The sequence below is a fragment of the Ranitomeya imitator genome, chromosome 5, assembly GCF_032444005.1.
Source record: "Ranitomeya imitator isolate aRanImi1 chromosome 5, aRanImi1.pri, whole genome shotgun sequence".
In the NCBI taxonomy this organism is placed as follows: domain Eukaryota; kingdom Metazoa; phylum Chordata; class Amphibia; order Anura; family Dendrobatidae; genus Ranitomeya; species Ranitomeya imitator.
This window is the reverse complement of record NC_091286.1, coordinates 10,936,087-11,224,444: the sequence shown is the minus strand read 5'-3', so window position 1 is coordinate 11,224,444 and position 288,358 is coordinate 10,936,087. Positions and strand designations below refer to the sequence as shown.

Here is a 288,358-nt window from a genome sequence, read left to right as displayed (position 1 = left end):
GGGGTACTGTGATTCAGTAGTTCAGCACTGATTCTGGGTACTGTGATTCAGTAGTTCAGCACTGATTCTGGGGTATTGTGATTCAGTAGTTCAGCACTGATTCTGGGTACTGTGATTCAGTAGTTCAGCACTGATTCTGGGTACTGTGATTCAGTAGTTCAGCACTGATTCTGGGGTACTGTGATTCAGTAGTTCAGCACTGATTCTGGGTACTGTGATTCAGTAGCTCAGCACTGATTCTGGGGTACTGTGATTCAGTAGTTCAGCACTGATTCTGGGTACTGTGATTCAGTAGTTCAGCACTGATTCTGGGGTATTGTGATTCAGTAGTTCAGCACTGATTCTGGGTACTGTGATTCAGTAGTTCAGCACTGATTCTGGGGTACTGTGATTCAGTAGTTCAGCACTGATTCTCGGGTACTGTGATTCAGTAGCTCAGCACTGATTCTGGGGTACTGTGATTCAGTAGCTCAGCTATGATTCTGGGGTACTGTGATTCAGTAGTTCAGCACTGATTCTGGGGTACTGTAATTCAGTAGCTCAGCACTGGTTCTGGGGTACTGTGATTCAGTAGCTCAGCACTGATTCTGGGGTACTGTGATTCAGTAGCTCAGCACTGATTCTGGGGTACTGTGATTCAGTAGTTCAGCACTGATTCTGTGGTACTGTAATTCAGTAGCTCAGCACTGATTCTGGGGTACTGTGATTCAGTAGCTCAGCACTGATTCTGGGGTACTGTGATTCAGTAGCTTAGCACTGATTCTGGGGTACTGTGATTCAGTAGTTCAGCACTGATTCTGGGTACTGTGATTCAGTAGTTCAGCACTGATTCTGGGTACTGTGATTCAGTAGTTCAGCACTGATTCTGGGGTACTGTGATTCAGTAGTTCAGCACTGATTCTCGGGTACTGTGATTCAGTAGTTCAGCACTGATTCTGGGGTATTGTGATTCAGTAGTTCAGCACTGATTCTGGGTACTGTGATTCAGTAGTTCAGCACTGATTCTGGGGTACTGTGATTCAGTAGTTCAGCACTGATTCTCGGGTACTGTGATTCAGTAGTTCAGCACTGATTCTGGGGTACTGTGATTCAGTAGTTCAGCACTGATTCTGGGGTACTGTGATTCAGTAGCTCAGCACTGATTCTGGGGTACTGTGATTCAGTAGCTCAGCTATGATTCTGGGGTACTGTGATTCAGTAGTTCAGCACTGATTCTGGGGTACTGTGATTCAGTAGTTCAGCACTGATTCTGGGTACTGTGATTCAGTAGCTTAGCACTGATTCTGGGGTATTGTGATTCAGTAGTTCAGCACTGATTCTGGGTACTGTGATTCAGTAGTTCAGCACTGATTCTGGGGTACTGTGATTCAGTAGTTCAGCACTGATTCTCGGGTACTGTGATTCAGTAGTTCAGCACTTATTCTGGGGTACTGTGATTCAGTAGTTCAGCACTGATTCTGGGGTACTGTGATTCAGTAGCTCAGCACTGATTCTGGGCTACTGTGATTCAGTAGCTCAGCACTGATTCTGGGGTACTGTGATTCAGTAGTTCAGCACTGATTCTGGGGTACTGTGATTCAGTAGTTCAGCACTGATTCTGGGGTACTGTGATTCAGTAGTTCAGCACTGATTCTGGGGTACTGTAATTCAGTAGCTCAGCACTGTTACTCTTCAGTGACACTCTTCTTTAGAGCACCTCTGAGATTTTACAGCTCAGTTATACAAATCTGGACCTTATCTTCATGGTTCTGGACCCCATTACAGTGTGATTATGGCACCTAGCACCATGAAACTGAGGTTCATGATTTTTTGTACAGGACTATAATACTTTTATTTTGGAGTCAGTAGTAATCACTGCCACGATTCATGAGCGGAGTTCTGTGTTGCATCACGTGGAACAAATCTATGTCGTGCAGCAGGTCAGCATCCTGATTCGCGTATTCAGCAGTATAGTTCTAGGGCTCGTCAGCAGGGTTCTGGGGCTCGGTAATATGGTTCTGGGAGGGGCAGCATGGTTCTGGAGCTGGGCAGCATGGTTCTGAGGCTGGGCAGCATGGTTCTGGGGCTGGGCAGCATGGTTCTGGGTCTCGGCAGTATGGTTCTGGGGCTGGGCAACATGGTTCTGGGGCTCGGCAGTATGGTTCTGGGGCTGGGCAGCATGGTTCTGGGGCTGGACAGTATAGTTCTGGTACTGGGCAGCATGGCTCTGGGGCTCGGTAGTATGGTTCTGGGGCTCGGTAGTATGGTTGTGGGGCTAGGCAGTATGGTTCTGGGACTGGGTAGTATGGTTCTGGGGCTCAGTAGTATGGTTCTGGGGCTCGGCAGCATGGTTCTGGGGCTGGGCAACATGATTCTGGGGCTGGACAGCATGGCTCTGGGACTGGGCAGCATGGCTCTGGGGCTCGGTAGTATGTTTCTGGTCCTGAGCAGCATGGTTCTGGGGCCGGGCAGCATGGTTCTGGGGCTCAGCAGCATGATTCTGGGGCTGGACAGCATGGCTCTTGGACTGGGCAGCATGGCTCTGTAGTATGGTTCTGGGGCTGGGCAGCATGGCTCTGGGGCTTGTAGTGTGGTTCTGGGGATGAGCAGCATGGCTGTGGGGCTCGGTAGTATGGCTCTGGGGCTTGGTAGTATGGTTCTGGGGCTGGGCAGTATGGTTCTGGGGCTCGGTAGTATGGTTCTGGGGCTGGGCAGCATGGTTCTGGGGCTCGGTAGTATGGTTCTGGGGATCGGCAGCATGGTTCTGGGGCTGGGCAGCATAGCTCTGGGGCTTGTAGTGTGGTTCTGGGGATGGGCAGCATGGCTGTGGGGCTCGGTAGTATGGTTCTGGTGCTCAGTAGTATGGTTCTGGGGCTCGGTAGTATGGTCCTGGGGCTGGGCAGCATGGTTCTGGGACTCGGTAGTATGGCTCTGGGGCTGGGCAGCATGGTTCTGGGGCTCGGTAGTATGGTTCTGGGGCTGGGCAGTATGGCTGTGGGGCAGCATGGCTCTGGGGCTTGTTGTGTGGTTCTGGGGCTGGGCAGCATGGCTCTGGGGCTTGTTGTGTGGTTCTGGGGATGGGCAGCATGGCTGTGGGGCTCGGTAGTATGGTTCTGGCGCTCAGTAGTATGGTTCTGGGGCTCGGCAGCATGGTTCTGGGGCTGGGTAGCATGGTTCTAGGGCTGGGCAGCATGGCTCTGGGGCTCGGTAGTATGGTTCTGGGGCTGGGCAGCATGGTTCTGGGACTCGGTAGTATGGCTCTGGGGCTGGGCAGCATGGCTCTAGGGCTCGGTAGTATGGTTCTGGGGCTGGGCAGCATGGCTTTGGGGCTCGGTAGTATGGCTCTGAGGCTTGGTAGTATGGCTCTGGGGCTCAGCAGCATGGCTCTGGGGCTGGGCAGCATGGCTCTGGGGCTGGGCAGCATGGTTCTGGGGCTCGGCAGCATGGTTTTGGGGCTCGGTAGTATGGCTCTGGGGCTGGGCAGCATGGCTCTGGGGCTCGGTAGTATGGTTCTGGGGCTGAGCAGCATGGTTCTGGGGCTCGGTACATTGGCTCTGGGGCTGGGCAGCATGGTTCTGGGGCTGGGCAGCATGGTTCTGGGACTCGGTAGTATGGCTCTAGGGCTGGGCAGCATGGCTCTGGGGCTCGGTAGTATGGTTCTGGGGCTGAGCAGCATGGTTCTGGGGCTCGGTACATTGGCTCTGGGGCTGGGCAGCATGGTTCTGGGGCTGGGCATCATGGTTCTGGGTCTGGGCAGCATGGTTTTGGGGCTGGGCAGCATGGTTCTGGGGCTCGGTAGTATGGTTCTGGGGCTGGGCAGCATGGTTCTGGGACTCGGTAGTATGGCTCTGGGGCTGGGCAGCGTGGTTCTGGGGCTGGGCAGCATGGTTCTGGGGCTCGGCAGCATGGTTCTGGGGCTGGGCAGCATGACTCTGGGGTTGAGCAGCATGGTTCTGGGGCTGGGCAGCATGACTCTGGGGTTGAGCAGCATGGTTCTGGGGCTGGGCAGCATGGTTCTGGGGCTGGGCAGCATGGTTCTGGGGCTGGGCAGCATGGCTCTGGGGCTCGGTAGTATGGTTCTGGGGCTGGGCAGCATGGCTCTGGGGCTCAGTAGTATGGGGCTGGGGCTGGGCAGCATGGCTCTGGGGCTCAGTAGTATGGGGCTGGGGCTGGGCAGCATGGTTCTGGGGCTGGGCAGCATGGTTCTGGGGCTGGGCAGCATGGTTCTGGGGCTCGGCAGCATGGTTCTGGGGCTGGGCAGCATGGCTCTGGGGCTGGGCAGCATGGTTCTGGGGCTGGGTAGCAGGCCCGGATTTAGGGGAGGCCCAAGGGGCCCGGGCCCTGGGCCACCCAACAAGAAGGGGTCTCCCACCAACATAGGGATAAATATCTCAAAACATGTAAAATACTCGTCTCTTTGCTGTGAACCGTTTCTAATGATAAGGAACATTTCACAAAAGAGAAATTGAAAGTGTAAGGACCTGGCTACGGTCCTACATCTCAGTGGCTGGCGCAGAGCGGCAGTGATGGCACCTGACCTGCGTCTGCATCCACTGACCTGGCTAGCCTAGCCTTAGTACCCTCCCTGCACCTATTGCTTAGCTTATGGCATGCGGCAGCCTTCTCCGATCCCAACAGAAGCTTCTAGGCGCTCCCTATTCAGCTATATGATCGCTCCCTCGGATTAGATCAGATGAGAGTTTGTTCAGCGACCTACGAGGAAGGAGATGGAGCCACGATGTCGGCGCGAGAAGAGGATTCTCCACCGCGGAGCGCAGCAGTCACTGCAGATCCAGAAGTGAAGTTGTTCAGCCTTCACAGTGTCGCGGTGGGTGAGTATAATCTCTGTCTATCTGTGTGTGTCTGTCTGTGTATCTTTCTTGCAGCTCCTGTCCTACACTGTACCATACTGTATATACAGGTCCACACTATAGCCTGCATTACAGTGTGTCTGTGTATACTGTATGTATATAGTGTGGACCTGTTTACAGTATAGTGCTGTGTATACACTTTATACAGCCCCTCAGCCTCTATTCTATATACAGCCAGCACAGCAACAGCCTCTGATATATACAGCCCGGCAGCAGCCCCTCATATATATATATACAGTCCAGCAGAAGCCTCTCATGCATATACAGCCCAGCAGCAGCCCCTCATATATATACAGCCCAGCAGCAGCCCCTCATATACATACAGCCCAGCAGCAGCTTCTAATATACACAGCTCAGCAGCAGCCCCTCATATACATACAGCCCAGCAGCAGCTCCTCATATACATACAGCCCAGCAGCAGCCCCTCATATACATACAGCCCAGCAGCAGCCTCTCATACATATACAGCCCAGCAGAAGCCTCTCATACATATACAGCCCAGCAGAAGCCTCTCATACATATACAGCCCAGCAGAAGCCTCTCATACATATACAGCCCAGCAGAAGCCTCTCATACATATACAGCCCAGCAGAAGCCTCTCATACATATACAGCCCAGCAGAAGCCTCTCATACATATACAGTCCAGTAGAAGCCTCTCATACATATACAGTCCAGCAGCAGCCCCTCATATACATACAGCCCAGCAGCAGCCTCTCATATATATACAGCCCAGCAGAAGCCTCTCATACATATACAGTCCAGCAGAAGCCTCTCATACATATACAGTCCAGCAGCAGCCCCTCATATACATACAGCCCAGCAGCAGCCTCTCATACATATACAGCCCTGCAGAAGCCTCTCATACATATACAGCCCAGCAGAAGCCTCTCATAGATATACAGCCCAGCAGCAACCTCTGACATATAGAGCCCAGCAGCAGTTTTTGATATACACAGCCCAAATTTCTACAATATATACACACATACATATGTACATATTTTAATCTTTAATTCACTTTCAGGACTTCAAGGGTTGACAAGGTCATTTTGTTACTTTTAGATTACCATCATGGACAATCAGTGAAGGAGATAGGCACAGACATCAGACAAGAATTTGGGAGTCTGGGGCTTCTAAAAGATGTAAGGCAAAAGAAGCAACAATGAAATCAACAGAAGAGATAGTGAAGACAAGAAAATTGGACGAGTTCTTCACTGTTTATTCAAGGCAAGTGTTGGAAAGGAGTAATGACCTTGTAGAATCTGATCAACCTGACAATGCTTCAGTGGAAATGGTTCTTGATCCTGGCAAAGAAAAGGCTGAAGTAGTAAAGTGTACAACTGAAGAACACAAAGAAAAGGAGACTGATAGTGGCACATCTCATGAAGAAGGTGAAGTTGAGGGCCCACCAGGGGGCGATGACATTTGACTTTGGCCATCCATTATTTCGGAACAGATGCGAGCACTGTGATGAAAGTTTGCTCATTGCACACTTGGTTCAGCAATCTAGAAAGGACTGCGATATTCCAAAAATGTGCACACTTGGGCTTTACTGTCGTCAAAATCATAATGGAGAAGTCATAACGAGGAATTGGTTATCCTTCTCTCCCTCCAAAGGACGCGTTTACTGCTCCACGTACAGATTGATGTGTTTATTACAGCATCTGAGTCTTCTCAGCTTTCGTCTAATGGATTCTATGATTGGAAACATTCACAAGAACGTATAAAAAGTCATGAGCAGTCTGCCGAACATCTGAACTCTACAATTGCCTTCAATATGAGGTTAAAAGCGGTTGGGCGAATTGATACGGAGCTAACACAACCGGTCGAGGCTCAGGAGCATTATTGGAGGTCAGTATTGAAACGAGTTGTAAATGTTATTCAGTTTCTTGCCGAGCGTGGCTTAGCATTTAGAGGAGATAACGAATTGGTTGGATCACCTAGAAATGGAAACTTTCCGGGCATTCTTGAACTCATCCCCCAGTACGACGACTTTCTTGCACAGCATTTCAAAACTCAAGCCAATCGCGGCAAGGATTGTACAAACTACATGTCATCTACAATTATGGAAGAAATTATCAATGTAATGGGTGAACAAGTCCTCAGAGAAATTATTTCTTGAGTTAACAAATCAAAATACTACTCCATCTCTTTGGACTCCACACCCGATGCAGCTCATGTTGACCAACTAACCCTTGTATTGATGTATATGGAGAAAGGTGGCCCTGTGGAACGCTTTGTAACATTCATGGCAAATAAAGGCCATGGCGCTCAGGAAATGTTCAATGCCTTGTTGGAAATTTTTGAAGAGACAAGACCTAGACCTGGGAAATTGCCGCGGTCAAAGTTATGAAAATGCATCTGCAATGAGTGGCAAATACAACGGCCTGCAAGCCAAAGTGAGAGAGAAGAACAATCCTGTATCCTGGATTCCTTGTATGGCACACTCTTTAAATCTGGTTGCTAAAAATGCTGTAGGAAGCTGCTCGAGTGCTGTACATTTTTTTGACTTCCTTGAAAAGCTGTTCCTCCTCTTCACAGCTTCAACGCATCGGCATCAGCTCCTGAGTGAGGTTTTGAAAAATATTGACTCAGCGACAGCATTGACTCTCAAACGTGTCCCAACAACATGTTGGTCCTGCAGAGCTGACGCTACTAAGGCCCTTAAGCGTGACTATCAGCAGGTTAAAGAAGTACTTAAACAGATTGCTGATGACTTTGAAGAAAGCATCAAAGCGTGACGCCTTCAAAATGTATGAGAACAAGGCGAATAGCTGTCTGGTTCCTCTGAGGATGTTCAGACGATAACTCCACACAGATGCCGAAACGTGTCTCAATCCATTGGATTATGGCCATACGGAAGACGTACAACTCAGCCCTTCTGAAAAAATACAGAACAGAAACTTTCTTGCCGATCATTGATCAGTTTATCGCTTCTCTTGACCAACGTCTTCAAGCATATAAAGATATATCAAGCAACTTTAGCTTTTTTAGCCATTGACAGAACTGTCTTCAGACTTAAGGCCACAGCAGAGCAATTCGTCAGGTCGTATTCAGATGACTCGGACATTACATTTATCGATGAACTGTGTCAGTTTGTAACATTTGCCAATTTATTCACAGACAAGGAGCCAAAAGATATCAGCGCTGAACTTTTCATGTACAAGCTGATCATGGAGAGGGGTGTGCAGGACACTTTCCCAAATATTGAGCTAGCTCTAAGGATATATCTGATTGTGATGGTAACAAGCTGCAGTGGTGAGCATTCCTTCCCAAAACTCAAATTAGTTGAAAACCGATTAAGGACGTCCATAAAGCAGGAACCGACTTGTAAATTTGGCGATCACGAGCATCGAGTCAGATCTACTGCGTGAATTGGACTTTACTGACATCATTAGTGAATTTGCAGCACGAAAATCAAGGAAAGTGCCCGGATTGTGAAAAATGAATGATTTTACCTGAATTACTCTGCATAAATGATTTCTGTAAATAAACTTGCGTTCGTTTCATTTTGTGTTTTTGCATTACATATTGAAACACCTTGAAAAATGGTCCTCCCTCCAAAATGGGGCCCGGGCCACCCACTGTTATGAAAGGTAATTCAGTACCACAATGGACATAGAGGTCAGCGCACATACAGTGACCTGGCAATAACCCAAAAAACAAGAACAAGCTCTGAGACGTGGGAACTCTGTTGACCGCAATCCCTAATCCTCTCAAACCACACTAAAGGCAGCCGTGGATTGCGCCTAACGCTCCCTATGCAACTCGGCATGGCCTGAGAAACTAGCTAGCCTGAAGATAGAAAATAAGCCTACCTTGCCTCAGAGAAATATCCCCAAAGGAAAAGGCAGCCCCCACATATAATGACTGTGAGTTAAGATGAAAAGACAAACGTAGAGATGAAATAGATTTAGCAAAGCGAGGCCCAACTTTCTGAACAGAGCGAGGATAGGAAAGGTAACTTTGCGGTCAACACAAAACCCTACAAAAACCACGCAAAGGGGGCAAAAAGACCCTCCGTACCGAACTAACGGCACGGAGGTACACCCTCTGCGTCCCAGAGCTTCCAGCAAGCAGGAAAAAACAAATAGACAAGCTGGACAGAAAAAAACAGCAAACAAATAGCAAAGAATAACTTAGCTATGCAGAGCAGCAGGCCACAGGAACGATCCAGGAGGAGACAGGTCCAATACTAGAACATTGACTGGAGGCCAGGATCAAAGCACTAGGTGGAGTTAAATAGAGCAGCACCTAACGACTTCACCATATCACCTGAGGAAGGAAACTCAGAAGCCGCAGTACCACTTTCCTCCACCAACGGAAGCTCACAGAGAGAATCAGCCGAAGTACCACTTGTGACCACAAGAGGGAGCTCTGCCACAGAATGCACAACAACCCACCTCTTAAATCCGGCCCTGGGCTGGGCAGCATGGTTCTGGGGCTGGGCAGCATGGTTCTGGGGCTGGGCAGCATGGTTCTGGGGCTGGGCAGCATGGCTCTGGGGCTGGGCAGCATGGTTCTGAGGCTCGGTAGTATGGTTCTGGGCAGCATGGTTCTGGGGCTCAGCAGCATGGCTCTGGGGCTCGGCAGCATGGCTCTGGGGCTCAGTAGTATGGTTCTGGGGCTGGGCAGCATGGCTCTGGGGCTGGGCAGCATGGTTCTGGGGCTGGGCAGCATGGTTCTGGGGCTGGGGCTGGGCAGCATGGTTCTGGGGCTGGGCAGCATGGTTCTGGGGCTGGGCAGCATGCTAGGTATTGCTGGGTATTGGAGAAGGATCCGCAAAGATTTCCCAGCACCTACAAGGATTTCACAAGTGTCAAAGAAACAAATGTATTAAAAATAACGCGTTTCGGAGTCATCATCTCCTTCTTCAGGAACCTGTGATATCAGCGCCCGGACATCTCCGATCCTCCTCCAGTGTTTCCTTCTAAACCTACATCGTAGTTGTCCCCCAGGTGAGAGGTTCACATCCGATCACTTCCCCAATTATCCTATGATTTTATCCATTTTCCTTTTTTTTATTTTGGAATTTGGGGCTATGATTCTGGAGTTTACAGCTTTTTTCTGCAGTTCATCTGCAGAATTCTGGAGTTAACCTTTTGTTTCTGGAGTTTATTTGTGCAATTGTGTTGTTTATAGCTGTGATGCTGGAGGTTATTCGCATGTTCTGGAGTTCAGCACCATGGACAGGGACTGCACTGTATTCTTGGACTGCACTGTATACTGGGACTGCACTGTATTCTTGGACTGCACTGTACACTGGGACTGCACTGTATTCTGGGACTGCACTGTACGCTGGGACTGCACTGTACGCTGGGACTGCACTCTGTGCTGGGACTGCACTGTGTGCTGGGACTGCACTGTATACTGGGACTGCACTGTACGATGGGACTGCACTGTATGCTGGGATTGCGCTCGGTGCTGGGACTGCACTGTGTGCTGGGACTGCACTGTGCACTGGGACTGCACTGTGCACTGGGATTGCACTTTGTGCTGGGACTGCACTGTACACTGGGACTGCACTGTGCACTGGGATTGCACTTTGTGCTGGGACTGCACTGTACGCTGGGACTGCACTGTGCACTGGGATTGCACTTTGTGCTGGGACTGCACTGTGCGCTGGGATTGTACTGTGTGGTGGGACTGCACTGTGCGCTGGGGTTGTACTGTGTGGTGGGACTGCACTGTATGCTGGGACTGCACTGTATACTGGGACTGCACTTTGTGCTGGGACTGCAGTGTGCGCTGGGACTGCACTGTATGCTGGGACTGCACTACGCGCTGGGATTGCACTCTGTGCTGGGACTGCACTGTGCGCTGGGATTGCACTGTGTGGTGGGACTGCACTGTGCGCTGGGCTGCACTGTGCGCTGGGACTGCACTGTGCGCTGGGCTGCACTGTGCGCTGGGATTGCACTGTGCGCTGGGATTGCACTGTGCGGTGGGACTGCACTGTGCACTGGGCTGCACTGTGCGCTGGGATTGCACTGTGTGGTGGGACTGCACTGTACGCTGGGACTGCACTGTGCACTGGGATTGCACTTTGTGCTGGACTGCACTTTGTGCTGGGACTGCACTGTGCGCTGGGCTGCACTGTGCGCTGGGATTGCACTGTGTGGTGGGACTGCACTGTGCGCTGGGACTGCACTGTGCGCTGGGCTGCACTGTGCGCTGGGATTGCACTGTGTGGTGGGACTGCACTGTACACTGGGACTGCAGCGTGCGCTGGGATTGCATGGAGAGGCCTCCTCTGACGCCGGTTCCTCCTTTCTAATTGGTCTCATTGATCGCCTATGATCCCGTCCGCACCGCGGCCTCCGCTCTATTAATACCGATCCTCAGCGGTTTATAGAGAGAACCTGGAAGTCGCTGCATCCGCAAAATGCTTTATTTTTGATCAATAGAAGATAGTAAATCATTTCGGACGTCTCGGCCGCTTCTTCATTTACCTAGAAAGTCAATGTCACTGTTTAATTGGGCCTCTTCCCTCTTCAGGCAGATAATCTGCCAAGTGGTGCAGAGGCTGCGGCTTCATCCATCTTCATTAGAGGCTGCTCGCTGCCATATTGGTGCCAAGCAGAGTTACTTACATGATCGCTTGCGATACTTTTTATGATCCATCTTATCAGACTTTGTTTTGCATACGCTTCTGTGATCGGTGAGGTCTCTTCATCATGAAAATAGCTGAGGGGGGATGAATGCAACATACAAATCTTCCACGTGACGCGCGTAATGCCGCCATATCACCGGCCAGAGAGCCTGATAAATCACACGCCAATGTAGCAAGAGCTGCGCTTTCATGGGCTCTTATGATCTTGGCGGCAGGAAAATGCCGGGAGACGGAGATTAGTGTCGGGTTTTGTCACAAAGCGTAAAATTTAAGGATAATTTTTATGCAAGTAGAAAGATTCATATCCACATTACTGGGGGACAGTCCTACAGAGCGGCGGCACATGGGAGAAGCCCACCCCCAGAGTTTGGGAAAGAGAAATCTCGCACCCTCCAAACCACTCATGACATCACACCCACTGATCTACAGGTGCGTCTGCAAGAACCATGATGTCATCATACAAGCGCTCTCACTATATTAGAATATCATCAAAAAGTGAATTTATTTCAGTTCAATAGAAAAGTGAATCTCCTATATTCTATAGAGTCATTACACAGAGTGATCTATTTAACGTGTTTATTTCTGTTAATGTTGATGATTATGGCTTACAACCAATGAAAACCCAAAAGTCATTATCTCAGTAAATTAGAATAATTAACAATAAACACCTGTAAAGGCTCCTAAGTGTTTATAAAGGTCCTTAGTCTGTTTCAGTAGCTCCACAATCATGGGGAAGACTGCTGACCTGACAGATGTCCAGAAGGCGTCACTGATACACTCCACAAGGAGGGGAAGCCACAAAAGGTCATTGGTAAAGAAGCCGGCTGTTCACACAGTGCTGTATCCAAGCATATTAATGGGAAGTGGAGTGGAAGGAAAACGTGTGGAAGAAAAAGGAGGAACCCGGATAATCGCAGCCTGAAAATGATTGTTAAGAAAAGGCCGTTCAATAATGTGGAGAAGATTCACGAGGAGTGGACTGCTGCTGGGGTCATTGCTTCACCACACACAGACGTGTCCAGGACATGGGCTACAAGTGTCACATTCCTTGTGTCCGGCCGCTCATGACCAATAGGCAACACCAGACCAGAAGCGTCTTACCTGGGCCAAGGAGGAAAAGACCCGGACTGTTGTCAGTGGTCCAAGGTGTTGTGTTCAGATGAAAGTAAATTTTGCAGAAGCAGTGAGGGCACTATAACTACTCCCACTCAGGCGGGAACAATAATTATCAATGCCGTCGGTCGCTACAAAGCCTCCCAAATGCACAGGACAAATTCTGCTGCCACCAGCTCCGATTTCTTAATTATTGACGGGTCCGAAGCCAACCCAGATTAGTAGCGTAATTCATTTCAGAGGATGTGACAGTTCGTTATAGAGCAAGGAGAGACAAAGCTAGTAATTTTATATTTTACTCCAACAAAGGTAGGCAGTGTTTACAGAGGTGTAAAAAGATATTATAAAGAAGACAAGTATCGTATGTACAGTACAATAACAAATAAAATGGGATTAAAGTTGAAAAGAAAACTTACATTTTGTTATGTCATATCATCTCATGGCTGAACGTGTGCTGTGGGGGAAGGGCAAGCATATATCCAGATGCATCACCCCTGTATAGCAGCTAGACCCCAGACAAAAGTCACATCAAGACTGCTGCTTCACTCACTTATTTCCTAACCTAAAACCAAGGAACTCCCCCTGTGGTGACCTCACTTAGAGGCGGAAACCTCCCTTTTTCTTAGAGTTATGGCAACTATTTTTATACATATTTCGCTGTATGAACCTCGAATACGAAAGACACAATGATCAGGAGGTGCACCACGTCGGGGGGATTCTTTTAAGTGTAAACACAGCATAGTTACATGACCTGCTTGTGGAGAAACCCGGTCCTTGCACTCATTGGGTTTAGCTCCTAGCGATTTAAGGGGGTTATAGATCTCTCGATGGACATCCATAATATATAATCCTTATATCTCTAGCCGTGATTGATGCCAATATATCCAAAGACATACTGATAGGGAATTTAGATTGTGAGCCCCATCGGGGACAGTGATGATAATTTGTGCAAAATGTAAAGCGCTGCGGAATATGTTAGCGCTATATAAAAATAAAGATTATTATTATTATATATAATTTTCAAAGCACAATAGAATCCCATGCTTCTGTACCAGTTTTAGCCAGTATCAGGTGGGAGGGGGGAATGAGGAGTGTAGGGAGACCTGCTTTCCCAGCTCAAAGCCATAAAAATTCTTGAGGGAGGGGGAAAAGAGGGGTTTAGGATTCCAGCCTTGTGTTGGCAGGCAGAGGAAATTGCAGCTGAGAGTCCTGTATGCGTAATTGCAGTAATCAGAACTTTGCCAATTCCTGACATTGACTTTTGGGTTTTCATTTGCTGTAAGCCAAAATCATCAACATGAACAGAAATAAACACGTGAAATAGATCACTCTGTCTGTAATGACTCTATATAATATATGAGTTTCACTTTTTGTATTGAAGAAGTGAAATAAATAAATTTTTTTGATCATATACTAATTTTGTGAGAAGCTCTTGTATGATGATATCATGGTTCATGCACACCCGCACATCCTCAAGAGGGTGGTAGAAGTGAGCACTATGTGAGCCCTGTATGTTTGGTGGTTTTGCCGGGCACAGGAATGACACTTTTATGTGGATATGTATGGTACTATTATTCAATCTAATCTGGGTACTGTTTAGCACTATTATGTGGGCACTGTGAGACACTATTAGAACTAAACTGTGGACACTGTATGACACTATTGTGTGTATTGTGTGTGTATTCTATAGTACTATTCAGAGACTGTGTGGCGATATAATCTGCACACTGTATAGCACTATTATGTGGGCACTGTGAGGGCTATTAGTACACTGTATGGTGCTATATTGTGGGCACTGCATGACACAATTATGTGGGTATTCTATAGTGCTATTACTCAGATACGGTATGGTGGTAGCATATGGGCACCGTACAGCAATATTAAGTGGGTAATATGAAGCGCTATTAGTAGCACACTGTATTGTGTTATAATGTGCACCATGTGACTATTATATGTGCGCATTATACAGACACTGGTAGTTGTATTATTAAGACATTATATGGTGGTAATATCTGGGCAATGAATGGTACTATTATGCAAATCCTTCATGAGCAATGTATGGCACAATGATGGGGGCACTGTATGGCACAATGATGGAGGCACTGTATGGCACAATGATGGAGGCACTGTATGGCACAATGATGGAGGCACTGTATGGCACAATGATGGAGGCACTGTATGGTAAAATAATGAAGGCACTGTGTGGCACAATGATGGAGGCACTGTATTGCACAATAATGGAGGCACTGTATGGCACAATGATGGAGGCACTGTATGGCACAATGATGGAGGCACTGTATAGCACAATGATGGAGGCACTGTATGGTAAAATAATGAAGGCACTGTGTGGCACAATGATGGAGGCACTGTATTACACAATAATGGAGGCACTGTATGGTACAATAATGGAGGCACTGTATGGCACAATGATGGAGGCACTGTATGGCACAATGATGGAGGCACTGTATGGCACAATGATGGAGGCACTGTATAGCACAATGATGGAGGCACTGTATGGCACAATGATGGAGGCACTGTCTGGCACAATGGTGAACTTTCCTCTCACTTTGCATCTATCTCACTCTTCGACAACCTACAATCTGGCTTCCGTCCTCACCATTCCACTGAGACTGCCCTGACCAAAATTACTAACAACTTACTTACAGCTAAAGCTAACAGACAATTCTCTGTACTCCTCCTTCTAGACCTGTCCTCTGCCTTCGGCACAGTTGACCACTGCCTCCTACTACAGATCCTCTCCTCCTTTGGGGTCAAAGACCTCGCCCTATCCTGGATCTCCTCATACCTTACCAACCGCACATTTAGCGTCTCCCACTCCCATACTACCTCTTCATCTCGCCCCCTCTCTGTTGTTGTCCCTCAAAGCTCTGTCCTAGGGCCCTTACTCTTCTCAATCTATACACTCGGCCTGGGACAACTCATAAGGTCCTATGGCTTCCAGTACCACCTCTATGCCGATGACACTCAGATCTACCTCTCTGGCCCAGACGTCACCGCTCTGCTCTCCAGAATCCCAGAGTGCCTATCAGCCATAGCCTCCTTCTCCTCTCGCTTCCTCAAGCTCAATGTGGACAAATCTGAACTAATTATCTTTCTTCCATCTCGCATATCTTCCCTACCTGATCTATCTATCAAAATAAATGAAATCACACTTTCCCCTGTCCCCAAAATCCGCTGCCTCGGAGTAACCCTTGACTCTGCCCTGTCCTTCAAACTGCACATCCAAGCTCTCGCCACCTCCTGTCGCCTCCAGCTCAAAAATATTTCCAGAATCCGTCCTTTCCTCAACCCACACTCTACCAAAATGCTTGTGCATGCCCTAATCATCTCCTGCCTGGACTACTGTAACATCCTCCTCTGTGGCCTACCTTCTAACACTCTCGCACCCCTCCAGTCCGTCCTTAACTCTGCTGCCCAACTAATTCATCTTTCTCCTCACTACACATCTGCTTCCCCTCTTTGCAAATCTCTTCACTGGATCCCAATTTCCCAGCGTATCCGGTTTAAACTACTAACACTGACCTGCAAAGCCATCCATAATCTTTCTCCTCCGTATATTTCCAAACTAATCTCTCAATATCTTCCCTCACATAATCTCCGGTCCTCCCAAGACCTCCTTCTCTCCTCCACGCTTATTCGCTCCTCACCCAACCGCCTCCAAGACTTCTCCCGAATATCCCCCATCCTCTGGAATTCTTTGCCCCAACACATCCGACTATCAACCACATTTGGATCCTTCAAAAGAAACCTCAAACCCATCTCTTCAAAGAATCTTACAGCCTGTAAAGACCACACGGCCACCTCACCAACACCGGAGCTACTGCAACCCTCGACCTACTGTCTCCTTCCACATAATCCTGTAGAATGTAAGCCCGCAAGGGCAGGGTCCTCGCCCCTCTGTATCAGTCTGTCATTGTTAGTTTGTTTACTGTAAGTGATATCTGTATGTAACCCCTTCTCATGTACAACACCATGGAATTAATGGTGCTATATAAAATAATAATAATGATGAAGGCACTGTATGGCACCATGATGAAAGCACTGTATGGCACAATGATGGAGGCACTGTATGGCACAATGATGGAGGCACTGTATGGCACAATGATGGAGGCAATGTTTAGCACAATGATGGAGGCACTGTATGGCACAATGATGGAGGCACTGTATAGCACAATGATGGAGGCACTGTATGGCACAATGATGAAAGCACTGTATGGCACAATGATGAAAGCACTGTATGGCACAATGATATAGGCACTGTATAGCACAATGATGGAGGCAATGTTTAGCACAATGATGGAGGCACTGTATGGCACAATGATGGAGGCACTGTATGGTACAATGATGGAGGCACTGTATGGCACAATGATGGAGGCAATGTTTAGCACAATGATGGAGGCACTGTATGGCACAATGATGGAGGCACTGTATGGCACAATGATGGAGGCACTGTATAGCACAATGATGGAGGCACTGTATGGCACAATGATGGAGGCACTGTATAGCACAATGATGGAGGCACTGTATGGCACAATGATGAAAGCACTGTATGGCACAATGATGAAAGCACTGTATGGCACAATGATATAGGCACTGTATAGCACAATGATGGAGGCAATGTTTAGCACAATGATGGAGGCACTGTATGGCACAATGATGGAGGCACTGTAAGGCACAATGATGGAGGCACTGTATGGCACAATGATGAAAGCACTGTATGGCACAATGATGAAAGCACTGTATGGCACAATGATATAGGCACTGTATAGCACAATGATGGAGGCAATGTTTAGCACAATGATGGAGGCACTGTATAGCACAATGATGGAGGCACTGTATAGCACAATGATGGAGGCACTGTATAGCACAATGATGGAGGCATTGTATGGCACAATGATGAATGCACTGTAAGGCACAATGATGAAGGAAGGCACTGTATGGCACAATGATGGAGGCACTGTATGGCACAATGATGGAGGCAATGTTTAGCACAATGATGGAGGCACTGTATGGCACAATGATGGAGGCACTGTATGGCACAATGATGGAGGCACTGTATGGCACAATGATGAAGGAAGGCACTGTATGGCACAATGATGGAGGCACTGTATAGCACAATGATGGAGGCACTGTATTGCACAATGATGGAGGCACTGTATGGCACAATGATGGAGGCACTGTATAGCACAATGATGGAGGCACTGTATTGCACAATGATGGAGGCACTGTATAGCACAATGATGGAGGCACTGTATTGCACAATGATGAAGGAAGGCACTGTATGGCACAATGATGGAGGCACTGTATAGCACAATGATGGAGGCACTGTATTGCACAATGATGGAGGCACTGTATGGCACAATGATGGAGGCACTGTATGGCACAATGATGGAGGCACTGTATAGCACAATGATGGAGGCACTGTATGGCACAATGATGGAGGCACTGTATGGCACAATGATGTAGGCACTGTATGGCACAATGATGGAGGCAATGTTTAGCACAATGATGGAGGCACTGTATGGCACAATGATGGAGGCACTGTATGGCACAATGATGAAAGCACTGTATAGCACAATGATGGAGGCACTGTATGGCACAATGATGAAGGCACTGTATAGCACAATGATGGAGGCACTGTATGGCACAATGATGAATGCACTGTAAGGCACAATGATGGAGGCACTGTATGGCACAATGATGTAGGCACTGTATGGCACAATGATGGAGGCAATGTTTAGCACAATGATGGAGGCACTGTATGGCACAATGATGGAGGCACTGTATGGCACAATGATGGAGGCACTGTATGGCACAATGATGGAGGCACTGTATGGCACAATGATGGAGGCACTGTATAGCACAATGATGGAGGCACTGTATGGCACAATGATGAAGGAAGGCACTGTATGGCACAATGATTGAGGCACTGTATGGCACAATGATGGAGGCACTGTATGGCACAATGATGAAAGCACTGTATAGCACAATGATGGAGGCACTGTATGGCACAATGATGAAGGAAGGCACTGTATGGCACAATGATGGAGGCACTGTATAGCACAATGATGGAGGCACTGTATTGCACAATGATGGAGGCACTGTATGGCACAATGATGGAGGCACTGTATGGCACAATGATGGAGGCACTGTATAGCACAATGATGGAGGCACTGTATGGCACAATGATGAAGGAAGGCACTGTATGGCACAATGATTGAGGCACTGTATGGCACAATGATTGAGGCACTGTATGGCGCAATGATGGAGGCACTGTATGGCACAATGATGGAGGCACTGTATGGCACAATGATGGAGGCACTGTATGGCACAATGATGGAGGCACTGTATAGCACAATGATGAAAACACTGTATGGCACAATGATGAAAGCACTGTATGGCACAATGATGGAGGCACTGTATAGCACAATGATGGAGGCAATGTTTAGCACAATGATGGAGGCACTGTATAGCACAATGATGGAGGCATTGTATGGCACAATGATGAATGCACTGTAAGGCACAATGATGAAGGAAGGCACTGTATGGCACAATGATGGAGGCACTGTATAGCACAATGATGGAGGCACTGTATGGCACAATGATGGAGGCACTGTATGGCACAATGATGAAAGCACTGTATAGCACAATGATGGAGGCACTGTATGGCACAATGATGAAGGAAGGCACTGTATGGCACAATGATGGAGGCACTGTATGGCACAATGATGGAGGCACTGTATGGCACAATGATGAAGGAAGGCACTGTATGGCACAATGATGGAGGCACTGTATGGCACAATGATGGAGGCACTGTATGGCACAATGATGGAGGCACTGCATGGCACAATGATGGAGGCACTGTATGGCACAATGATGGAGGCACTGTATGGCACAATGATGGAGGCACTGCATGGCACAATGATGGAGGCACTGTATGGCACAATGATGAAGGCACTGTATAGCACAATGATGGAGGCACTGTATGGCACAATGATGAAAGCACTGTATGGCACAATGATGGAGGCACTGTATGGCACAATGATGGAGGCACTGCATGGCACAATGATGGAGGCACTGTATGGCACAATGATGAAGGCACTGTATAGCACAATGATGGAGGCACTGTATGGCACAATGATGGAGGCACTGTATGGCACAATGATGAAAGCACTGTATGGCACAATGATGGAGGCACTGTATGGCACAATGATGAAAGCACTGTATAGCACAATGATGGAGGCACTGTATAGCACAATGATGGAGGCACTGTATGGCACAATGATGGAGGCACTGTATGGCACAATGATGGAGGCACTGTATGGCACAATGATGAAAGCACTGTATAGCACAATGATGGAGGCACTGTATGGCACAATGATGGAGGCACTGTATAGCACAATGATGGAGGCACTGTATGGCACAATGATGGAGGCACTGTATGGCACAATGATGAAAGCACTGTATAGCACAATGATGGAGGCACTGTATGGCACAATGATGGAGGCACTGTATGGCACAATGATGAATGCACTGTAAGGCACAATGATGGAGGCACTGTATGGCACAATGATGTAGGCACTGTATGGCACAATGATGGAGGCAATGTTTAGCACAATGATGGAGGCACTGTATGGCACAATGATGGAGGCACTGTATGGCACAATGATGAAAGCACTGTATAGCACAATGATGGAGGCACTGTATGGCACAATGATGGAGGCACTGTATGGCACAATGATGTAGGCACTGTATGGCACAATGATGGAGGCACTGTATGGCACAATGATGAAAGCACTGTATAGCACAATGATGGAGGCACTGTATGGCACAATGATGTAGGCACTGCATGGCACAATGATGGAGGCACTGTATAGCACAATGATGAAAGCACTGTATGGCACAATGATGGAGGCACTGTATGGCACAATGATGAAAGCACTGTATAGCACAATGATGGAGGCACTGTATAGCACAATGATGGAGGCACTGTATGGCACAATGATGGAGGCACTGTATGGCACAATGATGGAGGCACTGTATGGCACAATGATGAAAGCACTGTATAGCACAATGATGGAGGCACTGTATGTCACAATGATGGAGGCACTGTATAGCACAATGCTGGAGGCACTGTATGGCACAATGATGAATGCACTGTAAGGCACAATGATGGAGGCACTGTATGGCACAATGATGTAGGCACTGTATGGCACAATGATGGAGGCAATGTTTAGCACAATGATGGAGGCACTGTATGGCACAATGATGGAGGCACTGTATGGCACAATGATGAAAGCACTGTATGGCACAATGATGAAGGAAGGCACTGTATGGCACAATGATGGAGGCACTGTATAGCACAATGATGGAGGCACTGTATGGCACAATGATGGAGGCACTGTATGGCACAATGATGAAGGCACTGTAAGGCACAATGATGGAGGCACTGTATGGCACAATGATGAAGGCACTGTATGTCACAATGATGGAGGCACTGTATATCACAATGATGGAGGCAATGTTTAGCACAATGATGGAGGCACTGTATAGCACAATGATGGAGGAAGGCACTGTATGGCACAATGATGGAGGCACTGTATAGCACAATGATGGAGGCAATGTTTAGCACAATGATGGAGGCACTGTATTGCACAATGATGGAGGCACTGTATAGCACAATGATGGAGGCAATGTTTAGCACAATGATGGAGGCACTGTATGGCACAATGATGGAGGCACTGTATGGCACAATGATGGAGGCACTGTATGGCACAATGATGAAGGAAGGCACTGTATGGCACAATGATGGAGGCACTGTATGGCACAATGATGGAGGCACTGTATGGCACAATGATGTAGGCACTGTATGGCACAATGATGGAGGCACTGTATGGCACAATGATGTAGACACTGTATGGCACAATGATGGAGGCACTGTATGGCACAATGATGGAGGCACTGTATGGCACAATGATGGAGGCACTGTATGGCACAATGATGGAGGCACTGTATGGCACAATGATGAAGGAAGGCACTGTATGGCACAATGATGGAGGCACTGTATGGCACAATGATGAAGGCACTGTAAGGCACAATGATGGAGGCACTGTATGGCACAATGATGAAGGCACTGTATGGCACAATGATGAAGGCACTGTAAGGCACAATGATGAAGGGAGGCACTGTATGGCACAATGATGGAGGCAGTGTATAGCACAATGATGTAGGCAATGTTTAGCACATTGATGAAGGCACTGAATGGCACAATGATGGAGGCACTATATGGTAGTGTTATGGGGGTACCCAGTTCAGCTATCATGTTGGCACTCTATTGGCCTCCCCAGTGACGGTATTATTTTTCTGGCTGATTGACCTGGGGGCCCCGATTCTAGTTTGGCTGTTGGGCCGCTAAGTTATAGGGTGTGAAGAATATTGAAATATAATTTTATGTCAATCATATGTATCCTATTTGGCATGGGATTTTAAAACTGCCTTCCTTTGTGCAGCTGTAACAGGACACCAAGCTTAGCAGGGGGCCCAGCCTTCTCGACTTCAAAGAAGAAACACACACCCCCATAAGCTTAACTCATATGCAAACCATGCCGTCGAACTGCTTTCTGCAGACAGCTAGGATTTAATAAGGAGAATAAGGATTTGTTGTGTATCTTAGCCATGCACCGGTTGCATTTTCAAGATTTCTGGAATGGGCTGAATGCCTTCCAGGGTCTTGATCCGTTTTAGCATCCCAGAGTGGGGTAATACCTAGAATGGCTAATAGGAGCCAAGTAGCAAAGCTGTGTTTGGTCTCAAAGTGTAGCAGGGACCCGGCTGGTTTCAATGGCGTCAAGACTGCCTCCCTAGGACCGTCCATTAAGGAGTTATATGACCCATCTTAGGCGTTGGAGTTTAAAGCTGCTAGAGGCAAGGGATTTAGGTTCAGACCTGAGGGCAAGAAGAGAATGACCCAAAGGGGATAAAGGCTAGTGTAAGGCAAGGTGGTCGGTATGACTGTTTTGCTTGCTGTTCACTTTGAAAGTGGGGGCCATGTTGAGTAATGTGATGAGAAGGAACTAAGAACCAGCTGGCAGCCCATGCCCTCTGTGGCCCAGCATGCACATGATCGAACATCAAACCATGAATTGACATGAAACATCTACTTATAACTCTTGTCCTACCACTATTGTATTTGCATATCTGGCCATTGTATATGTATAACCATTGTGTATGTAGTGTATTGTCTAGTGTGCCCTTGAGGTGATTAAATGTATAATTTAACCTTGGGCTGCGCTTTTATTTCGATCCATGAATCCACATGTCCACATACTTGGTTTAACTTTCCATGCTACCGGGGCTGATTTCTGGCCTGATATAATCCCATTAACGGACCGGGCTTATATCTAACAAGGAACTGGTGGCAGTCCTACCGGGCTGCAGTGCTCCGTTTCTCTGGTGCTAGTGAAAGGGACCTCACAGCCTGTCAGGGATGTGGGCGAGTGTGGTGGGCAACGCTCTCTCACTTTCTGTGCCTGTGTGGACAGGGGTGTCTGGGTAAAACTGTGCCAGGCTGACCTTACGTGTCTCCAGGGGGTGCAGAACGTCACTTTAGTGACAGTGGGGAGACCTCATTATGTGATCCTTCTGACGTAATAGTGATGACAGGCGCGGTGGCGAGGTGAGGGTTCATCATACGGGGCGTTTATATGAGTTTCAGCACAACTCTTCCAGAAAAGTAGAGAAACTGTCAGTCCTGAGCAGAGCGAGCGCATCCAAACCCTGACCACATAGCTAGCGGTATTATTCATTTAGGTGGAGCTCATCCAGGTCTCGTTAGTTGTTCTTCACTTGTCTCACAAAGAAAATTGTAAAGCAGAACACAAAGCCGCGCATGGGGCCCCAAGACTTTGATTTCATATTAATAAATGGCGCCGATCTCATCAGCTGCACATCATTACTCATCATCCTCACCTCCGGCCCTGGCACCGCGGCGGCATCTGCCAGGAGGATTTCTCTCTCTTGTATCAATATATTATACATGTATACATGGCAGGCAGTGCTGTGTAAAAGTATGGGCCCCCTGTAGCTGTCTATCCAGTGCATACTGGATCCACAGCAGCTGTACTGGGAACTGTGGTGTCCATAGAGGATCCTCGGGGGTTTATTATAGATGTGAGCTGAGCAGTGAGGCTCCTCCTGGGAGTAGTGCTCTCATCCCATCACTCCCATCATTGTGGAGTCCTGAGCACTGAGGCCGGAGAGGATGACCTCTTGCTGTCAGTCACATCCGGGAAGATTCCTTGCTGTCAGTCTAAATTTTTCATGCCAGACAACTGGCATTGATGGCAGAATAAATTCCCTTCATGTTTTTTCCATTTCTCTTCATTTTAAATATCTCTGTTGGCTGTCAGTGAATGGGAACAGACCTGTTTCCATCCATCTGTTAACCTGAAAAGACCTAATACTTCTCACTGGTGTGGATTTGTTACAATGTATCCAGTCCAGAGAATCCTGTGTGAGGTAACAGCCTAGACTCCAGACCGATACATTGTAACAGAAGATGCAGCATTTACCACAGAGGATTCTCTACATTGGACACATTGTAACAAACATTCAGCTGTGAAGAATATTAGGTCACTGACAATAAGCAGAGATCAATAACATTGAAACATTATTAGGAATTGGGATAAAAACTGCTTAGGAAGTTGCAGAAGTTTTATTATACAATGGAAGGCGACATTTCCATGGTGCTATATAATACCCTCTATACGTGGGCGCCGCTCGTCTCCCCTGCCCTAATACCCTCTATACGTGGGCGCCGCTCGTCTCCCCTGCCCTGGTCGTCATGTAGCAGTGAGAACATCTGAATGTATTGATGAAGTGAAAACCGTCTCTGTCCTATTAAATAAGGTCAGATCGAGGGTCTTTATTTCTTCCCCGACACTTGGCGCAGCTGGGGAACGTGACTAATCTCCGACATTGCGGTTTAATTGGTCTCTGTACATATCGGATCCAGGATGGCGCTGGAGCATGTATGTAAGAAGGAGAGAAGCCTCGGGCCACGACGCCATGAATTCACAATGAAGCTCGATGCTTTAGATTGATTAGCCGTCTATCTCCATTACAGCGCGGCGCTGCAGCCTGATATCTGCCTCCCGCACTATATTATCCAAATGGCCTAATTAGGAGGCTGTTCTGCTAATGACTTCATACAAATGAGGCTCCCACTTCTCACAGGTCGCAAAACTTGGAAAGTCGACTTTAGTGATGGCAGAAAACAATTCTTCAAGAACAAACAAGAGCACGACGTGAACTCCATTCTCTGATATCGAGTGATAGGCCGTGGTGCCGGCTAATCCCTTACAAGGGCCGTCTCTACAGGGTTATTCAGTAAACGGCTGGAAGAAAATAAAAGCGCAGTAGGGTCTTATATGGGTACAAGGAGATACATTCTATTCACATTTACTCACCAGATCCAGCCCTTACACAGGCTCATAGAAATGTAAGCTGCTGCAAAACATCCACCGCTCTCTTCGTGACCAACCAAAGTAAAAAAAATGGGATATAAGGGTAGATTCTTCTCTGTGCTGCTTGAAAAATTAGAAGTCCAGATGGGTAATCCAATGAAAAGGTGACTTTATTCAACGCGTTTCGGAGCACCGAGGCTCCTTCATCAGGATGCCACACAGAATGTATCACTGAGTCGCCGTGAGAGTTCACCGGAGTTCATCAGCTGATCAGCTCCGATGCTGTCACTTGTGGCACCGCGGCGTGAGAAAACTCTCACGCAGCGGTCTTGTAAGTGACAGCACCGGATCTAATTGACTCGGGTGAACTCTCAATGATACTCTGCGGGAGCGATCACCTCCTGTCAGTGTATCGCCGGAGGCCGGGTACAGCGGTCACATCTACCGATGTGACTGTTCTACACATGAGATCGCCGTGGGACACTTGGTAATGGACTACGTCAGACAGGATAGTATTATATGTTGGTTTATTATTTTTTGATTGTTTGCAGGAGACGAGAGCGTCGGGTATTAGGTGTTCAGTAAGTATGGTAAATTAAAATGCAATAAGTCGGTGTGATTATTTCAAAAAAAGGACTTTATTCTGGCTGTGTCTTTATCATGTAACTATGTGGTTAGTAAAGGATAGGTGTCTTAAAGACACCTCTCCATTACTAACCTGTGGGATTGATGTCACCTGACAATACAAAGGTGACATCAACCCCACAAATATGAACCCCACTTGCCACAGCTACAGGGCAAATGGGAAGAGCGAGGCTAAGTGCCAGAATTGGCACATCTATAAGATTTCTGGGATGGCTGAGAGCTGAAGTTTTTAGCCTGGGGGGTGCCAACATTCATGGACCCTTCCCAGGCTATTAATATCAGCCCACAGCTGTCTTCCTAGCCTTTGCTGGTTCGATTTTATAGGGGGACCCCATGTCAATTTTTTTCTGGGGTTCCCCTGTAAACTAGCCAGTAAAGGCTAAGCAAACAGCTGTGAGCTGATATTAATAGCCTGGGAACCTTTATGGCTATTGGCTCCTTCCCAGAATATTAACATCTGCCCTCAGCCGTATGTTTTCCCTCTGCTGGTTATTAAAATTATGCGGGAGCCCACTCAATTTTTTTTTTACATTTTTTAAAAATAAACATATTGCATTTCACACAGATTTCTGACAGTTGCTTTTTTGTTACAGCATATGTAGGTTAATTATGTTAATGCTCCTACATAGACTGGTGTGTGTGTCTTTAATATTAATGAGGGTATCTCGCTGAAGAGGTTGGACAAGGAAATGACATCACAATTTTTTTTTTAATAATATATCTTTATTTTGCTCCACGTATTTACAAAAATGCATGAAAATCCGTATCAAATCTGCATAAAAAATGCATCAAATCCGCATAAAAACCGCATGGATTTTCAACTGCGTTTTCTGCCAAGAGAGGCAGAAACTGAGCAGAATTTTACACAAGCAAATCTGCAACGTGCACACACAGCCTTAGGCTATGTGCGCACGTTGGGGATTTGCTGTTGTAAAATTCTGTGCGGCTTCTTCCTCTCTTGGCAGAAAATGCAGTTGAAAATCCACACGGTTTTGATGCAGATTTTCATGCGGTTTTCTCTGCAGATTTGTCTGCGGATTTGCAAGCTATAAAGATATATTATTTAACAAAAAAAACAAACAAATGTAATTTCCTTGTCCAACCTCTTCTTTTTCATTCTCCATTGAAGACCATAATATCATTACATACATGTTCAAATATAATGTTTACACACACAAAACAAATATAAGTACATATATATATATATATATATCTACTATATAATTGTCTAAGGGTCACTTCCGTCTGTCTGTCTGTCTGTCACGGATATTCATTGGTCGCGGCCTCTGTCTGTCATGGAAATCCAAGTCGCTGATTGGTCGTGGCAAAACGCCCACGACCATTGCTACGGCCAATCAGCCACGGGCGCAGTCAGGCGGCAACATGGCCGCTCCTTCCTCCCTGCAGTCAGTGCCCGCTCCGTACTCCCCTCTAGTCAGCCCTCACACAGGGTTAATGCCAGCGTTACTGGAGCGCGGTGTAACGCACTCTAGTTACGCAGCTATTAACCCTGTGTGACCAACTTTTTACTATTGATGATGCGTATGCAGCATCAATATTAAAAAGATCTACTGTTACAAATAATAATAATAATTAAAAAAAACGTTATTCTCACTCTCCGACGTGTTGTCCTGTCCTCGGCAGTGCAAGCGGCAGGTTCCGGTGCTAAGGATGTTATGCGAGAAGGACCTTCCATGACGTCACGGTCATGTGACCGCGATGTCATCACAGGTCCTGCGCTCATACCAACCCTGGGACCGGAAGCTGCAGCGTGCATCGCACACAGGTGCCAGGACTACAAGGGCCCTTCAGAAGGTGAGTATGTTTATTTTTTAACCTGTTACATACATGGCTGGGCAATATACTACGTTTCTGTGCTGTATACTACGTGGCTCTGTGCTGTATACTATGTGGCTGGGCAATATACTACGTGGCTGGGCAATATACTACGTCGCTGGGCAATAAACTACGCGACTGGGCAATATACTACGTGGCTGGGCAATATACTACGTGGCTGGGCAATATACTACGTGGCTCTGTGCTGTATACTACATAGCTGGGCAATATACTACGTGACTGGGCAATATACTACGTGACTGGGCAATATACTACGTGGCTGGGCAATATACTACGTCACTGGGCAATATACTACGTGGCTCTGTGCTGTATACTACATAGCTGGGCAATATACTACGTGACTGGGCAATATACTACGTGGCTCTGTGCTGTATACTACGTGGCTGGGCAATATACTACGTGGCTGGGCAATATACTACGTCGCTGGGCAATATACTACGCGGCTGGGCAATATACTACGTGACTGGGCAACATACTACATGGCTCTGTGCTGTATACTACGTCACTGACCAATATACTACGTAGCTGGGCAATATACTACGTGCCTGGGCAACATACTACATGGCTCTGTGCTGTATACTACGTCACTGGCCAATATGCTACGTGGCTGGGCAATATACTACGTGGCTGGGCAATATACTATGTGGACATGCATATTCTAGAATACCCGATGCGTTAGAATTGGGCCACCATCTAGTGTATATATATCTATATATATAATTGTCTAAGGGTTTTTCCGTCTGTCTGTCTGTCTGTCTGTCCTGGAAATCCCGGCTCTCTGATTGGTCGAGGCCGCCAGGCCTCGACCAATCAGAGACCGGCACAGCATCGACGTAGAAATCCCGCGTCTCTGATTGGTCGAGGCCGCCAGGCCTCGACCAATCAGCAACAGGCACAGCGACGATGATGTCATAAAGGACGTAGACATCTCACGTTTCTGATTCAGCGACGGGCAAAGTATCGACGTAGATGTCATAATGGTTGCCATGGCGACGATGATGTCTTAAAGGTTGCCTCGACCAATCAGCGACGGGCACAGTCTGCCGCGAATTCTGGAATCATCATTGTCCATATACTACGGGGACATGCATATTCTAGAATACCCGATGCATTAGAATCGGGCCACAGTCTAGTCTATATATATAATTGTCTAAGGGTTTTTCCGTCTGTCTGTCTGTCTGTCCTGGAAATACCGCGTCTCTGATTGGTCGAGGCCGCCAGGCACAGCGACGATGATGTCATAAAGGACGTAGAAATCCCACTTTTCTGATTCAGCGACGGGCACAGTATCGACGTAGATGTCATAATGGTTGCCATGGCGATTATGATGTCATAAAGGTTGCCTCGACCAATCAGCGACGGGCACAGTCTGCCACGAATTCTGGAATCATCATTGTCCATATACTACGGGGACATGCATATTTTAGAATACCCGATGCGTTAGAATCGGGCCACAATCTAGTATATATATATATATATATATATATATATATATATATATATATTTCAAAAAAATAAAGGGATATCCTAGATATCACTGAATGAAATATTCCAGTTGTAAATCTTTATTCATTACATAGTGGAATGTGTTGAGAACAATAACACATAAAAATTATCAACATAAATCACAACTAACATCCCGCGAAAGTCTGGAGTTGGAATGATGCTCACAATCAAAGTGGAAAATGAAGTTACAGGATGATCCAACTTCAGTGGAAATGCCTCAAGACAAGGAAATGATGCTCAGTAGTGTGTGTGGCCTCCACGTACCTGTGTGACCTCCCTAAAACGCCTGGACATGATACTGATGAAACGGCGGATGGACTCCTGAGAGATCTCCTCCCAGACCTGAACTAAAGCATCCGCCAACTCCTGGAGTCTGTGGTGCAACGTGACGTTGGTGGATGGTGTGAGACATGATGTCCCAGATGTGTTCAATCGGTTTCAGGTCTGGGCCTTCATCTTGCAGGAACTACTGACACCCTCCAGCCACATGAGGTTCAGCATTCTCCTGCATTAGTAGGAACCCAGGGCCAACCGCACCAGCATATGGTCTCACAAGGGGTCTGTGGATCTCATCTCGTACATAAAGGCAGTCAGGCTACCTCAGGCAAGCACATGGAGGACTGTGCGACCCTCCAAAGAAATGCCATCTCACACTCTTACTGACCCACTGCCAAACCGGTCATGCTGAAAGATGTTGCAGGCAGCAGATCGCTCTCCACGGCATCTCCAGACTCTGTCACGTCTGTCACATGTGTTCAGTGTGAACCTGCTTTCATCTGTGAAGAGCACAGGGCACCAGTGGCTAATTTGACAATCCTGGTGTTCTGTGGCAAATGCCAAACATCCTGTACGGTGTTGGGCTGTGAGCAAACCCCCCCATCTGTGGACGTCGGGCACTCAGACCATCCTCATGAAGTCGGTTTCTAACTGTTTGTGCAGACACATGCACATTTGTGGCCTGCTGGAGGTCATTTTGCAGGACTCTGGCAGTGCTCCTCCTGTTCCTCCTTGCACAAAGGCTGAGGTAGCAGTCCTGCTGCTGGGTTGTTGCCCTCTTACGGCCCCCTCCACGTCTCATGGTGTACTGGCCTGTCTCCTGGTAGTACCTCCAGCCTCTGGACACTACGCTGACAGACACAGCAAACCTTCTTCCCATAGCTCGCATTGATGTGTCATCCTGGATGAGCTGCACTAGTTGAGCCACTTGTGTGGGTTGTAGAGTCCGTCTCATGCTACCACGAGTATGAAAGCACAACCAACATATAAAAATACAAAATTTGCATGAAACGCAATATCTGTTATATATATATATATATTTTTTTTTTTTTAAATTGTATGGGGTCCCATGTAATTTTCATAACCAGCAGAGGTAAAGCTGAAGGCTGATGTTAATATTCTGGGAAGGAGCCAACAGCCATAAAGGTTCCCTGGCTACTAATACCAGCTCTCAGCTGTTTGCTTAGCCTTTACTGGCTAGTTTACAAGGCAACCCCAGAAAAAAAAATTGGCATGGGGTCCCCCCCATAAAATCAAACCAGCAAAGGCTAGGCAGACAGCTGCAGGCTGATATTTATAGTCTGGGAAGGAGCCATGTATATTGGAACCCTCCCAGGCTAAAAACATCAGTTCTCAGCCGCCCCAGAAATTCTGGCACTTAGCCTCGCTCTTCCCACTTGCCCTGTAGCGGTGGCAAGTGGGGTAATATTTGTGGGGATGATGTCACCATTGCATTGTCCGGTGACATCAAGCCCACAGATTAGTAATGGAGGCGCGTCTATAAGACACCTCTCTATTATTAATCCTATAGTTACATGGTAAATAAAGACATGGACAGAATAAAGTTCTTTAATTGAAATAATCACACAGACTCCTTTATTGAATCTTAATTTACCATACTTACTGCATCGCCTAATCTCTGAATCTCTCAATCTCCTGCAACAAAAATAAAATAATAAACCAACATAAATACTCCCTGTCCGATGTAGTCCATTTACCGAGTATCCCACAACGATCTCACGTGTACAACAGTCACATCGGGAGATGTGACCGCTCTATCTGGCGACCGGCAATACACTGACAGGAGATAATCGCTCCAGCATTGTATCACTGAGAGTTCACTGGAGTTCGTACTCTCACTTACAGCACCGCTGCGTGAGAATTTCCTCATTCAGCGGTGCCGCAAGTGACAGCATGAACTCCGGGGAACTCTCACGGTGGCGCAGTTATACACTGGCAGGAGGTGATCCTCCTGCAGTGTATCACCGGAGGCCGGGTAGGGCGGTTACATCTCCCGATGTGACTGTTCTACACGTAAGAACACCGTGGGACACTCGTTAGTAAATGGACTACGGCACACAGGGAGTGTATGGTGGTTTATTTTATTTTTAATGCAGGAGATCGAGGGAGTCGGGGATCAGGTGTTTGGTGAGTATGCATGTTTTTTTTATACAATTGAACACAGTCACCGGATGATGGGACTACTATCCCATCATCGCTCATGCTGCCACTGTTATATGTGACAGTAGACAAACGGATGGGAGTAGTAGATTCCTGGCAGTAGAGGCTGCTCCAGAGTAAAGGAGCTGCTGAAGAGATTGCTGGCAGAAGAGGCTGCTCCAGAGTAAAGGAGCTGCTGAAGAGATTGCGGGCAGTAGAGACTGCTCCAGAGTGAAGGAGCTGCTGAAGAGATTGCTGGCAGAAGAGGCTGCTCCAGAGTGAAGGAGCTGCTGAAGAGATTGCTGGCAGTAGAGGCTGCTACAGAGTAAAGGAGCTGCTGAAGAGATTGCTGGCAGAAGAGGCTGCTCCAGAGTGAAGGAGCTGCTGAAGAGATTGCTGGCAGAAGAGGCTGCTCCAGAGTGAAGGAGCTGCTGAAGAGATTGCTGGCAGTAGAGACTGCTCCAGAGTGAAGGAGCTGCCGAAGAGATTGCTGGCAGAAGAGGCTGCTCCAGAGTGAAGGAGCTGCTGAAGAGATTGCTGGCAGAAGAGGCTGCTCCAGAGTAAAGGAGCTGCTGAAGAGATTGCTGGCAGAAGAGGCTGCTCCAGAGTAAAGGAGCTGCTGAAGAGATTGCGGGCAGTAGAGACTGCTCCAGAGTGAAGGAGCTGCTGAAGAGATTGCTGGCAGTAGAGGCTGCTCCAGAGTAAAGGAGCTGCTGAAGAGATTGCTGGCAGTAGAGGCTGCTCCAGAGTGAAGGAGCTGCTGAAGAGATTGCTGGCAGTAGAGGCTGCTCCAGAGTGAAGGAGCTGCCGAAGAGATTGCTGGCAGTAGAGGCTGCTACAGAGTAAAGGAGCTGCTGAAGAGATTGCTGGCAGTAGAGGCTGCTCCAGAGTAAAGGAGCTGCTGAAGAGATTGCTGGCAGTAGAGGCTGCTACAGAGTAAAGGAGCTGCTGAAGAGATTGCTGGCAGTAGAGGCTGCTCCAGAGTAAAGGAGCTGCTGAAGAGATTGCTGGCAGAAGAGGCTGCTCCAGAGTAAAGGAGCTGCTGAAGAGATTGCTGGCAGTAGAGGCTGCTCCAGAGTAAAGGAGCTGCTGAAGAGATTGCTGGCAGTAGAGGCTGCTCCAGAGTAAAGGAGCTGCTGAAGAGATTGCTGGCAGTAGAGACTGCTCCAGAGTGAAGGAGCTGCTGAAGAGATTGCTGGCAGTAGAGGCTGCTCCAGAGTGAAGGAGCTGCTGAAGAGATTGCGGGCAGTAGAGACTGCTCCAGAGTGAAGGAGCTGCTGAAGAGATTGCTGGCAGTAGAGGCTGCTCCAGAGTGAAGGAGCTGCTGAAGAGATTGCTGGCAGTAGAGGCTGCTCCAGAGTAAAGGAGCTGCTGAAGAGATTGCTGGCAGTAGAGGCTGCTCCAGAGTAAAGGAGCTGCTGAAGAGATTGCTGGCAGTAGAGACTGCTCCAGAGTGAAGGAGCTGCTGAAGAGATTGCTGGCAGTAGAGGCTGCTCCAGAGTAAAGGAGCTGCTGAAGAGATTGCTGGCAGTAGAGGCTGCTCCAGAGTGAAGGAGCTGCTGAAGAGATTGCGGGCAGTAGAGACTGCTCCAGAGTGAAGGAGCTGCTGAAGAGATTGCTGGCAGTAGAGGCTGCTCCAGAGTGAAGGAGCTGCTGAAGAGATTGCTGGCAGTAGAGGCTGCTCCAGAGTAAAGGAGCTGCTGAAGAGATTGCTGGCAGTAGAGACTGCTCCAGAGTGAAGGAGCTGCTGAAGAGATTGCTGGCAGTAGAGGCTGCTCCAGAGTAAAGGAGCTGCTGAAGAGATTGCTGGCAGTAGAGGCTGCTCCAGAGTAAAGGAGCTGCTGAAGAGATTGCGGGCAGTAGAGACTGCTCCAGAGTGAAGGAGCTGCTGAAGAGATTGCTGGCAGTAGAGGCTGCTCCAGAGTGAAGGAGCTGCCGAAGAGATTGCTGGCAGTAGAGGCTGCTCCAGAGTAAAGGAGCTGCTGAAGAGATTGCTGGCAGTAGAGGCTGCTCCAGAGTAAAGGAGCTGCTGAAGAGATTGCGGGCAGTAGAGACTGCTCCAGAGTGAAGGAGCTGCTGAAGAGATTGCTGGCAGTAGAGGCTGCTCCAGAGTAAAGGAGCTGCTGAAGAGATTGCGGCAGTAGAGGCTGCTCCAGAGTAAAGGAGCTGCTGAAGAGATTGCGGGCAGTAGAGACTGCTCCAGAGTGAAGGAGCTGCTGAAGAGATTGCTGGCAGTAGTGACTGCTCCAGAGTGAAGGAGCTGCTGAAGAGATTGCTGGCAGTAGAGGCTGCTCCAGAGTAAAGGAGCTGCTGAAGAGATTGCGGCAGTAGAGGCTGCTCCAGAGTGAAGGAGCTGCTGAAGAGATTGCTGGCAGTAGAGGCTGCTCCAGAGTGAAGGAGCTGCTGAAGAGATTGCTGGCAGTAGAGGCTGCTCCAGAGTGAAGGAGCTGCTGAAGAGATTGCTGGCAGTAGAGGCTGCTCCAGAGTGAAGGAGCTGCTGAAGAGATTGCTGGCAGTAGAAGCTGCTCCAGAGTGAAGGAGCTGCCGAAGAGATTGCTGGCAGTAGAGACTGCTCCAGAGTGAAGGAGCTGCCGAAGAGATTGCTGGCAGTAGAGGCTGCTCCAGAGTAAAGGAGCTGCTGAAGAGATTGCTGGCAGTAGAGGCTGCTCCAGAGTAAAGGAGCTGCTGAAGAGATTGCTGGCAGTAGAGGCTGCTCCAGAGTGAAGGAGCTGCTGAAGAGATTGCTGGCAGTAGAGGCTGCTCCAGAGTAAAGGAGCTGCTGAAGAGATTGCTGGCAGTAGAGGCTGCTCCAGAGTAAAGGAGCTGCTGAAGAGATTGCTGGCAGTAGAGGCTGCTCCAGAGTGAAGGAGCTGCTGAAGAGATTGCTGGCAGAAGAGGCTGCTCCAGAGTAAAGGAGCTGCTGAAGAGATTGCTGGCAGAAGAGGCTGCTCCAGAGTGAAGGAGCTGCTGAAGAGATTGCTGGCAGAAGAGGCTGCTCCAGTGTAAAGAAGCTGCTGAAGAGATTGCTGGCAGTAGTGACTGTACATCAAAAAATGAAACAACATAAAATCAACAAACACCACCACAAAAAATGGCCTTACAACAAATCACAATTCAAATTCCTTAGCAGGATGCAGGCGACTCCTACGGTATGATAAAGGTGGTGAGAGGAAAATACTAATAAAGCAACCCCTCAGGAACCTACCCAAATGGAGGGGTTGGTTGCCTAGTATCATAGATGCGCACAGATAAGGCTTGTATAGGGCATCAGTCACGTAGGTAGCTGTGGTGAACAGTATCTGGCTTAAAGGGTATTAATAATGCTGATAATTTTAGAAAAGGTGGGCTGCCCAGTACTATATGAGTGCACCCCAAAAGGACAGAACTCGACTTACCCAGCCAACATTTATGGGGCCTGGCTGCATCCTGCATAACAATAGATACATCTGCGAAATGATGAAATCAGATTTAATAAATGAGGTATTGGTCCAGAAAGTAAAATCTGCATCTGCTGAGCACTTCTGTGCATCCCATTCATTGGTGTCAATACAAAACTAGACATGTGTAACTCCGCAGTGTGGGAAAGCTGGGTGATAATAACCTGTGGGATCTGTAACAGTGGCAGCTTTTTCACAACCGGATATACCGTATTTAAGACATGCAAGAATTATTTTTGATCCAATTGCTTCAACTGGATTTTTATGGGGAAAGTGTTCTGAGAGGAAAGATCCCCCTGTGGTAAATCTACAGGTCGCCATCCTTATTACAGTCAGTGGGGGAGGGGCGCTCGCTAGGATCTTAATTATATCTATTCATTTGCAATTACAGAATTGTTACGACAGCTGACAACTCATTCCCGGGTAATTCAATTAACGATAGACACAGGATACAGATACTGCAGAGAAGTTTCCTCATGGATTAATTAATTGTTGGTTGCAGCCCAGATATAGACACTTTATGATAATTAACGCATTTACTACAATTAATGATAGTTGTGATAATGCTCGGAGACCTGAAAGTCTCAGTCAGTCGTCCCTCTTTCTGCATCAGTCTCCCCTGGGAAAGTCACTTTAACTACTTGCTTTGATGTCTGCAAGACTTTTACATTAAGAATATGGACTCCTTCTGAAGACACATTTATGTGAATCCATGTACTTTTATAATAGGGTTTCATTATAAATTTTGGATGGCTCTTCTCCATCTTCTATGTATAAGAGTACATAGCGGGCTGCACAATGAGTTACTGGTGATCCACCAGTGGGATTGTTCTCTGGTCTGTAAAGCTCATCTCTCTTCTTCTGGACCAATTTATAACCATTGCTGCTGAACTTTCACGTAGACATAATTCATCTTAGAAGATGGATCAGGAGAAGAGAGATAAGTGTCACAGACCATCTCACTGGTAACTCATTCTGCAGCCTGCTACGTACTGTCATACACAGGGAATGAAGATGACAGCCGTCCTAACATTTTTAATGAAACCTAATACAAAATTGATTTTTTTTGCCAAAAAACATACATTTAATAAAAAAAAAAAATCTTTCTTTGTAGGTGTCTCTGCATTTAAAAGTTTTTTTTTCCGGTCTTGGCCTTTCATGGCTGATACAGGAATACCTGCTTATAGGTGGCGGGCAAAACTTATGAAAACAGCTAAGTGCACTGGGTCAGAAACGAACAGGAACTGCAGGAACAGATAAAGCGACATTGCTGGTGCAAGTCCCGAGCGATGAACATATTGTAGCGCTCGGCTACACTGCTTCCAACGCAACATCTTTAAATTTTGATGGGGGCTATGTAAACAACTTAATGCAGCTGCACTCGACTGTTTTCATAGCGTGTCCTCTGGGGGCCGGGAACTAGAATCGATTATTTCTGTCTCAACCATCAGAGGCTGAGAAGGGAATAACCCTTTACAATAAAAGTCTCCATCATCCTGACAGGTCCATGAGCTTCTTGGGAGCTGAAACTGTTGAAAGCCAAAACTCATTTCACCTTGGCCCTCTCGATGCAGGTACGGAGGGTTATCAGGTACATGCATGTTTTGAATTAAAGAAACCCCCTAAAAACATGATGTATGTACACTATGTGAAAGTATTAACCCGGGTGCAGTGTAATTCAACAAGTGACCTCTTTTTGACCAGCAAATATACAGTTTGTGCTCCACTAGTTTTGGGTCGGATTCTAGGGTCCATCTGCTGCAATGAAGACACATTGGAAGGTTTTCTACCACGAACTACATGTTTCAGGCTCTCCACTGTTCTTAGGTGAAGACTTTGACATTGGAGCAGATGTTTGGGTTCTGGCCTGACCTCGTCAGTATTTTCCCTTCGCATGTTATGCCCAGTGCATCATAGTAACATACATAGTAACATAGTAACATAGTTATAAGGATTGGACAATCCAAACGTGACATCCAACTTCACATCGGTTGAAGCTCCTGGATAAAAACATCTCAAAAATAGGAGGATGGTGGCAACTAATACTGCCCACTAAAGATGGATCTGCCCATAGTCTAAAAACGGTGGAATGTAACCTTTATTGATGTGGCTAGAAAGGCTTCGTTTCCACAGTCAGGATTGACCTCAGGGAGGTGGATGTTCATTTTCTCAAAGGATCCTTGGACCAAGGTGGAGATGTCAACTTTTCTGCCAATTAATTGCATAGAACAGAGGGGGCATCGCTCGCTAACCTACAGATATTCTAGTACTTCTACACTTGGAACTTTCTATGAGATCCTTGGCCATTACCTTCTGTCTGTTAAATCCTATTCCATTCATTCCCAAACTCAGAAGGTACCAGACGTTGTAACTGGTTGTCGGGAACAAGAGTGAAGTCTGAACATCCCAATACTTCTGCTCAGAGGACGTGATCATTAAGTCTTTGGTAATTTTATCCTATAGTTCTTCAATTGTTTTCTCTTCCCCCAAAAAAGATGGAGAAGACGTGGTAACTGATTCTGTCACAAATCCGAATCTATAGTCCTACTGTGGACAGAGTTCTTAATGGGAGACAGGGCCAACATCTTCTACTGATCCAATGGTTCCCTCTTGAAGAAAGAGAAGATGTGGTAATGGCGATAGAGCTCATATCCTTACGTTCCCACCCATTTCTCACCCTAGAATGATGTGGTGGAGGGCGTCCTTGACTCCAAACTGCAATGTAGAGGTTGATATATGTTAGAACGTGGCAATGTGTCACCACACGGTGCAGAGAGTAACATAATTGTCATTTGAGCAGAGACATTGGTGTCTACATAAAAGAGATAGTGCCTTCAGCTCAGGTCCCCGCTTTGATTAAAAATATATTGATTAGTCGAGTTACAATCCGTCCATTTGGGAGAATAGATTGATTTTTAATAACCTGAGGAAGCTCAAAGACAGAGGAGAAGCAGGAATAAATGAGTTTATGGGGGACTAAATGAGCGCTTGGAAGCGCACCTGGGTCCCTATTTGGCTAAACACAGCGCGGGCCGGGACTCGTACGCAGATATTGATATTCTGCACTTTTATGTTTATGACTCACATTGGAAAATAATAAAAACAAGACCCAAGGTGGAAGGGACAGGATCCTGCATCCACAGGAATCTCCCGCGCTGGTTTAATGGGGAAATAAAACAAGAAAATGTCACATTACAAGGAGGAATTTATGTCCCATCGTCTTCAAACAAGAGAAGTGGAGCAACCGAGGAAAGCAGGCAGGCAGAGCCAGCAGAACTCTGCAGAGAAGGTAATGGGGCTGGATGTCAGTGCTCGAAACTAGGTCATAGTCGGTGTTGTTAGTATGGGGGTGGGCTGACAACCTCACACCAGGCAGGGTATACAGGCTGGTTGTCAGCAGTAGTAGATGAGGAGCTGGTGCTGTGGTATAAGGTGTGTGGTCTCATGGCTGATCATTTGTCAATATATCATAGATGCCACCACCAGAGGGCAAGGCTGACAACCTGACACTAAGGTATACAGGCAGGTTGTCAGCAGTAGAATCCTAGAATGTTAGAGATGGAAGGGACCTCCAGGGTCGTCGTGTCCAACCTCCTGCTCAATGCAGGAGTCACTAAACCATCTCAGACAGATGTCTGTCCAGCTGTTGTTTGAAGACTTCCATTGCAGGACCCCTCACCACCTCTCGTGGCCGCCTGTTCCACTCATTGATCACCCTCACTGTCAAAAAGCTTTTTCTAATATCTAATCTGCATCTTCTCCCTTTCAGTTTCCTCCCATTGCTTCTTGTGTTTCCATGTGCAAATGAGAATAAAGATTATCCCTCTACACTGTGACAGCCCCTCAGATATTTGTAGACAGCTATTAAGTCTCCTCTTAGCCTTCTTTTTTGCAAGCTAAACATTCCCAAAATCCTTTAACCGTGCTTCATATGACATACTTTGCAGTTCGCTCATCATCCTGATCGCTCTTCTCTGAACTTGCTCCAGTTTGTTGATTTTTCTTTTTTATAATGTGTTCCCCAGAACTGGACACAGTATTGCAGATGAGGTCTTACCAAGGCGGAGTAAAGGGGAGAATTACTTCACGTGATCTAGACTCTATATTTCTCTTAATACATCCTAGAACTTTGCCTTTTTTTGCTGCATCACACTGTTGACTCATGTGCATTCTGTGATCCATTAGTATACCCAAGTCTTTTTCATATGTGCTGTTGCTTGGTTCTATTCCTCCCATTCTGTAGATGTAATTTTTATTTTTCTTGCCCAGATGTAGTATTCGGAATTTCTTCCTTTTAATTACCATTCTATTAGTCGCTGCCCATTTTTCAAGCTTACCTAGATCCTTCTGATTCCTTTCTCGGTCTTCTCTAGTGTTAGCTATCCCTCCTAGCTTTACATCGTCTGCAAATTTGATCAATTTACCTTCAGTTCCCTTATCTAGATCATTTAAAAAAATGTTGAACAACATTGGGGCCAGAGGCAGAGCCTTGTGGTACCCCACTTGTAACACTGGGGCTAGGACAGATCTTTGCGGTCTTCACTTGTAAAACTAGGGCCAGGACAGAGCCTTGTGGCCCCCACTTGTAACACTGGGGCCAGGACAGAGTCTTGTGGCCCCCACATGTAACACTGGGGCCAGGACAAAGCCTTGTGGTCTCCATTTGTAACGCTGGGGCCAGGACAGAGCCTTGTGGTCCCCACTTGTAACGCAGGGGTCAGGACAGAGCCTTGTGGTCACCACTTGTAGCACTGGGGCTAGGACAGAGCCTTGTGGTCCTCACTTGTAACACTGGGCCCAGGACAGAGCCTTGTGGTCACCACTTGTAACAATGGGGCCAGGACAGAGCCTTGTAGTCACCACTTGTAACACTGGGGCCAGGACAGAGCCTTGTGGTCCCCACTTGTAGCACAGGGGCCAGGACAGAGCCTTGTGTTCCCCACTTGTAAGACTGGGACCAGGACAGAGCCTTGTGGTCCCCACTTGTAACACTGGGTCCAGGACAGAGCCTTGTGGTCTCCACTTGTACCACTGGGGCCAGGACAGAGCCTTGTGGTCCCCACTTGTAGCACTGGGGCCAGGACAGAGCCTTGTGGTCCTCACTTGTAACACTGGGCCCAGGACAGAGCCTTGTGGTCACCACTTGTAACACTGGGTCCAGGACAGAGCCTTGTGGTCACCACTTGTAACAATGGGGCCAGGACAGAGCCTTGTGGTCACCACTTGTACCACTGGGGCCAGGACAGAGCCTTGTGGTCCCCACTTGTAACACTGGGGCCAGGACAGAGCCTTGTGGTCCCCACTTGTAACACTGGGACCAGGACAGAGCCTTGTGGTACCCCACTTGTAACACTGGGGCCAGGGCAGAGCCTTGTGGTCCCCACTTGTAACACTGGGACCAGGACAGAGCCTTGTGGTACCCCACTTGTAACACTGGGGCCAGGACAGAGCCTTGTGGTCCCCACTTGTAACACTGGGGCCAGGACAGAGCCTTGTGGTACCCCACTTGTAACACTGGGGCCAGGACAGAGCCTTGTGGTCCCCACTTGTAACACTGGGGCCAGGACAGAGCCTTGTGGTCCCCACTTGTAACACTGGGGCCAGGACAGAGCCTTGTGGTCCCCACTTGTAACACTGGGGCCAGGACAGAGCCGTGTGGTCCCCACTTGTAACACTGGGGCCAGGACAGAGCCTTGTGGTCCCCACTTGTAACACTGGGGCCAGTGCAGAGCCTTGTGGTCCCCACTTGTAACACTGGGGCCAGGGCAGAGCCTTGTGGTACCCCACTTGTAACACTGGGGCCAGGGCAGAGCCTTGTGGACCCCACTTGTAGCACTGGGGTCAGGACAGAGCCGTGTGGTCCCCACTTGTAACACTGGGGCCAGGGCAGAGCCTTGTGGTCCCCACTTGTAACACTGGGGCCAGTACAGAGCCTTGTGGTCCCCACTTGTAACACTGGGGCCAGGGCAGAGCCTTGTGGTACCCCACTTGTAACACTGGGGCCAGGGCAGAGCCTTGTGGTCACCACTTGTAACAATGGGGCCAGGACAGAGCCTTGTGGTCACCACTTGTACCACTGGGGCCAGGACAGAGCCTTGTAGTCCCCACTTGTAACACTGGGGCCAGGACAGAGCCTTGTGGTCCCCACTTGTAACACTGGGGCCAGGACAGAGCCTTGTGGTCCCCACTTGTAACACTGGGACCAGGACAGAGCCTTGTGGTACCCCACTTGTAACACTGGGGCCAGGACAGAGCCTTGTGGTCCCCACTTGTAACACTGGGACCAGGACAGAGCCTTGTGGTACCCCACTTGTAACACTGGGGCCAGGACAGAGCCTTGTGGTCCCCACTTGTAACACTGGGGCCAGGACAGAGCCTTGTGGTACCCCACTTGTAACACTGGGGCCAGGACAGAGCCTTGTGGTCCCCACTTGTAACACTGGGGCCAGGACAGAGCCTTGTGGTCCCCACTTGTAACACTGGGGCCAGGACAGAGCCTTGTGGTCCCCACTTGTAACACTGGGGCCAGGACAGAGCCGTGTGGTCCCCACTTGTAACACTGGGGCCAGGACAGAGCCTTGTGGTCCCCACTTGTAACACTGGGGCCAGTGCAGAGCCTTGTGGTCCCCACTTGTAACACTGGGGCCAGGGCAGAGCCTTGTGGTACCCCACTTGTAACACTGGGGCCAGGGCAGAGCCTTGTGGACCCCACTTGTAGCACTGGGGTCAGGACAGAGCCGTGTGGTCCCCACTTGTAACACTGGGGCCAGGGCAGAGCCTTGTGGTCCCCACTTGTAACACTGGGGCCAGTGCAGAGCCTTGTGGTCCCCACTTGTAACACTGGGGCCAGGGCAGAGCCTTGTGGTACCCCACTTGTAACACTGGGGCCAGGGCAGAGCCTTGTGGTACCCCACTTGTAACAATGGGGCCAGGACAGAGCCTTGTGGTCACCACTTGTACCACTGGGGCCAGGACAGAGCCTTGTAGTCCCCACTTGTAACACTGGGGCCAGGACAGAGCCTTGTGGTCCCCACTTGTAACACTGGGGCCAGGACAGAGCCTTGTGGTCCCCACTTGTAACACTGGGGCCAGGACAGAGCCTTGTGGTCACCACTTGTAACACTGGGGCCAGGACAGAGCCTTGTGGTCCCCACTTGTAGCACAGGGGCCAGGACAGAGCCTTGTGTTCCCCACTTGTAACACTGGGACCAGGACAGAGCCTTGTGGTCCCCACTTGTAACACTGGGACCAGGACAGAGCCTTGTGGTCCCCACTTGTAACACTGGGTCCAGGACAGAGCCTTGTGGTCTCCACTTGTACCACTGGGGCCAGGACAGAGCCTTGTGGTCCCCACTTGTAGCACTGGGGCCAGGACAGAGCCTTGTGGTCCTCACTTGTACCACTGGGCCCAGGACAGAGCCTTGTGGTCACCACTTGTAACACTGGGTCCAGGACAGAGCCTTGTGGTCACCACTTGTAACAATGGGGCCAGGACAGAGCCTTGTGGTCACCACTTGTACCACTGGGGCCAGGACAGAGCCTTGTAGTCCCCACTTGTAACACTGGGGCCAGGACAGAGCCTTGTGGTCCCCACTTGTAACACTGGGACCAGGACAGAGCCTTGTGGTACCCCACTTGTAACACTGGGGCCAGGACAGAGCCTTGTGGTCCCCACTTGTAACACTGGGACCAGGACAGAGCCTTGTGGTACCCCACTTGTAACACTGGGGCCAGGACAGAGCCTTGTGGTCCCCACTTGTAACACTGGGGCCAGGACAGAGCCTTGTGGTACCCCACTTGTAACACTGGGGCCAGGACAGAGCCTTGTGGTCCCCACTTGTAACACTGGGGCCAGGACAGAGCCTTGTGGTCCCCACTTGTAACACTGGGGCCAGGACAGAGCCTTGTGGTCCCCACTTGTAACACTGGGGCCAGGACAGAGCCTTGTGGTCCCCACTTGTAGCACTGGGGCCAGGACAGAGCCTTGTGGTCCCCACTTGTAACACTGGGGCCAGTACAGAGCCTTGTGGTCCCCACTTGTAACACTGGGGCCAGGGCAGAGCCTTGTGGTACCCCACTTGTAACATTGGGGCCAGGGCAGAGCCTTGTGGTACCCCACTTGTAACACTGGGGCCAGTGCAGAGCCTTGTGGTCCCCACTTGTAACACTGGGGCCAGGGCAGAGCCTTGTGGTACCCCACTTGTAACACTGGGGCCAGGGCAGAGCCTTGTGGTACCCCACTTGTAACACTGAGGCCAGGGCAGAGCCTTGTGGACCCCAGTTGTAACACTGGGGCCAGGACAGAGCCTTGTGGTACCCCACTTGTAACACTGAGGCCAGGGCAGAGCCTTGTGGTCCTCACTTGTAACACTGGGGCCAGGACAGAGCCTTATGGTCCCCACTTGTAACACTGGGGCCAGGACAGAGCCTTGTGGACCCCAGTTGTAACACTGGGGCCAGGACAGAGCCTTGTGGTACCCCACTTGTAACACTGAGGCCAGGGCAGAGCCTTGTGGTCCTCACTTGTAACACTGGGGCCAGGACAGAGCCTTATGGTCCCCACTTGTAACACTGGGGCCAGGACAGAGCCTTGTGGACCCCAGTTGTAACACTGAGGCCAGGACAGAGCCTTGTGGACCCCAGTTGTAACACTGGGGCCAGGACAGAGCCTTGTGGTCCCCACTTGTAACACTGGGGCCAGGGCAGAGCCTTGTGGTCCCCACTTGTAGCACTGGGGCCAGGACAGAGCCTTGTGGTCCCACAGTAGTGGAGGAGAAGCTGATGGTGTAGTATAAGGTGCGTGGTCTCATGTTTCATCACGTGCCATTATATTAGGAATGGCAGCCCACCCGCTAACAGATTGTATCAGGTTTCACAGATCAGCTCCATTGAAGTGAATGAGGATAAGCTGCAGCACCGCACACAACCTGAGACAGAAGAGGCGCTGGTTGTAGAAGAAGCAGCCATGTCAACATTTGACAGACTGGCAGATCATATTCGGCTAGCCTGGTCCCCACCAGTTTGTGAATAAAAGGCTGGTTCTGCCTCCTGACCCCCACATGATTAAATGCACATTGATTGTCTGTAGTTACACTGCATCTCTTTGGGAACTGATGCATTTTTAATAATCTGGCTTAGTTCAAAGTGATCGCTGCCTGGATCGATGAGCCTGCAGCTCTGCAAAGTGAAAACACACATAGATTTGGCTCAATTTAGATAAATCCACGATCAGTCGGGGGAGGGGAGAGGTATAAAATGACAGGTTCAGATAAACATTGATATTCCAGACACTGAGCGCAGATTTCATGTTGCATAAATAAATCCATCAATCAGTTCTCAGTTTTTCCCCTTAAAAACTAATTACAAGAAAATCCCCTAAACCCAATATTTCAGATAATCGGTGACAATGGCTCTGAGTTGATTTGTTTCCTCACTATGAGATGAAATAAGAATGCAGAAAATGAATACAGCAAGTGTTAAATGAGCAGCGCGACAGGAGGAGTAATTACGGGAGAAAGACACATTCATCTGCTATGTCTTCTGCTGGAAATACATTCTACAGATTTAGTGCAGATCCTCTGCTGAAAGAGAGATTTATAATAAGATACCGCTGCCTTATAATAAGATACCGCTGCCTTATCCCTAGACATACCGCACATCAATACAAGCCAGCCACTCCAGGCAGAGACGGAAACAGTCCGTCCTATTCAGATCCATATTATCGGTAATAATCCCCCCTATGTACAAGAACAGAACTACTATAATACTGCCCCATACATACAAGAATAGAACTACTATAATACTGCCCCTATATACAAAAATATAACGACTAGAATACTGCTCCTATATACAAAAATATAACTACTATAATACTGCTCCTATGTACAAGAATATACCTACTATAATACTGCCCCATACATACAAGAATAAAACTACTATAACACTGCCCCATACATACAAGAATAAAACTACTATAATACTGCCCCATACATACAAGAATATAACTACTATAATACTGCCCCTATGTACAAGAATATAACTACTATAATACTGCTCCTATGTACAAGAATATAACTACTATAACACTGCCCCTATGTACAAGAATATAACTACTATAATACTGCCCCTATGTACAAGAATATAACTACTATAATACTGCTCCTATGTACAAGAGTATAACTACTATAATACTGCCCCCTATGTACAAGAATATAACTACTATAATACTGTCCCTATGTACAAGAATATAACTACTATAATACTGCCCCTATGTACAAGAATATAACTACTATAATACTGCCCCTATGTACAAGAATATAACTACTATAATACTGCTCCTATGTACAAGAATATAACTACTATAATACTGCTCCCTATGTACAAGAATATAACTACTATAATACTGCCCCTATGTACAAGAATATAACTACTATAATACTGCCCCCTATGTACAAGAATATAACTACTATAATACTGCTCTTATGTAGAGTTGTGAGAAAATGTATTTGCCTCCTTCCTGATTTCCTAGTCGTTTGCATGTTTATCACACTTTAATATTTACATTTGTTTGGTGATTGGAAACATTTAACAAAAATAGCACGTAATCACAAAATACAGTTTATAAATGAAGGTCTTTATTATTAAGGTCAGACCTTATGTATCAAAATACAGTCTGTTTTTTACGGCCGAGATACGCAGAAAAGTTCCTGAACAGTGATCAGTATTCAATGCGAGGATGCGATTTTTTTTCTCCAAAAATTATCCATGTGTCATAAGTATGGCATCCGCAAGGCGAGAAAATATTCAGAAAAATTCCCATGCTAGAGTTCATATGAGTTTCTGCCACCAGAGGGCGCAGCACCGCAAATCAAGCAAGCTGCATTCCATTCATTCCCCAGTTTTTACAGCCAGGGTCAGCTGCATTAGCAGAGCTCCAGATTGTAAATTTATTTAACCCCTTCAGATGGATTTATATCGTGAGACATGACTGTATGGCGGTCAATTATGGGATACTAGATGGTTGCCCGATTCTAACGCATCGGGTATTCTAGAATATGTATGTCCATGTAGTATATTGTATAACAACAAGGAAACGGAGTAGAAAAATCCCAAACAACATAGTAAGATTCAATAACTTTATTAATACAAACATACAAAAACTATATGACCAAAGAATTAAAAATTACAATTGTGCACCATAACAGGTGGAAAATAAGGAGAGAACTCTAGCTGTACTGGTGTGCATGGGGAGCATAGTATGTATCCGGGGGCAAGAAAAATGCTAGCAGTCAGAAGCCATTCATATTGTCACACTAAATCAGGATTGATTCCTGCATACATCCCCGCTATCCAGGAATAGTGCCTCATGGAATAAATGCTAATGAATCAATCAGTAAGTACTAACCACTGCGTGCTTACCCATATGGTGACCGGACCGCTCACCCACTATGCACCAGGAACCCCTTGACGCACGTTTCGCCGCCAAGCTTCTTCAAAAGCATGTAGTATATTGCCCAGTCACGTAGTATATTGCCCAGAGACGTAGTATACAGCACAGAGCCACATAGTATATTGCCCAGTGACGTAGTATACAGCACAGAGCCACGTAGCATATTGCCCAGCTATGTAGCATATTGCCCAGCTATGTAGTATATTGGCCAGCCACGTATGACACAGGTTAAAAAAATAAACATATACTCACCTTCCGCAGGCGCGTTGTAGCACTGTCGCCTGTGTGGGGTGCAGGCGGCATCTTCCGGTCCCAGGGTGTGCTGACATCGCGGTCACGTGACCGTGTAGCGGTCACATGACCGTGACGTCACGGCAGGTCCTTTCCGCGCAGGCGCACAGGACTTGTTATGACGTCGCGGTCACATGACCGTGACGTCATGGCAGGTCCTTCTGCCAGACCATCCGTGCGACCGGAACGTGCCGGTTGCATCGCGAGGAGCGGGAAAAGCGGCGTAGGCGAGTATATAATCATTTTTTTTTTTTTTTTAATTATTTTTAACATTCTACTCTTGGCGCTGCATAGGCTGCGTCAATAGTAAAAAACTTGGTCACACAGGGTTAATAGCAGCGGTAACGGACTGCATTACACCACGGCATAACGCGGTCCGTTACCGCTGCTATTAACCCTGTGTGAGGGCAGACTGGAGGGGAGTATGCGGGCGCCGGGCAGTGAGTGCGGGGAGGAAGGAGCGGCCATTTTCTTCTGGACTGTGCACGTCACTGATTGGTCGCGGCAGCCATGACAGGCAGCTGCCGAGACCAATCAGCGAACGAATAACCGTTACAGAAGGACAAACAGACAGACGGAAGTGACCCTTAGACAATTATATAGTAGATTGTTGTTTTTTAATTTTCCTTTTTTTTTCCAGAAGAACGAGGGTCGTCCGTTGGATTGAGCGTACAATAAAGATATTTAAACCCCATGTGTTTACTTATTCTATCAAAATACTTCACAATGTGTGTGTGTATTTTTAACCCTTTATTACTATTGGATTAATAATGGATAGGTGTCTTATTGACACCTCTCCATTATTAACCAGGCTTAATGTCAGCTTACAATAGCAAGGTGACATTAACCCTTCATTACCCCATATCCCACCACTACACGGGAACGGGAAGAGAGTGGCCAAGTGCCAGAATAGGCGCATCTTCCAGATGTGCCTTTTCTGGGGTGGCTGGGGGCAGATGTTTTTAGCCAGGGGGGCCAATAACCATGGACCCTCTCCAGGCTATTAATATCTGCCCTCAGTCACTGGCTTTACTACTCTGGCGGAGAAAATTGCGCGGGAGCACATGCCAGTTTTTTCCGTGATTTAACTCTTTATTTTAACACAGCTCCCAAATTTTGCACACAGACACTACTAACATTAGTAGTGTGGAATATGCAAAAAAAAAAAAAAAAGGATATGAGATGGTTTACTGTATGTAAACCATGTCTCATATCATGTCGGGTTTGGGAAGGAGATAGCAAAAGCCGGCAATTGAATTACCGGCTGTTAAGCTATCTAGCTCTGTATTATATATATATATATAGCGCCTATTTACTATATAATTGTCTAAGGGTCATTTCTTTCTGTCTGTCCTTCTGTCTTTTTTTTTGTCACGGATATTCATTGGTCGCGGCCTTTGTCTGTCATAGAATCCAAGTCGCTGATTGGTCGTGGCAAAACGCCCACGACCATTGCCACGACCAATCAGCGACGGGCACAGTCCGGCGGTAACATGGCCGCTCCTTCCTCCCCGCAGTCATTGCCAGCTCCGTACTCCCCTCCTGTCAGCGCTCACACAGGGTTAATGGCATCGCTAATGGCCAGTGGTGTAACGCACTCCATTAACGCTGCTATTAACCCTGTGTGACCAACTTTTTTTTACTATTGATGCTGCCTATGCAGCCTCAATAGTAAAATGATCTAATGTGAAAAATAATAAAAAAATCATCATATACTCACCTTCCGGCACCTTTCCCGCTCCTCACACACTCCGGTGAACGGTCCATGCATTGCGATCTCGCGAGATGACGTGCAGTCTCGTGAGACCGCTATTTCATCATCTCGCAAGACCACAATGCATGGACCGTTCACCGGAGCGCGCGAGGAGCGTCGGTAAACGCTTCCTGGATCCAGTGGCCAACGGAAGGTGAGTATACAACTATTTTTTATTTTAAATTTTTTTTTTTAACAGGGATATGATGCCCACATTGCTATATACTACGTGGGCTGTGCAATATACTACATGGGCTGGGCAATATACTACGTGGCTGGGCAATATACTACGTGACTGGGCAATATACTACGTAGCTGGGCAATATACTACGTGGCTGGGCAATACACTACGTGGCTGGGCAATATACTACGTGGCTGGGCAATATAGTACGTGACTGGGCAATATAGTACGTGGCTGGGCAATATACTACGTGGCTGGGCAATATACTACGTGACTGGGCAATATACTACGTAGCTGGGCAATATACTACGTAGCTGGGCAATATACTACGTAGCTGGGCAGTATACTACGTGGCTGGGCAATATATAGTACGTGGCTGGGCAATATACTACGTGGCTGGGCAATATAGTACGTGACTGGGCAATATAGTACGTGACTGGGCAATATACTACGTGGCTGGGCAATATACTACGTAGCTGGGCAATATACTACGTAGCTGGGCAGTATACTACGTGGCTGGGCAATATACTACGTGGCTGGGCAATATAGTACGTGACTGGGCAATATAGTACGTGACTGGGCAATATACTACGTGGCTGGGCAATATACTACGTGGCTGGGCAATATACTACGTGGCTGGGCAATATACTACGTCGCTGGGCAATATACTACGTGGACATGCATATTCTAGAATACCCGATGCGTTAGAATCGGGCCACCATCTAGTATATATATATATATATATATATATATATATATATATATATACCTCTATACTATGTGTAGACATTTATTCTATCTATTCTAACCTGTCAGTGTGAGTTTACTGTACACCGCGCTGAATTGCCGGCTTTTCTATATTACACCGGTGCGTATTTCTCGCAAGTCACACGCATGGTCCGTGTCGGTAAACGCTTCCTGGATCCAGTGGCCAACGGAAGGTGAGTATACAACTATTTTTTATTTTAAATTTTTTTTTTTAACAGGGATATGATGCCCACATTGCTATATACTACGTGGGCTGTGCAATATACTACATGGGCTGGGCAATATATACTACGTGGCTGGGCAATATACTACGTGGCTGGGCAATATACTACGTGACTGGGCAATATACTACGTGGCTGGGCAATATACTACGTGGCTGGGCAATACACTACGTGGCTGGGCAATATAGTACGTGACTGGGCAATATACTACGTGGCTGGGCAATATACTACGTGACTGGGCAATATACTACATGGCTGGGCAATATACTACGTAGCTGGGCAGTATACTACGTGGCTGGGCAATATATAGTACGTGGCTGGGCAATATACTACGTGGCTGGGCAATATAGTACGTGACTGGGCAATATAGTACGTGACTGGGCAATATAGTACGTGACTGGGCAATATACTACGTGGCTGGGCAATATACTACGTGGCTGGGCAATATACTACGTAGCTGGGCAGTATACTACGTGGCTGGGCAATATACTACGTGGCTGGGCAATATAGTACGTGACTGGGCAATATAGTACGTGACTGGGCAATATACTACGTGGCTGGGCAATATACTACGTCGCTGGGCAATATACTACGTGGACATGCATATTCTAGAATACCCGATGCGTTAGAATCGGGCCACCATCTAGTATATATATATATATATATATATATATATATATATATATATATATATATATATATATATACCTCTATACTATGTGTAGACATTTATTCTATCTATTCTAACCTGTCAGTGTGAGTTTACTGTACACCGCGCTGAATTGCCGGCTTTTCTATATTACACCGGTGCGTATTTCTCGCAAGTCACACGCATGGTCCGTGTGTAATCCGTATTTTTCTTGCCCCCATAGACTTTCATTGGCGGATTTTTGGCGTAATACACTGACAAACGCAGCATGTTGCAATTTTCTCAGCTTGTAAAATATGGTCGAGAAATATACGGCTGATGGAAGCTGCCCCATAGAGAAACATTGGTCCATGTGCAATGCGTAGTTTTTGCACCTCTCTCTCGTTTGTATTCCTCTCTAGTGTGACCCCGGCCTAAGGGGAAAAGAAATCCAAACCCACAGGGCTCTGTGTGAAAAAGTGATTGTCCCCCCCTTTGAAATAAACTAACTGTGATTTATCACATCTATGGGAATCTGATTTCACATTCCTTAGCCACACCCAGGCCTGATTACTGCCACACCTGTTCTTAATCAAGAAATCACTTAAATAGGGCCTGTCAGACAAAAGTGAAGTAGACCAAAAGTTCCTCGAAAGCTAGACCTCATGCCGCGATCCAAAGAAATTGTGAAACAAATTAGAAACAAAGTAATTGAGGTCCATCAGTCTGGAAAAGGTTATAAAGCCATTTCTAAAGCTTTGGGACTCCAGCGAACCAGAGGGAGAGCCATTATACACAAATGGCCAAAATATTGAACAGGCCGACCAAATTTACCCCAAGAGCACAGTGACAACTCATCAAAAAGGTCACAAAAGAGCCCACAACAACATCCAAAGAACTGCAGGCCTCACTTGACTCAGCTAAGGTCAGTATTCATGACTCCACCATCAAAAAGAGACCAGGGAAAAATGGCCTGCGAGGCAGAGATTCAAGACTAAAACCACCGCTGAGCAATAAAAACATAAAGGCTTGTATCAGTTTTGCCAGAAAACTTCTTGATGATTCCAAAAGACTTTTGGGGGAATACTCTGTGGACTGACGAGACAAAAGTTGAAAGTTTTTGGAAGGTGTATGTCTCATTAATATTCGTGTAGAAGAAACACAGCATTTAAAAAAAATGAACATCATACTAACAGTAAAATATGGAGGTAGAAGTGTCATGGTCTGGGACTGTTTCGTTGCTTTAGGACCTGGAAGACTTGCTGTGGTAAATGGAACTGTGAATTCTGCTGTCTGCCAAAAAATTATAAGGGAAAATTATATGGCCATTTGTTCATGACCTCAAGGTGAAGCACACTTGGGTTATGCAGCAGGACAACGATCCAAAACACACCAGCAAGTCCACCTCTGAATGGCTTAAGAAAAACAAAATTAAGACTTTGGAGTGGCCCAGTCAAAGTCCTGACCTTAGTCCGATTTGAGATGCTGTGGCCTTAAAAAGGTGGTTCATGCTCGGAAACCCTCCAATGTAGCCGAATTACAACAATTCTGCAAAGATGAGTGGCCAAAATTCCTCTAGAGCGTTGCCAAAGACTCATTGCCAGTTATCGCAAACACTTGATTGCAGTTCTTGCTGGTAAGGGCGGTCCAACCAGTTATTAGGTTTAGGCGGCAATCACTTTCTCACACAGGACCCTGTAGGTTTGGATTTCTTTTTCCCTTAATAATCAAGACCTACATTTATAAACTGTGTCTTGTATTATCTTTGTATCATACATTCTAAAACATTTTAAGTGTGAAAAACATGTAAAAGAATAGGAAAGCGAGAAGGGGGCAAACACTTTACCACCCGACTAATCACAGTTGTGTGAATCATAGCCCGTACTTTTCCAGTACAGATGCTGGAATAGCTGTATATGGGGTGCGGGCTGGGGTATAACGTTACCTGCGCGGTGTCTGGATATTCTCGCTGTACACAATGTGATCGCTGCAGGTACTTTGGCTGAGGAGATAATTAGTACTGGGGTGATTTCTAGATCAGCATTTTCAGCCTCGGTTGGAGTCTTGCAGTAATAAATTAACATGTTCTGCTTCATTCTTCTTTTGTCCCTTCGGGTCGGTGAACATTGTGTATTATTGAAGGGAAATCCTGAGTGGAAATCAGAGGGTTGCAAATTAGCAGAATGACTTGTGCCCGGCGTATCACAGCAGCGGTTATTTTCTGCCCGCAGCTCATGGCCGCGCGCTCGTATGTGGATCCATTCGGAATGAACGTTACTTTTGTATCTGGGTCTCTTTTTACATCATTTTCCAGATCCTCGGGATGCAGAATGGCGGTTTTCTTTCCAGCTGCCGTGTATGGATCTGAACTATAAATGTATCTATTCTCATGTGAAGTCTATCTGTATATGTAATATAGAGTAACTGGTATAGAGCCACCCCTGGACGAAGCATTTCATTGCGAAACGCGCGTCGGGTGTGGTGGGTCCCCAGGAGCACTCCTTAGGTAATTATTATTTGGTTATTACTTTATACACTTGTATTACTTACCTGTTATCCATTTTTTGCATGTCACTTGGCACAATTATATGCAATGCTTTGGATTATGGAATAATTATTTTTATTACCATATTTGGAGTTGTAGCCTGGGGTAGCCCACCGTTTTACCTGTGCTGTGACTATACCTGTTACTGTTTACTATTTAGATCCATTGTTAATAAAGTATATATGTATTTTAATTGGCCTTGTGTGATGGATGTTTTCTTTGGTGTTTGTAGTTGCTATTCCCTTCATGGTCTGTATGTAGGATACATGTAGGTGTTTTATGTAATATAGACTAGAAACGCTGAAACTCTGCATTTCCCCAACTTCAAGGGTTATTCTCAAAATCACAAGTTACTCCCTCTGCTATGGATAGAGGTTAACTTGCCCACTATTGGGGTCCTGACTGCTGGGACCCCACAAATCCCTTGCACAGAGACCTTCAGCCTAGTCTTGAATGCAGCAGAGTTGTACATGCTCAACTTTCCCCTACTCATAGTCTATGGGAGTAGCAGAGAGCGGATGGCTCTATCCGGCTATTTCCAGCAGCCCCATTACCAAATACGCGGATGTGAAGCCATATATTCGCACCTCAACACGAGGCTGTAGAGCCTCAGGATTGCTTGGGTGGTAGATATTAGCCCCCCAGCAATCAGCAAGTTATTCCTAACACACTATATCCCCTATCCTCCAGGCTTTACACTGTAACACAATAAGAAAAGACAAATCGAGTCAAACTTTTTTTTTTTTTTTTTAAATTGTTTAATTTTTTCTTTCAGCAGGAAGGGAAGAAAAAAAAAAAAGAATAGTTACCAGAATTTTTTTTTTTAATAATTTTTTTCTTTTACAATGTTAAACTAAGACAGTTCTAGGCTACATGTGTTAAGTAAATCTAGAACACAAAAATGGTTAAATAAGATTTTTCTTCTTTTTTTTTTTTTTTTTTTAAAGATACAAGAAATTAAAACTTTTTTGTTACATTTAATAAACTTCACAGAACAGATACTGCAAAGGAATAACCCAGTGAACTACCGCTGCGAGGCAAAGCGTCCCAATGTTCATGGTAGCCTCCGCTCTGGTCACCTTTCAGACTAACCTTGTGCCTGGAGTCATGGGGAAGGTGGAATGACAAAGGACCTTTATCTTCTCGGGGGCTGGTTGGTATTTGAGACGTTCCCTCACCCCCCCCCCCCCCCTTCCCTCCAAAAAATAATTATAAAAAAAAATAAAAATACAAAAATCAAGCAGAAATCCAGACAAACAGTACGGCATAGAGTTGTCTATTGCATAATCGGGTGGCGAGTGTGGTGGGACATAGTGGTCCTTTGCAAGGATTATGCATCAGAGAAGATCCTTGGATCTTGCGTCACTGTTGAGAGAAGTTCGGTTCCTGAAAAAAAGAAGAGGCTAGAAATCTGCGACAACGTAACCGGGGGAAATAAGTGGGCTTCATCTAGGGATTTGCATGAAGGGTCGCAGGAAAGATCTGATCACCTGCAGCCCGCCCTTATCGCGAGAGACTTCCAGCTCCAAATCGTCCTCTCGCATTGTAAGGTCTATAGATCGTTTAACCCCCCCACTCCCTAGACAACTAAGCCTCCTTTAAGTGCATGAGTGCCAAAGGATCTGGTAACTTGGGGCAGACATTGTGGGTGACAGCGCTACCAAACAGTCGTCAGCTATTACTATCAAGGCAATTCGAAAGCAAAGTCGAGATAAAACTCAACTTCTATAGGTTGAAAGTGCTGTTATAGTATGAGGAATTCTGGAAGAAACAGTCGAAGATCTGGAGAAAGTCCGTCTGACGCTATGAAGGACAGAAGCAAGTGTCATCAAGTAGACAAGTGCACATACTACATCATTCTCAAAGGTCTTAGACCTCAACTAAGAAACCCTACTTATACCCAACTGGTAATTCCATCCATTGGGATTCCCAACATTTTTCAATTTGCAATGTTCTCTAAAATCTGCCTTCAAAGATCTGCAGAGGGAAAAGCCCATAAGAGATCTGATAAGTGAAGAAAACATGTGGACACTAGTTTTCGAAGGCCTTAGACCTCAACTAAGGTCAAAAGCAGCCCATTTACATTCTACTTGGTGCTCCTTTCCATTCGATTGCTTGGGTCCCCTTCCAGTCTATCGCATCTTTCTACTCAAGGTTAAATTCTTTTTTAGTATGGAACTGCGCTTGAAACTCTGAGAAGAGTTGGACCTAAAAGGAGTCACGTGAGCTCACATACATAGCTCCTGAAGTGCTTAGACCTCAACTTAGGCCTGAAACACTACATACATATTCCACTTGGTAATCAATCCCTTGACATTTACTTCTAACCTCTCACACTATCCAAAGAGGAAGGCATTCTTCTGCTTGACCTTGAAAACTGGAGTAGTTTTATCCGAATATTTAAGACAGACCTCAAGAGACAGGTGAGCCCGCTAAATAGTCTTTGAAGGACTCTTCTAAGGCCTGAGAAACCCAATGCATATGCAACTTGCCATTCCATGGCTTGGGATTGCTTAGATTAGAGAAATGTATCCTGTTGTACCCAACAGCAAGTTTTTTGTTTTTTTTTAACCAGCCCTTGAAAATTTGAACATTTTTTTGTCTTACTCTTTAAGACAAGAGGGATCTTAGGGAAGCATTCAACCTTAAAGCATCAGAAACCTTATAACGTCCAACTGGCATTTCATCCTCTGGATTTGCTCGAGTTTTTCCCCATTTTGCACGTGTCCTACAGATGTGCAAGGCTTTGTTTTTAAAACTTCCATTGAAGATCTGTACATATCTGAGCATGTGACACTGAAATATAATGTAGTGCTCCAAGGCCTCATCTATGGCCTGAGAACTTGCTATTCCATGCCTTAAAAATCTCTTGGGTTTCCCCACAATCTTTATTTCCTACTTAAGGGCAAGTTTATAATACCTGTTCCCAGTAGACGTGGGGAGTTCGTCTGAGCCTTAAATACACAGGCAATTGACCTCAATGTGTACCTTATGTAGTTTTTGGACCTCAACTAAGGCCGGAAAAACTCAATATATCTACCTCACCTTTTCTCTCCCAACTCTCATTTCCTTCTTTTTTTTTTGTTCTTTTGAGCAAGTGTTTTTTGTCCCTGCCCATGCGGAACTCCCTTCCCTTTGGCTGCATAGAATGGTGGCTACTGAGCCATTTTTATTTACTTTTTTTCTACAAGCTAACACTTTGGAGGCGAGGTGTACAAAAAATCTGGAGTATTTGCGGATGTTCCTCAACACTGTTACTGAGATCTGTTTGCCATGGCTAGTGTGCTGTGAATTAGGCTTATTCGACCACAAGGACCGTCACTTGGCAAATAGCAAACAAAAGCCAATCAGGTAGATCCCAGTCAGTCTGGTAGGGTACAGGGTGGGGCTATTGAGATGATAATGTCTGGCGGTCTGAGGAATATCGGAGTAACTAACCTGCTATTGGTACTAGGAAGGGGAGACCCCCGCCCAGTGAAATCCCTGATGCTGCTAACATAACAATACTCAGACGCAGGACACGAGTGACCACTGGGACCTCCACTAACGATGCCATGTGACATTGGACGATCGGCATGAGCCCAACTTTTATTTATAATTTATGATTTTTAAGGGCCAACATGAAAACAATGGGTGAAGACGATGGGGAGATGGTCCGACCGGAAAAAACGGGATTGGAAAGAGACAAAAACAATTATTATTACTTAAATCAGTGGAATGGGGAGAAAATATATATATATATATATATATATAAATGATCACAATGATAAAGATTAAATAAATTCCTGGAGCTTTCATCATGGACAACAGCCACCGTCCGGCCACTACCATCTTTCCTCTAGATAAAGTACCTGCGGGGTTCTCATAAAACGAAAAAAACAAAACAAAGAAGAAGGAACCTGATTGGCTGTAGTCTGTGACTTGCTCAGTAGTGAGAGCCTGCTTGACATTGTCCTAAATAAGGCTAACATTAGTGAACTAATAGAAACAGCATTTGGTTGTAGGAGGTTGGTGGCACTCAGGAACAGCCCTCGCCGATACGCTGGCAGGACCTGCCCACTTTGCGGTCAAGCTTCACCATCTTCAGAATGGCCTCTTCGCGTCCGCGGCCCATGTGGTCGAACGTGCAATCGTGCTGCTCCGGGAGACGATGTAACATACAGAAAACATAACCTGGGAGAGAAAAAAAAAATAGATTTGTAACCCCCCCCCAGAAAAATAGATTTCAGAAATATGCCCTTTCCTCACAAAACATCACGACCGACACAAAAACACAAGGAAATGGTTAATAAAATCTCATCCGAGGTGAGAAACCGGCATTTACATATTTCATTTTTATGAGGCTCAACTGCCAAGAAAAATTAAAAAATACCCCGTACGGCAGCTGCCAAGTAAACGGGGGAGCGGTGTGCGATCCAAAGCGTGATATATGCGGCTGATCGGGCCGTATAACACACAGGTGGACACTTGTCAACCTCCTCATAATCCTGTAATGTTATATGACAGATTGTTATACACTGATGATCGGAAATGCGCCAGGAAATCCTTCATCGCCTCCTAATGCAGCCACGAACCGCGATATGTAGCCGGTGGTTTGTACGAGTCCAACAGGAGTAAATGTCTGACGCTACGTACGTGAAAGTATGGGGCTCAAAATGTGTGGGCTCTGCTCCACACCCCCTGTGTATTCAGGATCCCCTACCCAGCCTTCCCTTCTATCGGGAGTAACGCAGCTACCACCATGTCATCCTTTCAGGAGCAAAGGAGTTTGGGAAAATGACTTCATTCTGGCGACAAAGTAACCTCCACTTCCCACAACGCTTGATAGAAAATGTATCAGACAGTTACCACTTCCTTCTATCCATCGAGGACAACTGACACTATGTCCTCCATTCAGAAGTAAAGGACCTCCACTTCCCACAACCCTTGGATAGAAAATGTATCAGACAGTTACCACTTCCTTCTATCCATCGAGGACAACTGACACCATGTCCTCCATTCAGAAGTAAAGGACCTCCACTTCCCACAACGCTTGGATAGAAAATGTATCAGACAGTTACCACATCCTTCTATCCATCGAGGACAACTGACACCATGTCCTCCATTCAGAAGTAAAGGACCTCCACTTCCCACAACCCTTGGATAGAAAATGTATCTGACAGTTACGCACATCCTTCTATCCATCGAGGACAACTGACACCATGTCCTCCATTCAGAAGTAAAGGACCTCCACTTCCCACAACCCTTGGATAGAAAATGTATCAGACAGTTACCACTTCATTCTATCCATCGAGGACAACTGACACCATGTCCTCCATTCAGGAGTAAAGGACCTCCACTTCCCACAACCCTTTTATAGAAAACGTATCAGACAGTTACCACATCCTTCTATCCATCGAGGACAACTGACACCATGTCCTCCATTCAGAAGTAAAGGGCCTCCACTTCCCACAACCCTTGGATAGAAAATGTATCTGACAGTTACCACATCCTTCTATTTATCGAGGACAACTGACACCATGTCCTCCATTCAGGAGTAAAGGACCTCCACTTCCCACAACGCTTGGATAGAAAAATGTATCAGACAGTTACGCACATCCTTCTATCCATCGAGGACAACTGACACCATGTCCTCCATTCAGGAGTAAAGGACCTCCACTTCCCACAACGCTTGGATAGAAAACGTATCAGACAGTTACCACTTCCTTCTATCCACCGAGGACAACTGACACCATGTCCTCCGTTCAGGAGTAAAGGACCTCCAATTCCCACAACCCTTGGATAGAAAATGTATCAGACAGTTACCACTTCCTTCCATCCATCGAGGACAACTGACACCATGTCCTCCATTCAGGAGTAAAGGACCTCCACTTCCCAAAATGCTTGGATAGAAAATGTATCAGACAGTTACCACATCCTTCTATTTATCGAGGACAACTGACACCATGTCCTCCATTCAGGAGTAAAGGACCTCCACTTCTCAACGCTTGGATAGAAAATGTATCAGACAGTTACCACATCCTTCTATCCATCAAGGACAACTGACACCATGTCCTCCATTCAGAAGTAAAGGACCTCCACTTCCCACAACCTTTGGATAGAAAATGTTTCAGACAGTTACCACATCCTTCCATCCATCAAGGACAACTGACACCATGTCCTCCATTCAGGGAAACCAGTGACTCGGAATGTGCTCCAGTTCTGAAGTACGACAGATGCCACTGTTCGCTGTTCAGGAAGGTATTTCCCAATTAAAGACTCAAAATGCGTGAATTCTGCATCACGTCTATTAGGCCATGGTGTCTCCCCACTTTTCTACACCCCCACATTGATAATATCAGACAGTTACCATTTCCTTCTGAGGGAGTATGACTCTTAACATTACGTTCTCCATTCAGGTCAATGCTTCACAGCTCAAAACGCGTTAAAGTCCCGCAACCTCCCCTGACTGTATCAGACAGTAACCATTTAGTGCTGTTCGAATATGACACCAGGTAATAAATTCAGAAAAAGTAGTGACTCGAACCACGTAAAGTTGCATCATGCGTGGTGCCATTAGTCCATTCTGTATGTCACAGACAATAGTGACGGATTACAAACTGTCGTTGACAGCCGCGTATGGACACGTGAGACAAAGAAACACAAGGAAAACTAAGGAAAACATGCTTTTGTCTGCAGATTCTTTCCTGCCAAGACATCAGGTTTTACTGCAGAAAAACACGCTGAAAAAACACCCAGTGTGAACTTACCTTAAATGTTCAATAAGAAGTTATTGGATTTAAAAAAAAAAAAACTTGCGTCATGCGGATTAAGCACCGCAACTACCTCCCCCCAATTCCCTCTTAGGAAATGTATCAGTCACCACTCCGCTCTGTTGGATTCAGAATTAAAGACTCTAAAAGCGTGAAAGCTGCATCATGCAGATTAAGAGACACGACTGCCACCCTCCCCCGACACCCATGGAGACGGTGTCAGACAGAGTCATCTGTCACACTCCATCAGACGGATGTGGTAACTCGCCTGATGCAGTTTCCATGGAGTTGGAGGGTGTTGCGTGACATGCAGTGACTTTACAACTTCGAGTCACTAATTCTGAAGACAACATACTTACCATTTTCTCCTCCTGATGGACGATGACAGATGACGCGGTGGTCACGTTTCATCAGTTTCTCGCAGAATTTTGATGTACAAATTGTTTGAAATGTCACAACAGTTTTGAGTGACTGAGTTGTGCAAAAAGTTGCCACCTGTGGCATTTCTATGCCAGTCGTGCACCATTGGGGGAGGAAAGACACGGACGAGCACCACTGGAGGGAGGGGGAGCAATCGAGCACCGTTGGGGTGGGGAGACGCAGACAAGCACCGTTGGGTAGACGCGGACAAGCACCGTTGGGTAGACGCGGACAAGCACCGTTGGGTAGACGCGGACAAGCACCGTTGGGTAGACGCGGACAAGCACCGTTGGGTAGACGCGGACAAGCACCGTTGGGTAGACGCGGACAAGCACCGTTGGGTAGACGCGGACAAGCACCGTTGGGTAGACGCGGACAAGCACCGTTGGGTAGACGCGGACAAGCACCGTTGGGTAGACGCGGACAAGCACCGTTGGGTAGACGCGGACAAGCACCGTTGGGTAGACGCGGACAAGCACCGTTGGGTAGACGCGGACAAGCACCGTTGGGTAGACGCGGACAAGCACCGTTGGGTAGACGCGGACAAGCACCGTTGGGTAGACGCGGACAAGCACCGTTGGGTAGACGCGGACAAGCACCGTTGGGTAGACGCGGACAAGCACCGTTGGGTAGACGCGGACAAGCACCGTTGGGTAGACGCGGACAAGCACCGTTGGGTAGACGCGGACAAGCACCGTTGGGTAGACGCGGACAAGCACCGTTGGGTAGACGCGGACAAGCACCGTTGGGTAGACGCGGACAAGCACCGTTGGGTAGACGCGGACAAGCACCGTTGGGTAGACGCGGACAAGCACCGTTGGGTAGACGCGGACAAGCACCGTTGGGTAGACGCGGACAAGCACCGTTGGGTAGACGCGGACAAGCACCGTTGGGGGGGAGAAGCGGTCGAGCACCATTGGGGGGGGAGAAGCGGTCGAGCACCGTTGGGGGGAGAAGCGGTCGAGCACCGTTGGGGGGGAGACACAGATGAGCACCACTGGGGGGAGATGCGGTCGAGCACCGCTGGGAGGGGGGGACGCAGTCGAGCGCCCCCTCTTACTTTACGCTATGACTGGAGCAACATTTCTTGCAGCACGGCAGCTGAAAGCTGCACCAAATTCACAACGAGACCCACGTCTATAACTTCAGTGCACTGGTCATAAAGGCAGGTCTGCAAAACGCTAGTCATGATCAGTCGGGGCCGTGTCCTCCATTCAGACGGGCACTTCAGAATTAGTGACAACGTGTGTGCACCAAGCACAAGCACTTCAAGCCTCTCAGCCTCAGAAAATGTATCAGACAGTTACCATGTCTATCTACGCGAGTCTGACGAATGACACTTTGATCCATTTAGTTGAACTAGTGGCTTAAAACGTGTGAAAACTGTAAAAGCAATTCAAGCTTTGCATCTTTCCCAGGGAATAAAAGAAGTAGCGGAGGGACTCTGCCGGCTCGCTGCAGCTGCACATATAGGCTGCAATCAATATCTTCCTCAACAGACTTTGGACCATCGCTGGTCATTCGTGGCTGGATTAGGAAAATTGTTGATGCAGAAATGGCTACCAGTGCAGCCCACCCAGGCACCCAGCCCCATCCCCCACACCGCCACATAACTAGGTACGGCAAGGTGACAACACCCGTGTGAGCTAAAGGCCATACTGGTTGTCAGCCAGATTTCCAGGATGAAGGGTTGATCTAACAGAGGTCCCTTTAAGTCCGTCGCCTGCATTTCACGTTATGTGGGTTTCAGTGCTGTGCGAATGCTTTGATCCATGGAGAAGCGTCTGCACAGCAGCGCTCAGTACAGGTTCCGGCCATTGCCCTCCAGATTCGTGGATCACATATCCTGTAATGTGCGCTGTACTCTGTGTGTAACCGACCGTGTTTGGCTCGTCTCGTAGAGCTTCAGCATCCGCTGCCGACAGATATTGCGGCCAGCTGGAGCCCGACCAGGACAATGGCCTTGGGCTTCACTGATTGAATCACACAGAAAACTGGCTGCAAAATCCACTCGACTAGAGAGCAAACACGGCAAAATAACCAAAAGTGAAGAAAAACTATCAAATCAAGAGACCATCACGAAAACAACATTTCTGTTATGTGCCATGTCTGATCTCGAGAGATACAGTTGTGGAATATGGTGTGGCGGTAAATGCATTCACACAACGGGTTGGTTGCTGGCCGGCTGGGTTGCTGGCCGGGCAGGGATGCTGGCCGGGCAGGGTTGCTGGCCGGGCAGGGATGCTGGCCGGGCAGGGTTGCTGGCCGGGCAGGGTTGCTGGCCGGGCAGGGTTGCTGGCCGGGCAGGGTTGCTGGCCGGACAGGGTTGCTGGCCATGGGAATGGCTGGCAGCTGCAGGTGGGAGAGGCAAATGTCAGCACAGGAATAGTCGCACTGGCAGGTCTGCATGTGACGCCGAAGCATGAGCCACTATTCTGCTAAAAGGAGGACATAATAGGAAGAGGTCAGGCACTGACATGGAGGCTGCTGGTGGTCCATGTGTAGAGGCTAGTGGAGGTCTGCTTGGCCTGTGAGGTTGGCATGTCCACCTGGGAGGCCGTGGTCGGGTGGATACAGGGTAGTGCCGGATAGGACATGTAGAGAAGTGGTGAACTGGAGTGTGGGAGTGTCTTCGCTATTGGAAAGGTTGGTCGTGGTTTGGATGCCATGACATGCAATGGCTTTACAAGATGCGGTGGGGCAGCTCAGTCGATAACCTTGGGGAAGGGAATCTGGCTGCAATGATAACAGTCAGGATACAGGAACATAGCTGGAATCATTACCACAAGCTACATGTAAAAGACTGGAGTCAGCAGACGAGAGAAAGCCATACTATGGGTAGCAAGCTAAGAGGGTCTGCACGGAGAAGACCCCACATCACTGTCAGGAATGCACAGGGACACCAGAATGCAATGTATGATGCAATTCTTGATGGGTGAAGACCAAGTGCTAGAAGGCACAAGAGACATCCCACCTGGTGGACACTATCATGGCAGCGGGGACAAACATGGAGGGAACTGGTGCTGGAATCAGGACAACTTTATTGAAGCCTATGAAAAAAATTGCATCGGAATGACAACGTCCAAAAGAAGTTTGCAGATTTTGTGAAACTTAGGAGCTGCTCATTGCAAAACCTGCACTGACCCATGAACACCTCCTGCCTGTTACTAAGGGGTCTGGAGAGATCCCCTCTAAGCACAGATTCTCCTTCTCCTCGTCCACCTATCTGGTGCCAGCCGGCAGTGATTGCAGCTCTGGGTAAAGGCAGAGTCTCCGCTTCTCTGATTTACAAGGTTTTGCCGGTTTCCAATTTCTGATTTGCTTTTCTGCAAGAATCAAAATAAGTTTCCCACACCTGGTAATGAAATTCAGGGACACCCTATAACACTCGCGGAGCTCGTGCACAAAATGTCAGGATGGTAACAGCAGTTGTGGGTTAGTGCGCTGCATACAGAAGGGGCGAGCGAGTAACGGGAGAGGCTCAAACAAGAAACCACTGAATGTGCCGCTCCCTGCCCATGAAAGTGTGCAGAGTCTATATAGAGTGCTGCAGTGTGTGCAGTGTCCAGTGAACATAGTGCGCGCAGTGTACATAGTGTATGGTGTGCGCAGTGTACATAGTGTGTGGTGTGCGCAGTGTAAACGCGCAGTGTAAACGCGCAGTGTATATAGTGCGCGCAGTGTACATAGTGTGTGGTATGCGCAGTGTATAGTGCGCGCAGTGTACATAGTGTGTGGTGTGCGCAGTGTAAACACGCAGTGTATATAGTGTGTGGTGTGCGCAGTGTATATAGTGTGTGGTGTGCGCAGTGTATATAGTGTGTGGTATGCGCAGTGTATAGTGCGCGCAGTGTACATAGTGTGTGGTGTGCGCAGTGTAAACACGCAGTGTATATAGTGTGTGGTGTGCGCAGTGTACATAGTGTGCGCAGTGTATATAGTGTGTGGTGTGCGCAGTGTACATAGTGTGCGCAGTGTACATAGTGTGTGGTATGCGCAGTGTATAGTGTGCACAGTGTACATAGTGTGTGGTGTGCACAGTGTACATAGTGTGCACAGTGTACATAGTGTGTGGTGTGCGCAGTGTACATAGTGTGTGGTGTGCACAGTGTACATAGTGTGTGGTGTGCACAGTGTACATAGTGTGCACAGTGTACATAGTGTGTGGTGTGCGCAGTGTACATAGTGTGTGGTATGCGCAGTGTATAGTGTGCACAGTGTAGATGCACAGTGTACATAGTGTGCGCAGTGTACATAGTGTGTGGTATGCGCAGTGTATAGTGTGCACAGTGTACAAAGTGTGTGGTGTGCGCAGTGTACATAGTGTGCACAGTGTACATAGTGTGTGGTGTACGCAGTGTACATAGTGTGTGGTATGCGCAGTGTATAGTGTGCACAGTGTACATAGTGTGTGGTATGCGCAGTGTATAGTGTGCACAGTGTAGATGCGCAGTGTACATAGTATGTGGTATGCGCAGTGTATAGTGTGCACAGTGTACATAGTGTGTGGTGTGCGCAGTGTACATAGTGTGCACAGTGTACATAGTGTGTGGTGTGCGCAGTGTACATAGTGTGTGGTATGCGCAGTGTATAGTGTGCACAGTGTAGATGCGCAGTGTACATAGTGTGCGCAATGTACATAGTGTGTGGTATGCGCAGTGTATAGTGTGCACAGTGTACATAGTGTGTGGTGTGCGCAGTGTACATAGTGTGTGGTGTGCGCAGTGTACATAGTGTGTGGTATGCGCAGTGTATAGTGTGCACAGTGCAGATGCGCAGTGTACATAGTGTGCGCAGTGTACATAGTGTGTGGTATGCGCAGTGTATAGTGTGCACAGTGTAGATGCGCAGTGTACATAGTGTGCGCAGTGTACATAGTGTGTGGTATGCGCAGTGTATAGTGTGCACAGTGTATATAGTGTGCGCAGTGTACATAGTGTGCGCAGTGTATATAGTGTGTGGTGTGCGCAGTGTACATAGTGTGCGCAGTGTACATAGTGTGCGCAGTGTACATAGTGTGTGGTGTGCGCAGTGTACATAGTGTGCGCAGTGTATATAGTGTGTGGTGTGCGCAGTGTACATAGTGTGCGCAGTGTACATAGTGTGCGCAGTGTACATAGTGTGTGGTGTGCGCAGTGTACATAGTGTGCGCAGTGTACATAGTGTGTGGTGTGCGCAGTGTACATAGTGTGCGCAGTGTACATAGTGTGCGCAGTGTACATAGTGTGTGGTGTGCGCAGTGTAAACGCGCAGTGTATATAGTGTGCGCAGTGTACATAGTGTGCGCAGTGTATATAGTGTGTGGTATGCGCAGTGTATATAGTGTGCGCAGTGTACATAGTGTGTGGTATGCGCAGTGTATAGTGTGCACAGTGTAGATGCGCAGTGTATATAGTGTGTGCATACTATACACTTGGTACAGTGTACACAGTGACATTGTGTTGTACATATTGTGTATAATATGCAGTTTATCTGTGGTGTGCTGCACCGCGCAGGGTTTATAGTGTACTGTGCTTATAGTGTATGTACATTGTGTACAGTGCACACTAGGTACACTGGGTGTATATTCCACTATGTACACTACCAATCAAAAGTTTAGGGTCACTAAGAAATGTCCTTATTTTTGAAAGCAAAGCAGTTTTTTCCAATGTAGCTAACATTAAATGATTCAGAAATACACTCTATACATTGTTAATGTGGTAAATGACTTCTAGCTGCAAACGTCTGGTTTGTAATGCAATATCTTCATAGGTATATAGAGGCCCATTTCCAACAACCATCACTCCAGTGTTCTTATGGTACTTAGTGTTTGCTAAGGCTACGTTCACATTTGCGTCGTGCGATGTTGCGTTGGAGACGCAACGCACAACACAAACAAAAACGCAACAAAACGCACGCTAAAACGCAGCGTTTTGCGACGCATGCGTCCTTTTTTGCCGAATTTTGGACGCAAAAAAAAAGCAACTTGCTGCGTCCTCTGCGCCCTATGCTTGCGGCAAAAAAAATGCATGCGTCGCAAAGCATGTCCATGCGCCCCCCATGTTAAATATAGGGGGGCATGATGCATGCGTCGCCGCGGTTGCGCCCGACGCAACGCAAATGTGAACGTAGCCTAACTGTGTAAGAAGGCTAATGGATGGTTACAATACCCTTGAAAACCCTTGTGCAAGTATGTTAGCACAGCTGAAAACAGTTTGGCTGATTAGAGAACCTATAAACCTGACCTTCCTTTGAGCTAGTTGAGCTTTACATTTGTTGGTTCCATTAAACTCTCAAAATGGCCAGAAAAAAAGAACTTTCATGTGAAACTCGACAGTCTATTCTTGTTCTTAGAAATGAAGGCTATTCCATGCGAGAAATTGCCAAGAAACTGAAGATTTCCTACGACGGTGTGTCCTACTCCCTTCGGAGGAGAATACATTAGTCTGTAGTTTGAGAAATCGACGCCTCACACGTCCTCAACTGGCAGCTTCATTAAATAGTACAAAACGCCAGTGTCAACGTCTACAGTGAAGAGGCGACTCCGGGATGCTGACCTTCAGGCCAGAGTGGCAAAGAAAAAGCCATATCTGAGAGTGGCTAATAAAAGGAGAAGATTAACATGGGCAAAAGAACACAGACATTGGACAGAGGAAGACTGGAAAAAAGTGTTATGGACAGACAAATCCAAAAGTTGAGGTATTTGGATCACACAGAAGAACATTTGTGAGAATCAGAACAACTGAAAAGATGCTGGAAGAATGTGACACCATCTGTCAAGCATGGTGGAGGTAATGTGATGGTCTGGGGCTGCTTTGTGGCTGGTAAAGAGGGAGATTTGTACAAGGTAAAAGGGATTTTGAATAAGGAAGGCTATCACTCCGTTTTGCAACACCACACCATACCCTGTGGACAGCGCGTGAGTGCAGCCAATTTCATCCTACAACAGGACAATGACCCAGAGCACATCTCCAAATTATACAGGAACTATTTAGGGAAGAAGCAGCAGCTGGTATCTATCTGGAATTGAGCGGCCAGCGCAGTCACCAGATCTCAGCCCCATTGAGCTGTTGTGGGAGCAGCTTGACCGTATGGTACCAAAAAGTGGCCATCAAGCCAAACCAACTTGTGGGAGAGTCCTGGAAGCATGGGGGGAAATGTCTCCAGATGACCTCAGCAAATTAACTGCTAGAATGCCAAAGGTCTGCAATGCTGGAATTGCTGCAAAGGAGCATTCTGTGATGAAAGCAAAGTGTGAAGGAGAAAATTATTATTTTAAATAAAAATCTTTTTTTCGAACCTTGTCAATTTCTGGACTAGATTTTTAAATCATTTGATTAATAAAAGTTTTCATGGAAAACACAAAATTGTCTGGGTGACCCCCAAAATTTTGAACGGTAGTATATACACTGTGTATGTTCTGGGCTCAGTGTGTAATGTGCATACTGTGTGCACGGTGTATATTGTGTACATTGTGTATAATGTGTAAAATGTGTAATGTGTAATGTGTATACTGTGTACGCTGTGTATAACGTGTGCATTGTGTATATATTGTATATGTGTATACTGTGTACATTGTGTATAATGTGTACATTGTGCATACTGTGTATAATCTGTATACTGTGTGCATTGTGTATGTGTATATTGTATATAATGTGTATGTGTATATAATGTGTATACTGTGTACAATGTGTGCATTTTGTATGTGTATATTGTATATAATGTGTATACTGTGTACATTGTGCATTGTGTATGTGTATATAATGTGTATACTGTGTAGAATGTGTGCATTATGTATGTGTATATTGTGTATACTGTGTACATTGTGCATACTGTGTATAATCTGTATACTGTGTACAATGTGTATATTGTATATAATGTGTATACTGTGTACAATGTGTAATGTCACCGGCCCAGGCAGACGCAGCAGTTGCAGCGCAGGTGGAGCAGTTCTCAGTTCAGTCACGTCAGTCCTGTGCTTTCCTCCAGGAGCCGGGCAGGCGGCAGCGATATTACCGGACTCACACTGATCTGTTCTGCGCTGATTTTACAAACACACCGCCTTTTAACTCTGCTGGTCTCATTTTCTGTAGCAGTTTCAATTTAAACGATTTCTTAAGTGCACGGCTCGTGGGCAGCTCCTACCATCTAAAGTCACCTTCCAGCTCAGGAATAAGAAAAGTAATATTTTAACAGAGACCTGGAAATCGGGAAAATAAGGACTGAAAGGAGAATGTGCCAAGCGCCATTAGTACACAGCAGGGGGAAATCACAGGTCCGAGCGCCACCAGTATACTACAACACTGCTAGGTGGGATCACAGGTCCGAGCGCACCAATATACTACAACACTGCTAGGTGGGATCACAGGTCCGAGCGCCACCAATATACTACAACACTGCTAGGTGGGATCACAGGTCCGAGCGCCACCAATATACTACAACACTGCAAGGTGGGATCACATGTCCGAGCGCCACCAGAATACTACAACACTGCAAGGTGGGATCACAGGTCCGAGCGCCACCAATATACTACAACACTGCAAGGTGGGATCACAGGTCCGAGCGCCACCAATATACTACAACACTGCTAGGTGGGATCACAGGTCCGAGCGCCACCAATATACTACAACACTGCAAGGTGGGATCACATGTCCGAGCGCCACCAGTATACTACAACACTGCAAGGTGGGATCACAGGTCCGAGCGCCACCAATATACTACAACACTGCAAGCTTCAGGAGGCTAATTTGCATATTCCAGGTGCCTTCTGGGAGAAGCGAAGTCTCCCTAAGCTAGAAGATCGTTGGGTACAGCCGGGACCAGCTGCTTCGAAAGCCTCACCAAACCAGGGATTCAAGCTTCAGGAGGCTAATTTGCATATTCCAGGTGCCTTCTGGGAGAAGCGAAGTCTCCCTAAGCTAGAAGATCGTTGGGTACAGCCGGGACCAGCTGCTTCGAAAGCATCACCAAACCAGGGATTCAAGCTTCAGGAGGCTAATTTGCATATTCCAGGTGCCTTCTGGGAGAAGCGAAGTCTCCCTAAGCTAGAAGATCGTTGGGTACAGCCGGGACCAGCTGCTTCGAAAGCATCACCAAACCAGGGATTCAAGCTTCAGGAGGCTAATTTGCATATTCCAGGTGCCTTCTGGGAGAAGCGAAGTCTCCCTAAGCTAGAAGATCGTTGGGTACAGCCGGGACCAGCTGCTTCGAAAGCCTCACCAAACCAGGGATTCAAGCTTCAGGAGGCTAATTTGCATATTCCAGGTGCCTTCTGGGAGAAGCGAAGTCTCCCTAAGCTAGAAGATCGTTGGGTACAGCCGGGACCAGCTGCTTCGAAAGCATCACCAAACCAGGGATTCAAGCTTCAGGAGGCTAATTTGCATATTCCAGGTGCCTTCTGGGAGAAGCGAAGTCTCCCTAAGCTAGAAGATCGTTGGGTACAGCCGGGACCAGCTGCTTCGAAAGCATCACCAAACCAGGGATTCAAGCTTCAGGAGGCTAATTTGCATATTCCAGGTGCCTTCTGGGAGAAGCGAAGTCTCCCTAAGCTAGAAGATCGTTGGGTACAGCCGGGACCAGCTGCTTCGAAAGCATCACCAAACCAGGGATTCAAGCTTCAGGAGGCTAATTTGCATATTCCAGGTGCCTTCTGGGAGAAGCGAAGTCTCCCTAAGCTAGAAGATCGTTGGGTACAGCCGGGACCAGCTGCTTCGAAAGCATCACCAAACCGCGCGCCGTACGGCGCGCGAATTTTTGCCTGTAGGACATTATTGCAAGAGAGCTTGGCTGAGTAGATTACACAAGAAGGAAAACACACAGCAAGTCAGCAGGATCTAGGAGCAACATGGCAGATGTGACAACCTACATGGTGAGCTGCAGCATGTGCTACATGTTCACAGATCGACCAGAAGAAGAATCCAATTTCACCTGTCAGAAGTGTAGACTAGTGGCCCTTTTAGAAGAAAAGGTGCGGGGTCTGGAAGAAAGAATAGCAACTTTGAAACTCATCAAAGAGAATGAAGACTTTCTAGACAGAACAGAAGCATCTCTACTGGTCACAGAAGGTGCAAAAAGTGTCAGAGAACCTCCAAAAGCAGATGAGTGGAAGCATGTGACCAAAAGAAGCAAGAAGACCATGGAGAAATCACCAACCACACAACTGAAGAACCGATATCAAATCTTTGTAGAGGATGAAGATGGCACACCTAAGAATGAAGCAATACCAGCAAGCAAAAAAGAAAAGGGCACACAGCAACAAGTGACAGCAAAAAGTACAGCCAAGAAGCAACGAAGAGTGGTGGTGGTGGGAGACTCACTACTGAGAGGCACAGAAGCAGCCATCTGCAGACCGGACATAACTGCAAGAGAAGTATGCTGCCTTCCAGGTGTGATGATCAAGGATGTGACCGATAGGATACCAAAGCTCTTCAGCTCCAAGGACGTCCACCCATTTCTTCTGATACATGTTGGCACCAATGACACGGCAAGGAAGGACCTACCGACAATCTGCAAGGACTTTGAAGAGTTGGGGAAGAAAGTAAAGGAACTGGATGCACAGGTAGTTTTTTCTTCTATCCTTCCAGTAGACGGGCATGGCACCAGGAGATGGAACAGGATCCTTGATGCAAACAACTGGCTAAGACAATGGTGCAGACAACAAGGATTTGGATTCCTGGACCACGGTGTGAATTACTTGTACGATGGACTCCTCGCCAGAGACGGACTACACCTCAACAAACCTGGGAAACACACATTCGCCAGAAGACTCGCTACACTCATCAGGAGGGCGTTAAACTAGAAGAAGAGGGGACGGGAAGAAAAACATTAGACTCGAACAAAGACGACCCAGGAAAACATACTCAGAAGGGAGGTAAGAACATTTCTAAAACAATCCACAGTGAGGAGATTGGAACAAAACAACAGTTGCATGCTCGCAAACGCCAGAAGCCTGACAAACAAGATGGAAGAACTAGAAGCAGAAATATCTACAGGTAACTTTGACATAGTGGGAATAACCGAGACATGGTTAGATGAAAGCTATGACTGGGCAGTTAACTTACAGGGTTACAGTCTGTTTAGAAAGGATCGTAAAAATCGGAGAGGAGGAGGGGTTTGTCTCTATGTAAAGTCTTGTCTAAAGTCCACTTTAAGGGAGGATATTAGCGAAGGGAATGAGGATGTCGAGTCCATATGGGTTGAAATTCATGGAGGGAAAAATGGTAACAAAATTCTCATTGGGGTCTGTTACAAACCCCCAAATATAACAGAAAGCATGGAAAGTCTACTTCTAAAGCAGATAGATGAAGCTGCAACCCATAATGAGGTCCTGGTTATGGGGGACTTTAACTACCCGGATATTAACTGGGAAACAGAAACCTGTGAAACCCATAAAGGCAACAGGTTTCTGCTAATAACCAAGAAAAATTATCTTTCACAATTGGTGCAGAATCCAACCAGAGGAGCAGCACTTTTAGACCTAATACTATCTAATAGACCTGACAGAATAACAAATCTGCAGGTGGTTGGGCATTTAGGAAATAGCGACCACAATATTGTACAGTTTCACCTGTCTTTCACTAGGGGGACTTGTCAGGGAGTCACAAAAACATTGAACTTTAGGAAGGCAAAGTTTGAACAGCTTAGAGATGCCCTTAATCTGGTAGACTGGGACAATATCCTCAGAAATGAGAATACAGATAATAAATGGGAAATGTTTAAGAACATCCTAAATAGGCAGTGTAAGCGGTTTATACCTTGTGGGAATAAAAGGACTAGAAATGGGAAAAACCCAATGTGGCTAAACAAAGATGTAAGACAGGCAATTAACAGTAAAAAGAAAGCATTTGCACTACTAAAGCAGGATGGCACCATTGAAGCTCTAAAAAACTATAGGGAGAAAAATACTTTATCTAAAAAACTAATTAAAGCTGCCAAAAAGGAAACAGAGAAGCACATTGCTAAGGAGAGTAAAACTAATCCCAAACTGTTCTTCAACTATATCAATAGTAAAAGAATAAAAACTGAAAATGTAGGCCCCTTAAAAAATAGTGAGGAAAGAATGGTTGTAGATGACGAGGAAAAAGCTAACATATTAAACACCTTCTTCTCCACGGTATTCACAGTGGAAAATGAAATGCTAGGTGAAATCCCAAGAAACAATGAAAACCCTATATTAAGGGTCACCAATCTAACCCAAGAAGAGGTGCGAAACCGGCTAAATAAGATCAAAATAGATAAATCTCCGGGTCCGGATGGCATACACCCACGAGTACTAAGAGAACTAAGTAATGTAATAGATAAACCATTATTTCTTATTTTTAGGGACTCTATAGCGACAGGGTCTGTTCCGCAGGACTGGCGCATAGCAAATGTGGTGCCAATATTCAAAAAGGGCTCTAAAAGTGAACCTGGAAATTATAGGCCAGTAAGTCTAACCTCTATTGTTGGTAAAATATTTGAAGGGTTTCTGAGGGATGTTATTCTGGATTATCTCAATGAGAATAACTGTTTAACTCCATATCAGCATGGGTTTATGAGAAATCGCTCCTGTCAAACCAATCTAATCAGTTTTTATGAAGAGGTAAGCTATAGGCTGGACCACGGTGAGTCATTGGACGTGGTATATCTCGATTTTTCCAAAGCGTTTGATACCGTGCCGCACAAGAGGTTGGTACACAAAATGAGAATGCTTGGTCTGGGGGAAAATGTGTGTAAATGGGTTAGTAACTGGCTTAGTGATAGAAAGCAGAGGGTGGTTATAAATGGTATAGTCTCTAACTGGGTCGCTGTGACCAGTGGGGTACCGCAGGGGTCAGTATTGGGACCTGTTCTCTTCAACATATTCATTAATGATCTGGTAGAAGGTTTACACAGTAAAATATCGATATTTGCAGATGATACAAAACTATGTAAAGCAGTTAATACAAGAGAAGATAGTATTCTGCTACAGATGGATCTGGATAAGTTGGAAACTTGGGCTGAAAGGTGGCAGATGAGGTTTAACAATGATAAATGTAAGGTTATACACATGGGAAGAGGGAATCAATATCACCATTACACACTGAACGGGAAACCACTGGGTAAATCTGACAGGGAGAAGGACTTGGGGATCCTAGTTAATGATAAACTTACCTGGAGCAGCCAGTGCCAGGCAGCAGCTGCCAAGGCAAACAGGATCATGGGGTGCATTAAAAGAGGTCTGGATACACATGATGAGAGCATTATACTGCCTCTGTACAAATCCCTAGTTAGACCGCACATGGAGTACTGTGTCCAGTTTTGGGCACCGGTGCTCAGGAAGGATATAATGGAACTAGAGAGAGTACAAAGGAGGGCAACAAAATTAATAAAGGGGATGGGAGAACTACAATACCCAGATAGATTAGCGAAATTAGGATTATTTAGTCTAGAAAAAAGACGACTGAGGGGCGATCTAATAACCATGTATAAGTATATAAGGGGACAATACAAATATCTCGCTGAGGATCTGTTTATACCAAGGAAGGTGACGGGCACAAGGGGGCATTCTTTGCGTCTGGAGGAGAGAAGGTTTTTCCACCAACATAGAAGAGGATTCTTTACTGTTAGGGCAGTGAGAATCTGGAATTGCTTGCCTGAGGAGGTGGTGATGGCGAACTCAGTCGAGGGGTTCAAGAGAGGCCTGGATGTCTTCCTGGAGCAGAACAATATTGTATCATACAATTATTAGGTTCTGTAGAAGGACGTAGATCTGGGTATTTATTATGATGGAATATAGGCTGAACTGGATGGACAAATGTCTTTTTTCGGCCTTACTAACTATGTTACTATGTTACTATGTTACTATGTCCGAGCGCCACCAATATACTACAACACTACAAGGTGGGATCACAGGTCCGAGCGCCACCAATACACTACAACACTGCAAGGTGGGATCACATGTCCGAGCGCCCCCAGAATACTACAACACTACAAGGTGGGATCACAGGTCCGAGCGCCACCAGTATACTATAACACTGCAAGGTGGGATCACAGGTCCGAGCGCCACCAGAATACTACAACACTGCAAGGTGGGATCACAGGTCCGAGCGCCACCAATATACTACAACACTACAAGGTGAGATCACAGGTCCGAGCGCCACCAATATACTACAACACTGCAAGGTGGGATCACATGTCCGAGCACCCCCAGAATACTACAACACTGCAAGGTGGGATCACAGGTCCGAGCGCCACCAGTATACTATAACACTGCAAGGTGGGATCACAGGTCCGAGCGCCACCAGAATACTACAACACTGCAAGGTGGGATCACAGGTCCGAGCGCCACCACAATACTACAACACTGCAAGGTGGGATCACAGGTCCGAGCGCCACCAGAATACTACAACACTGCAAGGTGGGATCACAGGTCCGAGCGCCACCAGTATACTATAACACTGCAAGGTGGGATCACAGGTCCGAACGCCACCAGAATACTACAACACTGCAAGGTGGGATCACAGGTCCGGGCGCCACCAGTATACTATAAGGTGGGATCACAGGTCCGAGCGCCACCAATACACTACAACACTACAAGGTGAGATCACAGGTCCGAGCGCCACCAATATACTACAACACTACAAGGTGGGATCACAGGTCCGAGCGCCACCAATACACTACAACACTGCAAGGTGGGATCACAGGTCCGGGCACCACCAATATACTACAACACTGCAAGGTGGGATCACAGGTCCGAGCGCCACCAATATACTACAAGGTGGGATCACAGGTCCGAGCGCCACCAATACACTACAACACTACAAGGTGGGATCACAGGTCCGAGCGCCACCAATATACTACAACACTGCAAGGTGGGATCACAGGTCCGAGCGTCACCAATATACTACAACACTACAAGGTGGGATCACAGGTCCGAGCGCCACCAATACACTACAACACTGCAAGGTGGGATCACAGGTCCGAGCGCCACCAATATACTACACTACTGCAAGGTGGGATCGCAGGTCCGAGTGCCACCAATACACTACAACACTGCAAGGTGGGATCACAGGTCTGAGCGCCACCAGTATACTACAACACTGCAAGGTGGGATCACAGGTCCGAGCGCCACCAATACGCTACAACACTGCAAGGTGGGATCACAGGTCCAAGCGCCACCAATATACTACATCACTGCAAGGTGGGATCACAGGTCCGAGCGCCACCAATACACTACTGCAAGGTGGGATCACAGGTCCGAGCGCCACCAATACACTACAACACTGCAAGGTGGGATCACATGTCCGAGCGCCCCCAGAATACTACAACACTACAAGGTGGGATCACAGGTCCGAGCGCCACCAGTATACTATAACACTGCAAGGTGGGATCACAGGTCCGAGCGCCACCAGAATACTACAACACTGCAAGGTGGGATCACAGGTCCGAGCGCCACCAATATACTACAACACTACAAGGTGAGATCACAGGTCCGAGCGCCACCAATATACTACAACACTGCAAGGTGGGATCACATGTCCGAGCACCCCCAGAATACTACAACACTGCAAGGTGGGATCACAGGTCCGAGCGCCACCAGTATACTATAACACTGCAAGGTGGGATCACAGGTCCGAGCGCCACCAGAATACTACAACACTGCAAGGTGGGATCACAGGTCCGAGCGCCACCACAATACTACAACACTGCAAGGTGGGATCACAGGTCCGAGCGCCACCAGAATACTACAACACTGCAAGGTGGGATCACAGGTCCGAGCGCCACCAGTATACTATAACACTGCAAGGTGGGATCACAGGTCCGAACGCCACCAGAATACTACAACACTGCAAGGTGGGATCACAGGTCCGGGCGCCACCAGTATACTATAAGGTGGGATCACAGGTCCGAGCGCCACCAATACACTACAACACTACAAGGTGAGATCACAGGTCCGAGCGCCACCAATATACTACAACACTACAAGGTGGGATCACAGGTCCGAGCGCCACCAATACACTACAACACTGCAAGGTGGGATCACAGGTCCGGGCACCACCAATATACTACAACACTGCAAGGTGGGATCACAGGTCCGAGCGCCACCAATATACTACAAGGTGGGATCACAGGTCCGAGCGCCACCAATACACTACAACACTACAAGGTGGGATCACAGGTCCGAGCGCCACCAATATACTACAACACTGCAAGGTGGGATCACAGGTCCGAGCGTCACCAATATACTACAACACTACAAGGTGGGATCACAGGTCCGAGCGCCACCAATACACTACAACACTGCAAGGTGGGATCACAGGTCCGAGCGCCACCAATATACTACACTACTGCAAGGTGGGATCGCAGGTCCGAGTGCCACCAATACACTACAACACTGCAAGGTGGGATCACAGGTCTGAGCGCCACCAGTATACTACAACACTGCAAGGTGGGATCACAGGTCCGAGCGCCACCAATACGCTACAACACTGCAAGGTGGGATCACAGGTCCAAGCGCCACCAATATACTACATCACTGCAAGGTGGGATCACAGGTCCGAGCGCCACCAATACACTACTGCAAGGTGGGATCACAGGTCCGAGCGCCACCAGTATACTACAACACTGCAAGGTAGGATCACAGGTCCGAGCGCCACCAATACACTACAACACTGCAAGGTGGGATCACAGGTCCGAGCGCCACCAATATACTAAATCACTGCAAGGTGGGATCACAGGTCCGAGCGCCACCAATACACTACTGCAAGGTGGGATCACAGGTCCGAGCGCCACCAATACACTACTGCAAGGTGGGATCACAGGTCCGAGTGCCACCAATACACTACAACACTGCAAGGTGGGATCACAGGTCCGAGCGCCACCAGTATACTACAACACTGCAAGGCGGGATCACAGGTCCGAGCGCCACCAATACACTACAACACTGCAAGGTGGGATCACAGGTCCGAGCGCCACCAATATACTACATCACTGCAAGGTGGGATCACAGGTCCGAGCGCCACCAGTATACTACAACACTGCAAGGCGGGATCACAGGTCCGGGCGCCACCAATACACTACAACACTGCAAGGTGGGATCACAGGTCCGAGCGCCACCAATATACTACATCACTGCAAGGTGGGATCACAGGTCCGAGCGCCACCAATACACTACTGCAAGGTGGGATCACAGGTCCGAGTGCCACCAATACACTACAACACTGCAAGGTGGGATCACAGGTCCGAGCGCCACCAGTATACTACAACACTGCAAGGTGGGATCACAGGTCCGAGCGCCACCAATACACTACAACACTGCAAGGTGGGTTCACAGGTCCGAGCGCCACCAATATACTACATCACTGCAAGGTGGGATCACAGGTCCGAGCGCCACCAATACACTACTGCAAGGTGGGATCACAGGTCCGAGTGCCACCAATACACTACAACACTGCAAGGTGGGATCACAGGTCCGAGCGCCACCAGTATACTACAACACTGCAAGGTGGGATCACAGGTCCGAGCGCCACCAATACACTACAACACTGCAAGGTGGGATCACAGGTCCAAGCGCCACCAATATACTACATCACTGCAAGGTGGGATCACAGGTCCGAGCGCCACCAATACACTACTGCAAGGTGGGATCACAGGTCCGAGCGCCACCAATACACTACAACACTGCAAGGTGGGATCACAGGTCCGAGCATCAACAGAGCATTGCAGAGGGATCACAAGACTAAGCGCTCTCTCAGAGTCATCTGTCACCACCGCCCAGCAGTCAGAAACGGGCTGCTTCTGGAAGATTTCATATTATGTCTGGTTTTGCAGCTCAGCTCTATTGTAATACATGGGGACCGGGACTTGTCTGCCTTCTCCTTTCTTTTGGTTGTGGATGATATTGCAGCTCAATACCATTCATGTGAATGATGCCAAGGTGCAGTACCGCACACAGCCTGTCGACATGGATGGCGCTGTATGTTGAAAACAAAAGTTTCCATATTTTTCTAAACCTGGGCAACCTCCAATACAGCAGTGCACAGACTGCCATAAACCGTGACTATGGTCTGCAGACTCCTTCCCTTTCAGCATCCAGGGGTCTAGCACAGCAACTGGACTTGGCGCAGCGCTAGCGCAGAGCAAGAATCCTAAAAATTAGCTATTCCCCCGGACGCTCCCGCTCGGCTGGGTGAGGGCGCACTACTCATCCTACAAATTGCTCTTTTGAAGATCAAAGCCGAGCGGAATTTGTCTGTATGCGCAGCAGATGAGATTGTAATTTAATGAATTTCTCCCTCCTTCACTTGGCAGCGTTCCCGTAGTGGGCTCCAGGGCCAAGACTCACGGACGACGAAGTACAAAAAAACCCAGGGAGGTGTAAAGACTGGGGGGCGGGGGGCCTGGTGGCTTCGGCTCTCCTGAGCTCCCTCTTTGGCTTTAATTGGCACCTCATTAAAAAGTAATGAAAATGACATCTTCTGTTCTCGCTGCTTCGGGCTCCGAGGGCTACAGAGGGGCCGAGCGCAATTCACAACACGTTCAATTTATAAAGCAAAGCCTCTTAAGCATTATTTATGAGCCGCGATTTCCTGCCAGAGCCTAATAACCTGTAATAGGGGCAAAGCTGCTCCTCCGCCTCTGTGGCCCCGCAGGCCTTATACTGGGCTCACACCCAGGGCCCCAGTGCACGGTCCCCATGACCAGACTATACCTTCACTTGTCCAGTCTCTTATGCTTACAACCCTCCCTGATTGCACAGCTGAGGGTTTGTTACAATGTACCGTCCTACGCTACACACATCTCTCTCCTGTCCTGACGCTTCTCACAATGTATCAGTGCAGGTAAAATGTATCAGTCTGGTTTCCAGAAGTTTAGTTCCCAGGGGATTGTCTAGACTGGATACAATTGTAAGGGTAAGTGCACACGTCAGGATTTCTTGCAGAAATTTTCCTGACAAAAACCGGACATTTCTGCCAGCATGCGTTTTTTTTTGCGTGTTTTGACGCGTTTTTTGTGCGTTTTTTCCCAAATGCTTAGAATTGCGGGAAAAACGCAGAAAATCCGCAAAAATAATGAACATGCTCATTTTTTTTACCGCGATGGGTTTTTTTTGCGGAAAAAAACGCATCCATGTGCACAAAACATGCAGAATGCATTCTAAATGATAGAATGCATAATGTATGCGTTTTTAATGAATTTTTATAGCGTTTTTAGCGCGAAAAAAAAAACGCGAAAAAATTTGAACGTGTGCACATAGTCTAACAATCCTTCAGCTGTGAGTATTAGGTCAAATTGGGTTTCAGTCTTGTTGCATAAGTTTCATTATAAGGTGCTTACATAGGAATGGACAATTTCTTTAAGTGCTGCCCTGCCCCATGTGCATCAGACAAGAGGATACAACCCAGGTAAACAGCACTTTGTGTAAAAAAAAGACCCAGACCCTGGGCTTCTCATGATTACTGTGGGGCTGAAGACAGGACCCTGGGCTTCTCATGATTACTGTGGGGCTGAAGACAGGACCCTGGGCTTCACATGATTACTGGGGGCTGAAGACAGGACCCTGGGCTTCTCATGATTACTGTGGGGCTGAAGACAGGACCCTGGGCTTCACATGATTACTGGGGGCTGAAGACAGGACCCTGGGCTTCTCATGATTACTGTGGGGCTGAAGACAGGACCCTGGGCTTCACATGATTACTGGGGGCTGAAGACAGGACCCTGGGCTTCTCATGATTACTGTGGGGCTGAAGACAGGACCCTGGGCTTCACATGATTACTGGGGGCTGGAGACAGGACCCTGGACTTCTCATGATTACTGTGGGGCTGGAGACAGGACCCTGGGCTTCTCATGATTACTGTGGGGCTGAAGACAGGACCCTGGGCTTCTCATGATTACTGTGGGGCTGAAGACAGGACCCTGGGCTTCACATGATTACTGGGGGCTGGAGACAGGACCCTGGACTTCTCATGATTACTGTGGGGCTGAAGACAGGACCCTGGACTTCACATGATTACTGGGGGCTGGAGACAGGACCCTGGACTTCTCATGATTACTGTGGGGCTGAAGACAGGACCCTGGGCTTCACATGATTACTGGGGGCTGGAGACAGGACCCTGGACTTCACATGATTACTGGGGGCTGGAGACAGAACCCTGGGCTTCACATGATTACTAGGGGCTGGAGACAGAACCCTGGGCTTCACATGATTACTGTTGGCTGGAGACAGGACCCTGGGCTTCACATGATTACTGGGGGCTGGAGACAGAACCCTGGGCTTCACATGATTACTAGGGGCTGGATACAGAACCCTGGGCTTCACATGATTACTGTTGGCTGGAGACAGGACCCTGGGCTTCACATGATTACTGGGGGCTGGAGACAGAACCCTGGGCTTCACATGATTACTAGGGGCTGGAGACAGAACCCTGGGCTTCACATGATTACTGTTGGCTGGAGACAGGACCCTGGGCTTCACATGATTACTGGGGGCTGGAGACAGGACCCTGGACTTCACATGATTACTGGGGGCTGGAGACAGAACCCTGGGCTTCACATGATTACTAGGGGCTGGAGACAGAACCCTGGGCTTCACATGATTACTGTTGGCTGGAGACAGGACCCTGGGCTTCACATGATTACTGGGGGCTCCAGACACGACCCTGGGCTTCTCATGATTACTGTGGGGCTGGAGACAGGACCCTGGGCTTCTCATGATTACTGGGGGGCTGGAGACAGGACCCTGGGTTTCTCATGATTACTGGGGGGCTGGAGACAGGACCCTGGGTTTCTCATGATTACTGTGGGGCTGGAGACAGGACCCTGGGCTTCACATGATTACTGGGGGCTCCAGACACGACGCGGCTTCACATGATTACTGGGGGCTGGAGACAGGACCCTGGGCTTCTCATGATTACTGTGGGGCTGGAGACAGGACCCTGGGCTTCTCATGATTACTGGGGGCTGGAGACAGGACCCTGGGCTTCTAATGATTACTGGGGGGCTGGAGACATGACCCTGGGCTTCTCATGATCACTGGGGGGCTGGAGACAGGACTCTGGGCTTCTCATGATTATTGGGGAGCTGGAGACAGGACCCTTGGCTTCTCATGATTACTGGGGGGCTGGAGACAGGACTCTGGGCTTCTCATGATTACTGGGGGGGGGGGGGGGGGCTGGAGACAGGACGCTGGGCTTCTTATGATTACTGTGGGGATGGAGACCAGATCCTTGTCTTCTCATGAATTACTGGGGGGCTGGAGACAGGACTCTGGGTTTCTTATGATTACTGGGGGGGGGGGCTGGAGACAGGACCCTTGGCTTCTCATGATTACTGGGGGCTGGAGACAGGACCCTGGGCTTCTTATGATTACTGTGGGGCTGGAGACCAGATCCTTGTCTTCTCATGAATTACTGGGGGGCTGGAGACAGGACCCTGGGTTTCTCATGATTACTGGGGGCTGGAGACAGGAGCCTGGGCTTCTCATGATCACTGGGGCTGGGAACAGGACTGGGCTTCTCATGGTTGGTCATAGGACCCTGGGCTTCTCATGATTACTGGGGAGGGGGGAGGGAGACCGGACCCTGGGCTTGCCATGATTACTGGAGACCGGACCCCGAGCTTGTCAGGATTACTGGAGACCGGACCCCGAGCTTGTCAGGATTACTGGAGACCGGACCCCGAGCTTGTCAGGATTACTGGAGACCGGACCCCGAGCTTGTCAGGATTACTGGAGACCGGACCCCGAGCTTGTCAGGATTACTGGAGACCGGACCCCGAGCTTGTCAGGATTACTGGAGACCGGACCCCGAGCTTGTCACGATTACTGGAGACCGGACCCCGAGCTTGTCACGATTACCGGAGACCGGACCCCGAGCTTGTCATGATTACCGGAGACCGGACCCCGAGCTTGTCATGATTACCAGGGAGCAGGAGACCAGACCCTGGGCTTGTCACGATTACTGGAGACCGGACCATGGGCTTGTCAGGATTACTGGAGACCGGACCCTGGGCTTGTCATGATTACTGGAGACCGGACCCTGGGCTTGTCATGATTACTGGAGACCGGACCCTGGGCTTGTCATGATTACTGGAGACCGGACCCTGGGCTTCTCATGATTACTGGAGACCGGACCCTGGGCTTGTCATGATTACTGGAGACCGGACCCTGGGCTTGTCATGATTACCGGAGACCGGACCCTGGGCTTGTCATGATTACCAGGGAGCAGGAGACCAGACCCTGGGCTTGTCACGATTACTGGAGACCGGACCATGGGCTTGTCAGGATTACTGGAGACCGGACCCTGGGCTTGTCATGATTACCAGGGAGCAGGAGACCAGACCCCGAACTTGTCATGATTACTGGGGGGAGGGCGCATGAGATAGGACTTTGGGCTTGCCATGATTTTTCAGGGCTGATGAATACTCCGGTAATGTCGGGGGTTATCTGGAGATCCGCCACCCGGGGATTCCTCTACTCTACAGTGCTGCAGTATATAGCAAATTAATGATACACATTTATCTCATTAAAATAATTTTTGGCTTTGGGGAAAATCATTTTGATGAATGTTTAATGGTAATTTATGAGCTGTAATCAGGAGGGTGATAATAGTGCAGAGCAGTGACCTGAGAAATGAGGCCGAGGGAAAGCGCCCGGTGGGGAGCGGGGAGGTCTGTGCAGAGAGCTACATCATCCGTTATTTCCCATCTTACATTGCAGCCAAATATAAACACTAAATTAGTCATTTTGCACCATTCTGAGTTAATCGCGACATGTACTTTAGTCACTACCAAAGCTGCATTCAAAATATTCTACAATAATCACAATAGAGAACCAGAACCGGAACCAGTTACACTCCAGTCACATCTAGAGCTGTATTTACAACTCTAATCCTCCTGACACATTCAGAGCTGCACTATTAACACTCACAATTCCCATACTCCAGTCACATCTAGAGCTGCATTTACAATTCCCACACTCCAGTCACATTCAGAGCTGCAGTCACAATTCCTACCCTGTGTCCGGCCTATGCTCCACATTTCTCGCAATGCATTGCATCAGCAGGGAGGGATTTGAGAACCTTCAGTCTTAAAGCAGAATACATACAGAATAAATACAGCAGAATTGCTCTGGAGGTGACTGTATGAATATAAGATCTACACGCTCTGACCAATGACATGCCCCGCAGCCCAGAGTATTGGTGGGTGGGGTAGAACATTCGGCATTTGTGATCCACTCACCGCAGCGACAAGACCCCAACTCCTGTTGTACCAACTCCAGTTTTATTTGGCAGCGGAAGCAGCGGCGTCGGCTCTTCTGTTTGGGGCGGTTACGGTCGGGTCCTTCCCCGCTGTCGAGTAGTCGAGGCCGTTTAATGGGGGAAGCTTCATCCTCTGATTGGGAATCTGAAAGAGAAACAATGTATCAGTGAATAATGGGGACAGTTACGCGGATACCTGGTCGCCGAGGAGGATGAGGGAAATTGTACACTCACTCGTATACATGAAGCCTACAGAGAATCATCTGGACACCAGTCCTGTTCACGGGCGACCAAGAACTGACACTTCCAGGGTTTTGGGGATCTCAGATAAACTTTCTGGATAATTGTGATGTATATTATACATTGGAATTGTTATATCAGAGTCATATATTCACCTCTGCAACTTCCAAACCAAGGACAGGGACTGCCCTCAGTCGCTGGTGTTAGGTGATTTAGTGCCCTCAGTCCCTGGGGTTGGGTGGTACAGTGCCCTCAGTCCCTGGGGTTGGGTGGTATAGTGCCCTCAGTCCCTGGGGTTGTGTGGTATAGTGCCCTCAGTCGCTGGTGTTAGGTGATTTAGTGCCCTCAGTCCCTGGGGTTGGGTGGTATAGTGCCCTCAGTCCCTGGGGTTGGGTGGTATAGTGCCCTCATTCCCTGGGGTTGGGTGGTATAGTGCCCTCATTCCCTGGGGTTGGGTGGTATAGTGCCCTCAGTCCCTGGGGTTGGGTGGTATAGTGCCCTCAGTCCCTGGGGTTGTGTGGTATAGTGCCTTCATTTCCTGGGGTTGGGTGGTATAGTGCCCTCATTCCCTGGGGTTGGGTAGTATAGTGCTCTCAGTCCCTGGGGTTGGGTGGTATAGTGCCCTCATTTCCTGGGGTTGGGTGGTATAGTGCTCTCAGTCCCTGGGGTTGGGTGGTATAGTGCCCTCATTTCCTGGGGTTGGGTGGTATAGTGCTCTCAGTCCCTGGGGTTGGGTGGTATAGTGCCCTCAGTCCCTGGGGTTGGGTGGTATAGTGCCCTCATTCCCTGGGGTTGGGTGGTATAGTGACCTCATTCCCTGGGGTTGGGTGGTATAGTGCCCTCAGTCCCTGGGGTTGGGTGGTATAGTGCCTTCATTTCCTGGGGTTGGGTGGTATAGTGCCCTCATTCCCTGGGGTTGGGTGGTATAGTGCTCTCAGTCCCTGGGGTTGGGTGGTATAGTGCCCTCAGTCCCTGGGGTTGGGTGGTATAGTGCCCTCATTCCCTGGGGTTGGGTGGTATAGTGCCCTCATTCCCTGGGGTTGGGTGGTATAGTGTCCTCTGTCCCTGGGGTTGTGTGGTATAGTGCCCTCATTCCCTGGGGTTGGGTGGTATAGTGCCCTCATTTCCTGGGGTTGGGTGGTATAGTGCTCTCAGTCCCTGGGGTTGGGTGGTATAGTGCCCTCAGTCCCTGGGGTTGGGTGGTATAGTGCCCTCAGTCCCTGGGGTTGGGTGGTATAGTGCCCTCATTCCCTGGGGTTGGGTGGTATAGTGCCCTCATTTCCTGGGGTTGGGTGGTATAGTGCCCTCATTCCCTGCGGTTGGGTGGTATAGTGTCCTCAGTCCCTGGGGTTGTGTGGTATAGTGCCCTCATTTCCTGGGGTTGGGTGGTATAGTGCTCTCAGTCCCTGGGGTTGGGTGGTATAGTGCCCTCAGTCCCTGGGGTTGGGTGGTATAGTGTCCTCAGTCCCTGGGGTTGGGTGGTATAGTGCCCTCATTCCCTGGGGTTGGGTGGTATAGTGCCCTCAGTCCCTGGGGTTGTGTGGTATAGTGCCCTCAGTCCCTGGGGTTGGGTGGTATAGTGCCCTCATTCCCTGGGGTTGGGTGGTATAGTGCCCTCATTCCCTGGGGTTGGGTGGTATAGTGTCCTCTGTCCCTGGGGTTGTGTGGTATAGTGCCCTCATTCCCTGGGGTTGGGTGGTATAGTGTCCTCTGTCCCTGGGGTTGTGTGGTATAGTGCCCTCATTTCCTGGGGTTGGGTGGTATAGTGCCCTCATTCCCTGGGGTTGGGTAGTATAGTGCTCTCAGTCCCTGGGGTTGGGTGGTATAGTGCCCTCATTCCCTGGGGTTGGGTGGTATAGTGCCCTCAGTCCCTGGGGTTGTGTGGTATAGTGCCCTCAGTCCCTGGGGTTGGTTGGTATAGTGCCCTCAGTCCCTGGGGTTGGGTGGTATAGTGCCTTCATTGCCTGGGGTTGGGTGGTATAGTGCCCTCAGTCCCTGGGGTTGGTTGGTATAATGTTGGCAGAGCGCAGGCACCGGGCATGTAACAGGAACACAGGGAGCGGAGCACAGACGCAAGAGGGAGATGACTGACTGCCATGACACCGGGGAAGGAGACATACCTCCGGGACACAATAGAGGTATGGGGGGCAATTTATTAAAGTGATTATTTCTGCGTTCCCAGGGAAAGAAACATAAGAGCCACCTTCACAGAGTGCAGCCTTGGTGCTGGTGAAGGTGGCTCTTTTACTTAAAAACGCCCTGGGGGGTGACAGGTTCCCTTTAAATGCTAAAAAATGCTTTAATGTAAGAGAATGTAACCTACAAACTCCAGGAAAAGTACCAGATACAATGTTGCTGATCGGCATCACAGAAGTATCCAGCCAGATCACACATCTGAGCCCGCGCACTGTGCTGTGATGACGGCCGTGTTTACCGATACTCGGCTTTCACAGAATCAGATATTGACAAGATAACATGAGACCTATAGAGAATGACTTCCATACATACGAGGGAGTGGACCGTGCGCACAGCGCAGGATCATTTCCATATTACCGATCTGGTTCTGTGTTATATGAAGTCCCTGCTCAGGACTCCGCTTCTTATTTACCATTTTTCTATTATCCGGCTTAATACACGAGCTTCATGTCAGTAATCAGATGACGCTACATCCGCGCAGGTTCTGCCATCTCCGAGCGTACGCGGAGAATAAAGCACAGCGTGGTGCGCAGTCTGCGGCGAGGATGAAAGTGCTGGGAGATTGTCTGATACGCCGCACACTCCTGTGTGTCTAAGGAACAATATAAATGTAAATACGCGTAGCCCCGAGCCCAGGCGTGCCCCCGTGCCGCTACGCCCACGCCTCCGAGGCTATTCCTCTCACGATCAAGTAGAGCGAGGCGCCGTATGAAGATGTGGACGTCAGAGGTGTTAATACTATTTTTATTTCTGATTTGTAAAACATAACATCATTCTGGCTGCTTTGAAAGACGACGTGAGCCTGTCGGTAGATATCTGCGCCAATGGCGTCTTGTGGGCAGCAGAGAAATTTATTATGCCTATCAGATACACACAGATATTCCAGAAATATGGCAGCAAAGTGTGACCGAATGGCACCACTACTGGAGGGCCCACGGCTTGGCCGTCTCCTCAATGTCTTATAGGCAAGAAGAGCATCGAGGCCCAAAAACGTCGCCTTGCACCTCTGCAACTTTCTGTACACCTCTGCAGGCTTTCTGCAACTCTCTCTATACACCTCACTCCTCTGCAGGCTTTCTACAACTTTCTATACACCTCACACCTCTGCAGGCTTTCTGCAACTTTCTGTACACCTCACTCCTCTGCAGGCTTTCTACAACTTTCTATACACCTCACACCTCTGCAGGCTTTCTGCAACTTTCTGTACACCTCACTCCTCTGCAGGCTTTCTACAACTTTCTATACACCTCACACCTCTGCAGGCTTTCTGCAACTTTCTGTACACCTCACTCCTCTGCAGGCTTTCTACAACTTTCTATACACCTCACTCCTCTGCAGATTTTCTACAACTCTCTATACACCTCACACCTCTGCAGGCTTTCTGCAACTTTCTGTACACCTCTGCAGGCTTTCTGCAACTTTCTATACACCTCACTCCTCTGTAGATTTTCTACAACTCTCTATACACCTCACACCTCTGCAGGCTTTCTGCAACTTTCTATACACCTCACTCCTCTGCAGATTTTCTACAACTTTCTGTACACCTCACTCCTCTGCAGGCTTTCTGCAACTTTCTGTACACCTCTGCAGACTTTCTACAACTCTCTATACACCTCACACCTCTGCAGGCTTTCTGCAACTTTCTGTACACCTCACTCCTCTGCAGGCTTTCTGCAACTTTCTGTACACCTCATTCCTCTGCAGGGTTTTTACAACTTTCTATACACCTGACTCCTCTGCAGGCTTTCTACAACTTTCTGTACACCTCACACCTCTGCAGGCTTTCTGCAACTCTCTATACACCTCACTCCTCTGCAGGCTTTCTGCAACTCTCTATATGCCTCACTCCTCTGCAGACTTTCTGCAACTTTCTGTACACCTCATTCCTCTGCAGGGTTTTTACAACTTTCTATACACCTCACCCCTCTGCAGGCTTTCTACAACTTTCTATACACCTCACACCTCTGCAGACTTTCTACAACTTTCTATACACCTCACACCTCTGCAGGGTTTCTACAACTTTCTTTACACCTCATTCCTCTGCAGGGTTTTTACAACTTTCTTTACACCTCATTCCTCTGCAGGGTTTTTACAACTTTCTATACAACTCTCACCTCTGCAGGGTTTCTACAACTTTCTATACACCTCACTCATCTGCAGGCTTTCTACAACTTTCTATACACCTCTGCAGGGTTTCTACAACTTTCTATACATCTCACACCACTGCAGGATTTCTGCAACTTTCTGTACACCTCACATGTCTGCAGGCTTTCTGCAACTCTGAAAACTTTGTTTCGCCTCTTCACCATATTGATGAACCCTGCTTACTGTAAGTGCAAATATTTTCCCTTTCTATTCATTCTGAAACAAGTCCTGATCATATCCAGCTCGCACAGGTGCAGGGTTCGCTCCTGTGTATCAGAGCTGTAATTTCAGCCCCTGGATGAGTTGTCTGCGTCCTTGAGGTTTTCTTGGCAGTCGGCCACTCCAGGGAAGATTCACTGCCGCTTCCAGCCTTCTATGTTGGAAGATAATGGCCCTCTGTTTTTTCATAAAGCCCTTGAGCTTCAGAAATGGAGCCCTTGAGCTTCAGAAATGGAGACTATTTGAGTGATCCTTTAAAAAAAAAAAAACATTCATCTCTTCAGGAATTTCCTTGCATGGTGGCAGAGTCATTTTGTAAAATGGTCATGATTGGATATATAAGCTGAATGCAAATGGCGGAGCCTCCATGCGCTGCTCTACAGGCTGCTCCGATAGCAATGCTTCCTACGGCGTTGAATGGATTCAAGAGTCTGTGACTGCGCCACACAAGAGGCAAAGCATCTGTGCACATGAAGCCCTACGATCAGCAGGGCTGGTGCCTGCAACCAACAAAGGGGCAGTAACTTCAGCACAGCGAAGTCTGGGAAATATTACTCAGTAAAGTACGCAGCAGCGATTGGCGCCTCGGGGAATTGAGGGATTCCACAAGCCACAAGTTCAGAATAGACTTCTGGCAGAAAGTCGAGTCTTTTACGGGAGCGTTGCGGCTACTTTTGGCCAAATTTCATTAATAGGTTTTAATGCAAAAACATGGTGTCATTATAAATTTTGTATCGCTTGTCTGCTACGTCCTCTATGTATCATTGCCCATAGAAGATGCAGAATGAGTGACCAGTGAGTAGCGCACCTTCTCATTTATCATCAGAAGAGGACTGAACTTTTATACATTATTATGTGGGGTTAAAAAAAAAGTATCTGCTACATCAGGCTGAGACTTTCACTAAAGGCTAAATTGTTTATCACCCACTACGCCACGGCAATTAGAAAAACATCCGGCCGCTTTATAAATGATTACATAGTGTCTGCCTCTTGTGGTCGGCACTCCACACGGACTGCTCTAACTGCAAAGACTCCTTTCCTAATTAGAAGCAGGAAATTGCCTTCCCTCCACAGGCAGTGAATGGCCTCTGGTCCTCGGAAGGAGGAAATCATGTTCCGGTCCTTTGTATTGATCACCCATATACTGATACGAATGCACAAAGACGTCTCAGAGGTGGTGATCTCATTTACAGGCTAAACATGGCCCACTTTTCTAGCCTCTCATTATAAGACAGGCCTCCGTCCGGCGTAACGTAGGGGAGGCCTCCGTCCGGCGTAACGTAGGGGAGGCCTCCGTCCGGCGTAACGTAGGGGAGGCCTCCGTCCGGCGTAACGTAGGGGAGGCCTCCGTCCGGCGTAACGTAGGGGAGGCCTCCGTCCGGCGTAACGTAGGGGAGGCCTCCGTCCGGCGTAACGTAGGGGAGGCCTCCGTCCGGCGTAACGTAGGGGAGGCCTCCGTCCGGCGTAACGTAGGGGAGGCCTCCGTCCGGCGTAACGTAGGGGAGGCCTCCGTCCGGCGTAACGTAGGGGAGGCCTCCGTCCGGCGTAACGTAGGGGAGGCCTCCGTCCGGCGTAACGTAGGGGAGGCCTCCGTCCGGCGTAACGTAGGGGAGGCCTCCGTCCGGCGTAACGTAGGGGAGGCCTCCGTCCGGCGTAACGTAGGGGAGGCCTCCGTCCGGCGTAATATAGCAGAGGCCTCCATCCCGTGTAATATAGGAGAGGCCTCCATTCTGTTTAATATAGGAGAGGCCTCCATTCTGTGTAATATAGGAGAGGCTTCCATCCCGTGTAATATAGGAAATGCCTCCATCCCGTGTAATATAGGAGAGGCCTCCATCCTGTGTAATATGGGAGAGGCCTCCATCCTGTGTAATATAGGAGAGGCCTCCATCCCGTGTAATATAGGAGATGCCTCCATCCTGTGTAATATAGGAAATGCCTCCATCCCGTGTAATATAGGAGAGGCCTCCATCCTGTGTAATATAGGAGAGGCCTCCATCCCGTGTAATATAGGAGATGCCTCCATCCTGTGTAATATAGGAAATGCCTCCATCCCGTGTAATATAGGAGAGGCCTCCATCCTGTGTAATATAGGAGAGGCCTCCATCCTGTGTAATATAGGAGAGGCCTCCATCCTGTGTAATAGTACATTGATGTGTTTGAATTAACTTGATTTTCTCATTATCCTTCTTAAAATGTGGAGTTGAATCCTGTATAGAAGACGTAGCCTCACAAGTGATTTATAGAGGCGTAATAAGATCTACAGAGGGGTAATATTATAACATTACAACCTGATCTTTTATGTGGTCAGCTGAGAAGATGGCTCAGGAGAAGAGAGACGCTTGTTATGTACTGTGATACAAAAAGGACGTAAAAGACAAATGATCCAAAAAGTATTATAAGGCTATGTTCACACTTTGCGGATTTTGCTGCGGATCCGCAGCGGATTTGACTGCTGCGGATCCGCAGCAGTTTCCCATGAGTTTACAGTACAATGTAAACTTATGGGAAACAAAAAACGCTGTGCACATGCTGCAGAAAAATCCGCGCGGAAACGCTGCGGATTACATTCCGCAGCATGTCACTTCTTTTCTGCGGATTTTCACCTGCTCCAATAGGAAACTGCAGATGAAAATCGGCAGAAGAAACCGCAGTAAAAACCGCGATAAATCCGCAGTAAAAACTGCAACGGGTTTTCACTGCGGATTTTGGAATTCTGCTGCGGAAAAATCCGCAGTGGAATCCGCAAAGTGTGAACATAGCCTTAAAGTCTGATGGGGAGATGAAAAGGCTGATGGGAGGGGACGACGGAGCCCAATGAGGGGAGGAGACGACGGAGCCCAATGAGGGGAGGGGACGACGGAGCCCAATGAGGGGAGGGGACGACGGAGCCCAATGAGGGGAGGGGACGACGGAGCCCAATGAGGGGAGGGGACGACGGAGCCCAATGAGGGGAGGGGACGACGGAGCCCAATGAGGGGAGGGGACGACGGAGCCCAATGAGGGGAGGGGACGACGGAGCCCAATGAGGGGAGGGGACGACGGAGCCCAATGAGGGGAGGGGACGACGGAGCCCAATGAGGGGAGGGGACGACGGAGCCCAATGAGGGGAGGGGACGACGGAGCCCAATGAGGGGAGGGGACGACGGAGCCCAATGAGGGGAGGGGACGACGGAGCCCAATGAGGGGAGGGGACGACGGAGCCCAATGAGGGGAGGGGACGACGGAGCCCAATGAGGGGAGGGGACGACGGAGCCCAATGAGGGGAGGGGACGACGGAGCCCAATGAGGGGAGGGGACGACGGAGCCCAATGAGGGGAGGAGACGACGGAGCCCAATGAGGGGAGGAGACGACGGAGCCCAATGAGGGGAGGGGACGACGGAGCCCTATGAGGGGAGGGGACGACGGAGCCCAATGAGGGGAGGGGACGACGGAGCCCAATGAGGGGAGGGGACGACGGAGCCCAATGAGGGGAGGGGACGACGGAGCCCAATGAGGGGAGGAGCACGATTAAACCCGTTGAGGGGGAACAACTGATGGGGACGGGGGGCAACTGAGCCCAGCTGGAGGGACTGGGGGTGACAATTGAGCCTTAGAGTTCTGCGTCTTCTCCGACCATCATCACACCTATCTGTGATTGTCATAATTGAGTCAAATATAGCAAATTGCCCGTATCCAAGCTACAAGCAGCAATTAATTATCCCAATTAACCCCTGAGGAAAGTTCTCTGCAGTATTCAGAATTTACTGAGTATAAGTTGTCATCAGTCGTAACATTTCTGTAATTGCAAATTAACGGATGGAATTAAGATCTCAGATTTACCAGGAACGGGATCACTCCAGTTAACTTTCTCCATAAACATCCAGTATATACTATACGGAGCCGCCATCACTGCACGTGCACGGAGCAGCCATCACAGCACTGAGCCGCCATCACTATACGGAGCCGCCATCACTATACGGAGCAGCCATCACTATACGGAGTCGCCATCACTATACGGAGCCGCCATCACTGCACGGAGTCGCCATCACTATACGGAGCCGCCATCACTATACGGAGCAGCCATCACTATACGGAGCCGCCATCACAGCACTGAGCCGCCATCACTATACGGAGCCGCCATCACAGCACTGAGCCGCCATCACTATACGGAGCCGCCATCACAGCACTGAGCCGCCATCACTATACGGAGCCGCCATCACAGCACTGAGCCGCCATCACTATACGGAGCCGCCATCACTATACGGAGCCGCCATCACTATACGGAGCCGCCATCACTATACGGAGCCGCCATCACTATACGGAGCCGCCATCACTGCACGGAGCCGCCATCACTATACGGAGCAGCCATCACAGCACTGAGCCGCCATCACTATATGGAGCCGCCATCACTATACGGAGCAGCCATCACTATACGGAGCCGCCATCACAGCACTGAGCCGCCATCACTATACGGAGCCGCCATCACTATACGGAGCCGCCATCACTATACGGAGCCGCCATCACTATACGGAGCAGCCATCACTATACGGAGCCGCCATCACAGCACTGAGCCGCCATCACTATACGGAGCAGCCATCACTATACGGAGCCGCCATCACTGCACGGAGCAGCCATCACTATACGGAGCCGCCATCACTATACGGAGCCGCCGTCACTGCACGGAGCCGCCATCACTATACGGAGCCGCCATCACTATACGGAGCAGCCATCACTATACGGAGCCGCCATCACTATACGGAGCAGCCATCACTATACGGAGCCGTCATCACTATACGGAGCAGCCATCACTATACGGAGCCGCCATCACTATACGGAGCCGCCGTCACTGCACGGAGCAGCCATCACTATACGGAGCCGCCATCACTATACGGAGCAGCCATCACTATACGGAGCCGCCATCACTATACGGAGCAGCCATCACTATACGGAGCAGCCATCACTATACGGAGCCGCCGTCACTGCACGGAGCAGCCGTCACTATACGGAGCCGCCGTCACTATACGGAGCAGCCATCACTATACGGAGCAGCCATCACTATACGGAGCAGCCATCACTATACGGAGCAGCCATCACTATACGGAGCCGCCATCACTATACGGAGCAGCCATCACTATACAGAGCCGCCGTCACTGCACGGAGCAGCCATCACTATACGGAGCCGCCATCACTATACGGAGCCGCCGTCACTGCACGGAGCAGCCATCACTATACGGAGCCGCCATCACTATACGGAGCCGCCATCACTATACGGAGCCGCCATCACTGCACGGAGCCGCCATCACTATACGGAGCCGCCATCACTATACGGAGCCGCCATCACTATACGGAGCAGCCATCACTATACGGAGCAGCCATCACTATACGGAGCCGCCATCACTATACGGAGCAGCCATCACTATACGGAGTCGCCATCACTATACGGAGCCGCCATCACTATACGGAGCCGCCATCACTATACGGAGCCGCCATCACTATACGGAGCAGCCATCACTATACGGAGCCGCCATCACTATACGGAGCCGCCATCACTGCACGGAGCAGCCATCACTATACGGAGCCGCCATCACTGCACGGAGCAGCCATCACTATACGGAGCCGCCATCACTGCACGGAGCAGCCATCACTATACGGAGCCGCCATCACTATACGGAGCAGCCGTCACTATACGGAGCCGCCGTCACTATACGGAGCCGCCATCACTATACGGAGCCGCCGTCACTATACGGAGAGGGCACCCAGAGTGTCTGGTGAGATTGGAGCTAGCGCTGATTGCATCAGTTTAACCTGTCAATGCCAAAGTACTGCAGAGCGCTGTACAGATAATCAGGAGATCACAGGTGGAAGCCCCCCTAATCGAACTATAATCAATGAATATTTAAAAAAACACAAAAGTAGAGGTTTACATTTCCCTCATTTGCCCCAAACAATTAAGTGTAAAAAATGAGCACACGTGGTGTAATAAAATCTAAATATTTACCCCACATGGTGAAAGTTAAAATAAACAAAGGTAACTGTGGATAAAACCGCGCTAACAGTTCAATGGGTGGAAAAAATAAGTATAGATTATGGAAAATGGAGACAAAAAGCAAAGGTCTGAACTTTTTACAACCCCTAAAACCGGGAGAATCCTGCCACCAGGTCGTTTTTAACCACATAGTGAACGCTGTATAAAAGGAGAAACAATGGTGGAATTTTTCCCCATCTTGGAATATTGCTGTGTAGATGGAAGAATAAAAAAAATTTATGGCTTTTAGAAGGAGGAAATAATGAACGCACAGAATTGAAAAATCGCCTGCTCGTTAAGAGCTGAAATATATTTTTGCTATTCCACAAATAAAGAACTTTTGTTGTAACAAATGTTTCTCCCTGCAGCATCCATAAAGGAGACATGTAAGGGGCGAGCATCTGCATGCTGGAGAACATGGCGGACCCTGCAGATGCCTCTGGGGGTCTCCTCGTCCGCGGTGCCGAGGGTGGCGGTTCCTGGGTAACCAGTGCTCGGTGATTAACGTCTCGCCGTCTTGAGCCGCAGCTACCTGGTAAATCACAGCATCTGCATTCAAAGCAGACTCATTAGCGGGATGAGAAGTCTGAAGAGGACGCACTCGAGATGCTGCTATGAGGAGTCAAGCATCCACTGACCTCAGCATCAATCTAATTACGGGTTTTTTTCCCAGAAAGATACAATGCGTCACATGAGAAGAGCCTGTTCTCATGGTGAACATGTGCTCCGGGCTCTAACAAGCTGCTCTGTGACCCGGCAGCCGTCGTCTGAGCAGAACCTCGCATCGTCTGATGAGCAGGACGCGGGTCAGGAACAGGAGTCGGAGAAGGAAACGGGCGAGAGATGGAAATATTCAGCTCCTGCTATGTAAATTACAACATAAAGTCACACAATCCCCATATAACTAGTGTTACTCCCATCATACATGTGGTCATCGGATCAACAAGTCCCTTCTTTTCTCACAAACTAGCGCTCCCGTCATCCCAGTAGTGCACCTCCCCATCTCAAACCTTAGCCGACAATCTAATGTGTCTGGGAAGAGGTTACAGCTCTGCCCACAGCTTCCCGTGCCCATCATGCTGCCTTACCACCATCTGCACCCATCCCCCTTCACCAGCGGACCACCCCCAATGGCTCAGACCGGTACTGCTGCATTTAGGGCAGGGTTATCAATCTTAATTACACAGAAGACCACAATTAAAAACTTGGCCAAAGTTGCGGGCCAACCTGAATACTTGTCTACAGTTGAAGGTTTTTACTTATTAAATATAATGATGAAACTTTTCATTTGGAAATAGACTTAAGGGGCTTGTCTCACGAACAAGGTAAGTTTTAATTAATAGGTAGTAGAATAAAATTAGCACAATCACAAATGGAGCATATTGAAATAATAAAATATTATATAAGAGCAGTAAAAAAAAAAAAAACATACGGCCCAATGGTCTAATTGTTATTACATATTTAAAAGGATAAAAAACACTGAATAAATAATACAGATAAAGTATGATGCCAACAAAAGTGCCCCAAAACACAGAATGATACCCCCCCACATGGTATTCTGACCATACTGCCCCCCCCCCCAGCAATGTATGGTGACACATCACAGTATGATGTCTAAACTGTGATCCCCATACAGCCCTCCACATATAGTATAAGGGCCCCACATAGTCCTCCATACAGAATCATGGGCCCCACGTAGTCCTCCATACAGAATAATTGGCCTCACATAGTCCTCCATACAGAATCATGGGCCCCACGTAGTCCTCCATACAGAATAATGGGCCCCACGTAGTCCTCCATACAGAATCATGGGCCCCACGTAGTCCTCCATACAGAATAATGGGCCCCACGTAGTCCTCCATACAGAATCATGGGCCCCACGTAGTCCTCCATACAGAATACTGGGCCCCACATAGTCCTCCATACAGAATACTGGGCCCCAACATAGTCCTCCATACAGAATCATGGGCCCCACGTAGTCCTCCATACAGAATCATGAGCCCCACGTAGTCCTCCATACAGAATACTGGGCCCCACATAGTCCTCCATACAAAATCATGGGCCCCACGTAGTCCTCCATACAGAATAATTGGCCCCACAGTCCTCCATACAGAATCATGGGCCCCACGTAGTCCTCCATACAGAATACTGGGCCCCACAGTCATCCATACAGAATACTGGGCCCCACGTAGTCCTCCATACAGAATCATGGGCCCCATGTAGTCCTCCATACAGAATCATGGGCCCCACGTAGTCCTCCATACAGAATCATGGGCCCCACGTAGTCCTCCATACAGAATAATTGACCCCATAGTCCTCCATACAGAATACTGGGCCCCACGTAGTCCTCCATACAGAATACTGGGCCCCACATAGTCCTCCATACAGAATCATGGGCCCCACGTAGTCCTCCATACAGAATAATTGGCCCCACATACTCCTCCATACAGAATACTGGGCCCCACATAGTCCTCCATACAGAATCATGGGCCCCACGTAGTCCTCCATACAGAATAATTGGCCCCACATAGTCCTCCATACAGAATACTGGGCCCCACATAGTCCTCCATACAGTAGAATGGGCCCCACATAAATTTATCCCTTGGACCAGAGTAGGATGTGTGCTCTATGGCATGCAAGCTGACTTTCTGTATCTTAGAGGGGACAGCATGCACCTAGTCCATCTACCCCCAACCTATAACCAGGTTACTTAGGATCCTGAAGAGACACCCCATCTCCCAAATTCCCTGGTTCCCATGGTTGCTTTCCAGTTTCCACCCTGATCTACATTTGTTTGCCCCTTCCTGATCTTCTGACAGTCTTCAGTCTACTTTGACCACTAGTTTATCCACCAGATTAATTAAGCTCCACCTGCTGTGACGTCGACCACTATGACTACTCTTCACAGAGCTCACCTTGGACTTCGTCCACAATGGTAACTGAGAATACTTTGAGGTTGTGTCCTGGGAAGCCGAACTGCGAGACCAGGCCCCTGTCCGGGGTATAAAGGGTGAACACCAGGGGCCCCAGAGTCCCCACTCCGCAGATTAGCTCAAACCAGATCCATTCCACTTCTTCCATGTAGACTTTGTGTGGGTCTCTCAGCTTCCAGGACACCTCCAAATGACATTAGAATAAGGAGACCCGGCTTTAATGTTTTTGTTTTTTTTCATTTTTGAGTGGCCTTAGCATTTGCGCCATGTGACCGTACAGACGCCCACGCTGGGTTTCCAGATTATGCGGACACAGACTTGCAGAATACACGCAGCTTAAATCTTGTCAATTAGGAGTGAATTAAACATGAGTTTACTGACAACGTGCAAATGAAATTCAGCTGGCGACAGACTCTCCGTACACTCGGCTATCCTGACAGAAGCTTGCGCTGCCGAGCACCGAGGGCGATGTAGAACGAGAACTCGGAATGAAAACCTGTGAGTGCAAAGACAACGTCGACACTGCCCCCGATCAACAGCAAACATCTCATTACGATTCAGCCACGAAAGAGGAGAAAAATCGAGATAGTCATCTCCTTCACGGATGGGCCGGATGGTGGGATATTTACAGTCCCCTCCTATTGTTCCGTGCCCGGCCGGTGACTTGTCTCATCACTAATTCATGTGTTTCTCTCGCTCTTCTCCAGTTTTCCTGCCGCTGAGTTGGTTTCTCCATCTTTGGACTTGCGTGTTCCTTTCTTCCCGGTGGGATCAGCGGCTCCTACACGTGAAGGTCAAGAGCACGCATGAGAAGATCATGATTCAGGAACTCTTCATCTTTCAATACTTCTCCTCCGACAATCCTCTTCTGACTCTTCGGTTTGAGTTGGAGCCAATCCTCCCCGTCAGTCACCTCTCTGCCCCCAACACCTTGACCAATGTGTTTCCGTTCGCAGTAGACATTTCTCATTAATGTGTTGCAAAAAGGTGAAAATGTAGAGATTTGTTACTAAGCAAAGTCTGATAAAGCCTTAACCCTGCTGTTGTCTTCGGTCTGGGGAGACCGATTTTGAACTTTGGTATTTTTTGGGGTGTTCAAGATGCGGTTCTGAAACTTGTGGTTGATTGACTTAAATGAGGATGGGTCGGTCGGCCACGGGTTTCAGAGCCGCATCTTGAATATTTTAAAGAATATTGAAGTTCAAGGTCGGTCGTTTTTGACCGAAGACAACAGCAGGGTTAAGACGAGCAGAAGAGCGGAGCCATCACTCAACACAGATTCAATGTATTGCACGTTTCCTAGAGCAAGTTCAGGGGCGAAGAAAACAGAATCTAGCAGCTCCGTAGAAGTACAGGTCCTTCTCAAAAAATTAGCATATAGTGTTAAATTTCATTATTTACCATAATGTAATGATTACAATTAAACTTTCATATACTATAGATTCATTATCCACCAACTGAAATTTGTCAGGTCTTTTATTGTTTTAATACTGATGATTTTGGCATACAACTCCTGATAACCCAAAAAACCTGTCTCAATAAATTAGCATATTTCACCCATCCAATCAAATAAAAGTGTTTTTTAATAACAAACAAAAAACCATCAAATAATAATGTTCAGTTATGCACTCAATACTTGGTCGGGAATCCTTTGGCAGAAATGACTGCTTCAATGCGGCGTGGCATGGAGGCAATCAGCCTGTGACACTGCTGAGATGTTATGGAGGCCCAGGATGCTTCAATAGCGGCCTTAAGCTCATCCAGAGTGTTGGGTCTTGCGTCTCTCAACTTTCTCTTCACAATATCCCACAGATTCTCTATGGGGTTCAGGTCAGGAGAGTTGGCAGGCCAATTGAGCACAGTAATACCATGGTCAGTAAACCATTTACCAGTGGTTTTGGCACTGTGAGCAGGTGCCAGGTCGTGCTGAAAAATGAAATCTTCATCTCCATAAAGCATTTCAGCCGATGGAAGCATGAAGTGCTCCAAAATCTCCTGATAGCTAGCTGCATTGACCCTGCCCTTGATGAAACACAGTGGACCAACACCAGCAGCTGACATGGCACCCCACACCATCACTGACTGTGGGTACTTGACACTGGACTTCAGGCATTTTGGCATTTCCTTCTCCCCAGTCTTCCTCCAGACTCTGGCACCTTGATTTCCGAATGACATGCAAAATTTGCTTTCATCAGAAAAAAGTACTTGGGACCACTTAGCAACAGTCCAGTGCTGCTTCTCTGTAGCCCAGGTCAGGCGCCTCTGCCGCTGTTTATGGTTCAAAAGTGGCTTTACCTGGGGAATGCGGCACCTGTAGCCCATTTCCTGCACACGCCTGTGCACGGTGGCTCTGGATGTTTCCACACCAGACTCAGTCCACTGCTTCCTCAGGTTCCCCAAGGTCTGGAATCGGTCCTTCTCCACAATCTTCCTCAGGGTCCGGTCTCCTCTTCTCGTTGTACAGCGTTTTCTGCCACATTGTTTCCTTCCAACAGACTTACCATTGAGGTGCCTTGATACAGCACTCTGGGAACAGCCTATTTGTTGAGAAATTTCTTTCTGGGTCTTACCCTCTTGCTTGAGGGTGTCAATGATGGCCTTCTTGACATCTGTCAGGTCGCTAGTCTTACCCATGATGGGGGTTTTGAGTAATGAACCAGGCAGGGAGTTTATAAAAGCCTCAGGTATCTTTTGCATGTGTTTAGAGTTAATTAGTTGATTCAGAAGATTAGGGTAATAGGTCGTTTAGAGAACCTTTTCTTGATATGCTAATTTATTGAGACAGGTTTTTTGGGTTATCAGGAGTTGTATGCCAAAATCATCAGTATTAAAACAATAAAAGACCTGACAAATTTCAGTTGGTGGATAATGAATCTATAATATATGAAAGTTTAATTGTAATCATTACATTATGGGAAATAATGAAATTTAACACTATATGCTAATTTTTTGAGAAGGACCTGTAGTAACTCTAAAAATCATTATCGACCCTTTAAAAAGGACTTTGCCACGAGTTAGGACAAGAAGCCAAATCAGAAACTCCATTTGTTAGACACGTCTTTCAGGGTGTTTGCCCCTCACTAGTGCAAGTCAGAAGAACTGGTTGCATGGGTGTGCGGCCTTTGAGAAGGTAAAGTTTCATCTTTTGGAGAGCAACAAGTTGGTGTAGAGATTTTCAAGCTATTCAATGTGTCCCTGGCACATTAAATATGTACATAGCCTCTTTATATAGGAAAAGAACGGGGACTCTAGTGCCAGAAGATCTCGTGCATTGCACTGATGAGAGGCACAAACCCTGAAACACGTGTCAATCAAATGGAACTGAGGGTCTTGCTTCTTATCCTTAGCCATAAGACAAGGCCCTTTAAAAAGTCCAAATGGAATTTTAGGATTGTAACTCCTTATAGATGGAGCTAGAATCGCTGTTCTCTTCCCCTGTGAACAGGTTATTGGGAACATCCAATACCTTGACTTTGTATAGTGATGCGACCACGGATGGAATACACAAACTGAATTAAAAATGGTATCACCTATTGTTTAGACGGATATTATTATACATCACCTAAACTGCTCCCATTTGTCCACACTCAGGATATCGACGGTATCGAAGGGTCGGAAAACAGGCGCCATTGCGGAGGTCAGCGACCTTTGGCATAATGAGAAGACGAAGAGATTCACATATGTAATAATAAAGGCCACACAAAGCTACCGGCTGCAGCAATCGATGACACTTCTCCTCCACAATTACGCCTCCGCCCCGGCTCCATTTATTGGAAACTTTAATGCTCACAAGTTTGAGATTCATTAAACACCTCTGACGGGCGATCAATGGCGACTTTTTACATCAGTGCAGCGTTGGAGGGCGGATTATTTATGTGCTAATAACTGGCTCAAGTGATTGAAGTGACAATTAACTGCACTGAGGAAAGTATAACAGGCCGAACAAATGCAAGACGGGTATATGCTATATACTGTGTGCTACGTGAAAATGAGGACTCTGCTCCAAAAAGGGGCAGTGACCAATCCAGAGGCCAAAAAACGACAATTAAAACATTTTGTTTGGTCGCAGTCACTGGCTCAGTTGATTAAACAAAGGTTTAGGGACACAAATAACAAGAGTTCATGGCCCTGATCTCACCTCAAGTAATTTATGTCATGCTGACCTTTTCATCAACAGCCGCATCTAATAAAGGGCAATTGTGCAGCACCAAAGATGAAAGCACAGGCTGCACCGAGAGGCGTCACCGCTGATCTCTGGTGATGGATAGGAGGCATTGTCAGTGATGTCACCGCTGATCTCTGGTGATGGATAGGAGATTCTCAGTGATGTCACCGCTGATCTCTGGTGATGGATAGGAGGCATTGTCAGTGATGTCACCGCTGATCTCTGGTGATGGATAGGAGACATTCTCAGTGATGTCACCGCTGATCTCTGGTGATGGATAGGAGACATTCTCAGTGATGTCACCGCTGATCTCTGGTGATGGATAGGAGGCATTGTCAGTGATGTCACCGCTGATCTCTGGTGATGGATAGGAGACATTCTCAGTGATGTCACCTCTGATCTCTGGTGATGGATAGGAGGCATTCTCAGTGATGTCACCGCTGATCTCTGGTGATGGATAGGAGGCATTCTCAGTGATGTCACCGCTGATCTCTGGTGATGGATAGGAGACATTCTCAGTGATGTCACCGCTGATCTCTGGTGATGGATAGGAGACATTCTCAGTGATGTCACCGCTGATCTCTGGTGATGGATAGGAGGCATTCTCAGTGATGTCACCTCTGATCTCTGGTGATGGATAGGAGACATTCTCAGTGATGTCACCTCTGATCTCTGGTGATGGATAGGAGACATTCTCAGTGATGTCACCGCTGATCTCTAGTGATGGATAGGAGACATTCTCAGTGATGTCACCGCTGATCTCTGGTGATGGATAGGAGACATTCTCAGTGATGTCACCTCTGATCTCTGGTGATGGATAGGAGACATTCTCAGTGAAGTCACCGCTGATCTCTAGTGATGGATAGGAGGCATTCTCAGTGATGTCACCGCTGATCTCTGGTGATGGATAGGAGACATTCTCAGTGATGTCACCTCTGATCTCTGGTGATGGATAGGAGGCATTCTCAGTGATGTCACCTCTGATCTCTGGTGATGGATAGGAGGCATTCTCAGTGATGTCACCGCTGATCTCTGGTGATGGATAGGAGGCATTCTCAGTGATGTCACCTCTGATCTCTGGTGATGGATAGGAGACATTCTCAGTGATGTCACCTCTGATCTCTGGTGATGGATAGGAGACATTCTCAGTGATGTCACCGCTGATCTCTAGTGATGGATAGGAGACATTCTCAGTGATGTCACCGCTGATCTCTGGTGATGGATAGGAGACATTCTCAGTGATGTCACCTCTGATCTCTGGTGATGGATAGGAGACATTCTCAGTGATGTCACCGCTGATCTCTGGTGATGGATAGGAGACATTCTCAGTGATGTCACCGCTGATCTCTGGTGATGGATAGGAGACATTCTCAGTGATGTCACCGCTGATCTCTGGTGATGGATAGGAGGCATTCTCAGTGATGTCACCTCTGATCTCTGGTGATGGATAGGAGACATTCTCAGTGATGTCACCTCTGATCTCTGGTGATGGATAGGAGACATTCTCAGTGATGTCACCGCTGATCTCTAGTGATGGATAGGAGACATTCTCAGTGATGTCACCGCTGATCTCTGGTGATGGATAGGAGACATTCTCAGTGATGTCACCTCTGATCTCTGGTGATGGATAGGAGACATTCTCAGTGAAGTCACCGCTGATCTCTAGTGATGGATAGGAGGCATTCTCAGTGATGTCACCGCTGATCTCTGGTGATGGATAGGAGACATTCTCAGTGATGTCACCTCTGATCTCTGGTGATGGATAGGAGGCATTCTCAGTGATGTCACCTCTGATCTCTGGTGATGGATAGGAGGCATTCTCAGTGATGTCACCGCTGATCTCTGGTGATGGATAGGAGGCATTCTCAGTGATGTCACCTCTGATCTCTGGTGATGGATAGGAGACATTCTCAGTGATGTCACCTCTGATCTCTGGTGATGGATAGTAGACATTCTCAGTGATGTCACCTCTGATCTCTGGTGATGGATAGGAGACATTCTCAGTGAAGTCACCGCTGATCTCTAGTGATGGATAGGAGGCATTCTCAGTGATGTCACCGCTGATCTCTGGTGATGGATAGGAGACATTCTCAGTGATGTCACCTCTGATCTCTGGTGATGGATAGGAGGCATTCTCAGTGATGTCACCTCTGATCTCTGGTGATGGATAGGAGGCATTCTCAGTGATGTCACCTCTGATCTCTGGTGATGGATAGGAGACATTCTCAGTGATGTCACCGCTGATCTCTGGTGATGGACAGGAGACATTCTCAGTGATGTCACCTCTGATCTCTGGTGATGGATAGGAGGCATTCTCAGTGATGTCACCGCTGATCTCTGGTGATGGACAGGAGACATTCTCAGTGATGTCACCGCTGATCTCTGGTGATGGATAGGAGACATTCTCAGTGATGTCACCGCTGATCTCTGGTGATGGATAGGAGACATTCTCAGTGATGTCACCGCTGATCTCTGGTGATGGACAGGAGACATTCTCAGTGATGTCACCGCTGATCTCTGGTGATGGATAGGAGGCATTCTCAGTGATGTCACCGCTGATCTCTGGTGATAGATAGGAGACATTCTCAGTGATGTCACCTCTGATCTCTGGTGATGGATAGGAGGCATTCTCAGTGATGTCACCGCTGATCTCTGGTGATGGACAGGAGACATTCTCAGTGATGTCACCGCTGATCTCTGGTGATGGATAGGAGGCATTCTCAGTGATGTCACCGCTGATCTCTGGTGATAGATAGGAGACATTCTCAGTGATGTCACCTCTGATCTCTGGTGATGGATAGGAGGCATTCTCAGTGATGTCACCGCTGATCTCTGGTGATGGATAGGAGGCATTCTCAGTGATGTCACCGCTGATCTGTACATTAGATACTTTGAATCATCACAGCCGCTTTGATATAGATTCACCCTTTGTCAGGGCCGTATGTAGTTTATATTCAGCGGCAACATGTGCTGTTTTTTTTCCGCCTGTTTGATATTGTGGACGTGAAATGGATTTCGATGGCGTTTTATTTCCTAGACATCATAGGATCAGAATCTGGCATGTTACTGAGATAGAGTATCTTACGGCAGTGTGGTTGGGATTCTGAGCAGGGAATAGAGCCATCCTGCTCCAGCCAATCCTCATGTATTATAGTCCATGGTGGTGGACAACAGCGGATTGTATCACTACGTCATTTCTGTTTCCAGGTCTTCTGTACGGACGGTTTTTCATTTACCATGAGGGTTCTTGCCCTTTAATTCTGCACAGTGTTGTCTGCTGTTCCTCGCTGGTAATCTCCGCTGTGTTACAGGTTAGTAATTACATGGATCCCTGTAATCCGCTGCCCCCTTTGCTGTTCCCTGCAGGGCATTTATCCAGGGTCCCGGCCCCTCTGACATGTTTGCAGAACCCTCCTGTGCTCCAGTGTTCAGACCTCGGATGCCGGAGTCTTGTACGTCCCAGCTGGTTTCAGCACTTGTAGATCTGCGAGACTCACAAGTGGGAAGATGATTTGCAAGTAATTAGTAATTTTCTCCCAGGGGATTAAACGAGCTTCTCGGAGGACAGAAGGATGGGATTCCGGAGCACAAGAGTCCGAGTAACAGCAGTTAATGAGAGTTCAGAGCGTCAGGAACCCTCAGCATCATCCATTTATCAGGTGGGAAAGAGCGACTGCCACATCTGGAGATTACGAGGTTTTTACTCAACTCCTATTGATTTTATCGGGACACGACGTGACATGTTCTGACACGTGGCATCACAGGAACGTTTTCCAGAGCCGCAGACAATGGAATAACGCAAGTACTTTGTATAATAGGCTGCATGGCGGAGACAAAACAAGATAGTGGTCTCCAGTGATAAGTTGGTGGTCTCCAGTGATGAGTTGGTGGTCTCCAGTGATGAGTTAGTGGTCTCCAGTGATGAGTTAGTGGTCTCCAGTGATGAGTTAGTGGTCTCCAGTGATGAGTTAGTGGTCTCCAGTGATAAGAGCCGTGCGAAGATCCATCACTGATTTATTCCATTCGCTCTCATCTCACAAAGAAACCAACCCGGGAAACAACATGTCACTGCTGAGCCCCGAAGCCCCCACCATGATCAGCCTTTGTGACTATACAGGCCAGTCCACATAGATACTAGCACCACGGACGCGGTGTCCTTCTGATGTTATGTGCCATGTGGTCCATAATCCACCACCAATGAGTGAGGTGTCCGGTCTTACAGTCCAAACATCAACACTTCAGTCGGGAATGGAAGGGTCGGCGTTATCAGTCTTTGTGCTCCTCGTTCACTCTTCTACTGTCCTATCCAGCCACGCTGCGAGTGCCACGATCGGTAACCTACTGCCCAGCCCCTGCTCCAAAATCCAGATTCCAGCCCCAAAGGGACGATTCTTAAGAGGTTTCACTGTATAGTGAAGAGTTGTCCTAAGAAGAGTCCTTGCGTTAGAAATCAGGAAAGCTCTAGCAGAATCTGGACATCAGACCTGGCAATCAGAAGGCGAGATCCTCTCCTGACCCAAGTCCACATCCATTCCAGATCTGCCCCACATCTGGGTCCCCCCGCTCCTCATCCATTCCAGATCTGCCCCACATCTGGGTCCCCCCGCTCCTCATCCATTCCAGATCTGCCCCACATCTGGGTCCCCTCCCTGCTCCTCATCCACATCCATTCCAGACCTGCTCCACATCTGGGTCCCCCTCACTGCTCCTCATCCACACCCGCCGACAGGCGAGAAGGGTCCAACCATGAAGAGAGAACCAGGGGAAGGTCCGCGAGACCATCACAGTGCATTACTGGGGGTACAAACGTGTCCTAACCCGTATCTAACCTGATGGAAAGACACAGGGGTTACATAGGACTGCAGGTGACAGTACATTATCTGTACTCAGAGTTATCACTGTGTTATCTGTGGTGTTACATAGGACTGCAGGTGACCTCTACTACATTATCTGTACTCAGAGAATTATCACTGTTATCTGTGGCGTTACATAGGACTGCATGTCACATGTACAGGCTATTATATGCTGTTACATAGGACTGCATGTCACATGTACAGGCTATTGCATGTGGTGTTACATAGGACTGCGGGTCACATGTACAGGCTATTACATGCTGTGTTACAAAGGACTGCAGATCACATGTACAGGCTAGACTGGAGAGACCCGTGTGTCGTAACCAGTGCCTTCCCCTGTCCCACCACTCCATAATAAAAGATACCGACAAGCCTGGATGGGTTGAACAGGTCGGTCACAGTTTATTATTTGCAAAGTAGAGAAGGGCAATTACACATCGCGACGGACTCATTGCTGAAGGCCCCAGCCGACGACCGCTGGGCCAGCAAGCCGATGAGAGGTTACGAACCTTTGCCCCCCTCTACCTACCGCTGTGACGTATATAAAAAAGGTCAATTTTTTATTTTTTTTTATTTTTTAACAATAATAGCACAGCACATTCACCCGTTTATGAGGGAGGGACAACAGCTTCAAAGGGTCAGCCGGGGAGAAAGAGGAAGGCACTGGTACATGTGGTGTTACATAGAACTGTGGGTCACATGTACAGGCTAGTACATGCTGTGTTACATAGGACTGCAGGTCACATGTACAGGCTAGTACATGCTGCGTTACATAGGACTGCGGGTTACATGTACAGGCTAGTACATTCTTTGTTACATAGGACTGCGGGTCACATGTACAGGCTAGTGCATGCCGTGTTACATAGGACTGCAAATGACAGCTCTGCATTTCCTCGGCTTACACACAGTGGGGCTGTGAGACGCGGAGGCTTCTCGGGGATCTGTCACATTTTACGCCGCGTTTCTGTCTGTACTTGTTCCAATTCTCGCTCTGCCTTGGGGACGCAGAATTGACTTTCGGAGGAGCGCGGTGTTTGGGAAGAGGCCGAGGAACGTGACAGCACCAGTTATATTTAATGCAGGGGAAGCGGCGGTGCGCAGGATTCGGTCCCCGATGACAATACTGAAGATTCTTGTAAACACAGCGTTCAATTGAGAGCCAAAGCCGGTGCAGGCTGGAGCCGCATTCACCCCCGGAGCTGCGCTCTTACCTGTGTCACAGGATCTTTTGGTTGGTGTGGTTAGAGAGACGTGAGCTGTATCTGTGCAGGGCCCACCTGGAAAACAGAGAACACGACAATCACAGGAGACCTAGACCTGGGGGCACAGCCGTCCGCTCAGGGGGCTTCATCTCAACTAAACACTGCTGCTGCGATAAGTAACAATCACCGGCTGGTGCCCATAAATATCATCAATGCAGATCAGTGCTCCACCATACTTTACACTGCAGCTCTGATCGTCACTCCAGGCACTTGTGCTATCTGGAGTCTTTGCGCATGAAGTCATTGGTGCTAATATGTCCATCAATAGACTGTCCTCCCTCGTACTTTACACTGCATTACATCCCGCCCCTGTACTTTACACTGCATCACATCCCGCCCCAGTACTTTACACTGCATCGCGGCCCTCCCCCGTACTTTACACTGCATCACATCCCGCCCCAGTACTTTACACGGCATCGCGGTCCTCCCCCGTACTTTACACTACATCACTGTCCTCCCCTGTACCTTACACTGCATCGCGGTCCTCCCCCCGTACTTTACACTGCAGCTCTGATCATCACTCCAGGCACTTGTGCTATCTGGAGTCTTTGCGCATGAAGTCATTGGTGCCAATATGTTCATCAATAGACTGTCCTCCTCCATACTTTACACTGCATCGCGGTCCTCCCCCGTACTTTACACTGCATTACATCCCGCCCCTGTACTTTACACTGCATCGCGGACCTCCCCCGTACTTTACACGGCATTGCGGTCCTCCCCCGTACTTTACACGGCATCGCGGTCCTCCCCGTACTTTACACTGCATCGCGGTCCTCCCTTGTACTTTGCACTGCATCACAGTCCTCCACTGTACTTTACACTGCATCGCGGCCCTCCCCTGTACTTTATACTACATCACAGTCCTCCCCTATACTTTACACTACATCACAGTCCTCCCCTGTACTTTACACTGCATCGCGGTCCTCCCCTGTACTTTACACTGCATCGCGGTCCTCCCCCATACTTTACACTGCATCACATCCCGCCCCAGTACTTTACACTGCATCGCGGACCTCCTCCGTACTTTACACTGCATCGCGGCCCTCCCCCGTACTTTACACTGCATCGCGGTCCTCCCCCATACTTTACACTACATCACAGTCCTCCCCTGTACTTTACACTGTATCGCAGTCCTCCCCTGTACTGTGCACTGCAGCTCTGATCATGTAGCACAGTCTCCGAGAAAAATCATTGCAGGGTTTTATTTTGTGCTCCATCCTGTGCCCATGAGAACAGTAAATCATCCCTCCCACTTGTTTCACTGTCTTGTCAATCCTATTTGTTTCTATTATATTTGTTAACTGATTTGCATTGAATGTTTATATGTATTATATCTTGGTGCGATTCCATTCTGTAAATTTCTATTGAAAAGTCAATAAATACAATCCCTGACAGAAGTTCTGTCGCTTATCCATGTTATGTAAATAAAAGCTTATAACCTGACGTTAAATTCATCCATTGGTTATATAAATTATTCTTTTGAAAGCTGAAACTCTCTGAAATGTGGTTTAGGTTAAGAAAATAAATTGGCATCAATGCAGAAATATTGATCAGCTAATGGACACAGAATGGTCAGATTTTGGCAAGACAAAACTTTTGTCGCCTGGTCATATAATGCACCCAATCCTAGTTTACATCCTCACCTGTGCTCAGTAAATGATCGGTTAATTAGTGTGTGTATAAAAAGAAACCCAGCACCCCAGACCTTCACTTGAACTGCAACTTGAGCTCTGACAACATGCCAAAAATCCACCCTGTGACCAAAGCCTGGATTATCAAGAGGCTGAAGACCAGATCCACTGCAAAGGTGGCTGGCACCTTTAATGTGTCTCAGCGTCAAGTACAAAGAATTGAATAAAAGATTCGAAGAGACTGGAGATGTGTTTGACAAGCCCAGGTCTGGCAAACCCCACAAGACAACTGCTTAGGAGGAACGTTTGTTGGTTAGAAAATCCAAAGCAAGCCCCTCTTCCACTGCAGCAGAGCTCCAACAGGCCTGGTCACCTCAAGTCCCTGTGTCAACTAGAACAGTTTGTAGGATTCTGTCTCGGAATGGCCTCATGGCCGAATCAGTGCCCAGAAGCCAGCACTAAACAAAAGGCAAATAAAAAACCGTGTGGCATTTGCAAAGTCCCACAGCCTGCTAAACAGATGGACACTGGAAAAGTGGCAGAAGGTGGATTTCTCTGATGAATCTTCAGTAGAATTACACCACAGCCGCCGCAAATACTGCAGGAGATTACATGGTGCATTATATGACCAGGCAACAAAACTTTTGTCTTGCCAAAATCTGACCATTCTGTGTCCATTAACTGATCAATATTTATTTTCTAAATGACTTTCTAAATAATTTTCTAAATAATTTTCTAACCTAAATCCCATTTCGGAGGGTTTCAGCTTTCAAAAGAATAATTTATACAACCAATGGATGAATTTAACTTCCGGTTATAAGCTTTTATTTACATAACATGGATAAGCGACAGAACTTCTGTCAGGGAGTGTATTCAGTTATAATAAAAAGAACAGTAAATCAGCTGGTCAATGGACTTTATACTGCAGCTCTGATAACACTAAGATATTAGGGAATTTTTCTAGGAGCCAGTTTTTATGAATTGATTTGCACAGATCTGTAGATCAGTGTGCAATCATCCACCATACTTTACGCTGCAGCTTTGATCATGCCTGCACTTACTTCTGCTAAGATATTAGGAACTTTTGCCATGAGCTACATTTCGGCTACCATAAACTAGGCAATCGTTCACACGGCAATTCCTGAACAGTTCATTAACATAAACTTGAGAAGACGAGGGTGCGAGTCGCTTTACATGTAATAACCTTTCTATAACCAGAGATCTATAAAAAGAAGGGAGAATCATCCGTGAAGTTCAGCGCTTCCCTCATTTCATGCGCAGTAAATGTATCTGAAAGCAGCCGAGAGATAAGTAGAAGAGGAAAGTGAAGCCGGCGCCTGTGCGACTTGTCGGAGCGAAGCCGGCCGTTAAATAATCTAGAGGATTATCAGGTCTCCAATGTTCCTGGAATGAGAGAAATGCCAGATTTGTAATGCAAATTGCCTAATGAAGCAGCGGGAGAGCGCGCGAGCGAGCGGTCTATTTCTGGTGGGAGGATTGACGGTCTTCATCATTAACGCTCACGCTTCCCTCAAGATGAACTTACCTGGATTCCTGCATCACTCCAGTCCGGCCGCTGGGACTCAGGCAATTTCGCTTCTAATTAATGGGGCCGCACTGGGCTTAGGGAGCCCAATTATTGGAGGCTTTTGATGGCCTTGTCTCCAGAGGACATGGATGAGTGCCGCAGCTGAGAGGAGTAGGAGTGCTGGGAATAGCAGAACCGATCTGAAACTCTGCTAAATATTATATATAGCACAAGAAGAAAGTGTCATGGTCCAAACTCTCTTGCGTGGTCCCACCATACAGTCCCTCATCGGTCTGTCCGAATCTAAGGTTTCTGCTCAAACAAATAAGCATGATAGGAGCTGTCGTTTTAAAGCTCCATTAGTAAATCGCTAATATGGTCTCTTTGTTACAAGATAGAACAACTCTGAACAAAGCCTACCGATTCCGGCTCAGGACCATGTTACAGGATCGAGGCACCACCCATGACCATGTCCTACTGCTATCCAAGGAAGGACGTTCAGGGCATGAACATAACAGTATAGCAGAACGTCGAGACAGGCAGCAGCGCTAAGTGGTACCCCTGAACACGACATGTCAGAACCTCAGATGTGCTGAGGTCTTTCCAATAATGTTCTCAGGTCCATCAAGCGATTAGACAGTTCTGTACAGAACAATGGACGGCGCCGCTTGTCCAATTGTACAGAACAATGCATTGCATCAGGAGCATGGTAACTCCACGAGTCCCATCACATACTGTAGAGATCCCCATCGGGAGAGGAATAGGCCCTGGATCTGGTATATGAGCATAGACGGCGCCACCCGACCGGTCAGACACCATATGGCAGCATGAGGCCATGGTCCTGAGGATTGGAGGGTGAAGCTTTAGATGCAGCCAAGAACAAGACACGCACCACTTGTTTAAGAAGTGCTATATTGTGGTCAAAAGTTTGCCGTTTCAGTGTTTTCGCTCTTTTAGTTGGATGTTTCTATGGTTACTGACTGACAGTCAAACATTCCGTACGTTGTTACATTTTATTGACAAATCCATTAAACTTCTGTGACGCCTTAATATTCAATATTCCCAGTGCTGCCCCTTGTCCTCCGCACCACTGCCCCTTGTCCTCCGCACCACTGCCCCTTATATCCTCTGCACCCCTGCCCCTTGTCCTCCGCACCACTGCCCCTTGTCCTCCGCACCCCTGCCCCTTATATCCTCCGCACCCCTGCCCCTTATATCCTCCACACCACTGCCCCTTATGTCCTCCGCACCCCTGCCCCTTGTCCTCCGCACCCCTGCCCCTTATCCTGCACTCTCCTGCCCTCATTCTTCAGACTTCTGCCCTTCCCCCGGCAGCTGGATATTGGCTCCTGGGCAGACCTTGACTTATGGCTGCCCGTTCTCGACTCATCCCAGGTTAGAGTTGTCACAGTTTCAGGGTTTTGCTTGTCACTTTTTGAGGACTGACCACAGGATCTCAATGGGACTGAAGATGACAATGATTTCAGCATGACAGAATGAGATCAGCTGCCTTGTCCCCATTAAAACTTTCTCTTGAGCTAATAAGAAGATCACTGAAATGATGTAAGCAGGTCACTTTGTGGAAGGCTCAATCAGCCAGTATATGGTACAAACCATGTATGAGGACCATGGACAGCTCCACCACCTCAATTACCCAGTGTAGAATACTATACATGTATGAGGACCACGGGTCAGCTCCACATCTCAATTACCCGGTGTAGAATACTATACATGTATGAGGACCACGGGTCAGCTCCACATCTCAATTACCCGGTGTAGAATACTATACATGTATGAGGGCCATGGACAGTTCCACCACCTCAATTACCCGGTGTAGAATACTATACATGTATGAGGACCATGGACAGCTCCACATCTCAATTACCCGGTGTAGAATACTATACATGTATGAGGACCACGGGTCAGCTCCACATCTCAATTACCCGGTGTAGAATACTATACATGTATGAGGGCCATGGACAGTTCCACCACCTCAATTACCCGATGTAGAATACTATACATGTATGAGAACCACGGGTCAGCTCCACATCTCATTTACCTGGTGTAAAATACTATACATGTATGAGGACCATGGACAGCTCCACATCTCAATTACCCAGTGTAGAATACTATACATGTATGAGGACCATGGACAGCTCCACATCTCAATTACCCGCTGTAGAATACTATACATGTATGAGGACCATGGACAGCTCCACATCTCAATTACCCGCTGTAGAATACTATACATGTATGAGGACCATGGACAGCTCCACATCTCAATTACCCGGTGTAGAATACTATACATGTATGAGGACCACGGGTCAGCTCCACATCTCAATTACCTGGTGTAAAATACTATACATGTATGAGGACCATGGACAGCTCCACATCTCAATTACCCGGTGTAGAATACTATACATGTATGAGGACCACGGGTCAGCTCCACATCTCAATTACCCAGTGTAGAATACTATACATGTATGAGGACCATGGACAGCTCCACATCTCAATTACCCGCTGTAGAATACTATACATGTATGAGGACCATGGACAGCTCCACATCTCAATTACCCAGTGTAGAATACTATACATGTATGAGGACCATGGACAGCTCCACATCTCAATTACCCGCTGTAGAATACTATACATGTATGAGGACCATGGACAGCTCCACATCTCAATTACCCAGTGTAGAATACTATACATGTATGAGGACCATGGACAGCTCCACATCTCAATTACCCAGTGTAGAATACTATACATGTATGAGGACCATGGACAGCTCCACATCTCAATTACCCAGTGTAGAATACTATACATGTATGAGGACCATGGACAGCTCCACATCTCAATTACCCAGTGTAGAATACTATACATGTATGAGGACCATGGACAGCTCCACCACCTCAATTACCCAGTGTAGAGTACTATACATGTATGAGGACCATGGACAGCTCCACCACCTCAATTACCCGATGTAGAGTACTATACATGTATGAGGACCATAGACACTCTACACCGGGTAATTGAGGTGGTGGAGCTGTCCATGGTCCTCATACATATATAGTACTCTACACCAGGTAATTGAGATGGTGGAGCGGTCAATGGTCCTCATACATGTATAGTACTCTACACCGGGTAATTGAGGTGGTGGAGCTACTATACATGTATGAGGACCATTGACAGCTCCACCATCTCAGTTACCCGGCGTAAAATATTATACATGTATGAGGACCATGGACAGCTCCACCATCTCAATCAGCCAGTGTAGGGTACTATACAGGTATGGGACCATGGCAGATCCACCACCTCAATTACTTGGTGCAGAGTGCTATACATGTATGAGGACCATGGACAGCTCCACCACAATCAGTCTGCTGTAGTGTACAAGGATGACTACCACGGACAGCGCCAAAACTTCAAAACCAATGTACGAGGACCATGGACAGCTCCACCACCTCAGCCAGCCAGCGTGGGGTGCAATACATGTATGAGGACCATGGACAGCTCCACCACAATCAGTCTGCTGTAGTGTACAAGGATGACGACCCCGGACAGCTCCTCCACTTCAACACCAATGTACGAGGACCATGGACAGCTCCACCACCTAAATCAGCCAGTATAGAATACTATACATGTATGGGGACCATGGACAGCTCCACCACAATCAGTCTGCTGTAGTGTACAAGGATGACGACCACGGACAGCTCCACCACTTCCAACACCAATGTACGAGGACCATGGACAGCTCCACCACCTAAAGCAGCCAGTATAGAATACTATACATGTATGGGGACCATGGACAGCTATTCTGGGTTCAATGGAGACTCATCATTAAATAAGAATTATGGATGCTCCGCCACCTTCATCAACAGAGTGAAATACTATACATAAGAACTATGGACAACTACATAAAACCATGGACAGCACTCATACGCGGAAACTAGATGTCTGAATGAGATCTTACAAGAATACTAGCTGGGGCCACAGAAAACGACACAGGACCACTGATGGCCCTTAATACTCATTTGTGGAGGGCTTCAATTCTAAGATATGATGAGACAACCGCGGCCAAAAAAACAACAAACACACCAGTCATGTGCTGGAATGTCCTACAGACATCGGATCTCCACAGCCAGCACGTCACGGCCTATTTAGTGTGATTTAACACCTGCTTTTCGTCACCAAGATCTCCTTTTATCCCGACACCCGGAGAGTCCATAGATCATTGGAAGATCTCTCCTAAGTAAGAAGCCCATGCCACAAATAACATCCTGTCACTCTTAATGTGCGACGCGCTCCAAATGATACAGTCAGACTAAGTTGTTTATTGCCATCCAATGACGAAGCGATGAAAGGTTAGCCAACTCTTCGAGGACGGAATGCGGTGGGACTGCGAATCTAATAGACTAGTACAGCGCTAAAAGCTTAAGAAAAATAAAACTTTACAACTAAGATCTCCTGGGATTCTTGCAGTTTTTTTTTTTTTTCACCCCTCTTGGTAACAGTATTTTTAAGCTGGTCTGCAAATCAATGCTGGCCTACATCCAGCTCGTCCATCGCTCCCTCGTCACGTAGACGCTCTCAGGAGAGCTTGTTAAGCCAACGGGCCAATTCAATGTATTCACTGCGTAACCGTGAAGCACGGATTGTTTTTTTTTTTTTCTTTACTGCAGATGGGTTAAGATAAATGGATAGCCCTTCTAACTGCTTCTATGTTGCCGCTTTGATAATTGGACGGCGTTTCAAACAGGGAGACAAATTAAAGCTCCTGTTTAACAACGCCGGCACAAGACGGACTCTTTCGTTGCCGAGAAAATAGCGTAAGAGTGATGACCTTCAGCGGGTCTATTTCCTATGAAAAGGAGCGAAGAACAATAAAAACATTTCTACTTCGACCTCTTCAGATAGAAAGCTTGTGGACACAGAGTCTTCATAACCTCTCCTGCCCGTCCTGAGGTTCCCCGGTGGAAGAAAAGCATCGGAAACACTGACAGCAAAGCAGAAAATAGTTAAAAGACTAAAAGGAATAGAAAAAAAAATACTTGTTTGGAAAGAGCAAATGTCCAATGTGGAGGTGAATGTGCTACACCGTACCAGGCCCAGAATACAACCACACTGTCAGCAAGCAAAGTGTTAATAACCGTAACACGCTACTTAAGATCTGCTGCAAACTGCCGAAAGGAAAAAGTGTCCAAAAATAAAAGCAAGACGTACAAATAACTGCACAGAAACCGAGTCCAGAACCAGACACCGGACTATACAAACAACACTTCACAGCGTCATGGTGCTGCATGTAAACGACACGAAGTACAAGAAAACAAAGACAAGTCTCCCGGAACCAAAACACGTCCTTACAACTTCACCGCAGCAATTACACATGGCGGGAAACAGTCTGACATGTTCAGTAATCTCATTATTCACACCCTCGTTACCATCCGCAAAGCAGAACAGAAGCCGCTATATTCTTATACTTAGGGGGCAGTATTATAGTAGTTATATTCTTATACTTAGGGGGCAGTATTATAGTAGTTATATTCTTATACTTAGGGGCAGTATTATAGTAGTTATATTCTTGTACATAGGGGCAGTATTATAGTAGTTATATTCTTGTACATAGGAGCAGTATTATAGTAGTTATATTCTTGTACATAGGGGCAGTATTATAGTAGTTATATTCTTGTACATAGGGGCAGTATTATAGCAGTTATATTCTTGTACATAGGGGGCAGTATTATAGCAGTTATATTCTTGTATATAGGGGCAGTATTATAGTAGTTATATTCTTGTACATAGGGGCAGTATTATAGTAGTTATATTCTTGTACATAGGGGCAGTATTATAGTAGTTATATTCTTGTACATAGGGGCAGTATTATAGTAGTTCTATTCTTGTACATAGGGGCAGTATTATAGTAGTTATATTCTTGTACATGGGAGCAGTATTATAGTAGTTATATTCTTGTACATAGGGGCAGTATTATAGTAGTTATATTCTTGTACATAGGGGCAGTATTATAGTAGTTATATTCTTGTACATAGGGGCAGTATTATAGTAGTTATATTCTTGTACATAGGGGCAGTATTATAGTAGTTCTATTCTTGTACATAGGGGCAGTATTATAGTAGTTATATTCTTGTACATGGGAGCAGTATTATAGTAGTTATATTCTTGTACATAGGGGCAGTATTATAGTAGTTATATTCTTGTACAGAGGGGCAGTATTATAGTAGTTATATTCTTGTACAGAGGGGCAGTATTATAGTAGTTATATTCCTGTACATAGGGGCAGTATTATAGTAGTTATATTCTTGTATATAGGAGCAGTATTATAGTAGATATATTATTGTACAGAGGGGCAGTATTATAGTAGTTATATTATTGTACAGAGGGGCAGTATTATAGTAGTTATATTCTTGTACAGAGGGGCAGTATTATAGTAGTTATATTCTTGTACAGAGGGGCAGTATTATAGTAGTTATATTCCTGTACATAGGGGCAGTATTATAGTAGTTATATTCTTGTATATAGGAGCAGTATTATAGTAGATATATTACACTGGTCAACAGCATTTTTGGTGCCAAAGATATTTCATCGAATTTAGGGTATTTTTGGGGTGCTGATTCTGAATATGTCATCAGTTTTGCCAGATTGGCTCAAGTTTTTGAGATTTTTGGTATCTTATTTATAGCACTTGTTGGTAAATGCGACGCATCATCTCATTAATTTCTTTGGATTAGTACTTGAACTGAGCAGTTCTCAATATAGTTTTGTGTTAATTAGTGTTCTAAAAGTTTGTTCATAGCTTGATTTTTGCACTAACTTTATGTTGTTGTCTGTTTTCCAGTGAAAAGCATGAACTCATCAAGAAGTTGTCTTAACGATCCAGACTCATTCTGTTACATTTGTGGTGAATACACACTGCCAAAACATAGAAGAAACATAACAGACTTCGTAAAAAAAGTGTATTTTGCCTATTTTGGGGTTATGCTTGGGGACCAAGACAAGTTTTGGGCACCACACATAGTGTGCAAAGCATGTATCGAATTATTACGAAAATGGAGCCTTGCCGTGTGCACAAACAGTGGTTTGTGACCACATATGAGGTATCGTTGTACTCAGGAGAAATTGCCCAACACATTTTAGGATCCATTTTATTCTGTTGCCCATGTGAAAATGAAAAAATTGAGGCTAAAATAAATTTTTTGTGAAAAAAAGTACTTTTTCATTTTTACGGATCAATTTGTGAAGCACCTGGGGGTTCAAAGTGCTCACTATGCATCTAGATAAGCTCCTTGGGGGGTCTAGTTTCCAAAATGGGATCACTTGTGGGAGAGCTTCAAAGTTTGAGCACACAGGGGCTCTCTGGATCGTTAAGACAACTTCTTCTTGATGAGTTCATGCTTTTCACTGGAAAACAGACAACAACATAAAGTTAGTGCAAAAATCAAGCTATGAACAAACTTTTAGAACACTAATTAACACAAAACTATATTGAGAACTGCTCAGTTCAAGTACTAATCCAAAGAAATTAATGAGATGATGCGTCGCATTTACCAACAAGTGCTATAAATAAGATGCCAAAAATCTCAAAAACTTGAGCCAATCTGGCAAAACTGATGACATATTCAGAATCAGCACCCCAAAAATACCCCAAATTCATTAAAATATTTTGGACACCAGAAAAAAATTTTTTTTTTGTTGACCTGTGTTATTGTACAGAGGGGCAGTATTATAGCAGTTATATTCTTGTATATAGGAGCAGTATTATAGTAGTTATATTATTGTACAGAGGGGCAGTATTATAGTAGTTATATTCTTGTATATAGGAGCAGTATTATAGTAGTTATATTCTTGTACAGAGGGGCAGTATTATAGTAGTTATATTCTTGTATATAGGAGCAGTATTATAGTAGTTATATTATTGTACAGAGGGGCAGTATTATAGTAGTTATATTCTTGTATATAGGAGCAGTATTATAGTAGTTATATTCTTGTACATAGGAGCAGTATTATAGTAGTTATATTCTTGTACATAGGGGCAGTATTATAGTAGTTATATTCTTGTACATAGGGGCAGTATTATAGTAGTTATATTCTTGTATATAGGAGCAGTATTATAGTAGTTATATTCTTGTACATAGGGGGCAGTATTATAGTAGTTATATTCTTGTACATAGGGGCAGTATTATAGTAGTTATATTCTTGTATATAGGAGCAGTAGTATAGTAGTTATATTTTCTGCACATTGAGGCAGTATTATAGTTGTTATACAGCTATAGGACAGCACAGTGGCTCAGTGGTTAGCACAGCAGCCTTGCAGCGCTGGAGTCCTGGGTTCAAATTCTACTAAGGGCAACATCTGCAAGGATTTTTTATTTTCTCCCTGTGTTTGCATGGGTTTCAACCGGATTCTCCGGTTTCCTCCCACATTCCAAAGACATACTGATAATTTAGATTGTGAGCCCCATCGGGGACAGCGGTGATAATGTGTGCAAATTGTAAAGCGCTGCGGAATATGTTAGCGCTATAAAAAAATAAAGATTATTTATTATTTACTTATTACAGCTCTGGCAAAAATTAAGAGACCACCACATCAGATCCCTGTCATGGCCGCCTAATCTCCAGACCTGAACCCCAATGAAAACCTCTGGAATGTAATCAGGAGGACGATGGATAGTCACAGGATAGTCACAAGCCATCAAACACAAAAGAACTGCTGACATTTCTGTAACAGGAGCGGCATAAGGTCACCCAGGAGCCGTGTGAGAGACTGGAGGAAAGCTGCCAAGACGCAAGAAAGCTGGGATTAACAATCATGGTTATTCCACAAAATATGGATTTCTAAACTCTTCCTGCGGTAAAACATTAGCATTGTTGTTTCTAAATGATTATGATCTTGTTTTCTTTGCATTATTTGAGGTCTGAAAGCACTGGGGTTTGTTTTTGTTTTCTTTTCATTTTGACCATTTTTCTTTGCCAGAAAAAAATAAAAAGTTTATTGCTTGGAACTTCAGAGACCTGTTGTCAGAAGTTTACAGAATAAAAGAACAATTTACATTTTACTCAAAAACATACCTAGAAAGAGAAGAATCAGAAACTGAACATTCTGCAGCGGTCTCTTAGTTTTTGCCAGAGCTGTATGCTCGTACATAGGGGTCAATGAGTCTGCAGCATCCCAGGCTTTACAAGCGCACAATATTATCATTCAGTAGATCATTTCAGCAGCATGCTGCTGGCCGTCCTACCACAGTTCGTCTTATAACACGGCCTTACTCTTCTCGTGACTTTGTATCAGTGATGGAAGGACTGGTCTCGGCCGCTCGTTGTCCTCGCAGGACCTGTGACTGCAGGCGGCTTATTTCGGGCACTTGTGTTGTGAATTCTGCTTCTGGGTTCCCTCCAGTGGTTGTAGGTGGGAATGCAGTTCTCTCTGAGTCGCAGTCCTGGCCAGGTGTATCTGCTGATTGCAGTTCTGACTGGGATATTTAGATGTGCAGGATTCATTAGTCCTTGCCAGTTGTCAATGTTTCTTGTGAAGTGTTGGATCACTTTCTGGCTTCTCCTGCTCAGCTGCCAATTCAGCAAAGATAAGTGTCTGTTTCTTTTTCTGTGGCACACATGCAGTGTGCTTATATTCTATGCTACTCATTTTTTTTTCTCTTGTCCAGCTTAGACTGTGTCAGTGTTTTCTCGGTCTTGTTGGATTCTCTGGAGATGCAGATATACGCTCCACATCTTTAGTTAGATGGTGGAGTTTTTGTATTTTCTGTTGTGGATATTTTTGGAAGGATTTTTAATACTGACCGCTTAGTATCCTGTCCTATTCTTTCCTATTTAGCTAGTGTGGCCTCATTTGCTAAATCCTCTTTTTTTTCCTCTACTACTCACAGTCAATATTTGTGGGGGGCTGCCTATCCTTTGGGGTTCTGCTTTGAGGCAAGATAGTATTCCTATTTCCATCTATAGGGGTGTTTAGTCCTCCGGCTGTGTCGCGGTGTCTAGGATTTGTTAGGCACACCCCACGGCTACTTCTAGTTGCGGTGATAAGATCAGGGTTTGTGGTCAGTATAGTTACCACCTACTCCAGTGAAAGTTTTCATGCTGCTCCAAGGTCACCTGATCATAACTTGGTGCCTTATTCTTCTCGTGACTTTGTATCAGTGATGGAAGGACTGGTCTCGGCCGCTCGTTGTCCTCGCAGGACCTGTGACTGCAGGTGGCTCATTTCGGGCACTTGGTGCCTTACTCTTCTCGTGACTTTGTATCAGTGATGGAAGGACTGGTCTCGGCCGCTCGTTGTCCTCGCAGGACCTGTGACTGCAGGCGGCTCATTTCGGGCACTTGGTGTCTTCAGTCGCCTGTTTCCTCCACTAATGAGATCACTTAAAAAAAATGGATTTGTCAATCGTGCGTCTGCGGTACGTTCTGTGAGCGGTATTAGGTGCAGGCGCTCATCAGATAGCGGCAGCTTTCCTGCAGATTTATTGGTCTCTCAAACTTCTCCTAATTAACATGACATTTACATAACAGTAGCTCATTAATTTCAAGCTACAGGCACCGGGGGCTAATTAGTGATGCATTACCTCTTCTCAAACAGGTTGTCAATTTTCTGCCATTATCAACATCATCATCATCGCCGGCGTGTTAAGGATTTACCTTTTTCACATTAAATTTGCGTCTCTCACTATAAACCGCAAGAAAAGCGCAGACGCCTCGAGTCTCACGGATCCTTTGTCCTTTCTGCTTCAGGGATTTCTGGTTGTGAATCCTTCCAGGATTTGTGTCTTCCTGAGAAAATCTAGGTCTGTTCCCATCCTCCGGGGAACGCAGATCCCTCTGTGATTCCCTAGATCCCAGCGCTGTGAGGGGCCGCAGATCACTAGTGGGTGGAAACCGGACTATTCTCTAGGAGCTACGCAGCACGGAAGAATAGACCGCAATGGAAACGTATTCACACCCTAAAATTCAGGCTGCCACTTACAGAAGTTCTATTATACGGGGCTGCTCTGTTACGTGGACACATTATACGTGGCTGCTCTGTTACGTGGACACATTATATGTGGCTGCTCTGTTACGTGGACACATTATACGTGGCTGCTCTGTGAGGCTAGGTTCACATTGCGTTAATGGGTTAACGCTAACGGACAGCGTTGCACGGCGAAAATGTCGCAATTAACGCCGTGCAACGGGTCCGTTAGCGCACCCATTGACAGCAATGTTATTTCTGCCTGTAGCGCATCGCTAGCGCGTGCCATTTTCGGCACGCGCTAGGGATGTGCCGTTCTTTTGTGACGGACCTCGGACGCTGCGCTAGTGGGGAAGGCGAACGTGGACCAAAAAGAAACATTGCGTTAGCGCAATCCGCTAGCGCTATGCGCTTAACGGATTGCCTTAACGCAATGTGAACCTAGCCTTACGTGGACACATTATATGTGGCTGCTCTGTTACGTGGACACATACGTGGCTGCTCTGTTACATGGAGACATTATATGTGGCTGCTCTTACGTGGACACATTTTACGTGGCAGCTCTGTTACATGGAGACATTTTACGTGGCAGCTCTGTTACGTGTACACGTTATACGGGGCTGCTGTTATGTGGACACATTTTACGTGGCTGCTCTGTTATGTGGACACATTTTACGTGGCTGCTCTGTTACATCTATGTGTGGCATCACATACACTGGTTGCTTATACTCCAAACACATCCAAAGCTGGACCGAATTGTGCCGCCTTCCCCGGATGCTGGGCTCCCTCCCTCCTGGGGCACCGCAGTGAGGCGTCTGACTGCAGCTCTGGATGTGACTGGAGTACGAGCGCGGATCTGACCCCAGAGCGGCTCCTTACATTCCTCTTCGCTGGGAGAAGCTACATTCAGGTCCGTGGAGCGCGGCGCGCCGGGGCTGCTGCTCTGCGGGGGGAGAGAGGTATTTCCGTTGTCGCTGTTTATCTCGCAGGGGAACAGATCTGATTGGCTGCTGCTTGTGCTGGGGGCGGAGTCCTCGTCTGGCTGCTTCTTCTGGAAATCTACATAAAGAGACAAAAAAAAACAAAACAAGAAATCAGGAAAAGCCACAAAGTGTCCAGTGACAGGTCAGAGGTCACACCGTACGGCATGCACCGGACATCCTCCATCCACCCTCCATATTTCCCTGCTTGCCTACTGTTTTCATCCTGCCTACAGCTTCCATCATCTGGGCCTATCGTCCCCACACACCTGTCTTGCCAACTTGTCTCCATATATCCTACTTGCCTATTGTTTCCTCCAACAGTCTCCACCCTAACATCCTGCTTGCCTACTGTTTCCACCCTGTTTCCTCCTCTGCTCACCCTCCTCCTAGGCGCAGGGAATATCGCGCTACGATAGCAGTATATAAAGCGCAACTTTCTGTGTCTGTCAGCGACTGGCACAACTGATGTCCCTAAACCCTCTCAGTAGCAGGGGGCGCACATATTTTTGCACAGTATTTGATGCATTTACAGTCACTTTCCTTCAGGTGTGACTCTGATCCATGATAAGGAGCAGGGAACTACAAGGCTCATCCTCCCCAGCAGAGCGGCAGTGCTGGGGCTGATTGTCTGCATTCATTATCGCGGCGTCAGCGCGGAGCTGAGAAACGCTGCAGCCACATATGTGCAATTAGCAGCAGAGGTGAGAAGCGACAAGTTAGCACCAAAGAATAATTCCCTGCTTCTAAACGGAGTTCTGGAGATCGGCAGCGAGACTAAAGAACAAGCACCGTGCGACGAGCAGCGGGACCTGCCGGGCACGAGGAGGCAGCAGCGGGACCTGCCGGGCGCGAGGAGGCAGCAGCGGGACCTGCCGGGCGCGAGGAGGCAGCAGCGGGACCTGCCGGGCGCGAGGAGGCAGCAGCGGGACCTGCCGGGCGCGAGGAGGCAGCAGCGGGACCTGCCGGGCGCGAGGAGGCAGCAGCGGGACCTGCCGGGCGCGAGGAGGCAGCAGCGGGACCAGCCATAGGGTCTGCAACCGAGACTGGACGGTAATAATGCAACCAGAGACCAGACTGATGATGAGGAGGAGCAGAGGCGCTGGGTGTGCAATGTAAGCAGAGTTCATGGTCACTGGGGTCTTCCCGCTACTCCATCCCCTGCCCATCAGTATGGCTTACTGATTGTCAGGGGTCTGGTAGCTGGGATCTCTAGTGTTTCCAAGAGCAGAGCCTCGTCTGAATGAAGCGGAGGTGCTCTGCTCCATGTACTGTCTGTGCCAGAGAATTCCAGCATACCCATAGAGAATGAATGGAGTGGAGGAGCTCATGCTCTGCTCTATGCACTGTCTGTGCCTGAGATAGCAGTACCATTTCCAGCACCCCCATAGAGAATGAATGGAGCGGAGGTGCTCATGCTCTGCTCTATGCACTGTCTGTGCCGGATATAGCAGAACAGTTTCCAGCACTCCCATAGAGAATGAATGGAGCGGAGTAGCTCATGCTCTGCTCTATGCACTGTCTGTGCCGGATATAGCAGAACCGTTTCCAGCACCCCCATAGAGAATGAATGGAGCGGAGGAGCTCATGCTCTGCTCTATGCACTGTCTGTGCCGGATATAGCAGAACTGTTTCCAGCACCCCCATAGAGAATGAATGGAGCGGAGTAGCTCATGCTCTGCTCTATGCACTGTCTGTGCCGGATATAGCAGAACCGTTTCCAGCACCTCCAGAGAGAATGAATGGAGTGGAGGAGCTCATGCTCTGCTCTATGCACTGTCTGTGCCGGAGATAGCAGTACCATTTCCAGCACCCCCATAGAGAATGAATGGAGTGGAGGTGCTCATACTCTGCTCTATGCACTGTCTGTGCCAGATCTAACAGAACCGTTTCCAGCACACCCATAGAGAATGAATGGAGAGGAGGAGCTCATGCTCTGCTCTATGCACTGTCTGTACTGGTGATAGTTATTTCCAGCACCCCCATAGAGAATGAATGGAGCGGAGGTGCTCATACTCTGCTCTATGCACTGTCTGTGCCGGATATAACAGAACCGTTTCCAGCACCCCCATAGAGAATGAATGGAGAGGAGGAGCTCATGCTCTGCTCTATGCACTGTCTGTACTGGTGATAGTTATTTCCAGCACCCCCATAGAGAATGAATGGAGCGGAGGTGCTCATACTCTGCTCTATGCACTGTCTGTGCCGGATATAACAGAACCGTTTCCAGCACCCCCATAGAGAATGAATGGAGAGGAAGAGCTCATGCTCTGCTCTATGCACTGTCTGTACTGGTGATAGTTATTTCCAGCACCCCCATAGAGAATGAATGGAGCGGAGGTGCTCATACTCTGCTCTATGCACTGTCTGTGCCAGATCTAGCAGAACCGTTTCCAGCACCCCCATAGAGAATGAATGGAGCGGAGGTGCTCATGCTCTGCTCTATGCACTGTCTGTCCCAGATCTAGCAGAACCGTTTCCAGCACCCCCATAGAGAATGAATGGAGCGGAGGTGCTCATGCTCTGCTCTATGCACTGTCTGTCCCAGATCTAGCAGAACCGTTTCCAGCACCCCCATAGAGAATGAATGGAGCGGAGGTGCTCATGCTCTGCTCTATGCACTGTCTGTGCTGGATATAGCAGAACAGTTTCCAGCACCCCCATAGAGAATGAATGGAGCGGAGGAGCTCAGGCTCTGCTCTATGCACTGTCTGTGCTGGATATAACAGAACTGATTCCAGCACCCCTATAGAGAGTGAATGGAGTGGAGGAGCTCAGGCTCTGCTCTATGCACTGTCTGCGCCGGATATAACAGAACTGATTCCAGCACCCCCATAGAGAATGAATGGAGCGGAGGTGCTCATGCTCTGCTCTATGCACTGTCTGCGCCGGATATAACAGAACCGTTCCCAGCACCCCCATAAAGAATGAATGGAGCGGAGGAGCTCATGCTCTGCTCTATGCACTGTCTGTGCCGGATATAGCAGAACAGTTTCCAGCACCCCTATAGAGAGTGAATAGAGCGGAGGAGCTCATGCTCTGCTCTATGCACTGTCTATGCCGGATATAGCAGAACCATTTCCAGCACCCCCATAGAGAATGAATGGAGTGGAGGAGCTCAGGCTCTGCTCTATGCACTGTCTGCGCCGGATATAACAGAACTGATTCCAGCACCCCCATAAAGAATGAATGGAGCGGAGGAGCTCATGCTCTGCTCTATGCACTGTCTGTGCCGGATATAGCAGAACAGTTTCCAGCACCCCTATAGAGAGTGAATGGAGCGGAGGTGCTCATGCTCTGCTCTATGCACTGTCTGTGCCGGATATAGCAGAACTGATTCCAGCACCCCCATAGAGAATGAATGGAGCGGAGGAGCTCATGCTCTGCTCTATGCACTGTCTGTGCTGGATATAGCAGAACTGTTTCCAGCACCCCCATAAAGAATGAATGGAGCGGAGGAGCTCATGCTCTGCTCTATGCACTGTCTGTGCCGGATATAGCAGAACCATTTCCAGCACCCCCATAGAGAATGAATGGAGTGGAGGAGCTCAGGCTCTGCTCTATGCACTGTCTGTGCCGGATATAGCAGAACCATTTCCAGCACCCCCATAAAGAATGAATGGAGCGGAGGAGCTCATGCTCTGCTCTATGCACTGTCTGCGCCGGATATAACAGAACTGATTCCAGCACCCCCATAGAGAATGAATGGAGCGGAGGAGCTCATGCTCTGCTCTATGCACTGTCTGTGCCGGATATAGCAGAACTGATTCCAGCACCCCTATAGAGAGTGAATGGAGCGGAGGTGCTCATGCTCTGCTCTATGCACTGTCTGCGCCGGATATAACAGAACCGTTCCCAGCACCCCCATAAAGAATGAATGGAGCGGAGGAGCTCATGCTCTGCTCTATGCACTGTCTGTGCCGGATATAGCAGAACAGTTTCCAGCACCCCTATAGAGAGTGAATGGAGCGGAGGAGCTCAGGCTCTGCTCTATGCACTGTCTGTGCCGGATATAGCAGAACCATTTCCAGCACCCCCATAGAGAATGAATGGAGTGGAGGTGCTCATGCTCTGCTCTATGCACTGTCTGTGCTGGATATAACAGAACCGTTCCCAGCACCCCCATAGAGAATGAATGGAGCGGAGGTGCTCATGCTCTGCTCTATGCACTGTCTATGCCGGATATAGCAGAACCATTTCCAGCACCCCCATAGAGAATGAATGGAGTGGAGGAGCTCAGGCTCTGCTCTATGCACTGTCTGTGCCGGATATAGCAGAACCATTTCCAGCACCGGGGAGAAAGCAGACCGTTGTTCTAATCTGGGACGATGCCTATAACACGGGCAGAGGAGAACCAGTATGGACTGAAGGGCGAGAACTGAGAAATGAAGCAGCTTTATCAATGGTTGTGTGTACAGTTCCTGTCTAGAGGCATGCGTCGGCATGGTAACAGACCACAGGCCTTGTGTAGTCGGACCCTCTGCATCAGTGGGTTAGAGGGGCAGACGGATGCCGATACCGCGCAGGGTCATCCTCTCACATAGGAACTTGTGCAGGAACAATAGAAGAAAATGCTTTATTAAGGGAAACTTTTCCTTTAATCCCAGCAGTCCGTCCTCGCCACTTCCCCTTTATTAGGTTGGAATTTCCATTTAATTAATCGGTTTTTAATACAAAAATACCAGAGACTTGGATCTGTAACACATCGGAGTAATGGATGCTCGGCCTCCTGGATCCAGCGCCGTGGTCTGCACCGACCCCCGGAGACGTCACCGCTGCACGAGCTGCAGGCCAGGGCCGGAGATGAGCAGCGCGCCACCAGAAAGGCATCCCATGACCAGCTGCTGCAGTCATCTGACAGCTGCAGCCGATCACAGACTGCAGCGGTACTGCTGCTGGTGCGATGGAGAGGTCTGCGCTACCTCCATCCTCGCTGGACCCAGGTGGGTTCTGATCAACCAGCTTCCAGCTAGTATAGACCCGAGGGCCCTTTAAGAGCAAGGACTAGTGGAAGAGCATAATGTACAGCAGCGCAGGGACCTAAAGTAAGCCAGTGCATCATGGAGGAGCAGTCACCTGTACAGCAGATAGATCTCTCTGTGACCTCCTGCAATCACAGATCTGCTCCATTACTGGATGTCACAGATCGGACAGAGCAGAGGTCGCCTTTACCCAGGGGCCGGTGCCATCTCACAGATCCGCTGGAAGCAGAGGCCCAACTGGCCCCAAACCTTCACGGTACAGAGCGAGGACGAGGAGAACAATTCACAGGAAGAAAAGAAAATTTCCATTTGCTCATGAATCAAAATGTCAGACAAGCGGCAGGGAAAGAGAAACTGACCTATATCTGTGAACCCAAAAGGTCGGAGCTGATAAATTCTCTTTAGGCGGAGTGGCGGGCACAGCAGAGCTGAGCGGGCGCCGGGCACAGCAGAGCTGAGCGGGGTGGGGCAGGGCACAGCAGAGCTGAGGGGGCGCTGGGCACAGCACATCAGAATTGAGAGGGCGTCGGGCACAGCAGAGCTGAGGGGGCGCCGGGCACAGCACATCAGAATTGAGAGGGCGTCGGGCACAGCAGAGCTGAGGGGGCGCCGGGCACAGCACATCAGAATTGAGAGGGCGTCGGGCACAGCAGAGCTGAGGGGGCGCCGGGCACAGCACATCAGAATTGAGAGGGCGTCGCTCACAGCAGAGCAGAGCTGAGCGGGGCGGGGCAGGGCACAGCAGAGCTGAGGGGGCGCCGGGCACAGCACATCAGAATTGAGAGGGCGTCGGGCACAGCAGAGCAGAGCTGAGCGGGGCGGGGCAGGGCACAGCAGAGCTGAGCGGGGCAGGGCACAGCAGAGCTGAGGGGGCGCCGGGCACAGCACATCAGAATTGAGAGGGCGTCGGGCACAGCAGAGCTGAGGGGGCGCCGGGCACAGCAGAGCTGAGGGGGCGCCGGGCACAGCACATCAGAATTGAGAGGGCATCGGGCACAGCAGAGCAGAGCTGAGCGGGGCGGGGCAGGGCACAGCAAAGCTGAGGGGGCGCCGGGCACAGTACATCAGAACTGAGAGGGCGTCGGGCACAGCAGAGCTGAGCGGGGCAGGGCACAGCAGAGCTGAGGGGGCGTCGGGCACAGCAGAGCTGAGGGGGCGCCGGGCACAGCACATCAGAATTGAGAGGGCGTCGGGCAGAGCAGAGCTGAGCGGGGCGGGGCAGGGCACAGCAGAGCTGAGGGGGCGCCGGGCACAGCACATCAGAACTGAGAGGGCGTCGGGCACAGCAGAGCTGAGCGGGGCAGGGCACAGCAGAGCTGAGGGGGCGCCTGGCACAGCAGAGCTGAGGGGGCGCTGGGCACAGCAGAGCTGAGGGGGCGCCGGGCACAGCACATCAGAATTGAGAGGGCGTCGGGCACAGCAGAGCAGAGCTGAGCGGGGCAGGGCACAGCACATCAGAACTGAGAGGGCGTCGGGCACAGCAGAGCTGAGCGGGGCAGGGCACAGCAGAGCTGAGGGGGCGCCGGGCACAGCAGAGCTGAGGGGGGCGGCGGGCACAGCAGAGCAGAGCTGAGGGGGGCGGCGGGCACAGCAGAGCAGAGCTGAGGGGGGCGGCGGGCACAGCAGAGCAGTGCTGAGCGGGCGGCGGGCACAGCAGAGCAGTGCTGAGCGGGCGCAGGGCACAGCAGAGCAGTGCTGAGCGGGCGCAGGGCACAGCAGAGCAGAGCTGAAGGGGCGCCAAGCAGAGCAGAGCTGAAGGGGCGCCAAGCAGAGCAGAGCTGAGGGGGCGCCGGGCACAGCAGAGCTCAGGGGGCGCCGGGCACAGCAGAGCTCAGGGGGCGCCGGGCACAGCAGAGCTCAGGGGGCGCCGGGCACAGCAGAGCTCAGGGGGCGCCGGGCACAGCAGAGCTCAGGGGGCGCCGGGCACAGCAGAGCTCAGGGGGCGCCGGGCACAGCAGAGCTCAGGGGGCGCCGGGCACAGCAGAGCTCAGGGGGCGCCGGGCACAGCAGAGCTCAGGGGGCGCCGGGCACAGCAGAGCTCAGGGGGCGCCGGGCACAGCAGAGCTCAGGGGGCGCCGGGCACAGCAGAGCTCAGGGGGCGCCGGGCACAGCAGAGCTCAGGGGGCGCCGGGCACAGCAGAGCTCAGGGGGCGCCGGGCACAGCAGAGCTCAGGGGGCGCCGGTCACAGCAGAGCTCAGGGGGCGCCGGTCACAGCAGAGCTCAGGGGGCGCCGGGCACAGCAGAGCTGAGGGGGCGCCGGGCACAGCAGAGCTGAGGGGGCGCCGGGCACAGCAGAGCTGAGGGGGCGCCGGGCACAGCAGAGCTGAGAGGGCGCCGGGCACAGCAGAGCTGAGAGGGCGCCGGGCACAGCAGAGCTGAGAGGGCGCCGGGCACAGCAGAGCTATTCTGGTGTAAACTGCGTCGTTCACCGGGGACAAATCACATAATATCGCTCTGCATGAACCTATCACATCCTGCGCTGGAGGAAGCCCCCCGAGATCGGGCTGGTCGGTGTATGCGGGGGATTGCTAAGCCTGACCTAGGTGGAGACCGGTCTGGCCTTACATATGAGGCATTTGATTGGCCAGATGAACGATGGGCCAGGATTGGCCAGGGGCACGCAGACACCGGATCGCTCCGATTTACCTGCAGCAGACCGTCCGATGCATGTGGGCACCGGTCTGCCCCTACATGCAAGGGGTTAATGTAGTGTGACACATGCACATTAGGGTCCTACAAAGGAAACTGTCAGCAATGGTGGTACCTAAGAGAAAAGCATTAAACTTGGGATTTCTCCAGACAGTATGAACCTCTCCTCACCACTGAACAGCCTCACAATATGAGCCACGGCGTCCCCCTACACAGAGCCAGTCACAATGACACCCCCGTGACCGACATCTTCCCTAGCTCGCTGCCAGTCTAACCATCCCCTCTCCACCCAGGGGTGCAGTACATGGCATCGGATGCTGCAGAACTTCTTCAGGAACTTTGCTAATTCTGAAGCTAGAGACACTTGATAGAAGCATTTGTAGGAATCCATCCCAGGAGGGGTTAACAGGGCAGGCTCTCCGCTACTGGAGAGGGATAATCTCAGTCCTGGGGGGCACAGATTATGCCCCCGCCTGGTGCCCACAGAGATGCCAGGGAAGCGTTATAATCTGTTGGGGGCACAATCCCCATTGTTACTATGTAAATCCCGTCTCCTGGGGGCTTCTCCGGAAAGAACAAAACGCCGTCCTTTCATTTACTCCCAAATCCCTTCCTGGGGGATGAGAGCGGCTCTATTACTACAAATCCCTTCAAGAGGAGGAAGGAGCGAGGGAGGGGGTCCGCAGACCCTCATGTGCCACTTATACAGGTGAACCAGCCGGCTGCCCACTGCACAGAGTGCCCCCCCACCGGACCACTTACACCAATGAGCGGCAAACAGAACGGGGGTCCAGCAGGACACCGCTATCTACACGGGGGTCCCAGGGGGAGGGTCAGGCTCTATTACCACAGACCCCACAGCAGTGTGCGGACCCTACAAAGGCAAACAGAACGGGGGTCCAGCAGGACACCGCTATCTACACGGGGGTCCCAGGGGGAAGGTCAGGCTCTATTACCACAGACCCCACAGCAGTGTGCGGACCCTACAAAGGCAAACAGAACGGGGGTCCAGCAGGACACCGCCATCTACACGGGGGTCCCAGGGGGAAGGTCAGGCTCTATTATCACAGACCCCACAGCAGTGTGCGGACCCTACAAAGGCAAACAGAACGGGGGTCCAGCAGGACACCGCTATCTACACGGGGGTCCCAGGGGGAGGGTCAGGCTCTATTACCACAGACCCCACAGCAGTGCACGGACCCTACAAAGGCAAACAGAACGGGGGTCCAGCAGGACACCGCTATCTACACGGGGGTCCCAGGGGGAGGGTCAGGCTCTATTACCACAGACCCCACAGCAGTGTGCGGACCCTACAAAGGCAAACAGAACGGGGGTCCAGCAGGACACCGCCATCTACACGGGGGTCCGAGGGGGAAGGTCAGGCTCTATTATCACAGACCCCACAGCAGTGTGCAGACCCTACAAAGGCAAACAGAACGGGGGTCCAGCAGGACACCGCCATCTACACAGGGGTCCCAGGGGGAAGGTCAGGCTCTATTATCACAGACCCCACAGCAGTGCACGGACCCTACAAAGGCAAACAGAACGGGGGTCCAGCAGGACACCGCCATCTACACGGGGGTCCCAGGGGGAAGGTCAGGCTCTATTATCACAGACCCCACAGCAGTGCACGGACCCTACAAAGGCAAACAGAACGGGGGTCCAGCAGGACACCGCTATCTACACGGGGGTCCCAGGGGGAAGGTCAGGCTCTATTACCACAGACCCCACAGCAGTGTGCGGACCCTACAAAGGCAAACAGAATGGGGGTCCAGCAGGACACCGCTATCTACACGGGGGTCCCAGGGGGAGGGTCAGGCTCTATTACCACAGACCCCACAGCAGTGTGCGGACCCTACAAAGGCAAACAGAACGGGGGTCCAGCAGGACACCGCTATCTACACGGGGGTCCCAGGGGGAGGGTCAGGCTCTATTACCACAGACCCCACAGCAGTGTGCGGACCCTACAAAGGCAAACAGAACGGGGGTCCAGCAGGACACCGCCATCTACACGGGGGTCCCAGGGGGAAGGTCAGGCTCTATTATCACAGACCCCACAGCAGTGTGCGGACCCTACAAAGGCAAACAGAACGGGGGTCCAGCAGGACACCGCCATCTACACGGGGGTCCCAGGGGGAAGGTCAGGCTCTATTATCACAGACCCCACAGCAGTGTGCGGACCCTACAAAGGCAAACAGAACGGGGGTCCAGCAGGACACCGCTATCTACACGGGGACCCAGGGGGAAGGTCAGGCTCTATTACCACAGACCCCACAGCAGTGTGTGGACCCTACAAAAGCCAAACAGAACGGGGCGCCGCCATCCACACGGGGGTCCCAGGGGGAAGGTCAGGCTCTATTACCACAGACCCCACAGCAGTGTGCGAACCCTACAAAGGCAAACAGAACGGGGGTCCAGCAGGACACCGCCATCTATACGGGGGTCCCAGGGGGAAGGTCAGGCAATAACACCATCACCACAGACCCCACAGCAGTGTGTGGACCCTACAAAAGGCAAACAGCAGTCAGGATCATCTGCGCGCGGTCAGTGAATATCCAGGGGATCCAGTCCTCCAACACTGGACGTTTGTTACATTATTCACTGCACAGAAGAAACAATTGTATCAGCACAAGGAAAGTAAGCAGAGGTCTGTGCTGCTGCCCTGCAGGAAGATCTACAGGGGCACAAGGCGAGAAACCCCCCTCCTGTGAAACACACAGTGCTAAATAACATCTTATTGTAGAAACAGACCAGGAAATTCTGAGAAGGGGAATAATTATATATATATATATATATATATATATATATATATAAACCCTGCTGAAACATTGAGGCTATGTGCACACGTCAGGATTTCTTACAGAAATTTTCCTGACAAAAACCGGACATTTCTGCCAGAAATCCGCACGCGGTTTTTTCATGCGTTTTTGATGCGTTTTTACCAAATGCATAGAAATAGAATAGCGGGAAAAACGCAGAAAATCCGCACAATTAATGAACATGCTGCTTTTTTTTTACCGCGATGCGTTTTTTTTTTTTTAACAGAAAAGTCACCATTATCCTTAGTTTGTGTACTATCCGTGGTATTACATAGGCCTGCAGGCGACATCTCCAAAAGCTGTACTCTAACATAGGAAGTGAGCCTGGCTGGGTGTAGGAGGGGAATTATTCAGCAAAGCCTGCGGAGCATAACCTACAAATGCTGCACACTGCATATTGGCCACTAGAGGGAGACAGAGAGCTGGAACACAACTTCATGCTGCAGTTTCGGAGTTTGCTTTACAACCATTTACCGTAATATCAGTAGTGTACTTTATTACCGACAGGACATCAGATGTGAAACAGCCTTTGTTACTTTTGTGCTCCTTTAATTCTAAAAAACTGATCCTAAACAGGTCTTTAAGCAACTACATTATTTTCACCCTGCGCTAAGCGTCTAAAATGTCACGGGGATTTAAGTCACGTTATTTTCATAGTGTTGCCCTGGCTTTCTAAACTTGGGGAAAAGGACAATAAATTACAGAAGGTAAATGCAAAAAATCTAGACAACCCTTTTAAGTATTAAATCTAGATAAATAAAACTACTATAATACTGCCACTATGTACAAGAATATAACTACTATAATACTGCTCCTATGTACAACAATATAACTACTATAATACTGCCACTATGGACAAGAATATAACTACTATAATACTGCTCCTATGTACAAGAATATAACTACTATAATACTGCTCCTATGTACAAGAATATAACTACTATAATACTGCCCCTATGTACAAGAATATAACTACTATAATACTGCTCCTATGTACAAGAATATAACTACTATAATACTGCTCCTATGTACAAGAATATAACTACTATAATACTGCCTCCTATGTACAAGAATATAACTACTATAATACTGCTCCTATGTACAAGAATATAACTACTATAATACTGCTCCTATGTACAAGAATATAACTACTATAATACTGCTCCTATGTACAAGAATATAACTACTATAATACTGCCCCTGTGTACAAGAATATAACTACTATAATACTGCCCCTATGTACAAGAATATAACTACTATAATACTGCTCCTATGTACAAGAATATAACTACTATAATACTGCTCCTATGTACAAGAATATAACTACTATAATACTGCTCCTATGTACAAGAATATAACTACTATAATACTGCTCCTATGTACAAGAATATAACTACTATAATACTGCCCCTATTTACAAGAATATAACTACTATAATACTGCTCCCTATGTACAAGAATATAACTACTATAATACTGCCCCTATGTACAAGAATATAACTACTATAATACTGCTCCTATGTACAAGAATATAACTACTATAATACAGCCTCCTATGTACAAGAATATAACTACTATAATACTGCTCCTATGTACAAGAATATAACTACTATAATACTGCTCCTATGTACAAGAATATAACTACTATAATACTGCCCCTATGTACAAGAATATAACTACTATAATACTGCCTCCTATGTACAAGAATATAACTACTATAATACTGCTCCTATGTACAAGAATATAACTACTATAATACTGCCTCCTATGTACAAGAATATAACTACTATAATACTGCTCCTATGTACAAGAATATAACTACTATAATACTGCTCCTATGTACAAGAATATAACTACTATAATACTGCTCCTATGTACAAGAATATAACTACTATAATACTGCTCCTATGTACAAGAATATAACTACTATAATACTGCTCCTATGTACAAGAATATAACTACTATAATACTGCTCCTATGTACAAGAATATAACTACTATAATACTGCCCCTATTTACAAGAATATAACTACTATAATACTGCTCCCTATGTACAAGAATATAACTACTATAATACTGCCCCTATGTACAAGAATATAACTACTATAATACTGCTCCTATGTACAAGAATATAACTACTATAATACTGCTCCTATGTACAAGAATATAACTACTATAATACTGCTCCTATGTACAAGAATATAACTACTATAATACTGCCCCCATGTACAAGAATATAACTACTATAATACAGCCTCCTATGTACAAGAATATAACTACTATAATACTGCTCCTATGTACAAGAATATAACTACTATAATACTGCCTCTATGTACATGAATATAACTGCTATAATACTGCCCCTATGTACAAGAATATAACTACTATAATACTGCTCCTATGTACAAGAATATAACTACTATAATACTGCCTCTATGTACAAGAATATAACTACTATAATACTGCCCCTATGTACAAGAATATAACTACTATAATACTGCCTATATGTACAAGAATATACCTACTATAATACTGCCCCTATGTACAAGAATATAACTACTATAATACTGCTCCTATGTACAAGAATATAACTACTATAATACTGCCTCTATGTACAAGAATATAACTACTATAATACTGCTCCTATGTACAAGAATATAACTACTATAATACTGCCCCTATGTACAAGAATATAACTACTATAATACTGCCTATATGTACAAGAATATACCTACTATAATACTGCCCCTATGTACAAGAATATAACTACTATAATACTGCTCCTATGTACAAGAATATAACTACTATAATACTGCCCCTATGTACAAGAATATAACTACTATAATACTGCCTCTATGTACAAGAATATAACTACTATAATACTGCCTCTATGTACAAGAATATAACTACTATAATACTGCCCCTATGTACAAGAATATAACTACTATAATACTGCCCCTATGTACAAGAATATAACTACTATAATACTGCTCCTATGTACAAGAATATAACTACTATAATACTGCCCCTATGTACAAGAATATAACTACTATAATACTGCCCCTATGTACAAGAATATAACTACTATAATACTGCTCCTATGTACAAGAATATAACTACTATAATACTGCCCCTATGTACAAGAATATAACTACTATAATACTGCCCCTATGTACAAGAATATAACTACTATAATACTGCCTCTATGTACAAGAATATAACTACTATAATACTGCCCCTATGTACAAGAATATAACTACTATAATACTGCCCCTATGTACAAGAATATAACTACTATAATACTGCCCCTATGTACAAGAATATAACTACTATAATACTGCCTATATGTACAAGAATATACCTACTATAATACTGCCCCTATGTACAAGAATATAACTACTATAATACTGCTCCTATGTACAAGAATATAACTACTATAATACTGCCCCTATGTACAAGAATATAACTACTATAATACTGCCTCTATGTACAAGAATATAACTACTATAATACTGCCTCTATGTACAAGAATATAACTACTATAATACTGCCCCTATGTACAAGAATATAACTACTATAATACTGCCCCTATGTACAAGAATATAACTACTATAATACTGCTCCTATGTACAAGAATATAACTACTATAATACTGCCCCTATATACAAGAATATAACTACTATAATACTGCCTCTATGTACATGAATATAACTGCTATAATACTGCCCCTATGGCCAGGACTGGGCATCTCCTGCTTCCCACGCTGTGTATTCTTCCTCATACATGACACTATGTACCTTTCTATAAATTCTGTGCTGTATGTTGCGACTCTTGAGAATATTCAGCGACTTTTCCATCTCGTACATTCGGTGCTTATTTGTGCAGCTATGGGGTGAGTTGTGTTGCAGCTTTTAGGCTGGAAATATTCAGGAATTGATTTTGTGGCCGTTACAAGGTTACAGCGAGGCTGGGCCGACGGTTTAACTCTGAGTAAATGCTCCGCACTAAGAGAGAACAAATCCAATATCACGGTATAAAAACGCGGCAGCGCTGGAGAGGAGGAGGCCGCACATATGGAAGCGTCTGCTCAGATGGAATTGCACCAGAGCATCGAGCCCACAAGGTGAATGGATGCAGATGCCGAGAGAAGATCTTCCACAAGGACCGAGATGTGTATTATACAAGTGAGGTTCCGCAGCAGCAGTAACATGTATTAAAAAGTTCTACAGCAGTTAAAGCGTGTTATGATGTTCTGCAGCAGCTGAGGTGTGTTATGATGTCCTGGGCGTCGTGTTGAGTGTAGGACACCTCATTCTCTTCCATGAGGCCTCCTTAATTTCTCTCCGTCTTTATCTTGTGACGGATTCTTCATACAGATCCCAATTGCTGGAGTCCATGTTGGATTTTCCTGGAGGGTAACGAGATCACTGCACTGGGGACAGGATGAAAGATGGCGGCCGGTGTCCACTTCTAAGCATCATCTTAAGACTTAGTGGGCCGGACAGATGGGTAAATGTGGCGGAAGCAGTTGGCAGGGCAGGCGGTGTAATTGGCAGAACTAGACCAACTGGACAGATCGATGCGTTGGACGCCGGGTGAAGCTGCTGGAAACAGCCGGGTATACAGCATGTGCTGTCCGCAGATAGTAGGACAGATGAGTAAATGCACTGGATAATACAACCCCTGGCAAAAGTTATGGAGTCGCCGGCCTTGGAGGATGTTCATTCAGTTCATTTTATAGAAAAAAAAGCAGATCACAGACACGGCACAAAACTAAACTAATTTCAAATGGCTTTAAGAAACACTAAAAGAAATCAAGAACAAAAAATTAAACAATGGAATGAACATCCTCCAAGGCCGGTGATTCCGTAATTTTTGCCAGGGGTTGTATAATTAAGTAAATGGGTTTATGCGCGCTACCAAATTTACTGGACAGTGGTTTGTACTCAGTTACATGTGAACACTGGATGGGTAAATGTGCTGGACATGGCTAGTTGGATAGATGGATAATTGCACCGTACATTGCTGGATGGACAGATGGGTAAATGCACTGAACATTGCTGGATGGACAGATGGGTAAATGCACCGTACATTGCTGGATGGATAGATGGGTAAATGCACCGTACATTGCTGGATGGACAGATGGGTAAATGCACCGTACATTGCTGGATGGACAGATGGGTAAATGCACCGTACATTGCTGGATGGACAGATGGGTAAATGCACTGTACATTGCTGGATGGACAGATGGGTAAATGCACTGAACATTGCTGGATGGACAGATGGGTAAATGCACCGTACATTGCTGGATGGACAGATGGGTAAATGCACTGTACATTGCTGGATGGACAGATGGGTAAATGCACCGTACATTGCTGGATGGACAGATGGGTAAATGCACTGAACATTGCTGGATGGATAGATGGGTAAATGCACTGAACATTGCTGGATGGACAGATGGGTAAATGTGCTGGACATGGCTAGTTGGATAGATGGGTAAATGCACCGTACATTGCTGGATGGACAGATGGGTAAACGCACTGAACATTGCTGGATGGACAGATGGGTAAATGCACCGTACATTGCTGGATGGACAGATGGGTAAATGCACTGTACATTGCTGGATGGACAGATGGGTAAATGCACTGAACATTGCTGGATGGACAGATGGGTAAATGCACCGTACATTGCTGGATGGACAGATGGGTAAATGCACTGTACATTGCTGGATGCACAGATGGGTAAATGCACCGTACATTGCTGGATGGACAGATGGGTAAATGCACTGAACATTGCTGGATGGATAGATGGGTAAATGCACTTCACATTGCTGGATGGACAGATGGATAATTGCACCGTACATTGCTGGATGGACAGATGAGTAAATGCACTGAACATTGCTGGATGGACAGATGGATAATTGCACCGTACATTGCTGGATGGACAGATGGTTAAATGCACCGTACATTCCTGGATGGACAGATGGGTAAATGCACCGTACATTGCTGGATGGACAGATGGGTAAATGCACTGTACATTGCTGGATGGACAGATGGGTAAATGCACCGTACATTCCTGGATGGACAGATGGGTAAATGCACCGTACATTGCTGGATGGACAGATGGGTAAATGCACTGTACATTGCTGGATGGACAGATGGGTAAATGCACCGTACATTGCTGGATGGACAGATGGGTAAATGCACCGTACATTCCTGGATGGACAGATGGGTAAATGCACTGTACATTGCTGGATGGACAGATGGGTAAATGCACTGTACATTGCTGGATGGACAGATGGGTAAATGCACCGTACATTCCTGGATGGACAGATGGGTAAATGCACTGTACATTGCTGGATGGACAGATGGGTAAATGCACTGTACATTGCTGGATGGACAGATGGGTAAATGCACTGAACCTGGCATGTTGGATAGATGGTTAAATGCACCGTACATTGCTGGATGGACAGATGGGTAAATGCACTGTACATTGCTGGATGGACAGATGGATAATTGCACCGTACATTGCTGGATGGACAGATGGGTAAATGCACTGAACATTGCTGGATGGACAGATGGATAATTGCACCGTACATTGCTGGATGGACAGATGGATAATTGCACCGTACATTGCTGGATGGACAGATGGGTAAATGCACTGAACCTGGCTTGTTGGATAGATGGGTAAATGCACCGTACATTGCTGGATGGACAGATGGATAAATGCACCGTACATTGCTGGATGGACAGATGGGTAAATGCACCGTACATTGCTGGATGGACAGATGGGTAAATGCACCGTACATTGCTGGATGGACAGATGGGTAAATGCACCGCACATTGCTGGATGGACAGATGGGTAAATGCACTGAACCTGGCTTGTTGGATAGATGGGTAAATGTACCGTACATTGCTGGATGGACAGATGGATAAATGCACCGTACATTGCTGGATGGACAGATGGGTAAATGCACCGTACATTGCTGGATGGACAGATGGGTAAATGCACCGTACATTGCTGGATAGACAGATGGATAAATGCACCGTACATTGCTGGATGGACAGATGGGTAAATGCACTGTACATTGCTGGATGGACAGATGGGTAAATGCACTGAACCTGGCTTGTTGGATAGATAGATAATTGCACCGTACATTGCTGGATGGATAGATGGGTAAATGCACTGTACATTTCTGGATGGACAGATGGGTAAATGCAATGAACCTGGCTTGTTGGATAGATGGGTAAATGCACCGTACATTGCTGGATGGACAGATGGGTAAATGTTCTTGGCAGAGTTGTTGGACAGGTGGGTAAATACACAGGTTACATTTCTCTATTACTTGGTGTGGAGCTGGCTTCGCGCACTAGACGAGAGGTTTCTGTACTGTAGGACCCGGAGATGCCGATGTGTAATGTAATTATTACACTTTCTCTAATTTTCCCGTAATTAATTATAGCGTCCGGGTGGCGGCTTCACACAAACACTGCAGCTACAACCAAATGTGCAATTTCTCGCTTTTTTTCTGAGCGATTAGTGGGTTTGGTACAACACACAGCAGATGGCCGGCATCACTCCATTTCACAGTCAGACGCTGCCGAGGCAGAAACCAGAGAAAAGACGAAAGCTTCCAAAAAGTGAGGGGCAGCGAGGGACCCCGGCCACGACCCGTCATCTCAGCACACCTCACCATGACCGGTCAGAGCTGACAGATGTCAGTGAAGGGTCTTCATCCAGGGGCTGAAAACCCACATGGACCTCATCATCTCACAGATTATGGACTGTCACAATGTGTCACTGAGGATTATCAGGATTGGATACAATTGGAAACCTCTCAGGTCTTGGATAGAAAATGATTCCTTAGAACAGTAAGAAAATCACTAAAAAATTATGACAAATCAAGACGGTAAATTTAATGGAAACAATCTAAAGTTCCATCAGCCAATGACCCGGGGTAACGAAGGTATAAGCGCATCGCTGTTATTGGCCATCGTTACAAAGAGTTTCCAATTCCTGGAGGTTGCGCTGCTAATTCTGTCCACTAGAGGGGGCAGAGTGAGAACAGAGCAGTAAGTGATCAGGACTAGATCCCAATACACACCAGGATCTACTCGCCCGATCACACACACATGTGATGACGTACATGGTCCGTGCACGGAGGACCCTCATGTACCCCTCATGCCCACCCCTGAGCAACTTCAGACGGTGCAGAACTTGTGCCATAAACCAAAAAAACTTCATATTCTTTTCTAAAAGAACAGTTTATCTACAATGACCTCCGCCCCTGCGTCCCCCCAATCCAAATAATCAGACGGATCGCCCTGTATTTATGGTTACAGCACAGTTTCTACATTGTAACTCTCAGGCATTTATCACCGTGACAACCATTTCCTATAACAGCAATTATGTATCACATTGACGTTCCTTTCCCTATTCCCGATCTTCTGACCATGACGTACCGCCCCGGAAAGAAAAGAATGCCAACATGGCGACGACACTAATACCTCACAGGGCGGGAAGAGAGATATTTCTCCAGTGCGGCTCTAATACGTTCAGGCGCGATCGTCCGTGGGCTCCAGCAATGACCGGTTATAAGCGCGGTCCCTTTAAATGCCCCTGCTGTTGGGACACGACCGCTCATGGATCTCATCATTCCCCCCTTACTCGTCCCACCATGATGTAATATTCTCCATCGGAGGAGGGGCAGATCCTTCCTTTTGCGCTGGGATCTGGTGACGAGCCGCGCGGCGGTCGTGTCACACTGGATTTGAAGGGAGATGACAAATGGCTTAATATCAGGATTAATGTCGTCCCATAGATCAAGGAACCAGGAAGCTCTTGACAGATTCATTTGGAAAACCAGCGTATATTACAGCGAAGGGGTCATGGCGGACGGCAAGGACTGTAATGCTAGTGGGCACGATAATACGGGGGTCCGGACCCATCCTATGGTTATCATGTGCAGTCATGTGGAGACATTACTGGGGGTCCAACATCTGAGCTCAAATAACAGAAAGGTCTCACATTAAAAGGGGGTCTCCATCACGACACCTTCCACCCCAGAGCCCCAGCAGACGGGCAGGCCTGATGTATAGGATTTCCTCCCACCTCATTTTCAGATTTCCGGCATTATTAGCCCCCCAAACCGCAGAGGATTTTCATTTCTACGATTTCATTTTTTCCTCCCTTGTTTCCAGGAGCCATAACTTCTACGTCTTATGCCGACATTGCCGTGTGGGGGTCGGCGTCCTGCCGGACGACTTCTAGTGTTCATCGCACCATATACTGGATGTGAAAACGGGAAAAAAATAAATACAATATTACAATTTTCCGTTTCTGTGGCATTATGTTCTAGCAGCCGAATTCTCCAGGTCACGACTTCGCCGAACATTCAGAGATTTTCTTTACTCCTTTAGTGACTTTAAAAGTGTGTGAACTTTGCAAGAAAAAAATGAGTCGTTTTGTGTCGGAGTTTTCCGGGATCAATGACCTTTATTTCCCCGTCAGTGGAGCAGTGGGCACCGAGCTTATTGTGTCGCGAGCTGGCAGGTTTAATGAATCCATCTTTAGTTACAGTGCCTTGCAAAAGTATTCAGCCCCCTGGAACTTTTCAGCCTTTTCCCACATATCATGCTTCAGACATAAAGATACCAAATGTAAATTTTTGGTGAAAAATCAACAACAAGTGGAACACAATTGTGAAGATGAACAAAATTTATTGGTTATTTTAAATGTTTGTGGAAATTCCAAAACTGAAAAGTGGGGCATGCAATATTATTCGGCCCCTTTACCTTAATACTTTGTTGCGCCCCTTTTGCTGCGATTACAAGTCTCTTGCGGTTTGTCTCTATCAGTTTTGTACATGGAGAGACTGAAATTCTCGCCCGTTCTTCCTCGGCAAACAGCTCGAGCTCAGTGAGGTTGGATGGAGATCGTTTGTGAACAGCAGTTTTCAGCTCTTTCCACAGATTCTCCATTGGATTGAGGTCTGGACTTTGACTTGGCCATTCTAACACCTGGATACGTTTATTTGGGAACCATTCCATTGTAGATTTTGCTTTATTTTTGGGATCATTGTCTTGTTGGAAGACAAATCTCCGTCCCAGTCTCAGGTCTTTTGCAGACTCCAACAGGTTTTCTTCAAGAATGGTCCTGTATTTGGCTCCATCCATCTTCCCTGTCCCTGCTGAAGAAAAGCAGGCCCAAACCATGATGCTGCCACCACCATGTTTGACAGTGGGGATGGTGTGTTCAGGGTGATGAGCTGTGTTGCCTTTACGCCAAACATATCGTTTGGCATTGCTGCCATAAAGTTTGATTTTGGTTTCATCTGACCAGAGCACCTTCTTCCACATGTTTGGTGTCTCCCAGGTGGCTTGTTGTGTATGGATATCTTTGAGAAATGGCTTTCTTCTTGCCACTCTTCCATAAAGGCCAGGTTTGTGCAGTGTACGACTGATTGTTGTCCTATGGACAGACTGTCCCACCTCAGCTGTAGATCTCTGCAGGTCATCCAGAGTGATCATGGGCCTCTTGGCTGCATCTCTGATCAGTCTTCTCCTTGTTTGAGATGAAAGTTTAGAGGGGCGGCCGGGTCTTGGTAGATTTGCAGTGGTGTGATGCTCCTTCCATTCCAATATGATCCCTTGCACAGTGCTCCTTGGGATGTTTAAAGTTTTGGAAATCATTTTGTATCCAAATCCGGCTTTAATCTTCTCCACAACAGTATCACGGACCTGCCTGTTGTGTTCCTTGGTCTTCATGATGATCTCGGTGCTTCACACAGAACCCTGAGACTATCACAGAGCAGGTGCATTTATACGGAGACTTGATCACACACAGGTGGATTATATTTATCATCATTAGGCATTTAGGACGACATTGGATCATTCAGAGATCCACAATGAACTTCTGGAGTGAAAGTAAAGGAGCCGAATAATATTGCACGCCGAACTTTTCAAATTTCCACAAACATTTAAAATAACCAATAAATTTTGTTCAACTTCACAATTGTGTTCCACTTGTTGATTCTTCACTAAAAATTTACATTTTATATCTTTATGTTTGAAGCATGATATGTGGGAAAAGGTTGAAAAGTTCCAGGGGGCTGAATACTTTCACAAGGCGCTGTATATACTGATTTCTGATCGCATTTGTCTCATTTTTTATATGAAGTGCAGTAACAAGAAAAAATAGGTACCGTAATTTTGGCATCTCTATATTTTTTGCTTTACAACTTTTATGATACAGGTTAAACAGTTTTACATTTTGATACATTAGGTTTTACAGTGACTAAAAAATGATCCCAATGTGTTTTTTTTTTTAATTTCCTAATTTTTAGCTTTACAGTTTTCTTTATCAGTCCAATTTAGGGGCTTGTACCGGTGATTCTCTGATTGCTTATAATACATACGGATATACTATTGCAGTATAGAGTAATAATCGCCATCTCTACGAAGCTCAGCCTGTGGCTCGACCTCCCAGGAGAACATGCCAGTGACGGGGGTCTACAGAAGGACCCTCAGCTCCCACAGCAATCCATGGGTAGGGGACACTGAAGACGACGAGTTTAACAGGGGCCTGACTGGTAACAACACATTCATACTTTGTGTTACGGAGCGGAGTGCTGCGGGATACAAGTCCTCTACAAAATGGAGTAATGTCTGCGGTCTTCAAGGATCTCGCCATGTATCGGAGGTGAGGAGCAGACCATGGATGGATGGATGGATGGATGGATGGAACTTGTGGCTTCACAATATCATGGAAGGTTTTTTTTTTTTTTTACATACATAAACTCAAAGTGATATCGTAGATCCCTCCTTCCTGCCAGCGCTTCACTCCATTTCACTAGGTAGCATTTTTGGAGACAGATTTCAGAACATACACTACTTTAAAACACATAAATGGGAACAGGGTAGTGGTGGGAATATAGAAGGAGAGAATGGATTACTTCTATCCACCTTTGGCCAATTTAGCGAGTGTTTTAAAGTAGTGCTCAATCCCTTTAAGAGAGAGAGTGTGGATGGGGACAGGCTGCTGGAAATTGAGAGGACTATCCTGTAAGGTAAAAGGATTTAAGGCCATGGACAATTCAAGCAACTAAAAACTAAGCTATGTTTATCCAAAAACACAGAACGCACATGTGTTACCGCACAGCTGACATATCCAACTCACCAACCAAACAGTTCGACACCTAGCAGGAAAAAGTGGGCTAAATGTATCCTCCACACCAAATAGATCAGGGGTGCCGCTTCCAGAAAAATATGCAAAGTCCAAAATAGAAAAATAAGAAAAAATAGGAGCGCACTTACCCTGGTGTGGTATGCATCACTTTATTGAAACATAAAAGGTGGACAGCAGGGAGGGGCAGGATCGGCCATGGACAACGGCCGTTTCGTGCTTACTGGCACTTCAACGGGTCCTAATGGTAAATGAGCTGGAGGAGTGTTATATGGACCGGATCTAGTCTCGAACTCCTCCCCTCAAATGCTCAAACAAAATACAATGTGAAAATTAAAAACAACATGTGATTAAAAACAGCAGACGTAGAACACAATCTAGAAAACTGAATACAAAATTGGAATAGACTGATATTTACAAAAAGACAGACATGTCGACCTTTTCATTGAAACCAGATGGTCCTGCCGCGTTAGCGCGCAGAATCCACCTGGCTTCTCTACGTAACAAAAGACGACACAGATCTCCTCCTCCCTCTGGCAGCGAGACACGCTCCAACCCCGCAAACCTCAACGATTGAACATCTCCCGCATGGTGAGTCCGAATATGTTCTATCAACCTGGGGGCACCCTTCCCTGTTTTTATAGAATTGAAATGCTCCCTAATGCGAACAAACAAGGGGCGAATAGTTTTGCCGATGTAGAAGCCTCGGCACGGGCAAAAAAGAATATATACAACGTGAGAGGTTTTACAAGATATAAAGTCTCGTACCGTGTGTTGTATATGGCCCACCCTCACTTGATCTCCTATATGATGATATTTGCAAAAATTGCAGCTCCCGCATTTAAAATTACCTGTGGGTACACTATCGGTGAGCCAATTGTTTCTATCGGTCCTAAAACGGTTCCGGACTATAATATCTCTGATGTTTTTACTCCGACGACTAGCAAAAAGGGGGCCTCTTTCTACCACTTCTTTAAGATCACTGTCCTGACTCAGGATCTGCCAATTTTTACGTATAACCGATCTAATGTGATTGTCAAGCGGTCTGAATTTGAAACTAAAGACAAACTTTTTTTCTCGTTTTTTCTTAGAAGACATAGAAACATTGGTAGCTTTTGCTTTATCATAAGCGGCATTCAACACTGAAGGGGGATATCCTCGTTTTTTGAAACGATTAATTAAATCCACTGACTGCCGTTCAAATCCTTCAGAATCATTATTGATTCTTTTAACCCTAAGAATTTGACTAAAAGGAAGGGACCGTTTCACATAGGGGGGATGGGCACTATTAAAGTGCAATAGTGAATTAGACGCAGATGGTTTACGGTATACCTCTGTGGACAGACCTCTTTCACTGGTGTACAATTTGACATCTAAAAACACCAAATTGGTGCCTCCAAATTGCGAGGTGAACCGCATATTCATGGTGTTGGATGTCCCCAGGTGCTCAACAAAATCGTTGAAAACATCCTGGCGTCCATCCCACACCATGAATATGTCATCGACATATCTAGCATAAAGCTTGATATGCCGAAGAAAAGGGTTACTTGAGGAATAAATGTATTCCTCTTCAAACCTGGCAAGAAAGAGGTTGGCCAGGGTACATGCGACGGGGGTACCCATCGCGGTACCCATCGCGGTACCCACCGTCTGCAGGTACCACTGGCCATCGAACTGAAAAGCATTATGCTCAAGAATGAATGAAAGTCCCTCACAAATGAAGTTAACCGTGTCCTGTCCAGTAGGCGTATTTTGTAGGATACGTCTGATTGTCTCCACTCCCAATGTTTGTGGAATGCGGGTATACAGGCTTTCGATATCTATCGATGTCAGAGAATAAGAATCATGCCATTCAAAATCTTTCAGAATTTGTAAAAAAGCTCCTGTGTCTTTTATGTAAGAGGGAACATCTAACAAAAGGGGGCGTAATAGCCAGTCAATGTATGAAGAAAGCGGCTCAGTCAGGGAGCCCACCCCTGACACAATGGGACGGCCTGGGGGGGCTACTACCGACTTATGTAGTTTAGGTATATGATACCAATGGGGACGCCTTGGGAATTTAGGAAAAAGCTTCTCAGCTTGTTTAGATGAAAATACCCTTTAATTGAAATACAAAACTGGTCTGATGTGATTGTCCGTAATGCGGATAAGGGAGGTAACGTCGTGTTGCTGTCGAGAGAGTACTATAAAACAGAAGCTTTAAGACAATTGTCTGATGAAGAAACATATGCAAAACTTAAAGGGGACCCCACTATAAAATTTAAAAATCTATTACATTGTTTTTTAAGACATTTCGTGGAAAAAAGGGTATTTTCATCTAAACAAGCTGAGAAGCTTTTTCCTAAATTCCCAAGGCGTCCCCATTGGTATCATATAAATTCCCAAACCACAAACATTGGGAGTGGAGACAATCAGACGTATCCTACAAAATACGCCTACTGGACAGGACACGGTTAACTTCATTTGTGAGGGACTTTCATTCATTCTTGAGCATAATGCTTTTCAGTTCGATGGCCAGTGGTACCTGCAGACGGTGGGTACCGCGATGGGTACCGCGATGGGTACCCCCGTCGCATGTACCCTGGCCAACCTCTTTCTTGCCAGGTTTGAAGAGGAATACATTTATTCCTCAAGTAACCCTTTTCTTCGGCATATCAAGCTTTATGCTAGATATGTCGATGACATATTCATGGTGTGGGATGGACGCCAGGATGTTTTCAACGATTTTGTTGAGCACCTGGGGACATCCAACACCATGAATATGCGGTTCACCTCGCAATTTGGAGGCACCAATTTGGTGTTTTTAGATGTCAAATTGTACACCAGTGAAAGAGGTCTGTCCACAGAGGTATACCGTAAACCATCTGCGTCTAATTCACTATTGCACTTTAATAGTGCCCATCCCCCCTATGTGAAACGGTCCCTTCCTTTTAGTCAAATTCTTAGAGTTAAAAGAATCAATAATGATTCTGAAGGATTTGTACGGCAGTCAGTGGATTTAATTAATCGTTTCAAAAAACGAGGATATCCCCCTTCAGTGTTGAATGCCGCTTATGATAAAGCAAAAGCTACCAATGTTTCTATGTCTTCTAAGAAAAAACGAGAAAAAAAGTTTGTCTTTAGTTTCAAATTCGGATCGCTTGACAATCACATTAGATCGGTTATACGTAAAAATTGGCAGATCCTGAGTCAGGACAGTGATCTTAAAGAAGTGGTAGAAAGAGGCCCCCTTTTTGCTAGTCGTCGGAGTAAAAACATCAGAGATATTATAGTCCGGAACCGTTTTAGGACCGATAGAAACAATTGGCTCACCGATAGTGTACCCACAGGTAATTTTAAATGCGAGAGCTGCAATTTTTGCAAATATCATCATATAGGAGATCAAGTGAGGGTGGGCCATATACAACACACGGTACGAGACTTTATATTTTGTAAAACCTCTCACGTTGTATATATTCTTTTTTGCCCGTGCCGAGGCTTCTACATCGGCAAAACTATTCGCCCCTTGTTTGTTCGCATTAGGGAGCATTTCAATTCTATAAAAACAGGGAAGGGTGCCCCCAGGTTGATAGAACATATTCGGACTCACCATGCGGGAGATGTTCAATCGTTGAGGTTTGCGGGGTTGGAGCGTGTCTCGCTGCCAGAGGGAGGAGGAGATCTGTGTCGTCTTTTGTTACGTAGAGAAGCCAGGTGGATTCTGCGCGCTAACGCGGCAGGACCATCTGGTTTCAATGAAAAGGTCGACATGTCTGTCTTTTTGTAAATATCAGTCTATTCCAATTTTGTATTCAGTTTTCTAGATTGTGTTCTACGTCTGCTGTTTTTAATCACATGTTTTTAATTTTCACATTGTATTTTGTTTGAGCATTTGAGGGGAGGAGTTCGAGACTAGATCCGGTCCATATAACACTCCTCCAGCTCATTTACCATTAGGACCCGTTGAAGTGCCAGTAAGCACGAAACGGCCGTTGTCCATGGCCGATCCTGCCCCTCCCTGCTGTCCACCTTTTATGTTTCAATAAAGTGATGCATACCACACCAGGGTAAGTGCGCTCCTATTTTTTTCTTATTTTTCTAAGCTATGTTTATATCTCAGTGATTACCTTGAATAAAAAAAAAACTGATGCCAAGTTTTATTCTGCAATGGCCATTTCATTTCTTTGTGATACCCAGCTTAAAACCTGCTCCTCGCTTTAGGCTGGATGTGAGGTCTGTGTGTGTCTCCCAGTAATACAGGCTGGATGTGAGGTCTGTGTCTCTCCCAGTAATATAGGCTGGATGTGAGGTCTGTGGGTCTCTCCCAGTAATACAGGCTGGATGTGAGCTCTGTGTCTCCCAGTAATATAGGCTGGATGTGAGGTCTGTGTGTCTCTCCCAGTAATACAGACTGGATGTGAGGTCTGTGTCTCTCCCAGTAATACAGGCTGGATGTGAGCTCTGTGTCTCCCAGTAATATAGGCTGAATGTGAGGTCGGTGTGTCTCTCCCAGTAATACAGGCTGGATGTGAGCTCTGTGTCTCTCCCAGTAATATAGGCTGGATGTGAGCTCTGTGTGTCTCTCCCAGTAATATAGCCTGGATGTGAGGTCTGTGTGTCCCTCCCAGTAATATATGCTGGATGTGAGGTCTGTGTGTCTCTCCCAGTAATATAGGCTGGATGTGAGGTCTGTGTGGCTCTCCCAGTAATATAGGCTGGATGTGAGACCTGTGTGTCTCTCCCAGTGATATAGGCTGGATGTGAGGTCTGTGTCTCTCCCAGTAATATAGGCTGGATGTGAGACCTGTGTGTCTCTCCCAGTGATATAGGCTGGATGTGAGATCTGTGTGTCTCTCCCAGTAATATAGGCTGGATGTGAGATCTGTGTGTCTCTCCCAGTAATATAGGCTGGATGTGAGATCTGTGTGTCTCTCCCAGTAATATAGGCTGGATGTGAGATCTGTGTGTCTCTCCCAGTAATATAGGCTGGATGTGAGATCTGTGTGTCTCTCCCAGTAATATAGGCTGGATGTGAGATCTGTGCGTCTCTCCCAGTAATATAGGCTGGATATGAGGCCTGTGTGTCTCTCCCAGTAATATAGGCTGGATGTGAGCTCTGTGTGTCTCTCCCAGTAATATATGCTGGATGTGAGCTCTGTGTCTCTCCCAGTAATATAGGCTGGATGTGAGACCTGTGTGTCTCTCCCTGTGATATAGGCTGGATGTGAGATCTGTGTGTCTCTCCCAGTAATACAGGCTGGATGTGAGGTCTGTGTCTCTCCCAGTAATATAGGCTGAATGTGAGGTCTGTGTGTCTCTCCCAGTAATACAGGCTGGATGTGAGGTCTGTGTCTCTCCCAGTAATATAGGCTGGATGTGAGACCTGTGTGTCTCTCCCAGTGATATAGGCTGGATGTGAGATCTGTGTGTCTCTCCCAGTAATATAGGCTGGATGTGAGATCTGTGTGTCTCTCCCAGTAATATAGGCTGGATATGAGGCCTGTGTGTCTCTCCCAGTGATATAGGCTGGATGTGAGATCTGTGTGTCTCTCCCAGTAATATAGGCTGGATATGAGGCCTGTGTGTCTCTCCCAGTAATATAGGCTGGATGTGAGCTCTGTGTGTCTCTCCCAGTAATATATGCTGGATGTGAGCTCTGTGTCTCTCCCAGTAATATAGGCTGGATGTGAGGTCTGTGTGTCTCTCCCAGTGATATAGGCTGGATGTGAGATCTGTGTGTCTCTCCCAGTGATATAGGCTGGATGTGAGATCTGTGTGTCTCTCCCAGTAATACAGGCTGGATGTGAGGTCTGTGTGTCTCTCCCAGTAATATAGGCTGGATGTGAGTTCTGTGTGTCTCTCCCAGTAATATAGGCTGGATGTGAGATCTGTATGTCTCTCCCAGTAATATAGGCTGGATGTAAGGTCTGTGTGTCTCTCCAGTAATATAGGCTGGATGTGAGGTCTGTGTGTCTCTCCCAGTAATATAGGCTGGATGTGAGGTCTGTGTGTCTCTCCCAGTAATATAGGCTGGATGTGAGGTCTGTGTGTCTCTTCCATTAATATAGGCTGGATGTGAGGTCTGTGTGTCCCTCCCAGTAATACAGGCTGGATGTGAGGTCTGTGTCTCTCTCCCAGTAATATAGGCTGGATGTGAGGTCTGTGTCTTTCCCAGTAATATAGGCTGGATGTGAGACCTGTGTGTCTCTCCCAGTGATATAGGCTGGATGTGAGATCTGTGTGTCTCTCCCAGTAATACAGGCTGGATGTGAGGTCTGTGTGTCTCTCCCAGTAATATAAGCTGGATGTAAGGTCTGTTTGTCTTACCCAATAATATAGGCTGGATGTGAGGTCTGTGTGCCCCCCTCCCCCCATAATTAAACCAGGATGTGAGGTCTGTGTGTCTCCCCATAAGAAATATATGCTGGATGTAAACATTTTAAGATGGGGTAATAAGGCAGATTCATTAATGTGATTTTCTCTATTTTCAAAGTTTGAAAGGGAATCAGTAGGATCACCCCCCTAATGCCATCCATATGGGCATCTAGGTCATACAAGGGTGAATAAAATGATACCTTCAAATCTGCAATCCAATATCTTATTCCAGAGAAATCAAGATAGTTTTTTATATGTAAATGAGCTGCTAAGATCTATGGGCCGGACATAGATCTCCCTAAGAATGTGCCTCTAAGGGTACCGTCTCACAGTGCCATTTTGATCGCTACGACGGTACGATTCGTGACGTTCCAGCGATATCCGTACGATATCGCTGTGTCTGACACGCAGCAGCGATCAGGGACCCCGATGAGAATCGTATGTCGTAGCAGATCGTTTGGAACTTTCTTTCGTCGCTGGATCTCCCGCTGTCATCGCTAGATTGGTGTGTGTGACACCGATCCAGCGATGCGTTTGCTTGTAACCAGGGTAAACATCGGGTTACTAAGCGCAGGGCCGTGCTTAGTAACCCGATGTTTATCCTGGTTACCATCATAAATGTAAAAAAACAAACAAACACTACATACTTACATTCCGGTGTCCGTCAGGTCCCTCGCCTTCAGCTTCCCGCACTGACTGACTGCCGGCCGTAAAGTGAAAGCAGAGCACAGCGGTGATGCGCTGTGCTTTCACTTTATGGCCGGCAGTCAGTCAGTGCGGGAAGCAGACGGCAAGGGACAGACACCGGAATGTAAGTATGTAGTGTTTGGTTTTTTTTACGCTGGTAACCAGGGTAAACATCGGGTTACTAAGCGCGGCCCTGCGCTTAGTAACCCGATGTTTACCCTGGTTACCCGGGGACCTCGGCATCGTTGGTCGCTGGAGAGCTGTCTGTGTGACAGCTCTCCAGCGACCACACTACGACTTACCAACGATCACGGCCAGGTCGTATCGCTGGTCGTGATCGTTGGTAAATCGTATAGTGTAACGGTACCCTAAAGAAAATTGTAAATAAAAGGGAGAGTTACCAGTGTGAGCCAAGTAATGACTGACAGTCCGATCTCATCACACACAGCTCTGCAGTAAGAACACTAATAGCACTGTACAGCAGAGCCGACACTAGGTTGCTCCTAGTGACAAATTCCCTTTAAGAGTTAATTCTACAGTTTTATTATTTTACGTTTTTAGAATTAACCTGCTTTTTTGATAGTTTGTTATGAATCACGATGGAAGGATACAGTGATTGATGATTTCTCAGACCTGATGTTCCAGGTTTATCAAAAGATGAGCGACCCGGTTGGCGAGGTCACGGCGCTCGCATACTCCGGAGGAGTCATTACTGGATTATTTCCAGGTTTACTTTAAGAATCAGCAGAGTTATAAAGTAACACAAAATCTGATTCTCATGAAAAATCGATTGTATTAAAGCTGCGACTGGGAGCGAGGCCTAAGAGCGCGGCTTCATGCCTTCACCTGCAGTCATCAGTCATCGTGACGAGCAGCGAGATGAAGAAGAGAGGAGCCCAAAGTCATCTTATCAATCTTGTCTGCAGGCGATGAGAGCCATGACGCGCTACGGGGAAACAACGAGAGGAGAACACGGTCTCCAAGCGAGGGGAGAATATGTGGGAAAATTCAGGATAGTCCGGCTAATATCTCCCGTAATGACATGTCACCCAGCATGGCCGTCACCATTGTGTACAGCCTCATCAACATGCTACATCCTAACCTACGAGTCCTGATTATTAGGGGACCAACACTTACCCAATTCCCTTCCATATTATAAAGGGACTGTGAATAAGTGTCTCCGTGTTCGCCTGATAAAACATGCAGCTCACGATACGATCAGGGGGTGATCAGAGGAACGGGGAAAACAGGTGGCTGCTGCTCACCGTGTGCGAGAACGTGGCCCCGGGGGACGAGGAATAGCTTTATTAGTAGGACACAAAACCTCCATTACTATTCATGGAATATTCAAATGCTCGACTTGTGATATTCACAGAAACAATGGAGAATCGGCTAATGATAGATTCTGCCTCTCCAGCTGGGGAGGACGCTCCCAGGAGGGAAAAGAGGGAGAAGACTGACCCCGAGGAGCAAGAAGCTTTGTGTGGTCACTGGGGGGGTGAGACGTCCGAGAGTCTATATCCAGGAGAAGCCCAATATGCCTCCAGTGTAATTAGCCAAGAATGTACAAAAGAGACAAACATACCCGAAAAAAGCAAAAGAAAAGTCAAAAAAGTTATAGGATTTTTACAGGATGAAAAGGGTGAAGTGGTCAGAAATGATGTTGAGAAGGCAGAACGTTTAAATTCCTATTTTGCATCTGTGTTCTCCAAGAAAGCAAATCTAACATCAACTGATCTTCACGGAGCCATCACAGGAAGAAAAGAATCCACACTATCCATAAACAGAGAGATGGTGAGGGGACACTGAGCTAATTTACATGAGTTTACATATCCTTGCCCAGATGAATTACATCCTAGGGCACTGATAGAGTTAGAAGAGGAGACTACAGAACCACTAGCCAGAATCTTTGAAAAATCCTGGAGAACAGAAAATGTGCATCTTGCTAAGTGTGCATTTGTCATCAGACAGGATTTTGGGAAGGCCGTATCTCATGGTATGTATTTTTTTAGAACAGGAAAAGTCCCAGAAAATTGGAGAAGGACAAATGTCTCTATCTTCAAAAAATAAAAGACGACAGAGTCAAATTACAGACCAGTGAGCCTTACTTCTATACCAGGAAAGATCTATGAACAAATTATTAAACAGCATGTATGTAAATACTTGGGTAAGAATACAGTAATTAACTAGAGCCATCATGGGTTTGTAGCAAACAAGTCATGCCAGACTAATCTACCATATATACTCGTGTATAAGCCAACCAAGTATAAGACGAGGCACCTTGAAAAATCGGGAAAACTTATTGACTCGAGTAAAAGCCAGGTATGTATTGTCCCCTAACCCTTATTCTAGCATCCATGGTTCCTCATCCCCATCCTGGTATGCATGGCTCCTTATTCCCATCCTTGTATGCATGGTTCCTTATCCCTCATCCTTGTCTGCATGGCTCCTTATCCCACATCCATGTCTGCATGGCTCCTTATCCCTCATCCTTGTCTGCATGGCTCCTTATCCCACATCCATGTCTGCATGGCTCCTTATCCCCCATCCTTGTCTGCATGGCTCCTTATCCCCATCCATGTCTGCATGGCTCCTTATCCCCCATCCTTGTCTGCATGGCTCCTTATTCCCATCCTTGTCTGCATGGCTCCTTATCCCTATCCTTGTATGCATGGCTCCTTATTCCCATCCATGTCTGCATGGCTCCTTATCCCCATCCTTGTCTGCATGGCTCCTTATCCCACATCCATGTCTGCATGGCTCCTTATCCCCCATCCTTGTCTGCATGGTTCCTTATCCCTCATCCTTGTCTGCATGGCTCCTTATCCCTCATCCTTGTCTGCATGGCTCCTTATCCCACATCCATGTCTGCATGGCTCCTTATCCCCCATCCTTGTCTGCATGGCTCCTTATCCCCCATCCTTGTCTGCATGGCTCCTTATCCCTATCCTTGTATGCATGGCTCCTTATTCCCATCCATGTCTGCATGGCTCCTTATCCTCATCCATGTCTGCATGGCTCCTTATCCCCATCCTTGTATGTATGGCTCCTTATCCCCATCCATGTCTGCATGGCTCCTTATCCCCATCCATGTCTGCATGGCTCCTTATCCCCCATCCTTGTCTGCATGGCTCCTTATTCCCATCCTTGTCTGCATGGCTCCTTATCCCTATCCTTGTATGCATGGCTCCTTATTCCCATCCATGTCTGCATGGCTCCTTATCCCCCATCCTTGTCTGCATGGCTCCTTATCCCCATCCTTGTATGTATGGCTCCTTATCCCCATCCATGTCTGCATGGCTCCTTATCCCTCATCCTTGTCTGCATGGCTCCTTATCCCCATCCATGTCTGCATGGCTCCTTATCCCCATCCTTGTATGTATGGCTCCTTATCCCCATCCATGTCTGCATGGCTCCTTATCCCCATCCATGTCTGCATGGCTCCTTATCCCCATCCATGTCTGCATGGCTCCTTATCCCCATCCTTGTATGCATGGCTCCTTATTCCCATCCTTGTCTGCATGGCTCCTTATCCTCCATCCTTGTCTGCATGGCTCCTTATTCCCATCCTTGTCTGCATGGCTCCTTATCCCTATCCTTGTATGCATGGCTCCTTATTCCCATCCATGTCTGCATGGCTCCTTATCCCCATCCATGTCTGCATGGCTCCTTATCCCCATCCTTGTATGTATGGCTCCTTATCCCCATCCATGTCTGCATGGCTCCTTATCCCCATCCATGTCTGCATGGCTCCTTTATCCCCCATCCTTGTCTGCATGGCTCCTTATTCCCATCCTTGTCTGCATGGCTCCTTATCCCTATCCTTGTATGCATGGCTCCTTATTCCCATCCATGTCTGCATGGCTTTTTATCCCCATCCATGTCTGCATGGCTCCTTATCCCCATCCTTGTATGTATGGCTCCTTATCCCCATCCATGTCTGCATGGCTCCTTATCCCCATCCATGTCTGCATGGCTCCTTATCCCCATCCATGTCTGCATGGCTCCTTATCCCCATCCTTGTATGCATGGCTCCCTTATTCCCATCCTTGTCTGCATGGTCCCTTATCCCTATCCTTGTCTGCATGGTTCTTCATCCCCATCCTTGTATGTATGGCCCCCCATAGGAAAAGCATAACATTAAAAAAAAAAATCATCATCCTACTTACATTCCCTGCGTGCCCTCGCAGCATCTTGTTCCGGTGCCAACAGATTCTGTGACCGAGAGATGATGTGTCACCGATTATTACGGTAATGAATATTCACCTCTCTCCACACCTATGGGAGTGGAGAGAAGTGAATAATCTTTTCCTTAATGAGTTGAGACAAGTGATAGCCCGGCAGCTGCTTTGAAGTCAGCGAAAACTGCTGACACTGTGCACGCACTATAAGAGAAACGAATATTCACTGCAAGTGCAGAAAAATTCTTTCTAGCATTGGGCACAGGCTTTAGCCGCAACAGCCGGCTTCTGCCTCCTGTCATCCGCTGCTCTACTGCTCCCCCTTCCCCGCCGTCTTCTGGGACAACAACTCATGTATAAGCCAAGGGGGGGAAAGCTCAGCACAAAAAAGTGCTGAAAAACTCTGTTTATACACAAGTATATACGGTACTTTCCCTCTATGATGGAATCAATGACTGGGTGTATCAGGGAAATGCGGTAGATTTAGTATATATAAACTTCAGCAAAGCATTTGATACAGTATCTCATACTATCCTTATTGAAAATATGACCAAGTATGGGATTGACATGGCAACGGTTACGTGTATTCATAACTGGCTCAGTGATCATACTCAAAGTGGTAATAAATGGTTGCACATCCAATAGGAAAAGGGTTTCAAGTGGGGTAACACATAGCTCTGTCCTGGCCACAGTTGTTCATCATTTTTATAAATGATCATGATAAGGGAACTGAAGGTAAACTAATCAAATTAGCAGACGATGCAAAGTTGGAGGGATAGCTAAACCTAGAGAAGACAGAGAAAGGATTCAGAAGGATCTAGATGAGCTTGAACAATAGGTAACGACTAATAGAATGGTATTTAACTGAGAGAAAAGCAAAATTCTGCTCCTTGGTCAGGCCTCATCTCAAACACGGTGTCCAGTTCTGGGCTCCACATTTTAGAAAAAGACAGTAAAAACTGGATCAAGTTCAGTAAAGAGAGACTAGGATGGCGAGTGGACTGTAAAGTATGTCCTACGAGGAAGTTAAAGGATCTGGGAATGTTTAGCTTGTAAAAAGGAAGGCTAAGAGGAGACTTAATGTCTACAAATATCTGCAGGGCTGTCACAGTGTAGAGGGATCATCATTATTCTCATTTACACATGGAAACACAAAAGGAGTGGAATGAAACTGAAAGGAAGATGCAGATTAGATATTAGAAGAAACGGACAGTGAGGGTGATCAATGAGTGGAACAGCCGGCCACGAGAGGTGGTGAGTTCTCCTCCAATGGAAGTCTTCAAACAGAGGCTGGACAGACATCTGTCTGAGTTGGTTTAGTGACTCATGTATTGAGCAGAGTGTTGGATACGATGACCCTGGATGTCCTGATGATCCTGGGGGTCTCTTCCAACCTCCAAATCATCAACAAAAAAAGTATTTACAAGGAGAAGAGTACATTTATGGAATGGCCCAGTGAGAGCACTGACCTGAATCCAAGTGAAAACCTGTGAAGGCCTGAAGAAGGCGCTGTACACAGGAGATGCCCCGCAATCTGACATATGCGCAGCGGGCAAAGATTGCCAATTCTAGATGTGCCGCGCTAATAGACCCCCAACCCAAAAAGACCGAATGCTGCCAGAAATTCACAGGGGACTTACAGTATTCGTGTAAGGGTGATAATAAAAAGGTGGAAAAAATTCTGAAATGATTCATCTTGGCGGGACTTTTTTTTTACATGGCAACACCTGGTGTGATATCCAATATCTGTTGAACCACTACTATAATACTGTCCCCTATATACAAGAATATAACTACTATAATACTGTCCCCTATATACAAGAATATAACTACTATAATACTGCCCCTATGTACATGAATATAACTACTATAATACTGCTCCTATGTACAAGAATATAACTACTATAATACTGCCCCTATGTACAAGAATATAACTACTATAATACTGCTCCTATGTACAAGAATATAACTACTATAATACTGCTCCTATGTACATGAATATAACTACTATAATACTGCTCCTATGTACAAGAATATAACTACTATAATACTGCTCCTATATACAAGAATATAACTACTATAATACTGCCCCTATGTACAAGAATATAACTACAATAATACTGCTCCTATATACAAGAATATAACTACTATAATACTGCCCCTATGTACAAGAATATAACTACTATAATACTGCCCCTATGTACAAGAATATAACTACTATAATACTGCTCCTATGTACAAGAATATAACTATTATAATAGTGTCCCCTATGTACATGAATATAACTACTATAATACTGCTCTTATGTACAAGAATATAACTACTATAATACTGCTCCTATATACAAGAATATAACTACTATAATACTGCCCCTATATACAAGAATATAACTACTATAATACTGCTCCTATGTACAAGAATATAACTACTATAATACTGCTCCTATATACAAGAATATAACTACTATAATACTGCCCCTATGTACAAGAATATAACTACTATAATACTGCCCCTATATACAAGAATATAACTACTATAATACTGCCCCTATATACAAGAATATAACTACTATAATACTGCCCCTATGTACAAGAATATAACTATTATAATACTGCTCCTATGTACAAGAATATAACTACTATAATACTGCTCCTATGTACAAGAATGTAACTACTATAATACTGCTCCTATGTACAAGAATATAACTACTATAATACTGCTCCTATGTACAAGAATATAACTACTATAATACTGCTCCTATGTACAAGAATATAACTACTATAATACTGCCCCCTATATACAAGAATATAACTACTATAATACTGCTCCTATGTACAAGAATATAACTACTATAATACTGCTCCTATGTACAAGAATATAACTACTATAATACTGCTCCTATGTACAAGAATATAACTACTATAATACTGCTCCCTATGTACAAGAATATAACTACTATAATACTGCTCCTATGTACAAGAATGTAACTACTATAATACTGCTCCTATGTACAAGAATATAACTACTATAATACTGCTCCTATGTACAAGAATATAACTACTATAATACTGCTCCTATGTACAAGAATATAACTACTATAATACTGCCCCTATATACAAGAATATAACTACTATAATACTGCCCCTATATACAAGAATATAACTACTATAATACTGCTCCTATGTACAAGAATATAACTACTATAATACTGCTCCTATGTACAAGAATATAACTACTATAATACTGCTCCCTATGTACAAGAATATAACTGCTATAATACTGCTCCTATGTACAAGAATGTAACTACTATAATACTGCTCCTATGTACAAGAATATAACTACTATAATACTGCTCCTATGTACAAGAATATAACTACTATAATACTGCTCCTATGTACAAGAATATAACTACTATAATACTGCCCCTATATACAAGAATATAACTACTATAATACTGCTCCTATGTACAAGAATGTAACTACTATAATACTGCTCCTATGTACAAGAATATAACTACTATAATACTGCTCCTATGTACAAGAATATAACTACTATAATACTGCTCCTATGTACAAGAATATAACTACTATAATACTGCCTCTATGTACAAGAATATAACTACTATAATACTGCCCCTATGTACAAGAATATAACTACTATAATACCGCCTTGTAGCTACATTGTTTATGGGGTTTATAGCTGTAATCTGGTTTCTGGTTATACATTTGGTGGTGGTTGCCGTACACCGTCATAGATCTTTCCATGGTTGGTGAGGTGTCACCTTGTTTAGCGGAGTGTTGCGGGACAGGATGGGTTAAAGTCGCTGTTGCCTCTGTTCTCGGGGGCCGGCGGTGGCACTCATAGATGCCATGTTTTATTTAAGACACACTCTCTCAGTAACCACTTGTTCTAATTGGCGAAGCAAAGCCCTGTCCCCAAAGCACACAGCTCATTACATTCAACGTGGATTACGGTGGAAAAAACACCGCGAAACAAACTGCATTGAAATCTACAAATTAAGAGCTCAGGCGTGCGCGACACGGACATGGAATTAGTTTGTAATATGGAGCACAGTCCGCGGGGGAAAAAACCTGGAGCTACCTGAGCGACGTGCAGCGCCAGACTCCAGGAAACTAACGCAATCCAACAATAGAGGGCGAACGTAACGGAAAAACGGGCGAACGAAGGCTCCTCCGACAGCAGAAGCCACGGCAAAGAGATTCATATACAGGAGTGTCACAGGAAGGAGAGCAGCGGGACCGTGCTCCCCAGAGCGGGAAGAGGGCGGACTGCGCAACAACAGTGCTGCAATCCTGCCGAGATGGTCGGTAAGGCTACTTTCACACTAACGTCGGAATCTCCCCGTCGCAATGCGTCGGGCCGAGATTCCGACGCTAGCGTTTGTTGTGCCGCACAACGGAGGCAGCGGATGCATTTCTCCGGCGCATCCGCTGCCCCATTGTGAGGTGCGGGCGGATTTCCGGCCGCGCATGCGCGGTCGGAAAAAGTGGTCCGTCGGCTGCAAAAAAACGTTACATTTAACGTTTTTTGCTCCCGGCGGTCCGCCAAAACACGGCGCAACCGTCCCAAGACGATTGCGACGTGTGTCAATACGTCGCAGTGCGTCGGTAATGTAACTCTATGGGGCAAAAACGCATCCATAAAAACAACTTTGCAGGATGCGTTTTTTCCCCTAAACGACGCATTGCGACGTATTAAAAAAAAAACGCCAGTGTGAAAGTAGCCAGCGCCTCTAGAGCTGCATTCATAATTCAGTTACTCCAAGCGCCTCTAGAGCTGCATTCACTATTCAGTTACTCCAAGCTCCCCTAGAGCTGCATTCATAATTCAGTTACTCCAAGCTCCCATAGAGCTGCATTCACTATTCAGTTACTCCAAGCTCCCCTAGAGCTGCATTCACTATTCAGTTACTCCAAGCTCCCCTAGAGCTGCATTCATAATTCAGTTACTCCAAGCTCCTCTAGAGCTGCATTCACTATTCAGTTACTCCAAGCTCCTCTAGAGCTGCATTCACTATTCAGTTACTCCAAGCTCCTCTAGAGCTGCATTCACTATTCAGTTACTCCAAGCTCCTCTAGAGCTGCATTCACTATTCAGTTACTCCAAGCTCCTCTAGAGCTGCATTCACTATTCAGTTACTCCAAGCTCCTCTAGAGCTGCATTCATAATTCAGTTACTCCAAGCTCCTATAGAGCTGCATTCACTATTCAGTTACTCCAAGCTCCTCTAGAGCTGCATTCACTATTCAGTTACTCCAAGCTCCTCTAGAGCTGCATTCACTATTCAGTTACTCCAAGCTCCTCTAGAGCTGCATTCACTATTCAGTTACTCCAAGCGCCTCTAGAGCTGCATTCACAATTCAGTTACTCCAAGCTCCTCTAGAGCTGCATTCACTATTCAGTTACTCCAAGCTCCTCTAGAGCTGCATTCACTATTCAGTTACTCCAAGCTCCTGTAAAGCTGCATTCACTATTCAGTTATTCCAAGCTCCTCTAGAGCTGCATTCACTATTCAAGTTATTCCAAGCTCCTCTAGAGCTGCATTCATAATTCAAGTTACTCCAAGCTCCTCTAGAGCTGCATTCACTATTCAGTTACTCCAAGCTCCCCTAGAGCTGCATTCATAATTCAGTTACTCCAAGCTCCTCTAGAGCTGCATTCACTATTCAGTTACTCCAAGCTCCTCTAGAGCTGCATTCACTATTCAGTTACTCCAAGCTCCTCTAGAGCTGCATTCACTATTCAGTTACTCCAAGCTCCTCTAGAGCTGCATTCACTATTCAGTTACTCCAAGCTCCTCTAGAGCTGCATTCATAATTCAGTTACTCCAAGCTCCTCTAGAGCTGCATTCACTATTCAGTTACTCCAAGCTCCTCTAGAGCTGCATTCACTATTCAGTTACTCCAAGCTCCTCTAAAGCTGCATTCACTATTCAGTTACTCCAAGCTCCTCTAGAGCTGCATTCACTATTCAGTTACTCCAAGCTCCTCTAGAGCTGCATTCATAATTCAGTTACTCCAAGCTCCTCTAGAGCTGCATTCACTATTCAGTTACTCCAAGCTCCTCTAGAGCTGCATTCACTATTCAGTTACTCCAAGCTCCTCTAGAGCTGCATTCATAATTCAGTTACTCCAAGCTCCTCTAGAGCTGCATTCACTATTCAGTTACTCCAAGCTCCTCTAGAGCTGCATTCACTATTCAGTTACTCCAAGCTCCTCTAGAGCTGCATTCATAATTCAGTTACTCCAAGCTCCTCTAGAGCTGCATTCACTATTCAGTTACTCCAAGCTCCTCTAGAGCTGCATTCACTATTCAGTTACTCCAAGCTCCTCTAAAGCTGCATTCACTATTCAGTTACTCCAAGCTCCTCTAGAGCTGCATTCACTATTCAGTTACTCCAAGCTCCTCTAGAGCTGCATTCATAATTCAGTTACTCCAAGCTCCTCTAGAGCTGCATTCACTATTCAGTTACTCCAAGCTCCTCTAAAGCTGCATTCACTATTCAGTTACTCCAAGCTCCTCTAGAGCTGCATTCATAATTCAGTTACTCCAAGCTTCTCTAGAGCTGCATTCACTATTCAGTTACTCCAAGCGCCTCTAGAGCTGCATTCACAATTCAGTTACTCCAAGCTCCTCTAGAGCTGCATTCACTATTCAGTTACTCCAAGCTCCTCTAGAGCTGCATTCACTATTCAGTTACTCCAAGCGCCTCTAGAGCTGCATTCACAATTCAGTTACTCCAAGCTCCTCTAGAGCTGCATTCACAATTCAGTTACTCCAAGCTCCTCTAGAGCTGCATTCACTATTCAGTTACTCCAAGCTCCTCTAGAGCTGCATTCACTATTCAGTTACTCCAAGCTCCTGTAAAGCTGCATTCACTATTCAGTTACTCCAAGCTCCTCTAGAGCTGCATTCACAATTCAGTTACTCCAAGCTCCTGTAAAGCTGCATTCACTATTCAGTTACTCCAAGCGCCTCTAGAGCTGCATTCACAATTCAGTTACTCCAAGCTCCTCTAGAGCTGCATTCACAATTCAGTTACTCCAAGCTCCTCCAGAGCTGCATTCACAATTCAGTTACTCCAAGCTCCTCCAGAGCTGCTTTTCCTTTTCCTGGTTGTATACTTAGAGCATTTTCTGCAGTCTCAATTTACACACCAGAATCTGCAGCTTAAAAGCGATGTGTGAACATTTCCTTTATACCCCAGTCACTCCTAGAGCTGCGTTCCCTCATCCCACATGTCAATAATATGCAGAGCTGTAGTTACAGATCTAATACTCTAATCACACGTAGAGCTGCATTTCTTATACTCTGATTTTATTGAGGGCTCTACACACAACAATTCTACTCTAGTCACAGATAAAGCTGATCTTGCATGTCTGCTGACTGCAATTCAGAATTAAGGTTGATCTATTAGATCTGATAGATGCAGGACAAACTGCACCGAGGAGCCTAACACGAAACCAGCAGAATAGAGGAGGTCACAGCAGAAATCATCATCGCTGCTCTGGATGTGACTAGAGGAAGACCACATGTAACACTGGGCAAGAAAAACATGTACAAAATGCAGTGCTGTATTATCACAGACTGAAACACAGGGGGCTACCTATACACAAGGTAACGCAGAAGTGGAGCTTCTAGACAGCAAACTTCACAAGTATCAGTAATTAACATGCAGCGATGTCAGAGAAAACCTATCAGCAGAATAACACGGAATTAATCTGTGTAATTTACACCTATGAGCAGTGATAACCGAGGATGATTGTAACTACATCACATTACCCAGCACAGATCCAGAGCTGCACTCACTATTCTGCTGGTGCAGTCACTGTGTACATACATTACTGATCCAGAGTTATATCCTGTATTATACTCCAGAGCTGCACTCACTATTCTGCTGGTGCAGTCACTGTGTACATACATTACATTACTGATCCTGAGTTACATCCTGTATTATACTCCAGAGCTGCACTCACTATTCTGCTGGTGCAATCAATGTGTACATACATTACATTACTGATCCTGAGTTACATCCTGTATTATACTCCAGAGCTGTACTCACTATTCTGCTGGTGCAGTCACTGTGTACATACATTACATTACTGATCCTGAGTTACATCCTGTATTATACTCCAGAGCTGTACTCACTATTCTGCTGGTGCAGTCACTGTGTACATACATTACATTACTGATCCTGAGTTACATCCTGTATTATACTCCAGAGCTGCACTCACTATTCTGCTGGTGCAGTCACTGTGTACATACATTACATTACTGATCCTGAGTTACCTCCTGTATTATACCCCAGAGCTGCACTCACTATTCTGCTGGTGCAGTCACTGTGTACATACATTACTGATCCTGAGTTACATCCTGTATTATACCCCAGAGATGCGCTCACTATTCTGCTGGTGCAGTCACTGTGTACATACAGTACATTACTGATCCTGAGTTACCTCCTGTATTATACTCCAGAGCTGCACTCACTATTCAGCTGGTGTAGTCACTGTGTACATACATTACATTACTGATCCTGAGTTACATCCTGTATTATACTCCAGAGCTGCACTCACTATTCTGCTGGTGGAGTCACTGTGTACATACATTACATTACTGATCCTGAGTTACCTCCTGTATTATACCCCAGAGCTGCACTCACTATTCTGCTGGTGCAGTCTGTTATGGACCTGGTGGTTAGGAGCACCCGGAACGACCTGATAGTTAAAACTCACACAGGACAAGCTCTGGGAAGTGGGAGCTCTGCTGACCGCAACCCCTAATCCTGTCACACACACTAGAAATAGCCGTGGAGCGTACCTAACGCTGCCTAGACGCCTCAGCACAGCCTAAGAGCTAACTAGCCCTAGAGATAGAAAATAAAGCCTACCTTGCCTCAGAGAAATTCCCCAAAGGAAAAGGCAGCCCCCCACATATATTGACTGTGAGTTAAGATGAAAGTCACAAACACAGAAATGAAACAGGTTTCAGCAGAGGGAGGCCAGACTTACTAAACAGACTGAGGATAGGAAAGGTATCTTTGCGATCAGCACAAAAAACTACAAAAAGACCACGCAGTGTGCGCAAAAAGACCTCCGCACCGACTCACGGTGCGGAGGTGCCACTCTGCATCCCAGAGCTTCCAGCAAGCAAGACAAAATCATGATAGCAAGCTGGACAAGAAAACAATGAACAAATAATTAACTAGCAGGGACTTAGCTTCTGCTGGAGTAGACAGGTCACCAGAAAGATCCAAGAGCGAACTGAACCAGTACAAGAACATTGACAGCTGGCATGGAGTAACGATGTGAGTGGAGTTAAATAGAGCAGCCAACCAAAGGATAAACCACGTCACCTGTGTAAGGAGCCGCAGAACCAGCAGCTCCACTCACAGCCACCAGAGGGAGTCCATGGACAGAGCTCGCCGAAGTACCATTCACGACCACAGGAGGGAGTTCGATAACAGAATTCACAACAGCAGTCACTGTGTACATACATTACATTACTGATCCTGAGTTACCTCCAGTACTATACTCCAGAGCTGCACTCACTATTCTGCTGGTACATACAGTACTGATGCTGAGTTGGGGCTTTCTCCTTACTAAGCTGTCCGCAGAGCAGAGTCCTCAGTGTGGGGCGGACATCTCCCTCACGTCTATCTGCGCTGACACATTGTGACAACCATAATAATCATAGCTGAATTAGGCATGTGGTCAATGAGATGAACAGTCCAGCATGAGCCATGTGCACCGGCCGCTGCCTTGTTCTGTTGCGTTTGTGGAGGAGGATTCTGCGCTTTATAAGAATCACGTACAGATCGCTGATTGCCTGGAACAAAAGAGCAGCCCGAAGATGGAGACATCACTCCTGTCCTGGAGAAAACCTCTACCAGACAAGCAGCGAACGAGCGCCTGAAATAAATGCAGATTTTGGAAAATGGATATGATGGCGGCTTCTGTGCATCTTCTTCCATCCGCTGACTTCTTGTACATGGCTCCCATCATGTATGCATCGACATACAACCTTCCAAGAGTATCCTGCAGGTGGTTTACCGGGAGAGGTATCTGGCGTGGATGGAGTGGACTGGGAGAGATACCGGGAGGTCACGGTGTGGACTGGGGGAGGTACCAGGTGTGGATGGAGTGGACAGAGAGAGATATCGGGAGGTCACGGTGTGGAATGGGAGAGGTACCAGGTGTGGACGGAGTGGACTGGGAGAGATACCGGGAGGGCATGGCGTGGACTGGGAGAGGTACCAGGTGTGGATGGAGTGGACTGGGAGAGTTTCCGGGAAGGCACGGCGTAGACTGGGCGAGGTACTAGGTGTGGACGGAGTGGACTGGGGGAGATATTGGGAGAGCACGGAGTGGACTGGGAGAGGTACCAGGCGTGGATGGAGTGGACTGGGAGGACACGGTGTGGACTGGGAGAGGTACCAGGCGTGGATGGAGTGGACTGGGAGAGTTTCCAGGAAGGCACGGCGTGGACTTGGAGAGGTACCAGGTGTGGACAGAGTGGACTGAGGGAGATATCGGGAGGGCACAGAGTGGACTGAAGAGAGGTACTAGGCGTGGATGGAGTGGACTGGGAGAGCTACTGGGAGGGCACGGTGTGGACTGGGAGAGGTACTGGGAGGGCACGGGGTGGACTGGGAGAGGTACTAGGTGTGGACGGAGTGGACTGGGAGAGATACCGGGAGGACAGTGTGTGGACTGGGAGAGGTACTAGGTGTGGACGGAGTGGACTGGGAGAGATACTGGGAGGGCACGGTCCTTTACTGGGAGATATCAGGGGAGGGGAGGCGCACGGTAAAAACTAGGTGTATTGGGAAGGTAAAGCCAGAGCCAGGAAGCTGTAATGGGAAGCCAGAGCAGTGGCAGAGTACAGCGAGAGGGGTAGTAGGAGAGTGCAGAGAGGCTTGTGGGGTGCACTGGGCAGAAGAATACGTCACACCTAGCACCGCTGCCGCTCCTATACACCCTGCACAACACACTTCATAGATTTCATGTCCTGCTTTGCACATTTGTTCCCTAAACACAACATGCATCATTAAGGGGTAACATAGTAACATAGTAACATAGTTAGTAAGGCCGAAAAAAGACATTTGTCCATCCAGTTCAGCCTATATTCCATCATAATAAATCCCCAGATCTACGTCCTTCTACAGAACCTAATAATTGTATGATACAATATTGTTCTGCTCCAGGAAGACATCCAGGCCTCTCTTGAACCCCTCGACTGAGTTCGCCATCACCACCTCCTCAGGCAAGCAATTCCAGATTCTCACTGCCCTAACAGTAAAAAATCCTCTTCTATGTTGGTGGAAAAACCTTCTCTCCTCCAGACGCAAAGAATGCCCCCTTGTGCCCGTCACCTTCCTTGGTATAAACAGATCCTCAGCGAGATATTTGTATTGTCCCCTTATATACTTATACATGGTTATTAGATCGCCCCTCAGTCGTCTTTTTTCTAGACTAAATAATCCTAATTTCGCTAATCTATCTGGGTATTGTAGTTCTCCCATCCCCTTTATTAATTTTGTTGCCCTCCTTTGTACTCTCTCTAGTTCCATTATATCCTTCCTGAGCACCGGTGCCCAAAACTGGACACAGTACTCCATGTGCGGTCTAACTAGGGATTTGTACAGAGGCAGTATAATGCTCTCATCATGTGTATCCAGGCCTCTTTTAATGCACCCCATGATCCTGTTTGCCTTGGCAGCTGCTGCCTGGCACTGGCTGCTCCAGGTAAGTTTATCATTAACTAGGATCCCCAAGTCCTTCTCCCTGTCAGATTTACCCAGTGGTTTCCCGTTCAGTGTGTAATGGTGATATTGATTCCCTCTTCCCATGTGTATAACCTTACATTTATCATTGTTAAACCTCATCTGCCACCTTTCAGCCCAAGTTTCCAACTTATCCAGATCCATCTGTAGCAGAATACTATCTTCTCTTTTATTAACTGCTTTACATAGTTTTGTATCATCTGCAAATATCGATATTTTACTGTGTAAACCTTCTACCAGATCATTAATGAATATGTTGAAGAGAACAGGTCCCAATACTGACCCCTGCGGTCCCCACTGGTCACAGCGACCCAGTTAGAGACTATACCATTTATAACCACCCTCTGCTTTCTATCACTAAGCCAGTTACTAACCCATTTACACACATTTTCCCCCAGACCAAGCATTCTCATTTTGTGTACCAACCTCTTGTGCGGCACGGTATCAAACGCTTTGGAAAAATCGAGATATACCACGTCCAATGACTCACCGTGGTCCAGCCTATAGCTTACCTCTTCATAAAAACTGATTAGATTGGTTTGACAGGAGCGATTTCTCATAAACCCATGCTGATATGGAGTTAAACAGTTATTCTCATTAAGATAATCCAGAATAACATCCCTCAGAAACCCTTCAAATATTTTACCAACAATAGAGGTTAGACTTACTGGCCTATAATTTCCAGGGTCACTTTTAGAGCCCTTTTTGAATATTGGCACCACATTTGCTATGCGCCAGTCCTGGGGAACAGACCCTGTCGCTATAGAGTCCCTAAAAATAAGAAATAATGGTTTATCTATTACATTACTTAGTTCTCTTAGTACTCGTGGGTGTATGCCATCCGGACCCGGAGATTTATCTATTTTAATCTTATTTAGCCGGTTTCGCACCTCTTCTTGGGTTAGATTGGTGACTCTTAATATAGGGTTTTCATTGTTTCTTGGGATTTCACCTAGCATTTCATTTTCCACCGTGAATACCGTGGAGAAGAAGGTGTTTAATATGTTAGCTTTTTCCTCGTCATCTACAACCATTCTTTCCTCACTATTTTTTAAGGGGCCTACATTTTCAGTTTTTATTCTTTTACTATTGATATAGTTGAAGAACAGTTTGGGATTAGTTTTACTCTCCTTAGCAATGTGCTTCTCTGTTTCCTTTTTGGCAGCTTTAATTAGTTTTTTAGATAAAGTATTTTTCTCCCTATAGTTTTTTAGAGCTTCAATGGTGCCATCCTGCTTTAGTAGTGCAAATGCTTTCTTTTTACTGTTAATTGCCTGTCTTACTTCTTTGTTTAGCCACATTGGGTTTTTCCTATTTCTAGTCCTTTTATTCCCACAAGGTATAAACCGCTTACACTGCCTATTTAGGATGTTCTTAAACATTTCCCATTTATTATCTGTATTCTCATTTCTGAGGATATTGTCCCAGTCTACCAGATTAAGGGCATCTCTAAGCTGTTCAAACTTTGCCTTCCTAAAGTTCAATGTTTTTGTGACTCCCTGACAAGTCCCCCTAGTGAAAGACAGGTGAAACTGCACAATATTGTGGTCGCTATTTCCTAGATGCCCGACCACCTGCAGATTTGTTATTCTGTCAGGTCTATTAGATAGTATTAGGTCTAAAAGTGCTGCTCCTCTGGTTGGATTCTGCACCAATTGTGAAAGACTAATCAGGTTGTCATACAGTAAAACCCATAAAGACATTTCCAGAGAAGGGACAGATCACCCTCACATTGATCAGATGGGATCAATTAAATCTGTGCAAGTGAGAAAGAGCCGACACTTCAACATCCATTGACGTAGGACCTCCTGCCATGAACAAGTATTTACGACATGGGATCTGTTGAGAGGCAGCCACCAAGAACCGAGAAGTATAATTCCCGAGGCCACAGCTTACTGTGTTCAAAAGAATCTCAGACTCTCTGGAGCCAGTGGTCAGTGATGAATATTGGGGTTTGCATTGATCTGATATTTATGGGAGATTTTTAGCGTCGCAGCAAAGGGACGAACATAACACATTCACTGACATCACTCTAAGGTCGGCCGAACACCTCCAACTTAATATCAGATGGATGATGCTATCCATGCCATGCTTCATTTCCATAGAAAGGTAAATTCTTGAAAGGAAACCTGACAACAATATCTACCACCTGGGACCTCCGGGGGCGAAGATATCCTGAAACTTGGAGATCTTATAACCTTCTCAAAGTCCTACTAGCGCATCCCACAACAGTCTCCATATGAGTTCACGAAAGGGAAGTATGTGGGCGTACGCTTGATCTAATAAAAAGCAGAGTTTGGGTTTTTGTATTTCTCAGTTCTGGAAGACCCAGTACGCTGTGGTTCTGTCTCTTGCTCTAAGGAGTTGTTCTAAGGAGCGGATCCCTCCGCTAAGCTCTGAGCTTAGATTTTATCTCATGCGATTCTTTATACCGTATTGTTTTTTTCCTATTTTGTAACATCTTTGTATGTTTTTCTTTTTCTTATGAACACTGACTACCTTTCAGTTAAATTACATAAAATGTCATAGCGAGGTTCTTTTTGTTCTGTACACCGCACCCCTCAAGTCATACGCAACCTGTAATGGGTGTCCAATCGGCCGGTATAAACTACTGTTGCGGTCAGCTAGCTCCTTTTGTTGTTGTAGAGCTGGCAGTGATTGTATGGGGTATATTACATATTCCATACATTCGCATCGGAGGTGTATATACACCACACGGTCACTGTGAGTTCCCCAATAACCGATCTAGCAGTGGACGCAGCCGCGGCCTCGTCCATCACTCGTCAGTCAACTGCATAATTGTCCTGACGACTGGAGTCAGCGGCGTTGCATCCCCTGTCAAATTGCAATATGTAGCGGCATATACACCTACTAATATTAATATTTATTGGCACACTGACAAGCCAAAAAACATACATTTAAAATCGTAATTGAAATAAGACAAAAAGCTGAAAATAAAGCTTCAGTCTCCCACACCTGTCACAATGATAAAGAATGACCAGCCAGGAACAGGACTATGCTCGGCAGTGTGATAAATGCTGGAGACGCACATCACGCCCAGGTGACACGATAATGGAGCACTGTACACATATATAAAGCTGCGAACACCACACAGAAGGGCTCAAAATCATTAACATCATATTATCGGAACAGTAAAAGGTGAGAGCGGTCAAGTGGGAAATATGGTGGCAGCGTATGAAGAGATAAAGTACACAGATGGGGGTACAGACCTCACGCGTATCGCCACAAACTGTGGCTTCATCAGGGGCAAACGTGCTCTTGGTTGTGCATCCCTGTTAGTCTCTACATATTGTACTACTTTTGGTGTGATCAGAGTTGATCCCTTACATTGTGTGCTGCCCCGCTTGTTGTTTAGTCCCACGACATACTGGTGGCGGCGGTGGGATCTGCGCGACTCCCCCCGATGTTATCCACGACACAGGTTATCACTCATCTACAGGAGCAGCCCAGACGCTGCCCCCCATTACCATACCATGGTGGTATATAGTGCTGTATACCCCTCGCTCATCAGTATAATACACAACATACAAGGCAGGGTGTAGTGCGGTGTAGTTTCGGGGTGCAGTGGCGGTGCACAGGTACTCACCTGCAAAACATTTTGAACAGAGGTTCATCGTCTTACTGGACCTGGAAGAAAAGAAAAGATCACGGTTACATCTCTGCATGCACGGGTATAGATCTGCCGCACTGTAGGAGAGGTAGTGATAAACTACTATACATTGTATCACACTCAATGCTTTATAGAGAGATGGAAGCAGCAGGGCAGGTGAGGAAGAGGCCGGAAAGCAGAAAGAATTGGTAATGCAGCTCTGGATGGGACTAGTGGAAGAATGCAGGACCGACATAGGATTTCATAAGGAGCCCCGTGTGGGTGCGCCGGACATCAATGAAACGTTGCTGCCGGCCTGTTTTGTATGTGACCGGGCTTGCGGGGGGCCGGTCCACCTCCCTTCTCTTTCCGCCTGGGACTTGTGGGACAGCTCCCACCCTGACACCTTGCACACTCCCTGGTCCTATGAAGACGGTGGAAACCCAAAACAGACGCTCCCGTTTTGTAAGCAATCCCTGCACTCAGCGTCCAAATCACAACACCTTGAAAACATGAAATTAAGGAAAATACATTTTGGGGAGAACCGCTGCTTTTCTATAAGCCTCCCCGCGCTTGGATTACGCAGCGTGCGAGGAGAGATGGCTAATAACCCATGAGCCCAATCCACTCCCCACTGCTCCTGATTATTACTCAGGGGCCGAAGACGCTGCCGACGCCGCTATGTGAGGCTTTACCGACGGCACTTTAAATAAACAGCAAAATAAAAAAAAGTACGATAAAAAAAAAAGCTTCATTTGTCAAATCTCTCAGAACGAGTCTCACACTGAGCCAAATCGCGGCTTTCTGCCGACGCTCCAGTCCTGGCATCGTGCCGTAGAACAGAAAACATTGCTATAAATATTTAGAGTGTTCGCCCCGGCAGAGGGGATGAGCTGCCGAATTCATCATCGCGCCAGCCCAAATACATCACCGGCACAAAGCCGCTTCTCCGGGAGAAATATTACAGAAAATTATTAAAAACAACAACAACAACAACTGCACCTCCGAGGATGGTCCCGAAAAACGGTGCAAAGCAGGAGCGACGTCGTGATGTAGAAACACCATCTACTCGTTACATGTCACAAATGGAAAAAAAAGACAAATCCGAGCTCCTATGTGATGTGGAAACAATAGCTAAAATATTATGTCACAAATGGAAAAAAAATAAACAAACAATATATATTATGTTACATGTCACAAATGGGAGACGAAATCACAGATCAGAGCTCCTATGGGACGTAGGAACATCTCAATAATATCACACGTCACAAGTGGGGAAAAAAAACACACAAATCAACGTGACGTAGACGCGATAGCTGCGTTGTTACATGTCCCAAATCTAAGAAATGCTTAAAAAGAAAAGAATATCAATTATCCCCCTCTCCTACAGTATGAGGACCTGTATTCTCCTAGTAAAAATAAAAAAGTCCTCAATTTTCACGTTACCTACACACTGCCTGCGAAGCAGCTGCCGCGTGACCGCTATGCGCACGTCATGAAAATCAAAAATTCAAAAAACAGAAAATCAAAAATTTGAAACGGAACCAAAGTTGAAATTGTTTTTTTTTTTGTTTTTTTTGGGGGGGAGGGAAACAATCACTTTAACAGTACTAAGGGTATGTGCACAAGTCAGGATTTCTTGCAGAAATTTTCGTGACAAAAACCGGACATTTCTGCCAGAAATCCGCATGCGTTTTTACCGCGATTTTGACGAGTTTTTTGATGCGTTTTTGGTGCGTTTTTTCCCAAATACATAGAATTGCGGGAAAAACGCAGAAAATCCGCAAAAATAATGAACATGCTCATTTTTTTACCGCGATGCATTTTTTTCGCGGGAAAAAACGCATCCATGTGCACAAAACATGCAGAATGCATTCTAAATGAAAGAATGCATAATGTATGCGTTTTTAATGAGTTTTTATAGCGTCTTTAGCGCGAAAAAAACGCGAAAAAACCTGTACGTGTGCACATAGCCTAAAAGTGGGAAATGTGGAGTCAGCTCACCAAATTTCAGGCACCTCGAGGAGGGTGAAATCACATGGAGGAGCACCCGATCCTGGGAGCTTCTTAAAGGGAACCTGTCACCTGAATTTGGCGGGACCGGTTTTCAGTCATATGGGCGGAGTTTTCGGGTGTTTGATTCACCCTTTCCTTAGGAAAGGGTGAATCAAACACCCGAAAACTCCGCCCATATGACCAAAAAGCGGTCCCGACAAATTCAGGTGACAGGCTCCCTTTAAACAAGTAGAAAAAGATCTCCAGCGTTGATTGAAAAGGTGAAACTACACATTTATTGCATAGCCTTAAAAAAATAAATAAATAACATATTGGAAACAGCAGTAAACAAACACACAGGGCACAAGCCGACGCGTTTCGACTAGGCAGCCTTATTCATGGTCTCAGGACTAGCTAGTCGAAACGCGTCGGTATGTGCCCTCTGTTTTCTACGGAGGTTCCCAATGTTATTTTTTAAGGCTATGCAATAAATGTGAAGTTTTACCTTCATGGCTGGAGATCTTGTTCTAATCACTTTGACATGGGATCATGAGTCGCCCGCTCCTCCTGACCGTAACATGCGGTGAATGAGAGTTGGATGTAGGGGTGCTCGAGCTTTATTAGACTGATGTAAGTCACATCCCAGTGATTGATGGTGCTCCCAGCGATGGGTGGACAGGTGACAAATATCTATTGGAGCATCGGCATCAGGATGGAGTACAGCCAGCGCAGGACTCGCTCTCCCGGCATCGGCCAAACCCAGCTTCCTCCATTTCAAGGTGAACAGGTCCTGCCCAAACAAAGGTCCAGTGAAGAGGAGGAGGATGATGAGCGGCTGAGCCCAATCCTAATGCTCCTGCCCACTGATCCAGTCCTGCTTACACATCCAATACCCTGGGACCAATAAATGACACATTGCTCTCCTCCCTTTGATGGTTTGCTACAATGTATCAGTTTGGAGTCGCGGAAGGTGGATTAGACCGGATACAACTGTAACAATCTCTCCCGACAGGTTTCCAGTTTATGCATGTGTACAAGCATTTTCCTATTCACTGACGGCAAGCAGAGGTTTGGCGAAGGATGAGAAATGCAAAGAACAAACAGTGGTTAGTTGAAGTCCTTATCACACACAGAAGGCGCCCAGCCCCTCAGACCGGCTCTCCGATGATATTTTGCCGTCAGATGTTCTGCGGTGCTAGTGGAAGGGATTAAACCTCCTCCTGGATACAATGTAATAACAAAGAGCCTTTCTTGTGGGCAATCAAAGATGCGCAGAACAATAAGATAAGGAGGGAAAAAAAACAAAACAAAAAACAATAAAAGCGGAAAGATTATCCGGTCCCTGGGCCCCGCCACGACAAAACACAGAGAAAAAGTTAGGATGGAAATGTTTGGAGGAAAGTATTTGTTATTAACGAGGCTTCTGTTTTCCTATATCGTCCGGCACCTACAACCAGCAAATTGTGAGAATCCACCCGAGAAAAGACGGAAATCACAAAGTCAAATGATTGCAGCGCCCGAGGCCATTAGTGGCGCAAAACTCCACGAAGAGTCATTATATCCAGGATTAGGAGAGGATCCGATCTTATGTCTGCGCTAAGGCAGAAGTCTGCAAAGCCAAGGATCCTGGGAGTTGTAGTTCATGCAAGGACAATAAATCCACCACATACAGCACCTATAGGCTGCTGACAGTCTGCAGGGTCAGTGCTATACAGACCACCATATACAGCACCTATAGGCTGCTGACACTGCGGGGTCAGTGCTATACAGACCACCATATACAGCACCTATATGCTGCTGACACTGCGGGGTCAGTGCTATACAGACCACCATATACAGCACCTATAGGCTGCTCACAGTCTGCGGGCTCAGTGCTATACAGACCACCATATACAGCACCTATAGGCTGCTGACAGTCTGCAGGGTCAGTGCTATACAGCCCACCATATACAGCACCTATAGGCTGCTGACAGTCTGCAGGGTCAGTGCTATACAGCCCACCATATACAGCACCTATAGGCTGCTCACAGTCTGCGGGGTCAGTGCTATACAGCCCACCATATACAGCACCTATAGGCTGCTGACAGTCTGCAGGGTCAGTGCTATACAGACCACCATATACAGCACCTATAGGCTGCTGACAGTCTGCAGGGTCAGTGCTATACAGCCCACCATATACAGCACCTATAGGCTGCTGACAGTCTGCAGGGTCAGTGCTATACAGACCACCATATACAGCACCTATAGGCTGCTGACACTGCGGGGTCAGTGCTATACAGCCCACCATATACAGCACCTATAGGCTGCTGACAGTCTGCAGGGTCAGTGCTATACAGACCACCATATACAGCACCTATAGGCTGCTGACACTGCGGGGTCAGTGCTATACAGACCACCATATACAGCACCTATATGCTGCTGACACTGCGGGGTCAGTGCTATACAGACCACCATATACAGCACCTATAGGCTGCTCACAGTCTGCGGGCTCAGTGCTATACAGACCACCATATACAGCACCTATAGGCTGCTCACAGTCTGCAGGGTCAGTGCTATACAGCCCACCATATACAGCACCTATAGGCTGCTGACAGTCTGCAGGGTCAGTGCTATACAGACCACCATATACAGCACCTATAGGCTGCTGACAGTCTGCGGGGTCAGTGCTATACAGACCACCATATACAGCACCTATAGGCTGCTGACAGTCTGCGGGGTCAGTGCTATACAGACCACCATATACAGCACCTATAGGCTGCTGACAGTCTGCGGGCTCAGTGCTATACAGACCACCATATACAGCACCTATAGGCTGCTGACAGTCTGCAGGGTCAGTGCTATACAGCCTACCATATACAGCACCTATAGGCTGCTGACAGTCTGCAGGGTCAGTGCTATACAGCCTACCATATACAGCACCTATAGGCTGCTGACACTGCGGGGTCAGTGGTATACAGACCACCATATGCAGCACCTATAGGCTGCTGACACTGCGGGGTCAGTGCTATACAGACCACCATATACAGCACCTATAGGCTGCTGACAGTCTGCAGGGTCAGTGCTATACAGACCACCATATACAGCACCTATAGGCTGCTGACAGTCTGCAGGGTCAGTGCTATGCAGACCAGCATATACAGCACCTATATGCTGCTGCCAGTCTGCAGGGTCAGTGCTATACAGCCCTCCATATACAGCACCTATAGGCTGCTCACAGTCTGCAGGGTCAGTGCTATACAGCCCACCATATACAGCACCTATAGGCTGCTGACAGTCTGCAGGGTCAGTGCTATACAGCCCACCATATACAGCACCTATAGGCTGCTGACAGTCTGCAGGGTCAGTGCTATACAGCCCACCATATACAGCACCTATAGGCTGCTGACAGTCTGCGGGGTCAGTGGTATACAGACCACCATAGGCAGCACCTATAGGCTGCTGACACTGCGGGGTCAGTGCTATACAGACCACCATATACAGCACCTATAGGCTGCTCACAGTCTGCAGGGTCAGTGCTATACAGCCCACCATATACAGCACCTATAGGCTGCTGACAGTCTGCAGGGTCAGTGCTATACAGCCCACCATATACAGCACCTATAGGCTGCTGACAGTCTGCAGGGTCAGTGCTATACAGCCCACCATATACAGCACCTATAGGCTACTGACAGTCTGCAGGGTCAGTGCTATACAGCCCACCATATACAGCACCTATAGGCTGCTGACAGTATGCGGGGTCAGTGGTATACAGACCACCATATACAGCACCTATAGGCTGCTGACAGTCTGCGGGGTCAGTGCTATACAGACCACCATATACAGCACCTATAGGCTGCTGCCATACTGTAGGGTCAGTGGTATACAGACCACCATAAACAGGTCATATAAGGCTGCTGACATCTTCAGGCTAAATGGTATACAGACCACCATAATCTACTCCGGCATCTTTCATGATCACGAGTCTCTAAAGTTCTATAAAATGATAAGTACCCTTGAAGATGTCTGAGAAATTGACCCAAGACGTCCTCCCGTGTGACAAGGACGCCCTCACCGCACGCCTGTAATAGCAGGACGGAGTGATAGAGCCAGGAGGGACCTTCACGTCACAAATCAGCAGCTTAATATTCCAGCCAGCGCTCAGCGGCCGCGCTCCGCGACATTTGCATATTCTGCGCGTTGATTACAAAACATCCAGCTGCGTTATAATAATTTGCTGGAGAATTCGATATTTCCTCTATGGGAAAGAGACGTCTGGGCTTAATGGGAAGGACGACGAGGAGAGATGGTTTTGGTGGGGGGCGGTGAGGGGACGGAGATGTTGGATCATTTCTTTGATCCAGTCTTTTCTGGCAACCTAAGGATGCCTTTAAGAGTAAATATGAGATTTTCACATATTGGTGGTTTTCAAACCCCCAATCTACACATGGCCGCCTGCTCATAGTTTCAGACTTCTCTTATGAACCCGTCCCAGTTACACATGTTGGATGTGATCTCCATAACTCCTGGGGCGCAAGGTCTGGGGGTCCCGGCCGGATTCTGCAGTCTTCACTAGATCTCATGTACCAGAAGTGCTTCGCTCCTGGACTGATGTCCTCCTGTACTGTCCACAAGCAGTGCTTCGCTCCTGGACTGATGTCCTCCTGTACTGTCCACAAGCAGTGCTTCGCTCCTGGACTGATGTCCTCCTGTACTGTCCACAAGCAGTGCTTCGCTCCTGGACTGATGTCCTCCTGTACTGTCCACAAGCAGTGCTTCGCTCCTGGACTGATGTCCTCCTGTACTGTCCACAAGCAGTGCTTCGCTCCTGGACTGATGTCCTCCTGTACTGTCCACAAGCAGTGCTTCGCTCCTGGACTGATGTCCTCCTGTACTGTCCACAAGCAGTGCTTCGCTCCTGGACTGATGTCCTCCTGTACTGTCCACAAGCAGTGCTTCGCTCCTGGACTGATGTCCTCCTGTACTGTCCACAAGCAGTGCTTCGCTCCTGGACTGATGTCCTCCTGTACTGTCCACAAGCAGTGTTTCGCTCCTGGACTGATGTCCTCCTGTACTGTCCACAAGCAGTGCTTCGCTCCTGGACTGATGTCCTCCTGTACTGTCCACAAGCAGTGCTTCGCTCCTGGACTGATGTCCTCCTGTACTGTCCACAAGCAGTGCTTCGCTCCTGGACTGATGTCCTCCTGTTCTGTGCACAGTGGACCTCCTCTGACACAGATGCTGAGGGTTGCGTGAACTACTCCTTCCCCATTGTGACTCCTTCCCGCAGAGTATACAATGACTTTTCACCTTCCATATAAACCTCCTGTACAGTAGACCCCCACAACAGAAAGCCATCTGTGCTTCCCCTCCCATATACTCTCTGAACCGTCCAGTTTGTTTATCTGCCCTCCCTGAAGACTTAGATGCTTCCTCCACACTCCGATCTGCACTGTACAATCTCGCAGGTACAGCTTCACCATCAAGAACTGAAAATGGAAATCCTCCAGTAACAGTGAAAGCTGCATTACCAATTCTCCACGTAAGCCGCAGGACCACTGACGGCACAGTTCAACATCTGTATGGGGGTGCGCTGTATTATACTTTTCCCATGATGCAATGCTGCAGAACAAGCTACAATCAATTCAGGCATCATTCACACATCTGTCTGTTACCATCCAACTGGCTTCCGTTTTTCTTACCGACGCAGGTATAAGCTGAGGTTTTTTTATCCATTGACTCCTAATGTATTAGTTAAAAATTGATGAAACTCGGATGTTACTCTGAAGACCAAACTCTGTCTTGTGCGCCACCGATTTTACAAGGATGTCAGAGACTTTCATGGCCGAGTCTGATCCGCAAAATGGATGAGAATAAGATGAGCTCTGAATCTCACAGACCGGAGACAGGAACACGCTTATAGAACAGACGTGTGCATGTATCAATGTGCTGCCGAGAAAAGAACAGACGTGTGTATGTATCAATGTGCTGCCGAGAAAAGAACAGACGTATGTATCAATGTGCTGCCGAGAAAAGAACAGACGTGTGTATGTATCAATGTGCTGCCGAGAAAAGAACAGACGTGTGTATGTATCAATGTGCTGCCGAGAAAAGAACAGACGTGTGTATGTATCAATGTGCTGCCGAGAAAAGAACAGACGTGTGCATGTATCAATGTGCTGCTGAGAAAAGAGACGTGTGCATGTATCAATGTGCTGCCGAGAAAAGAACAGACGTGTGTATCAATGTGCTGCCGAGAAAAGAACAGACGTGTGCATGTATCAATGTGCTGCAGAGCAAAGAACAATGTGCTGCGGAGAAAAGAAGAGACGTGTGTATTAGTGATGAGCGAATATGCTCATTACTCGAGATTTCTCGAGCACGCTCGGGGGTCCTCCGAGTATTTTTTTTAGTGCTCGGAGATTCAGTTTTTCTTGCCGCAGCTGAATGATTGACATCTCTTAGCCACCTTGATTACATGTGGGGATTCCCTAGCAACCAGGCAACCCCCACATGTACTTATGCTGCTAACAGATGTAAATCATTCAGCTGCGGCAAGAAAAACAATCTGAGCACTAAAAAATACTTGGAGGACCCCAGAGCGTGGTCGAGAAATCTTGAGTACCGGGTATATTCGCTCATCACTAGTGTGTATGTATCAATGTGCTGCCGAGAGAATGAACAGACGTGTGTATGTATTCATGTGCTGCCGAGAAAAAAAAATGTACGGAACTAGGACGTGTGAGACGGTGGCAGCACTGGAGCGGACAGGTCGCCCCGACATCCAGCATTGTTCTATATGTGACTAACGCCATGCGGAGGACTAGGGGGCGACCTTGGCAGCGCAGACTCGGCAGGGAAGGAGAGTTACCCCCTTTAACAGCGCAGAGGCTCGGGATGTCTGCCATCATATTTACTTCACGTCCTGTCACCGCTTCTCGCTGATTACAGGCTCCTGATTTATACGACTCTATAAAAGAACCTAATTACAAAGCAGATGAAGTCTCCGGATCGGCCCCTGTAGGGCGATGCGTTAGCGGCCAAAACGCAGCCGACAGGTAAAGCACGGCGAGACGCGAATCCCCAACATTGGTACAAAGGAGTAATCACCAGCCAGAGAGCACCGCACCCCAGATGGGGGTCAAACGGTCGGGTATCAATGTCACAAGGCCCCATATCATCAGCAATCTACCCCTCAGGGTGAGGATCTCCCCAAATCCTTGGCCAAAAACCTGGTGACGATCTAGACCTACAATGCATTGAATAATGATGGAGAAATTCCTGGCATCCCCTGCTGGTTCAGGGTCTGTGACACTACAGTATGAGTAATGCACGGGAAAGCCCAGCTACCTGCAAAGATTTAAAGGGGTTTACAATCTTAAAGGGGTAACTTGGCTGCGCTCACCTCTGTACTGGGAGAAGAGCCAGGTCACGTCTGCAGGTATCTGCCGAATCACGTAAGCAATGGTCAGGTAGCGCCACATGCACGAGGATATCTGCAGACAGGAGGTCGCCGATCTCATCACCATCTGCCATGTCCCACTGTAAAAACAAACGGCAGCAGACGACCCCCGAACCTGCCACACTGGACCCCCGACCCCGTCACACTGGACCCCCAAACCCGCCACACTGGATCCCCAAACCCGCCACACTGGACCCCCGAACCCGCCACACTGGACCCCCGAACCCGCCACACTGGACCCCCGAACCCGCCACACTGGACCCCCGATCCCACCACACTGGACCCCTGAACCCACCACACTGGACCCCCGATCTTGCAACACTGGACCCCCGAAACCGCCACACTGGACCCCCGAAACCACCACACTGGACCCCCAAACCCACCACACTGGACCCCGAAACCGCCACACTGGACCCCGAAACCGCCACACTGGACCCACGAAACCGCCACACTGGACCCACGAAACCGCCACACTGGACCCAAGAAACCGCCACACTGGACCCCCGAACCCACCACACTGGACTCTCAAACCCGCCATACGGGACCCCCAAACCCACCATACGGGACCCCCAAACCCACCATACGGGACCCCCAAACCCACCATACGGGACCCCCAAACCCACCATACGGTACCCCCAAACCCGCCACACTGGACCCCCAAACCCGCCACACTGGACCCTCAAACCCGCCATACGGGACCCCCAAACCCACCATACGGGACCCCCAATCCCACCACACTGGACCCCGGAACCCGCCACACTGGACCCCCAAACCCACCATACGGGACCCCCAAACCCACCATACGGGACCCCCAACCCCGCCATACTGGGTTACAAGTACAGTCAACTCCCCACCTTATATTTGCAGAAATAAAGGGTATAAAAGTGGCGAATTTATCCCTTTAAGAGCAGGTGATGCATCCAGGACAATTCTAGACTCGTTGCCTTTTATCTCTCACTTTACACAGAAATGCGTCTGTCTTATGAGCAGATCAATGTCAGATAGTCTGTGTATAGAAAGCCAGTGTGTAAATGCCACCATATTGTTCCCAGACTTCAGGTATTCTTCACGGACGAGCCCGAGAGGCTTCAGCCCATTTACTGCGACATCGGGCGGAATACAGAGGAGCGCTAACCTTTACTGAACAAAGGGAAGGGCCGGGGTCTGCGCTCATTCACACCAAGCACAAAAGATCCTGTCGATAGGTTTGTGCGGTCAGGCTGCGGACTCCGCTCACTGAATGAGGCCAAAAACGGCTGCACTCAACAGGAGGAAAAACCAGACGGCAAAAGTCACTTAATATGTTATCAATGGACTCAAAAATCCCCAAAATATACATAGATCTCTCTACACAAACACTGCACTAATCATTCCGAACATTACACGGGAAATAAAGGAAATATTATACACTGAATAAACTACAATAAAGAACTGCAGCCATGGAAACTATGTACCAGAATATAACCGCAACAATACTGCCCCTATGTACCAGAATATAACCGCAACAATACTGCCCCTATGTACCAGAATATAACCGCAACAATACTGCCCCTATGTACCAGAATATAACCGCAACAATACTGCCCTATGTACCAGAATATAACCGCAACAATACTGCCCCTATGTACCAGAATATAACCGCAACAATACTGCTCCTATGTACAAGAATATAACCGCAACAATACTGCCCCTATATACAAGAATATAACCGCAACAATACTGCCCTATGTACCAGAATATAACCGCAACAATACTGCCCCTATGTACCAGAATATAACCGCAACAATACTGCCCCTATGTACCAGAATATAACCGCAACAATACTGCCCCTATGTACCAGAATATAACCGCAACAATACTGCCCCTGTGTACCAGAATATAACCGCAACAATACTGCCCCTGTGTACCAGAATATAACCGCAACAATACTGCCCCTATGTACCAGAATATAACTGCAACAATACTGCCCCTATGTACCAGAATATAACCGCAACAATACTGCCCTATGTACCAGAATATAACCGCAACAATACTGCCCTATGTACCAGAATATAACCGCAACAATACTGCCCCTATGTACCAGAATATAACCGCAACAATACTGCTCCTATGTACAAGAATATAACCGCAACAATACTGCCCCTATATAGAAGAATATAACCGCAACAATACTGCCCCTATGTACAAGAATATAACCGCAACAATACTGCCCCTATATAGAAGAATATAACCGCAACAATACTGCCCCTATGTACAAGAATATAACCGCAACAATACTGCCCCTATATACAAGAATATAACCGCAACAATACTGCTCCTATGTACAAGAATATAACCGCAACAATACTGTCCCTATGTACAAGAATACAACCGCAACAATACTGCCCCTATGTACAAGAATATAACCGCAACAATACTGCCCCTATGTACCAGAATATAACCGCAACAATACTGCCCCTATGTACCAGAATATAACCGCAACAATACTGCCCCTGTGTACCAGAATATAACCGCAACAATACTGCCCCTGTGTACCAGAATATAACCGCAACAATACTGCCCCTATATACAAGAATATAACCGCAACAATACTGCTCCTATGTACAAGAATATAACCGCAACAATACTGCCCCTATATACAAGAATATAACCGCAACAATACTGCTCCTATGTACAAGAATATAACCGCAACAATACTGCCCCTATATACAAGAATATAACCGCAACAATACTGCTCCTATGTACAAGAATATAACCGCAACAATACTGTCCCTATGTACAAGAACATAACCGCAACAATACTGCCCCTATGTACAAGAATATAACTACTATAATACTGCCCCTATATACAAGAATATAACTACTATAATACTGCTCCTATATACAAGAATATAACTACTATAATACTGCTCCTATGTACAAGAATATAACTACTATAATACTGCCCCTATGTACAAGAATATAACTACTATAATACTGCTCACTATGTACAAGAATATAACTACTATAATACTGCTCCTATGTACAAGAATATAACTACTATAATACTGCTCCTATGTACAAGAATATAACTACTATAATACTGCTCCTATGTACAAGAATATAACTACTATAATACTGCTCCTATGTACAAGAATATAACTACTATAATACTGCTCACTATGTACAAGAATATAAGTACTATAATACTGCTTCTATGTACAAGAATATAACTACTATAATACTGCCCCTATGTACAAGAATATAACTACTATAATACTGCCCCTATGTACAAGAATATAACTACTATAATACTGCCCCTATGTACAAGAATATATCTACTATAATACTGCCCCTATGTACAAGAATATAACTACTATAATACTGCTCCTATGTACAAGAATATAACTACTAGAATACTGCCCCCTATGTACAAGAATATAACTACTATAATACTGCTCTATGTACAAGAATATAACTACTATAATACTGCCCCTATGTACAAGAATATAACTACTATAATACTGCTCCCTATATACAAGAATATAACTACTATAATACTGCCCCTATATACAAGAATATAACTACTATAACACTGCCCCCTATATACAAGAATATAACTACTATAATACTGCCCCTATGTACAAGAATATAACTACTATAACACTGCCCCCTATATACAAGAATATAACTACTATAATACTGCTCCTATGTACAAGAATATAACTACTATAATACTGCTCCTATGTACAAGAATATAACTACTATAATACTGCCCCTATGTACAAGAATATAACTACTATAATACTGCCCCTATGTACAAGAATATAACTACTATAATACTGCCCCTATGTACAAGAATATAACTACTATAATACTGCTCCTATGTACTACAATATAACTACTATAATACTGCTCCTATGTACAAGAATATAACTACTATAATACTGCCCCTATGTACAAGAATATAACTACTATAACACTGCCCCCTATATACAAGAATATAACTACTATAATACTGCTCCTATGTACAAGAATATAACTACTATAATACTGCCACTATGTACAAGAATATAACTACTATAATACTGCCCCTATATACAAGAATATAACTACTATAACACTGCCCCCTATATACAAGAATATAACTACTATAATACTGCCCCTATGTACAAGAATATAACTACTATAACACTGCCCCCTATATACAAGAATATAACTACTATAATACTGCTCCTATGTACAAGAATATAACTACTATAATACTGCTCCTATGTACAAGAATATAACTACTATAATACTGCCCCTATGTACAAGAATATAACTACTATAATACTGCCCCTATGTACAAGAATATAACTACTATAATACTGCCCCTATGTACAAGAATATAACTACTATAATACTGCTCCTATGTACTACAATATAACTACTATAATACTGCCCCTATGTACAAGAATATAACTACTATAACACTGCCCCCTATATACAAGAATATAACTACTATAATACTGCTCCTATGTACAAGAATATAACTACTATAATACTGCCCCCTATATACAAGAATATAACTACTATAATACTGCCCCTATGTACAAGAATATAACTACTATAATACTGCTCCTATATACAAGAATATAACTACTATAATACTGCCTCTATGTACAAGAATATAACTACTATAATACTGCTCCTATGTACAAGAATATAACTACTATAATACTGCTCCTATGTACAAGAATATAACTACTATAATACTGCTCCTATGTACAAGAATATAACTACTATAATACTGCCCCTATGTACAATATTATAAGTGCGATAATACTGCTTCATGTAAAATGTCATACACCTGATGTATTGGGTGTGTGGTTGCTCGGCCCCGTCTGACATGCTGGATGCTCGTGCTTTTTGTGCCAGTACTGAAGCCTGAATTGTTTGCAGGGCACCTTAGTCATCAGAGGTTGCGGCTCTCAGTCTGGTAATGCGGGGAAGGTTGGCAGATCAGGTCCAGACGGGGCCATAAAACACAGACACAGAACTACTTAGCACAGAACAAAGTGTAAGGATCAGGAGAGGAACCTTTATCATCCCAACGTATAAAAATTATTTGATGAGAGAAGAGAAACAGAAAGGTCACTTGATAAATCGTCAGCGGTAATGTCTCTAAAAATAAAAGACTCTGAATTATTCTCGGGGACTTTATCACTCTGGGTATTGAAAATCAGCTGCAGAAAATGGAAAGTGCATAAATTAGATTCTCTGCATGGCTGAACGGTGCAATAAAGTGCGGGAGCGTCCAGGAGAGCCACAAAGTCAAATGTAAAACACGTCAGCGTTAAAAGCACACAAACTGTTTTCAATGCATAGAAAGATGTGAGATGTATGAAAACTCCGGAGAGTAGTAGGATAGTAGCTATAGTTGATGTAAAAAGGCAACTTGGTTGAAATGACAGTTTTCTCTAAGTAAAAAAAAAAATTCCTACCAAAAACAATTTGAGAACTTTTTCCATCTTCATTGTCACCCATAATCTGTAAAATGTAGATGAAGAAAAAAACCTTAAAATCTTTTTGAGTAGCAAAAGAAAAATAAAGAACAAAAATAACATGGTTTGTACCTTCTCCTGACTGATAACTTTCCACAATGAGAACCTTTGCTGTGTTGTCAGCTGATTACAGACCAGGAAATGTCAGGAAAATCCTCCTGGAACAGCGACACTTTGGACAACGGCCAAGGGTAGACTACAAAACATTTCCCAAATTATAAACTTAGGTGACATCATTTTATTTTTTCCCCACCTCAAAAATGATTTCAGTTTGTTTTCTACAGATTATGGGTAACATTAAAGGTGGAAATAGTCCTCAAATGATTCTCCTTGGTAGGATTTTCTCACATAACAAAAACTTGGCATTTTAACAGAGGGTGTGTAAAAAAAATTTTTTTATAGCCACTGTATATTCTTGTACATAGGGGCAGTATTATAGTAGTTATATTCTTGTACATAGGAGCAGTATTATAGTAGTTATATTCTGGTACATAGGGGCAGTATTATAGTAGTTATATTCTTGTGTATAGGGGGCAGTGTTATAGTAGTTATATTCTTGTACATAGGGGCAGTATTATAGTAGTTATGTTCTTGTACATAGGAGCAGTATTATAGTAGTTATATTCTTGTACAGAGGGGGCAGTATTATAGTAGTTATATTCTTGTACATAGGAGCAGTATTATAGTAGTTATATTCTTGTACATAGGTGCAGTATTATAGTAGTAATATTCTTGTACATAGGGGCAGTATTATAGTAGTTATATTCTTGTACATAGTGGCAGTATTATAGTAGTTATATTCTTGTACATAGGAGCAGTATTATAGTAGTTATATTCTTGTACATAGGAGCAGTATTATAGTAGTTATATTCTTGTACATAGGAGCAGTACTATAGTAGTTATATTCTTGCACATAGGGGCAGTATTATAGTAGTTATATTCTTGTACATAGGGGGCAGTATTATAGTAGTTATATTCTTGTACATAGGGGGCAGTATTATAGTAGTTATATTCTTGTACATAGGGGCAGTATTATAGTAGTTATATTCTTGTACATAGGGGCAGTATTATAGTAGTTATATTCTTGTACATAGGAGCAGTATTATAGTAGTTATATTCTTGTACATAGGGGGCAGTATTATAGTAGTTATATTCTTGTACATAGGGGGCAGTATTATAGTAGTTATATTCTTGTACATAGGGGGCAGTATTATAGTAGTTGTATTCTTGTACATAGGGGCAGTATTATAGTAGTTGTATTCTTGTACATAGGGGCAGTATTATAGCAGTTATATTCTTGTACATAGGGGCAGTATTATAGCAGTTATATTCTTGTACATAGGGGCAGTATTATAGCAGTTATATTCTTGTACATAGTGGCAGTGTTATAGTAGTTATATTCTTGTATATAGGAGCAGTATTATAGTAGGTATATTCTTGTACATAGGGGCAGTATTATAGTAGTTATATTCTTGTACATAGGGGCAGTATTATAGTAGTTATATTCTTGTATATAGGAGCAGTATTATAGTAGTTATATTCTTGTACATAGGGAGCAGTATTATAGTAGTTATATTCTTGTACATAGGGGGCAGCATTATAGTAGTTATATTCTTGTACATAGGAGCAGTATTATAGTAGTTATATTCTTGTACATAGGGGCAGTATTATAGTAGTTATATTCTTGTACATAGGAGCAGTATTATAGTAGTTATATTCTGGTACATAGGGGCAGTATTATAGTAGTTATATTCTTGTATATAGGGGCAGTATTATAGTAGTTATATTCTTGTACATAGGAAGCAGTATTATAGTAGTTATATTCTTGTACATAGGAGCAGTATTATAGTAGTTATATTCTGGTACATAGGGAGCAGTATTATAGTAGTTATATTCTTGTACATAGGAGCAGTATTATAGTAGTTATATTCTTGTACATAGGAAGCAGTATTATAGTAGTTATATTCTTGTACATAGGAGCAGTATTATAGTAGTTATATTCTTGTACATAGGAGCAGTATTATAGTAGTTATATTCTTGAACATAGGAGCAGTATTATAGTAGTTATATTGTCGTACATAAGGACAGTATTAAACATATCTGCAGTCACTATAAATAGATATGTAAAGTAATTCTAGAGGAAATTTAGGATAATTAGAATAAAGTAGACACCAATGCTGAGGGTCAGACATCCGCCCTGTGCGGTAATATCTGTACCTTAGTAATATTTAGCATTGCGAGCGCCGTGTGATTATAGAGACATCAGAACACGGCCCTCACGGTCCGGCCGCTTCCTTTGCTCTGTCCTCTGCTGATAATTTACCGCTTCTTTGTAAGTCGGAGCCGTCTCTGCGCGCTGAACGCGATGGAGGGTCGGATCTCACATCGATACGGTGAAGGGTAAACACAGCTAAGATATTACTTAGCTCGATATTACACAGGTCCGGAGAGTAACTGAGGCCACGCGGCGAGCGAGGCTAAAAACAGCCATTCATTTAGCCCCATGAGCCGCAGTTCAATGCTGCGCACGCGTCTCGCTTCATTAATCCTCCAATAACCGCGGCAGATAGAGAGGTTCTGACCGGGCCGCCCGCACGCCGGTTCTGCACTTTTTCTAACCTCCGCTGATGGAGCAGAAGAGAACAATAGGGCTGCGGTGCTACAGGTAATATCTTAAAAAGTAAAAGCATTAATTCAGCCGCTCCACGGAGACCATTGAACCGGCCTGAGGTCGTCTGGAAAAAATCCATAAAAACTCTCCGTGGGAAAAAAAAGAAAAGAAAGTATAATGAAAAACAAACAGAAATCAAAGCTTTTAATGCCGGCAAGTCAGCAGCCGCCCCTTCTCCCCTTCCCACCGAAGAAACAATTATCAGACAGACGCCCAGACGGAATCTGCGGCACACGCCAGTAATAGAAGAAATTAAGAGTGGCACAGGATGACTGGGGGGAAACATCAGATCGGAGCACGGCGAGGCCCCCCAAATCCACACCGCCGGCATGGTGGTGGACCGGGACCGTAATATATGGTCCACACATAGGCCAGCGTGCTGCTGATAATAATGGATTCCATGGGAACAGAGGACCCAAACGGACAAGACAAATCAGCTTCTATTAATGTTGGGCAGATATATAAAAAATAAACATTAACGATAATTAAAATGTGAAAAATAAAGTTTCTTCTGGTCGATGCAGTGTCCACGTGCACAAGAAAATGGTGCATGCGCTGAACATCCCCATAGGCGACCAGTCAGCTGCTGGGACGCTCCTGTATGTTACAGCTCTATTATCACTGTACAGTTAGGTCCATATATATTTGGACAGAGACAACATTTTTCTAATTTTGGTTATAGACATTACTACAATGAATTTTAAGCAAAACAATTCAGATGCAGTTGAAGTTCAGACTTTCATCTTTCATTTGAGGGTATCCACATTAAAATTGAATGAAGGGTTTAGGAGTTTCAGCTGCTTCACATGTGCCACCCTGTTTTTAAAGGGACCAAAAGTAATTGGACAGATTCAATAATTTTAAATAAAATGTTCATTTTTAGTACTTGGTTGAAAACCCTTTGTTGGCAATGACTGCCTGAAGTCTTGAACTCATGGACATCACCAGACGCTGTGTTTCCTCCTTTTTGATGCTCGGCCTTCACTGCGGTGGTTTTCAGTTGCTGATTGTTTGTGGGCCTTTCTGTCTGAAGTTTAGTCTTTACCAAGTGAAATGCTGCTCAATTGGGTTGAGATCAGGTGACTGACTTGGCCATTCAAGAATATTCCACTTCTTTGCTTTAATAAACTCCTGGGTTGCTTTGGCTTTATGTTTTGGGTCATTGTCCTTCTGTAGCATGAAACGACGACCAATCAGTTTGGCTGCATTTGGCTGGATCTGAGCACACAGTATGGCGGCTCTGAAGACCTCAGAATTCATTCGGCTGCTTCTGTCCTGTGTCACATCATCAATAAACACTAGTGACCCAGTGCCACTGGCAGCCATGCATGCCCGCGCCATCACACTGCCTCCGCCGGGTTTTACAGATGATGTGGTATGCTTTGGATCATGAGCTGTACCACGCCTTCGCCATACTTTTCTCTTTTCACCATTCTGGTAGAGGTTGATCTTGGTTTCATCTGTCCATAGAATGTTCTTCCAGAACTGTGCTGGCTTTTTTAGATGTTTTTTAGCCTTTTTCTTCTTGATGCTTATGAGTGGCTGCACCGTGCAGTGAACCCTCTGTATTTACTTTCATGCAGTCTTCTCTTTATGGTAGATTTGGATATTGATACGCCGACCTCCTGGAGAGTGTTGGTCACTTGGTCGGCTGTTGTGAAGGGGTTTCTCTTCACCATGGAGATTATTCTGTGATCATCCACCACTGTTGTCTTCCGTGGGCGCCCAGGTCTTTTTGCATTGATGAGTTCACCAGTGCTTCCTTTCTTTCTCAGGATGTAACAAACTGTAGATTTTGCCACTCCTAATATTATAGCAATTTCTCGGATGGGTTTTTTCTGTTTTCGCAGGTTAAGGATGGCTTGTTTCACCTGCATGGAGAGCTCCTTTGACCGCATGTTTACTTCACAGCAAAACCTTCCAAATGCAGCACCACACCTCAAATCAACTCCAGGCCTTTTATCTGCTTAATTGAGAATGACATAACGAAGGGATTGCCCACACCTGTCCATGAAATAGCCTTGGAGTCAATTGTCCAATTACTTTTGGTCCCTTTAAAAACAGGGTGGCACATGTTAAGGAGCTGAAACTCCTAAACCCTTCATCCAATTTTAATGTGGATACCCTCAAATGAAAGCTAAAAGTCTGAACTTCAACTGCATCTGAATTGTTTTGTTTAAAATTCATTGTGGTAATGTCTATAACCAAAATTAGAAAAATGTTGTCTCTGTCCAAATACATATGGACCTAACTGTATATATTATACAGTCATGGCCAAAAGTATTGACACCCCTGCAATTCTGTCAGATAATACTCAGTTTCTTCCTGAAAATGATTGCAAACACAAATTATTTGTTATTATTATCTTAATTTAATTTGGCTTAAATGAAAAAACACAAAAGAGAATTGTCCTAAAGCCAAATTGGATATAATTCCACACCAAACATAAAAAAGAGGGTGGACAAAAGTATTGGGACTGTTCGAAATGTCATGTGATGCTTCTGTAATTAATGCCTTTATAGCTTTTTTACTAGGCACTGCTCCTAATAGCCAGAATCCTACTCCACACTGATGAGGGGCAAAAACCCCGAAACAGCTGTCTGTGGATGGATACCATGCTTGGCATAGGTGGCTTTCCTTCATAGGATGCTGCCCTTCCCGTGGTTGTTCCTTCCTGGGGAAAGGCCTGGCTATTCACTGCTTGCGTTGAGAAACACGTCATGGTGTCTCCGCGGTGTTGGATGTTTTGGTCTCCCCGAGGCCAATCATCTGTGCCTTTATAGCTTAGCGTAATTAACAGCACCTGTAACTTACCTGTGGCACCTAACGGGTGTTGGCAATAACTAAATCACACTTGCAGCCAGTTGACATGGATTAAAGTTGACTCAACCTCTGTCCTGTGTCCTTGTGTGTATCAGATGGAGCATGGAGAAAAGAAAGAAGAAAGTCTGAGGACTTGAGAAACCAAATTGTGAGGAAGCATGAGCAATCTCAAGGCTACAAGTCCATCTCCAAAGACCTGAATGTTCCTGTGTCTACCGTGCGCAGTGTCATCAAGAAGTGTAAAGCCCATGGCACTGTGGCTAACCTCCCTAGATGTGGATGGAAAAGAAAAATTGACAAGAGATTTCAACGCAAGATTGTGCGGATGTTGGATAAAGAACCTCGACTAACATCCAAACAAGTTCAAGCTGCCCTGCAGTCCGAGGGTACAACAGTGTCAACCCGTACTATCCGTTGGCGTCTGAATGAAAAGGGACTGTATGGTAGGAGACCCAGGAAGACCCCACTTCTTACCCACGAGACATAAAAAAGCCAGGCTGGAGTTTGCCAAAACTTACCTGAAAAAGCCTAAAACGTTTTGGAAGAATGTTCTCTGGTCAGATGAGGCAAAAGTAGAGATTTTTGGGCAAAGGCATCAACATAGAGTTTACAGGAGAAAAAAAGAGGCATTCAAAGAAAAGAACATGGTCCCTACAGTCAAACATGGCGGAGGTTCCCTGATGTTTTGGGGTTGCTTCGCTGCCTCTGGCACTGGACTGCTTGACCGTGTGCATGGCATTATGAAGTCTGAAGACTACCAGCAAATTTTGCAGCATAATGTAGGGCCCAGTATGAGAACGCTGGGTCTCCCTCAGAGGTCATGGGTCTTCCAGCAGGACAATGACCCAAAACACTTCAAAAAGCACTAGAAAATGGTTTGAGAGAAAGCAATGGAGACTTCTACGGTGGCCAGCAATGAGTCCAGACCTGAATCCCATAGAACACCTGTGGAGAGATCTAAAAATGGCAGTTTGGAGAAGGCACCCTTCAAATATCAGGGACCTGGAGCAGTTTGCCAAAGAAGAACGGTCTAAAATTCCAGCAGAGCATTTTAAGAAACTCATTGATGGTTACCGGAAGCGGTTGGTCGCAGTTATTTTGGCTAAAGGTTGTGTAACCAAGTATTAGGCCGAGGGTGCCAATACTTTTGTCTGGCCCATTTTTGGAGTTTTGTGTGAAATGATCAATGTTTTGCTTTTTGCTTCATTCTCTGTTGTGTTTTTTCATTTAAGACAAATTAAATGAAGATAATAATACCAAAGAATTTGTGTTTGCAATCATTTTCAGGAAGAAACTGAGTATTATCTGACAGAATTGCAGGGGTGTCAATACTTTTGACCATGACTGTACATAGGGACCCACTCTACGTGCCGGGCAGATAACCGGAGAGATAGGGAGGTGCGGCTACAGGAAGCCACTATGTCACCTGCTGGGACGCTACTGTATGTTACAGCTCTATTATCACAGTATATATTATACAGAGACTCACTCTACATGCCGGGCAGATAACCGGGGACATAGGGATCTCTGTAGGGCGTCTGTAGGATCTATGAGTAACCAACAGTCATTGATATCAGCCCTAGTGTCTGTAGGCCCCTTAAAAAAATTGTGAGGAAAGAATGGTTGTAGATGACGAGGAAAAAGCTAACATATTAAACACCTTCTTCTCCACGGTATTCACGGTGGAAAATGAAATGCTAGGTGAAATCCCAAGAAACAATGAAAACCCTATATTAAGGGTCACCAATCTAACCCAAGAAGAGGTGCGAAACCGGCTAAATAAGATTAAAATAGATAAATCTCCAGGTCCGGATGGCATACACCCACGAGTACTAAGAGAACTAAGTAATGTAATAGATAAACCATTATTTCTTATTTTTAGGGACTCTATAGCGACAGGGTCTGTTCCGCAGGACTGGCGCATAGCAAATGTGGTGCCAATATTCAAAAAGGGCTCTAAAAGTGAACCTGGAAATTATAGGCCAGTAAGTCTAACCTCTATTGTTGGTAAAATATTTGAAGGGTTTCTGAGGGATGTTATTCTGGATTATCTCAATGAGAATAACTGTAACTCCATATCAGCATGGGTTTATGAGAAATCGCTCCTGTCAAACCAATCTAATCAGTTTTTATGAAGAGGTAAGCTATAGACTGGACCACGGTGAGTCATTGGACGTGGTATATCTCGATTTTTCCAAAGCGTTTGATACCGTGCCGCACAAGAGGTTGGTACACAAAATGAGAATGCTTGGTCTGGGGGAAAATGTGTGTAAATGGGTTAGTAACTGGCTTAGTGATAGAAAGCAGAGGGTGGTTATAAATGGTATAGTCTCTAACTGGGTCGCTGTGACCAGTGGGGTACCGCAGGGGTCAGTATTGGGACCTGTTCTCTTCAACATATTCATTAATGATCTGGTAGAAGGTTTACACAGTAAAATATCGATATTTGCAGATGATACAAAACTATGTAAAGCAGTTAATACAAGATAGTATTCTGCTACAGATGGATCTGGATAAGTTGGAAACTTGGGCTGAAAGGTGGCAGATAAGGTTTAACAATGATAAATGTAAGGTTATACACATGGGAAGAAGGAATCAATGTCACCATTACACACTGAATGGGAAACCACTGGGTAAATCTGACAGGGAGAAGGACTTGGGGATCCTAGTTAATGATAAACTTACCTGGAGCAGCCAGTGCCAGGCAGCAGCTGCCAAGGCAAACAGGATCATGGGGTGCATTAAAAGAGGTCTGGATACACATGATGAGAGCATTATACTGCCTCTGTACAAATCCCTAGTTAGACCGCACATGGAGTACTGTGTACAGTTTTGGGCACCGGTGCTCAGGAAGGATATAATGGAACTAGAGAGAGTACAAAGGAGGGCAACAAAATTAATAAAGGGGATGGGAGAACTACAATACCCAGATAGATTAGCGAAATTAGGATTATTTAGTCTAGAAAAAAGACGACTGAAGGGTGATCTAATAACCATGTATAAATATATAAGGGGACAATACAAATATCTCGCTGAGGATCTGTTTATACCAAGGAAGGTGACGGGCACAAGGGGGCATTCTTTGCGTCTGGAGGAGAGAAGGTTTTTCCACCAACATAGAAGAGGATTCTTTACTGTTAGGGCGGTGAGAATCTGGAATTGCTTGCCTGAAGAGGTGGTGATGGCGAACTCAGTCGAGGGGTTCAAGAGAGGCCTGGATGTCTTCCTGGAGCAGAACAATATTGTATCATACAATTATTAGGTTTTGTAGAAGGACGTAGATCTGGGGATTTATTATGATGGAATATAGGCTGAACTGGATGGACAAATGTCTTTTTTCGGCCTTACTATGTTACTATGATCTATGAGCAACCAACGGTCATGGATATCGGCCCTAGTGTCTGTAGGACCTATGAGTAACCAACGGTCATTGATATCGGCCCTGGTGTCTGTAAGATCTATGAGTAACCAATGGTCATTGATATCGGCTCTAGTGTCTGTAGGATCTATGAGCAACCAACGGTCATTGATATCGGCCCTGGTGTCTTTAAGATCTATGAGTAACCAACGGTCATTGATATCGGCCCTGGTGTCTGTAAGATCTATGAGTAACCAACGGTCATTGATATCGGCCCTAGTGTCTGTAGGATCTATGAGCAACCAACGGTCATTGATATCGGCCCTAGTGTCTGTAGGATCTATGAGCAACCAACGGTCATTGATATCGGCTCTAGTGTCTGTAGGATCTATGAGCAACCAACGGTCATTGATATCAGCCCTGGTGTCTGTAGGATCTATGAGCAACCAACGGTCATTGATATCAGTCCTGGTGTCTGTAGGATCTATGAGCAACCAACGGTCATTGATATCGGCCCTAGTGTCTGTAGGATCTATGAGCAACCAACGGTCATTGATATCGGCCCCAGTGTCTGTAGGATCTATGAGCAACCAACGGTCATTGATATCAGTCCTGGTGTCTGTAGGATCTATGAGCAACCAACGGTCATTGATATCAGTCCTGGTGTCTGTAGGATCTATGAGCAACCAACGGTCATTGATATCAGCCCTGGTGTCTGTAGGATCTATGAGCAACCAACGGTCATTGATATCAGTCCTGGTGTCTGTAGGATCTATGAGCAACCAACGGTCATTGATATCAGCCCAGGTATTAATGGAAAAATGTCTACATCTACAATAGTAACTGAAAATATTAAATTCTAATGCTAAAAACACTACTGCAAATATCGACAATGCCACAAATACAAGTACCAACACTACAAAACTACTATGAAAAATACACGTAACACCACTACTAAAAACACCAAACCACAAACACTTCAAGTGATATATTTAATACAAGTAATGCTAAATGCAAAAAAAAAAATACTGCAAACACAAACTCTACACAACATTGCAAATACAATTTGTAATATCGCAGCTAAAAACACTACTACTACAGATCTTTAACCCATTAGTGACAGAGCCAATTTGGTACTTAACCCCTTCATGACCTAGCCTATTTTGACCTTAATGATCTGGCCGTTTTTTGCAATTCTGACCAGTGTCCCTTTATGAGGTAATAACTCAGGAACGCTTCAACGGATCCTAGCGGTTCTGAGATTGTTTTTTCGTAACATATTGGGCTTCATGTTAGTGGTAAATTTAGGTCAATATTTTTTGCGTTTGTGAAAAAAAATGGAAATTTGGCGAAAATTTCGCAATTTTCAAATTTTGAATTTTTATTCTGTTAAACCAGAGAGTTATGTGACACAAAATAGTTAATAAATAACATTTCCCACACGTCTACTTTACATCAGCATGATTTTGGAAACAAAATTTTTTTTTGCTAGGAAGTTATAAGGGTTAAAATTTGACCAGCGATTTCTCATTTTTACAACGAAATTTACAAAACCTTTTTTTTTTTTTTTAGGGACCGCCTCACATTTGAAGTCAGTTTGAGGGGTCTATATGGCTGAAAATACCCAAAAGTGACACCATTCTAAAAACTGCACCCCTCAAGGTGCACAAAACCACATTCCAGAAGTTTATTAACCCTTCAGGTGCTTCACAGCAGCAGAAGCAACATGGAAGGAAAAAATGAACATTTAACTTTTTAGTCACAAAAATGATGTTTTAGGAACAATTTTTTTTATTTTCCCAAAGGTAAAAAGGGAAACTGGACCCCAAATGTTATTGTGCAATTTGTCCTGAGTACGCCGATACCCCATATGTGGGGGGAACCACTGTTTGGGCGCACGGCAGGGCTCGGAAGGGAAGGAGCGCCATTTGACTTTTTCAATGAAAAATTGGCTCCAATCTTTAGCGGACACCATGTTGTGTTTGGAGAGCCCCTGTGTGCCTAAATATTGGAGCTCCCCCACAAGTGACCCCATTTTGGAAACTAGACTCCCCAAAGAGCTTATCTAGATGTACAGTGAGCACTTTGAACCCCCAGGTGCTTCACAAATTGATCCGTAAAAATGAAAACGTACTTTTTTTTTTCTCTCAAAAAATTTCTTTTAGCCTCAATTTTTTCATTTTCACATGGGCAACAGGATGAAATTGATCCTAAAATTTATTGGGCAATTTCTCCTGAGTACACCGATACCTCACATGTGGGGGTAAACTAATGTTTGGGCACATGGTAAGGCTCGGAAGGGAAGGAGCGCCATTTGACTTTTTGAATGAAAAATTAGCTCCAATCGTTAGCGGACACCATGTCGCGTTTGGAAAGCCCCTGTGTGCCTAAACATTGGAGATCCCCCACATGTGACCCCATTTTGGAAACTAGACATCCCATGGAACTAATCTAGATGTGCGGTGACCACTTAAACCCCTCAAGTGCTTCATAAATGCTTATGGCGCAGAGCCGTGAAAATAAAAAAATCATTTTTCTTTCCTCAAAAAATATGTTTTAGCAAGCAATTTTTTTTATTTTCACAAGGGTAACAGGAGAAATTGGACCCCAATATTTGTTACCCAGTTTGTCCTGAGTATGCTGGTACCCCATATGTGGGGGTAAACCACTGTGTGGGCACACGTCGGGGCTCGGAAGGGAAGTAATGATGTTTTGAAATGCAGACTTTGATGGAATAGTCTGCGGGTATCACGTTGCGTTTGCAGAGACCCTGTGTGCCTAAACAGTAGAAACCCCCCACAAGTGACCCCATTTTGGAAACTAGACCCCCCAAGGAACTTATCTAGATATGTGGTGAGCACTTTGAACCCCCAAGTGCTTCACAGACGTTTACAACGCAGAGCCGTGAAAATAAAAAAATAATTTTTCTTTCCTCAAAAATGATGTTTTAGCAGGCACTTTATTTTCACAAGGGTAACCGGAGAAATTGGACCCCAATAGTTGTTGCCCAGTTTGTCCCTAGTATGCTGGTACCCCATATGTGGGGGTAAACCACTGTTTGGGCGCACATCAGGGCTCGGAAGTGAGGGAGCACCATTTGACTTTTTGAACGCAAGATTGGCTGGAATCAATGGTGGCGCCATGTTGCGTTTGGAGACTCCTGATGTGCCTAAACAGTGGTAACCCCTCAATTCTAACTCCAACACTAACCCCCCCACACCCCTAACCCTAATCCCAACTGTAGCCATAACCCTAATCGCAACCCTAACCCCAACACACCCCTAACCCCAAACCTAACCCTAACACACCCCTAACCATAACCCTAACCACAGTCTAATCTTAACCCCATTTCCAACGCTAGCCCTAAGGCTATGTGCCCACGTTGCGGATTCGTGTGAGATTTTTCCGCACCATTTGTGAAAAATCCGCAGGGAAAAAGGCACTGCGTTTTACCTGCGGATTTACAGCGAATTTCCAGTGTTTTTTGTGCGGATTTCACGTGCGGATTCCTATTGAGGAACAAGTGTAAAACGCTGCGGAATCTGCACAAAGAATTGACATGCTGCGGAAAATACAACACAGCGTTTCCGCGCGGTATTTTCCGCACCATGGACACAGCGGATTTGGTTTTCCATAGGTTTACGTGGTACTGTAAACCTGATGGAACACTGCTGCGAAGCCGCAGCGGCGAATCCGCACCGTGTGCACATAGCCTAATTCTAACCCTAAGGCTAGGTTCACACTTGCGTTGTGCAGTCCGTTCAACAAATCCGTTAAACGGACTGCACTAATGCAAGTGCCGACTTTGGCACTGCGCTAGCGCAGATGGAGCATCTGCTAGCTCCATCTGCGCTAGCACTGCTCTAGCAGTGACAGACCCGGAAACGCTGCAGCCCGCGTCTCGGGTCCGTCACTCAATGACGGCACATCGTTAGCGCATGCCCATTGTGGGCGTGCGCTAGCGATGCGTTAGCCATTGAAAGTAATGGCGGCGTTAACGGACTACATTACACCGCGTTATGCCGTGGTGTAACATAGTCCGTTAAATGGGTCACACTAACGCAGTGTGAACCCAGCCTAGCCCTAACCCTAGCCCTAGTGGGGGAAAAAAAAATATTTTCTTTATTTTATTTTTGTCCCTACCTATGGGGGTGATAAAGGGGGGGGGGTGTTATTTATTTATTTTTATTTTTTATTTTGATTGCTGTGATAGAACCTATAACAGCGATCAAAATGTACTTGTAACGAATCTGTCGGGCGCCCATGGAGCAGACGGACGGACACCGGGAGGGACACGGGAGGTCGGTAAGTATGATGGGGGGGGAGGGGGAGATCGGACTGCAGGGGGAGCGGAGGACAGCTAATGACCGGACGGAGGAAGGAGGGGAGGTGATCGGTGGTGGTGGAGGGGGGGGGGGCAGATCACGATTTCCAGCCATGGCTGATGCTATTGCAGCATCAGCCATGGCTGGATTGTAATATTTCACCAATTTTCATTGGTGAAATATTACAAATCGCTCTGATTGGCAGTTTCACTTTCAACAGCCAATCAGACAATCAGAGTGATCGTAGCCACGGGGGGGGGGGGGGGGGGGGGGCGAAGCCACCCCCCCTGGGCTTAAGTACAACTCCCCCTGTGCCTGCAGGTCCGGTGAAATTACAGTTAACCCTTTCATACGCTGCGTCAAAGGTCAGGAAGGGGTTAATGACCGGGCCAATTTTTACCATTCTGACCACTGTCACTTTATGAGGTTATAACAAAGACATACTGATAGGGATTCTAGATTGTGAGCCCCATCGGGGGGACAGTGATGATAATGTGTGAAAAACTGTAAAGCGCTGCGTAATATGTTAGCGCTATATAAAAATAAAGATTATTATTATGTTATAACTCTGGAACGCTTCAACGGATCCCGCTGATTCTGAGAATGTTTTTTCGTGACATATTGTACTTCATGTTAGTGGTAACATTTCTTCGATATTACTTGCGATTATTTAGGGAAAAACCGGAAATATGGCGAAAATTTTTAAAATTTTGCAATTTTCAAACTTTGTATTTTTATGCCCTTAAACCAGAGAGATATGTCACAACAACAGTTAATAAATAACATTTCCCACATGTCTACTTTACATCAGCACAATTTTGGAAACAATTTTTTTTTTGTTAGGGAGTTATAAGGCTTAAAAGTTGACCAGCAATTTCTCATTTTTACAACACCATTTTTTTTTTAGGGACCACATCACATTTGAAGTAATTTTGAGGGGTCTATATGATAGAAAATACCCAAGTGTGACACCATTCTAAAAACTACACCCCTCAAGGTTCTCAAAACCACATTCAAGAAGTTTATTAACCCTTTACGTGCTTCACATGAACTAAAACAATGTGGAAGGAAAAAATGTACATTTAATTTTTTTTGCAAACATTTTACTTCAGAACCATTTTTTTAAATTTTCACAAGAGTAAAAACAGAAATTTAACCATAAATTTTGTTGTGCGATTTCTCCTGAGTACGCCGATACCACATATGTGGGGGTAAACCACTGTTAGGGCGCACCGCAGAACTTAGAAGTGAAGGAGCGCCGTTTGACTTTTCAATGCAAAATTGACAGGAATTGAGATGGGACGCCATGTTGCGTTTGGAGAGCCCCTGATGTGCCTAAACAGTGGAAACCCCCACAAGTGACCCCATTTTGGAAACTAGACCCCTTAAGGAACTTATCTAGATGTGTGGTGAGCACTTTAAACCCCCAAGTGCTTCACAGAAATTTATAAAGTAGAGCCGTGAAAATAAAAAATCCTTTTTTTTTTCCTCAAAAATGATTTTTAGCCTGCAATTGTTTATTATCTCAAGGGTAACAGGAGACATTGGACACCAAAATCTGTTGCCCAGTTTGTCCTGAGTGCGCTGATACCCCATATGTGGGGGGACACTCTTTGGTCACCCATCGGGGCTCGGAAGGGAAAGAGCGCCGCTTGGAATGCAGACTTTGATGGATTGGTCTGCGGGCGTCATGTTGCATTTGCAGAGCTCCTGATGTACCTAAACAGTAGAAACCCCCCACAAGTGACCCCATTTTGGAAACTAGACTCCCAAAAAAGCTTATCTAGATGTGTGGTGAGCACTATGAACCCCCAACTGCTTTACAGAAGTTTATAATGTAGAGCCATGAAAATAAAAAAAAAACATTTTTTCCACAAAAATTATCTTTTCACCCCCAAATTTATATTTTCACAAGGGTAACAGGAGAAATTGGACACCAAAATTTATTGTGCAATTTATGCTGAGCAGGCTGATACCCCATATGTGGGGGTAAACCACTGTTTCGGCGCATGGCAGAGCTCGGAAGGGAAGGAGCGCCGTTTTGGAATGGAGACGCTGATAGAATGGTCTGTGGGCGTTATGTTGCATTTGCAGAGCCCCTGATGTACCTAAACAGTAGAAACCCCCCACAAGTGACCCCATTTTGGAAACTAGAACTTCTCTAGATGTGTGGTGAGAACTTTGAATGCACAAGTGCTTCACAGAAGTTCATAATGCAGAGTCGAGAAAACAAAAAATATTTTTTTCTCCCACAAAAAAGATTTTTTTAGCCCCCAAGTTTTTATTTTCACAAAGGTAACAGGAGAAATTGGACCCCAAAAGTTGTTGTCCAATTTATCCCGAGTACGCTGATGCCCCATATGTGGGGGTAAACCACTGTTTGGGCGCACGGCCGAGCTCAGAATGGAGGGAGCACCATTTGACATTTTGAGCGCAAAATTGGCTGTCGTGTTTGCAGACCCCCTGATGTACCTAAACAGTGGAAACCCCCCAATTCTAGCTCCAACCTTAACCCCAACACACCCCTAAACCTAATCCCAACCCGATCCATAATCCTAATCACAACCCTAACGATAATCACAACCCTTACCCCAAAACAACCCTAATGTCAACCCTAACCATAACCCTAATCAAAACCCTAAATCCAACACACCCCTAATCCTAATATCAACCCTAACCTCAAACCTAACCCTAATCCCAAAACACCCCTAACCCTAATCTCAACCCTAACCTTAACCGTAATCCCAAACCTAACCCTAATCCCAAACGTAACCCTAATGCCAACCCTAATCCAAACCCTAACCCTTATCCCAACTCTAACCCTAACTTTAGCCGCAACCCTAGCCCTAACTTTAGCCCCAACCCTAACTTTAGCCCCAACCCTAACCCTGAGGCTACTTTCACACTTGCGTCGTGTGGCATCCGTCGCAATCCGTCGTTTTGGACAAAAGAAGGATTCTGCAAATGCGCCCGCGGGATGCGTTTTTTGCCCATAGACTTGTATTGCCGACGGATGGCCACACGTCGCGTCCGTCGTGCACTGGATCCAATGTGTTTTGGCGGACCGTCGTCACAAAAAACGTTCAATGAAACAAAACGTCACAAACGTTCCTCCTGATGAAGGAATCTCCGAAACGCGCGTCGGGGTGCTCTGTACTTAGGAACACAGAACAGACAGGTATATACACTTCCTCAATCCTTGTATATAATTCCGGTGTGCGCATTTAAACATGGAGCTGTGATATAGGCGAATGTACATGCATACATATATGGTATTTTTCCCCTTTTTTTGCACTTAGAATTTGGTGTATAATTATATATATATACACAATATATATATATATATATATATATATATATATATATATATATATATATATATATATATATATATATATATATATATATATACACATACATATATATACATATACACACACACACACATATATATATATATATATACACACACAGTGGGGCAAAAAAGTATTTAGTCAGTCAGCAATAGTGCAAGTTCCACCACTTAAAAAGATGAGAGGTGTCTGTAATTTACATCATAGGTAGACCTCAACTATGGGAGACAAACTGAGAAAAAAAAATCCAGAAAATCACATTGTCTGTTTTTTTTATCATTTTTTTTGCATATTATGGTGGAAAATAAGTATTTGATCAGAAACAAACAATCAAGATTTCTGGCTCTCACAGACCTGTAACTTCTTCTTTAAGAGTCTCCTCTTTCCTCCACTCATTACCTGTAGTAATGGCACCTGTTTAAACTTGTTATCAGTATAAAAAGACACCTGTGCACACCCTCAAACAGTCTGACTCCAAACTCCACTATGGTGAAGACCAAAGAGCTGTCAAAGGACACCAGAAACAAAATTGTAGCCCTGCACCAGGCTGGGAAGACTGAATCTGCAATAGCCAACCAGCTTGGAGCGAAGAAATCAACAGTGGGAGCAATAATTAGAAAATGGAAGACATACAATACCACTGATAATCTCCCTCGATCTGGGGCTCCACGCAAAATCCCACCCCGTGGGGTCAGAATGATCACAAGAACGGTGAGCAAAAATCCCAGAACCACGCGGGGGAACCTAGTGAATGAACTGCAGAGAGCTGGGACCAATGTAACAAGGCCTACCATAAGTAACACACTACGCCACCATGGACTCAGATCCTGCAGTGCCAGACGTGTCCCACTGCTTAAGCCAGTACATGCCCGGGCCCGTCTGAAGTCTGCTAGAGAGCATTTGGATGATCCAGAGGAGTTTTGGGAGAATGTCCTATGGTCTGATGAAACCAAACTGGAACTGTTTGGTAGAAACACAACTTGTCGTGTTTGGAGGAAAAAGAATACTGAGTTGCATCCATCAAACACCATACCTTCTGTAAAGCATGGTGGTGGAAACATCATGCTTTGGGGCTGTTTCTCTGTAAAGGGGCCAGGACGACTGATCCGGGTACATGAAAGAATGAATGGGGCCATGTATCGTGAGATTTTGAGTGCAAACCTCCTTCCATCAGCAAGGGCATTGAAGATGAAACGTGCCTGTGTCTTTCAACATGACAATGATCCAAAGCACACCGCCAGGGCAACGAAGGAGTGGCTTCGTAAGAAGCATTTCAAGGTCCTGGAGTGGCCTAGCCAGTCTCCAGATCTCAACCCTATAGAAAACCTTTGGAGGGAGTTGAAAGTCCGTGTTGCCAAGCGAAAAGCCCAAAACATCACTGCTCTAGAGGAGATCTGCATGGAGGAATGGGCCAACAACAGTGTGTGGCAACCTTGTGAAGACTTACAGAAAACGTTTGACCTCTGTCATTGCCAACAAAGGATATATTACAAAGTATTGAGATGAAATTTTGTTTCTGACCAAATACTTATTTTCCCCCATAATATGCAAATAAAATGTTAAAAAAACAGACAATGTGATTTTCTGGATTTTTTTTTCTCAGTTTGTCTCCCATAGTTGAGGTCTACCTATGATGTAAATTACAGACGCCTCTCATCTTTTTAAGTGGTGGAACTTGCACTATTGCTGACTGACTAAATACTTTTTTGCCCCACTGTATATATATATATATATATGTATATATATATATATATATATATATATATATATATATATATATATATATATATATATACACAGAATATTTTACTGAAGTACGCACATATATCTTTTTACCACGTTGTATGCCTCATACACTTGTATATATATGCCCACGATATACATGCACACTATTATAAGTTTCTCTATAAAGATTGTGGAATATTTCATTTTACCTGGTCTGTTCTTTATATTTTATTTTTTAAATTATTTCTGTAGCATAAATTCCCAAGTACGTGCACAACTGTGCCAGTATTGCCTTAAAATACAATAAAGGCATATTCTATCATTCCCAACCTTGGTGTTTATTATTATTTTTTATTATTAATTTTCATTTTTTTATTTTTGAACTTGCATGAGACGGTATTTTGATTCTTATACTACAGATCGTAATAGTACACATACAGGTACTAGCACTACACAACTACAGCTACAAATACAAGAACTACAGCTACAAAAAATAATGCAACAAACTCAAATCATACCACTACAACACATGACAAATACAATTTCCAATACTACACTAATACTACTGCCAGATATAAAACTACCAAAACTACAGGAGTCATCACTACAAAAATACTACAAGTGTAATGAATACCAGTACTAGTGATGGCGTCTTACCGAAGGCTGCACTGGAGTAAAACGCTCCGATTACATAGGGGCGCGCGCCCCCCGAAGAAGCAACACTTGCGAAACGCGCGTCGGGGCCTCCCTACCCACGCACGGCAGCTGCAGGTTGGTATATATTACATCGGATATCCTTTATCTTATCCCCTCTGCCATTTGGCAGGCATAATTTGGGCACAGTCTCTTTTTCATACATGGGACCTCCCGGAATAATTCCTCACTGTATTTGTATTGATGTGCCGTTCTGGGGTGAGTCACTATTTAGTGCCTGCATTTAGACACCCGGTTTATACCGTTAAACTTACTACCTGAACCACCCTGCTGTCTGCTGCTTATTATTTTGGAGCTCTCTCCCTGGTGTAGTTGCCCACTTTCTATTATTACTACAATTTATGATTAGATTGGTTATTGGGCTAAAGATCTCGTATCTGTTATACCTCTATGAGTTCATGTATATGTTTATATGTACGGTTTTCTGACATATTATTGCTGATTTGCTCCTCGTTTGATAGTGGTATCCGTGCGTGGTACTAGGTCTGCCTCTCCCCTTTTCCATTGCATCTTTTGTACTTCTGTTTTTAGTATTTATGTGTAATATTTTAGAATTTTTTCTCAATAAAATTGTTATATTTTAGCTCTTGTGTCCATTTCTTCTCGGTGTTCTATTATATTTAGTATGGCGGAGCATTTACGCTGATTGCCCTTTGTATAGGTTTACTACGCTACACAAAGCACTACTACTAATATTACAAGTACTACCACTACACAAAGCACTACTACTAATATTACAAGTACTACCACTACACAAAGCACTACTACTAATATTACAAGTACTACCGCTACACAAAGCACTACTACTAATATTACAAGTACTACCACTACACAAAGCACTACTACTAATATTACAAGTACTACCGCTACACAAAGCACTACTACTAATATTACAAGTACTACCACTACACAAAGCACTACTACTAATATTACAAGTACTACCGCTACACAAAGCACTACTACTAATATTACAAGTACTACCACTACACAAAGCACTACTACTAATATTACAAGTACTACCGCTACACAAAGCACTACTACTAATATTACAAGTACTACCCCTACACAAAGCACTACTACTAATATTACAAGTACTACCACTACACAAAGCACTACTACTAATACTACAAGTACTACCACTACACAAAGCACTACTACTAATATTACAAGTACTACAGCTACACAAAGCACTACTACTAATATTACAAGTACTACCACTACACAAAGCACTACTACTAATATTACAAGTACTACCACTACACAAAGCACTACTACTAATATTACAAGTACTACCGCTACACAAAGCACTACTACTAATATTACAAGTACTACCACTACACAAAGCACTACTACTAATACTACAAGTACTACCACTACACAAAGCACTACTACTAATATTACAAGTACTACCACTACACAAAGCACTACTACTAATATTACAAGTACTACCACTACACAAAGCACTACTACTAATATTACAAGTACTACCGCTACACAAAGCACTACTACTAATATTACAAGTACTACCACTACACAAAGCACTACTACTAATATTACAAGTACTACCGCTACACAAAGCACTACTACTAATATTACAAGTACTACCACTACACAAAGCACTACTACTAATATTACAAGTACTACCGCTACACAAAGCACTACTACTAATATTACAAGTACTACCGCTACACAAAGCACTACTACTAATACTACAAGTACTACCACTACACAAAGCACTACTACTAATATTACAAGTACTACCGCTACACAAAGCACTACTACTAATATTACAAGTACTACCACTACACAAAGCACTACTACTAATATTACAAGTACTACCGCTACACAAAGCACTACTACTAATGTTACAAGTACTACAGCTACACAAAGCACTACTACTATTACAAGTACTACCCCTACACAAAGCACTACTACTACTACTACTATTACAAGTACTACCACTACACAAAGCACTACTACTACTAATACTACTACAAGTACTACCACTACACAAAGCACTACTACTAATATTACAAGTACTACCACTACACAAAGCACTACTACTACTACTAATACTACTACAAGTACTACCACTACACAAAGCACTACTACTAATATTATAAGTACTACCACTACACAAAGCACTACTACTAATACTACAAGTACTACCCCTACACAAAGCACTACTACTAATATTACAAGTACTACCACTACACAAAGCACTACTACTAATATTACAAGTACTACCACTACACAAAGCACTACTACTAATATTACAAGTACTACCGCTACACAAAGCACTACTACTAATATTACAAGTACTACCACTACACAAAGCACTACTACTAATATTACAAGTACTACCGCTACACAAAGCACTACTACTAATATTACAAGTACTACCACTACACAAAAGCACTACTAATATTACAAGTACTACCGCTACACAAGGCACTACTAATAATAATATGAGTTCTACTTCTACTATATAAGAAATAAAATAACACGAATACTACTGCAAAATTATTACCACTATACAGATATTCAGATTGCCTGTTCTGAGAAAAAAAGAGGAATTAAACTCTCGTTAAAGGGTTGATTGGGACTTGTAGGATCGCTACTTCCAACAGGTGGCGCTATAGAGTTTAAGTCCTCTTTTTCTCATAAGAGGCAATTTGCATATTTAATTTCCCAGAGGAGCATTGCACGGCGAATAAGCCTCCTTACCTTGACAAGCCAGAGCTGGTATGTCACTCTCCATAAGGAGAAACGTTACCCACTATACAGATCCTGGCTGATGACAGGATCATACATGTACATACACTGTGTTCCAAATTATTATGCAAATATTATTTCCTCATATTTTCTCTAAATTACCTATCTGAATTGCAGTCATTGTTATTTTCCAGTCATCTACTATTCTAGGATAATTGCAATGTTTTGGAACAAACTGCCTATGAAAACAGAATCTTTAAAAAAAAAATAAACACTGAAAATGCATGTTCCAAATTATTATGCACAGCAGAGTTTTCAACCTTTGAAATTTTTAACAAAAAAATGGTCAATTGTGAAGTTATAAGCATTATCAGCTTATTACAAAATGAAATCAGTTTTCAAGTGAAATCTTTATTCTCGGTGAGGTTACATTTGCACATAGGACTCCTTGTTGGAAAGAAGCTTCTGAACGCTCTCGTCCATTGAATTTGTCAGTTTTTGGATGGTTTCTGCTCCAATTGTTTTGCATGTGGACAGAATCCCCTCCCAGAGCTGTTGCTTAGATGTGAACTGCCTCCCGCAATCATAGACACTCCACTGATGATGCTCCAGAGGTTCTCAATGGGGTTGAGTTCAGGGGAAGATGGCGGCCGCACCATAAGATTGTCCTCTTTTATGCCCATAGCAGCCAGAGATGCAGATGTGTTTTTTGCAGCATGAGACGGTGCATTATCATGCATGAAGATGATCTTGCTGCGGAAAGCACGGTTCTTCCTCTTGAACCATGGCAGGAAGTGTTGTTTTAGGAACTCCACATAGATTATGGAGTCCATCTCTACATCTTCAGGAATCATAAAGGGGCTGACAATCTCTCTCCCCATGATTCCAGCCAAAAACATGACTCCACTGTAGAAGCACGTAGATCTGGGGATTTATTATGATGGAATATAGGCTGAACTGGATGGACAAATGTCTTTTTTCGGCCTTACTATGTTACCTCCTCCTTGCTGGCGCCTTAGCCGTGTTTTCATCCTCCACTCCGTCCATCTGGACCATCGAGCGATGCACGGCGCTCATCGGTGAACAAGGTAGTTTGGACGTCAGTCTTCATGTATCGTTTGGCCACTGGAGCCGCTTCTGCTTGTGTGCAGTAGATAGAGGTGGTCGACAGGATCTGCACAGCTGCAAAACTCTGAAGGACCCTGCATCTTGTTGTTCTGGGGACCTTGGAGGCACCAGCAGCTTCAAACACTTGTCTGCCGCTATGACGAGGCATTTGTGCAGCTGCTCTTTTAACCTTACGCCATTGCCTGTTGGAAAGAGTCCTCAATTCTTCCTTATCAGCATTAACACGTGTGTGCTGGGAATCAGCTACATACTTCTTGATTGCCAAGACACTTCATGGTGATCATCGCACAATGTTGATTGTAGTCATGCCTTCACCTAAATACTCCACAATTTGTTGCTTCTCAGCAGCCGACACATCCTTTTTCTTTCCCATTTTGGCCAAAAATGTAGCTGCTTAATAATGTGGAACAGCGTTCTTAAGTAGTCTTGCCTTTATTTGGACTCACCGGCCAAACTAATGTGCACAGGTATCTGCAATTCAGTGATGTAAAGACCCTGACACACATCACCATCAATGACAAACAACAACATTCTAACCTGATCACTCCTAAACTCTGTGTGCAGAATAATTTGGAACACAGTGTATACAGACACCGGCTGATGACCGGTCATACATGTACATATACAGACACCGGCTGATGACCGGATCATACATGTACATATACAGACACCGGCTGATGACCGGATCATACATGTACATATACAGACACCGGCTGATGACCGGATCATACATGTACATATACAGACACCGGCTGATGACCGGTCATACATGTACATATACAGACACCGGCTGATGACCGGATCATACATGTACATATACAGACACCGGCTGATGACCGGATCATACATGTACATATACAGACACCGGCTGATGACCGGATCATACATGTACATATACAGACACCGGCTGATGACCGGATCATACATGTACATATACAGACACCGGCTGATGACCGGTCATACATGTACATATACAGACACCGGCTGATGACCGGTCATACATGTACATATACAGACACCGGCTGATGACGGATCATACATGTACATATACAGATCCCGGCTGATGACCGGTCATACATGTACATATACAGACACCGGCTGATGACCGGATCATACATGTACATATACAGACACCGGCTGATGACCGGATCATACATGTACATATACAGACACCGGCTGATGACGGATCATACATGTACATATACAGATCCTGGCTGATGACCGGATCATACATGTACATATACAGATACTGGCTGATGACGGATCATACATGTACATATACAGACACCGGCTGATGACCGGATCACACATGTACATATACAGACACCGGCTGATGACCGGATCACACATGTACATATACAGACACCGGCTGATGACCGGATCACACATGTACATATACAGACACCGGCTGATGACCGGATCATACATGTACATATACAGACACCGGCTGATGACCGGATCATACATGTACATATACAGATACCGGCTGATGACCGGTCATACATGTACATATACAGACACCGGCTGATGACCGGTCATACATATACATATACAGACACCGGCTGATGACCGGTCATACATGTACATATACAGACACCGGCTGATGACCGGATCATACATGTACATATACAGACACCGGCTGATGACCGGATCATACATGTACATATACAGACACCGGCTGATGACCGGATCACACATGTACATATACAGACACCGGCTGATGACCGGATCACACATGTACATATACAGACACCGGCTGATGACCGGATCATACATGTACATATACAGACACCGGCTGATGACCGGATCATACATGTACATATACAGACACCGGCTGATGACCGGATCATACATGTACATATACAGACACCGGCTGATGACCGGATCATACATGTACATATACAGACACCGGCTGATGACCGGATCATACATGTACATATACAGACACCGGCTGATGACCGGATCATACATGTACATATACAGATACCTGCTGATGATGGATCACACATGTACATATACAGACACCGGCTGATGACCGGATCACACATGTACATATACAGCTTTGTAGGTCTCCCCTTATTATGGTGGCCGGACCAGACATGACGGCATGTTCTGCCTATTGTGCCCCCCATCTCCTCACATATTGGAGCAGGACCCTCGCTCCTCCTGTTACTCTGATGTCTTCATTGTCTGCACACGTCCCTGATCATTGGAAAGTGCTGGAGATTATGTTGGCGTTATAGAAATAATAATAATAATAATAATAATAATAATAATAAACGTAGCCCAATCCTGACACGTGCCCCTGCCCTCGGCGCTAGTAACGACTGCTCTCCGCTCAGTGAGACTTAATTATCTCGTATTGGGGCAGTAAAATGATTTGTACGGAGGAATAAACAGCGCTGAGTGTGCAGCCACATCTCAAGTGGAGCAGCCGTGATTTTACAACTCTGTTAAATGAGAGATGATAAAAAAACGTGGCGGCTAATAATAAGAGTGACATAAAGCGGAGCCTACACTGCGGCGGAGTATAAACACGCCGTTATTGCCGCGCTGCTGACGACGACACTTCTATCCAGTAATACCGCCACGCTGAACAGCTGCCTATGACATTACCATCCACTCAGTCTATTGTGCCAGATCTGCTCCTAAGAAAGTGGAGTGCCAACCAGGGTGGCCGCCGTGGCAGCGAGGAGGTCGCCCGATTTATCGTAGATTGTTAGGGCATTCAGGAGTCTTGGAAAGCGGGATGACAATCAAATGGTGAAAGCAAAAGAAGGAAGCTGGCGAGCAGGGGCTGCAATCACACCCGGGCGCTGGAGCCTTAGGGTCCCTCTGGCCCATATGAAAAGTTACCATAAAGGCCGTAATTGGGGGCCCCGCTGGACGTTTGCGCAGGGGCCCACAATCACTGACAGCTGCAGATGTGGCGAGTTACTGGCTTCCATCCTGCATTGTGATGTGATGGGCACAGATTACCGCGGGCGACTGCAACGTCCCAAAATGCTGCAGATGAACGGACTGGAAGCATCTGGTGAGAGGGGTCACTGCGGCGTCAGATGCCGCACATCTACGTATTCACCAGGCGGGCAGGGTGGGCACAGACCCCTACAACAGCAGCAGAAACATCCAGATAAACGCTGTGCTAAGCGAGCGCGCATTTCTGACACTTGTAGCAGGCGCCATTAATAATGCATTGCCAGGATGACAGATGGAGAGATATTTTGGGAGTGTGTTTGTGACTCCTGGTTGCTTTTGACAATAAATGGAGTGTGAAGCTGAAACCCATCACACAAGAAGGAAGGTAACCAGCTGCTAAAAACCAGCAACAGTCCCAGCGCCCCTCCTGCCACCCTGGTAAATAAGGGAGAGGCCGGGTGACAAGTGCCAGGGGCTCTGACCGCAGGGGGAACGACACAGCCGACGGGCGAGGAAAGGATCAGGCCCTACACGGCAACCAGCTACACACAGAGACAGCACAGAGGATTTAAGGAGAGGACTGTGCTCATCATCTGGGAGGTCAGAAAGGTGTATGATGGAGAGAACTGGTCATCCAGCAGCACAGAGGATTTCAGGAGAGGAATGTGCTCATCATCTGGGAGGTCAGAGAGGTGCATGATGGAGAGAACTGGTCATCCAGCAGCACAGAGGATTTCAGGAGAGGAATGTGCTCATCATCTGGGAGGTCAGAGAGGTGCATGATGGAGAGAACTGGTCATCCAGCAGCACAGAGGATTTCAGGAGAGGAATGTGCTCATCATCTGGGAGGTCAGAGAGGTGCACGATGGAGAGAACTGGTCATCCAGCAGCACAGAGGATTTCAGGAGAGGACTGTGCTCATGTGGGAGGTCAGAGGTGCATGATGGAGAGAACTGGTCATCCAGCAGCACAGAGGATTTCAGGAGAGGACTGTGCTCATCATGTGAGAGGTCAGAGAGGTGCATGATGGAGAGAACTGGTCATCCAGCAGCACAGAGGATTTCAGGAGAGGACTGTTCTCATCATGTGAGAGGTCAGAGAGGTGCATGATGGAGAGAACTGGTCATCCAGCAGCACAGAGGATTTCAGGAGAGGACTGTTCTCATCATGTGAGAGGTCAGAGAGGTGCATGATGGAGAGAACTGGTCATCCAGCAGCACAGAGGATTTCAGGAGAGGAATGTGCTCATCATCTGGGAGGTCAGAGAGGTGCATGATGGAGAGAACTGGTCATCCAGCAGCACAGAGGATTTCAGGAGAGGAATGTGCTCATCATCTGGGAGGTCAGAGAGGTGCATGATGGAGAGAACTGGTCATCCAGCAGCACAGAGGATTTCAGGAGAGGAATGTGCTCATCATCTGGGAGGTCAGAGAGGTGCACGATGGAGAGAACTGGTCATCCAGCAGCACAGAGGATTTCAGGAGAGGACTGTGCTCATGTGGGAGGTCAGAGGTGCATGATGGAGAGAACTGGTCATCCAGCAGCACAGAGGATTTCAGGAGAGGACTGTGCTCATCATGTGAGAGGTCAGAGAGGTGCATGATGGAGAGAACTGGTCATCCAGCAGCACAGAGGATTTCAGGAGAGGACTGTTCTCATCATGTGAGAGGTCAGAGAGGTGCATGATGGAGAGAACTGGTCATCCAGCAGCACAGAGGATTTCAGGAGAGGAATGTGCTCATCATCTGGGAGGTCAGAGAGGTGTATGATGGAGAGAACTGGTCATCCAGCAGCACAGAGGATTTCAGGAGAGGACTGTGCTCATCATGTGGGAGGTCAGAGAGGTGCATGATGGAAAGAACTAGTCATCCAGCAGCACAGAGGATTTCAGGAGAGGACTGTGCTCATCATCCGGGAGGTCAGAGAGGTGTATGATGGAGAGAACTGGTCATCCAGCAGCACAGAGGATTTCAGGAGAGGAATGTGCTCATGTGGGAGGTCAGAGAGGTGCATGATGGAGAGAACTAGTCATCCAGCAGCACAGAGGATTTCAGGAGAGGACTGTGCTCATCATGTGGGCGGTCAGAGGTGCATGATGGAGAGAACTGGTCATCCAGCAGCACAGAGTATTTCAGAAGAGGACTGTGCTCATGTGGGAGGTCAGAGAGGTGTATGATGGAGAGAACTGGTCATCCAGCAGCACAGAGGATTTCAGGAGAGGACTGTGCTCATGTGGGAGGTCAGAGGTGCATGATGGAGAGAACTGGTCATCCAGCAGCACAGAGGATTTCAGGAGAGGACTGTGCTCATGTGGGAGGTCAGAGAGGTGCATGATGGAGAGAACTGGTCATCCAGCAGCACAGAGGATTTCAGGAGAGGACTGTGCTCATGTGGGAGGTCAGAGAGGTGCATGATGGAGAGAACTGGTCATCCAGCAGCACAGAGGATTTCAGGAGAGGACTGTGCTCATCATCTGGGAGGTCAGAAAGGTGTATGATGGAGAGAACTAGTCATCCAGCAGCACAGAGGATTTCAGGAGAGGACTGTGCTCATCCGTGGGAGGTCAGAGAAGTGCATGATGGAGAGAACTGGTCATCCAGCAGCACAGAGGATTTCAGGAGAGGACTGTGCTCATCATCTGGGAGGTCAGGGAGGTGTATGATGGAGAGAACTAGTCATCCAGCAGCACAGAGGATTTCAGGAGAGGACTGTGCTCATCATGTGGGCGGTCAGAGGTGCATGATGGAGAGAACTGGTCATCCAGCAGCACAGAGGATTTCAGGAGAGGACTGTGCTCATCATCTGGGATGTTAGAGAGGTGCACAATGGAGAGAACTGGTCATCCAGCAGCACAGAGGATTTCAGGAGAGGACTGTGCTCATCCTTGGGAGGTCAGAGAGGTGCATGATGGAGAGAACTGGTCATCCAGCAGCACAGAGGATTTAAGGAGAGGACTGTGCTCATCTGGGAGATCAGAGAGGTGCATGATGGAGAGAACTGGTCATCCAGCAGCACAGAGGATTTCAGGAGAGGATGGTGCTCATCATGTGGGAGGTCAGAAAGGTGTATGATGGAGAGAACTGGTCATCCAGCAGCACAGAGGATTTCAGGAGAGGACTGTGCTCATCATGTGGGAGGTCAGAGAGGTGCACGATGGAGAGAACTGGTCATCCAGCAGCACAGAGGATTTCAGGAGAGGAATGTGCATCATGTGGGAGGTCAGAGAGGTGCACGATGGAGAGAACTGGTCATCCAGCAGCACAGAGGATTTCAGGAGAGGACTGTGCTCATGTGGGAGGTCAGAGGTGCATGATGGAGAGAACTGGTCATCCAGCAGCACAGAGGATTTCAGGAGAGGACTGTGCTCATGTGGGAGGTCAGAGGTGCATGATGGAGAGAACTGGTCATCCAGCAGCACAGAGGATTTCAGGAGAGGAATGTGCTCATCATCTGGGAGGTCAGAGAGGTGCATGATGGAGAGAACTGGTCATCCAGCAGCACAGAGGATTTCAGGAGAGGAATGTGCTCATCATCTGGGAGGTCAGAGAGGTGCATGATGGAGAGAACTGGTCATCCAGTAGCACAGAGGATTTCAGGAGAGGACTTATGTGAGAGGTCAGAGAGGTGCATGATGGAGAGAACTGGTCATCCAGCAGCACAGAGGATTTCAGGAGAGGAATGTGCTCATCATCTGGGAGGTCAGAGAGGTGCATGATGGAGAGAACTGGTCATCCAGCAGCACAGAGGATTTCAGGAGAGGACTGTGCTCATCATGTGGGAGGTCAGAGAGGTGCACGATGGAGAGAACTGGTCATCCAGCAGCACAGAGGATTTCAGGAGAGGACTGTTCTCATCATGTGGGAGGTCAGAGAGGTGCATGATGGAGAGAACTGGTCATCCAGCAGCACAGAGGATTTCAGGAGAGGACTGTGCTCATCATGTGAGAGGTCAGAAAGGTGTATGATGGAAAGAACTGGTCATCCAGCAGCACAGAGGATTTCAGGAGAGGACTGTGCTCATCATGTGGGAGGTCAGAGAGGTGCACGATGGAGAGAACTGGTCATCCAGCAGCACAGAGGATTTCAGGAGAGGACTGTGCTCATCATGTGGGAGGTCAGAGAGGTGCACGATGGAGAGAACTGGTCATCCAGCAGCACAGAGGATTTCAGGAGAGGACTGTGCTCATCATGTGGGAGGTCAGAGAGGTGCATGATGGAGAGAACTGGTCATCCAGCAGCACAGAGGATTTCAGACAAGGGGACTGGTGAACTAGTAGGACACAGGCAGAGTTACGCAGTGGAATGAGTGGTAACTCTTCGGCTACTTTCACACATCAGGTTTTTGCCGTCAGGCACAATCTGGCGAATTTTGAGAAAAATAGATTTTTTTTTTTTTTTTCGCTGGATCTGTTTTTTTCTCAGAGTTGTATCAGCGCCGGATTGTGACGGATGGTCGCACGTTTCATCTGTTTTTTGCTCTCTCTCTCTCTGGAACAGGAAGTCCAAACTCAATGCAGGTAAACAAAAACAAGCAAAAAAAAAAAAAACGGATCCAGCGCATCAGTTTTTCACAATTTGCACCGGATCCGTTTTTTTTAAATTCGCCTGATCCTGCCTGATGGCAAAAAACTATTGTGTGAAAGTAGCCTTAGCTGCGCAGAGTATTTCAGGAGAGGACAGTCCTGGACTTGTAAGAAGTTGAGTCCATAGCTGCCTGGTACAAGCAGCACAGAGGATTTCAGACAAGACGTGGCGGTGTTAAGGTACAGTGGCAGGAGCTGGCTCCCAGCAGCACAGAGCACTTCAGCAGATGTATACAGTGATAGATTCTTTGTATCTCCGTGGCGGTCATTAGCGCTCCGCGCCGGGTCTCCAGGCGCCTGCGGGCGATGTAAATGAGCGGAGACACCTACAGCATTTACCTGGCCTGATTCTGTCCGCTGACACACTCCTCAAATTAATGAAATGTTTCCGCAGACGAATCTGGAAAGGAACAAATCGGGAACATTTTACGAAGACGCACACAATAGACGGCGGCCGCCACTCTGCCGGAGGAGGGATGCTACATTCTGTGGAGTCCCCGGCCTGGAAAATGGGCCACGCATTTCGGGAGCCTTAATTAGGCAATATGTAAAAGTCAAAAGCCTTATACATATGCGATGGGGAAGCGCGGAAACGAGGGATGTCAGGACGGGCTCTAAACGAGGCAAAGCTGCGGAGACGGAGAGTGAGAGGGGCATCCAATTTATACTGACGGCGGAGGCGCGGACGTGAAGAGGCGGCGGTCAATCTGCATCATAAGAACAGGGACCTGGAACCCCAAATCTGTCGCTATGGGGGGAGGACGGAGACCTGCAACCCCAAATCTGCCACTACAGGTGGGGGGACGGAGACCTGCAACTTCAAATCTGCTGCTATGGGGAAGGGGGGATGGAAAACGAACCCCAAATCTGCCGCTATAGTGGGACGGAGATCTGCAACCCCAAATCTGCCGCTATAGTGGGACGGAGATCTGCAACCCCAAATCTGCCGCTATAGTGGGACGGAGATCTGCAACCCCAAATCTGCCGCTATAGGGCGGGCAGAGACCTGGAACCCCAAATCTGCTGCTACAGGTGGGGGGAACAGAGACCTGCAACCTCAAATCTGCTGCTATAGGAAGGGGGGGGGGGGGGACGGAGAGCTGCAACCCCAAATCTGCTGCTATGGGCGGTACGGGGGGGGGACGGAGACCTGTAACCCCAAATCTGCTGCTATGGGGGGTACGGGGGGGACGGAGACCTGCAACCCCAAATATGCTGCTATGGGGGTGGGGGAACGTAAAACTGGAACTCCAAATCTGCCGCTATAGTGGGACGGAGATCTACACCTCAAATCTGCTGCTATAGGGGGAACGGAGATCTGGAACCCCAAATCTGCCGCTATATGGAGCAGGAGATGACGGCAGTATTATACAGAGTGGGTGGTCTGCACTGGGGCTCAGGAGCCGAGGACATAGCCATTCGTGAGTCTGGCAAGCCATGGCACAAGACACCTGTACAGGGCTTCAGAAGTGCCGGCTGCACTGTGCCCAGATGAGACCGATGCCGCCCATGGGGCACAATCCTCAGGGCGCATCCCTGGCTGCATAAGACCAAAATCCGGGGCTGACAAGGGACAGTGCCACGAGCAGCGACATCACTGACAGGGGCTGTCCGGGCAGATAGGTCTTCAATATAAGACCAGTAGGAGTCAGACATCGGCACGTCAACGGGATCTGCGAAAAATCTGTGTAGTGGCCGCCGAACCCTGAAAGGAGCTGCTGTACACAGAGATGTTCTATGTGGCTATGGTCCTAGGATGGGGTATAACATGGGGGCTCCTGAGACCCCAGTGCAAAATCTGCAACAGCCTCAGCTACTACGTGCCACTTATTACCCTGGCATCCTCTCGGGCCTCCTATGGCAGCAGCTATGGGGTCAGACATCTCCTCCGCACCCCGATATCTCCCACCCTGCTCCTATGATACAGGTCCATCCCCGCAGCTCAGCCGAGGGGCTTCTAGTTGCCTCTTTTCATGCACCTGCACCATGACCATTAGTTTACCCCATGTGTGGTCTGCAGCCAATCACTATCCTCAGCGGTATAAACCAGAGATTGGCTGCAGACGTCCCGCGGGTCATATGGCTGGGCTCGTCTTCAGCTGATGTAAACCGTACACCGGCGGAGTATTATTTGCTTTAGTCTGCGGCTGCCTGTGTGCTGCATGTTCCGCATGGAAAGCTCAGTAACGCACTACCATTGTATGCAATACACGGATTCAATGGGCAGATGCAACATTTGAGAGCTGAGGGTTTGTTACAGTGGAATATTGCCTAGCGCAGTCTCCAACCTGGGGCTCGCGACAGTCGGCCATGTCAGTGCATTAGCACCAGGTCCAGCAACCAGCTATGAAGAGAAGGCCCCCAGATGGCGACTGGTGTAAGGCCGGGTTCACATTAGCGTTTCTGTGCGCAGCATATGACCCGCATACATCATGCGTACATATCTTTAACATGGTGTACACAGGGACATGCGGATGCGTACGCATGCGTCGTTTCAAGTGTGCGGCAGTGTCCGGCGAACGCAACATGCTGCCTTTGTTGAGGCGTCAAACATTGCGCAATCGTCCGCATGTGGATGATTGCATCAAAAAACGCATCACGGTCTATCGGAATGCATTGGTACACAAGGACACGCGTACGCATGCGTACTTTAGACTGCGCATGTCCAGAAAATGATGTCACAACCTCCACCATGCCCATAAATAAAGCAAACGCATGTCAAAACGCATTTAAACGCATGCACATGCAGCGGGGTTTTTTTTCATCATCATGCGTAAGAGAATGCGAAGGTGTAAGCATGAGGAGATGCGCATGGAAGAGCAGATCTGGATGTGCAGATACTGGCGGGCGGGACGGAGGGGAGAAAAATACTGTAAGCTGGAAACATGATGGCCCATGTAGTGAAGGTGGATGTAATAATGTGGGGAGTCTGCCCAATTGTGGGGAGCTTTGGCCATCATCACACTGGTAATGATGGGCTCCCGGGGGGCACTGGTTGTGGCTCACAAGATATGAAAGGTTGGGGCGTGCTCGTCTAGATCATCCTCCATTAAGCTACTTTCACACATCAGGTTTTTGCCGTCAAGTACAATCCGGCGAGCTTTGAAAAAAAAAAAAAAAAAAAATCCGTTTTTTTTCCGCCGGATCCATTTTTTTTCCCCTACACTTGTATTAGCACCAGATTGCGCACGATGGCCTTCCGTTTTGTCAGCTTTTCACCGCACAAATGAACGTTTGTGTCTGGCGAAAAATCGGAAAAGCCGGATCCGGCGCTGTCCAGCATTTCCTATAATGGAAGTCATTGACGGATTCCGGCGACGGATTCCGTTTTTTCAACTGCACATGCCTAGAAATGCTATTTTCCCCATCTCTCTCTGTCTCTTCTAATCCGTTTTTTCAAAAACTCGCCAGATCCTGCCGGACGGCAAAAAACTGATGTGTGAAAGTAGTCTTACACAAACCCCGGGACTGACACATTGTAACAAACTGCCAGCTGAGAGGCTTGTGCTGCCGATTTATCTAGTGTGGATACAAATGTAACAACCATTCAGCTGAGAGAGCAGGTCAGAATCAGTGGGGTAAAGAGAGAACGTTTCCTATCAGAGCCTATAAAGTATTACAAATAGTGAACCCCGAAATCATGTGATCACCCAATACATGACCGATGTGCCGAGCTGATCGCTGCCGCCGGTCACGTGACTCATCCGCACAGCCCATCTCTCAGATGTCATTTTTCAAGGAAACAGTGTCAAACAGTTCCGTTATGACCAACATGGCGGCTGGGCCGCCTCCGTACACAATGGCCGTGTGTGAATCCATAAATGATAACATCTCCATCTGCATCCGGAGCACTCGGCTAAGCGCTATTAAATCCCCATCATTACAGGACGGCGGCGGCTTTACACACCAATTGCTCTAATCCCCAATAAAACAGCTCGTTAGCTACAAGATGCTAACGGTCGTCACGGCACACGGCACGCTTATGGCTTTAACCTTCTCTCTGCTGGTCACCAGACGAAGACAAGAAAACACTGAAATCTTCATATTCTACTCTAATCACTACTCAACCGAGGTCTGAAAATCTACAGGAGGAAAAGGGGTGCAATCTCCTCCAAGCGTACAGCGAGCGACGAGACCAGGAATGGCAAAGTGCCAATCTCTACTATCCACTTTTAGAAATACGGAGATGGAAGCAGAGAAGGACCCGAAGACGGGAACCGGAGATGGAAGCAGAGACGGAAGCAGAGACGGGACCCGCAGACTGGAACCGGAGATGGAAGAAGAGACGGGACCCGCAGACGGGAACCGGAGATGGAAGCAGAGACGGGACCCGCAGACGGGAACCGGAGATGGAAGAAGAGACGGAACCCGCAGACGGGAACCGGAGATGGAAGAAGAGACGGAACCCGCAGACGGGAACCGGAGATGGAAGAAGAGACGGAACCCGCAGACTGGAACCGAAGATGGAAGAAGAGACGGAACCCGCAGACGGGAACCGGAGATGGAAGCAGAGACTGGACCCGCAGACTGGAACCGGAGATGGAAGCAGAGACGGAACCCGCAGACGGGAACCGGAGATGGAAGAAGAGACGGGACCCGCAGACGGGAACCGGAGATGGAAGCGGAGACGGGACCCGCAGACGGGAACCGGAGATGGAAGCGGAGACGGAACCCGCAGACGGGAACCGGAGATGGAAGAAGAGACGGAACCCGCAGACGGGAACCGGAGATGGAAGAAGAGACGGGACCCGCAGACGGGAACCGGAGATGGAAGAAGAGACGGGACCCGCAGACGGGAACCGGAGATGGAAGCGGAGACGGAACCCGCAGACGGGAACCAGAGATGGAAGCGGAGACGGAACCCGCAGACGGGAACCGGAGATGGAAGCAGAGACGGGACCCGCAGACGGGAACCGGAGATGGAAGAAGAGACGGAACCCGCAGACGGGAACCGGAGATGGAAGAAGAGACGGAACCCGCAGACGGGAACCGGAGATGGAAGAAGAGACGGAACCCGCAGACGGGAACCGGAGATGGAAGCAGAGACGGGACCCGCAGACTGGAACCGGAGATGGAAGAAGAGACTGAACCCGCAGACGGGAACCGGAGATGGAAGCGGAGACGGAACCCGCAGACGGGAACCGGAGATGGAAGCGGAGACGGAACCCGCAGACGGGAACCGGAGATGGAAGCAGAGACGGGACCCGCAGACGGGAACCGGAGATGGAAGCAGAGACGGGAACCGGAGATGGAAGCAGAGACGGAACCCGCAGACGGGAACCGGAGATGGAAGCAGAGACGGAACCCACAGACGGGAACCCGGAGATGGAAGCAGAGATGGAAGCAGAGACTGGACCCGCAGACGGGAATCGGAGATGGAAGCAGAGGCGGGACCCGCAGACGGGAATCGGAGATGGAAGCAGAGACGGGACCCGCAGATGGGAACCGGAGATGGAAGCAGAGACGGGACCCACAGATGGGAACCGGAGATGGAAGCAGAGACGGGACCCGCAGACGGGAACCGGAGATGGAAGCAGAGACGGGACCCGCAGACAGGAATCGGAGATGGAAGCAGAGACGGGACCCGCAGACTAGAACTGGGGATGGAAGCAGAGACGGGACCCGCAGACTGGAACCTGAGATGGAAGCAGAGACGGGACCCACAGATGGGAACCGGAGATGGAAGCAGAGACGGGACCCGCAGACGGGAACCGGAGATGGAAGCAGAGACGGGACCCGCAGACGGGAACCGGAGATGGAAGCAGAGACGGGACCCGCAGACGGGAATCGGAGATGGAAGCAGAGACGGGACCCGCAGACTAGAACTGGGGATGGAAGCAGAGATGGGACCCGCAGACTGGAACCTGAGATGGAAGCAGAGACGGGACCCGCAGACGGGAACCTGAGATGGAAGCAGAGACGGGACCCGCAGACTAGAACTGGGGATGGAAGCAGAGATGGGACTCGCAGACTGGAACCGAAGATGGAACAGAGATGGGACTCGCAGACGGGAACCGGAGATGGAAGCAGAGACGGGACCCGCAGACGGGAATCGGAGATGGAAGCAGAGACGGGACCCGCAGACTAGAACTGGGGATGGAAGCAGAGATGGGACCCGCAGACTGGAACCTGAGATGGAAGCAGAGACGGGACCCGCAGACGGGAACCTGAGATGGAAGCAGAGAGGGGACCCGCAGACTGGAACCGTAGATGGAAGCAGAGAGGGGACCCGCAGACTAGAACTGGGGATGGAAGCAGAGATGGGACTCGCAGACTGGAACCGAAGATGGAACAGAGATGGGACTCGCAGACGGGAACCGGAGATGGAAGAAGAGACGGGACCCACAGACGGGAACTGGAGATTGAAGAGGAGACGGGACCCGCAGACCGGAACCGGGGATGGAAGAAGAGACGGGACCAGAGATGGGAGCAGGGGTGAATACTATCACAAGTGGACAACAAAAGAAGCAGCGTCCACCAGAAAAATATTTGCTTGTCCGCCCGTACCAGGTTACATCTTTGGTAGCAGCATCTTTAGTCTCCTAAAGGGTTTTTCCAAATGATTGAATACTTGTGACAAAAAAAAACAGATTGTAATCGCCCTGTGTGGCTGCTCCAGTCTGTGTGTATTGGCTGTAGTGGTGATGTCAAGACAATAGCTCACATGACCGCTGCAGCCAATCATTGAGCTCAGAGGCTCATGCCACCTACATCAGCAGAAGCACAGAGCTAGATGATTGGCTGCAGCGGTGATGTCACCACTGCAGCCAATACACAGAAACCTGAGTAGAGCCGGCATTGAACTCTGTGAGGATGAGTACTATCTAGGTTTGTTTTCTTACCATTTGCCCACCTTTTTGAAAGGGAAATGACCCCTCTATATAGTGGTCAAATGGCAGCAGCATGGGCAGAGCGGAGGTGATGTCATGAAGCCAGGTGGTTCAGATGGACGACATACCGTAGGCTTTGGATGCGAACAGTACGGTGCACAAACTTCCCAGTCCCCTGTCCCAGTAGGGGAGTCTTGCCTGAGAAAACTCCACTCGGGGCCGGTTGGACACCGTCCCAACTACACTCGGTGCATCCTTCTCCTCATTAATCCATTTTATGAGCACGGGTATAATTAGCATACGCCGGCTCCGCATTACCATCCGTCTCGTACAGTCCTATTTCCACTACAATTAATTCCAGCTTGCTTTGATTTACGCAGCAATTTTCTCTCCGGCACAGACGAGTTAAAGGCAGCAGCTAATTTGCAGGAAAGTTTTATGGTGGTCAATTGTATGAATAACTAAATACCGCAGAGACGTATTTATGCCTCTCCAACACGACTGCGAGACGGGACACGCCGAACTGTTTACACTAATGGATCACTCTCCGGCACAACCAAGGAGGGATTTAAAAGCTTCGTCCATGGCGGCATCAACGCATTACACACCGCCGATCGTTTCCAAGATGGGGATCTCATGAGTACAGGAGTTCATAAACGCTCCATGGGGATATCCAAAAGATGTCAGCGGACGCACTGCTGCAGTATCTTCAGCTCCGTCACACTTACATCATTGCAGCCATGCCAGATGTGTTTGCAAATAGGAAATATGTGAGATGACCCCCGAATCTGTCCACACCTGTCCGACCGCACAAAATGACTTCCCAAGTAGAAGGGGAAAAATGATAATTACTTACGGGTAATTTGATTTTCCAGAACCATGACAGCACCGTACGTGAGAGATGGCATCCGCCCCCAGGAACAGGAAACCTGTAGCAGAGATATAAGAATGGGGCGGCCCCTCTCTCCTCAGTTTGTTTCAGAGTATGGAAGATGACCGCTTTGTTAGTACACAGTTATGTATTCTATTTACATTGTACAAGTTTCTATTAGTTTCTTATCTATATACATATTTCCTTACACTTATTTACTTATATATAATAAGTTTTTTTTTTTTTGTGAATCACACAACCATCACCAAGATAGGGCGGGAATTAATGCGGTGCTGTCATGGTTCTGGAAAATCAAATTACCCGTAAGTAATTATCATTTTTTCCCTTCACCATGACAGCACCGTACGTGAGAGGAAGAAATAGAAGACTCCTAGGGTGGGACAACAGCAGATAACACCTTTCTCCCAAAAGACAAGTCCGAAAGACCTAAGTCTAGTCTATAATGCCGGAAGAAGGTAGATGGTGAAGACCATACCGCTGCTTTACAAATCTGTTCCACCGAGGCGCATGCCCTTTCCGCCCAGGAAGTGGCAATAGCACGCGTGGAGTGAGCCGTGACACCTTGTGGGGGAACTTGACCAGAAGAGGAATATGAAAGTGAGATAGCTGTACGCAACCACCGTGCAATAGTCGCCTTTGAGGCCTTTTTTCCCCTGTTTGTCCCCTGGAAGGTGACAAAAAGGGCCGATGACTGACGCCAAGATTTTGAGGCTTCTATGTATTGAAGCAGGCAACGTCTGACATCGAGACAATGGAAGGTTTGCTCCCCCTGGGATTTTGGTTGGGGACAAAATGAGGGAAGAATAATTTCCTGGTCTCTATGAAATTTTGAATTGACCTTCGGAAGGAAGGCAGGATCGGTTTTGATAACCACTTTGTCATTATGAAAGGTGGTGTAAGGAGGGTTCACCGACATAGCCTGTAATTCACAAGTACGACGGGCAGAAGTTAGAGCAACCAGAAGGACCGTTTTTAGGGTCAAGGATTTTATTGATATAGAATCAAGAGGCTCAAAGGGGGAAACGGTTAGAGCATTTAACACTAAATTTAAATCCCAGGGAGCCACTTTAGGTAATAATTTTGAGGGTCTGGATGTAAAAGAGGCTCGTATGAACCTATAGACCCAAGGGTGATCAGCAAGTTTATGATCAAACAGCGCACCCAGGGCAGAGACTTGCACTTTTAAGGTGCTAGTAGACAGACCCCTTTCCAACCCATTTTGGAGAAATTCAAGAATTTCTTTTACCGGGACTTGCTGACTTGTTTCGGACAATTGTCGCCCCGAGAAATCTAGGAACTTTTGCCAGATGTTTTGGTATTTCTCTGAGGTGACCTTTTTCCTGCTGGCTAGCAACGTGGTTACCAAAGGGTTTGAGAATCCTTTTGCTAACAGAAGTCCCCTCTCAAGTTCCAGGCGGTGAGGTGTAGCCTGTGTACTTGGGGATGTTGAACTGGTCCCTGGTGCAGGAGATCCGGGGCATCCGGAAAGATCCATGGGTCCGAGATAGACATGCGTCTGAGCCACGTGAACCATGCCCTTTTCGGCCAAAACGGAGCTATGAGGATCACTCGTGCCTTGTCTTCCCGAATTTTCCTGAGGACTGTCGGGATTAATGGTATTGGGGGAAACGCGTACGCTAGATGGAAGTCCCACCGATATAGAAACGCGTCTACTCCCTCCGGGTGTTCTCTTGGGTTCAGAGAATAGAACTTCTTCACCTTCCGATTTTCTTTTGTGGCGAATAGGTCTATCTCTGGAACGCCCCAGCTGGCACATATTTCGCCAAACACTCGCTGGTTCAGGGACCACTCCCCTTGACATAGCGTGTGACGGCTCAAGAAGTCGGCTACCTGATTCTCTGACCCTCTTAAGTATGTTCCGGTTAGTGAAAGAAGGTTGTTCTCGGCCCATGTAAAAAGTTCTTTGGCCTCTGCCATAAGGGATGGTGACCTTGTGCCCCCTTGGTGATTTATATAGGCTATCGTCGTGTTGTTGTCGGAGAGCACTACAACATGTCTTCCCCGAATCCTTTCTCCTATATGAAGAAGTGCCAGCCGTACTGCAGACAATTCCTTCAGATTGGAGGATGCTGAGGTCATTGGGATCCCCCATTGACCCTGTAGGACCTGATCCTCCAAGTGTGCTCCCCACCCCCATGGACTCGCATCGGTAGTAACGACTAATGGATCTTGTACTGACCATGGCACTGCGTTGCTTAAATTTTCTGTTTTCAGCCACCATTCTAGTGAGTCCTGAACTGTTGGAGATAGAAGAATCTTCCGATTTAGATTGTACGGACTCCTGTCCTGTTCGGCCAGAATCTGCCATTGTAACTCTCGTGTGTGGCTTTGTGCCCACCGAGTTGCTGGAATCGTTGCCGTCAGGACTCCTAAGAGCGACATTGCATTTCTCAGGGAGATAGTCCGTTGTAGTTGAAACAATTGTATCTTCTGCCGAATAGATTGAATTTTTCTCTGTGGGAGGACACACTCTTGCTTGACTGAATCCAATAAGATTCCGAGGAATTCTTGAGTCTGTGTTGGGACGAGTCTTGATTTTTTCAGGTTTATCATCCATCCCAATCTGGTTAGTACTTCCAGTACTCTTGCGACTGCTTTCTCGCAATTTTCTTTGCTGTTTGCTATTAACAAAAAATCGTCCAAATATGGTACCAACATTATGTCTTCTTTCCTGATGAAAGATGCCACCTCGGAAATAATTTTTGTGAATATGCGGGGCGCTATGGCTACCCCAAAGGGAAGACACTGATACTGTAGATGGACGGGGGTCTTTGCAAGGTTTACCACTAATCTTAGATATTGTTGGTGTTGGACAGCGATTGGCACATGGTAGTAAGCATCTGTGAGATCGATCACTGCCATGTAACAGTATGGGTTGAGTACTTTCACTGCGGTTTTTAAGGTCTCCATCTTGAATTTTTCTATTTGAATATAATGGTTCAGGGCCTTCAGGTTGAATATTACCCTCAGCGAGCCGTCTGGTTTTGGTGTTAAAAATAAGGTGCTGTAGAACCCTTTCCCTATCTCCTGATGAGGTACTTTTATTAATACCTCTTTTTGGATGAGGAGATGAATTTCTCTCTCTAGTGTGGCCTGATTTTTCCCCGCCACTTGGGTCATTTTTACCCGATTTGGTGGGAGGATGGAGAACTTGAGTTTTAGACCCTCTGACAATAAGTTGGTTACCCATTGAGAAGCCGGCAGTGCTGCCCAGTGATGGACAAACCGCCGGAGTCTTCCCCCCACCGGAAAGCTGGCGTCATTGAGGTCTGGGATCAGACTTGGGAGGAGGCTTGTTGAAAAGAAATCCTTTTTCTTTCCTGTCTCTCCAAGGTCTGCCTCGACTAGACCTGTCACCTGATCGGCCGCGGGTTCCTCTATATCCAGATCCACGAAAGGACGAACGAGAGGTTTCCCACCGGCGTCTGGGAAAGGAAGGAGGTGGAAACCGCTTTTTCTTGTCCGACGCTTTCTCAAGGATCTCGTCCAGAGCCTTGCCAAAAAGGTATTGCCCTTCACAGGGTACTCCCCAGAGTTTGACCTTCGACTGAAAGTCAGCTGTCCAATTCTTCAGCCACAATGCTCTATGTCCTGAATTGGATAAAGCACATGCACGTGCGGCACTCCTCACGGAGTCTATTGAGGCATCCGCCAGGAACCTCGCGGCGCCCTGAAGAGAGGGCAATGCTTCCAGTAGTCTCTCTCTCGGGCATTTGTTTCTGATTTGGTCACTTAACTCCTCCAACCACTTGACCATAGCCCGTGCCGTGCAAGTGGCAGCAACCCCGGGTTTAAATGACCATGTTGCTGCTTCCCAGGCCGACTTTAGAAAAGCATCTGCTTTTTTGTCGAGGGGGTCTTTTAGGGCTCCCATGTCCTCAAATGGTAAAGCAACCCCCTTAGAGGTGCTGGCGATGGCTGCATCTAACTTAGGCGCCTTATCCCACTTCTCACAGACCTCCTCGTTAAAGGGGTATTTGCGTTTCAAAGCCTGAGGGATGGACATCTTTTTATTAGGCTTTTTCCACTCCCGTTTTATTAAATTGACTATGTTATCATGGAAGGGAAAAAATTTCTTCTTTTTCTCCTCCAAATTACGAAACATAGTATCTTGGACTGTCCGCGGTTCCTTAGGAGTCTCTACTCCCATAGTCGTTCTGACTAGTTTGAGCAGCTTTCCAATATCTTCTGATTGAAAATAAGGGTGACCATACTCCTCATCTGAGGAGTCTAAATCTGAGGCATCAGAGGGGGTTAAGGCTCCCGGCTCTTCCCCTGAATCTACGTCTGACCCTTGCTCACTTGTTGGGGGAGGGGGGGTTCCCTTTGTGTGATGTTTCAGCTGCTCCTTAACCGTGGACTTAACTTCCTCTCGTATAATCGATTTAATATTTTGTAATAAGGAAGATGATTCCTCCGCAACTGTTTTATCGATACAGGGCTGGCAGATTTTCTTGCTGTATAGCTTGGGGAGAGTGTCCTTACATAGTGGACAGGCCCTATTTTTCTGTTTGGAAGTGGTTTTCTTTCCCTAAAAAACACAGTGTACAGGGTATCAGTGTGTGGTTTGCCTTACAAAGGCACTCACCCCTCCAGGACCCCAGATACCGCGGTAGCGTGAGTCTCCTCAGACATTCTGGGCGCAGGCATTAGCAGCGTCTCTGGATCCATCGCTGGTTCGGTCATCTTCAGGCGATTGCTTGAAGTGTAGAACCAGCGATCCCTCTTGCCGCTTCTATTATATACAGTAGAAGGAGCGGTGTGCGCGCCTCTGGAGCAGCTTCCATCCGGAAGTGTCCAGCACACCGGCTCCTTTCGGCGTGTGACGCTACTTCCGGCGCGACCGGAAGTCGTCCTCCTTCACTTCGGCGGCCGGCGTCAGTGAAGGACACGCCCCCCGGACCTGCCTCCTGCCCAGAGCGGTCGCCGGGGAGTCCGGCGAGGGGAGAAAACAGGCGCGCACAGAAGCCCCTTCACGCGGGCAGCACCGCACGCAGCGCCGCCGAGCATGGCTGCCCCCCCGCGGACCTCGGCCTCCGGACCGGACTCATCAGAGGGGGTATCCCTCCGGAGGTAGGAGCTCTGCAACAGGCGTCCACCTGCAGGAACAGGAAACCAAACTGAGGAGAGAGGGGCCGCCCCATTCTTATATCTCTGCTACAGGTTTCCTGTTCCTGGGGGCGGATGCCATCTCTCACGTACGGTGCTGTCATGGTGAAGGGAAAATTAATGTGTTTCCTGTAGGCCGTTATGGTGCAGTCCTCCTCACGAGGGTCTGCGGTCTCTGCAATGTGACGCATGTACCTGGAAATGGCGCATCATCTGAATGGGTCACATTCCTATACCGTCCAGCAACAGAAAAATACAATTATAATGTTTCCTAATGGTCTCCACCAGTCAACGTCCATGGGGCGAACAACTGCTTACCAGAGGCAATCTGCACACTGTACGACGTGAGGATCAGACAGACGCCCAGAGCGCATGTGGATGCGGCCAGAAGGTGACCAACATTGAGAGGTTTCCCTTCTGATTATTGGGGTTTTCCCCCTCCCATGTACTTTGTTTTTGCATTTTATCTATTTTTGGCAATATTTAGTGCAAATCTGTTTTATTTATGTAAACCTGTCTTGATTTTCATGCAGAATAAAAGTCAAAAATACCAGAATCCTGCCGTCCCCGGCTGTGCTGCGTGTGCAGCGCGACGGTGCAGTACACAAGACTGCAGACAGGCAGCCACAAAACGACTCATGGTGTGCAGCGCGACGGTGCAGTACACAAGACTGCAGACAGGCAGCCACAAAACGACTCATGGTGTGCAGCGCGACGGTGCAGTACCCAAGACTGCAGACAGGTAGCTACAAAACGTCTCATGGTGTGCAGCGCGGCGGTGCAGTACACAAGACTGCAGACAGGTAGCTACAAAACGACTCATGGTGTGCAGCGCGACGGTGCAGTACCCAAGACTGCAGACAGGTAGCTACAAAACGACTCATGGTGTGCAGCGCGACGGTGCAGTACCCAAGACTGCAGACAGGTAGCTACAAAACGACTCATGGTGTGCAGCGCGACGGTGCAGTACCCAAGACTGCAGACAGGTAGCTACAAAAAGACTCATGGTGTGCAGCGCGACGGTGCAGTACACAAGACTGCAGACAGGCAGCCACAAAACGTCTCATGGTGTGCAGCGCGACGGTGCAGTACACAAGACTGCAGACAGGTAGCTACAAAACGTCTCATGGTGTGCAGCGCGACGGTGCAGTACACAAGACTGCAGACAGGCAGCCACAAAACGACTCATGGTGTGCAGCGCGACGGTGCAGTACCCAAGACTGCAGACAGGTAGCTACAAAACGTCTCATGGTGTGCAGCGCGGCGGTGCAGTACACAAGACTGCAGACAGGTAGCTACAAAACGTCTCATGGTGTGCAGCGCGGCGGTGCAGTACACAAGACTGCAGACAGGTAGCTACAAAACGTCTCATGGTGTGCAGCGCGGCGGTGCAGTACACAAGACTGCAGACAGGTAGCTACAAAACGACTCATGGTGTGCAGCGCGACGGTGCAGTACCCAAGACTGCAGACAGGTAGCTACAAAACGACTCATGGTGTGCAGCGCGACGGTGCAGTACACAAGACTGCAGACAGGTAGCTACAAAACGACTCATGGTGTGCAGCGCGACGGTGCAGTACCCAAGACTGCAGACAGGTAGCTACAAAACGTCTCATGGTGTGCAGCGCGGCGGTGCAGTACACAAGACTGCAGACAGGTAGCTACAAAACGTCTCATGGTGTGCAGCGCGGCGGTGCAGTACACAAGACTGCAGACAGGTAGCTACAAAACGACTCATGGTGTGCAGCGCGACGGTGCAGTACCCAAGACTGCAGACAGGTAGCTACAAAACGACTCATGGTGTGCAGCGCGGCGGTGCAGTACCCAAGACTGCAGACAGGTAGCTACAAAAAGACTCATGGTGTGCAGCGCGACGGTGCAGTACACAAGACTGCAGACAGGTAGCTACAAAAAGACTCATGGTGTGCAGCGCGACGGTGCAGTACACAAGACTGCAGACAGGTAGCTACAAAACGTCTCATGGTGTGCAGCGCGACGGTGCAGTACCCAAGACTGCAGACAGGTAGCTACAAAACGTCTCATGGTGTGCAGCGCGGCGGTGCAGTACACAAGACTGCAGACAGGTAGCTACAAAACGTCTCATGGTGTGCAGCGCGGCGGTGCAGTACACAAGACTGCAGACAGGTAGCTACAAAACGACTCATGGTGTGCAGCGCGACGGTGCAGTACCCAAGACTGCAGACAGGTAGCTACAAAACGACTCATGGTGTGCAGCGCGGCGGTGCAGTACCCAAGACTGCAGACAGGTAGCTACAAAAAGACTCATGGTGTGCAGCGCGACGGTGCAGTACACAAGACTGCAGACAGGTAGCTACAAAAAGACTCATGGTGTGCAGCGCGACGGTGCAGAACGCAAGACTGCAGACAGGTAGCTACAAAACGACTCATGGTGTGCAGCGCGACGGTGCAGTACACAAGACTGCAGACAGGTAGCTACAAAAAGACTCATGGTGTGCATGTAATGACCAGAGGTCCGAATAAGATCCAGTGAGTCACAAACCAAGACCAAGGCAGAAATCTCCAACGGTATTTACTCAAAGGCAAAATAATAAAGGTAATATGGAGAATATTAAGGCAGATGCACCCCAAAGATACACTAATTCAGCAGCAGCTGAAATCACTGTGCCACTCCAAGGTCTCCTGAGAACTGTGTACTACAACAGACTAGTAAGAAATTTACCTAACAGGCAACTAAAAACAGGAACAAGTGTAAATTGAATGTAGTGTTATTAAGGGAGCCCCTGGAACGGCACACTGAGTATAACTTACACAACTCTAATATAAGATACACCTCTAAAGTAACAACTTAACACTCTGAGCAGAGATACCCGGGTATCTATAACTATGGTACCGTATCCTGAGATAGATTTCCTCTCAGGCAGGAATCCGTACAGGCTGTAGCCAATCCATATCTTCAGCGCCAATAAGTTACAGCAAGCTCCTCTTGTCTTGTCGGCCGATGCCGAGCCCAAACGCCGGGGACTTAGTTAGTGGTCTCACGATGTTGTCTCTGCTTCTGTAGCTCCTAGGAATGCTTCCACGACAATCCGTCCGTCTCTGTATCAGCAGTCTGTCCAGACTTGGTTCTCCACTCAATGCACAGGAAATCCACAGACTTCCAAATTCGTACTGGGTTCTTAGCAAAGTCTCAGTCTTTTGTTAAATAAAGGGTTAACTCCTCTCCAGGGTTAGCCACACAAGTCTCTCACAGAGTTAAACAAAGGTTAATTCTTCTCCAGGGGAACGTTAGCAACAAAAAGTCTCTCAAAAGCTTCTTTTCCTCCAAAAACACTTGCAGTAAATCCACACAGTCTCTCTTTAAGATATCACAGCAGCTTCTGCCTTTGCTTCCCGCCTTTTTCTCTCTCAGCTCTCACTTCCAAGTTTCACTTTACACCCGAGACACTAGACCCCACCCCCCAGCACACATTGTCTCTGGGAGTTTTGCATGGTCTGTTCTCTTCTGCAATAGGCAAAAACCACAGGGTCCTAGTGCCCTCTCAGTGGGACTACAGTTCACCCTCTTACATGCCACCCCACTAGAGGTTGGCGTCCTCGACATACCTTCCCACTCAAATTCATCTTGAGCATATCGCTGAGGCGGTATTCCTGCCGTAGATCGTGTAGTTCTCCTGAGTCCTACATCAACAGGTGCGACCTTAGAGTGAGCTAGAGTCTCTTCCATGGTCGTGTCAGTGGGCGTAAGTGGAGTTGTCTCCTCCTGCGGCTCGATGTCCTGTGATACAGCGTCAGGACCAAGCAGTTGACCTGATGCACTCTCCTCAACAACATCCTCCATATCCCCAACATTCTCATCACCCGAGGCCAGATCGGTCACAGGGGGCAAATAAGCAGGCGCAGGAGTAAGCACACCATCAAACTCAAGATCATTCAGAGCTTCCGCCCCTTGAAACATGGCCTCTGGCTCTAGGGGGGTAGGCGCCGAATCTTCAAACCAGCACCGCTGTAACATGTTACGATGCAAATTACGGGTTGGCCCCCCTGTCCCCACCGGTTCGACCTCGTACACTGGAATCTCAGGGTTCACCTGTTTTTTTATCAGATACGGTATCGCCTCCCATCGGTCACTCAGCTTTCCTGACCGTCGTTTTGTCCTCACCAACACTCTGTCTCCCGGAGAGAACAGCTCTGTTTGTACAGGTCGCGTGTCCTTATGGACCACCTGGCGAAGGCGGTCACCCACCACCTGATGCACCACCCTCAACCGCCGCCGATGCTCTCGTACCCACTCGGATGCAGTCCGAAGGGGGGCGGAGGAGGGATCTGGCATGCTCAAATCCTCAATGTCTCGGCCAGGTCTACCAAACATCAACATGTGTGGTGAGTAACCAGTAGTACTGTGCACCCTGTTATTGTAAGCCCACATCAATTCGGGGAGATACTCAGGCCAGCATGTCTGTTGCTGACTCTCTAAGGACCTCAACATTTGCAACAGGGTCCGATTAAAACGCTCACACGCCCCGTTACCCTGAGGGTGGTAAGGCGTTGTTCTCGACTGCTCGATACCATAGAGCTGGTGCAACTCTTTCATCAGCGTTCCCTGAAAGCAGGCCCCTTGATCTGAATGTATTCTCTGCGGACACCCGAACACTTGGAAGAAATGTCGGCACACTGCCTCAGCCGCCGACTTGGCCGTCTGATCTCTTGTCGGCACCGCTACAGCATACTTGGTAAAGTGATCTGTCATCACCAGGCAGTAGGAGTACCCTGATGTAGAGTACCCTATCAACACGTAGTCAATCATGAGTAGTTCCAGTGGAGCTGAAGTCTTAATAGACTGTGTGGGAGCCCGCTGCTCAGGGCTTTTGTTGAGCCCACAAATTCGGCACTGCCGACACGCGTCGGCCACCATCCCTCCCAACTCAGGGCAGTAGAGGACTCGCTGCAACCACTGAAGTGTCTTTTCACTTCCAAAATGGGCCCCCTTCTCATGCGCCTCACGAGCGACCACCGGCCCCATCCCCACAGGAATTATCAGTTGGTACCGATGCTGCAGCTCCGATGGCAGGTACACCTTACGATACAAAAGACCTTGTTCCACACACAATTTATCCCATTGTCGAAGGAGTTTCATTCCTTCCATGGACAACTGAGCCTTGTCCTCTGCACTGGGCCAGGCCTTGTTTTGTACCCAACGGCGCACAAGTGCAACGTCCGGACACTCATCCTGGACTCTTGTCCAATCTGAGGGTGTTTTACCCAGGACACAGGGCATCCCGGTGGCCACCCCACTTGAGTGTACCACACTTTGGAAGATAGGTATTTGCCCCAAAGCTGGAGTTTCAGTATCCTCAAGTTGTTCATCAACATCTTCCCCGGATGACCCAAGGGGCACTCTTGACAATGCATCTGCATTGCCGTTCTCTCGACCAGAGCGAAATTTAATGCGGTAATTGAACTTGGCCAGTCTGGCGACCCACCGCTGCTCCAACGCCACCAGTTTTGCATTCTCTAAGTGAGCTAGCGGGTTGTTATCTGTCATGACTAGCACCTCAGCTCCTGTTAGATACTCGGCGAAGCGTTCTGTCATTGCCCACACCAGGGCCAGCAATTCCAGACGGAATGAGCTGTAGTTAGCCGGATTTCGCTCGGAGTCTCTTAAAGATCTGCTGCCATAAGAAATCACTCGTTCTCGGCCGTCCTGCACCTGTGCTAGTACTGCCCCCAACCCATGAAGACTACCATCGGTATACAACAAAAAAGGGGTGTCAAACCGGGCGTAGGCCAGCAATGGGGCACTCGTTAGGGCGGTTTTCACTCCATCAAATGCCTTTTTCTGTAGGGGCCCCCATGGAATGGGGCGATTTCGAGGACCCAGCGCTGTCCCTCTCAAAAGTTCATTCAAGGGACTCACCACTTGTGAGAATTTAGGCACAAACCGCCGATAGTATCCTGCTAGGCCCAGGAAGGCCCGCACTTCTCGCAGGTCACAAGGAGGTGGCCACTCTTGTACCGCCTTAATCTTACTGGCTAAAGGTAGTACCCCGTCCGGGGTCACCAGATGCCCCAAATATTCAATCTGGTTTCGTAACAGCTGACATTTTTTTGGCTTTATTTTCAGGCCGTAGCTCTTGAGCCGCCGGAGAACTTGACGCAGCTTCTCCAGATGATCTTCAAATGAGGTTCCGAACACCACAATGTCGTCCAAATATATCAGGACTGATTCAAAATTTAGATCACCTAAGCAATGTTCCATCAGGCGTTGGAAGGTTCCCGGGGCGGTAGCGAGGCCAAAGGGCATCCGGTTGAACTCAAAGAGCCCCATTGGCAATACAAACGCTGTCTTGGCCCGATCTTTTTCAGCCATTGGGACCTGCCAGTACCCGCTTGCCAAATCCAACGTTGAGAAATACTTGGCCCGACCCAGGGCCGACAGGGATTCTTCAATACGGGGTAAAGGATAGGCGTCCCGTACGGTGTGGGCATTCAATTTCCGATAGTCCACACAAAATCGGAGTGTCCCATCCTTCTTGCGGACCAAGACTACAGGGGCCGCCCAGGGACTCCGGCTCTCTCGGATCACTTGGTTGTCCAGCATACTGGCCACCATGCTCTTCACCTCTTGATAGAGCGCCGGAGGAATTTGGCGATATCTTTCTCTAATGGGTGGAGTATCCCCCGTTGGAATCTCATGCTCAATCGTCTGGGTACACCCGAAGTCCTCTCCATGTCGGGAAAAGGTCTCTTGATGTTCCCACAAAACTCTCTCCAACTGCTCCAACTGCACGGGGGTCAGCTTCTCCCGATCCACTCCCATCTGCTCCATGATCACATGGACATTCCATTCCTCCGTAGGAGGTTCAGTCCGGCCTACCTCGACCGCGAATGTCCAGGATGACTGTTGGTCTGGTCGCAATTCGAACCCTGCATTTTCCGGCACCTTCTCTGCCGGTACGAACAGTTCAGCCAGTATGGTCCCAGCGGGAATTGCAACAGCTTCATCTAAAACATTGATGCATCGGACCGGTACTCGTCCATTCTTCACAATCGCCAAAGAACGGGCCACATGTACCTTGGCAAATGAGGAACCCTCTCGGGCGGGCTCAAGTAGCACTTCAAGCCCATTCAATCTCTGTGCAGCTCCCACAGGCAGCATTAAGAGTTCCTCTTGTCTGGGTCCCAGCAGGATGGGGGCCCTCGAAGTCACTCGGACCCGGCCCACCCGGCCACCTGGGACCGCACTTTTCAGCAAGTCGCAACTCAGCACTAGACGGTGTAGAATTCTCTGTGTGGGTCGGTGTCTTGTCGCACGGGCCCAGTATCGGGGTCCTTCACTGGCATACATCTGGTGATTCAAATCTCGCAGCACGTTCATTCCAAGCGTCACTTCCATCCCTCTTCTAGGGAGGTGATCCACCAGTACTACCCCTTTCTGCCCCAGCTCTTGACCAAACATTTTTAGTTGCATCCACACGATCCCTTTTACTGACAATTGACCATTATTTGCGGCGGTCAGTCGTATCACTCGGCCATCCTCTGGAATCACTAGTCGACTGAAGTATCTCTCATATACTTCTAGAGGCATTATAGTACATTCGGATCCCGTGTCAACCAAGCACCTCATCTTCCGCCCTTCAAACTCTGCTTCTATCACTGGACTACATGCAAACAAATCTTGTTCATTCCGTCGAGGGCTTTGTGTGGGTGGGGCCGCTGCTGCTTGCCCTCTCATGGCAGCGGCCGGAAGTTTAAAGCCGGCGACGGGGTTTCTGGGGCTGTAAGCGCCCGGCAGTAACGCGAGATGTGTCCCTGGCGGCCACACTTCCAGCAGGTGATTGTTCCTCGTGGGCGAGGGCTTGACTCATTCTGATAGGACGACCTGGCCATTTGCGGGGTCACCGTTCCAGGGGGTGAGGCAGGAGGTTCCCGCGAGGGGGTAGAGGCGGGATCAACTGTCAGTTGAGACAATTTCAGCTTCAACTCCTTCACCTCAGCACGCAAAGCTTGTACCACGCTTACCAGCCCCTCTCCCCCCGACCCTGATGAACCACCTTCCTCCAGCTGGGCACTGTTCACTGACCCCTCGGGAACATAGGCCGATTTCTCTTCCCTTTCCACTGCAGCTCGGTAAATCTGCCAGAAAGATAACTCTGGTGCAACCCGGGCCATTTCCAACAGTTTGTCCCGGAGAAGTCTATTGGCTACACCGGTGATGAATTGGTCCCGGAGCAAGCGGTCTACCTCCCGGAATGCCCCCATGGCCCCCGGGTCTAGTCGCTGCATCTCATTCAACATCTCTTGCAAAATATTAGAGTACTGCATCAGGGACTCACACTCTCTCTGGGGACGATTAAAGAATAGGGACCGAAGCTGGGCCACACGCGCTCGGCCCCCCAAACTCCCCTCTAACAGTTCCAAAATCTTTTCTAATGTATCCCTCTCTGATTCTGGGCGCACCATCACCATACGCCTAATATCACCCTCCAGTGCATTTAATGCCAGCTCAGCGCGTAACGCGGGGGTCAAATTACACATGCGCAGAATACTCCGGATTCTCTCAGCCCAATCTTGCAACGCCATATTGCGCCCATCGTATTTCGGCATGTGCTGAAGTAAAGCCCCTACAGGCACATACCCTCCCGGAGTCGCAGCGGCTGCCAGGGGAACCCCAACCCCCGAGGAGGATGCGGATACAGCGGGGTCATTTCCACCCTCGCCCTCGTCCATGACAAACACTGGATCCTGCCGACTACGCCAAAAATGTAATGACCAGAGGTCCGAATAAGATCCAGTGAGTCACAAACCAAGACCAAGGCAGAAATCTCCAACGGTATTTACTCAAAGGCAAAATAATCAAGGTAATATGGAGAATATTAAGGCAGATGCACCCCAAAGATACACTAGCTCAGCAGCAGCTGAAATCACTGTGCCACTCCAAGGTCTCCTGAGAACTGTGTACTACAACAGACTAGTAAGAAATTTACCTAACAGGCAACTAAAAACAGGAACAAGTGTAAATTGAATGTAGTGTTATTAAGGGAGCCCCTGGAATGGCACACTGAGTATAACTTACACAACTCTAATATAAGATACACCTCTAAAGTAACAACTTAACACTATGAGCAGAGATACCCGGGTATCTATAACTATGGTACCGTATCCTGAGATAGATTTCCTCTCAGGCAGGAATCCGTACAGGCTGTAGCCAATCCATATCTTCAGCGCCAATAAGTTACAGCAAGCTCCTCTTGTCTTGTCGGCCGATGCCGAGCCCAAACGCCGGGGACTTAGTTAGTGGTCTCACGATGTAGTCTCTGCTTCTGTAGCTCCTAGGAATGCTTCCACGACAATCCGTCCGTCTCTGTATCAGCAGTCTGTCCAGACTTGGTTCTCCACTCAATGCACAGGGAATCCACAGACTTCCAAATTCGTACTGGGTTCTTAGCAAAGTCTCCGTCTTTTGTTAAATAAAGGGTTAACTCCTCTCCAGGGTTAGCCACACAAGTCTCTCACAGAGTTAAACAAAGGTTAATTCTTCTCCAGGGGAACGTTAGCAACAAAAAGTCTCTCAAAAGCTTCTTTTCCTCCAAAAACACTTGCAGTAAATCCACACAGTCTCTCTTTAAGATATCACAGCAGCTTCTGCCTTTGCTTCCCGCCTTTTTCTCTCTCAGCTCTCGCTTCCAAGTTTCACTTTACACCCGAGACACTAGACCCCACCCAGCAGCACACATTGTCTCTGGGAGTTTTGCAAGGTCTGTTCTCTTCTGCAATAGGCAAAAACCACAGGGTCCTAGTGCCCTCTCAGTGGGACTACAGTTCACCCTCTTACATGCAGCGCGACGGTGCAGAACGCAAGACTGCAGATGTTACTACAACAAAACCAGAGCACATGTTTTGAAGAGAAGAAAGGGGCTATTAGCACTAAACAGTGGTAAGAGACCCAAGGCCTACAAAAAAGGCAACCCACTCCATACTTATGATAAATGGTAAAACAATTGTAGTACACATATTACACACATAAATCACACACAAAAATGTCAGATAATTAATATCTATAATAAAGTGTAATGTGATACGTGTGCATGTAAGGACCAAAATACTAGGGACAACTGTAAGACAGGAATCCTAATACATCACGAGAAGAACACAGCCACTATGTCCCCTAAAATATAAACCTTTATTCAATCAATATAAAACACAGAACATCAGAACAAGTTCATTCAGTAAAAAATGGGGTTGGTAAGACCAACTAAATAACAACACCACTGTACACAGAAAAGGGCTACATGGTGCCCCCCATAGCAATGGCGCACAGAAAATGTAGTGCAAATAATGCAGTAATTATTAATCCATAATCTACGTGGGAATACAGGCCAGAATAGTAATGTTATCTCGTAGATATAACCCAAACAAAGGGGGATCAACTATGCACATAAGCAACAAATATACTGCTAATGCAGATGGGCACAGACGCCCATTATGTCCATAGTTAGTCCCATGTAATCACCAGTACATGAAAAAATGGCCACAAATAACACCCAGATAATTACCTACAGGTGCGCCAGCATGGGGGGATCCAGAGCCCACCCCGACGCGCGTTTCGGAGCGCTACAACGGCTCCATCCTCACCCCCTGAGGAAGGAGCCGTTGTAGCGCTCCGAAACGCGCGTCGGGGTGGGCTCTGGATCCCCCCATGCTGGCGCACCTGTAGGTAATTATCTGGGTGTTATTTGTGGCCATTTTTTCATGTACTGGTGATTACATGGGACTAACTATGGACATAATGGGCGTCTGTGCCCATCTGCATTAGCAGTATATTTGTTGCTTATGTGCATAGTTGATCCCCCCCTTGTTTGGGTTATATCTACGAGATAACATTACTATTCTGGCCTTTATTCCCACGTAGATTATGGATTAATAATTACTGCATTATTTGCACTACATTTTCTGTGCGCCATTGCTATGGGGGGCACCATGTAGCCCTTTTCTGTGTACAGTGGTGTTGTTATTTAGTTGGTCTTACCAACCCCATTTTTTACTGAATGAACTTGTTCTGATGTTCTGTGTTTTATATTGATTGAATAAAGGTTTATATTTTAGGGGACATAGTGGCTGTGTTCTTCTCGTGATGTATTAGGATACTTATGATAAAGGCAAGGAGAAAAAAGGAGTATAACGGGTATATAAATTTATTAAATATACAAAGTGATAATAAACACATATCAAAAGCACAACAATAGTATGTCACATAGATAAAAAGCGCATAAGGATGGTTAAGGGAATCAGGTATCCACCGGTGTGCAGTGCCCAAGAAGTAAACCAGTCTGATGTAATCAGCTCACTGGCAGCAAACAAAGCCGCAAGCAGCCGCCATAGTAGTAAATGCAATAAGGTGACACAAAGTCTCCAGTAGTAGGAATATATAATGCGACGCTTACCGCAGGTGCAACGCTCGATGGTCCAGATGGATGGAGTGGAGGATGGCTGGTTGATGGACACCCCATGAAAACACGGCTAAGGCGCCAACAGGGAGGAGGTGGAGTAATGTTTTTGGCTGGAATCATGGGGAGAGAGATTGTCGGCCCCTTCATGATCCCTGAAGATGTAAAGATGGACTCCATAATCTATGTGGAGTTTCTAAAACACTTCCTGCCATGGTTCGAGAGGAAGAACCGCGCTTTCCGCAGCAAGATCATTTTCATGCATGATAATGCACCATCTCATGCTGCAAAAAACACATCTGCATCTCTGGCTGCTATGGGCATAAAAGAGGACAAACTTATGGTGCGGCCGCCATCTTCCCCTGAACTCAACCCCATTGAGAACCTCTGGAGCATCATCAAAAGGAGTGTCTATGATTCCGGGAGGCAGTTCACATCTAAGCAACAGCTCTGGGAGGGGATTCTGTCCACATGCAAAACAATTGGAGCAGAAACCATCCAAAAACTGACAAATTCAATGGACGAGAGAGTTCAGAAGCTTCTTTCCAACAAGGAGTCCTATGTGCAAATGTAACATCACCTAGAAGAAAGTTCTCACTTGAAAACTGTTTGATTTCATTTTGTAATAAGCTGATAATGCTTATAACTTCACAATTGACCATTTTTTTTGTTCAAAATTAAATAAAAAAGGTTGAAAACTCTGCTGTGCATAATAATTTGGAACATGCATTTTGAGTATTTTTTTTTTTTTTAAAAGATTCGGTTTTCATAGGCAGTTTGTTCCAAAACATTGCAATTATACTAGAATAGTAGATGACTGGAAAATAACAATGACTGCAATACAGATAGGTAATTTAGAGAAAATATGAGGAAATAATATTTGCATAATAATTTGGAACACACTGTATATCAGTGACTGGAGAAAAGATTCCAGTGTAACTTTTAGACGCTGCAACATTTCAGCCACAAATATACTTTATAAGCCGCCGAGGACTGAGCTGCACGGGAGACTAGTCAGACAGCAGAGCTTCTCCCCACCCGCTGCCCTGGAGTGACAGGTCTCTTCCACTTCACACCCGCAAGAAGAGACCTGTCAATCACGGGCAGCGGGTTGAAAGAAGATGCCAGGGACCTGCCTGTCCAAGTACAAGGAGCAGAAACCTTTACAAATTACCAATCCAAATGGGACTTGTAAAAAGTCAAAAATGTCAAAAATGAAAGAAAAAAAAAAAACAAAACCAAAAAACAGCCCTCAGTTTTAGTCATTTGTCACATTTAGGCCACATTCCAATTGAGATTAGGACGTGTATTTGACACATGTGAGAACATAGTCTGCTGGACATAAAGTCACCTATGGACCACACCATAGGACAATATTGGGGCTGCAGACGGTGGAGCGAGGCAACCGGACAGATGACGCTTCGGGAAGTTGTTGTGTGCCGGTTTTGGATAACACGTGGTGGTCTCCGAGTGCTGATATGCCCCAGAATCATCTCACATAATCACCGTCTCCACCGCGGTATTAAACCAGCATCCAATTCTACATGAACCGCGTTTAATTCCACAACCTAACGCAATTTGCGGCCCTCGTAAAGGAGAAGGTAATATTTGCCATCAGGAGTCATTTACATAATTACTCATCACTAGGAAACAGTGCGGTGATAAAACGCAGTAAGGTGTAAAATGCCGCCTCCGGGCACAATACTCCCTGTAAAATAAGATTCGTCTGTAACGTTCCGGCTCCAGCATAAACCCCCCACACTGGGAGGAATGGGAGCGATTCTATCAGGAGTGTCGCCATTAAAGGTCCTGCAGGACGGGCGCAGGACCATTAATGTTTATTGAAGGGCGGAGCTGGAGAAATGGTGATGGCAGCGGAGTGTTACGATGGAACCGCATGGACCATTCACTCGCATTAGAACGGGCTGGAGAAAGGAGAACTGGGCGCTCGGACACGGCACGGTTTGGGCTGACACCACTTAAGAGAAGCTGCATATATCTGATCCGAGCACCTGAAAATAGTGTAACAAATTAAGAACAGGGCCATTTTTTTGGGGGGGGACCAGTCTACGGCTGAGCACCTACGTCTTCCTGGAGACGTCATGTGCCAAATAGGCCAAGTATACTACACCGAGTTTACCATTCCATGGCCGCCATCTTGATACATCTGCACACCATTAATTATTGTCCCATAAACATATATTGCCTGCCCACAAGATGTGTGTTACATGTAGGATGGCTGCAGGTCTGACCACAGATTCTATTTGTCTCCCAAATAGTTCATCTCCAGGTGAAAGATGGCGGCCGGTGACCACAGCACCACATCTCATACACAGACATAAGTAGTCCTGGCTTCACAGGTCCCCGGCGGTCGCCCCGCAGTGATGTGAAGAATAAAGCCGCCATTTAGAATGGATGTAATTTGCCGGCCGCGATGATTAGAGCAGGTATCTCGCAGGATATCAAGCCTTCTGCATTTCACATCTCCTCGGAAAAATAATTGGAGCTTAAACTCGCTGCCGCTGAGCACTTGAAAGAGTCTGGAGGTCTGGTAATTTCAGGAGGCTTCAATCCCTCAAGTTTGTAAAACCGCTTCTCGTGCCGCCGGGTATTATTCTAATTGTTTGCGCTTGTTTGCAGTGGATTTAAAACTTCCTGCATTACGCTGTGCTCGACAGGCTGAAAACACGGCGGCAGCCAGCGGCGCACCGCGGATCGGTCAATATTAATCCAACCCACGAAGGGTTATGTCAGATGGCAACATTGTATCCAAGACGGATTGTTAGGGGCTTACTCTAATTGTGCAGCTGGAGAGAAAACCGCCACACGTCAGCGACCGAGGGAGGACAGCGCTACACGTCAGCGACCGAGGGAGGACAGCGCTACACGTCAGCGACCCAGGGAGGACAGCGCCACACGTCAGCGACCGAGGGAGGACAGCGCCACACGTCAGCGACCCAGGGAGGACAGCGCCACACGTCAGCGACCCAGGGAGGACAGCGCCACACGTCAGCGACCCAGGGAGGACAGCGCCACACGTCAGCGACCCAGGGAGGACAGCGCCACACGTCAGCGACCCAGGGAGGACAGCGCCACACGTCAGCGACCGAGGGAGGACAGCGCCACACGTCAGCGACCCAGGGAGGACAGCGCCACACGTCAGCGACTGAGGGAGGACAGCGCCACACGTCAGCGACTGAGGGAGGACAGCGCCACACATCAGCGACTGAGGGAGGACAGCGCCACACGTCAGCGACTGAGGGAGGACAGCGCCACACGTCAGCGACTGAGGGAGGACAGCGCAAGCACTACACGTCAGCGACTGAGGGAGGACAGCGCAAGCACTACACGTCAGCGACTGAGGGAGGACAGCGCAAGCACTACACGTCAGCGACTGAGGGAGGACAGCGCAAGCACTACACGTCAGCGACTGAGGGAGGACAGCGCAAGCACTACACGTCAGCGACTGAGGGAGGACAGTGCGAGCGCTACACGTCAGCGACTGAGGGAGGACAGCGCGAGCGCTACACATCAGCGACTGAGGGAGGACAGCGCGAGCGCTACACGTCAGCGACTGAGGGAGGACAGCGCGAGCACTACACGTCAGTGACTGAGGGAGGACAGCGCGAGCGCTACACGTCAGCGACTGAGGGAGGACAGCGCGAGCGCTACACGACAGTGACTGAGGAAGGATAGCGTGAGCGCTACACGTCAGTGACTGAGGGAGGACAATACAACTGTTACCTGTCTTTACATCCTAGATCTGACTTCTGCCGGCAGTAAAGCCCCAGGCTGCGGTCACTGATTTCTATTGTAATCCCAGTATACAGCTACTTCCTCGTCACTGATTTCAGTGTTCAACTACAATTCCCAGCAGACCACACAATTGGTCAATAATCACACCTGACAAAGTACAATATTTGCAAAGAAAAAGATTTCGAGGGGAATCTTCTCTCACGTTCATCTCTGTATGTTCACAAACCTTTTCCTATTACATTGCAGGAGCAGACACTAGAAAAAATGTAGTGCGCTTTCATTACTCCAAAAAATTTAGAAAAATTGCCATAAAAGCTTTGGCCACGAGGTGTCTCCTTTGCTGTCCTCTGCCTGTTGTCAAGACTAATCCATCTGGAGTTACAGAGAAGTAGGAGATGGAGGAAATGGAGCACGTCCTTCCCAGCTGTGGGGGCTTCTCAGACAGGCACTCCGGCCGCGCACAGCCCCCTCCGCGGCACGCAGCCACCTCCGCGGCACGCAGCCCCCTCCGCGGCACGCAGCCCCCTCCGCGGCACGCAGCCCCCTCCGCGGCACGCAGCCCCCTCCGCGGCACGCAGCCCCCTCCGCGGCACGCAGTGGCACAGCTGCCGGACTATTAGTGGGCACTTATGTGTTGTTTGCTGCTCATTTTTCATAGAGTAGCAGTACAACCTCCCCTCCCCCCAGGTTTGTTTCCGGTTTTCTCCTCACTTTTACTTAACTTGCCTCCTTATTCCGTGCTGAAGATTAGCAGAGCCGTTCTCCCCTTCTTGAACTAATGCAGAGAAAGTCTGAAGTTCTTCATGGGAGGAGGCCATCTTGCCTCAACTAAGATGTATACGTTAGGGAAACCATGGAGTGTAGGAAACCGTAGTCTGAAACTGACCTAATGGGCATGCTCTGTGGCCTGTGCAGAGGTCAGTGAGCATGGAGGGGGTGAGCTGTGACCACTTATCTTCCATGGGAATGTTGTGATCATGCTGTGACCTGGACAGAGGTCAATGTACAGGGAGGGGGAGGAGGTTTCGTGTGATATCACTTATCTTCAATGGAAGTGCCGTGGTCATACTGTTACCTGTGCAGAAGTCAATGTACAGGGAGGTGTTATCTATACATAGTTACTGGTCATTGTATTCTTGTCTGATGAAGATGGGACAAAAGTGATGTGAGTTATGATGTGTTATCTTCTATGTGAGAGTGTTGTGGGCATGCTCTGTACTCTGTGCAGAGGTCTGTGTGCAGTAAGTGCTGAGCAGCTACATCACATATCCTATATAAGGGAATTTTGTTGTGGGCATGCTCTGTACTCTGTGCAGAGGTCTGTGTGCAGTTAGTGCTGAGCTGCTACATAACATATCCTCTATGTGAGAGTGTTGCGGGTATGCTCTGTACTCTGTGCAGAGGTCTGTGTGCAGTAAGTGCTGAGCAGCTCCATCTCATATCCTCTATAGGTAGTGTTGTGGGCATGCTCTGTACTCTGTGCAGAGGTCTGTGTGCAGTAAGTGCTGAGCAGCTCCATCACATATCCTCTATAGGTAGTGTTGTGGGCATGCTCTGTACTCTGTGCAGAGGTCTGTGTGCAGTTAGTGCTGAGCTGCTACATAACATATCCTCTATGTGAGTGTTGTGGGCATGCTCTGTACTCTGTGCAGAGGTCTGTGTGCAGTTAGTGCTGAGCTGCTACATCACATATCCTCTATAGGTAGTGTTGTGGGCATTCTCTGTACTCTGTGCAGAGGTCTGTGTGCAGTAAGTACTGAGCAGCTCCATCACATATCCTCTATAGGGAGTGTCGTGGGCATGCTCTGTACTCTGTGCAGAGGTCATTGTGCTGAGAGATGGAGGAGAAAAATGATGGCTACAGAACAGGAAGTGTCATACTGATATGAGGCTCCCTGCTCAGAGTGTGAAGCTCAAAATTGTTGATGATTTGGAGAAAAAAAATAAAAATAACCAAAAACGGACTTAAATATACGCTAGAACGCCTGTACAGGCGAGGGTTGCTTTCTGAGGTCACATTCCCTGTACATGCACAGCCTGTGTAGCTTATTTCAGAAGGCTGACAGGACCGGTGATTACGGTCCCCGGAGCCGTTACATATTTTTTGCTTCTTTATACAAGCTGCCCAGTCATCCTCTCACCTTGTGGAATCCTCCAGCCTGGAAACTGCCGGAGATGCCTAAAAACGGGACATGGGAGCGCAGGTGCAGCAGACTTTATGGACATTTTCCAGTGTGCAAAAATGCGATTTTCCTGGAATATTTTATCTTCAGGTGTCTGTACCACAACATGCAATAGCAATCTGCGCCGGATCTTTGGTTTTTGCTGCTTTATTTATGCAGTTTTCACTTTATTTTTTTAATACAATTTTGTTATAGATTTGATGCACAAATTAATTTATTTTTTTTTAGTACAGAAACACAGATTCTGCACTTACTAATGCAACTGGATTTTTTCAGACTCCCCATAGAAGTCTATAAAAAACACAAAACAGGACAAAAACTAAAACCCCCCGCACAGTTCAGAAGGGTCGTTAGACGCAGTGCGCAGGAGATTTCATGAAATCGCATCACTTGGATTGATGGATGAACCTCAGCTGATATTCCGGGGAAAAAAAATAAATAAAAAGCGCATTTATCCTAGGTGAGAACACGGCCCAAGACGTCCTCTTGTGCTGCAGTTTTTTACAGGCCATTTGCTTTTGGCAATTCCACATCCCCCCCCCCCGATACAAAACTCCACACCCCCCAATTTGGGCAGCACGGTGGCTCAGTGGTTAGCACTGCAGCCTTGCAGAACTGGGATCCTAGGTTCAAACCCCACCAAGGACGACATCTGCAAAGAGTTTGTATGTTCTCTCCGTGTTTGCGTGGGTTTCGTCCAGGTTCTCCGGTTTCCTCCCACATTCCAATGATAAGGAATTTAGATTGTGAGCCCCATCGGGGACAGTGATGATAATGTGTGCAGCCTGTAAAGCGCTGTGGAATATGTTAGCGCTATATAAAAAAATACAAAACTCCACATCCCCCAATACAAAACCTTCCTACAGACCACAACAAGCTGCTCCTGTATGTGATATAAGGCAGTCATCAACATCACAAACACATACGATAAAAAAGTGCCAAACAACGATAATGTCTGCGAGTCCAGAGTCTGCAATGTGGCCACGTATGGATTCTGCGGGGTACTAGGAGGTCACACAGTGACTGCACCAGCAGAATAGTGAGTGCAGCTCTGGGGTATAATGCAGGATGTAACTCAGGATCAGTAATGTATGTACACAGTGACTGCACCAGCAGAATAGTGAGTGCAGCTCTGGAGTAAAATACAGGATGTAACTCAGGATCAGTAATGTAATGTATGTACACAGTGACTGCACCAGCAGAATAGTGAGTGCAGCTCTGGGGTAGAATACAGGAGGTAACTCAGGATCAGTAATGTAATGTATGTACACAGTGACTGCACCAGCAGAATAGTGAGTGCAGCTCTGGAGTATAATACAGGATGTAACTCAGGATCAGTAATGTAATGTATGTACACAGTGACTGCACCAGCAGAATAGTGAGTGCAGCTCTGGAGTATAATAAATACAGGATGTAACTCAGGATCAGTAATGTAATGTATGTACACAGTGACTGCACCAGCAGAATAGTGAGTGCAGCTCTGGGGTATAATACAGGATGTAACTCAGGATCAGTAATGTAATGTATGTACACAGTGACTGCACCAGCAGAATAGTGAGTGCAGCTCTGGAGTATAATACAGGATGTAACTGAGGATCAGTAATGTAATGTATGTACACAGTGACTGCACCAGCAGAATAGTGAGTGCAGCTCTGGGGTATAATACAGGATGTAACTCAGGATCAGTAATGTAATGTATGTACACAGTGACTGCACCAGCAGAATAGTGAGTGCAGCTCTGGAGTATAATACAGGAGGTAACTCAGGATCAGTAATGTAATGTATGTACACAGTGACTGCACCAGCAGAATAGTGAGTGCAGCTCTGGAGTATAATACAGGGTGTAACTCAGGATCAGTAATGTAATGTATGCACACAGTGACTGCACCAGCAGAATAGTGAGTGCAGCTCTGGGGTATAATACAGGATGTAACTCAGGATCAGCAATGTAATGTATGTACACAGTGACTGCACCAGCAGAATAGTGAGTGCAGCTCTGGGGTACAATACAAGAGGTAACTCAGGATCAGTAATGTAATGTATGTACACAGTGACTGCACCAGCAGAATACTGAGTGCAGCTCTGGAGTATAATACAGGATGTAGCTCAAGATGAGTAATGTACAGTTAGGGCCAGAAATATTTGGACAGTGACACAATTTTCGCGAGTTGGGCTCTGCATGCCACCACATTGGATTTGAAATGAAACCTCTACAACAGAATTCAAGTGCAGATTGTAACGTTTAATTTGAAGGGTTGAACAAAAATATCTGATAGAAAATGTAGGAATTGTACACATTTCTTTACAAACACTCCACATTTTAGGAGGTCAAAAGTAATTGGACAAATAAACATAACCCAAACAAAATATTTTTATTTTCAATATTTTGTTGCAAATCCTTTGGAGGCAATCACTGCCTTAAGTCTGGAACCCATGGACATCACCAAACGCTGGGTTTCCTCCTTCTTAATGCTTTGCCAGGCCTTTACAGCCGCAGCCTTCAGGTCTTGCTTGTTTGTGGGTCTTTCCGTCTTAAGTCTGGATTTCAGCAAGTGAAATGCATGCTCAATTGGGTTTAGATCTGGAGATTGACTTGGCCATTGCAGAATGTGCCACTTTTTGGCACTCATGAACTCCTGGGTAGCTTTGGCTGTATGCTTGGGGTCATTGTCCATCTGTACTATGAAGCGCCGTCCAATCAACTTTGCAGCATTTGGCTGAATCTGGGCTGAAAGTATATCCCGGTCCACTTCAGAATTCATCCGGCTACTCTTGTCTGCTCTTATGTCATCAATAAACACAAGTGACCCAGTGCCATTGAAAGCCATGCATGCCCATGCCATCACGTTGCCTCCACCATGTTTTACAGAGGATGTGGTGTGCCTTGGATTATGTGCCGTTCCCTTTCTTCTCCCCATCATTCTGGTACAGGTTGATCTTTGTCTCATCTGTCCATAGAATACTTTTCCAGAACTGAGCTGGCTTCTTGAGGTGTTTTTCTGTCTATTTTTGGTATTGATGAATGGTTTGCATCTAGATGTGAACCCTTTGTATTTACTGTCATGGAGTCTTCTCTTTACTGTTGACTTAGAGACAGATACACCTACTTCACTGAGAGTGTTCTGGACTTCAGTTGATGTTGTGAACGGGTTCTTCTTCACCAAATTAAGTCTGCGGCGATCATCCACCACTGTTGTCATCCGTGGACGCCCAGGCCTTTTTGAGTTCCCAAGCTCACCAGTCAATTCCTTTTTTCTCAGAATGTACCCAACTGTTGATTTTGCTACTCCAAGCATGTCTGCTATCTCTCTGATGGATTTTTTCTTTTTTTTCAGCCTCAGGATGTTCTGCTTCACCTCAATTGAGAGTTCCTTTGACCGCATGTTGTCTGCTCACAGCAACAGCTTCCAAATGCAAAACCACACACCTGGAACCCACCCCTGACCTTTTAACTACTTCATTGATTACAGGTTAACGAGGGAGACGCCTTCAGAGTTAATTGCAGCCCTTAGAGTCCATTGTCCAATTACTTTTGGTCCCTTGAAAAAGAGGACGCTATGCATTACAGAGCTATGATTCCTAAACCCTTTCTCCGATTTGGATGTGGAAACTATCATATTGCAGCTGGGAGTGTGCACTTTCAGCCCATATTATATATATATAATTGTATTTCTGAACATGTTTTTGTAAACAGCTAAAATAACAAAACTTGTGTCACTGTCCAAATATTTCTGGCCCTAACTGTATGTACACAGTGACTGCATCAGCAGAATAGTGAGTGTACCTCTGGAGTATAATACAGGATGTAACTCAGGATCAGTAATGTGATGTATGTACACAGTGACTGCAGCAGCAGAATAGTGAGTGCAGCTCTGGGGTATAATACAGGATGTAACTCAGGATCAGTAATGTAATGTATGTACACAGTGACTGCAGCAGCAGAATAGTGAGTGCAGCTCTGGAGTATAATACAGGAGGTAACTCAGGATCAGTAATGTAATGTATGTACACAGTGACTGCACCAGCAGAATAGTGAGTGCAGCTCTGGGGTATAATACAGGATGTAACTGAGGATCAGTAATGTAATGTATGTACACAGTGACTGCACCAGCAGAGTAGTGAGTGCAGCTCTGGAGTATAATACAGGAGGTAACTCAGGATCAGTAATGTAATGTATGTACACAGTGACTGCACTAGCAGAATAGTGAGTGCAGCTCTGGGGTATAATACAGGGTGTAACTGAGGATCAGTAATGTAATGTATGTACACAGTGACTGCACCAGCAGAATAGTGAGTGCAGCTCTGGGGTATAATACAGGATGTAACTGAGGATCAGTAATGTAATGTATGTACACAGTGACTGCACCAGCAGAGTAGTGAGTGCAGCTCTGGAGTATAATACAGGAGGTAACTCAGGATCAGTAATGTAATGTATGTACACAGTGACTGCACCAGCAGAATAGTGAGTGCAGCTCTGGAGTATAATACAGGAGGTAACTCAGGATCAGTAATGTAATGCATGTACACAGTGACTGCACCAGCAGAATAGTGAGTGCAGCTCTGGGGTATAATACAGGATGTAACTGAGGATCAGTAATGTAATGTATGTACACAGTGACTGCACCAGCAGAGTAGTGAGTGCAGCTCTGGAGTATAATACAGGAGGTAACTCAGGATCAGTAATGTAATGTATGTACACAGTGACTGCACCAGCAGAATAGTGAGTGCAGCTCTGGGGTATAATACAGGATGTAACTCAGGATCAGTAATGTAATGTATGTACACAGTGACTGCACCAGCAGAATAGTGAGTGCAGCTCTGGAGTATAATACAGGATGTAACTGAGGATCAGTAATGTAATGTATGTACACAGTGACTGCACCAGCAGAATAGTGAGTGCAGCTCTGGGGTATAATACAGGATGTAACTCAGGATCAGTAATGTGATGTATGTACACAGTGACTGCACCAGCAGAATAGTGAGTGCAGATGGAGTATAATACAGGATGTAACTGAGGATCAGTAATGTAATGCATGTACACAGTGACTGCACCAGCAGAATAGTGAGTGCAGCTCTGGGGTATAATACAGGATCAGTAACGTAATATATGTACAATGTATAACTTTACACATTTTTTTTTTGTTCTCTGCAGTGTGGAACAGAACTATTGTAAATACCATATTACTCATTCTAAAAATTATAACATTGACATTCCACATCCAGACAATAACTGACCATTACACACATGGAGATGAGAATACAAGTATCTGACCCAGTGCAGCGGACGCAGTAATTGTATTTATCACTCATACATACTGGTTATGGCAGTGTATAAGACCCACAATATTTGGGAACATGAGCGCATGATCCAATGTCTCAGCCAAACACAACTATCTAACACTGAGAAGACGCTTTGCAAACTGCCCAAGTCTATCAGACGCCAGGGGACGGCACAAATGTCCGTGTCAAAATCACTCGAGCTCAGGATCTGAAGAATATGGGATCATCCAGGAGACAACTCATCATCATGAAGGGAGCGCTGTTGTGTGGGCAGCACAGGAGGTTTTGCAATGTCCTGTAATACAATGAAACCCATGGTCCTGCCGGCATTGTGGTGGGCATCATATGGCGCCGATCACAGTGTAATGCACACCTTATGATGCAGTTATGTGGACGGAGCGCGGTGGCTCCATGCTTCCCAGCACATAATACATCACAAATAAAGGATCACAAGACTCAACGTAACCCAAGCAATGGACACCCAGAGAGGACAACGATGTACCCACTGGAAAACAGCCGCCATAGCAGCAGAGGATCAGGGGGATGGGCTGTGGGTTAGGAGCGGGCACTGGCTACCATCATGCTTGTCTGGGGGCATGTCACTGCTGCCCAGGCTGTGCCCGATGGACGAGCGGTTATTACATGCCTCTATTACGGTATATAGGCATAAGTGTAGGTGATCACCGAGATCTTCCTGCCATCGAGGATTGGTAAAATTCCCTCACAGCACCCACACTTATATGTCAGGAGGTGCCAGGAGTCTGGAGAGACCCTTCCTTGGAGGATTGGCTTTCGGCGTCCAGCCATGAGGCCATTACACCAAGAAGGTGGCACCAGGGACTTTCACATTGCGTTCTGTCACCTCTTCGGTGGCCCCATTGCTGTACACATCCGAACTACAATATGTATATTGGGGCTCAGAGTATGCGCCTACGGGGCTATAGTCTGCAATGGTATCCGCAGAGCCAACGTGCACCGACGTGTATCACCTTCAGGAGTGGACGTCTTCTGGCGGTGGACACCCAGATGCAGTGTACATCATCCGACTGTCCACCTCCTGTAAGCGTACGCTGCCGAAAATGATGCACATCAGTGCACGCCCGCTCTGCCGCCACCTTAACCGTCTAGGGCCCCGTCGACGCATGCATCCGAATCCCATTTTGCAGGGGGTTCAGACGTAAACCCTGATGGGGCCACCTAATGGGTGCCAAAATCCAATGTGGAAGACCCATAAGACAAGGGGGTGGGGACGGAGAGAAAGGCTCATTAACACAGACCTGGGTCACTTCACTGAGGTGGACGGGGTCAATGAGTTCAGTGCAGACTCACAAGGACTCTTCATTTCCGTGTTTTCAGTGTCCATCAAGCTCATATTTATTTCATAAATCAATAATACACAAAAAAAAATAAGAAACTTTCGCAATATTTCTTAACCGAGAGATCTCCTCCTGAACAGATCATTTAGGCCACGTTCACACGGTCAGGATTCTACATCAGTATTTGCAGCCAAAACCAGGAGAGGAACAATCAGAGGAAACGTCTAATAGAGACCCGTCACCACTTCTGTATTTATCACAAACTCCTGGTTTACAAATACTGATGTAAAATACTGACCAAATACTGAACGTAGAGGAGATGACGACTGGTGCTGATAAGACTCTATGCAGAGGGGAGGAGCTAGAGGCAGAGCTCCTCCTCCTCATCAACATAGAACTTTATGAGCACCAGCCGTCATCTCCTCTCGGCAAAGTAGAAATCTGTCTTCACGAAACACAGAGATCAGTCCTGGCGCACAAAGACGATTTCTCTGATAAAACCGATTACAAAGTTTCTTATTTTTACAGGTACTAATGATTTTGGAAACAAATTAAAACGACGGTGACACTAACTTTTTTTTTTTTAGAACACGTCGCACAATATGTTAAAATATCGCACACAAGCCTAATATTTCCATCAAAATTTCTAGCTTATAGAAAAAAAAAAAAATGACACCAGGGGAAGTTTGTGGTGGAGCGTGAATTACATTTGAGCACAAATTAAGCAAAAAAGTTGCAAATGTTTTGACCACAAAAATCAGGATTACAAACAACCGGTGCTGAAAATGGTCAGGAAGGCCCAGTGCGGTGACATACCGGATCAGAGAGGGCACAGTGTGACGGTAGACGGGGTCAGGGGGGCAAAGTGTGACGGTATACCCGGACAGGGGGGGGGGGGGGAGGGGGGCACAGTGCGACAGTATACCCGGACAGGGGGGGGGGGGGCACAGTGCGACAGTATACCCGGACAGGGGGGGGGCACAGTGTAAACAGTACACGGGGTCAGGGTGGCACAGTGTGACAATAGACGGGGTCAGGGGGGCACAGTGTGACAGTATACAGGGTCAGGGGGGCAGTGTGACAGTATACAGGGTCAGGGGGGCACAGTGTGACAGTATACGGGGGTCAGGGGGGGCACAGTGTGACAGTATACCCGGACAGGGGGGCACAGTGTGACAGTAGACGGGGTCAGGGGGGCACAGTGCGACAGTATACCCGGACAGGGGGGGGGGCACAGTGCGACAGTATACCCGGACAGGGGGGGGGGGGGCACAGTGTAAACAGTACACGGGGTCAGGGTGGCACAGTGTGACAGTATACAGGGTCAGGGGGGCAGTGTGACAGTATACAGGGTCAGGGGGGCACAGTGTGACAGTATACGGGGGTCAGGGGGGGCACAGTGTGACAGTATACGGGGGTCAGGGGGGCACAGTGTGACAGTAGACGGGGTCAGGGGGGCACAGTGTGACAGCAGACGGGGTCAGGGGGGCACAGTGTGACAGCAGACGGGGTCAGGGGGGCACAGTGTGACAGCAGACGTGGTCAGGGGGGCACAGTGTGACAGCAGACGTGGTCAGGGGGGCACAGTGTGACAGTAGACGTGGTCAGGGGGGCACAGTGTGACAGTAGACGTGGTCAGGGGGGCACAGTGTGACAGTATACCCGGACAGGGGGGCACAGTGTGACAGTATACCCGGACAGGGGGGCACAGCGTGACAGTAGACGGGGTCAGGGGGGCACAGTGTGACAGTAGACGGGGTCAGGGGGGCACAGTGTGACAGTAGACGTGGTCAGGGGGGCACAGTGTGACAGTATACAGGGTCAGGGGGGCACAGTGTGACAGTAGACGGGGTCAGGGGGGCACAGTGTGACAGTAGACGTGGTCAGGGGGGCACAGTGTGACAGTATACCCGGACAGGGGGGCACAGTGTGACAGTATACGTGGTCAGGGAGGCACAGTGTGACAGTAGACGGGGTCAGGGAGGCACAGTGTGACAGTAGACCCGGACAGGGGGGCACAGTGTGACAGTATACGTGGTCAGGGGGCACAGTGTGACAGTAGACGGGGTCAGGGGGGCACAGTGTGACAGTAGACCCGGACAGGGGGGCACAGTGTGACAGTAGACCCGGACAGGGGGGCACAGCGTGACAGTAGATGGGGTCAGGGGGGCACAGTGTGACAGTAGACGGGGTCAGGGGGGCACAGTGTGACAGTAGACGTGGTCAGGGGGGCACAGTGTGACAGTATACAGGGTCAGGGGGGCACAGTGTGACAGTAGACGGGGTCAGGGGGGCACAGTGTGACAGTAGACGTGGTCAGGGGGGCACAGTGTGACAGTATACCCGGACAGGGGGGCACAGTGTGACAGTATACGTGGTCAGGGAGGCACAGTGTGACAGTAGACGGGGTCAGGGAGGCACAGTGTGACAGTATACCCGGACAGGGGGGCACAGTGTGACAGTATACGTGGTCAGGGGGCACAGTGTGACAGTAGACGGGGTCAGGGGGGCACAGTGTGACAGTAGACCCGGACAGGGGGGCACAGTGTGACAGTACACGTGGTCAGGGGGGCACAGTGTGACAGTACACGTGGTCAGGGGGGCACAGTGTGACAGTACACGTGGTCAGGGGGGCACAGTGTGACAGTACACGTGGTCAGGGGGGCACAGTGTGACAGTAGATGGGGTCAGGGGGGCACAGTGTGACAGTAGAAGGGGTCAGGGGGGCACAGTGTGACAGTACACGTGGTCAGGGGTGCACAGTGTGACAGTACACGTGGTCAGGGGGGCACAGTGTGACAGTAGACGGGGTCAGGGGGGCACAGTGTGACAGTAGACGGGGTCAGGGGGGCACAGTGTGACAGTAGACGGGGTCAGGGGGGCACAGTGTGACAGTATACCCGGACAGGGGGGCACAGTGTGACAGTATACCCGGACAGGGGGGCACAGTGTGACAGTATACCCGGACAGGGGGGCACAGTGTGACAGTAGACGGGGTCAGGGGGGCACAGTGTGACAGTAGACGTGGTCAGGGGGCACAGTGTGACAGTAGACGGGGTCAGGGGTGCACAGTGTGACAGCATACCCGGACAGGGGGGCACAGTGTGACAGTACACGTGGTCAGGGGGGCACAGTGTGACAGTACACGTGGTCAGGGGGGCACAGTGTGACAGTACACGTGGTCAGGGGGGCACAGTGTGACAGTACACGTGGTCAGGGGGGCACAGTGTGACAGTACACGTGGTCAGGGGGGCACAGTGTGACAGTAGACGGGGTCAGGGGGGCACAGTGTGACAGTATACCCGGACAGGGGGGCACAGTGTGACAGTAGACGGGGTCAGGGGGCACAGTGTGACAGTAGACGGGGTCAGGGGGGCACAGTGTGACAGTACACGTGGTCAGGGGGGCACAGTGTGACAGTACACGTGGTCAGGGGGGCACAGTGTGACAGTACACGTGGTCAGGGGGGCACAGTGTGACAGTACACGTGGTCAGGGGGGCACAGTGTGACAGTACACGTGGTCAGGGGGGCACAGTGTGACAGTACACGTGGTCAGGGGGGCACAGTGTGACAGTACACGTGGTCAGGGGGGCACAGTGTGACAGTACACGTGGTCAGGGGGGCACAGTGTGACAGTAGACGGGGACAGGGGGGCACAGTGTGACAGTATACCCGGACAGGGGGGCACAGTGTGACAGTATACCCGGACAGGGGGGGCACAGTGTGACAGTATACCCGGACAGGGGGGCACAGTGTGACAGTATACCCGGACAGGGGGGCACAGTGTGACAGTATACCCGGACAGGGGGGCACAGTGTGACAGTATACCCGGACAGGGGGGCACAGTGTGACAGTATACCCGGACAGGGGGGCACAGTGTGACAGTATACCCGGACAGGGGGGCACAGTGTGACAGTATACCCGGACAGGGGGGCACAGTGTGACAGTATACCCGGACAGGGGGGCACAGTGTGACAGTAGACGGGGTCAGGGGGGCACAGTGTGACAGTATACCCGGACAGGGGGGCACAGTGTGACAGTATACGTGGTCAGGGGGCACAGTGTGACAGTAGACGGGGTCAGGGGGGCACAGTGTGACAGTATACATGGTCAGGGGGGCACAGTGTGACAGTAGACGGGGTCAGGGGGGCACAGTGTGACAGTAGACGTGGTCAGGGGGGCACAGTGTGACAGTACACGGGGTCAGGGGGGCACAGTGTGACAGTACACGGGGTCAGGGGGGCACAGTGTGACAGTACACGGGGTCAGGGGGGCACAGTGTGACAGTACACGGGGTCAGGGGGGCACAGTGTGACAGTAGACGGGGTCAGGGGGGCACAGTGTGACAGTAGACGGGGTCAGGGGGGCACAGTGTGACAGTAGACGGGGTCAGGGGGGCACAGTGTGACAGTAGACGGGGTCAGGGGGGCACAGTGTGACAGTAGACGGGGTCAGGGGGGCACAGTGTGACAGTAGACGGGGTCAGGGGGGCACAGTGTGACAGTAGACGGGGTCAGGGGGGCACAGTGTGACAGTAGACGGGGTCAGGGGGGCACAGTGTGACAGTAGACGGGGTCAGGGGGGCACAGTGTGACAGTAGACGGGGTCAGGGGGGCACAGTGTGACAGTAGACGGGGTCAGGGGGGCACAGTGTGACAGTAGACGGGGTCAGGGGGGCACAGTGTGACAGTAGACGGGGTCAGGGGGGCACAGTGTGACAGTAGACGGGGTCAGGGGGGCACAGTGTGACAGTAGACGGGGTCAGGGGGGCACAGTGTGACAGTAGACGGGGTCAGGGGGGCACAGTGTGACAGTAGACGGGGTCAGGGGGGCACAGTGTGACAGTAGACGGGGTCAGGGGGGCACAGTGTGACAGTAGACGGGGTCAGGGGGGCACAGTGTGACAGTAGACGGGGTCAGGGGTGCACAGTGTGACAGTAGACGGGGTCAGGGGGGCACAGTGTGACAGTAGACGGGGTCAGGGGGGCACAGTGTGACAGTAGACGGGGTCAGGGGTGCACAGTGTGACAGTAGACGGGGTCAGGGGTGCACAGTGTGACAGTAGACGGGGTCAGGGGGGCACAGTGTGACAGTAGACGGGGTCAGGGGGGCACAGTGTGACAGTAGACGGGGTCAGGGGGGCACAGTGTGACAGTAGACGGGGTCAGGGGGGCACAGTGTGACAGTAGACGGGGTCAGGGGTGCACAGTGTGACAGTAGACGGGGTCAGGGGTGCACAGTGTGACAGTAGACGGGGTCAGGGGGGCACAGTGTGACAGTAGACGGGGTCAGGGGGGCACAGTGTGACAGTAGACGGGGTCAGGGGTGCACAGTGTGACAGTAGACGGGGTCAGGGGGGCACAGTGTGACAGTAGACGGGGTCAGGGGGGCACAGTGTGACAGTAGACGGGGTCAGGGGGGCACAGTGTGACAGTAGACGGGGTCAGGGGGGCACAGTGTGACAGTAGACGGGGTCAGGGGGGCACAGTGTGACAGTAGACGGGGTCAGGGGGGCACAGTGTGACAGTAGACGGGGTCAGGGGGGCACAGTGTGACAGTAGACGGGGTCAGGGGGGCACAGTGTGACAGTAGACGGGGTCAGGGGGGCACAGTGTGACAGTAGACGGGGTCAGGGGGGCACAGTGTGACAGTAGACGGGGTCAGGGGGGCACAGTGTGACAGTAGACGGGGTCAGGGGGGCACAGTGTGACAGTAGACGGGGTCAGGGGGGCACAGTGTGACAGTAGACGGGGTCAGGGGGGCACAGTGTGACAGTAGACGGGGTCAGGGGGGCACAGTGTGACAGTAGACGGGGTCAGGGGGGCACGGTGCGACAGTAGACGGGGTCAGGGGGGCACAGTGTGACAGTAGACGGGGTCAGGGGGGCACAGTGTGACAGTAGACGGGGTCAGGGGTGCACAGTGTGACAGTAGACGGGGTCAGGGGTGCACAGTGTGACAGTAGACGTGGTCAGGGGGGCACAGTGCGACAGTAGACGGGGTCAGGGGGCACAGGGGTCTCTGTGGTGAGGCTGCCCCCCTACCCTCGGTGTCAGGGCTCGGTGCCCGGTCTCTTACCCCCAGAATCCGCAGGGGCAGCGCGGGGGGAGGCTGGGCGGGTTGCTGCGCTCGCTGCCGGTGTCTCCCATGTCTGACAGGCCTGGGCCGCTCTCTCTACACCAAGGCCAGGGCCTCCGCGCCGCTCACACTCCCTGCTGCCCCTGAGCTGTCCGCGACCCTCACAGGATAACGGCGGGGACGGGGCCGGCGGAACACGGCGACTCCGGGGCGACCAGTCCGAGGCTCCAAACCGTGATTCCAGGCCGGTCAGCTGGAGGCGGGGCGTACCAAGAGCAAAATGGGGGAGCAGCCACCCCGGAGCGCGGCACAGGAGAGCGGTGTCAGCCACAAACCACAGATGACAATGTCACCACAGTGTAAACGACCAGAACTATCCGGCACCTCGGTACCACCGGCGCCTCCACTGCGACAGCGCTACTAAAATGTGCTCGATAAGTCCCAACACCCCTCTTCACTTAATGGTACAGTCCTCTCTGGAGTCTCGGTTCAGGCGAAGAGGCACAGACCTGAAATCAGCTGGAAAAGGACGAAACCATTCCAGCACTGGGGGAGGCCCATTATACTGTGAGGTATCCAGTCCAGACCTGAGGCCAAACATTGCATGACCCTGACAGTAAAACGAGAAATTAGTAGGAAACAATGAAGAAAGATAAGAGTAAGCTTAGTTATCAAAAAACACGACACCTGACGTGCTGACTGCACAGAGAACCCCCCCAGCAGCCGGTGGTACAGGCGGGAGAGGGAGCTGGTTGGTTTAAGTTGGACCAAAGCCAAAATAGAAGAGGAAATAGAAAGAACAACACGATACAATGTATCTACCCCTATATACCGCTGATACAATGTATCTACCCCTATATACCGCTGATACAATGTATCTACCCCCTATATACCGCTGATACAATGTATCTACCCCCTATATACCGCTGATACAATGTATCTACCCCTATATACCGCTGATACAATGTATCTACCCCTATATACCGCTGATACAATGTATCTACCCCTATATACCGCTGATACAATGTATCTACCCCTATATACCGCTGATACAATGTATCTACCCCTATATACCGCTGATACAATGTATCTACCCCTATATACCGCTGATACAGTGTATCTACCCCCTATATACCGCTGATACAATGTATCTACCCCTATATACCGCTGATACAATGTATCTACCCCTATATACACACCGCTGATACAGTGTATCTACCCCCTATATACCGCTGATACAATGTATCTACCCCTATATACCGCTGATACAATGTATCTACCCCTATATACCGCTGATACAATGTATCTACCCCTATATACCGCTGATACAATGTATCTACCCCTATATACCGCTGATACAATGTATCTACCCCTATATACCGCTGATACAATGTATCTACCCCTATATACCGCTGATACAATGTATCTACCCCCATATACCGCTGATACAATGTATCTACCCCTATATACCGCTAATACAATGTATCTACCCCCCTATATACAGCTGATACAATGTATCTACCCCCTATATACAGCTGATACAATGTATCTACCCCTATATACCGCTGATACAATGTATCTACCCCTATATACCGCTGATACAATGTATCTACCCCTATATACACACCGCTGATACAGTGTATCTACCCCCTATATACCGCTGATACAATGTATCTACCCCTATATACCGCTGATACAATGTATCTACCCCTATATACCGCTGATACAATGTATCTACCCCTATATACCGCTGATACAATGTATCTACCCCTATATACCGCTGATACAATGTATCTACCCCTATATACCGCTGATACAATGTATCTACCCCCATATACCGCTGATACAATGTATCTACCCCTATATACCGCTAATACAATGTATCTACCCCCCTATATACAGCTGATACAATGTATCTACCCCTATATACCGCTGATACAATGTATCTACCCCCTATATACCGCTGATACAATGTATCTACCCCTATATACCGCTGATACAATGTATCTACCCCTATATACACCGCTGATACAATGTATCTACCCCCTATATACCGCTGATACAATGTATCTACCCCCTATATACCGCTGATACAATGTATCTACCCCTATATACCGCTGATACAATGTATCTACCCCCTATATACCGCTGATACAATGTATCTACCCCTATATACCGCTGATACAATGTATCTACCCCCTATATACCGCTGATACAATGTATCTACCCCTATATACCGCTGATACAATGTATCTACCCCCTATATACCGCTGATACAATGTATCTACCCTATATACAGCTGATACAATGTCTCTACCCCTATATACCGCTGATACAATGTATCTACCCCCTATATACCGCTGATACAATGTATCTACCCCTATATACCACTGATACAATGTATCTACCCCTATATACCGCTGATACAATGTATCTACCCCTATATACCGCTGATACAATGTATCTACCCCTATATACCGCTGATACAATGTATCTACCCCTATATACCGCTGATACAATGTATCTACCCCTATATACCGCTGATACAATGTATCTACTCCTATATACTGCTGATACAATGTATCTACCCCTATATACACCGCTGATACAATGTATCTACCCCTATATACCGCTGATACAATGTATCTACCCCTATATACCGCTGATACAATGTATCTACCCCTATATACCGCTGATACAATGTATCTACCCCTATATACCGCTGATACAATGTATCTACCCCTATATACCGCTGATACAATGTCTCTACCCCTATATACCGCTGATACAATGTATCTACCCCTATATACCGCTGATACAATGTATCTACCCCTATATACCGCTGATACAATGTCTCTACCCCTATATACCGCTGATACAATGTATCTACCCCTATATACCGCTGATACAATGTATCTACCCCCTATATACCGCTGATACAATGTATCTACCCCCTATATACCGCTGATACAATGTATCTACCCCTATATACCGCTGATACAATGTATCTACCCCCATATACCGCTGATACAATGTATCTACCCCTTATATACCGCTGATACAATGTATCTACCCCTATATACCGCTGATACAATGTATCTACCCCCTATATACCGCTGATACAATGTATCTACCCCCTATATACCGCTGATACAATGTATCTACACCTATATACCGCTGATACAATGTATCTACCCCATATACCACTGATACAATGTATCTACCCCCATATACCGCTGATACAATGTATCTACCCCTTATATACCACTGATACAATGTATCTACCCCCTATATACCGCTGATACAATGTATCTACCCTATATACCGCTGATACAATGTATCTACCCCTATATACCGCTGATACAATGTATCTACCCCTATATACCGCTGATACAATGTATCTACCCCTATATACCGCTGATACAATGTATCTACCCCCATATACCGCTGATACAATGTATCCACCCCTATATACCGCTGATACAATGTATCTACCCCCATATACCGCTGATACAATGTATCTACCCCTATATACCGCTGATACAATGTATCTACCCCATATACCGCTGATACAATGTATCTACCCCTATATACCGCTGATACAATGTATCTACCCCCTATATACCGCTGATACAATGTATCTACCCCATATACAGCTGATACAATGTATCTACCCCTATATACCGCTGATACAATGTATCTACCCCTATATACCGCTGATACAATGTATCTACCCCCTATATACTGCTGATACAATGTATCTACCCCCTGTATGCCGCTGATACAATGTATCTACCCCCTGTATGCCGCTGATACAATGTATCAACCCCCTATATACCGCTGATACAATGTATCTACCCCTATATACCGCTGATACAATGTATCTACCCATATATACCGCTGATACAATGTATCTACCCCTATATACCGCTGATACAATGTATCTACCCCTATATACCGCTGATACAATGTATCTACCCCCTATATACTGCTGAAACAATGTATCTACCCCTATATACCGCTGATACAATGTATCTGCCCCATATACCGATGATACAATGTATCTGCCCCTATATACCGCTGATACAATGTATCTACCCCTATATACCGCTGATACAATGTATCTACCCCCTATATACCGCTGATACAATGTATCTACCCCTATATGCCGCTGATACAATGTATCTACCCCCTATATACCGCTGATACAATGTATCTACCCCTATATACCGCTGATACAATGTATCTACCCATATACCGCTGATACAATGTATCTACCCCCTATATACCGCTGATACAATGTATCTACCCCCTATATACCGCTGATACAATGTATCTACACCCTATATACCGATGATACAATGTATCTGCCCCTATATACCGCTGATACAATGTATCTACCCCTATATACCGCTGATACAATGTATCTACCCCTATATACCGCTGATACAATGTATCTACCCTATACCGCTGATACAATGTATCTACCCCTATATACCGCCGCATCAGCTCCTCCTCACTATGCTCTGCTCCATCGGCCTCAAGGACACCGTTCTCTCCTGGTTCTCCTCCTATTTCTCTGACCGATCCTTCACTGTATGTTTTGCTGGTTCCTCCTCCTCTCACCTTCCCCTTACTGTTGGGGTTCCTCAAGGATCAGTCCTAGGCCCCCTCCTCTTCTCTTTGTATACTGCCCCTATTGGACAAACAATCAGTAGATTTGGTTTCCAGTACCATCTCTATGCTGACGACACCCAATTATACACTTCTGCTCCTGATATCTCGCCTGCCTTATTAGAAAACACCAGTGATTGTCTTACCGCTGTCTCTAACATCATGTCCTCCCTCTATCTGAAACTAAACCTGTCAAAAACTGAACTCCTCGTGTTCTCTCCCTCTACTAACCTACCTTTGCCTGACATTGCCATCTCCGTGTGCGGTTCCACCATTACTCCAAAGCAACATGCCCGCTGCCTTGGGGTCATCCTTGATTCTGACCTTTCATTCACCCCCCATATCCGATCACTGGCTCGCTCTTCTTACCTGCATCTCAAAAACATTTCTAGAATTCGCCCTTTTCTTACTTTCGACTCTGCAAAAACTCTGACTGTTTCAGTTATTCATTCTCGTCTGGACTATTGTAACTCTCTACTAATCGGCCTCCCTCTTACCAAACTCTCCCCGCTCCAATCTGTCCTGAATGCTGCTGCCAGGATCATATTCCTCACCAACCATTACACCGATGCCTCTACCTTGTGCCAGTCATTACACTGGCTACCCATCCACTCCAGAATCCAGTACAAAACTACTACCCTCATCCACAAAGCACTCCATGGCTCAGCACCACCCTACATCTCCTCCCTGGTCTCAGTCTACCACCCTACCCGTGCCCTCCGCTCCGCTAATGACCTCAGGTTAGCATCCTCAATAATCAGAACCTCCCACTCCCGTCTCCAAGACTTTACACGTGCTGCGCCGATTCTTTGGAATGCACTACCTAGGTTAATACGATTAATCCCCAATCCCCACAGTTTTAAGCGTACCCTAAAAACTCATTTGTTCAGACTGGCCTACCGCCTCAATGCATTAACCTAACGATCCCTGTGTAGCCTATTTATAATAAAAAAAAAAAAAGGTTCCTCGCATCATGTTCTCATACACTTTATGCAGTTAATAGCCCTCTGTGTCTGTACTGCACATACTTAGGCAGGTAACTGGTTCATGCAGCTTTACATGAACACCCGAGCCTTACACTATGGCCGGTCCGAATAACTAAAGCAATTGTTACCATCCACCTCTCGTGTCTCCCCTTTTCCTCATAGTTTGTAGCTTGCGAGCAGCAGGGCCCTCATTCCTCCTGGTATCTGTTTTGAACTGTATTTCTGTTATGCTGTAATGTCTATTGTCTGTACAAGTCCCCTCTATTATTTGTAAAGCGCTGCGGAATATGTTGGCGCTATATAAATAAAAATTATTATTATTATTTATTATTATCTACCCCTATATACCGCTGATACAATGTATCTACCCCCATATACCGCTGATACAATGTATCTACCCCTATATACCGCTGATACACTGTATCTACCCCCTATATACCGCTGATACAATGTATCTACCCCCTATATACCGCTGATACAATGTATCTACCCCTATATACCGCTGATACAATGTATCTACCCCTATATACCGCTGATACAATGTATCTACCCCCTATATACCGCTGATACAATATATATACCCCTATATACCGCTGATACAATGTATCTACCCCTATATACCGCTGATACAATGTATCTACCCCCTATATACCGCTGATACAATGTATCTACTCCTATATACCGCTGATACAATGTATCTACCCCTATATACCGCTGATACAATGTATCTACCCCCTATATACCGCTGATACAATGTATCTACTCCTATATACCGCTGATACAATGTATCTACCCCTATATGCCGCTGATACAATGTATCTACCCCTATATACCGCTGATACAATGTATCTACCCCCTATATACCGCTGATACAATGTATCTACTCCTATATACAGCTGATACAATGTATCTACCCCTATATACCGCTGATACAATGTATCTACCCCTATATACCGCTGATACAATGTATCTACTCCTATATACCGCTGATACAATGTATCTACCCCCTATATACCGCTGATACAATGTATCTACCCCCTATATACCGCTGATACAATGTATCTACCCCTATATACCGCTGATACAATGTATCTACCCCTATATACCGCTGATACAATGTATCTACCCCCCTATATACCGTTGATACAATGTATCTACCCCTATATACCGCTGATACAATGTATCTACCCCTATATACAGCTGATACAATGTATCTACCCCCTATATGCCGCTGATACAATGTATCTACCCCCTATATACCGCTGATACAATGTATCTACCCCTATATACACCGCTGATACAATGTATCTACCCCTATATACCGCTGATACAATGTATCTACCCCTATATACCGCTGATACAATGTATCTACCCCTATATACCGCTGATACAATGTATCTACCCCCTATATGCCGCTGATACAATGTATCTACCCCTATATACCGCTGATACAATGTATCTACCCCTATATACACCGCTGATACAATGTATCTACCCCCCATATACAGCTGATACAATGTATCTACCCCTATATACCGCTGATACAATGTATCTACCCCCTATATACCGCTGATACAATGTATCTACCCCTATATACCGCTGATACAATGTATCTACCCCCTATATGCCGCTGATACAATGTATCTACCCCTATATACCGCTGATACAATGTATCTACCCCTATATACCGCTGATACAATGTATCTACCCCTATATACCACTGATACAATGTATCTACCCCCTATATACCGCTGATACAATGTATCTACCCCTATATACCGCTGATACAAATGTATCTACCCCCTATATACCGCTGATACAATGTATCTACCCCCTATATACCGCTGACACAATGTATCTACCCCTATATACCGCTGATACAATGTATCTACCCCCCCCATATACCGCTGATACAATGTATCTACCCCCCTATATACCGCTGATACAATGTATCTACCCCCTATATACCGCTGATACAATGTATCTACCCCCTATATACCGCTGATACAATGTATCTACCCCCTATATACCGCTGATACAATGTATCTACCCCTATATACCGCTGATACAATGTATCTACACCCTATATACCGCTGATACAATGTATCTACTCCTATATACTGCTGATACAATGTCTCTACCCCTATATACACACCGCTGATACAATGTATCTACCCCTATATACCGCTGATGCAATGTATCTACCCCCTATATACCGCTGATACAATGTATCTACCCCCTATATACCGCTTATACAATTTATCTACCCCCTATATACCGCTGATACAATGTATCTACCCCTATATACCGCTGATACAATGTATCTACCCCTATATACCGCTGATACAATGTATCTACCCCTATATACCGCTGATACAATGTATCTACCCCCATATACCGCTGATACAATGTATCTACCCCTATATACCGCTAATACAATGTATCTACCCCCTATATACAGCTGATACAATGTATCTACCCCCTATATACCGCTGATACAATGTATCTACCCCCTATATACCGCTGATACAATGTATCTACCCCTATATACCGCTGATACAATGTATCTACCCCTATATACACCGCTGATACAATGTATCTACCCCCTATATACCGCTGATACAATGTATCTACCCCCTATATACCGCTGATACAATGTATCTACCCCTATATACCGCTGATACAATGTATCTACCCCCTATATACCGCTGATACAATGTATCTACCCCTATATACCGCTGATACAATGTATCTACCCCCTATATACCGCTGATACAATGTATCTACCCTATATACAGCTGATACAATGTCTCTACCCCTATATACCGCTGATACAATGTATCTACCCCCTATATACCGCTGATACAATGTATCTACCCCTATATACCACTGATACAATGTATATACCCCTATATACCGCTGATACAATGTATCTACCCCTATATACCGCTGATACAATGTATCTACCCCTATATACCGCTGATACAATGTATCTACCCCTATATACCGCTGATACAATGTATCTACCCCTATATACCGCTGATACAATGTATCTACCCCTATATACCGCTGATACAATGTATCTACCCCTATATACCGCTGATACAATGTCTCTACCCCTATATACCGCTGATACAATGTATCTACCCCTATATACCGCTGATACAATGTATCTACCCCCTATATACCGCTGATACAATGTATCTACCCCTATATACCGCTGATACAATGTATCTACCCCTATATACCGCTGATACAATGTATCTACCCCTATATACAGCTAATACAATGTATCTACCCCTATATACCGCTGATACAATGTATCTACCCATATACCGCTGATACAATGTATCTACCCCCTATATACCGCTGATACAATGTATCTACCCCCTATATACCGCTGATACAATGTATCTACCCCCTATATACCGCTGATACAATGTATCTACCCCTATATACAGCTGATACAATGTATCTACCCCTATATACCGCTGATACAATGTATCTACCCCTATATACAGCTGATACAATGTCTCTACCCCTATATACCGCTGATACAATGTATCTACCCCTATATACCGCTGATACAATGTATCTAACCCCTATATACCGCTGATACAATGTATCTACCCCCTATATACCGCTGATACAATGTATCTACCCCTATATACCGCTGATACAATGTATCTACCCCTATATACCGCTGATACAATGTATCTACCCCCATATACCGCTGATACAATGTATCTACCCCTTATATACCGCTGATACAATGTATCTACCCCTATATACCTCTGATACAATGTATCTACCCCCTATATACCGCTGATACAATGTATCTACCCCCTATATACCGCTGATACAATGTATCTACACCTATATACCGCTGATACAATGTATCTACCCCTATATACCGCTGATACAATGTATCTACCCCTATATACAGCTGATACAATGTCTCTACCCCTATATACAGCTGATACAATGTATCTACCCCCTATATGCCGCTGATACAATGTATCTACCCCCTATATACCGCTGATACAATGTATCTACCCCTATATACACCGCTGATACAATGTATCTACCCCTATATACCGCTGATACAATGTATCTACCCCTATATACCGCTGATACAATGTATCTACCCCTATATACCGCTGATACAATGTATCTACCCCCTATATGCCGCTGATACAATGTATCTACCCCTATATACCGCTGATACAATGTATCTACCCCTATATACACCGCTGATACAATGTATCTACCCCCCATATACCGCTGATACAATGTATCTACCCCTATATACCGCTGATACAATGTATCTACCCCCTATATACCGCTGATACAATGTATCTACCCCTATATACCGCTGATACAATGTATCTACCCCCTATATGCCGCTGATACAATGTATCTACCCCTATATACCGCTGATACAATGTATCTACCCCTATATACCGCTGATACAATGTATCTACCCCTATATACCACTGATACAATGTATCTACCCCCTATATACCGCTGATACAATGTATCTACCCCTATATACCGCTGATACAAATGTATCTACCCCCTATATACCGCTGATACAATGTATCTACCCCCTATATACCGCTGACACAATGTATCTACCCCTATATACCGCTGATACAATGTATCTACCCCCCCCATATACCGCTGATACAATGTATCTACCCCCCTATATACCGCTGATACAATGTATCTACCCCCTATATACCGCTGATACAATGTATCTACCCCCTATATACCGCTGATACAATGTATCTACCCCCTATATACCGCTGATACAATGTATCTACCCCTATATACCGCTGATACAATGTATCTACACCCTATATACCGCTGATACAATGTATCTACTCCTATATACTGCTGATACAATGTCTCTACCCCTATATACACACCGCTGATACAATGTATCTACCCCTATATACCGCTGATGCAATGTATCTACCCCCTATATACCGCTGATACAATGTATCTACCCCCTATATACCGCTTATACAATTTATCTACCCCCTATATACCGCTGATACAATGTATCTACCCCTATATACCGCTGATACAATGTATCTACCCCTATATACCGCTGATACAATGTATCTACCCCTATATACCGCTGATACAATGTATCTACCCCCATATACCGCTGATACAATGTATCTACCCCTATATACCGCTAATACAATGTATCTACCCCCTATATACAGCTGATACAATGTATCTACCCCCTATATACCGCTGATACAATGTATCTACCCCCTATATACCGCTGATACAATGTATCTACCCCTATATACCGCTGATACAATGTATCTACCCCTATATACACCGCTGATACAATGTATCTACCCCCTATATACCGCTGATACAATGTATCTACCCCCTATATACCGCTGATACAATGTATCTACCCCTATATACCGCTGATACAATGTATCTACCCCCTATATACCGCTGATACAATGTATCTACCCCTATATACCGCTGATACAATGTATCTACCCCCTATATACCGCTGATACAATGTATCTACCCTATATACAGCTGATACAATGTCTCTACCCCTATATACCGCTGATACAATGTATCTACCCCCTATATACCGCTGATACAATGTATCTACCCCTATATACCACTGATACAATGTATATACCCCTATATACCGCTGATACAATGTATCTACCCCTATATACCGCTGATACAATGTATCTACCCCTATATACCGCTGATACAATGTATCTACCCCTATATACCGCTGATACAATGTATCTACCCCTATATACCGCTGATACAATGTATCTACCCCTATATACCGCTGATACAATGTATCTACCCCTATATACCGCTGATACAATGTCTCTACCCCTATATATCGCTGATACAATGTATCTACCCCTATATACCGCTGATACAATGTATCTACCCCTATATACCGCTGATACAATGTATCTACCCCCTATATACCGCTGATACAATGTATCTACCCCTATATACCGCTGATACAATGTATCTACCCCTATATACCGCTGATACAATGTATCTACCCCTATATACAGCTAATACAATGTATCTACCCCTATATACCGCTGATACAATGTATCTACCCATATACCGCTGATACAATGTATCTACCCCCTATATACCGCTGATACAATGTATCTACCCCCTATATACCGCTGATACAATGTATCTACCCCCTATATACCGCTGATACAATGTATCTACCCCTATATACAGCTGATACAATGTATCTACCCCTATATACCGCTGATACAATGTATCTACCCCTATATACAGCTGATACAATGTCTCTACCCCTATATACCGCTGATACAATGTATCTACCCCTATATACCGCTGATACAATGTATCTAACCCCTATATACCGCTGATACAATGTATCTACCCCCTATATACCGCTGATACAATGTATCTACCCCTATATACCGCTGATACAATGTATCTACCCCTATATACCGCTGATACAATGTATCTACCCCCATATACCGCTGATACAATGTATCTACCCCTTATATACCGCTGATACAATGTATCTACCCCTATATACCTCTGATACAATGTATCTACCCCCTATATACCGCTGATACAATGTATCTACCCCCTATATACCGCTGATACAATGTATCTACACCTATATACCGCTGATACAATGTATCTACCCCCATATACCACTGATACAATGTATCTACCCCCATATACCGCTGATACAATGTATCTACCCCCTATATACCGCTGATACAATGTATCTACCCCCTATATACAGCTGATACAATGTATCTACCCTATATACCGCTGATACAATGTATCTACCTCTATATACCGCTGATACAATGTATCTACCCCTATATACCGCTGATACAATGTATCTACCCCTATATACCGCTGATACAATGTATCTACCCCCATATACCGCTGATACAATGTATCCACCCCTATATACCGCTGATACAATGTATCTACCCCCATATACCGCTGATACAATGTATCTACCCCTATATACCGCTGATACAATGTATCTACCCCCATATACCGCTGATACAATGTATCTACCCCTATATACTGCTGATACAATGTATCTACCCCTATATACCGCTGATACAATGTATCTACCCCCATATACCGCTGATACAATGTATCTACCCCTATATACCGCTGATACAATGTATCTACCCATATACCGCTGATACAATGTGTCTACCCCTATATACCGCTGATACAATGTATCTACCCCCATATACAGCTGATACAATGTATCTACCCCCTATATACCGCTGATACAATGTATCTACCCCTATATACCGCTGATACAATGTATCTACCCCCTATATACCGCTGATACAATGTATCTACCCCCTGTATGCCGCTGATACAATGTATCAACCCCCCTATATACCGCTGATACAATGTATCTACCCCTATATACCGCTGATACAATGTATCTACCCATATATACCGCTGATACAATGTATCTACCCCTATATACAGCTGATACAATATATCTACCCCCTATATACCGCTGATACAATGTATCTACCCCCTATATACTGCTGAAACAATGTATCTACCCCTATATACCGCTGATACAATGTATCTGCCCCATATACCGATGATACAATGTATCTGCCCCTATATACCGCTGATACAATGTATCTACCCCTATATACCGCTGATACAATGTATCTACCCCCTATATACCGCTGATACAATGTATCTACCCCCTATATGCCGCTGATACAATGTATCAACCCCCTATATACCGCTGATACAATGTATCTACCCCTATATACCGCTGATACAATGTATCTACCCCCTATATACCGCTGATACAATGTATCTACCCCCTATATACCGCTGATACAATGTATCTACACCCTATATACCGCTGAAACAATGTATCTACCCCTATATACCGCTGATACAATGTATCTACCCCTATATACCGCTGATACAATGTATCTACCCCTATATACAGCTGATACAATGTATCTACCCCTATATACCGCTGATACAATGTATCTACCCTATACCGCTGATACAATGTATCTACCCCTATATACCGCCGCATCAGCTCCTCCTCACTATGCTCTGCTCCATCGGCCTCAAGGACACCGTTCTCTCCTGGTTCTCCTCCTATTTCTCTGACCGATCCTTCACTGTATGTTTTGCTGGTTCCTCCTCCTCTCACCTTCCCCTTACTGTTGGGGTTCCTCAAGGATCAGTCCTAGGCCCCCTCCTCTTCTCTTTGTATACTGCCCCTATTGGACAAACAATCAGTAGATTTGGTTTCCAGTACCATCTCTATGCTGACGACACCCAATTATACACTTCTGCTCCTGATATCACACCGACCTTTTTAGAAAACACCAGTGATTGTCTTACCGCTGTCTCTAACATCATGTCCTCCCTCTATCTGAAACTAAACCTGTCAAAAACTGAACTCCTCGTGTTCTCTCCCTCTACTAACCTACCTTTGCCTGACATTGCCATCTCCGTGTGCGGTTCCACCATTACTCCAAAGCAACATGCCCGCTGCCTTGGGGTCATCCTTGATTCTGACCTTTCATTCACCCCCTACATCCGATCACTGGCTCGCTCTTCTTACCTGCATCTCAAAAACATTTCTAGAATTCGCCCTTTTCTTAATTTCGACTCTGCAAAAACTCTGACTGTTTCACTTATTCATTCTCGTCTGGACTATTGTAACTCTCTACTAATCGGCCTCCCTCTTACCAAACTCTCCCCGCTCCAATCTGTCCTGAATGCTGCTGCCAGGATCATATTCCTCACCAACCGTTACACCGATGCCTCTACCTTGTGCCAGTCATTACACTGGCTACCCATCCACTCCAGAATCCAGTACAAAACTACTACCCTCATCCACAAAGCACTCCATGGCTCAGCACCACCCTACATCTCCTCTCTGGTCTCAGTCTACCACCCTACCCGTGCCCTCCGCTCCGCTAATGACCTCAGGTTAGCATCCTCAATAATCAGAACCTCTCACTCCCATCTCCAAGACTTTACACGTGCTGCGCCGATTCTTTGGAATGCACTACCTAGGTTAATACGATTAATCCCCAATCCCCACAGTTTTAAGCGTACCCTAAAAACTCATTTGTTCAGACTGGCCTACCGCCTCAATGCATTAACCTAACGATCCCTGTGTAGCCTATTTATAATAATAAAAAAAAAAGGTTCCTCGCATCATGTTCTCTTACACTTTATGCAGTAATAGCCCCCTGTGTCTGTACTGCTACATACTTAGGCAGGTAACTGGTTCATGCAGCTTTACATGAACACCCGAGCCTTACACTATGGCCGGTCCGAATAACTAAAGCATTTGTTACCATCCACCTCTCGTGTCTCCCCTTTTCCTCATAGTTTGTAGCTTGCGAGCAGCAGGGCCCTCACTCCTCCTGGTATCTGTTTTGAACTGTATTTCTGTTATGCTGTAATGTCTATTGTCTGTACAAGTCCCCTCTATAATTTGTAAAGCGCTGCGGAATATGTTGGCGCTACAGTGGGGCAAAAAAGTATTTAGTCAGTCAGCAATAGTGCAAGTTCCACCACTTAAAAAGATGAGAGGCGTCTGTAATTTACATCATAGGTAGACCTCAACTATGGGAGACAAACTGAGAAAAAAAAATCCAGAAAATCACATTGTTTGTTTTTTTATCATTTTTTTTGCATATTATGGTGGAAAATAAGTATTTGGTCAGAAACAAACAATCAAGATTTCTGGCTCTCACAGACCTGTAACTTCTTCTTTAAGAGTCTCCTCTTTCCTCTACTCATTACCTGTAGTAATGGCACCTGTTTAAACTTGTTATCAGTATAAAAAGACACCTGTGCACACCCTCAAACAGTCTGACTCCAAACTCCACTATGGTGAAGACCAAAGAGCCGTCAAAGGACACCAGAAACAAAATTGTAGCCCTGCACCAGGCTGGGAAGACTGAATCTGCAATAGCCAACCAGCTTGGAGTGAAGAAATCAACAGTGGGAGCAATAATTAGAAAATGGAAGACATACAAGACCACTGATAATCTCCCTCGATCTGGGGCTCCACGCAAAATCCCACCCCGTGGGGTCAGAATGATAACAAGAACGGTGAGCAAAAATCCCAGAACCACGCGGGGGGACCTAGTGAATGAACTGCAGAGAGCTGGGACCAATGTAACAAGGCCTACCATAAGTAACACACTACACCACCATGGACTCAGATCCTGCAGTGCCAGACGTGTCCCACTGCTTAAGCCAGTACATGTCCGGGCCCGTCTGAAGTTTGCTAGAGAGCATTTGGATGATCCAGAGGAGTTTTGGGAGAATGTCCTATGGTCTGATGAAACCAAACTGGAACTGTTTGGTAGAAACACAACTTGTCGTGTTTGGAGGAAAAAGAATACTGAGTTGCATCCATCAAACACCATACCTACTGTAAAGCATGGTGGTGGAAACATCATGCTTTGGGGCTGTTTCTCTGCAAAGGGGCCAGGACGACTGATCCAGGTACATGAAAGAATGAATGGGGCCATGTATCGTGAGATTTTGAGTGCAAACCTCCTTCCATCAACAAGGGCATTGAAGATGAAACGTGGCTGCGTCTTTCAACATGACAATGATCCAAAGCACACCGCCAGGGCAACGAAGGAGTGGCTTCGTAAGAAGCATTTCAAGGTCCTGGAGTGGCCTAGCCAGTCTCCAGATCTCAACCCTATAGATAACCTTTGGAGGGAGTTGCAAGTCCGTGTTGCCAAGCGAAAAGCCAAAAACATCACTGCTCTAGAGGAGATCTGCATGGAGGAATGGGCCAACATACCAACAACAGTGTGTGGCAACCTTGTGAAGACTTACAGAAAACGTTTGACCTCTGTCATTGCCAACAAAGGATATATTACAAAGTATTGAGATTAAATTTTGTTTCTGACCAAATACTTATTTTCCACCATAATATGCAAATAAAATGTTAAAAAAACAGAGAATGTGATTTTCTGGATTTTTTTTTCTCAGTTTGTCTCCCATAGTTGAGGTCTACCTATGATGTAAATTATAGACGCCTCTCATCTTTTTAAGTGGTGGAACTTGCACTATTGCTGACTGACTAAATACTTTTTTGCCCCACTGTATATAAATAAAAATTATTATTATTATTTATTATTATCTACCCCTATATACCGCTGATACAATGTATCTACCCCCATATACCGCTGATACAATGTATCTACCCCTATATACCGCTGATACACTGTATCTACCCCCTATATACCGCTGATACAATGTATCTACCCCTATATACCGCTGATACAATGTATCTACCCCCTATATACCGCTGATACAATGTATCTACCCCTATATACCGCTGATACAATGTATCTACCCCTATATACCGCTGATACAATGTATCTACCCCCTATATACCGCTGATACAATGTATATACCCCTATATACCGCTGATACAATGTATCTACCCCTATATACCGCTGATACAATGTATCTACCCCCTATATACCGCTGATACAATGTATCTACTCCTATATACCGCTGATACAATGTATCTACCCCCTATATACCGCTGATACAATGTATCTACCCCCTATATACCGCTGATACAATGTATCTACTCCTATATACCGCTGATACAATGTATCTACCCCTATATGCCGCTGATACAATGTATCTACCCCTATATACCGCTGATACAATGTATCTACCCCCTATATACCGCTGATACAATGTATCTACTCCTATATACCGCTGATACAATGTATCTACCCCTATATACCGCTGATACAATGTATCTACCCCCTATATACCGCTGATACAATGTATCTACCCCTATATACCGCTGATACAATGTATCTACCCCTATATACCGCTGATACAATGTATCTACCCCCTATATACCGTTGATACAATGTATCTACCCCCTATATACCGCTGATACAATGTATCTACCCCTATATACCGCTGATACAATGTATCTACCCCCTATATGCCGCTGATACAATGTATCTACCCCTATATACCGCTGATACAATGTATCTACCCCTATATACACCGCTGATACAATGTATCTACCCCTATATACCGCTGATACAATGTATCTACCCCTATATACCGCTGATACAATGTATCTACCCCCTATATACCGCTGATACAATGTATCTACCCCTATATGCCGCTGATACAATGTATCTACCCCTATATACCGCTGATACAATGTATCTACCCCTATATACACCGCTGATACAATGTATCTACCCCCCATATACCGCTGATACAATGTATCTACCCCCCTATATACCGCTGATACAATGTATCTACCCCCTATATACCGCTGATACAATGTATCTACCCCTATACCGCTGATACAATGTATCTACCCCCTATATGCCGCTGATACAATGTATCTACCCCCTATATACCGCTGATACAATGTATCTACCCCTATATACCGCTGATACAATGTATCTACCCCTATATACCACTGATACAATGTATCTACCCCCTATATACCGCTGATACAATGTATCTACCCCTATATACCGCTGATACAAATGTATCTACCCCCTATATACCGCTGATACAATGTATCTACCCCCTATATACCGCTGACACAATGTATCTACCCCTATATACCGCTGATACAATGTATCTACCCCCCATATACCGCTGATACAATGTATCTACCCCCCTATATACCGCTGATACAATGTATCTACCCCCTATATACCGCTGATACAATGTATCTACCCCCTATATACCGCTGATACAATGTATCTACCCCCTATATACCGCTGATACAATGTATCTACCCCTATATACCGCTGATACAATGTATCTACACCCTATATACCGCTGATACAATGTATCTACTCCTATATACTGCTGATACAATGTCTCTACCCCTATATACCGCTGATACAATGTATCTACTCCTATATACCGCTGATACAATGTCTCTACCCCTATATACCGCTGATACAATGTATCTACCCCTATATACTGCTGATACAATGTATCTACCCCCTATATACCGCTGATATAATGTATCTACCCCTATATACCGCTGACACAATGTATCTACCCTTATATACCGCTGATAAAATGTATCTACCCCCTATATACCGCTGACACAATGTATCTACCCCCTATATACCGCTGATACAATGTATCTACCCCTATATACCGCTGATACAATGTATCTACCCCCTATATACCGCTGATACAATGTATCTACCCCTATATACTACTGATACAATGTATCTACCCCCTATATACCGCTGATACAATGTATCTCCCCCTATATACCGCTGATACAATGTATCTACCCCTATATACCGCTGATACAATGTATCTACCCCTATATACCGCTGACACAATGTATCTACCCCCTATATACCGCTGATACAATGTATCTACTCCTATATACTGCTGATACAATGTCTCTACCCCCTATATACCGCTGATACAATGTATCTACCCCTATATACTGCTGAAACAATGTATCTACCCCATATACCGCTGATACAATGTGTCTACCCCTATATACCGCTGATACAATGTATCTACCCCTATATATACAGCTGATACAATGTATCTACCCCCTATATACCGCTGATACAATGTATTTATCCCATATATACTGCTGATACAATGTATCTACCCCATATACCGCTCATAAAATGTATCTACCCCTATATACAGCTGATACAATGTATCTACCCCTATACACCGCTGATACAATGTATCTACCCCTATATACCGCTGATACAATGTATCTACCCCTATATACCGCTGACACAATGTATCTACCCCTATATACCGCTGACACAATGTATCTACTCCTATATACCGCTGACACAATGTATCTACCCCTATATACCGCTGACACAATGTATCTACCCCTATATACTGCTGATACGATGTATCTGCCCCCTGTATACAGCTGATACAATGTATCTACCCTCTATATACCGCTGATACAATATATCTACCCTCTATATACCGCTGATACAATGTCTCTTCCCCTATATACCGCTAATACAATGTATCTACCCCCTGTATACTGCTGATACAATGCATCTACCCTATATACAGCTGATACAATGTATCTACCCCCTATATACCGCTGATACAATGTATCTACCCCTATATACACCGCTGATACAATGTATCTACCCCCTATATACCGCTGATACAATGTGTCTACCCCCTATATACCGCTGATACAATGTATCTACCCCCTATATACCGCTGATACAATGTGTCTACCCCCTATATACCGCTGATACAATGTATCTACCCCTATATACCGCTGATACAATGTATCTACCCCTATATACCGCTGATACAATGTATCTACCCTTTATATACCGCTGATATAATGTATCTACCCCCTGTTTACCGTCAGCCATGCGTGCCAGACTGCTAACAGGCAAGACTTCTGTGTCCTCACCAACAGGACAACTGACCATGCTGTCCTCCTCCTCATCCTCCTCCCTGTCCTCAGGCCATCCCCGCTGAACAGAAGCTAATACAGATGTGTTTGTAGTACTGTCTATAGCGCATGAAAGTAGCTCCTGTTCTTCCTCCTCTTCCTCATTGCCTACCACATTGAGAAGACATGAGGCTGGGCTGAGTGTAATCTCCCGCATGTTTCCTTGCTCCATGTCCTCATGCTCCGCCTGCAATGCATCCTCTTTGATTGTGAGCAGAGAGGTTTTCAGAATGCTGAGAAGCGGGATGGTGACTAGTGTTGAGCGATACCTTCCGATATCCAGAAGTATCGGTATCGGATTGAATCGGCCGATATCCAAAAAATATTGGATATCGCCGATACCAATACCCGATACCAATGCAAGTCAATGGGACACAAATATCGGAATGTAAATAAGCCCTTTCTGTCCTTCTACATCCTGTTCCGGAGGGGGGGAAGAGTGTAGGCGGTGCATGGGCGGACACTGTGCGTGTCTGTGCGGGCCTGCCGGGGATCTGTACGGGTCTCTCGGGGCTCTGTGCGGGCTGCTGGGGGTCTGTGCGTCCCTGCTGGGGCTCTGTGCGGGCTGCCGGGGATCTGTGCGTGCCTGCCGGGGCTCTGTGTGGGCTGCCGGGGGTCTGTGTGTAAGAGGGTGGTGCTGTTATGGACAGTAAGGAACACGCTGTCACTTTAAGAGGCTGCACCCTCTTGTCTGGCGTGATGGAATGTTCTGCTTCTTTCCTGCAATAATCGTTGTAATGAACTAGTCTGCGCAGAGTGCAGGTGTGGAACTGGAGCAGCGTGTGTGAGCTGAGGCTGCTGCAGAGAGGACTTTTTGTGCTGATAGCTGAAAGAGAGAGGAACTGTGTCCTGATATAGCTGCAAGAGAGCCACGGAGATACAGAGAAAGGGATTCACAGTTTCTAGGAGCATCCCTAGGATCCAGAAGCAAGGAGAAGACCACGTTTCACAGAGCTGACAGAAAGCCGTGCGCACCACCGTAATGAACTGCTGGGGGCCCCCTGTGACTGGACCTGATTCTCCAACATCACCGTGAGTTTGTTCCTGTTTGGTGCACCTGTTAGGGCCTAGTGCAGGCTTCAATAGTCAGTACACGGGAGCCGTGTGGCCTGCTTAGTAAAGGCCAGGGAGGGTATACGTAGAGTAGCATCATCACTTGTTTATTGTTTACATTTGCTTGTTAGACATATTTTGAGTCTGTTATAGCTGGAGCACCATGCTATTTTACGGAAAAGATAAAGTTTATTGCTCTTGTAAATTGTGTGTTGCCATTGTAAACCCCTGTTTGCATCTTCCTCATTCCCTTCATTCCTTGCCTCCCAATAAATCTACCCTTTGTTGCTTGCACCTCATCTTGTGTACAGTAGTCTTCCTGCACCGTGGTGGTCCCCCGGCCATCGCTTCAAGTGGCGCTGTGAGCAGGGTACTGTCACCAAGATGGAGGCAGCAGACAGCAATGGCGGGAATGCTAACATTAATGGGGATGCTGTGGGCATTGGTGGAACCCCTGCAAGGACACTCCCTATGGGCACCATATTTAGTGTGCTACCAAAGTTTGACGGCAAGAATATGCCACTGTCCGACTGGGTGTCCCGGCTGCAAAGCGCCCTGAAGATTTATAACATCAGCCCAGACCTTGAAGTGGACATTGCGTTAACTGCCCTCGAGGGGGAAGCCCGCAGAAACGTCTTCCTACAACCAGAACTCACCCGCAGTACCCTGAAGGAGCTAGTGAAGTTCCTGGAAGAGATCTACGGCGAGACTGCTAGCGCCGGACATCTTCGCGCCAAATTTTTCTCTAGGCTGCAGTGGGAAGAAGAAGGAATTTCTCAGTATGTAACAGCACTGCAAGAAGTGTTAGCAGAGGTGCAGAAAAAGGAGGCGGATGGATTTGGCGGCATGGGCTCTAAAGACCGGATACTCCGGGAGCAATTCATTCTGGGACTACACAGCACATCCTTGAGGCGAGCACTGTCAGAGCGGGTCCGGGCAGATCCAGCCCTTGCGTTTCGTCAAATCCTGGCGGAAACAGTGGCCCAAAGTAAAGAAGAGAGCTATGCGTCTGGGGTGATGTCCAGGGCGCCAATACCAGAGGGGACCCAAACCATCAGGAGGCGCTGGTCCAGGTGGTGCAAGACTTGCGGCGGTCCCTTGTCAACGTGGCTCAGTGGTTAGCACTATAAGTGATGGCTCAGTGATTAACACTATATACAGTGGCTCATTGGTTAGCACTATAAACTATGGCTCAGTGGTTAGCACTATAAACTATGGCTCAGTGGTTAGCACTATAAACTATGGCTCAGTGGTTAGCACTATATAGCAGTTGCTCAGTGGTTAACACTATATACAGTGGCTCAATGGTTAACACTATATACAGTGGCTCAATGGTTAGCACTATAAACTATGGCTCAGTGATTAGCACTATATAGCAGTGGCTCAGTGATTAGCACTATGTACAGTGGGTCAGTGATTAGCACTGTTGCCTTGCAATGCTGGGGTCCAGGGTTAAAATCCCACCATGGGCAACAGCTAGAAGGAGTTTGTATGTTCTCCCCGTGTTTACCTTGTTTGGGCTGAAAGGTGGCAGATGAGGTTTAACAATGATAAAAGTAAGGTTATACACATGGGAAGAAGGAATCAATATCACCATTACACACTGAATGGGAAACCACTGGGTAAATCTGACAGGGAGAAGGACTTGGGGATCCTAGTTAATGATAAACTTACCTGGAGCAGCCAGTGCCAGGCAGCAGCTGCCAAGGCAAACAGGATCATGGGGTGCATTAAAAGAGGTCTGGATACACATGATGAGAGCATTATACTGCCTCTGTACAAATCCCTAGTTAGACCGCACATGGAGTACTGTGTCCAGTTTTGGGCACCGGTGCTCAGGGAGGATATAATGGAACTAGAGAGAGTACAAAGGAGGGCAACAAAATTAATAAAGGGGATGGGAGAACTACAATACCCAGATAGATTAGCGAAATTAGGATTATTTAGTCTAGAAAAAAGAAGACTGAGGGGCGATCTAATAACCATGTATAAGTATATAAGGGGACAATACAAATATCTCGCTGAGGATCTGTTTATACCAAGGAAGGTGACGGGCACAAGGGGGCATTCTTTGCGTCTGGAGGAGAGAAGGTTTTTCCACCAACATAGAAGAGGATTCTTTACTGTTAGGGCAGTGAGAATCTGGAATTGTTTGCCTGAGGAGGTGGTGATGGCGAACTCAGTCGAGGGGTTCAAGAGAGGCCTGGATGTCTTCCTGGAGCAGAACAATATTGTATCATACAATTAGGTTCTGTAGAAGGACGTAGATCTGGGTATTTATTATGATGGAATATAGGCTGAACTGGATGGACAAATGTCTTTTTTCGGCCTTACTAACTGTCACGATATGGTATGAAATATCATAAGTAGTTCTCTAGCCTGTGTGGGCTAAGCCCCCCTTCTTGGAGTAACAGTTGTAGCTGCAAATTCCTGGCTTTCCTTCTCAGAGAGTGTGGGGGTTAGAAGTTTTATGGCCGAACGGAATTTACGACTGGCATTTCCTGTGTAAGCTCTTGTCCAGCTAGAACAGGGAAAATGGCTCCAAAAATCCATGAAAGATTCTTTGTTTAGTTTTTGTTAGATATTAGGCAAACGATTTAAGCTAGAAATACGAAAATATATATTCTTAGTCTCACTCCGTGTATTTACACATCCCTTGAATCTCGGGCTTCTAACTCCATCTGGTAAAGAAGTAGGGTTTTCTCTGTAAATATGTATCCCAGATAGGACATATTTGATCTCATTAGAATGCTCACGTTAATCCGAGATGAATTAGGGGTTTGGTATGACTCTGTCATGTTTTGTAGTGAAGTTATAGAAATTAGAGAGAATAGTTTAAAGTTTAGGCAGAATGTAGAGAGAGGAGGGTCTGGATAAGCCAGCCTTTCTGTGATGTCACAGCCTTAATGTTTTAAGTGTCTGGCAGGCTCTGAGGAGTCACTTTTTGCTGATTTCTCCTTCTGGACTGCTTTGTCCTATTGTCCTGGAAGAGCTGAGTACATCCCATGGACTGGGATGTATGGAAACTGCACTAGCCTGGATGCCTGCAATGCTTTTAATATGTGAGTGTTATCTTTTCTCATTTATTCCCTTTATGTTATAATTACCCTTGTACATATTTGCAATTGTCTCATGTATAACATCTTTATAAACTATTTTTAATAACGCACTGCCTAGTTATTTTGCATGGGATATACTATTATATATTAGTTCGTTCTCCCGCTCTAAACCGTACCCTAAGTCTCTTGAAGGGAAAATACGCTACTGTTACTGTTGTGTTGGGTTAGCTTCGGACCCGTTTAATCGAAGCTGGTGGCAGCGAAAGTGTGCTGACGGTTGGATTATGCTGAAGCAACTGCGGGTTTGATAATTATTGTTCCTGCCTGTGTGGGAGTAGTTATCGCGTCGCTGCAGCGTGCCCAATAGCCAGTACATAGCAGGCAGCCTTTCTGGCGACTAATTACCCAGGGTGCAGTACCTAATCTGACCTGAGACTAAGGGGGCGCCAGAGAGCTGCAAGTGTTAAGTGGAACTGTAAGCGGGATATACATAAATCCCTGCAGTTCGTGGTATATAGAAAAGCAGTGGGATACCTAGAATAAGCCCCTGCTGTAAACTAAGAGGTCAATAGCCTGGTGTGTGGTTTTTCATCACATTGTTAGCAGTGGAGGGATAACTAAGATAAGCCCCCCTGCACATGTGATAGCCGTCTGTTGGCCTAAAGTCACCCTGATCCGTGACGTAGGGGTGACGGTCACGGTGTGAATCCTGACCCAGTGGTGACAGCGGTCGGGGGGAATCGTGACAATTGGTGGCAAGGCGGTGGGATATCTTAGAGCATTAGTGATTTGGTTTGAGTAATCATTCCTCTCACTAAAAACTTGCAGAAAGTTCTTGCGAGGACTCTGCGCAAATAAGTTTGGAGAACGAACTCAGTGCTTTTTAGTTGTGAGACAATTGTGTACTGGTAATTATCCCCTCCCTTTCTCTACGTTTTTCTATCCTATCTTTTATTTGGCAACCATGGTTGGGCTGGGAGAAACCTTTTATGAGCAGCAGACCAGAGACACCCTTGTTGCCTTATGCAAGACACAGCACATTGACTTTGCAAGCAAAAACAAAGCCCAACTGGTCGCAGATCTGGTGCAATGGGAAGCCGCTCGAGACCAATCTCAGAGCTCAGAGGCCGCAGAAGCCAGCACCAGCGAACATGGTGCTGCAGCAGAGGTCCAACCACTGAATGCTGGCCCTGTTAGCGATCCGGGCGAATTGGACCCCCACCTGCAGGCGGCCTTGAAAGAATTCCCCATTGACGACCATGAGGGACGTCGGCAGCTGATTCAGCAATACCGGCAGGAGGCCCAGGCAGCCGAGAGAGAGGCCCGAGCTGAGAGAGAGGCCCGAGCTGAGCGAGAGGCACAGGCCCAGCGAGCCGAGCAGCAAGCTGAGCGGGAGTACCAGCTGCAGTTAGCCCGACTGCAAATGCAGGGGTTGTCCCAGACCAACCGTGAGCCTAGCAGCGCTCAGACACCGAAGCCCCGGCCTGATCACTTTCCTGTTATGGAGAAGGACGGAGATTTGGACACTTTTCTGCGGGCCTTTGAGAAAGCCTGCAGACAGTACCGGCTGCCTACAGATGAATGGGCCCGATACCTGACACCAGGGCTGAAAGGTAAAGCTCTGGATGCGTTTGCTGCCCTCCCTCAAGAACAAGATGGAGACTATGAGGCCATCAAGCAGGCTCTGATAGCCAAGTACCAGCTTACACCCGAGGTGTACCGTAGAAAGTTCCGGACCCTCCAACGTGGCCCACACGACAGTTACAGTGATGTGGTGCATGGACTGGGGACCCACTTTGACCAGTGGACCCAAGGACTGTCAGTGACCACCTTTGCACAGCTGCGAGACCTGATGATCAAAGACCAGTTTTTTCATCTTTGCCCAGCTGAGGTGCGACAGTTCGTGATGGACAGAGAACCCAAAGACGTGACGAAAGCAGCGCAGATTGCCGATGCCTATGAGGCCAACCGTAGATCGGAAGTGCGGAAGCCAGTCGCCACCAGCTGGAGAGGGGGTAAGCCTGCAACCAACGCCAGTACCCCTGCCAGCCAACACACCAGAGGTCCTGTCCCTGTGGCCAACAGCACCAGACCTACCACCGAACCTCGCGCGTGTTACACCTGCAAGCGGCCTGGGCATATCAGTACCTTCTGTCCAGACAGGCCGAAGAACCCCCCAGCCAAGGCCCCAGGGCCTAATGCAGCAGTTCTTTTGGTGGGTGGTGTGGTTGGGAGGGTGTGTGACAACGTACAGCCCGTCACTGTGGGAGGCCATGTTGCTACAGGCCTCAAGGACCCCGGGGCTGAACGAACCCTCATCCGACCCGAACTGGCGGCCCCTGAAGAAATCATTCCGGGGAAAACCCTAACTGTCACTGGGATTGGGGGCATCAGCTGTCCCTTACCGATGGCCCGGGTTTTTATTGATTGGGGTGCTGGGAGCGGGGTGAAGGAAGTGGGGCTGTCTGATAATTTGCCCACTGATGTTTTGTTGGGGACTGATTTGGGGAGGATGTATGCATACTACGTCCCTGACACCCCTCCCCAATCTACTAATGAGGGTAAAGTTAACCCTGATGATGATGATGATGGGAAATCGCATGTGTTACCTGACCATGCTTTATCTTGTGTTGATGCATCTACTAATGATTTTTTCCCTAGGATTGATGGTGAAAATGTTGTACCTGTGCCAGCTGAACCTGATAATGATTTTTCTGTGAAGGTTAATGTGTCCATAGGTACAGGTGTGCCCAGCCACGTCGCTCTGCGGAGTGAGACGGCTGAGGAACCCCTAACAGGGGCAAGTGTCGGTGCTACAGGAAATGGGGAGATGCATGGGAACCGTGAGGAAGGTGACGCCATGAAAGTGACCAGTGCCACCGAGGAAGGTAACTGGCCCATAAGTAGCACAGCCCCTGGAGTGTTGGGGGTGGATGGGGAGGTAGAGCCCATAGCAGCGCCGGCTGATGGGACTGTAGAAATCCCCGGGGAGACAGCCTACGTAGCTGCTGTCACCCGCAGTCAGAGTGCCCGGAACGCAGATAACTGTCTGCCTTCCGGACCCTCCTCAGTCATCACTGTGACTGAACCAGAGGTGGACCCAGAGCAGGTCCAAGAGGGTTCCCGTGGGGAAGGGACCCTGACATCGCTTTTGGCTTCCCCTAGCCAGGAGTTTCAGGCCGCTCTGCACACAGATGCGAGCCTAGAGAGTTTGAGACAACTTGCCGGGACGCCCTTCTCCGAGACTGATAAGGAGAAGGTGTTCTGGGAACAAGGAAGGTTGTACCGGGAGACAGTACCCGGAGAATCACAAAAGGAGTGGTTGAGGGAAAGACAGCTGGTCGTCCCACAGCAATTCCGGGGTGAGTTGTTGCGGATTGCCCATGAGATCCCGCTAGCTGGACACTTGGGGATCAGCAAAACTAAGGCCCGGCTGTCTCAACACTTCTATTGGCCTAAGATGGGGACAGATGTGTCAAACTACTGCCGCTCCTGTGTCACCTGTCAAAGGGTGGGGAAAGCGGGGCCTGCTATTAAGGCTCCCCTGATCCCTTTGCCAGTGATAGAGGAGCCTTTCCAGAGGATCGCGGTGGACATTGTGGGCCCGCTGGCCGTCCCCAGCAGCTCTGGAAAGCAATACATCCTTACTGTGGTAGACTACGCTACCCGGTACCCAGAGGCAGTAGCTCTGTCGTCAACTAGGGCAGATAAGGTGGCGGATGCCCTGTTGGCCATCTTTTCACGTGTAGGATTTCCCAGGGAAATGCTTACTGATCAAGGGACCCAATTTATGTCTCGCCTAATGGAGGCTCTCTGTAAGAGAATGCAGGTGAAGCACCTGGTATCGAGTGCGTATCACCCACAGACCAATGGCTTGTGTGAACGCTTCAATGGTACCCTCAAACAGATGCTACGCATGCTGGTTGAGACTCAAGGGCGCGACTGGGAGCGGTACCTCCCACACCTGCTGTTCGCTTACCGAGAGGTTCCGCAGGCCTCGACGGGGTTCTCCCCCTTCGAGCTCCTGTACGGCAGGCGAGTTCGGGGACCCCTTGGGTTGGTAAGAGAATCCTGGGAAGAGGAGCCAAACCCTTCTGAAGTGTCCATAGTGGAGTATGTCATGCGCTTCCGTGACAAGATGCAGACCTTGACGCAGTTGGTGCATGACAACATGACGCAGGCTCAGGCTGATCAGAAGCACTGGTACGACCAGAACGCCCGGGAGCGGACCTACCACGTGGGTCAAAAGGTGTGGGTACTGGTCCCTGTACCAACGGATAAGCTTCAGGCCGCCTGGGAGGGCCCGTACGTCGTCCACCAACAGCTCAACC

General features: G+C 47.0%; 1 protein-coding gene across 2 annotated transcripts; it reads right to left on the bottom strand.

Moving 5' to 3' along the window:
* Nucleotides 1–56,295: 56,295 nt before the first annotated feature.
* Nucleotides 56,296–259,955, bottom strand: ZFAND3 (zinc finger AN1-type containing 3). 2 transcript variants are annotated; one of them, XM_069768298.1, is made up of 6 exons: nt 259,705–259,955; nt 171,540–171,580; nt 122,176–122,355; nt 107,115–107,180; nt 83,125–83,289; nt 56,296–56,949 (listed from the first exon to the last, which is right to left on the bottom strand). In XM_069768298.1, exons 1-6 carry the CDS (start codon nt 259,773–259,775, stop codon nt 56,795–56,797), a joined length of 678 nt encoding a protein of 225 aa, XP_069624399.1. In that variant the 5' UTR covers nt 259,776–259,955; the 3' UTR covers nt 56,296–56,794. The 2 variants fall into 2 exon arrangements, with proteins under 2 accessions (XP_069624399.1, XP_069624400.1); XM_069768299.1 differs by lacking the exon at nt 107,115–107,180 and having other exon boundaries at nt 56,643–56,949; nt 259,705–259,919.
* Between the last annotated feature and the right edge of the window lie 28,403 nt (nt 259,956–288,358).

Bases quoted from the DNA above. Each gene is read 5' to 3' on its own strand.
- ZFAND3 (XM_069768298.1), bottom strand. From the start codon at position 259,775: ATGGGAGACACCGGCAGCGAGCGCAGCAACCCGCCCAGCCTCCCCCCG. The intron at 122,356-171,539 runs GTGAGTACCTGT...CTCTTTATGTAG, and splicing joins CTGTTCAAAATGTTTTGCAG to ATTTCCAGAAGAAGCAGCCA. The intron at 56,950-83,124 runs GTGAGTGGATCA...TTTCTCTCCCAG, and splicing joins GTTGGGGTCTTGTCGCTGCG to GTTATGTTTTCTGTATGTTA.